The sequence below is a fragment of the Ambystoma mexicanum genome, chromosome 1p, assembly GCF_040938575.1.
Source record: "Ambystoma mexicanum isolate Mex_15411 chromosome 1p, UKY_AmexF1_1, whole genome shotgun sequence".
Classification (NCBI taxonomy): Eukaryota; Metazoa; Chordata; class Amphibia; order Caudata; family Ambystomatidae; genus Ambystoma; species Ambystoma mexicanum.
Genome location: NC_090921.1, coordinates 1240184678 through 1240463890, shown reverse-complemented (window position 1 = coordinate 1240463890; position 279213 = coordinate 1240184678). Strand labels below are relative to the sequence as shown.

The 279213-nt window shown below is 46.7% G+C and overlaps 2 protein-coding genes across 3 annotated transcripts; one reads left to right on the top strand and one right to left on the bottom strand.

The window, feature by feature from the left end:
* Window positions 1-49824: 49824 nt before the first annotated feature.
* On the bottom strand, window positions 49825-203637 carry LOC138452561 (cytochrome c oxidase subunit 6B1-like). Its single transcript, XM_069604998.1, has 4 exons — window positions 203489-203637; window positions 146882-146994; window positions 85951-86051; window positions 49825-50080 (listed from the first exon to the last, which is right to left on the bottom strand). Exons 1-4 carry the CDS (start codon window positions 203620-203622, stop codon window positions 50027-50029), a joined length of 402 nt encoding a protein of 133 aa, XP_069461099.1. The 5' UTR covers window positions 203623-203637; the 3' UTR covers window positions 49825-50026.
* Window positions 203638-205297: 1660 nt separating this feature from the next.
* On the top strand, window positions 205298-278409 carry LOC138452573 (cytochrome c oxidase subunit 6B1-like). Of its 2 annotated transcripts, none has more exons than XM_069605004.1 (4): window positions 205298-205412; window positions 226244-226357; window positions 257922-258022; window positions 278152-278409. In XM_069605004.1, exons 2-4 carry the CDS (start codon window positions 226252-226254, stop codon window positions 278203-278205), a joined length of 261 nt encoding a protein of 86 aa, XP_069461105.1. In that variant the 5' UTR covers window positions 205298-205412; window positions 226244-226251; the 3' UTR covers window positions 278206-278409. The 2 variants fall into 2 exon arrangements, with proteins under 2 accessions (XP_069461105.1, XP_069461107.1); XM_069605006.1 differs by having other exon boundaries at window positions 205404-205590.
* The last annotated feature ends 804 nt before the right edge of the window (window positions 278410-279213 follow it).

The following is a 279213-nucleotide window of genomic DNA, read 5'->3' as shown; positions in this document are numbered from 1 at the left end:
CTGCTGATGAGAGAAGGTGTGGGAGGATCCAGTCAATATGCTGAACTGCAGGCTGTGGCCTCCGTGATTGAACAGGTGAAAGAGACAGAGACTGCATACATATACTCAGACAATTGGGCCACATGTCAGGGCCTGACGCATTGGGCACCAGCATGGAGAAGAGACGGCTGGCAGATCAAGAACCTCCGATCTGGGGAGGGCCGGACATCTGGGAAGAGATGTGGTGCAAAGGTGAGAGGTGCAAAATCTGCATTGGGCATGTCGATGCACACATGCCACCTGACACCTCACTGGCTGCCCTGTTCAACAACGAAGTGGATCAAATGACGAAGATTTGCCCAGTGACAACACCTGAAGAAGCTGAGCATGAATGGCGGACTGGGCACACCAAACCGCAGGGCATCTAGGACAAGCAGGAACCTATGAATGGGCTAAGAGGATACAATTGCCCATTACCATGGATTGCCATGGATCTTGCCAAGCAAGCTGCCTCCCAATGTTCCGTGTGCTGCGAAGTGAAGCACTTCCCGCTGGAGAGGAAGCCTCAAGGCCCTTTGAGAAGAGGTGAAAGAGCTGCTAGCGTATGGCAAGTTAACTACATTGGCCCTTTACCGCCCGAGAATTGAAAGCATTATGTGTTGACCATGGTAGACACATACTCTGGACTGCTGTTAGCCTATCCAGTTGCCCAGGCAGATCAACGGGCTACCTTGCAAGGAATGGAATACCTCATCAGGCATTATGGCATTCCGGATGAAATCCAATCAGATCAAGGCAGCCATTTTGCTGGACACAATGTGCAGAACTGGGCGCTGGAACAAGGCATCAAATGGACACTGCACATCAGTCGATACCCAGAATCCTCTGCTCTGGTGGAGCGCAGCAATGGGCTGCTCAAGCAACAAATAAAGAAATTGACTAAGACTCACACTCTCAAGGGGTGGTCCAAACACCTGGCACAAGCACTGTTTGAACTGAATAATCGTCCGTTGGGAAACCGGCAGACACCCTTTGTGAGACTGACAAGTGAGAAAGTGGAATCCACAGAGACTTATTGTGTTGAAGACAGACAAAGAAGCAAAGCTGCCTGTGCAAGCCATGGCGGGTAGCACTGGACTTGATTTATCTACCTATGAAGATGATTTTATACCAGCGGGGCAAACTAAATCCATATCACTGGGTATTGGCATCAAACTGCCATCTGGCACTTATGGACGCATTGCTGCACGATCCAGCCTGGCGAAAAAAGGCATTGACATTTTGGGAGGTGTGATTGATCCTGATTATAGAGGGACTGTTTCGGTACTTTTACATAATGCTGGTGCATCTGCAGTACCATTAACCAAATATGACCGAATTGCACAATTGATTTGTTTATCGAAGTAGGACACATTTCCCACCCCAGCAATCCATCTCTCGGAGTCGATCTCTGCATGCTACAGATGATACATACTGCTTGTCTCAGTGCAGACCAGGGTGTATAAGGGTTATCTATATTATTATGCCAGATGCAGAAGTGGCTAACCTACACATACTGGCTTAGTGTAGAAAGTGGCTGGTTTACACAGCTAAGCTACATGTTGGATACAGTTAACCTATACTAGTAGGCTAAATGCTGGCAGGTGTATTATATCAGGTATTTAGAGTGGGGGGGCGTTCTGGAGTCTCTTAATGGCTGTACTCCTGGTTTTTCTGGTGGGTTTTTCTTACTGGATTTTGCATGGCTTAGCATGTTGGGGCTTGTTGATGGGTGTAGGTCCCTTAGGTTAGTCTTGGCTCATTTTAAGTGTGTTCGGTTGGTCACTGGTTTTGTGGGGTTCCTTTCCATGTGTTTGCTCATTTTATGGTGCGTCGATGTTGTTCTGGCGTTTTAGAAGTTTTCTGAATTTTAGATGGTCCTCTGTAGATGTTCTTCCGTATATCGATATTATATCCTATTTACTGGGGGTCATCACATTTATATCAAATTTATATAAAATGTATTGGGGTCATCATATTTACTGGAGTTTTTATACAATGTATATTGACTTTATATCCAATGTATTGGTGCTCATCACATTTTTTGGAGTTCTTATCAAATCTTTATCGATTTATGTAAAATGTATTGGTGTCATCAAATTTAATGGGGTTCATATCAAATTTATATTGATTTTATTTAAAATGTATGGGGTCATCACATTTATTGGGGTTCTTATCAAATTCATATAAAATGTATATACATTTTTTTGGGTCATTACATTTATTGGGGTTATTATCAAATTGATATAAAATGTATAGGGGCCATCAAAGTTATTGGATTTCTTTTCAAATGTATATCGATTTGATGTCAAGTTAATTGGGGATCATCACATTTATTAGGGTTCTCATCAAATGTATATATTGATTTCATATAAAATGTATGGGTGTCCTCAAATTTATTGGGGTACTCATCAAATGTATATCGATTTTATATAAAATGTATCAGGGTCATCACATGTATCGGTGTTCTTATCAAATGTATATTGAATGTATATCATATTCATTGGGGGATCAGCAAATGTGTTGGGGTTTATTTTATTTTAATTGTTTTTTTATAATGCACTTAATACCTGAGTTCGGTTTCTAAGTGCAGATCTGGGATTCAAACCTCTGTTGATATGTGTCATCTTGCTTCCAAGATCAGCACATTGGCCCCTGTGCTATCCTCCATTCATGTATTGGGGTTCTTATAAAATCCATATAAAATGTATATAAAAAATATTGGGATCATCACATTTATTGGGGTTCTTATCAAATGTATGTATTGATTTTTATATCAAAAGTATTGGTGGGTCATCAATTTTATTGGGGTTCTTAAATGTATATCAAATTGTGAGCCCATATATGGAAATAAGGCACAATAACCATAGACCCAATGACACGTCAGTCGTGAAGTTTGATTTCCAAACAAGTCTGGTTTTATTCAAAGTATTTCAGTCGGCCGACTGGGTCTCAACGCCTCACGAGGTGTGTTCCCAGACACTGTGAGATTCGAGTGAGCGGGCAGCGCTCAAGCAGTCATATATATACATAATACATCATTATCTGTTCATGCAGTACGTCCTGCCCTTATACATATCATTCAGGCGAGGGTTCAGTAATTCAAAGTTCATGACACGTCTACATTTAGTCTAAACATTAGTTATTCTAGCAAAGGCCGCAGAGACACTTTTCTGTTATGAGGAACATGGAGCGCTGGCAGAGAAAGGATATCTTGTTCTTAGCAGAGAAACATTCCATACAACGTTATCTGTTTGCCACGGCTCATGAGCTAAGGGTCAGACAGTTCTGAGGCAGAAATACCATTCTTCGTGAAGGAGCACCGCTATTTGCATATAATTAATGTTTAACTGCCTTTTACAACAGTGCTTGCAAGACAAACCAGCACCTGGACTACTGATTAGGTGTGGCTTCTGCACAGCTTCAAGGCCTCAGTGAGAGGGAAAACAATGTATTTCTGCATGGCTCTACATTCCTGCCTACGTTAGTATTTCAGAGTTCAAGCTGTGGCCTTGCACCTTGTGTGAGTCTAAAGCATATAATATACTTTGCAAAGCGTTTTACTGAAAAGAAAAACAAAATGGCTGGCATTTACAAAATGGACTCCCTATTGTCCCATTCAGGTTTTTTGGTTTGCGAAGTTTATCACATGATGCGATTCGCTTATGGCCAGCATACTATTCATATCATTCGGGCTATGTGATTACTTTTACGGTATAACAAAATGTATATAAAATGTATTGCGATCGTCACATTTATTATGGTTCCGCTAAAATTATAGGGGTTCAGATAAATCTATATAAGAGTTTTGCATCAAATTCATTGGAATTCCTATCAAATGTATGTAAAATCCATATAAAATGTATATAAAATGTTTGGGGGTCATCACATTTATTGGGGTTCACTTAAATATATAGAAGTTCAGATAAATCTATATAAAAGTTTTATATCAAATGCATTGGAATTCTTATGAAATGTATGTTAAATTCATATAAAATGTAAATTACATTTTTGGGGGTCATCACATTTTTTGGGGTTCAATTAAATATATAGCGGTTCAGTTACATCTATATCAAATGTTATATTCACTACAGCTGTGTTCTTATCGGGTTCATACAACATTTATTTAATATTTTTGGGTCGTCATAGGGAACTTCCTACCCAGTTCCTGCCTGTCTCTGCCCAAAACACCTCCTCATGGGAACTCTTTGAGCTTGCTTTAATCAAGCTTTACCATCAAACTTTACACTAGAAGTGCCTGTCAGTGTTTTTCCAAGTGGTCTTCTGAGCATTAACGACTTAATTGGAGGTGTAAACCCGCTAATGGTGTAATAAAAATGTCTGAACCAAGTCTGCCTTCTACCACTCGATTTATAAGCACTATGTGTGTCCGTCACAGAAGTCTTATTAAAAGCAAGCATTGGCAAAGTCAACAGTTTTGGCGTGTGTATAGCTTTTCGGCATTTGCCAGGCACTGCTATTAGATGCCCAGATAATCGCACCATTTTGCACCTGCTATCATCAATGGCCAGTTAATACCACTATGGCAGTGCCTGGCAAGTGCCTTTCCCATGCCTACACAAAAGCCTGAACTGTTGGCATTGCCAATGATTGTTTATGCTGCATTAAGTCTGGGGTGCTTGATTTGGTAGCAGTGGTGTACTGCCTTGTGGTTCCCGGGGCATTTCCCAGACAAAGAGGCCAGAAACGGTTCTGCGTATTTTCATTGATCACTATTTAAAAGTCTGGGTTATTTACTTGCACTTTTGGTTGTCATGAATTCGACCAGTTCCTCCTCCCAACACCCTCCACCGGGGTGTTCCTACTCCCCAACAACCAAATACACCGATTCATATAATTAGGGGCAACTACTGTTATTAGTAGTATTAGTGGTCAGTCACCCTGGCAGCTAACTCTGTCTGAACACCAGTACAAGCTCACATATGTGTAGTGCCAACGATAAGTAAAAGACTCTAGTTACCTCTGTTGATTGGGCCAAATGTAGCAAGTGAAGTTTCTTAACAAAAGGGCCATGAAGAACCACCAGGGCAGCGATATCCATGAAACCCACAATGACATTCTGAATTTATGGAGGCTGACCCGTCTATGAAAAATATTTCACCTTCAGCTAGTGCGTTTTCACTCACTATCGTTGCTGCCTGTTCCTCTCCTTGATATGTTGCACAGTCATGTGCTTGTAAATCCTCTTAAGTGCATGGTTCTGAAATGAATCTTGTAGGGTTTACTACCTTACACCTTACTACATGTATGTTCGCGCTTGATAGAATTACCTCGTATGCAGTGGCACTCTGTGTGGTCAGTGTGCTTTTCGATCGTTCTAGTATGGCGAACAAGGAATGTTCCACGTATAGCGTCACTGAACATCCCATTACTATGGTGGCGCTTTTCTCAATGGTGAGCGCGGCAGCTGCGAGGGCCTGTTCGCACGTGAAGTGTCCCTGCATTACTGCGTCTAGTGTCCTGCTGTAGTATACCAGATATTTTCCTTCTGCACTTCTTTGAGTGCCTGAAGCAATGGCCGTGTGTATGCAGCATAGTCTAATATCCATGCACGACAGTAGTTGCACATGCCTAGGAATTTTTGCTTATCCTTCACTGTTTTTGGTCTTCCTACAGCTGAAATGGCTGCCACCCGGTCTGGTATTATTTTCTTGCCGTCTTTCGAAATCAGTTGCCTCACCCCCACCAAGCCCAGAGGCACCTTGCATAACGAAATAAGCATGTGTGTAATATATGTCGTGTTGACTAACGTTTGCTGCTATTCTGGAGACGTGTGATTTAAGAGTAATATGTGATCACTCCTGTACATGATGTAACAAAGCGCATTTGTAATGCACAATGATCAGCCGAGGCAGTGGAGCCAGATTGTACTGTGATGTAATATGCAGTGCTCTCTCTTACACACAACCCACCTAATGCTACCTCATGTTCGTATGTCAACTACTGATGTGAAATACTATGTTAAATGGCAAAACCCTCTCCAGCCTGTGTTCCCATATTAATGTAAACATATGTGTATAATACCAGAAGCTCCAAGTGTTGCCACCCACCCTTGCCAAAAGTACGGGGAGGTGCCCTGTGCAGGGAAACAGGCCCAGAGCTGCAAGGTCGTCTCCCCCCTCCTCCCTCCCAGGCCCGCCAGGGATAGCTGGTGTTCGAACAGCACAGCCTCGCCTCCCCTCCCAATCTTGCTGGACCCGCTTCAAGCATCCGCCTTTCCCATGTCAAGAGGCCACCACAGCCTGACTCTATGAATTAAGAGTTACCTGGTCCTAAATCCCACCATCTCCCGGGCACCGGTTACATGCCCCCCATGGCCCATTGGTATCCCCGTTCACCCCAAGTTAATGGCCCACGAAGGAGGGCGCCCACCCTTGTACTAACAGATCGTAATATCGTCCTTCATTATAGCCACCAGGACAGGCCGATCGAATAACCCTCCCCCTCTGTACCCCTGGCCATGCACATGGACTCATAGGACTACAATACTTGAACCCAAATGTCACTACAACAGATGGATAGAGATACCCCCTATCACATATCCATGTCCGTGTCTCCCTATTGGGCTAAGGTCAATGTGTCACAGGATTTACCAGACACCTGACATTATAGAATGTGACGAATGATTGCGAATGTGTGGCCACAAGGGCAAGTGTTAGAGCAGCCTCCAATCATCAATACAAGTTATGTCCGGCCGGCAGCTCCACCCCGAAGAGCCCAGCTGACCCGTCTACCCCACATGGCACCGCACGGACGTCCGCCAATCCTGGAACAGCAACTGTATACAATGTATACCATCTAGCCTTCATCCCCCAATCCCTAAGACTATGTGCCCCCTATAGCTTGTGTCATGCGTGATGTTAGTTCTGCAATAAGTAGGACTGTCTTTGCTATTGTCAGACAGAGCGCTCTCAGAGTTTGCAGAGTCCTTTGCATGCCCTATATTGATTTAGATAAAACCCTTTTTGATCTCACCCGCACTTGGTCCTGGTCTTATTATTCCCCTCCTGGGGTGTGTCCTTTATTGCCTCTCACTAAGGGGGGTGCGTTTTTTGGGACGCTCACATTCAGCTCTCATTATTTGGCCTACATATACTGAATTGCAACATTTTTACGTGAAAGATTTAGATTTGGCACACCAAACACATGTATTTCTGCAAAAAGTGCTGACGCAAAATCCAAATCAAATTTCTCAAGTTTCGTTTAATCGGTGAATATTTTAGCAACCAATAACCCAAATCAAGAGGACAAGGACAGGCAGGGCCTGGGAACACCAAGGAGTAAAGCTCCACACCAGAGGCTGCAAAAAGAGTCTCAAAGAAGCATCAGGGATAGGAAAAGAACTGTTATGGACAAACTCTGTGTTGAGAAACTCCATACTAGGGAAGTGTGTCCAAAATGTCCAACCAAAGTAAAGTAAATGAGCATGAATCAATAGATCCTGTGAGAGGAAGTCCAACAACTCAACAATAGCAGAGAGAGCATGTGCTGCCTGAAGCGCTGTATACTGGGAACCCGAGTCCACAAAGTCCAAGCAAACTGAATGTTGCTTATATCCTGGGAGAGTGAGTCAAGAAATTCCAATGTGAGCGAAAAGCCTGTCCACACTGAACCATGGCATGTTGGGAGAACAAGTTCACTAAAACAAGTAGGTTGCTGGAACCTCTACGTCTGAAGGAAGTGAGCCCACCAGCAACCCAAATTGAGCGGAGCATGTGCGTTTCCTCAATCACTGCACAATACGAAATTGAGTACTCAAAAGCAAAAGGAGAAAAGAGCATGTGTCGCCTGAACCACCACACACTGAGATACACAGTTCAACCATCCAAACCCAAGCACATATAATGCCTTTGACATTAACTACTGAAAGATTGATTTCTAAAGAAATGGTGACGTAATGGGACTGCTACTTTGGGAAGCTGATTCGCTAGGTCTAGGGCAAACTGCTAGAGCATGTGGTACCTTAACCACATCATCGAGAGTGAATCTAATGCCTGAAGTGAGCTGAAAGAAGAAGTTTTACCTAAAAACTTGCATCCTGTGAGAATCCAGACTGAATTGAAAGTTTATTCATTGCTTGAAATATTGCATCTTGAGAGACAAAGGGCCTACCTACGGGTATACTGGTACGTTAAAAAAAAAGTGCCAGTAACAACAGTTACCAGCACCTTTACCGGACCGGCGTACTCGGAGTTGGCAGTGAACAACCGGCAACAGTGCCAGTGCTTCAGTCTTTCCATTCCCATGGAGTACTATGGGACTCCATGGAAATGGAAACGTACTGTTCCGCCGCCGCCTGTAATATCCCGGTACTACCGGGATATTGGGCAGTGGAAACAGTAAGCCAAGGTTGCCAGTAGGCCACCTGTACTACCAGCAACCTACCAGCAAACTCGTAATGACCGGCAAAGTCTTGAAGACCAGCCTGAATAAAGATTGTGTTCCCTATTTAAGCATTACATTCTGGGAAATCATGTCCTAAAGCCCTGCGGGACATGTGAAATCATTCATTAAGTGAGACACAGCCTGTTGTGAGAATCAGTACCTATTCCAAAAGGGTCCACCTCTTTGAACTCTCTAACAAACAAAGGAGTCTCCTCCTGGCTCAAGCACTCTCTTGTGTGCCCCCTTCTGAAAAAGCTCTCCTGCCGTTCTCATTCTACTCGATGTCTCCTCGGCTTTGACATGGTCAACCACTACATCCTCATAAAATGGCTCCACAATACCCTAGGTATCTTGGTGCGGGCACCGGACCTGCTGACCTCCTTCCTCAATGACTGTCCCTCCCAGGTTCTCCTGGACTCTTTCTCCTCTCCCACCTCCATCTTCACCTGTGGTGTCCCCCAGGGCTCCAACCAATCACCCCGACTCTTTAACATCTATCTTGCTCCGCTGGCACACCTAATTTCCACCTACTCCTCTTACTTCCAGTTGTATGCAGATGACACACAACTCTTCTCCAAACTTCCCTCTGATCCTTACTTCCGCCATCATTCCTGAGTGCCTATCTGCCATCACATTATGGTGTGCTTCCAACAGAGGTCGAAGTGGGCGGGAGCGGTCGGGAGCGGTGCTCTTTTACTTTTCATTTTTAAGTTTCACTGTTCCTATACTTTTATTTTAAAAATAAACCGCTCTGAAATGGTTTTGTTTTAAAATAAAAGGCTAGGAAGAAGTTGAGGCTTAAACTTCAGTGCACTGCACCGAACATTCCCTTAAATAGCAGGTGTGTTTGTTTTTGGGTTTGGATTGTGTGTGGGAGGGAGCACAGTGATGGTGTTTGTGGAGAGCGGGCGTAGGCCAGCAGGGAACATAGTTCCACTACTTCTTTTCGTACACGTCGACCACTGGCTTCCAATGATCTCTGCCTCAATGCCAGTAAAACCGAGATTGTTCCCATTGGGACTGCTGCTCCCTTTCTTCTCCTCACGCTGCCACCCTCTATGGGTTCTCCCCCTTCTCCTTCATCTGAAGCCAAAAACCTTGCAGTCATCATCAACTCCTCTCTTTCCTTCCTCCCTCACATGCAGGACCTTGCCAAGAAGTCCCACTTCCAACTTCACCTCCTCAAAGGACTCCTCAATGTCCCAAGAGCTCTGGTACTCTCTAGGCTTGACAACTGCAATAGCTTTTTCCTTAATCAGGGGCGTAATTATAGTAGGGGCGAGGGGTTTTGTACCCCCCAACCTATGTGGCATGCCTTTTTGTCCCCCCATCTTTGGGAGGGAGGGCAGGGGGCTGCAATCATCAATTATGTAATTGGCCAGGGTGAGCCCAGCTGGGGTGCCCAGCAAGGCTTGCGCTGTCTCATTACATAATGCTGAGCTGCCTGGTGGCTGCGCTGCAACATGTTTGGGCCGGGATGCCCTGCATGGCTCACTCCCTCATGCTGGATGGCCTGACTCAAAGGGTGCTGAACTGGGTGGTGCGGGCCCGGTGTCTGTACTGTCACACTAGCAGCAGCACTCCCTTGGGCCACGGCGCAGAGTGTGACTTTACAGCTTTGTGTTCGTGCGAGACATAGACAGGAGCTAGGAAGCTCATTCAGCTTCCTGGTTTCTGTCTGGAGGCGCATGAGTGTGAAGAGTTTAGGTCGGTGTAACTTGAGGCGTGGCCTGGGCTGCATTTGAAAGCAGAGAAGAGATAAGTTTTTTTTAAAAAAGTTTTTGTGTTTGCGTATGTTTGTTGGCTGAGCTGCGGGCTGACCCCTTTTGGGGGCCCGGGTCACATTTGGACAATGTGAGACGAGCTCACAGTACACATTAAGGCCCAGGTATGAAGACACCCTAACAATAACAAATGGTGCATTCTCTGTGGCAAGCCACAGCTATGCAATGCCTCTAAAATGAGTCTTGCCACTTTTCAGGTGCTACTAGAGCACAAGCATCCTAATTTCAAAATTAAGTTGTCGCAAGGTCCGCCCTCCCCAAGTAGAGTGGAAAAGGTCAAGCTGAGAAAACCTGTGACCCAAAACTGTCGTGATCTGCAAATTCTATGAAATGAAGCTGAGTGCTATACACATTTGATACATGGTGAACTTTTGTTAAGCAGTCTTTGCTCTGGGTGCGCAGAAGGAACCATATGGGATTTTGTGTTAAATGCACACTTTTGGGAGACCCATGTAATTTTTCCCACTGCTTCCAAAAATAATCTTCACCAAACTGGCAAAAAGTATTTCGAATTATGCAGACTCTTTTTCAGGGCGGTTTGGTGCAAATTAGTCAATGGGTGTCATGGTTCAGGTTACAGGCCACCAAAAACTGCTATACTTACCAAACTAAGCAGGGGAGTGTCCAGAGTGTAGGATGAGCGACAAAATAATGCAGTGCATGCAATTCCACATGGTATCACTCGTGCTCACCCCCCCCAAAATGCCCACCCCTGCCCCAATCTACTTTTTTGGTAACATTAGTGGCAGATGGCATTTTAACACATAACAAAAAAATAAAACTGCAGGATCATTCCAGATGCAGGAAACTCATCTATTAGAGCACTGTCCAAGCCCCATATGGCAAAATACATGCAAACCTCCCAATTAGCATATGGATTGCACCAACACAAGTGACTTCACAGAAAAGGACATTACAAGGAGCATCATCAGTCTTTGATGCTTGTAGGCACCATGGAAGTGACTTTAGAATAAGTTGCCATAAGTAAGCTCAGTGGCAAATCACGTTGTGGTGCAAAATACATAAATTGCACTATTGTTATGTATGGAGCAACTCTATAGTCATAAGGCTTTTTTATTATAATAGAATGCTATATTAACATAAGCTTTGAAGTGAATCAGAATCAGTTACAGAGCTGCAGATTAGGCACAATGTGATTAAATGATTTGCCCAGGATCACACACTTTTGTTAAATGGTGAAACTGGGATGTGGACATTTTAAGCAACTGCGCACATCTTCCCAGGTTTATTTGATATTTATTATGGTTTTGCTTCACATTTCGTATGTTTAAATAATTATTTATAGCAATGCCTTGGAAGAAGACCACATTACATAATAAACTAGCCTTTCATAGTAAACTAACCACACACTATATACATTGTCATAGAAATCAGCAATGAGAGTATGGCTTTAGTTTTATTTTCCCCATCCTGCATGCAAAGTCACAATAGTATAATGCAGATTAATGTGAGCCTAACAAATCCCTTTGTGTTTTAAAGCCATATTGATTATTTCATAAAGTATGCAGTATTATGCACCCTTCTCACCTCTGATCACTCCCTCTGATTCACATTTCTAAAGGGACAAAAGTCCCTGCCCTCCCTCCCATCAATGCCTAATGGCTCACATTGTAATGCTCTGTTGACACAGAGCAACGTGAGGACCCTCTGCTGCCCAGAGCTCCTTGGGACATTGTTCTGGCAGCGGGACATCAACCATTCGGAATGGGTAAGGTGTCCTACTGCCAGGACAATGAGCGTGCTGAGCAGGAATTGCTCGGCACACATTGTACTACCAGCAGGGACACCTTTCCCGTTGGGCACCCTCTTTGAGGTGCTGAAACGGAGAGGTGTCCCACTGACAAATGTCCCGGTCTGGCTCATAAAAGAGCCATGAGGGGGCAGCTTGACCCCCCTGCCTCTCCCGCTTGGTACTCCACTGCTTGGAGTAATTTGAACACAGGAAAACAAAACTTAATTTTAATCAGTCAGAATCTTGTAGAAAACATCTATCAGCATGTACACATATAAGGTGCTGTGCAGAACCCAGGTTTGGAGATATATGGCATTTAAAAATCTATACCAAGTATATTTGGTCACTCACCGCAGTGCATTAACCAATGGCTTCTGCCTTTGAATGAATGAAAAAATCAAGGGAATTGCCGACATTCTGTTCCTTTCTGCCATGGCTTTACAGTTCAGCTAGGTTAAGTCACGTAGCCCAACATTTTAGTGATCAGGTAGTGATAAAGCCTGGTCTGATCAAAGGGCGTTGTGCCACTGTTTCTTTGTGTTCTTGTGTATGTACACATAAATGTTGTGTGCACACAGTGTATGTCAATGGAGGGGCTGGGTGCATTTGTGTGTGAGTGAGTGAATGTGTGTGCAAGCATATGTGTGTTGACTTTTGTGTCTGAATAAATGATAAATAATGCATTGTTTGTATGTTCTGGTTGGAATGAAGTTTGTGAATGTTATGTTGTGTCACCGGATGAAGATGTGTGGGGCGCCAAATCGAATTTTAAAGGTACGCCACCAGTCTTGTGTATTAGTTTTGTGTTATCCCTCAGGGATTTGGGTTGTTTGACCGAGTTAAAAAGATTTGCGGCGGAATTGACTGTATTAATTTTTGCCAATAATCCGTTATTACCTCGGTACAAAAACCCAAACCCTTGTCCCCCCAAACTACCAGTACACCCACAAACCCACCTACTTACCTTTTCTCTGTCTGCCGCCTCTCCTGTCCTCTGAAGTGTCAGTTCCATCCCACTAATGCGGGTCGAATCTGACTCAGCAGGGTCAGTTTTTCTTCTTTTTTTTTTTGGGGTCCCCTGCCTCCAATGTTCAGGAAGCGAGGGGCACCCCCGCAACTGCCAAAGCAGAAAATACTGAACATGGGGAGCGGGACACACCCACGCAACCCCCGCTCTTCATGTCTGTTATCTTCGGCTTCAAACGAATGGTTGTGACCGATTTCTGTCAAATCTACCATTCATTGACATTTTTATGAACAATTTCTACGGAACGATCCCTCAGAGCCGCATCCGGCCTTCTTCCACCCCACCCCTTTCCTTCAGTTGTCATGTTCCCCACAACATTTTCAGCAAAGTTACTCCACTGTCCTTAATCTATACTCTTCCTCTCTACGTCCCCTGCAGCTAATCCAGAATAGGGCTCTGAGACTTATCCTTGGCCTCAAGCCCAGGGACCGCATCTCTCAAGTCCTACAAATTCTTCACTGGCTCCCGTTTGCTGCAAGGATCAAATTCAAATCCCTCTGCAACATCCATAAGGCTGTCTGGGGCCAGGGACCATGCCATCTACAACTGGCTCTCACTAAATACACCCCATCCAGATCTCTACATTCCTCCCGCACCCAGGGCTGGACTGGGAACTAAAAGAGGCCCTGGAAATAATTACTGGGGACCAAAAGAGGCCCTGGAAATAAAGTTCAAAGTGGCCCTATATGACACATTTTCAGCAAGCCCAATGCTTTTCCTATGAGAACATTTGGAAATACCACAGAAAAGAGGCCCAGGGTGCAGAGGCCCACCGGGAAATCTCCAGAGTTCCCTAAAGGCCAGTCCACCCCTGCCCGCACCACCTCTCTGCGTGTCAAGCGCTTCACTAAAGAGCGAGCTGGTGGCCGATCTCTTTCCTCGGCTTGCTCCCTCCTATGGAATAGCCTCCTCCTCCCTCTTTGTCTTGAGACGGATCTTCTCAAATTCCGGAAGCTCCTCAAGACTTTCCTTTTCACCTCCTCCTTCCCCCCACCCTCCTTTGCTAAAAACCTCACAGTTGCTGAGATTGGTGACCAGGGCCCTTATGTGTCCACCTGTGCCCTGGCCTCCCACCGCCAATCACCTTCAGCCTCTGCCCACTCCCAGCACTTGCCTCGGATCACACTGGCCTGTGATATCACAGGCCTGCACTTTAATTTGGTAGTTGATCACTCTTACCAAGTGATCTCTGCCAGTCACTTAGCAGTTGCTTCCAAATTACTCCCTAGCACTTCCCTCCGTGTTACTACTAGCACTTACCCGCCCTCTCTCACTCTCCACTTGCATGCTCTGAATGCTCACAAGGCCTTGTAGGACCGCCCCTCTCTTTCATTGTCATATTTGCCTCTCACTCCCATGTTCCGTCCCTGTTGCCCTGTGGGTGCTTTGAAACACAAATTCTCCTGAAGACAGAGAAATTAGAAACATTCAAGGAACAGACTAGAGAAGAGAAGACTCAGACAGAATGCAAAGGGTAACCATAGAAAACTTGAATGATTGATCTTCAATCTTTACTTAGGAAGCCAGAGTGTTGTATTGTTGAGTATATCACAAATGTAATTAGCAGTCGGACACCATCAGGATCTGACACAAAGCCCAACCAACGGTGGAAGGAAGATAAATAGGACCACGGTAGTATGACATGTCAGCACTGACAGCTGATGAAGGAGCCAGTTCGCAGCCAGAAAAGAGTCTGTCAGAATAGTTCTCCTTAGCAGTCAGGTGAAGGAGTTTCAAAAACAAAACCTTAACAGTTCATTCCTTTTGCCAAGAATCTTTTTGGTTATCTTAAAAATCTTAATAGTACTAATTTTACATAATTTACAGCATACAGGACAACGATAGATTGAAGCATGCAGAGACTGCAGAGAGCCTTGGTAGTGTAAAATGGAAGGAGTAGATAGTGAATCTCGCCCACAAAGATCCAAGATAAATTGCCCAGAGTAACATGAGGAGAAGAATGACTCGTTAATCAACAGAGAACAGACAGGTTTGAACTTGGCAAATAGAAGAAGCCCAGTGGAAATGGCAGCCACCCCTATGCGAATCTCTGAAACTCAGTGCCCAGCAGGAAAAGAGGGCACAGTGGCAGGCACAACTCGGGAATCCCCTGAAGAAGGAAAATGTAAGCCTTTTCTCACTTAACTTGCTGAATAGCCTGCTTTAATAGTGCATGGATAGGTACAAAGAAGATGAAAAATTAATGTGAGAAGTGCTAGGTGCAGCACCCAATGAAACACATGTTATGGAAACCTTTTAGAAGCAACTTTTGTGATATGCAGGAAACGACTACACTGCCACTGTGTGGCGCACCTGAGTTCTTTCTATAGGTGTGTCTGTCACTTGTGTGACCATGGTTAACATTCAGCAACTAAAGAAAGGCAACTTCCTATACCAATAATAGTTGGAACCCCTCAAAATACTTGATGCCTTATAAACTTACATTTCTTTACCGCCACCTGAAAACTAAAGAAAATTAAACCAAAACCAACAGGAAAGCAGAGAATCTGGTGCGCATAATACTACCAACGCATGTAGATTTGAACAATCCCAAAAAGGGGATCCTTTGTATTTTGCCTATAAACTCACAGTATTAGACCTAATCAGGAACATTTAAAAGCAGAAAAAACACTCTATCTTTATCATAATTAACTTTCCCAAACAACCTCCCATTAATACTGGAATGTGTCTGAAAAGAACTCTATAATGCCTGTATAACATTAAGAGACATTTCTATACAATAAAATAAAACCTAAGGTGAGTATTATCCCACTTGACTTACATTAGCCAACTAACATGATGTAACTGCAGTCTAACTAAAATATAAAACGTTTTGGGGCCCCAATAAGAAAAATATAACTTTTCCTGCTTACTGGTATCCTGGGCATGCATCCCAGTCACTAAATACTTCTTTAGAAGAACACATTATATGAACGCGCTCTGCCGTGGGTGGCCCTGATGAGAGGGCTACTTCACATTCCCTCATGTAGGAGGACAATGAGGCACGCCTACCCGAGTGGGAAATGCCAAACTTATTGAACATTTGTTTTGAATGTCACCTGCTGGGCGTGAGTGGCTTTGTTGCGAGGATTCCTCGCAGGCTTTCAAGGGGTAGGGCGTAAAGGCAGGTTTCCCTGCGGGGAGAGGAAGGAAAAAGAATTGTAAATCTTTTTACTTGGTTGGAATACCTCCTGCAGTGGTCGATGAGCCTCCTGGGATCTCCCTGTGGGGGAGATGAAGAACTCATACTGGGTTGCTTTATTTTGGGAGTAGAAACCATGGGCCACAGATGATTTTGACCTCCAGTTTCTTTTTTCCCACCTTTTTGCTTTCTTGCTTTCTGTGTATGTCTTCATTTAACATATCCCTGCAAACCGTGGGTGGCATTGGGTCTGTCTTGCCATTTCTTTTATATTACATGTACTCTTTCTTTTTCCGTTCTTTCTTTTTCTTCTCGCCGACCCCTCAAGCCGTGGGTGGCATTGGGGTAGACTCACTTTGCGTTCTTCATTTTCTTATGCTGCTTTATTTTTTGTCAAGTGCCCCGCAAGCCAGGGGTGGTATTGAGGTTAATGTGGTTTTCTCCTGGCGGTTCTGTGGCTGTTTCTTCTTTTTTTTTTCTCTCTCACGCCTAGGAGGCACGTTGATTAAGCCCGGGCAGGCTCTACTTCTTCTGTTTAGCTGACGAAACACCTAATGGGCACATAAGAGGTCATAAAAACAAGCAACTGTATTACTTCCCCTCTGCTTTTGCTACTTATTTTTCTTTTCTCTTTCCCTATAATGGCCGGATTAAGGAGCTGTGCAGGCTGATTTCCTTGTTATCTCCTTTCTGTGGAATAGTGTGGACTTTTCACTGGCTTTAGTTCACACTTTTCAACGCACAGATAATTCCCCATAAAGTTCCACCTGGCACAAAGCAGCTGCATAAGTTTGTGCTTAATTCATTTCGTGCATAGAACAAAAAGAAACTGCAGAGGGGCTGGGGTAGCGCCCAGGCATTTCCCTTCTTGCAGTTGATCTATGATGGCCTTCTTTTCTTGCCTGCGCTTTGCTTTGTCCTCAAATGTACCCCTCTATGTTTTGCTTTTCATGCTGACTTCAAACAAACAGGAAGGGTTGGTTACCTTCAGCTTCATGCCAAACTCTGCCAATATATAAGTTAAACGAGACTCAGTGTAAATGGGAGATGAAGGTCCTATTTAGGCCAACTACCATGGGGCACAGTTTAGGTTTACATGTCTTTAAAACAAACCCTATATGTCGACACCATGTGACAACGAATATTATATACCGAAAACATAATTAACGAAATACACCCGATTACATGTAATCAGTTCTTATAACGAAACCTCAACAACTAAAACAACCTATATCGAAAGTGAACGAGGTTCTCAGAGAAAAGGACCTAAATGAGGAATCTATTTGTAAATAGAGCCAACAGTTCAAAAACAGTTAATTGCAAAACAAACACTGAGGTAAACAGAAATAATACAATAATGGGAGAAAAACAAAACATCACATAAACCACCGTTTTAATTACTAGGGTAAGATTTACAATGTGCACATAAACTGAAACATTAATGAAACGTACATATTTATTTAAAAACAACACGTTGAAAACATACTGTGATAATATATTTCGGTTCATAAGAAGTTGTTTTTCAAATTTAGACTTCGACTAAATGATTGAAACACTGCAATATATTGAATTGAAAAAAGGAAAAAAACAATTGATTATGAAAGGATTTATTTTAAACAAGGAAAAAGAAAGAAACCAAAAAATATTTTGGAAATATTCTGATTACTACGTTCACAATTGTCGAGCAAGAGTAGTGACACAGAGAGAAAAGTTACTAAGTGAGGCAACCCACACCCACATGCCAGACAGCACAAAAGTGGGAAGAAAAAAGAAAATATCAGAAATGAAAGCATATATGGATTCAATTGAGAATGAACCTGGTGGATCTATAATCAAAAAGGTAGGCTGGACAAATACAAAATGTAAAATTGCTACAAAGACAGCTATGTAAATGCAGACAAAAAAGGAACATTTTCCACTAACACCCCTAACATTTCAGCATGTATACATTCCTCAGGATTGTTGCTAGCTACAAAAAATGAAAGTTTTTTACTATTTGACAACCAAAAGAGTTTTAATTTTTGGAACCAGTAAAAGCATGGAATACTTAAAATATGCTACCCAATGGCAAGTAGATGCCACTTTTAAAGTGTGTCCTAAACCATTTGCACAATTTTATGCTGTGCAAGGTCTAATAAATGACACTTTGCTTTCATTATTATTCTCATTAATGCCTTTAAAATCACATAAATATTACAAGGAAATATATACATTTCTAAGAGAAAAACTGTCACCTAAACAACCATAAATTATAATTTTGGATTATGAAATTCAACAAATCAAAGCAATCACAGATACATTTCCGGAGACTAAAATACAAGGGTGTTTTTTTCATTTTACACAATTTGGAGAAAATACAAACAAATGGAATGCAAAATCGATACACAGAAGATTCAGAGCTTCAGTTCAACATTAAATTAATGTTTGCTTTAGCATTTGTAACCGAAAATCATGTTGAAGAATATTATGATCTATTAACGCAGACTGGTTTTTTTAAAGCAAATGAAAAATTTTGAACGATTATTAGACTACTTTGATTCCATATGTATAGGATAATTTACAAGAAGTGAAACAAGAAGACCACATTTCAACAAAAAACTATGGAACTGTTACACACCAGCCAAAAATGAAACTGCTAAAACTAACAACACCCTAGAAGGATGGCATAATGGCATCAGACAAACATTCAAAACATGCAATCCATCTTTATGGAGCTTTGTACAACATCCGGAAAAAAAAAATATTTCCAAGAACTACAGATTGCCCAATGTTTGTCAAAGGAAAAAACAGCAGTGCAAAGAAGAAAATATAAAAACAACCAACAACGTCTAAAAGTGTGTATACTTGATTTCGAAAAACAATTGAAAATAGCATATCTACACAGCATTGCGTCCAATAAAACTATTTAAAAAAGTTAAAGGAATTTACCAAACAGCAAGAAAAATAAAAATAAATTCCAATATCCAAAATTCAAGTTATCCAAGATCCAACAGCATCCCAAACCCTAAAAAAACAAACATCAACATTCCAGATCCGAAATAAATCCAATAATCCATAGTGCTGGAACAAAGCACTCCATAAATCCAGAACAAAATGGTGAAAAAATCCCATAAAAACAGCTAATCCACGGTCCAGGAAATCCGTAAAAAGGTAAAAACCATTCAGAAAAAAAATCCAGGTTCCTTGGAATACAAAAATCCACGAAAATCCCAAAAAGAAAAGGAACTTCCAAGACGCACTCCGACCAGTGCAAAACACGAAATCCAAAATGACCTCTGAAGTTCCGGTACACTAAATGTAAAAAAAAGAACTGAAGAGCGACACCTACTGGCAGATTTTATTATAACATGTTACAAATTAGTATTCAAAGTTAAAATTATATATAAGTTAATGAATTTAATTTATTAAACCTATTCTATTTAATATTTAACTGTTCTGAATATAATTGTAATATTTCTTCTACTATTATAAAAATTATCTATTTGTGCATTCTTTATTAAAAAATGTGTTATTTGATTTATTCTTTGTATTTGTATTTCTTTATAAATAATTTGTTGTAACATAATTCAACAAAACATGTGTCATTATAAAGACTGTCTACCACAGTTTAGGAGGTAAATAAGAGTGGACTGAAAGCGTGCAAGCTGTCGTATTTAATGTCAACGTTATCTTTAACATCAACCAGGAAAGCATTTCATATGGCACAATACCATAAACAGGATAGCCTTATGGAAACTGCAGAACACATACGACAGAGGGGGTATCAAATTACCCAACTTTGAGATCTACTACCTGGCTAGCCAATTCCATACGTGGCTAAATGGTTAAACAAGGACCCCACGGCTGAGTCCAAATAGCTTAGGTCCGAATGTGAACCGTTCTTCCTGAAAGAAATGCTATGGGTGCCCAAAATGGTACTGAGAGGGCGAGTGAGGCTGTTGGAACTGGGATGGAGGGAATGGCGTATGGCCTGTCTGACTCCGTGTTTTCCACAGGTGTCCTAGTGGCGCTGGTGGGAGTAGACGAACAACTGCGAAAGACGATTTGAAAGCACTGGGAATCGGTGGGCATCGCAACAGTGGGAGACCTATGGCAGGAGGGGAAGGTTATAGAATTTGATGAGCTGATAGATGGAACCGGATTACACCCCGGCAATACATTACCTACACCAAGGTGGTACGACAGGTGAGAGAATCACTGTTACACCTTTTCAGCGATGGCAATTGAGACGACAATGGTCTTTATGCAGTTCCGCCTTTCGCGGATATTTCAAGATGGCGACGTGCTCCGGACACAAGAGAAGTGACGGTTGAGTCTTTGCACGTCCTCTTGGTACGCGATCAGCGGATCACATGACTGAATTTAAGGACCAAAACTCCTCTCTCTTGTGCGTCGCTTCTGTTTTCCAAGACGCTTCGTAAGTTTGCTACTTCAATCTCTGCCTCAGACTTTGTTCGAATACCTAGAACTCCACTTTAATCCTTCTTGCTGTCTTCCTTCCTACTTAGCAATCCTTCGGAAATTTCCCCTCGAGCAGCGGTTTTTCTACCGGGCTCAGCGGTCTTTAGGTCTCTGCCTTTGCGGTTGCCCCTTCTCTGACCCAAGTCCCTCTTTGAGCCACCCATCCTTTTTGACCGAGTAAGTCCTGTTTCTTGTACCAGTCTTCTCTATTCCTCTTAAGCCTTCTCTCTCTCATCCTTGTGATATCCTTGTACTTATTTAGGAATCTTTCTTGAATCCATTGGGTGAATCCTCCTTGTCGGCTAACAAGACCGGCATTCCCTAAACACAGATTCCCGTAGTGACTAGAAGAATTGTAAGTGTAATTCTTCTTCAACTGAATTCTTTCTCTGAGTCAGTCTATCTCTTCCTTACCTGTCCATTCCTTGTTACATAGGCACCGTGAATCCTGCAACACCAGCCATCCAGAGACGAGCCAATCCTCTAGAAGCATGCTCGAGAACTCCCAGGGTTTTCTTCCCCCCGAGGGTTTCCCTGGGGTTCCTGTCTCTCTCTCTTCGGTTTTTCTACAATCTTCGGATTAGGGGGAGCAGGAGTCTCAGGGAGATCCTTACAGTCGTCCATTTCTGCTCCGGAGGATCGCCATCAATTCAGGTTAGTGACAGAAATTCGAATTTTTCCTCTACCAATCATCAACATTATAATAATCAAGCCTGATTTGGTGCTGGAAGACAAGCCAGATGCAACTGTTGAAACAATATATGATATCTCGGAGGGTGGACATAAGGTCTCCCAGAGCTATGAACTCCTGATGTCCAGGGTGGAGAAGGAGGTGATGCAACTGAGGCGGGATTGGGAGGAAGAAGTAGGGGTACCCATGCATGACGGGCTGTGGGAGAGAGCCCAAAGATACCACAAAAAAGTTTCCAGGAACACCAGGTTGTAGCAAATCCAACTATAGGTAACCCACGGGGCATACATGACCCCTCAGAGGGTCGCTAGATTTAAAAACACAGGAACACAAGTTTGCCCTAAATGTGGAGAGGTGAATGCTCGGATGGTGCACATGTTCTGGGCATGCCCAGAGATCGGGAAATTTTGGGGCAAAATCACACAACGATTAGCCGAGAAAGGAATCCAGCTAGACGTGGAATCAGTGTGGGCATGTATAGTAGGGGGCATCACGAGACCTCGCAACCTGAGGCATGTAAGCAAACTCAAGGACCTAGCCTACATACTGGCCAAGCGTAGAATTGCCATGGGGTGGAAGGCGAGCCACAGACCCAGAATAGAGGTGTGGTGGTGGGACCTCCTGAAATGAGGCTGAGGCGGAAACAGTGGTATAGTATGAGGCGACCAATACGGGGGAGGAGGAAACGGAAACTCTGATGGCTTGGAGACACTTAATAGCTAAACTGTATGGGTCCACCCAGGACTGGCCAGATGAACAGAATTCCTCTAGTGATACAGAGGGGAGTGAACCTCTGGAAGACACCACAGTGGAAGGAGAGGGAGAGTAGGCTCGAGTTGGGGGGTAGGTTAAGGGAGAACAGTGGTTAACTTGCGGTACTGTGTCAAACGCCTGATGAAAATGCCATACACTGCTGGATTGTTTTTGTGTGTTGATAAAACAGGAAAGCATTACTGCGAAAGTAAATCAAGTTCAAAAGCATTGTAAGCTGCTGTCTTGTTATTTGTAGACTGGGCCCAGAGTGGGGTCTTCAGAAAGTCACACCGGAGCACACGAGGCCTTAAAGCAGTTGTGTACAATGTCCCTCTCCTCTGTCTTGCCCAGGGAAATGTTTTCCCTTTCTTTTTTTCAGTTTTTTACACTTGACTCCCATTCACATGATGACAGCACAGGTCCTTTGATGTGTCCCAGACCCGAGCAGTTGGAGCGTCCAGCGTGCCTCCTTCGCTCGACCTCCTAAAAACTCCCAGGGAAGGGGGTGACATACACAAACGAGGGCTATAACTGAGACCTTGGACAGGCCTCTTCAGCCCCTGATGGGACTTCCAGGGGGCAGCAGACCCTGAGGGCGTCAAATCCTCTCAACTCTCTCCCTTTCAGGCTGATTGTTTTTTCCTTCAAATGTAGCGGCCAGTTCCACCTTTCCCTTGATGTCAGTGGGACTGTTCCATTGTACACCATTTTACAGCTACAGGTGAGTGACATGTATCATACAAAATGGAGGATGTTTATTTACATCATATTTGTTCCTCACAGATCATGCTTTACACAAAATAAAACAGATACATGTTAACAGTTAGCGCACTCTGGTAGAGAACACTTTACACTGTAATACATTTCATGCTCTCTTAAATAGACAACGTGAATTACATTTTACATTTCACATATGAATAAAAGGTGTTCCCACAAAACGTGTCTGAGTAGTGTTTATGGATAGAAGCAGACATAAATGAGAAAGTGAGTCGGCATGAGGGTATAGTAACCCAGGCAACAATAGTAATTTAAACCCCGGGTTACACAAAGATGGAAGGGAAACCAATTGAAAGGTTGCAGGCACAAGGAGCAGAGCTCCAGAATATAATGGAGCATACTCAGGGATGCACAGCTACAGGCGACTAGAGTTAAATATAAGACTTATTAGTTCTCTGCAACATAAAAGAAGGAATGGACACAAAGTAAAAGTTAAGTATGTTTTAGTAAAAGATGTGTTTAGGTTTTTTAGTCTTTAGAGTCTTTGCCTTTGGGATCAAAGAAGTCTCTTCGCTTCACCGGTCCCCCAATTCCACAACTAAGCACTTTTCCAGTCACTTGTCCAGTCTCCTCTTCCCCAGGGTCTCAGTTTCCCCATATATTCACTGGTCTGGGACAGGCTTGTATAAAAATATAATGTTTTGATAACCGCGCTCACAAGAGTCTGCTTTGTAATTCCAATTGGGCTTTAGGATGGCATTCACCTTATTGGTATATTTTATATTTCTCTTGCATATTGAACTCATGAAAATACTTGACTTCAGTGTGTCACCATCTTGAACGGTTTCAATGCTTGTTAGCCATAAACATTTGAACACTTCATAGACTTGAATGATTATTCGTCTAGGCAATTGTAAAAAATCATAGTCTTTCAGTTGAGCACACACTCAATAATTCTTTGACTTAGACACCAGTGCACTTCAAGCATTTTAGTTGTAACTCTTGTAATAAGCGTTAAACTTAGCTAACTGCGTATTATAGACACTTCAGTGCTTCTTTGGTTTAGGCAATTGAGCACTTCATAAACGTCCGAATTCATATACTCAATGATTCTTATACACTTCAGTGCTTCATTGGTTTATACAATTCACACTTCGCTGACTTCAAAATTATCTCTCAATGATTCTAAGCCTTAGCTAATAGTGTACTTCATGAGCTTTATATTTGAACATTTGCATAGCTTTCTCTTTTCTTCTTGTTCTCTTGCTTTTCCAGCATTGCAATCTCGCAAGACTCTTTGGGTGGTACCTTCCTTAGTGGTGTATGCCATAGCCTTGGTTTTTCCAGCTTTTCAATCATGCAAATATTTACCTTTCTGTATCCCTCCCACAATGAGTATGTGATGTATCCTAAGCACTCTCACCATTTAAAAAAGATTCAAGTCTCTCTTGGTCAAACCTTGGATTATGGGACCCAAAATGCACCATTTTCTCCTCAAACAATGGCTTACGTCTTGTCCGGGGCTTTCCAAGCTTTTCAGCAATTCAAGTATTTCTCTCTGGCTCTATCATAAAGATTCTGTAACTTGCCCTGAGCTCTCTCAGTAATGAAATCATTAAGGCCACTCTTAACTATAATACAGGTCTGAATATACATCAGGATTTCCCCTCACAAAACAGTATCATACGTCATGATATGAGGCAGGGAAACACTATGAAAACACAAATTACCTTTATCCAGCAGCCCATCTTGATCCTCATTTTCTGACACAAACTCCCACTGGCGAAATACATGTTTCAAATCAATTTCTTGACCAGCAGGCACATTCAGTGACCCTCCAGAATGTGGCTTAAAGGGGACAAACCTTGCAAACTGGGGAAGGTGTTTGCCAATGAGCTATAGAGAGACAGAAGTAGCTGAATAACCTGTATCAAGCCGAGTAATTGGGAAGACCACAGAGAACATGCGAGAAGTGGTGAGGGTCCAGTGTGTGAGCTAGAGAGCGCTCCCCAATAGAAACTCAAATATAGAGGATGAGTATTTAGCCATACCCACAAACCAGAGACTGAGAGAGGTCCTGAAAATGCCAAGGCGCATAGCGCTACATATGAGGCTGGGTTAAGAGGCCCAACGCAACTTGGCAAGGAAAGTAATTTTTCACAGAAGTAACTGCATAGAGAAAAATCATACTGGTAAATTGAGTCCAAAAGTCCCAACATGGCTGAAATGCTGCACACAGGACATTTAAGTCTACCAAGAAAAGGCAACTCGAAACAGCCTGTGTTGCTTGGACCACTGCATCCTGGAAAATCTGTTCAACCGCCTATACCAAAGTGTCTGCAAATGTGTTGCCTGCCACATTAAATATTGTGATGTACATTGCCTTGCATCAAAGAAGTACGCCAAGACCAATTATTGTCATTTACTATTTTATTCTACATCCATGATCAGGTGTGCCAGCTTAAAATGCAAAAACTGGGATATTTCAACCAAATTATAATAATTAGAGTGGTCTTCTACCAAATGTCTCTTTCCCACTGGTTGGAGATAGTTGTACCTTTGGGCCCTGGAGCCAATGTCTTAGTTCATAGCGTTTTTAGGAGGAGGTTGCTTCACCTCCCCTGCTCCTCTGTTGCACCCTTATGGATGACCTAAATCATCATATTCTGCCTAATCCAGGTACAGGATCCCAATGAACATGTACCCAAAGACTGGTTCTATCACAATGGGGGTCATTACACGTTTGCCAGTATCCTGCCAGTAATCCCGTGGGGTCCTGATTTACTTCCAGCTCTTGGCTGGAGGTAAATTGGGTAAACCCTGAGAAACATGATGGTAAATGGAATTACCAGCACATTATTTCCAGACGGCAAAGCTTTAATGACCCTCAGTGTCTTGTAAACAGACGGGTCAATGATCATGGTTGGCAGGAAGAGCAGAGGGGTCATGGGGTCAGGAGTGCATTCTTTTCCCTTTACCTCTGTGGTATGACTGTAAACTCCCAGTCCCTGTTTCATTTCTCCTAGCACAGTCTGGTCCTGTCTAGGGACAACCTTGACTGCCGCAACCTTCCTGCTTGTGCACTGGTCATCCTCACTCTCTACTTTGATCCCTTTCAGTCTTCTCTTTCTCTCCAATGTCTCCATACCACTTTCTCCCTCTGGTGTTAAGTGGCCAGTCTCACACCCATGCCAGGTTATCCACACCTCCTCCTAGCCTCTGTGTTTAACAACCTCCCCCTACTCCTGGTCTTCTACCACCTCCTCCCTATGACTGAGTCCTGACGTTATCACCTGCCCCTCCGGGATCTGTCCTCCTTCAGATGTCATCACTGCTGTCTTACCCTTACCTCTCGCCATCTTCTCTTGCTGTGTCGCCCTCTCAGCTGTTATCACCTTCTCCTTCAGCTTCTTCATTCTCACCGCCTTCTGCAAATTCTTGCTGTCTGGTACTAGATGCTGTTCAATTCACTCTTGCTGCCTGTTGCTGTCACCTCCTTTTTCTATACTCCCGCCACTTCCTTCTGTCTGCTCGTACCTCCTGATGTTACTACCTCCTTCTCCACCTTTTTCCCCTCAGCCTACTTCTCTGTGCACTCCCACTTCGTGATGTTACCACCTCTTTTTTGGTCTTATTTTCTCCCATCATTTCCTTCTGTGCACTCTTTCCTCCTATGTTACAACCTCCTCTCACGTCCTCCTCCAACTCTTCACTAATGTCACCATTCCAGTCTCCTCCTCCTCCTCTCCAGCATCGGCTTCTTCCACCACTCTACAATCTCAAACATTTACCAAACGTGAGCCTCCTGCACCTTTAGACGACACTTAGCAACTGGGACTGGCTGTATTTATATTGTAGACCCCCTTGCCTTGGCTGGGCATTTCACTGAGGGTCTGCAGCTGTGAGTGGTAATTGAGTGAGGACTGGGTTTGGCATTCTGCCCTGAGCTCAATTGAGACTGCTTTCAGGACGGGTACAAGCCTACATCTTGGATCTGAGATTTACTCCACTGACTCCCCCTGCCAAGAATGTCCACACTGAGTTGGGGGTTGTAGTGTTTTCAGTGTGTGAATTATAAACTGGTGCTCCCTGGGGAAGCTTTCTTAATTCATTGAATTCATTAATAACATTGAGCAGGCGGGGAAAATGATACATGGTTTCCTGCATGGGAGATTCACTTGTTGAGGAATAGGGAAATTGTAACATCACTCTCCAACATCACTTCCCTCTGTTCGGAAAGCTGAGGATTTTAAACATTGGCCTCATTACACGGTAGGCGGTAAGGGTTTACCGGTACCGGTAAGGGCACCGGTACTGGTAAACCCTTACCGCCTTACTACAAGGTCCCTTTGCGGGACCCAACCTTAACGGCTGGTGTAGACCAGCCGTTAAAGTTGGGACCCACAAAGGGACCTTGGTGCTAATTACAGTATCGCAATTTGCGGTACCATAATTAGCTCCTTCCCCATTCCCATTGAGCCCTATGGGGCAAAAATGGGAATAGGGAAGGGCCATGGAGAAAGGGGGAATTACCACCCCGCCAACCTTGGAATGGGGTGGTAATTCCCCTTTTCTCTATGGTGGCACCGGTATGGTACCGGCAGCAACCATGGTGCTAATAGCACCATGGTTTACCGCATTACGTGTAAAGAGGCCCATTGTCTTTGTCGAACCACCGTTTTCGACCCAGGTCCCACAAAGATAATTCCTTTGATGTGCTGGTTGAACTTGGAAGAGTAGCATACTACCATCATTGGTTATGCAGAAAGTGGTTCTCTTCGAGGAAAAACCTTCTTTGTTAGAATTGGACATTTGGGTATGGAACGAGCAAGCTTTAGGCACTTCCAATTGGTGAGAGAGGGCCATTCAATTGCCTTGAAGAATATTACAATGTAGATCCGGATTTTTTCCTGTAGGGCTGGTCTGACCTGTTGAGCTGATCTAGTGGATGGGAAGGGGCTGGACCCCTAGGGCTACCATGTGGTGAAGCAATGTCACCATTACTTGCCATGTGCAGGGGACCAAGGCTAGGTGACCATTCCACTATCAGACCCAACATGCACTGTCTAGAGGGGTACCCAGTACCCTGGGTCACTGCTGTGGTGGTTGGTGGAACCAGGTAGGGGACTTTGTCACAATACTCTGAGAAGGAATATAAAAAGTAAAGGTACTAGGGTGAAGCAATGGGACGAACGTTGGCAGAACCTCAGCACTCTGGGAAATTGAGTCCCAGAGTGCCTGCCAACAGATGCCCCATTACATCGTCCTTGCTTTTTTTTTTATCAATCGCAGCACTCTGGTAAGTTTAGTCCCCAAGTCCTGAACTGCTAGAGCATGTGTGGCCTACACAATGTCACGTGGGAAAGTGAGTATATAATACAGCCTGAGGTAAGCTGGAAGGACAAGTGTTGCCAGAAACATTGCATCCGCAAAACTGCACCTTGAATTTCAGATTGGGCTAAGCATTAATTCAGTGTGTCATAAAATGAATCCTGGGAAACTGGGTTTTGGAGACCTGCCTGAGTTAAAGGTTTGTTCCATATTTAAAACATTGCTTCTTGGTAAATTGAGTCTCAAAATCTAGAAGAAATAAGAGCAGTCTTCATTAACTGAGGAGCTGCTTGCTGTTGTGATGAGGGGCACCAATGAAAAGTTCCGAACTTCTATTTACACGACAGGAAAGTTTGCATAATCACAAATAGAAGGAGCCCATGTCCAAAGTTATATCTGCTCCAGAAACGGTGAAATGAGGGTGAAAGACAACGAATGCCTTAATTAAAAGATAGCATCATCTCGCTGCATTGAATGGGCATGCAGGCTATCTAAAAGGCCTTGTGGGCAGAAACGTCAGATTTTGTAATTTTCTTGGCAATATCAGTCCTGAAATCTTAAAAAGCACTATCTACTGTTGAAATGTGGGATGCTTACATGCCAGATACGAAAAGGTGTCTGGAAACAGTTAAAGGCATCCTATTGATAATAGTAAATCACGTGTAACCCTCTCTACATAGTCTCTACAAGTTTCTTAACGTCTCACTGGATTAGTGCCCAGGGGAACCCCTCCAGCTTGCATCTTTCTGGGAGGGCACCAAATCTAATTTTACAACCCACGATTTCCCTTTCTTTACTCACGGCCTCTTCCTTTTATTTCTCTGCCTTCACCTTGATCAGGACCTCAGCTTTCCCGCCTTTACCTTGGTCAGAGATTCAGCTTTTCCTTTCTGATCTGAGCTTTTCTCTCTGTGCCTTTTCCTTGGCAAGAGATTTTGCCTTTTTTCTAACCACTTTCTCTTTGACCAGTGCTTGTAAATGTTCAGCTTGCACTCTCTCTCTTTGAGCTGTATTTTGGTCTTCTCTCTATGCCTTCTCTCTGGACCAAGCACCAAGTTTGAAGAAAATATGCAGTGAGAGTTCAATGAAGTAATGAACCGACCGAAGCACACTGAGCATGCGGAAAAACAGAACTGAGGCAATGGTCACTATGTGAGCTACTTATACCAGCATCTACGTCACACCAAGGACAGGACAGAGGCCATCGAAGGCCACGATTCGACAATGCACAGCGTCCGATACTATGAAAGGTTTTTACGAACATGCAAGCCGATTTACGAGTATATCAAAGATGAGCAATACGTGGGAGGACATAATCCATTCGAAAGAAGTGTTCTTTGCGTTTCCTACTAACATAAAGTTCCCAGTTCCTCTGGTAAGAAAGGATGCCAAAAGTAATGTTACACAAAGTTCCAATCTTCAGAGCCAATTTCCAATATCAGCCCTTTTCCTTTATCGGTTTATAGCTCCTTGTTATATTTCGAGAAGTGCATTGTTTGTGGCTACGTGTAGAGGTAATTTTTTCCCCTATTTTGTTATTACTCTTCCCCGGCGAAGGCTTGGTTTACTCGCCTGCCAAATATGATATGATATGATAGGTTATTTATAACATGCTTAATACCCAGAGATTTCTAAGCGCCAACCCGGGGATCGAACCTGTGGTGCTCTGTGTCATCTTGATTCCAAGGCGAGCACGTTGCCCCTGAGATATCCTCCCGGGATACTCCACTCCATTTCCAGCAACATTCTGCCTTGGAGTCACTTTGACTGTGGTTCCTTGCTGTGGCCTCACTTTGCCTTGACTCAGTTAGTCGCCGGCTGCACCACTGAGTGAAGGCATTTTTGCCTCGGTTTCTCTGTTCCCCGCTTTCCTTCTCTGTCATCTGCAGGAACTTTAGCTCAGCCCGGGGTTTCTCACAACGTGTGCTGTGGTCAGTGATCTTAACTTTCCCACACTACTTCTGCTTTCTCTCCATTCGATCTCTGCCATTTTCTTTCAGCTTCCATCAAAGCATGGGTTCATTATCGTTTTTATTGGATATTGGTTCCTGAACATAATGCTTTGGCTAGAGTGTGTGTTGTGATTCCATGTTCTGTTTCTGTCCTCAGTCTGTGGCCTCCTTGTCTCAGTATTCTGCTCAAAGGAAACTCTTTTCCTTTAACAGAAATATATGGAGTTGTGAGACCGTAACATTAGGGAAGGTTATGGATTCTACTTGGCCGTTTTTTGTCTTGGATCTTTGTGAAGTATTTGTGTTAGTAGGAAAGGGGATGATATCTACAGACTCGTCACATATCTTTTCCCTTATGCAATTGACTTCGCCATTTCCTTCCATTGGAAACGTAGACAGGAAATCCACATTTACTTGTTCCCTGCCTCTACGGTGCTCCACAGAGAAGCAAAAGAGCTTGCGATCTAAGGACCAACGCATAATGCTTGTATTTGTATCCTTTCTTAGACTAAGCCATGTGAGTGGGGATTGGTCAGTATGAATTTCCTGTCAGTCATGCAATATGCAATATATACCACCGCCCACTTAATAAGCAAGACTTCCAATGGTTATATAGTTTTTTTTGGGAAGAGTTTGCGGCTGATGTATAGTACTGGGTGTTCTATTCCATCATATTCCTGTGACAATACAGCACCCACACTTGTTATGGATGCATCAGTCTGAAGGATGAACAACTTATTAAAGATCTGAACCTTAAGCACAGGTTCATTACATAGAATAGATTTTAGGGAATCAAAACGTTCCTGGTCTTCCTTTGTCCACTAAATTTTTGGGGCTCAGAGTTCTTCAGTTTGTCTCTAAGACTCAATGTTATATCTGAATATCGGGGAATGAATCTACAGTACTAACTTGAGCCCGAAAAAGCTCTTAGATCCTATTTAGTTTTTGGGCAGGGTGTTTCTTGTACTGCCTTGACTTGTTCCAACTGGGGTTGAAGTAGGCTATTCACACTTGTGTACGAGCGCGATAGAAATAAAATGTCAAAATATCAATATCAATATTCCCCACAAAGAACCTTATATATTTGACCGCAGGTTGGGTCAAGTGGCATTTCTTTGGATTAGCTGCAAGTCCAGATGACCCCAAGCTTTTAATGATGGTGTAAAAATGAAATAAATGTCCTCCCAGGTTTGACTGTGTATGACCATGTTATCAAGATAAGCTCCACACAAGCTGGAATATGGATGAAGTATGTGATCCATCAGCCGTTGAAAGGTGGCTTGAGCTCCATCGAGCTCAAAACAGAGTACCTTAAACTGGAATTTTCCATACAGGGTAGAGAAGGCAGTTTCGACTCTATCCTCAGGATTTAGGGGAACCTGCCATAGATCTTTGTAAGATTTATTGTGGAGATATAGACAGCCTGTCCCAGTTTGTCAATAAGGTCATCAATCTGAGGCATCGGATAATTGTCAAACTGGGACACAGCATTCAATTTACAAAGATCTATACAAAATCGCCATGATCGATCTGGCTTGGCAACGAAGACTATTGGCGAGCACCAGGGGCTCTGGGGTGGTTCTATCATTTCAGCTGTTATCATTTTCTCCACCTGCTGATGGATTATTTATTTCCTTACCTCAGAAATTCTATAGAGTCGTAAATTAATTACTTTATCCGCAACGGGGGGTATGAATAAAATGTTTGATGTTTTTCACCTGGCCCATGGTTGAATACATCCGTAAAATGATCGATTAAATCTCAGATGTTTTCTGGTTGGTTCTTTGGTAGGTCTGGAGGAATCAGGTTGTCTTCAAACTCACTATCTGCTAATAATGTGACCTACAGGAGGGTAGAAGAACAGGATGTTCTTGCGATTATTTTAACCTATTGACATGATATATTTGCAGTTTAAGACATCTATCGGGCTGTGCTACTCAGTAGTTACATGTTCCTGGTTGTTCTAGGATCTCATAAGGTACATACCAATGAGAGATTAATGTATTTGTGGACATTGTTAACAATACTAAGACCCTCTGTCCTATGAAAAACGATCAGGAGACTATTTTTGCATCATGTTGGGTATTTTACTGTTCCTCTGCCTGTCCTAGATGTTTTTGGACAAGATTTCTAACTATGGTCATATGCTCTTTGAGTCTTTGGGCGGTTTGCGATAGGGGTAGAATTGCCTCTTATCTTTCCTCCCATGTTTCCCTGAGCATATTGACAACATCACAGGGTTCACGTCCATATAGGAATTCATAAGTAGAGAACTCTAGGGACGCTTGAGGGGTTTTTCTAATGGCAAACAATTCCCAAGGGATCCTAATTTCGTCCATCCATATCTACCAACATCTTCAAAACACCGTTCAACGTTTTGTTGAATCATTCTATCAGACCTCCAGTTTCTGGGTGAATGGTCTTAATGTGCAATAACTCTTTTACTTCTCCCATCAACATGGACCTAAAGGTTGTCAATTAACCTTTTAAGATGTATTTTGGAAACCCAACTCATGATACAAATGGGATTAGATGATTTAAAATCTGATGGAAGGTGTTATTCCTTAAACAAAAGGCCTCAGGATAATGGGTGGCATAATCCAGGATAATTAAAATATATTTATTCCTGAGTTTGGAGGGTTCCAATGGTCCTATAATATGCATGCCAATACATGAAAAGGGTACTTCTGTTATCATAAGGGGTTGAAGTGGAGCAGGAGGGGGCAGATGTGTTATTGTCTTTTGGCATAAGGAAGAAGTAGCTACAAGGTTCTTTATTTTCCTCTAAATTTCCAGCAGGTAGAACCTATTAAGTACTTGGACTTGGGTCTTGGACATCCCTAGATGACCTGATATTAAGTGGGCATGGGCAATCTCCAGGACAACCTTCTAATGGCTCTTTGGAACTACTATTTGGGTGTCGGTTACCCAATCTGAGGTAATTTCCTTTCTATATAGCAAACCTTCTTTTACAAAGAAGAATGGTCCAACCTGAGTTCTACCTTCTTCTTCAGGTACTGCTTTCAGGAAGGTCTATGTTAAATTCGGATCAATCCTCTGTACAAATGCCAGATCTGGCATAACCTCCATTTCTTCCTCCACAGTCTCGGGGATGGTCTGGGGTTCCATGCTGATAGGGGTCTCTTCGGCTTCCGCAAAACCTTTATCGCCTCTCACCGTATGGCTTAGTTCAGCCACCTCTACAGGTTTGGGAAAGAGAGCAACCTCTAAAATGCCCTGAGCTATTTCCTCCCCTGCCTTTACATGATACGGTTGTTTCCCAGAATTATGGAGTCTAGTCGTGCCTAGCAACACCTGTGTGCAGGCGCGTTATGGCACGTTATAAATGGCATATCATACCATATCAAATCTTACCATTCCCCCCCTAGAGTCAGGATCTATAACTCCAGCTACTTCATTCAAGCCATGTCTCCATGCTAGACCTGACTTCAATGCCAAGCGAATGTAGTTGCCCTTCGGGGGGATGTAACCCGTCATGTGGAGATTAGCTGTCGATCTACTACCTGAACCTCTACTTCCTTACTGCTTTGTAGTTCGAAGCCTATAGATTCAGGGGTAGCTACTGTGGGAGCATGCTCATCTTTAGTCAGCTTGGTATAGTTCAGGTGTCCCGAATATATATCAATTGAGTCACATCCCACTCCTTACACCATGTGTGAGGGGATGGAAGCAAGACTCAGACACAGTGGTTGCATGTTTTTCTGTTATGTACTTTTTCGTAAATAAAAAGGGTTGGAAAAAAGCCTATCTGTCCCTAGCTCCATGAGGGGGTTCCCTGTCTCAAAGGAATCTAGTGAAACTGTCAGGAAGTCTGAAAGTAAAAAGTCTGTCACTGTTGTGTCACAAAACCTGCTTCTGTCCCTAACACAAATGACCTGTGATAAATGTGTATGGTTTGTCTCTTCATTAAAGAAAGAAGTGTTCTTTGTGTTTCCAACCAACATAAATTTCCCACTTCCTCTGGTAAGAAATGAAGTCAGAAGAAATGTTCCAAAAACAAAGTCTGAATCTTCAGAGCCAATGACCAATATCAGCCCCTTTTCCTTTATCTGTTTAGAACTCCTTGTTATAATTCATTAAGTGTCTTGTCTTTGTCTATGTGCAGAGGTATTTTTCTTCTCTTGTCTTTGTTACTTTTCTTCCTCTGTCGGGGTAGGCTTGGTTTACTCGCCTGCCAAGCACTACCCAGCTACTTCCTCTGAATGAGCAAGCAGAAGGGGGTTGGTTGGGGAAACTCCTCTACTGTAGCTTTATTTCCCCCTTCCTCCAATGTCTGTTACCATCCGCTAAGTATTTGCATAGTCTCAGCCACTCGTTTTACCAAATATCACCTTGTTTCCCACCGCCAGTGTCCCCCATTAAATACCTTTCACAGGATTTTCTTAGATGCAGTTTGGTGTTCTTCAGGCACTTAAGCTCAGCCTGGGGTCTCTCACAACATTCACCTCGGTCAACGATCTTCACTTTCCCACAACTACTTCTGCTCTTAATCTCTGCCATTCTTTGCCGGCTTCCTCCAAAGCCTGGGTCCATTATCCATTTTTATTGGATATTGGTTCCTGACCGTTACGCTTTGGCTAGAGCGTTCGTTGTGGTTCCTTTTACTGCTTCTGTCCTCAGTCTGTGGCCACGCTGTCTCAGTATTGTGTTAAAAGAAAACTGTTTTCCTTTTAATATATGGGGTTGTGAGACAGCTGGGCTGTAACATTAGGGAATGTTATGGATTCTTCTTGGAAGTTTTCCATCTTTGTAGAGTATCTGTGTTAATAGAAAAGGGGATATCTACGGGATGTCACCCTTCCTACACTCATTGGGGTTTCCTTTCTATCATGTTTCCTTTGCCTTCATGGTTCTATCTTTCAATCCACATTACTCCATGCTTTGGATTTTCTCTTTTACTTCACCTTCCTTCACTTATTAGGTCTTCTTATACTCCACCTTCTTCTACTCCTCTTGTTTTCGCTTTCACCCCACCGTCATCCACTCTGTGGGCTTTCTCTTTTTTTCCACCTACCTCCAGGCTCTGGGTTTTTCCTTGCACTCCACTTTTTTACCACTCAAGATTTTCTCTTTTACTCTATCATCCTCCACTGTCTGGGTTTTCTTTCTCTTTCTCCACTTTTCTGATTTTCTCTTTCAATTCCACCTCTATGTAGTCACCCCCGGTTTACTCTTTTGCCCCACTTTCCTCCACACTTCAGGTTTTATATTAATCTCTATCTTCCTCCTTTCTCTGGGTGTTCTCTTAATCTCTACCTTCCTTCTAACCCAGGGTTTCTCTTTTCCTTCACCTTCCTTCACTCGTCCTGCCCTTTCACCTACTAGTCTTGAGTGAGTTTCACTGCTCTGTTAAGTGCTGCTGAAACTTGCAGCGTCTTTCCTTTTCTCTCTCTCTTATTTCCATTTTTCTTTTACTTTCATTTCCCCTTCCATTTTCCTGCCCCTCAATGTGTCCTCTGCCAATCCTCTCCCTCACCACTCCTCCTTGCATTTATTTCGGCCTTGATTGGCCCTGCTTCCTCCCCACGTGACCGGAACAACATGTGAGCTACAGAGACTCTCTCTGTGCTCACTGCCCATCTCGCTCCTTTCACCTGCCAGCCTTGAGCGAGTTGCACTGCTATGGTAAGTGCTGCCCAACCTTGCAACCTCTTTCCTTTTCTATTCTGATGCTGTGTTTATTTTATTTTCATTTCCCCTTCCATTGTCCTGCCACTCGCCATGCCCTCCGATCTCCTCCCGCTCCAATCCCCCTTGACTTCCTTTCAGCTTTGATTGGTCCGACTCCCCATGTGACCGTAGCAACATGTGAACCACGGAGACTCTCTCTGTGCTCACGGACCATCTTGGTCCTTTTGTATGCCAGACTTGAGGGAGTCGCACTGCTTTCGTAAGTGCTGCCCAAACTTGCAGCGTCTTTCCTTTTCTATTTTTCCTCCCTTTTTCTTTTATTTTAATTTCCGCTTCCGTTTTGTTGCCCTTCAACATGTCCTCCGCCAATCCCCTCCCTCTCCACTCCCCCTTGCTTTTCTTTCAGCCTTGATTGGCCCTGCTTTCCAGCCACGTGACCGGAAACACACCTCTTTATTGGTCCTCCAAGGCCAGACTTGCCCGGGCAGCTGGCGAAGAGCCAGAGGCTAAGAGCAGCTCCCTAGGGCAGCTCTCATCCCCGGTTTGCCCTGTTCGCACTGGGCGCCTGAGGGAACAACCTACAGCAACATACAGGTAATGTGGTACAGGCGGGGAGCAAAGACATCACTGTGCTCCGTAAAACACTACCACTCCTACTCTACTACCACCTGCTCTTAACATTGCGTTCAGTTACACTGTGCTCTCAGCTTGCCCTTGCATTGCATTTAGAAACACTGCGAAGGATAGTGTCATAATCTGTGCTGGGTTGGATTATGCCCATTGTGTGTTATGATGATGTGGTGATGTCAATGACATTCCATGTGGAGTGTTGGTGAGGTGATGTCAGAGACATCCTTGTGGAGTGTTGGTGATTGTTTGGAGTGCTGGGTTCCACTGGTGGCAGTTGGAATTAATGTGCTGGCCTGGATGGATGTCCCAGTGTTTTCTCTACTTGCTATCTAGGAGAATAAACCTACATGTAAATTACTTACCTTCTGGTCTTGGTCTTATGAAGAAGGAGACATAGTTTATATCACTGGCGACGAGGATGGGATCTGTGCTGCTGGGAAGGGGCAGCAGGTGAGAAGCGCTGCCTTCCTGAGAGACGTCCATCTGGCAGGGTCAAGCTACATGTTGGGTCGTGTGGTCCAGGTCGGGGACCTAAAAGGTCCATAGTACAGAAGGTGCCGGGGCTGAGGTGGCCCAGTGCCTGGAAGGTCCAGAATCCAGGCGGCGCCGGGGCTGAGGTGGCCCAGTGCTTGGAAGGTCCAGAATCCAGGCGGCGCCTTGATTGAGGAGGCCCAGTGCCTGGAAGGTCTAGAATCCAGGCGGCGCCTTGGCTGAGGAGGCCCAGTGCCGGGAAGGTCCGGAATCCAGGCGGCGCCGGGGCTGAGGAGGCCCAGTGCTTGGAAGGTCCAGAATCCAGGCGGCGCCGGGGCTGAGGAGGCCCAGTGCCTGGAAGGTCCAGAATCCAGGCGGCGCCGCGGCTGAGGAGGCCCAGTGCCTGGAAAGTCCGGAATCCAGGCGGCGCCAGGCTGTGCTGGCCCAGTGCCTGGAAGGTCCAGAATCCAGGCGGCGCCGGAGTTGAGGTGGCCAGTGCCGGGAAGGTCCGGAATCCAGGCGGCGCCGGGGCTGAGGTGGCCCAGTGCCTGGAAAGTGCGGAATCCAGGCGGCGCCGGGGCTGAGGTGGCCCAGTGCCTGGAAAGGTCCAGAATCCAGGCGGCGCCGGGGCTGAGGAGGCCCAGTGCCGGGAAGGTCCGGAATCCAGGCGGCGCCGGGCTATGATGGCCCAGTGCCTGGAAGGTCCAGAATCCAGGCGGCGCCGGGGTTGAGGTGGCCAGTGCCTGGAAAGTGCGGAATCCAGGTGGCACCGGGCTGTGGTGGCTCTGTCGAGGGCGGTCCAGAGTATGACGGAGGTTCCTGAGGGGGCTACGGTGACGCCTGGACAGTCTGAGGTACGGCTGTTATTGCCGCGTGTTTGGGACTGCAGCGGCATGCGTGTGCGCCTCATAAACAGTGCCTTGAGGTGTGTGGGGGACAGTTCCGGGACGGAGTTAGCCTGCTTTCTGATGTACATTTGCAGGCTGGGGGGCTTTCCGTGCAGGTCGGAAGGGCCGAGGAAGATGCAGCTGTGCGCTGCGCGGCTGCAGGGGGACAGCATCGGGGAGTGCATGGTGGAGTATGTTGGAGATCTTTCCCCCAGGATACTAGATGATGTTATGGTGATGTCGGCAGGGGGTGGGCCGGCATCAGTGGGCGGAGGACTGGCGTTCCAGCGGGCCCATCTGGAACGCAAAGTCTTATTGGAACGCAAACTTGAAAGCTTTTCTGACGTTCATATGGAACGCAACGTTTATATGGAACGCAACGTTTTGCAAGAGTGTCAGGCGGACGCCGGTGTCGGGTGCTGCGCTACAACGGGAAGATCCAGGACTGAACGTGGCAGTCATGGAGAAGTCTACTGGTCGGCACAGAGGGAGAGCGAAGAGGATTTTTGGCGTTATCCAGGTGGCTGGAGAACATTAGTTGCAAGTTTTCCAGGAGTGTGCGTCAATTTGAACAAGATGTTTTCTGGTTCTGAGGAAAAGCATGCGGACGCGGTATGGGTGGAGGACATTAGTTGCAATTTCTCCAGGAGAGTGTCCCGGCGTCGAAGTGGTGGTGAAAGGTGCGGTGGTCCTGCAGGATTGTTGTGGGAGCTCGATCCTGACTTGTGGGATCTTTCAAAGTGGACGGTGTTGGAGGTTTAATGTGAGGTAGGTGTTGGGGGAGGCCGGTGTTGTTATAATGCTGTTGTGTATATGTTGTGGCCTCGGGGTTAGTAAATGCATGGGTTGGTCATGGGTAAATGTTAGTGGTGTAAGGCCGGTTTATGTATGGTTGTTGTGTTTATGTGGTGGCCTAATGTTCAGGACATTCCCCTGGGTTGCAGAACGGAGTCTGGGTGGGGTCCGTGGGCAGTTATAATGTTGGGAATGATGCTCCACTAGCAGGATGGGTCTAAGCGGACGTGTGGTCGTGGGGATGGCGCAGGGATTTCAGCGTTATGCTATTTTATGTGCTTGCTTTTCAGGGACATGTGGGTGCGGGGTCGGCGCAAGGGACTTTTGTGCCACGTCATGTGGGTTTTGTATTGTGGTGCTTTGCGTTTCATGGTCATTTTGGGGTTGGCGCTTGGGGTCGGAGCTGGAGACTTTAGCGCCACTCCACAGGGGTTGTGCATTTTTGGGTTTTGTATTTCATGGACATGTTGGGGTTGGCGCAGGGACTTTGGCGCCGTTGATTGGTTATTGTAGGATTTTATGGGTTGTCAGGTGATGTTATATGTGTGTCTGTAGGGGCATGTCCCCTGGTCATAATTTTTTGGGTGCTGTCTAGGTTTTTGGTTAAAGGGCAGCGAGGTGCTGTCCAATGTTCAAGGGGCAGTGAGGTGTTACCATGAAGGGGCAGTGGGGTAGGTGCTGCCTGGGAATTAAAAAGGGTGGTGAGATGCTGCCTGGGGTTTTAGAGGTTTAGTGAGGTGCCGATGTTTTGGTTGTTTTAGGATGGCTGGAGTTGCATATATTCATTTTAGGGAGTGCTTTTGGGGTGGCGTAGTGAGGTTACTGTCTGTTCTTCAGGTGTAAGAGGCAGTTAGGGGCTATCTAGTTATTTTAGGGGTAGTGAGATGCTGTCTGGTTATTTTATGGGGCAGTGAGGTGCTACTTTCATGTTGTGGCTTAGGGTGCTGTCTGGTGGTTTCAAGGGGCAGCAAGGTGTTGTTTATTTAGGGCAGTGAGGTGCTGTCCAAGGGGTAGTGAGAGGTTGTCTGGTCATTTTAAAGGGTAGTTAGGTGCAGTCTGGTGGTTTCTAGTTTAGTGCTGCTCATGTTTTGAGTTAAGGGCAGTGAGGTGTGCCTTGGATCTGGTTGAGGGGTAGATAGTGCTGTCTATATGCTGTGGGGCATAGCGGTGCTGTTGTTGTTTCAGGAGGTGTGGTGTGGTGAGGCAGTGGTAGGGGCAGTAAGGTGCTGTTGGTTGTTAGGTGGTGTAGCGAGGTGCTGTTGGTTGTTAGGTGGTGTAGCGAGGTGCTGTTGTTGATGTTAGGGCAGTGAGGTGCTGTCTAGGGTCTGGTTAGGGCTAGTTAGTGCTGCCCCCATGCTGTACTTAAGGGGTATTGAGGTGCTTTTATGTGTTGGTTAAGGGCCAGTTAGGTGCTGTCGGGTCGTTTCAAGGGGTGGTTAGGTGCTGTCTTGTGGCTTCAAGGGGCAATGAGGAGCTGGTTGATCAGTTTAAGGGGCAGTGTGGTGCTGTCTATGTTTTGGGTTAAAGGGCAGTTAGGTGCTGTCAGGTCATAGGTAAGATTTTTGGGGTATAGGTAAGACCTTTGGGGCAGTTAGGTGTTGTCCATGTCAGGATTAAAGGGCAGTGAGGTGCTGTCTAAGTAAGTTGGGGGATAGTGCTGTTCAGGTATTCAGTTAAGGGCAAGGTGCTGTCTGTTGGTTTCAATGGGGCAGTGAGGTACTGTTTATTTATTTAAGGGGCATTGTGGTGCTGTTTGTGTTTTAGTTAAAGGGCAGTTTGCCGCTGTCTGGTTATAGGTATTTTATGGGGATGGTGTGGCTTTAAGGCCGGCTGATAGGAACACAGTTCTTCCTATGTTCTTGAGCGGGCTGGTGATAGGATCAGAGTTTCGTCAATGTTCTGGGGCGGTCTGTGGTAGGGGCAGTGTCTGCTAATGTTCTGTGAGGTATGGTCATAGGATCAGAGTCCTGTCAGTGTTCTTGAGCAGTCTGGGGTAGGATCAGAGTTATGCTCATGTTCTGTAAGGGTTGGTGATAGGATCAGTGTCTGCCAATGTTCTTGAGTGGGACATAGTTATGGTGTCTCCGCGGGTTGATAGCTGAGCGGGTGTTTCGGCCTTGGGAAGGGCCTGTATTGTGGGTTTTGGTTTGGTGCTTCCAATTTAGATTTGGACTAGTTAGGGGAAGTTGTACATGGGATCAGTTGGGAGTGGTTTCTGAGTTGGCTTTAGCTTGTACATGGGCTCAGTTGGGAGTGGTTTCTGAGTTGGCTTTAGCTTTTTAGTTCTGCGTGATGATTTAGGTGTTTATACATTTTGGGGTTAGTGGTGTTGTGGTGTGTTAGTGTAAGGGAAGGAGATATGTCATAATCTGTGCTGGGTTGGATTATGCCCATTGTGTGTTATGATGATGTGGTGATGTCAATGACATTCCATGTGGAGTGTTGGTGAGGTGATGTCAGAGACATCCTTGTGGAGTGTTGGTGATTGTTTGGAGTGCTGGGTTCCACTGGTGGCAGTTGGAATTAATGTGCTGGCCTGGATGGATGTCCCAGTGTTTTCTCTACTTGCTATCTAGGAGAATAAACCTACATGTAAATTACTTACCTTCTGGTCTTGGTCTTATGAAGAAGGAGACATAGTTTATATCAGATAGCCAATATTTCAAACTTCGTAGAATTGTGTAGGTTAGGCCATGTATTGCATTTAGAAGAATTGTGTAGGTAAGGCCATACACCACGCTTAGAAATAATTGGAAGATTATCCAATTTATTGCGCTTAGAATAATTGCGAAGATTAGGCCATATTTTGTCTTGTTACTCAGAGGACAAATTATAGATAAAGAGGTGACCAATGTTTTTCAGTGGGTGGACCCCGATTAAGGAACAGCCTTCTGTTGAGCCTGAGACAGGCAACCTCCCTGCTGAAATTTAGAGCAGGCCTAAAGACTTACTTATTTAAGTAAGTCTGATGACTAGCTAGTGGTGTTCCAATTTTTGTGTCCTCTGCTCTCAGTACGATTATGCTTCTTTACTATGAAATATTACCATCTGCGCCAGGATACGATTAAGTTTGTTGTGTGCGCGCTATAAATACTTCAAAATTCAAAAGTTTTGAAGGATTGTATAGGTTAGCCCATGCGTTGCTCGTAGAAGAATTGTGTAGGATAGACACGCATAGTTCCACTAGATAGCTATGACCTGTGCACTCCTTAACTCCCACTACATAACGAATGAATCATTTTCATGTCCAATGACAGCCATGGCAGTATTTTCAGGATTTAGTGTCCAAACAAAACAGCCACCATGTGTTTTGATATAAAAAAGGTCTTTGTCAGGGCTGATAGATAATATAATGTATCACAGTTGTGTTATATTTTACCATAATGTTTAGCAGCAAATTAACACATCATGTATGTTACACATACACATTCCAAATGTAAGATCACTGTATATATAATGGAAACAAGGTATAGATGCATATAACAGTGTGCCAAATCATGAATCCCCAACAGGTCAAAGATAAAATCCAATTGGCCACACCAATTCCAATTGGACGACCAATTCCACCATTGGGTATATTAAAAACTGTTGGTCACATATGTTCAAATAAAGTGTATTCAACGTATAACAGTAATAAATATAAAAATGTCAACCAAACATTATTTGATAGCACAAGAGAAAAGAAGGGGGAGAAAACAGGGAAGGTGGTAGAGAGGGGACAAGAGCACCGACGTTGAAAACAGTATTAAGTCCATCATATTTGAGATCAATGAGCACTCACAGGACTTGGTTAAATGAAGACCTAGCATTGTGAATAAAACAATCATTATCAAAGTTGAGAAACCATGTAATATAAAGGACTTCATCAACTGTAGATCAAAATACATAGTATGTGGACTGATTTGTATATGTGGGCGCATAGACTTCGCAGGCACCATTCGGGAGATCAATGTACGCATTAGAGAGCATGTAATCACTTTGGGCCAGGATGGCACAAGATTACCATTCTCAACACATTGGCAGAACAATCACCAGGTGGGGATAAGAATGACAAACAATTTGTGGGATTGAAACATCTACGAAGTGAAGCCAAAGGAGGCGACACAGAAGATTGTACTGACTGGTAAGGCTTGAGGGAGAATTGGTCATTGCACAAATTATGCAACATTGATCAACTTTCTATTACAATTGTAGTTATGGATGAGTGTCAGTTCCACACTGTTCTGAGTCGGAAACGGGAACATAGCTCTGCAGTAAATAGCAAATGTGAGGAGGGGATCAGTATGGAGAGGTCCTATAAGAGAGGAAGGACACTACGAGGGAGTTGGCAAATATATCCAAAATGATGGAGTCTACGTCAGCATAGATATTAGTGTACCTCACTTAGAACATGAGCTACCTAAAGCTCCAGATTGAGTTAGTTTGTATACCCAGGAGAGAGTAGGGTAACTTCCTTCAGGTGACTATATTAATGAGTAAGGCAAAGGAGGCATGAAGGCTTCATTATTTCCGTGGGCAATATATCTCTCCATTGACCATGATAGGGTTATATGGAGGTGAATTATTGCTCCTGGATTGGATTAACCTTAAAATCTAATATGAAAAGTTGAATAATAAGTAAGTGTGAGTAATCGGATGGTTAAAAAATAAGGGTTTTAGAATGTCTGATTGTCACATTTGCACACATAGGAGGAGGAGCTTAGAGCCCGAATTTTGGCAAGCTGAATTGACATAACTTGATTGGGATTCACATAATGCAATGCCAGAGTATGACCAGAACGTTGTTTTGATATTATAAAAAGTCTTGATGTCACAGGTGCATCGTCACGCACCTATTAATGGCATTTTTCCAAAATTGCGGCTTTTACAAACACACTGCAGTAATTTACCACCTTTCCAACGGGCTGTGTGTATTCACAGATACACAGTTTATGTATGTGAGTATACACATTGGAGAAATCCTATTAACTTATATTATGTAAATATGGGTTGAAAGTCACTAATGGGGCTTCTTTCAGCAGATATGGAACAATAATTGAAAAGGAAGATTTCGAGGAAACACTGCACTCGAATCAGGTTTCACATAAGGTTCTGACACAAGGATATTTGGACATTAGAAGGTATGCTAGATGAGTGATGAGTGTTACGTGTTTAAGATGCTCTCTCAATTGACAATGTTCAGGGTTAAGTTGCAAGTTACCTTTGGGACTTTCTTCAGCAGATATGGGACATTAATTGGAAAGGAAGATTTAGAAGAAAAATGTCAGTCAATTCTAGATACACAAGGACCTAATATAAGGGTGACTAGCAGGTGCACCCGTGCTTTGCACAGTAATTCCTACTTCAGTCCTAGTTTGAAGTTTATTTGATGAACTAAACTAATGCTTCTTTGTAGACAATATTGCTAGTCTTTCCTCTAGGAGCTAGTGTGAACAAAGTGCCTTTGTTTCAAACTCTGGAGCATGTCACATAAAGCTGACCATGAGAAAATCATGACTCCCTTAAATCGGTTCCAGCTACTTTGAGTTGGAGCATCGAGATTGCGCACCAACATTATTGGTGTCCCGATCTACAGCCGAGGCAGCAGTGACCTCAACATAAGTGCTGTACGTGTACGGCTGAAGTGTGTAAGCTTGAAGTGCTGTACCCGTATGTGTACAGCTGAAGTATGTAAACGTTGTACTGTTGAGATGGCATACATTCAGAAACTTCTGTGGGAAATTATGTTTCTGTTTTTATCATGAGAGAATTGCCACGGTATGACAGACCATGGCATTCCGAAACATTATTGAAGAGACATGCACCATTTCCTGTCACCCGCATGACTTCAAAAGTGAGTGCCACTAAAGTCAGCTAGACTGTTGATAGTGTAGAAAGTTTAGGAACAATGACCTGCTGAAGTTTTCATGAACTGCTTAACTTTAGGATCAATGAACGTAGAACTACGGCAGAACTATGGCGCGATGAGCCATATGGCAGGGGTAAGCATTGCAGACCGCTTACAAAATAAATACATCCAAAAAAATGTATTTTATATGTGTTACATTCTCTACACCCTGGAACCTACCCACCTGCCAAATTTCAGGCTTTTAGCATGTTGGGAAGTATGCTGAACATTTAATTAACAAATAAGACACACACACATATCCAAGCATTGCAGACAGCAACAATTTGAAAAATGTATATTTAATACTTTTTAAATTGTCTACACTATGGAACATACTCACATGCTGCGCATTTCGAACAGACATACACACACATATCCAAGCATTGCAGACCACCTTTCAAAAACTCTTTCAAAAAGAAATTTGAAAATGTATATTTTATACTTTTTACATTGTCTACACCATGGAACTGACACACGTGCCAAATTCCAAGTTTGTAGCATGTTGGGAAGCATGCTGAACATTTCAAACACACACACATCCACATATGTCTCTTTTATATATAGAGAGATTTGACATTGGCAGTTATGTTAGGTTTATTATTATTATTTTTGTTGTTGATTTTTCTGTTTTGTGATAATTAATGCACAACACAGCTTTTTTGTTACTGTCCTTGGTAATAGACAATTTAGTCTGTTTAAGACTATTACAGGCAAAGCAGGATCAGAAACTTTGAAGGAAGTCTTTGGTAGCTGAAAGATCTTAGACCACGAGTCTAACAATCTGGTGAATATGAGGTTGAATTATATGATGGTGACCACTTTTTGGTGTCACATTGGGTCGGGTTCACACGTATTGGCTAGCTGGAACACTTGGATCATGATCCGTGTGTGAGTTGTATGACAGTGAGATGCTTTAAGACTTATAATTAAGGATGGGATATAAGGTACTTCTAGGGGACACGCAATTTTAGAGCGAGTGTCGAGAGCTAATGACTCACTGCAAGGTGAGGTTTGATAATAACCAGAAAGGTGTTGGACTGGAGTGGCATAATTGTATCAGTAATAAATGGGCTTATGAGGAATATGTGATCATACATGTGAACTTTCTCTGATTGAGTAATAGGTTTGTTCCTTTTTTCCTTGTCCCCTCTCAACCCCTTTCCCTATTTTCTCTCCCTTCTTTTGTCTTGTGCTGTCAAATAATGGTCCGCTGAAATGTATATATTGAGATTGCTGTTATAAATTGAATACACTTTATTTGAACATACATGACCAACAATTTTCAACATACCCAATGGTCCAATTTGAATTGGTGTAGCCAATTGGATTTTCTCTTTGACCTGTTGGGGATTCATGATTTGGCACACTGTTATATGCATTTTTACCTTGCTTCCATTGTCTATACAGTGATCTTACTTTTGGAATTTGTCTGTGTAATATACGTGATGTGTTAATTTGCTGCTAAACATTATAGTGAAATATAACAAAAATGTGATACATGATATTATCTGTCCTGGCGAAGACCTTGTTTAGGTCGAAACACGTGTCGGCTGTTTTGTGTGGGCAATAAAGCATGAAAATACTTTCATGGCTGTCATTAGACAACAATTCATGAAAATTATTAATTAAATATGCAGAAGGAGTTAAGAAGCGCAGGGGTCATAGCTATCTAGTGGAACTTTGCATATATGAGATTGTGCATCCTCGAAGGTTAACAATAGACTATTGAGAGAAATCCTGAATCCATTCCAAAACAGTTAGTTAGCTCAAGTAGATAGTAGCCGCCCAAACATATATAGCCCATGTATTGCATTTAGAAGAATATGAAGGTTAGCCCCTATATTCACTTAGAGGAATGTTGATGGTTAGGCCATGTATTGCATATACACAAATTGTCTAGGTTAGGCCATACCCTGCACTTAGAAATAATTGTAAAGGTTAGCCAATATATTGTGCTTAGAATAACTGCAAAGGTTAGGCCGTGTTTTTGCAATCAGAAGAATTATGTAGGATAGTCCATGTATTACATATAGAAGATTTGTGACGGTTAGTCCACGTACTGCATTTAGCAGAACTGTGAAGGTTATCCCATGCATTGCTCTAAGAAGAATTGTTTAGCACTTAGCCAGTGCATTGAATCTAGGTGATTGGAGTATGTAGTCGTTGCATTGACTCCAGGTGAATGCAGAATGTAGCCAATGTATTGAATCTAAGTGAATGTAGCCAATACATTGAATTTAGAGGAATATAAAATGTAGCCAGTGCATTGAATCTAAGTGAACACAGAATGTAGCCAATGTATTAAACCTAAGTGAATGTGGCCAATGTATTGAATCTAGGTGAATGCAGAAGGTTAGCCTATAGATTGGATCTAGGTGAACCATACTACAGCTGGTAGCATGCAGAAGGTAGCCTTAGATGATTGAGATTATGTCAATTGTTCAGAAATGAGGCATTTGTTGGAGTGTAGCCAATGTATTTAAACCTATCACACTCCCTGCTTATGGAACATTGACCACAGGCACGGCCACCCTACCGCACGTATTCACCTCTGTACACCGCAGACTTAAACACAAAGCACATCTCTGCCATTAGAATACAGCTACGATCTACAACAAAAATGTTGATCTAGCTGGGCACATAACGAGTCTCTCACACTCGCAGACTCTCTTGACAACCACTCAGCACGCATCCACATGCCTGACCATCATGGGTAGCTTACTGGAGCTAGGCAAGCCCACGCAATTCCCTATCTTGGCCAAATGCGTGCACACATACTGTATTTTCTGTGACAATGTTCCAATACCTTGGACTTCAGTCCGCTAAGGGCATTCCCATAACAAGCATGTTGAGGCCAGATTAATGGGATAAAGGCACTATATAAATGACAAACTATCACTACTTCTTCGGGTTTTTATTTTCACTTCAAATTTCCCCATTCTCTGGGGGCTCTCTTTCATTCCACCTTCCTCATGGTCTTCATCTTTCTGTTTCTCTCCACCTTCTTTCACACTCCAGATTTTCTCTTTCTCACCACCTTTCTCCAAACTCTAGGCTTTCCAATCTGCTTCCTTCTCACTGCACTCATGATCACCTTCTCCACTCCAGAGTCCTTGCTTCCGCAACCAAACGCTCTCCAGCTCTCTAGTTTTACAACTCGCCAACTGTGCACTCCAAAACGTCTATTCACTGTGGGAGCTGACCTTAATATAGGCCTTGGGTTGTGTGGCTTCTACCTGAGTAGTTGGAAGGTTAGGTGGTGTGTCTCTGCATGTGCTGTAGTCGTGAGTCTGAGACAGGTGTCTTTAAGTAGGTCAATTACCCTTCTGGATTTCTTTTCTGTGTGGACCTGTGATGGTGCTGCTGTCTTGACCCTCCCCCTTCTGGCTGCTGGACTTCCCCCTACTTGGAGCCCAGAGTGGCCCTCCTCTGTCTCTGGAAGATAACGTTGTGTGCTATAAGGTTCATTAATGGCACTTGGAGTTTGAAAAAAAACGTTATCCTGTAAACTGTCTCGTGGGTGTTTCTTTGATTGATTTCAACAGGGAATTTGTCCGCAGGAAACTCTCTTTGTACCATGATTGCAACTGTAGGGAAAACCTTAGTTTCCCTTTCCTCAAAACTTTTTGTAGTCGTGTGGAGAAGAAATGGAGTCTGCTCTATTCATGGCTCGTTGCTACACAGGGTAGAGTTGTGCTTACCTCTGTCACTCTCGGTGTTAATGGGAGAGAGTATGAATCTCCCATAACTGTCGCAAAGGGCTTCTTTAGGGTAATTATAGTTCCCTCGAGGCTTCCTTGCCGTCAACCTGTAGCTGAATTTAGATGGTGGAATTCTGGAAGATGTAGTCCTTATTTGTGTGGACCTTCCAAATGGCCAGGGAAACTTGATCTTGGGGTATGTCCTTAAGAGACCTTCCTGGCTTCGAGAATCTGGTGATATCACTCCAAGGTCCTTGTGACAAGGACCGAGAGGCACATTGTCCAAGGGCCCTGGAAGTTCTCACATGGATTTAATGGTGAATTTGACACAGGCTACAAAACTCTGGTCACGGTTAACTGTCCCTGAACTGCAGAACAGCATGACTCAATGAATGAATGTCGTGGTAATGCTAGCTATGAAGTCATCTTGCGTATCATTGGTGGAGGAGAATGGTCCAGTTGATGAGTAGTAATGCTGTTTGGAGCTCTCATGGATTTCTTTGGCATCGCCGGTGCAGGTAAACTCGGGGCAAACCCTGGTAGCAGGCAGAGCCTATCCCTTGAGGTGTGGACTGAGCTAAATTCAGTTGGTTATGGGCTCAGCTACTTGTAAATATATTAGATTTCACATTGGCTTCCTGCCACTAGATGCAGTAATGAGGAGTTGGAGAGACTTAGAGCCATCACAAAGTCTCTGATTGTGGTAGTGCTATTGAGATCACTGCACATGTCTCGTGACTTGCACCTTATATAATGCACTTCGGACTAGTTGGTTAAAGTTGCTGCCTAGGAAGGCTCACATTAGGCATCTGCTCGAAGCCGTGGCCTGCGAAATACAGCAGTGGTATTTGCAGTGGTCCAGTATTATTGGCAAAGGAGATGTAGGTCAGGGGTAGTGACTGACTTAGATTTTAATTGTAAAGCTTGTTTAAAATATCTTATCTTTTTCCATATTTGTAATTAATTTGTTCTTGTCTTTTATTGTAATTACATATTTGTTGATTAATAAGGCATATGCCAGTTGGGCAATCGATTTTGCTCTCTATTCCTTCAGTGCTGCCTCGCTTAGGGATACATTAAAGCATCAAAGTGTAATATTGCCTCACTGGACTCGAGAGTTATCTGATGCTTATCAAAATGCTTTGTCCATTCCCCTAACTTGTAATTGTCTTTTTTAGGACTGTCTGGTCTCGTTCCACCTGTTCGAGGTGAGCTTGAAAGTTATACATAATCTGCTTGGAAGTTCAGTACTTCCATAATTTAAGAAGAGTTCTTACATATGGAGGTTCTGTTTTAATAGCTCCACAAGGTCAAGTCTACCCAGTCACTCCCCATGAACACTGGAACCAGTCTGTTCATCTATCTTGAATAATATATTATATGAAAACAGTATCCTTTGCAACAATCCGGGATCAGTAGATCCATTATAACAAATGAGCGGTAAACTGTTTTCAAAGGAGGGACATCAGAAGATAACTTTCAAAGGTGAGAAAATTCTGTAAAGCAAGACACTCCAAATACAACAACATCCAAAAGTGCATTCTAAAGAAACATGAAAAAAGAACAGGAGGCTTTCTCATTTACAAATAGAATCAGTCACATATTGATGAGCTGGAGTCACGTGCTCAGGTGCAACATCCACAGCAATTCCTCTGTCACACTTTCAAAAGATCCCTTTGACTTACCACGTGTTCCAGTTTGCCAAGTCCTAGTCGAGCTAGCAGGTGCTAGGAAAAACACACACGAAATTAATAAGAACAAAAGGAAACTTTTTGCCCCAGAGTGTTTATTGAGGTAGACAGAAGGGCCAGCAAGCCCCAGCACTACTGTACATTTTCACAAACTCAACTGTCTGAATAGACTCCGGGAGTGACAACAATAAAACATCACATATAACGGACTGTGAATCCCATCTCATAGCCACAGCGTTGGCCACAGATTTATTTGCAGGGAATGAGCAGCGTCCATTCAAATCTTTCCAGCAAAGATTCCTGCTTCGCGTTCTTCATCCCACTTGTTCACCTATAAAAGTGAACAGAATGCTTATTGTTCAGAAGGAAAAACATTATTGTAGGACACTTACTTGAAAAGCGATCAGATCAACAGTTTCGATAAGTGCCCTTAAGTCAGAAAGAGTGCACAATAAAGACAACAGTCTCTAAACAAAACTAAACAACTATACTGAAAGAGCATAGAAAACATTCACTACGATGAATTCGGAATGGCGCAGTTAGCATAACCACATATTAACAAAACAGAACAAAACACAGATTGCACAGTTACTGTACAAAATGACGTAAAAGTCCTAAACTAAAGTCACTACTGTTCTGTCCCTTGTGGACCGCTTCACGTTCCGGACCGCAACTGCTCTTCACACCATACAAGAAGAGGCAGACAAGGGAGCTGGGGTGCAACACAACTTTATTCACGCACAACTGCATGGGAACTGACGTTTCTCTTACCCTGCTTGCTCCTCCCCTTCCCGCTGCCCCGGAGCCCTCCCCACGTGACATGATGGCAGTGACGACACCACACCCCCCCGTTACTAAACATGAAGTCCTGTCTTCAATTAATTTCCCCGATGAGCCGGTGTGGTTTCTTCCTGACTCTCTGAGGCCATAGGTCCATCCTTTCTGGTTGATTGGGAGGCATCCAGAGTGGCATCTCATTTTCGGAATCTTCTCTGTCCCCTTCATAAGATGTGTCCCAGATGTGGCTGGCATCAGGTGAAAGGGTCTCTGCTACAGGTATGATTCCTGGCATCCGCCTGAAATGGGATGAGTTCCTTGTTGTAGATTTTTGTTCACCTTCCGCAGTGATGAGTAACCCTTTTGTCTTAGCAACTGTGAGGGGTTCCTCATTGAACGCGGCCATGCTCTTGCGACCTTGAGGTTGACTGACTATGACGATGTCCCCTGGTGCTAGATCACTTTTCTTGGCCCGTCGTCTGGTGTCAGTGGCCCTTTTCATGTCTTCTTTCATGAGAGCATCTTTTCTTCGCATTTCTGGGTCACCTTCGTATTGTTCTTCCTCTGCTTTGATGTGTGGCAGTCTTGTTCTGATTGTGTTTTTCTGGTGGTGCTGTGTGGGGTATTTCTATAGTCTCGCATTAACTGGCACAGCAGTTTTTCTACGGGTTCCCCTGTGAGTCGCGCTATTTGAGTGGTGCGCTTGATGTTGCTCATGAATCTCTCTAACGTGCCATTTGCTTGTGGCCACAAAGGTGTTATTTTGCGACGTCGAAATCCCATGTATTCTGCAAAGGTTTTAAAGTCCTGCCCTGTGAAAGGGGGCCCATTATCGGTCTTCACGATTTTGGGATCACCATACGTGGCCAACATCCTGTTGAGCGCGGGAATGGCATGGTGTGCTGGCGTGGACGGTATTGTTTGCAGGTCCAGGTATCGCGAGAACTGGCCAACTGCCACTAATATGTGCTCTCCCCCTTCCAGTGGTCCAAAGTAGTCTACCGCTATTTCTTCCCATGTCCCTTCAGGAAGTGCAATCATGCACAGTGGCTCAGGTGCGGTATGGGGTTTTATGACTGCACAGGTAGGGCAGTTCTTGAGCAGTTCCTCTACTAGCGAATTGAAGTGAGGAAACCACAGTTTTTGTCGCAACATTCTTTTTGTGGACACTATACCCCTGTGTCCTTCGTGTGCTAGCTCGAGGACCTTTTGTCGAGGTTGAGTGGTATCACGAGTTTGGTGCCTTTCAATAGCAGACCCTCGTCTGACTTTGCAAGTTCCACCTTGATGGCTAGGAAACACGTGATGTCATTTCTTATTTCTTCACCTATGGTTTCTTTAAGTTGTTTTGCCTGTTTCCAGCTACCCGTCTCCAGGCATCTTAGTATGATTTGCAAACCTTGGTCAGCGTTAGATTCACAAATTATTTGGTCCATGTCACAGCCCTGGGGTATGTTGCTCTGGATGAAGTATTGGATGTATTGATCTGCTATGGACAACTCAGGCTTGCATCCATCATGTGATTGACGTGAGAGAAAGTCAGCGGGGTTTTGCTCTTTTCCTGGTCTGTGCGTTATGGTGAACTGGTAGTCCTGGAGGCAGAGTGCCCACCTCGCCATTCTCGGTGGAATCTTGGCTTGTGGGTTGCCATAGTTGAAGATCAGTGCCTGGTGGTCCGTGACCACGGTGAATGGCTTTCGGTAAAAAAATAGATGAAAGTGTTTGCAGGCACAAACGACTGCTAGGCCTTCCTTCTCGGCTTAAGAGTATTCCTGCTCAATCTTAGATAGGCTTCGGCTGGCATACGACACTATGTGTTTGTCATGTCCTTCCTTTTCATCAAGTTGAGTAAGTATGGCCCCAAGGCCTACTGGACTTGCATCTACGATGAGTTCTGTGGTCTTTCTGGGATCGAAATAGGCCATGTTTTTGGCGTCTGCGATGCAGAGTTGAAACGCTTCCTGGCACCTGGTTGACCAAATGAATTCAGTGTTGAGTTTGGTGAGTGCCCAGAGGGGCTCACGTATGGATGCAAAATCTCTGATATAACGCGTGCAATAGCTTGCTAGTCCCAGGAAGGACCTGAGGTCGGAGGTGGAGTTAGGTGGATTAGCGCCCTGACCTTCTCCAGGTTGGTTGTCATACCCTTCTCCGAAAGGATGTGGCCAAAGAAGCGGAGTGTTCTCTTCCGAAATTCACTTTTCTCTTTGTTTAGGGTGATTTGAGCCTCCTCTAAGGCCATGCATACCCGCATGAGTGTGTCGTCGTGCTGTTCTTGTGTTTGGCCAAATACCAGGATGTCATCGCTGTAATTCAGGCAATTTGGCACATGCTTCATTACGTGGTGTATTTCTGCCTGAAATTTCTGCCGCTGACGATACGCCGAAACTCAGTAGTTTGTATTTATATAGCCCAATGTGCGTGACGAAGGTTGTTATGTATCTGGACCTCTTGCTGAGTTCTAGTTGGTGATAGCCTTTGTTAAGGTCTAGTTTTGAGAAGAAGGTGGCTCCATTTAGGAGATGCACCATGTCAGTGATGCAGGGGGCATGGTGGCATTCCCTCAGGATGGCTTAATTTGGTCTTCTCATGTCCACGCATATGCTGATATCGGATGAATCTCTCTTGGGCACGGGCACTATGGGGGAAACCCACGGTGTGGGACCTTCTGCTGGCTCGATGATGTCTGCCTCCAGTAATTTTGTTAGTTCGTTTTCCACTTGCTTCTGGATATTGATGGTGATTCCCCTGTAATGTTGAGCCACTGGTGGGATGCTGGTGTCGATGTGTAATTCAAGTTGTCGGTCCTTCAATTTTCCTAAACCTTTGAACAGTGCGGGGAAGATCTGCTCAATGCTCGTGGTAGGTTCCAGGTATTTGTGCACCATGAGTCGATATAATATGTGGACTACTCCCATTTCGATGGCCGCTTGGTAGCTAAGGATGCACCCACTGTCGGTGGCGGCTTTTAGGACGTGCATGGGACTGTCTTTCGCATTATCTTTGTAGCGGCATGATGCCATGAAAAATCCTTTGCAAACTAACTGTGTTTTGGAGCCATAAGCGAATATGAGTGTTCGGGCTGGTTGTAGGCGAGGGGCATGGGGTATGCATTTGTATACTTCCTCGCTGTTTATATTTACTGTTGCCCCATGTGTCTATTAGGATTTCGGCTGATGTCTGGTTGACCTGGATCATGAGTATTGGGCTGTGCTCTTTTGCCGTGTTATTTCCTAATGCATATAGATAACCCTTTTTCTGTGGTTCCTCCTTGTGCCTATCATTTCTTCGGGCGTTGTCCTCCGAGGATGCACTTGATGCACTGTCGGACAGTGAATGTTCTACGAGGTACCTGACGTACCGCTGTGGTCTCCTTCTTTGTCTGGATGCTGGGGTCTTTTTATCTCTCCATTCGCTTCTGTCTTGCCTTCTGTCTGGCTGCTCATCGCGGTGTCGGTGACGGGCCGAGTCATGGGGTTGATGTGTTGCTCAGAATGGGGTCGGCTGACCTTGCGCATGTTCTGGTGTGGACTTTCCGTTCCTCCCTGCTCCCCGCATTTTGCTACGAAAAATCAGGCAGACGGCTTTGTAGTGATTCTCCCCTCCGCAGGCAGAGCATGTTTGGCCCATGGCAGGGCATTGCCCCTCATGTGGGTATTCGTGCCCGCACCTGTAGCAAAATGGGTTGTCGTTGTTTCTTGCGGCCCCTTCTAGCTTGTTAATGTTCTCATGCTTCCCATGTGTGATCCTTATGTCATTGAGGCCTTCCACCTGTGCCGCCAGTGCAGAGTCCGAGCGGGCCAGGCGTAGTATTTTTTCCAGGTTGCGTGGCTTTTGTAGCAGTCGCTTCCTGAAGTCTGCGCTTTCATACGTGCTATGATCTGTGACCGAAGGGTTTCTTCATTTGAATATTTGTTGAAGTCACAGTGTTTCATTCTTAGTCTTAGCCTCATTACAAAAGTGTCCATGGTCTCACCTTTGTATTGTTTCATGGTGTGGAAAATATGCCTTTCATAGTCCATGTTCATGGGGGGCGTAAAGTAGGCAGTGATGGTTGTTTTTAGGTTGGTGTAGGTGTTTATGTCGCACTCTGGTATTTCGTCCAGGATGTCTCGAACGTTTGAGCCCACTGCGTGGTTGAGCAGACTGTGCTTCTGTTCATCTTCAATGGGCCGGACAGCTTTCAGGAACACCTCGAAGTCCCTCAGCCACCTTTTCCACCGTGGTCCTAGTGTACTGGTGTCTGTCAGGTCAAAGTTCGAAGGTAGTTGGGACAATATGCTGTCTGACATTTTCTGGAGCAGTGTTCTTGCAAGCGTCACTGGAACAGTCAGTGACTCCTCTTCTGACATGCTCTCTTGGAAGAGCTGAGTGGGTGTGACTTCCAGGCGGTGATCTGCCTTCTGGGCCTTGGGGTGGCCTGTTATTGCCATGGTTCAGTCTTGATACTCTTTTTTGTTGTGGCCCTTGCACTATTGTTCTTTACTCACTGTGCAGGAAGAGGGTTTTGTTGCTTGGCGCGCGGGCCTCTGGCAGCCTTCTTGGCCTTCTTTGGGCAAGAGGATCTTGTCCTCAGACCGCTACCGGAGGAAGCGAGAATGCGAACGGGGAGCGTGCTACGCTCCACTACCCGCTTTGTAGCTTGAGTGGGAGGACCGCCTCCACCGCTCATCTGCAACTCCTTCAGTCATTGCTGTCGGCGGGAGACCTGTGTCTCGACCGCCCAGAATGTAGCTAGCGGGGAGCCACGGCTCCACCCGCAGATGTTCTCTGATGCCGTCGGTAGGGGTTCAGCCCCACCCGGAAGATTGTAGAGGTGGTCAGCTGGCGGGGAGCCGTTGCGCTTCTTCCTGCCTTCCTTTTCACTGCCTCGTCGCCAAAAGAGTGCCGGCGGATCCGCGTCTCGAGTGGCACCACGCTGGATGTGCCACGAGCAGTGAGCTTGAAAAGTAGCTGGCGTAGTGGGGCTTATGAGCCGCCTCATCGCCAATGTTTTATCCCTTGTGGACCGCCTCATGTTCACATTTTAGGGATCAGCATGTGTCTCTGGAAAACTACCAATGCTCCATTAAACATGATGGATTGTGCCTTAAGAATGCACAACGCAGTCCATCTGACATTGGTGCCATTAGCTGCTTGGGCCTAGGTCAAACCCCACCATGAGTGACCAAAAGTATATCTGGTCTGGGAAAAGAACACGTTATGCAGAGATAACATAGCAGTTGTATTTGCAGAGCTCATGTTCAAGCCCAGAGGGGTATGTTGCTGCTATCGTCAGTTAACAGATATTTATTTATTTTTATCCAATTTAATGGCGCTCATTTTATCGACCTCGGAAGAATAAAGGGCTGAGTGGAACTCCCAGGATCCGAAACTGTAACAATGAAGTCACAGGGCCCCGTTGTGGATGCATTAGTGCAGTGAGCCACACACCGGCCTTCTGGCTTCATCCTAATTGTTGCTGGGGAATGAGGAGGGATGGGCTGAAACACAGCAAAATAAATCTAGTCTAAATGAGAGGCTTTTGGAGATGGGGACGAACTGTCAGAAGAGCCATCTTGTCAGCATGAAAACAGTGTAAGGTTCTTTACTGGGAAGAACTGCAACACTCGTCCCCGCTTGGCAGAGATGACCACGACTAGCAACAAAGACATCCAGGAGAGGAGGTCAGCGTCAGAGGAAGCCATAGGGTCAAACGGTTTTTCATTAGTGAATCCAGAACCAAGTTCAAGTTCCACTGAGGTGAAATGCTGCCAACAGTGAGTGAAGGGAAACGAGGTAGTCAAAGTGACATAGAATAGCCTCAATCTACAGTGAAAATAGATTCTCTACCTGTTCAAATAGGCTGCAGGAGTAAAAAAGATAATGTTTTAAAGTTTATATTTTAATGCCAGAACATGCATGTTTTTGTATTGTTTCCGTTTTAACCTATTTGTGGCCATACACACATCTCCAAAACGTTGGGCTGAGAAATCCCCTATGACCATAAACTAGCTCCTCAGGGAGCAGGCTCCGAAGACGGACAATGGTACGAAGGGGTGGAGGATCAACACCATCACCTCGGAAAGAAGGTCCTTCCACAGAGAGAACTCAAGAAGACCCTGTCCGGTAGGACATGGCCAGCTGAGGGTGATCAGACTGAGATGACTTTGACACTACCTGAACTTCTGGGAAAAGGATGGGGATCAACAGCTACGGGGGAAAGGTGCAGAGGAACTTACCTAGTAATTTAAACAGAAATGCATCCCCTTAGGAATTCCCAATTCAAGATGCGCAGGTATGACACTTCTTGGTGTGTCTTGCAGTAAAAAAGGCTATTGCAGGACTAACTCTTGGTCATGTTTCCAAATTGTGAGAAGAAAAATTAAAATGACTGTGCCCGTCAGCCTCCAAGTTGATGACATCCTGAACATGATCAGCCACTGGAAGAATGTTGCTGGCTTCAGTCCAGAGCCAAAGCTGGACTGCCACCATGTACAGGGGGTGAGAGTGGGTGACCCCTGCTTACTCACATGAAACATAGCAGTGGTGTTGCCAGTGTGAATTTAAACACATTTCCCCGATCAAATGGGAAGGAATGCTTTCATGGTCAGTAGAATGACCCTTAGTTCCATCACATTTACGTGCAGACTAAAGGTTGTGCACCTACAGAGAGTTGCAGTGCACCCCACAACTAAGCTATGACGCTTTGGGTGTCAAAGGAATCTGAGAGGGTGGACTCCAAAGCGGAGCCCAATGGTATCCTTGTGAGTCCACCAAAAAAGAGCAGCCTGCAGTAGCTGTAGCAGCATGTGCTGAGAATCCCAACGCATGTAGCTGTCCACTGACGGACAGATCAAACTAAACCTCTCATATCCTTAGCCAGGTGAGGGGCACTATGTGAATACCAGAAAACGTAAGGGTCAGGATTCTCTCAGAGCCGATCGCCTGAATCAAGGTTCTTAACTGAAAAATATTTATGGTCTCCTTGAAGGTAAGAATTCTCTCCAGGGGAGGACATAAAAGAAATGTGAAGAATTGTCCAGAGGAACTGAATCATCTGCACCAGAGAGAGAAGAAAACCTTTCTGATTTACTGAAAAACCAAGCCTGAACAGAGAGTATTGCACACCTCCTGACCATGCCCAGGCTGCAATGTGAAGCAGGATGAATTGGGCTCCCTGTTTCTTGTCCTGATGAAGGTTGCGTGAACGTAAAGGACACGACCAACAAAGTCCTACTTTTGACAACCGAAACATGTGTTGACCAAAAATGGAAAGGAATACTGTGGCAAATAATAACTATGGATAGTGACTAAAGTTAGACTGTCATTTGTGTATGAGTGTAAGATATATACCGTAGAAGGGAAATGAGAGTGAAAGGAATGTGAGCAGAAAAAAATGTATTTTGTGAAAAAGCTTTTGTGGATTTCATTGTGAATTCATCTGTTTTAAGATTAAACATTTATATATGACAAAACAAAATTAAATAAAAATTGGTTTGTAAGAAAGAAATTGGTGCATGAGAAACAATAAGTAAATGCTATTTTGACATCCTCCATCCACTGGTCCGTACTTTTTCTTCTTCAGAGAATACACATCTGGCAGTGGGAAGTCATGCCTGGCACAATTTAAGTCCTGCTCTCTCTTGGGACGACTCAAGTGCTTGTCAGAAGCTTCAGCAGTAGAGGAAGAAGTCGTAGACTGTGGTACCCAAGGGATCTTGTATGCCGCCAGAGCCTCCAGCATAGAGGGGCCAGGTTTAAGGACAGAGAGCAGCTCGACCTTCAAAGGAACTACTGGAGGTATTTCAGCAGCAGATTCGGGTTACTCAGACAAAGCTTAATAACATCAGGGTAGGCTAGACCTGTGTAGAGTGGATAAATGATCTTGGCGTCTTTGAGAAAATCTTTGTGAATCACATTTCCACATAATAATCTAAAAAACGCCCCAGGCAGCTCCAATTCTGTTCCTGTTTTAGGCTGTATGAATAATGAATAAGGTAGCGGAAGCAAAAAGGAGGTGCTATGGGCATCTTCAGATTTACTGCAGTGCAAATCTGTGTGACTCAAGCCCATAGTGCCCAAGATGACTCCTATGTATTGTATTCTTTTTTATGGCAGTAGAAGACAATTGTGTTTGACTGAAGTCTTCCTTTGTGTAGACCTGGCACGCAGTTTTAACGTTTTTTTCAGTGCATTCTGGAATGAGTGTGCTTTGATCAACCAGTTATATCAATATGGATTTAGGTAGACTTTCTTGAGGTGAGTTCCTAACACTTGTAGGCAGATGGAAAAGATGAACGTAGCTAAGTTGAGACCTGCAGAAAGCACCGTTTTGGAAGTCTGTGTTCTTTTCTTATGAATTTCAGGAACGTTCAATATTTTGGTGCTATTGGCATAGAAAAGTATATGTCATGAAGATTTAGGGTGCAGATGCAATCCTCTAGATGTGGAAATATTTAATAGAGGTTAGCTTTCTGAACTTTTGTTTCTTTAGCCACTTCCAGATCTAAAATTGGTCTAAAATGATCATGACATTCTTCTGTAATAAAAAAAAAACTGAGTGTGATCATTTTTCCTACTTGTGATGGTGGCACTTCCTTCATTGCATTTTTGTAGTAAAAACTACAAACCACCTTACTAATCGTTGTATAGGAATGGGATATTGTGCTTTTTAGAATGTAACTTAGATGGAGTGCTGATTTGTAATTATCCTTAACAATCAATTTTTCTTGAGTGATATTTGTCCAGAAGGCAAGATGGCCAGATATACTTCCAACCACCTGTTCAGAAGTGAAGAAGCAAGAGAAAGAATGTCTGAGCTCGCTAGGATTGCTGATGGTCAATTTCCTCCCCTTCCTCTCTGATATTTGCCTCCGCCCCCCCCCCCCGAGTGGCATGGTGATTTTGGTGAAATCTATGAAAGATACCAATGCTGGAGATATACAGTTACAGGTAAGTAACAAAGACTTGTCCAGCATTGAATCTTTCATAGATTCACATGCCTGAATAGAATACCAAGCAGTCAAAAGACCATGAACGTGTCTGGGAGCAAAATATCTCTCTATATATAAAAACATATATATATATATATATCAATCAATAATACACATATATTGACTAAGAGCAACGCTACCTGAATACATAATTAAATTCCCAAGCAAGTACCATTGGGACCAATTACTGCGAATAAGGTTAAACGCCTACCCAATTAACGAATATCGGCAGACAAAAGGGAAAAGAGGTATAAACAACAGGATACGTAGATGCTGTAATAGGCATAGATGCCTGGAGACAGTCAAGCACCTATTCATTGAATGTCCAGAATTAAACGAAGGACGTAAGCAGCTGATGTGCACATTTCTAAAAGACTTTACGACGAAGACCGAAGATGACTGGTTGTGTGAATTCCAACAAGGAACGAACCTCCGCTTGGTATTTGCAGGAGTTCCCTTTCTGGACTAATGGCAGACCTCGATGCCCAAAGAGACACCATTAATTAAAAAAAGAAAGTCTGGGGAAACTATAAATATCAAGTGAAATGATGACTATATGGACTGACCTACCAAGGTTCTAGGCTGTAACATACATTTGAATGTGTCCATAAGCTTTGGAAACAACAGAAAGACATCTGGTGGATAATAAGACAATGGGGGTCATTACAAGTATGGAGGTAGCCATGGTGCTATTAGCGCAATGCCTACCCCCATACCGCATACCGGGTCCGGGTTCCTTGAATGAGGAATTACCGGGCCATTCCAACCTTGGAGGACCTGGTAATTCCTCATTCAAAATACCCATCCCCATTCAAGCCCCCCTGGGCCCATTAATAACAGGCCGTTGTTAGCTCCCTGGTCCTTTAGCGGCTCCCACTAAGGGCGCCTGGTAAAATCAGCCGCTCTTAGCGGGACCCGCTAAAGGACCTTGTAATGCAGCGGTAAGGGGTTAACGGCACCGGCACCCTTACCGGCGCCGTTAACCCCTCACCGCCAACCTCGGAATGAGGCCCAATGTGTAAAAAGTGTTTTTGTTTGTAAAAACTAACTCACAATAAAGTGCAGTGCACAGAAAACGTAAGTAGAGACAAAAGAGTATCGGGAAGGAGGGATACAGATAAATATTATAAGCATACTTAGGTTGCACCTACCTTAAGTGATTAGGTGTGGAAGCACTGCCTGTCTTACTGCTGTTTCCCTTCTGATGTCCTCCTCCAGGCAGAAATGCTGGGCGTACGTGTGGAGCGTGCTCCATGTGGCCATACCACATATATCTCTTAAAGACACTCCCGCTTGGAATGCTGCCGAAGCCGCTCTTGCCCTGGTGGAGTGTGCTGTCGGCAGAGACTTTAGTGGATTGCCTCTCATCTGGTGGCAGTGGGTGATACAGCTCGAGACCCAGCGAGCCAGTCCCTGTTTGGAGATACATCGTCCATTGCTGCCCCCTGCAAATGATATGAGGATTGGAGGGTCTGAAGTCCTTTGTCCTTTGTATGTAGAATTTGAGTGTTCTTGAACCGTCCAGTGAATGCAGTGTCTGCTCAGATGCAGTTGTATGATTGCCAAAGAAGGTAGGTAATACGATCTGCTCAGACAATGTAGACTCTAATAACCTTAGGGATGAACCTTGGGTGAGGTCGAAGAATTACTTTATCCTTCTGAAAGATGGTAAATGGTGGTTCAATGGAAAGTGCTTGTAGTTCCCCAACGCGTCTGGCTGACGTGATGGCCACCAAAAAGGCTATATTCTAAGACAGAAATTTTAGGTCACACCTATGAATAGGCTTGCAGGGCGCTCTCATCAGTGCTGCCAGAACAGTGTTAAGACTCCAGGAAGAGATGTGTTTCCGTTCCCTGGGAAAGGTGCACATCAAACCCTTCAGGAAGGCTGGAGTTGCTGGGTCAGAGACCAAAGATTCCAGGTGAGGCTTTGTGGTGCAAGCAGAAATGGCTGAAAGGTGTACCTTAATGGATGAAAGCGCTAATCCACTCTTTACCAATTGAAGGAGATAGGGTAAGATCTGCTCAAGAGATGCAGAAAATTGATCTGTGTTCGATCCTGCCCAACACACTTTGAAGCGTTTCCACTTCTTGGCGTACGTCCGTCGCATGGATGGAGCTCTGGCAACTCTGAGTATGTGCCAGCACTCTGAGTCTAGTGCGAGGTTGTGGAATCTTCACTGCTGAGGAACCAGCCGGAGAGATAGTCTGGCAAGGTCATGGTGAAGCAACTTGCCCTTTTGCTGCAACAGCAGATGCAGATGTGGTTGCAGACGGATGGAGGTCTCCTGTGGCAGTTGTATAAGTGCAGTGTACCATACTTGACATGCCCATGCCAGGGCCTATCATGATCATTGTGCATGGTTGTTCCTTGATTTTGCGGAGCACACATGGTATTAACGGTGTTGGAGTGAAGCTGTAGAGGAACTTCCCCCAACAATCCACTGAGAAGGTGTCTCCCAGGGAGTGTTTCTCTGGGTACCTGGAAGCAAACTGACTGCACTTTCTGTTTTTGAATGTGGCAAACAGGTCTATCTTTGGTCTCCCCCACTTGTTGAACAGATTGTTCAGTTCCTGATGGCTCAGTTCCCATGTGTGCGATTATAAGAAGTGCCTGCTAAGTTTGTCTGCCAGTAAGTTGTCCTTCCCGGGAAGGTGTTCTGCCCTCATGTGGACCTTGTGTTTCAGCACCCATTTCCACAGTCTGTGCGCTTCTAGTGACAAGATGTTGGAATTCGGGCCCCCCTGTTTGTTTGTATAGTGCATTGACGTTGTGTTGTCCATTTGAATCGTCGCCACTCGACCAATGAGAACTAGAAGAAAAGATCTCAGGGCCCATTGGATGGCCCTGAGTTCTAGCACATTCATGTGCAGGCAGGATTCTTCTTCCGACCACCCCCCGCTGGCCTGTAGGTTTCCAAGTGGGCGCCCAACCCTGATAACGAGGCATCCATCCTTAGAAGTAGAGTGGATGTGGGTGTTTGAAACAGCATGCCCTACAGTAGATTGGTGTCCTTGGCCCACCATCGCAAAGCCCTGTGGAATGTCCGTGTGAGGTGCACAATGGCCTCCCATGATCCGCTGTACTGGGCCCATTGCTTGTCCAGGTCCTCTTGAAGCGGTCTCATCTTCAGTCTGCAATTGGGAAAAAGGAATCTACAAGAGGACATCATGCCCAGGAGGGACTTGTGTTGTTGTACAGTGGAGTTTGTTTTCTTCTGAAACCATGTGACAACGCCTCATATCTTTGCCACTGTGAAAATGGACATACCCTTTGGATTTGAGTATTCAGATCCGCCCCCAGGAAGACTGATGTTTGCATTGGTACAGGAGAGGACTTGCCCTTGTTGATAGAAAATCCGTTCTGCTTCAAGAACTGGGTTGTCTTTTCCACCGCCTCTGACACTGCTCTCAGGGACACCTCCTTTATGAGCAAGTCATCCGGGTATGACAAACTTCTGCTCCCAACCATCTGAGATAGGCGGCTACTGTTGCCAGACATTTTGCGAAGACTGTCAGTGCTGACTTGAGCCCGAAGGGGAGCACCTTGAACTGGAAATGGTTTTTGCCTACAGAGAACTAAAGGAACCGCTTGTGAGAGTGGATAGGGATATGAAAGTAGAGTCTTCTAGGTATAGGGTGGCCAGAAAGTTGCCCTTGTTGAGTCATGGGAGGACCATCTGTAGATATGTCATTTTGAAATTGTTGGGGCCCACAAATTTGTTGAGGTTCCTTAAATCCAGTATTGGGTGCCACTTCCCATTATTTTTCTTTATTGGGAAGAAGTGCAAATAAACCCCCTTTCCTTCTTGTTGGAGCAGGACCCATTCTTTTGCAGCCTCTAGCATTAATTTGTCAACCTCTGCCCACAGCTGTTCCAATGGGTGTGTGGTCATTGATCGAGGAGGTCGCGACAGAGGTCGCTGCATGAAGTCCATGATGTGGCCCCCTTGTACCACCTGTAATAACCACCTGTCTGAAGTGATAGGACCCCAGTCGTAGGTGTTGGGTTATGTGTCCTCCCACGGGGTGCGATGCGAGAGGCGTAGCATCCTGGTGGCAGATTTTCTTGGCCTGGGCTCTGCACTGGCTGGATCCACTTTTTCCTCTTTGGGTTTGTATCTCATGGAGCTCTGATGGTACCTGCCCGCTGTTTGATAGGAGCCTGACGATGACGTCTGTCCTCGAAAAGACCTGCCGTATGCTCTGTATCTAGAACTGGAGCCTTGAAAAGAGCGAAAAGGACAGAATTGCATATCTTTGTCTGTGAGGGAGTTGATTGCCCTTGCAGTATTAGTGTCTGACTAGATGGCTTTTAGGTGGTCGTCAATCATCTTCCAAAAGAGTTCCTGGCCATCAAAAGGCATGTCTAAAATGTGTGCCTGTACCTCTGGTCTAAAGCTAGTGGCCTTCTTTCAGGACTGACGTCGCAAGACTGTGCCATGTGCCATTTGCCTAAACCCACAATGGGTGACATCCATTGAGGTATCTATAAAATGGTCTGAGGCACTCTCACCATCCGTGACTATAGATTTAGCCTCCTCCTGAAACTTGGCTGGTATGTGTTTAACCAGTCATGACATTCAGAGCCATAGCTCCCTATCTAACCTGGCCATCATAGCCATTGCGTTACCGGCCCTTGCAGTCAATGAGGCAGCTGCTGAAACTTTTTGACCCATTGCCTCCAGTATGCATCCCTCCTTGTCAGGTAGGGCTCAGAGTGGGTAGGCTGGATTCTGCAGTCTCTTTCTCGCTGCAACCATCACCACAGAGTCAGGCCTTGGGTCACCGTTTAGGCACAAAGGAACCGAGTCGGGGGCTTGGTATTTTTGCTCTTATCTTGCCAGTGTGGAAAGTGGGGTGGCCAGAATCTTCTCCCCTGCTTCCCAAAGTGGATCCAGGATCAGGTTTGTGTTTACTGTCCAGCGTCTTTCGTCCCCATGTTCATAGGACTGATGTCTTCTCTTCAGATGGCACTTGAATTTTGAAAATCCCTGCAGATTTGGCAATAGTGGAGTGAAACGAGACTATATCATCCAGAGGGGATGCTCCTCCTGGAGAGTGATGCTCTTCTGGTTTTCAATGGCAACGATGTCCAGTTCTGTGTCGGGCGTATTGCGTGGCAACTCACCCTCCTCCAGCTCGTCCCCATGTGTGTCAGTATCAGAAAATTACCTGAAGGGGTCATCTGGTTCCATCGGATCATCCATGATATCTTCATGCCATTCAGAGACACTGATGATAGATGGTACTCTGGGATCTCGGGTCCTTTGTGGTGAGGAGGGAGAATGCCTCCGTCTTTGAGGCCTGCATGACACACTATAATGCGATCGCTGCCTCTGGTGACTGCTGACAGATGGTGAAGAGTGTCAAGTGCGGGCAAGAGGGACCTGCTTCGTGTTCGGGTCACAGGGGACCTGTTTGGTGATGGTCTACCTTCTCCTTGACTTGGCAGAGCAGTAAATAGCCTAGCTCTTTCTCTCCTCTGAAATTCCTCCATTATTCTATGCATGGATTTCATTAGGGACGGGTTGAAGGGATCTGCTGTGGCTTCCATAACTGGTTGCCAGTGTGGGCTACTTTCTTTAGACTGTGCTGGTTGTAGCTCCTCCCTCTCTGAATACTCCTCCTGCAGAATGAGGTCTGGCAATTCTGCCATAGGAGGCTCGTCGACGATGTCTGCTGCCATGGACGTCGGAATGCCAGTCGACTGGGCCTTTTTCTGCTGTTTGGCATTGTCGGTCGATGGAGTCTCTGTCAATGACAATGACCTCTTCAACGAGTGTTGTTTTGTGGACGAATGCTTCATGGGTGAATGTTTAGTGGACAAATGCTTCGTCAGCAACACTTTCAACGATGAGATGATGTTTTGGTTTTCTTGGTCGACAATGATTTGTCTGTCAACGGGTCAGGCGTCTTGGACGGAGCGAGGCTGCTCGTGGGTGGCAGTGAAAGTTTTGACGTGGACGGCATGCCTGTGGATGATCGTTCTGCTAATGAAGAGGAAGATATGAATTCTTTAACTGTCTTGTGGTGTTTCCCCCCCCCTTATGCGGGCCTTTCTCTGACCCCAGGGTGGTTTTCTCACTTTTTCTTCGCTTTGGGAGGTGCAGTTTCCGTCCTGTCCACTGATGAAGCTCTCCTCTTCGGAGCTTGCTTCTCAGCCTGCCTGGTTGATGTGGAAGGAGCAGTTTTTGAAGATTCCTCATGAAAAGAAATGTGCCTGTTTCCAAATGTAGCAGAAGTCTTCTATGCCTGCCCTCCAGAGTCTTTTTTGAGAAGGTCTGGCAAATTTTGCATGACTGTATCTCATGAGGATATAGGCAATAAATATAATATTTATGAAGGTCTCTAATAAAAATCACCCTCTTTCCACATTTGATGCAGTCCCTGAAGAGGGAGGTTTTCTCCTTGGCAGCAGGCTCTGCCATGACAACGATTCTATGTGATTTTACCCCAAAATATTACAAAGAGGTATTTTTCAGAGAAATATTTACATCAAGAAAATACTGAGTTTTTATTTTGTTTTTAATTTGGGGGGCTACCACAAAGCCCCTTGTTTCCCTATGCTTATAACTCCACCCATTTTAACCCCTTACCAGATGCTCATATATATCTTTTTTTAAATGTGTTATTTTTTCAATGTAATTTTTTCTCTGAAAAATACCTCATTGTATCGTATTGTATTGTTTGTTCATATAGCGCCAATACACATGACAGTGTTTCAAAGCGCTCAAGGGGGAAAAACAACAGTCGCGCAGATCCCATGAAATTCTGAGACGATAATAGTCTGCAAGGTAGAGTAAGTGCATAAAATACATTTACGGTTGAGACACAGCAAATAGGCCTGACAGTGATTCTGCAGTAGTACAAGTGCAATTAAGGGGAGAAGACAGGCAATCTTCAGGCATGTGCATTCGGATCGTGCAATTGCATAGAGGGTAACAGGGAGGGGGAGGTCCAAGTGCACCCAGTCGGTGTAAAGAGAGCAATTATCTCGGGTTATTACAAAGTGCCTTAAAGGTGGGTGCGTGTAGGGCCCTGAGGCAAGTGCGAGAGAGGACTGGCAGGGTGCCTGGGACCTGTGAGACTCTGAGGTACACCAGGCGGCCAGTTAGCAAGCTGGAAGGAAGAAGATGGAGAGAGCAGAGAGCTAGGGTTTCGCAGGGTAGAGGGAAAGCGAAGAAAGAGATGAATAGGAAGGTCTTGAGGAGTTTCCAGAACTTAAGAAGGTTAGGCTCAAGACAGCGGGTGGCAGGGAGGCTATTCCAAAGGGAGGCACATGCTGAGGATAAGGATCTCCCACCAAATCTCTGCTTGGAGATCCGGCTCACTCGCAGAAGGTTGGCGGTAGATGAGCGGAGGGCTCGCGAGAGACAGTATTAGGAAGGCAGTATTGCAAGTAAGTAGGTCCCAGGCCCCAGAAAGCCTTTGAACAATGCAGAGGGTCTTGAACGTGATCCTTGCAGCCACGGGGATCCAATGAAGGGATTTAAGTGCCAGAGAGATACAGTCCCTGGGCTTGAGGCCAAGGATAGGTCTCACAGTTCTGTTCTGGATGAGTTGCAGGGGTGCAGGGACAAAGAAGGGAGGTTGAGGAAGAGGTTGTTGCAGTAGTCCAGCCTAAAGAGTACCAGGGCTTTAGAGACAGTGAGCCACTGGGGGTAAGTGAGGAAAGGTAGAGTACCTCTAAGGAAGTATAGGTGATAGTTATATTTTTTTGAGATGTCAGAGATGTGAGAAGAGAAGGAGAGAGTGGAGTCGAAGTTGACCCCAAGCTTTTTTTCTTTGCAGGTAGGTGCTGGCACAGGGCCAAGGGAGGCTGGAGTGAAAGTGGAAATGCAAACAATCTCAGTCTTACTGGCATTTAGGCAGAGGTTGTTAGCAGGACACCATGACTGAATGGCGGACAGACAGTTGGCTATGAGCGAGAAGGAGGAGGCGGCTGAGGGTAGCCTGAACGATAGTTGCGTGTCATCTGCGTAGTAATGGAAGTTAGAGGTGAAAGTGGAAATCACACATGCCAAGGCAGCCATATAGACATTGAAGAACAAGGGGGAGAGATTAGATCCCTGGGGGACGCCACAGGTTGAGATAGCAATAGTCGAGAGAAAGGCTCTGAGTTCCACCTGCGATGGGCGTGTTACGCTCACCTGGTATCCATGGGGACGCCACCCAGCAAGTTGGTCGTTGGAGCCCTTCCCAATGATTCCCTGGTGTGGTCTCGGTGACGATGTGATTCCGCCTGGTTGTCGGAATCGGTGGGATCTCCGTCCTGCTCTCCGGGCAGGGGCGCGTTGTCGCGCGGGCGGTCCAGTTACTTCACTGACTGCTGCCCTTGTAGTGTCTTTCAGGTAGGTCTTGCTGCGATTGATGGCGTCGTTATTCTTGCATGCCTTTTCTCTGTTCTAAATGTCTCTTTTTTTATCTCCCTAGGAGCACGGAGTGTCCGCTTGGAGAACTGGATATGCTAGTTCTCACCGGGAGATGATGGCACGCTATAGTGCTATGATGCGGTAAGGAGGCGCTTTGCGTAGCGCAGCAATGCCTTGTCCTCACTGACCTGTACTTTTCTCTTTTCGTAGGTCGCGGTGAGTTCCCAGCGCAGATGGAGTTCCAGAGCTATGCCGGCCGAAAAGCAACCAACCAGGTAAGTCTTTAAGCGCTTTGTGGTTGTAATGTCTCCACTAACTCCTTTAATGATGTCTTCCTCCTTTTCTCAGGTCCTTCGATCCGGGCGGTGAACTCCACCAACAGAGCTGCTCAGGAGCTGCGAGCAGTGAAGGATGATGAATGCAGGTAAGATTCTGCTGCTAACGATGTTCTTGGTTTTTCTGCAGGTCCGGAATTCACCAGGCTCGTGAGAAAGCTGGACACAGTGAGCATCACGTTGCTAGAAGCAAAGTAACGCGAAGTGTGTTGTCTTGTTCGGGTGTGGTTCAAATAGCCACTGTAAAGTAGTCCAGGTAAAGTAGTCCATAGGCCACCACACCCAAAACACTAGACCGGATAGCTTGGTTCTAGGAATCAAGCTATGTGGATGCCTCCATGTTGACTGAAAGCCTAAATAAAGTAGTTCCTCAAGCAGATGTCTTTCCTTACTGATGAGCCTGGCGCCAAAGGCACCAGGACTGGCCCCAAGAGGGCCTGAGAAGTGGATGCCAGGCCTTATTAATGATCCGAGTCCTGATTCCACCTGGCCAATGGGCTTGCCAGTTGGGGTCAGGGCTGAGGGTCATGACAGGGCGGTCTGAGAGAAAGGAGATTAGCCATGGCAGAGCCTGACCAGTGATTTCCAGGGAGTCCCGGAGATGTGAGATCAGGATGCTGTGATTAACCTTGTCAAAGGCAGAGGTAAGGTCACAGGTGTTCAGAAGAGCAGTTCCCGTGGCTCTGGATGCTATAAAGCCAAACTGATGGTCATGGAAGCAACCAATAGATTGAGTGTGGGGGGTCAGCTGCGTGACAGACAACTTCTCCAGGAGTTTGCCCAAGAATGGAGTGATGGAGATAGGGCAGTAGTTTGCCAGAATGGAAGGGTCGGCAGAGGGTTTCCTGAGGAGAGGGTGCAAAAGGGAGTGTTTAAGGGCAGTTGGGAAAGCTCCAGTGGATTAGGAGATTGCCGAGATCAGCCAAGGCTGGGGCGAGGGAGTCAATATTGTCCTTGATGGTTTTTGAGGGGCAGAGGTCCACCTGTTTGGATGAGGCCTTAAGAGACCAGGCTTGTCTAGTGACCTCATCAGGTATGATAGGAGAGAGAGAGAGAGAGAGAGAGAGAGAGAGAGAGGAGAGGGTAAGAGGAGAGGGGGCCAAGGGAAGCTCTGGTGTTGGAGTATGCTGTGGAGTGGAGGAGAGGGAGGAAAGGATGTCTTGGGTTTTTGTGATGAAGAGTGTGGCCAGGGGCGAGCAAAGGTCCTCGGTTGGTGTGACAGAAGAAGAGGCTGTTGCAGGATTGGCCAGTTCCTTGCAGACTTTGAAAAGTTTGGCCGTGTTGTTTGATACCGCGGAGATACAGGCTTGTATAAAGACTCTTTTCTTGGAGTGGATGCAGAGTCTATATTGCCTTTGAAGGAGGCTGCAGGCCAGTTTGTCAGATGGTCCGCCTGATGAGTACCACCCGATGAGTTCCATTTCCGCTCAGCTGCCCTACATTTGCCAGCTCGGAGTCATACCAAGAGTTGCACTTTTTGGAAGGCTTCACTCAGACTCTCATGGTAGGGGCAAGAGTGTCAAGAGTGTTGGAGATAGAAAGGTTGAGGTTGGCGAGGGCTGTGTCAGGGTGGGAGTCAGCCAGCGGAATGGGAGGAGGAAAGTAGGTGGAGCCAAAGGCAGCCACATTCACTTTTTTCATGGGTCTGGTGACTTTGAAGCAGAGTGGCAGAGCCGGATGTGTTGCTGCAAGAGGAGAGGAGAGCATCAGGTGTGTTGAGAGAAGAGAGTGGACGCTCCAGGAGAGAGAGGTAGTGAGAGGGATAGAGAAGGGGATGTCAGTAGAGATGAGAACATCCAAGGTGTGGCCAGCGGTGTGCGTGGAGCCAGAAGGTACGATAGATAGGGAGAGAGAATCGCATAGGTTGCGGAAAGGTCCTGAGAAGTCAGGGGAGTCCAGATGGATGTTGAGATCACCCAGCAGGAGGAGTTGAGACGAAGAGGCGAGTAGAGAGGAGGCCAGGTCAGCCCATTCCGAGAGGAAGAGCGTGGACTGTCCTGGTGGCCGATAGCATGTGGCCATAATGAGAGAAGATTTAGGTGAGAGTGAGAGTCTGCATATTAGGCACTCGAAGGAGGAGTAGATCCAGGTAGGGATGATGGATACAGGTATCCATTCTGGAAAAATAAGTGCTACTCCCACACCTTTCTTCTTAGGCCTAGGCACACACAGGATTTTGTAGCCTTCAGGGAGGAGTGTGTCAAAGCTTGTGACAGAGCTCCCCTTGAACCAAGTCTCAGTGATGGGGAGCACATCAAGATTCATGAGCTCGAGGAGGTTGCAGATGTCAGAGGAGTGTTTGATAGCAGAGCGAGTGTTGAGAGTGGCAATGTGGAGTAGCTTGCCATCTTTGAGGTTCTTTCTCAGGGGGGTACAGGGGACAGTGGTCCCACCTGAGGGTGGCAAGAGGGCCAGAGGGAAAATAAAAAAAAGATGGCAAAGGAGCCAAGGCCGACAAGGGGGTTGGGACAGTACGGCAGGGCAAGGGAGGCTGGCCGGAGGAGGAGGAAGGCACAGTGGGCAAGGGGGCTTGTTCAGAGAAGGAGGAAGGCACAAAGGGCAAGGGAGCCTGGCCAGTGGGAGAGGTGTGGTTAGAGAGGCGAGGGAGAAGCCTGTCAAAGAGAAGAAGGTTTGAGGTTGGGTTGAGGACCCTGAAGCTCAAGATGATTCCCCTGTTCAGTTAGTCCACGGTGTAAAATCTGAAGATGGCTCCCCGGGTTGTTGTTTAAGCCCTGCCACATCATTGGTTTGGGTCTAAAAGCACCAAAGGAGGTAGAGGGGCTGCACAAGTGAAGGGCTACACAGGCCCTATGGGGCTTGCTCTGTAGCATTTTACTATAGGGAAAAGTTTAATTAAGTATAACATTATTTAAATTACTGAGGATTCCCAGTCTGACAATGAGGAATATACACATCCTGGCATCGATCAGGAGCTTTTAACCTAAACCCTTTTCACTGGTTTTTCAAAATAGGGAGCTTTCCTTGCGGGGGTATATGGCTGTGAAACTTGTCTCCTTTATTGATTAAGCCTTTGTTTCTAAAAGTACTGGGGCCTATTTTGTTGTGGGTGCGATTTATTGATCTGAACTCTCTGATGTTGCAAACATCTAACCTGGTTTCCACTGCCAGAGAGCTTGTGGAACTTTGCTTCCAGGCCTCTTTATTATAATGTGTCTGCCACAGTCTTCATTTGTTTAACCTAATAATCGGCTATATATCTAAAAGGCGTGGGGCCTTGTTGAATCCTTTTCCTTGTGCTGAAGATAGATCCCATTGCTGTTGGAGTATATCACCAAGCCAAGGCTGATCAAATGTGCCAGAGATCTCAGGCATATTTTCAACACCAGTGAGAAGAGAACCGAGACGTGTGGAACTCAGCATTTCCATAAAAGGGCAATGCACAAGAAGCCTGCTGCACTTACGTTTTTATAGGAGAGGAAAACGTCTCCTAGGATGGAGTCCCTGTTACTCCCTACTGTATACCATTAGTTAAGGAAGACTTTGTGGTCAACTGTGTTTCTCACTGCTGACAGGACTACAAGGATCAAGGTTATTATCCCTTATGTGTCCTAAATTCTCAGTAGGTTATCTCAAACAAATATCAGAGTTGTTTCAAATATCTTAAGAGTAGAGCTTACATTTGTAGTGGTCCAAACAGTCATTGGCCTCAAGATGTAATCTTAAAGAGTCCTACTCCTGCTTCCACCTCAGAGTTCTGTGCAGGATCCTGGAAGTTACTAGCCAGTGATGGAGTAGTCTATTGAAAAGCTGGGTTTAAGCTCAGTCAGGAGATGTATTTTTCTCTCAAGATTAGGGGAGCAGTAATGAACAAGAATGTTCTCCCGAACTTCAAACAAAACAGGCTGATGTTCTATTTTCCTTGTGCAGACAAAATAATATAGCAAGCTGCTCCTTTTTCTGACCAGGCAAAGGTGCCAACATCATTACAATTATTGCTATTGAACTATCATATCAACTCAGTTGGTTGTGAAATATTTTACAGGTGGAAGCCTATTCTGTGAAAATAAACATAGCTTGTGTAGAGTTTTGCTAAATAACTAGGCAAAGTTCCCCATGCATGTCACAGAGAAGGAGTATGCCAGCGGTTTTGAGGGCACAATACTGCTGCCCTTCTTTCTAAATGTTAGGTCAATCAAGAGCAAAAGATCTTTCGCATCTTCTCTGTCTACTAGTTGGCACACTGGAATTTAGCAAACTTGTCATCCATAGCATCTGGTTGGGCAGCACACAATCCATGCAATTCCCTGTTGTTATTATTTGCTGTCTTTTTAAGCAGTCTACTCGACACTGATCTTACAAATGGGACAGCAAATCAAAACAAAAAAGTTACAAACTGATAAAGTAACTGTGGTACTGATCCCTAACTCAGCAGTAAAGCAAGAATATTTTGAAGATCTTGTTAATGAATGACAAATGATGCATCAGTGATTTCCTATGGTGAGAGAGAAAAAGAAATATCAAAGGATGGTATCAAAGCCAAAAGGATTCCTAAGATGTATACCATCACACGCATGCAGAGCACATTCCCACATTCGAATGCACCATGATGTGGAAAATGCAAAGTCCATTGAGATGTTGAGAGCAGTATGAAAGCCAACTGGTGGGTCACTATGTTCACACTTATCAATAAAGTAATAAAATAACTAACCTCCTGAGTCCTGCATACCTTACTTCAGTGGTGAAGAGTGGGTACACTGGACCAGGTCCTGCCAGCCATCAACAGAAGTGGAAAGGATCCAGTGCAGCCATGGCCAACTGCCACATCCAAAAAACACCTAGTTGCCACCTGCACAATAATGGTAAGAGTGGGCTGAGAAGGCCTGGTGCCTCCCTCGCTGCCTCAAATGAGTGTGCTGCATTGCAAGCTTCTTGGGATCCGAACTTGGATGCCTCTGTAATGATCCAGGTAAAGGGCTCTACTATGACATCCTACAGACATGTAGCCACAAGCAACAGGCAGCCTGGAGAGGAAAGGAAACATATGCTCCTTGGATATGGTCATGTGTTGCCAAGGACACCCAACGCTGCTAAAACCTAGCTTTCTCGTGTCAGCATTTCGCTGGTTGTCAATGCAGGAGCTGCACTGCACCACCAGCCCCCTACTACTCTGGATCCGGAAACCTCAGGTAATGGGTTCCTAGTACTGAGTACCTGGAGAAAGGGGAAACAAACAAAATAATAAACAGAGACAAGTCTTCTCTCTTCTTCTCCTGACCAAGACTGGTCTCTATTTATTTCGTCAGTTGTATCGCACAGATTAGGCCCGTAGGCATAGGTGAAGACGAGACAAACAAAACCGACAAATGCAACAATAAGGCAGTTCACAAGGCTTGAGAAGGACCGTTATGCAAATAAATATGTCTTCAGTCTTTTTTTAAAAGGTATCTAACGCAGTAATCCTTCTCATATCAGGGGGCAGAGAATTCCACAGCAAGGGAGCTGCCGCAAAAAGGCCGCTTTGCAGACCAGGGACAGTTTTACTCGAGGAACAACCGAAACAGGGGAGTCGTTTGACCTCAAGGTCCTTTAAATACAGTGGCCCTCATTACGACCCTGGCGGAAAGCAACTGACCTGACCGCCATAGCGTAAATAGCGTTTCCGCCACTGCACGACAGAGTAAAGTGCGGCTAATTCGGACCCATCGGGCACGAGCACTACGCCTTGGCGGAAGTGCAAAGTCCGCGATGGCGGAAATGTCCCCAAAACGCCCCTCACCGCCGTCGTACGGCGACCTAGGTGCAATTCCGCCACCGGACATAGCGGTCACCGTAATGAGCGGCAATCGGAAAATACGGTGACCGTAAATATACGGAAACGGAAGCAAAAACATGGTCCCGGAACGGGAAACAGCACGCCGTACACCTATAAAATCAGAATATTCACACAACCATTAAAAATACTACCCTGAGAGACATCCCAACCCGTCATCCACCCTAGTGAAACCAAAACAATGGGAAAAGTAGCGAAAAAAGCGTGCGACCGCAAGCGGCAGGTCCACTTCTCACGTGAGGAACTCACGGTGCTCACAGAGACCCTCCAGGAGAATGCTGGCGTCGTCTTCTCGACGCAAATGACCAGGACGGCACTTGCGAACAAGAAGGCCATATGGGCCCTGGTGGCACAGCGGGTAAGTGCGGTGGGGACCGCACCCCGCAACCCACAGCAATGCAGAAAGCGATGGGACGACTTGCGGATACGGGTACGGAGCATACTGTCCGCCAACCGTAACATTGCCACAGCTACCGGGGGAGGATCGGAATCACCCATCAAGTTGACCCCCTGGGAAGAAATCTGTGCCTCCACCATTGGAATGGAGACCATAGAGGGAGTCGGAGGGATGGAGAAAGGAGTGCAGACATCCGAAGAATCAGGTAGGCGGGCCAAATAAAACTATGCTAAAACCACAATGTCCAATCATGTGAAGTACCATGTGTCCACATAGTGCAACAGAAACACATGTCCAGGAGAACGTCCACTTACATTGGCCTGATAGCGGACATTAAAAGTCAAATTAAATAAATAAATAATTAAAATTCCTAAAAACACCCTCTACACGTGCAGCAGGCACCCCCTAACTGCAGGCTGCAAAACAACTGCACCCTCAATCCACACAAAAATGAAACCTCCTCCAAGGCCCTGACCCAAATCACCCTCAGGTACCACCCCAATGCATGTGATACATTGCCATTCCAATTTCCACAGATCCATTAATAACGCTCGCCCTCCTTTACTCCACCACAGGGTCCGATTCAAACGACGAGCTCCAGGACACCCCTACCAGCACACCTGCAAAGAGGGCCAAGACCAACGGCCAAAGACCCTCCACCTCAGCTGCACATATCAAGACACGGCAGCAGCACAAATCAAGTGGCAGCACACAGGAGGGGACTTCAACAGGCACCCCAGCAGCCAGCATGGCCACAACACCACCACCACCACAGGCCCCCCCAATGGATGCCACAGAAGGCACTGCTTCTGGTGGCAGCAGCACCATAGGTGACACTGCATTAATGGCAGCATGCTCCGACACAGAAAACGGTGATGTCGATGTACGATCCATCCATGACCTGTCTCAATCCCCCTGTTTGTTTCATCCCGTACACCATGAGGATACCACGCAGGGGCACTCACAAGACGACGACTGGCCATCCCCCACAAGCCCTGTGTCAAGGCAACATGAGGTGATCAGCCCCTCTGTGACACCACCGCAAATGGCCATGGCCCAGCAGAGGCAACAGTCCCTCGACCAGGTGATCGTGCAACAGCAGCAACTGGCCACGCTCCTCAAGGACCATGCTGATGAATGTGGGGGTACCAAGGCAGCCATAGAAACATGTACAGAGACACTAAGGGCAGAAATGGAGAGAAGCACCGAGAGCCTGAGAGTACAAATGGAGAGAAGCACCGAGAGCCTGAGAGTACAAATGGAGAGAAGCACCGAGAGCCTGAGGGGGGAACTGCATGCGACGTCCAAAGACGTATGTGCTGAACTTGCCGCTGTGCGCCGTGTGCTCACTGAGCTCTCACAAACCCTTAGGGACATGCATGGACGTGAGCAGGCAGAGACATCATCCGTTGCAAGTTCCGTCCAGGGCAGCCCCCAACGTAGATCTGGGAGGAACCTGCGCTCCACAGGCAGGGGTGCCCCTGATACCCGGAGAGGGGGCTTGCAATAGCGTCTGCCCACTGACAATGAGCATCCTTGGACACTGGTGTTCGGGGGGGAGGTAGGAGGGTGGAGGGGGTGGGTTGGGCTTACTTGGGTGGCGGGTCGATGGGGTGTGTAACACAATTTCACATATGCTATAAACATTTCACAATCATCCAATGAGATGTGTGGACATTGATCTTTGTGTACGAGGCCATCATAGGCGTACAGTCCTTATTGTGCATGTTCCAGACACACACAGTGCCACAAGTCCCGTGTCCATGTATCAGCCACCAGGTGTGAGTGCTAGAAGCATGAATCTATGATAATCTGACGAATTTCACGGCCCTCCTGTGCCTCGCGGACTCCTTGAGGTTCTGCCACATCCCCACCCACATCATGACCATATTCAGGTGCTTGCAGTTCTGCGTCAAGGGGCATGGGCACATTTCTACGTATGCACATGTTGTGTAGCATGACACATGCCATGACCATCTTTGCAACCTTCTCATGGCGGTACAGGAGTGCCCCTCCAGACCTGCTGAGGCAGCGGAAACGACCCTTCAGTAGGCCGAATGCCTGTTCTATGACTACACGGGTACGTGAGTGGGCATGGTTGTAGTCCTCCTCATGCTGGTTCTGTGGGTTCCGGAGTGGTGTAAGGAGCCATCTCTTCAGTGGATACCCGGCATCACCTGTATGTGGACAATAAAGGATGTTTGAGGAATGACATTGCTACGTAAGCACCCCCCCCTTCCTGCCAGGTCATTGCCGCATCACATACCCCACATTATCATGCATGAAATGAGATTCACCGAGTAGCCAGGATCTGTTCCCTGCATGTCGCTCCATGTAGCGTGGTATTGTAGAGTTCCGTAAGACCATGGAATCATGGGTTGATCCAGGAAATCGGGCACAACAATGTGTAATGATCCTGTTTGAGTCACACACCATTTGTACATTAAGAGAATGATATTGTTTTCGGTTGCGGTACTGGGCCTCCATGGCATGTGGGACAACCAATTCCACATGGGTGCAGTCGATGGCACCAATGCAACCCGGTATGCCGGCAAGTGCATGGAATCCCACTTTTGTGTTCGTAATTTCCAGCTCCGAGCGTGGTAGAGAGATGTAGTCGTCTGCGTGCTTCAGGAGGGCATCAAGCACTTGCAATAGTGTCCGTGACAACAGTGGCTGTGAAATGCCATGCAACTGTCCGACTGTGTGCAGGTAGGTGCCTGTGGCCAGGAAGTGGAGTACAGACACCACCTTCAGTAGGGGTGGTATGGCGGTTGGGCTATCTATCATGCTGACAAGGTCAGGGTGTGTCATGTCCACAATGGCGGTTATGGTGTCCCGGTCCAAACGGTAGAGGGTGTGGATCTGCTCATCAGTGAGGTTGAACGGATGTGCTCGGAGGCGTGGGATTGCGGGCTGCCTGCGTGGTGGTAGTGGCTGTGCTGGTGGGCCTTGCTGGCCCTGCCTTGCCCTCCTCCTCCTCCTGCGTCTCCTCTGTGCGGCCGGTTGTTGTAGTAGTTGGTGTTCGTCTTCTTCTTGAAGTTGGAGTACTTGCAGTGCTATCAGGTCCCCCAGGGCCAACATCGCTAGTCCTGCCGGTAGCATTTTGGAGTGGGTGTGGTTGTGGGAGGGGGTTGGGTGTGCAATTTATGTGTTTTCAAGCTGTATAGCCTCCACCTGTGGTGATTCATTCCACCTGTGCAAGCTGCAATCCCCTTTGGGCGAGCACGTCCCGCACACAACGCTGCACATCGACGCATGGCATCTTGCTATTACAATCATGTATTTCATCCCGATGGCAGTGAGATATTGCTTCATATGTTAATTCTGCTATGGTCCCATTGTTTCACATACTATCTTCGCAGTCGGGAACAAACTTGTGAAGGGTCAGTGGAATGTAGTACTCGATTAACGGTGGACCCTCATGCAGCGCTGTACCGCGGTTCACCGACGGGCGGGGCGTCCCATTTGTGAGTGAAGCCAGTTGCCATTTTCACACACTGCCGCACTAAATGGATGGATTTGTGATTTCAAGCGGTCACAGATGCCTTTTCGACGTGATGTTGCAAATGAGGAATTCGAAGGACAGCGCTTTCGGTTTCCAGCTAGCGGCGAGGAGACGCCCACAGGTCTGACTGCAGATAGAAAGTTCTATTGTTTAATGTCCTTGGGACAGGGGCCATGCCGAGAATGCAATGATTGATATGAATAGTATGGGATGCGCAATAGCGTAGTGGAGGATAAGGCAGGACGTTCCCAAATACATGTTACTTCACAACACTAGAATTCCGGCCTGGAGCACAGTGGATTTTGCAGACTGCATTAAGCACAGATTCAATGGAAATTTCAAATGTTATGTGAGTAAATAATCAGGCGTTTTTATACCGGGATGAGGGAATGATGTATGGATGCATGGACAGATGATTTAATAGAGAGTCTGCCATGTACATGGCTTTTTGGAATCTATCAACTTCCTCTGCGCCATGTGATGCAGGGCTGCCATAGTGGGACCATCGTCTATCTGCCCTTGTTGAACCCTCCCTGTCTCGACGCGCCTTCAAACACTTGTGTCTATGCACGTTACTAATCCCATCTAATGGATTCTGTTTTAACAGACGCATGCACACAAACACTCGTTTGTAATAGTGTTTTCACCTCGATTTATATAGTTATGAGTCGCAAGTGATTTTTGGGTGCGAATAATCCTTTTGAGTGGACTAGCATGCATATGGCTGTGGATTTAGTGTGATCTTTGAAGTGAGTAATTCAAATGGAGTTCAGATGCCCATACTATTCTTTTTCGTTTCATTTGGGTGACAGGTATCTCCTCCCCTTTTGCCGCTGCCATCTGTATGCCACTCCTGCAGATGGCTTTTACTCCCGACACCTGCTGCTTCGTGTTAATCAGTGGAGCACCATTACGATCTTATGGGACGATCGCCAATGGCCCACATGCTCTTACGCAGTACTAGTGGCTAGGAGCAACATTTCGAGCTTTCAGCTGGACTAGTGCCTACCTAATGGGACGGCCCTGCGGTTCTAGGCGCTTCCATGTTGCCTTTTTGAACGTGAATGTAGCCCCTGTGTACCATGGAGGAACAGGGCGTCACACAAGAAGAAGCTGGTCATTTATTGCGGATGCAGCCCACAATTATGACATATGATTTGGAGTTCATGGCCTAATAGCTGTATGGCCCGGGTGATTTTGTTGTGCATTAAATTTTGATTATGATATTGACCGTGTAGCGTTATTCTTTGCAAGTAATGTAGCATATTCCTATTTGTGGAGCGATGTATTGTGAGGAGATCTGCTTTGGGTTCGGCCTTCTGAGTATAGTTGTGTGGTACTGTACTGGGCGCGTTTGCCTACGAAGGCCAGTAAGGTCAGGGATTGGGGATGCAATTATGTCTGTTTTGATGATGTCATGCTCATGGGAGGGGGATTAGCTTTTGTGTAACAGATGCCGGTCAGCCAGGTGGATTGGTGGAATGATGTGATTTTCAGAATATGGCTGGTCACAGGTGCCTGTGTTTGCGTGTGTTTCTTGGAGGGAGACTGAGGTCATGTCCATTGGCATAGCTTATGTATTCGTGCCATCTGTGCCCTGCTGCTCCCATTGGCCCCTCTTGAGATGTGCCTGGCTGCTCAGTCACTCTGCCAACTTGTGTGGTACATGCTTATGCTGATGGTTGGTTTGTTTACTGGCAGGAGTACAGGGCTGGTGCAGTCTCACTCAGGATACTGCTTTGTATGTTGCCTTACACTGGTGTCAAGCGATGGGGGGCCTGTTTTTGTTTGTCAGTTTTCAGTTCATGTTGCTGTACTTGAAGCTTCACATGCCTGTGCTGCATCAGTACGGCAATGGTGCCATGGCTAATATGGATGGCCACTCACAAGGCACTTGGAGCCCCTACATTCATTTGTTCGTTGGCATGCATGGGTGACTTGTACATTTCACTGGTTGCATTGTGTGACTTCATTGCACCTACGAGGAATTGTGCAATGTGGCCAGGGAGTGGTGTACAGGCACTCAGTAGGGCCTTTTACGGTTGGTTTGCGATGCCGTACTTCTCACCATGGCGGAATGGTACTTTCCGCCATGCTTGATGGCGTTAGGTACATGTCCGCTAGGGTCAGAATTCCCGTACCGTTGCGCCATGGTGGTAATTACGGTTTCGCAGTGCGCGCGTGCGCGTACTTGGTGCAGTTAGCGTTGGCGTTCACTACGGTGTCGCTAATGGCATCGTACTTTACGGTGACAGGTCATAATCGCACCGAGCGGTATTCGATGGCGGTATTGCATTTCCGCCATTGTTTTTCGATTCCCGCCAGGGTCGTAATGAGGGCCAGTGCCTTGAAATGATTTTAGTCAGATATTCAGGCCTACAGCCGAACAGACTGATAAATATGTGACCAATTCATGCCTCGATCGGCAGCCAATTGAGGTTTTTCCTGGCTAGGGAGACATGATCCATCTTCTTAAATCCCTCAACTGCATGAACAGCTGTGTTCTAAATGACCTGTAATCTTGACCAGTGTCTTTTGCTGATACCTTGAAGCAGGTTACTGCAGTAATCCAGCTTTGTACTGATGATTGCCCTTGCATCTGTAACACAATTAGTCTTAGATAAAAACGGCTGAATATATGCAAACAATCTAATGTAATACGCAGAAGATGAGACCAAGCAGCTGGCCTAAGCACTCACATTAAAATACTGCTAATGTCTTGACTTTGGGATGAATGGCCAATTTACAATCTGCGATTACAAAATGTTGATACTCGGGAGACATTTTTGCAAACTATGAGCAGTACCTGCAATCAACAGCTCTGTTGTATCATTATTCAGTGCCAGGCCATTCCTTACCATCCATACTTGGGTGATAGAATAGATTCTATTGATCTCTTCAGAATCCTTTTCATAAGCTCCAACAGTTGGAAAAGCAGAAGAGTGAAGATATTAAAAAGAGAGGGAGAAAGACAGGACCCTTGCGACACTCCATACTCAATCTGCACTGGATCTGCTGCTGCCACACCACTACATACTCTCGCTGTCCAATTCTGAAGAAAAGAAAGGACCCATCATACAGCTGAGATATAAAAACCAGCAACATGCCACAGCTCATCAGCCAGACGGGCATGGTCAACAAGATCAAAGGCTGTTGACAGGTCAAGCAGCATTAGTAGCGCTGCCTGACCTTTATCAATGAATTGTAAAATATTAGACTTTAGATCTAGTAACACAGTTTCTGTTCCATGAGCTGTTCAAAGGCCAGATTGCCTCTTTTTCAAGATACTCCGATTGGACAAATAGTCCATGACCTGCAAATAGGCCACTCGATCTAAAATCTTGAGCAAGAACGGCACATTAGTAATGGGCCAATAATTGGACAGGGTAAGGTGTTCCAGTCCTGGTTTCTTCAACAAAGAATACAACCATGCATTCTTTTTGCTGTCTGGAACGTTTCCCTCAGTAAAAGACAAATTCACAAATGTAGTTTTCAATAAGACCAAAGCTGGGGCACATGCTTTCAGTGTTGAGGCCGGGCAAATGTCTCCCTTACAAATTGTCAGCTTTACTGGGCAATGAGTTTGGTCCTTTGAGCCTCAGATACAGATTTTAAATCAAACTCTGAGGGGTGTCTCCAGGAGTAGCATTCAGTGGGGTAAGCAGTGCATCCGCAATGAGGGCTGTACTGTTCAAGTTCAATGGGTCTAATTTGATCTTGGTGTTTACTTTAATCTTGCTAAATTTATTCAACATGGCATCTTGAATAATGGTGCACCACGCACTATCCTTCACAATATTGCCCTCTCTATTGGGGCATGGATTTTCCAACTCTTTCAATATTTTGAAGAGTTCTCTATTGCCAGATTTAGCATCCATGATTCTCGTGTTATAAGTAGTCTCTTTAGCATTAATAATTGCAGTTTTGTATTCTCTGGCTGCTTCCTCATAGACCTCCCTGTCTGCAGCCATACCCGTCGTTACCCATGTTTATGCGTCCTTCGCTGATTCAAAACCGACATGAACCAGGAGTTTGGGCCTCATTACACGGAAGGCGGCAAGGGTTAACGGTCACTGGTAATGCTACCGGTGACCGTTAACCCTTACCGCCTTATTACGAGGTCCCTTTGCGGGTTGGTACTTTAACGCCTGTTTTTAGCAGGCGTTAAAAAACGAACCCGCAAAGGGACCTTGGTGCTAATTACGGTACCGCGATTTGCGGTACCGTAATTAGCGCCTTCCCCATTCCCGTTATGCCCTATGGGGGCAAATATGGGAATGGGGAAGGACCTTGGTGAATGGGGAATTGCCGCCCCCGCTCACCTTGGAGTAGGGCGGTAATTCCGCCATCCACCAAGGCGGACACTTTAAAATACTGGCGGCAACCATGGCACTAACACGCCATGGTTACCTTACCGCCTACCGTGTAATGAGGCCCTTTGTCTTTTTGCAAGGGACAGAACAAATTCTAAATGGAGCAATCTGATTGACTGCTTTTCAGAGGACCTCATCATAGATCAGGGCAATCTCATCGGCCGACCCCACATTAGCTGTCCTTTCTGCTAAATGACAGAGCCAGTTCTCGATTGCTTCTGGCATGCGCTTACAAATATTCCACGACGTGATCATGGTTGTAATTGCTGCAACTCTGCCAACTCTACATGGAAGAATTATGTCAAACGCAGTGATTTTATGGTCAGACCACGGGCATGGTGCTACTGTGGTCTTGTTTATTTGGATATTGACTGAAGTCAACCAATCCAGTATATTCCCTTTGCTGTTTTTATCTGTATGGCAGACTCTTCTAAGTGATATCCGACCACAAGCCATTCATCCCCATCTTCAAAGGGTTCTCCTTTCGCCCTATCCTATGCATCGAAAAGAAAATGGACACTTCTACTGCAAGATTTTGACTTCGTACTTGAATACTGCTCCATCACATGAAACCCAGTGGACTTCCTCTCACAATACCCAGGTAAGGCGACTACAAAGGGAACAAGGAACTAAACCCATCCAGAGAGCCATTTGAACATGATAGCAGAGAGCAACATTACCCTAGAGGTATCGCTAGGCGTAATCAAGGTGGAAACTGAACAAGACAAATGCATAAGCGCAATCAAAGAAGCACCAAATGCAATGGTTTCCTAAAGACACAGCAGCACCACATGGCGTCCGCCCAAAGGCAACTCAAGGACCTCTTCTGGAGAAGGGATTAACAGTCAGTCTCTAAAGAAGGCCTGCTATTACAAGTCTTGGGAATCATAATCCCATCATTCCTAACTAACAGGGTAGTCCACCTTGCACATGCTGAACACCAATGAGTGCGCAAAACCAAGGCATGCCTATAAGAAAAGGTTTGGTTCCCAGGACTGGAGCCAGCTGTCGAAGCACTCATATCGAGGTGAACACCTTGCCAGATAACTGGTTCTGCTTCTCTAAAAGACCTTTTCTGGTCCATGCCCAGACGAGAGAGACCCTGGGAAAACGTTGGCACAGACTTCGACTTCTTAATAGACGGAAGAGACATGCTCATGATGATGGACACATTTTCTGAGGTAGAGATTATCGCCTCCACAGGAGCAAGTGAAACTAGAAAGGATTTTTGCCACACACAATCTGGTCATTTCCTGAAGTCCGACAACGAGCCTCTGTATAAATGGAAAGAAATCAAGACATTCCTGAGTGACCTGAGCATCCAACATCGTGGAGACACACCTAACTAAAGAACTCTGTATGGCACTGGAGAATCAATAAGAATAAGAGAGCAATATTTTAATTTCTGCGGGCATACCGAACGGTGCCCCATAAAGCCACAGGAGTAGCGCCAGCAAGCCTATTGCTTTAGAGATCACTGAGGCAAACCATTCGGATGACCTCGAGGTCGAGAACCCGCCACTCCAGATGCACAGAGGTTTGCAGCAATGAGAGTTAAATACTATGTCGATGACAGCGCATACCGGAGAGCCACGGAGCCCGAATTGGTATGGGAGACAATGTCCTCATGAAAAACTCACACCTGCCAAACAAGTTCGACCTACCATTTGACCCCCAACCATTCACAGTGACTGCAAAGGAGGGAAGCAAGATGACTACCTTCTGTGGGCAGTTGTCCATCAAAAGGGACTCTTTGCACTTCAAGCAACTGGTAAAAGGAGGCAACAGCGGAAACATCACAACAACACGGCACAAACGAGCAATAACCAATGACCGATTGACGGAGGAAAGGGGAGAACTAGCAGTAGAAGAAATGCTGGAGAGTGAACGAATGGCTGACTCGGGGACCGGAACAGTGAACAACACCACTACAATTGACCACGAGGAGCAGTGCAAGAGCATATACCCTGAAAGGTGAAACGCAAGAATAGCAGGCAAGTTCAAGGACTTCATAATGGGGTGAGCCCAGTGACCAACGGACAATGGAACCTTTTATTGATGGTGGTGAGGGATGTTCTGACGAAAAATGCAGCTGCACGGAAGGAGTGCTGCGTGCCCACCCGCACGTCAACCCACACACATGCACGTCTTCACGCTGTGACGCAAGGTAGCATCACTGCGGCTAATAAAAAGCATGGCCTGCTCGCACGGGCACAGAGTTTGCAACACATCATGAAATGTCACCTCATTATTGTTGTCTCACCTGGCCCGTGCTGGGCCCTAATTTGCTGTGCTCCACTGCTTCCATAGGTCCTATAGACCAGTCACCAGCCCAGACCAGTCTTGCAGAGTGAAAGGAGGATAGCTGCCATCATCCTCGGGAGGAAAGTTCAGGAGTAGCGTGCTCGCCTTGGAAGCAAGACGACACAGAGCAACACAGGTTCAATCCCCGGGTCCGCGCTTGGAAACCTCTGGGTATTAAGCGCGTTATAAATAACCTATCATATCATATCATATCAGCTCACAGACCCTACTTCCAGCACCTCATATAGGACACAACACTTGACATGGTCATGGCACATAGATTCTCACCCATTCTACAACTGGGGTGTCCCTGTTTGAAATGCTGAGAAGGCAAAAATCCAACACCTGCCTATGCTCCTATGGTTTAACAAAGCTCGAGTGCACCATGATGCAGAGAATGCAAAGTCCACTGAGACAGAGCGAGCACTGTGCCCCCCTCCCAGGATCAATAAAAGAAAATCTCATTTCCTGAGACCTTCATACCTCGCATTAAGATTCTAGCAATATCATCAGGATCAAAATACAGACACACACATTACCTATATCTACTGGATGGATTACAGTTTTTCCAAAGACTATTTAAGATCCCACTAAAAGATGACCAAAGAATGCAAAATATGTGAAACTGTGAGATGTCTACCTGACAAAAAGCACTATATTAATTACTGTCCAACTTTTTTTGCAAGATAAACTTGGAGAGAACCATCAGACTGCCCATCACAGTTACCTCTAAGCTCAGATCTGTTTTGAAGAAAAGCAAGGTAAAAAAGGAAAATCTCTGAGTGCCCACTCATCTTAATCACGACCATACACACGCCTTTAGAGTTTTAGAGCACTGATTGAGGACCCTTTTCACTATTTATTTGCACTTTAGTCTCTGAACTTCAGCTCCACAGACAAAAGTCTTAGGGAAGTAGTCAACTATTCATCCTTCAGAGGCAGATGAAAGACATACTAATAACATGCTTGTAAACTCACACACTTTTAACATGGTCAATGAATGAATCTTTCTGTTAACATAAATGCACAAACGCTTATATCCTTAGTGCATGTAACTTTGCCTCAGTCCTATTGTTCATATTGTACATACCCTGTAGTCATGCAAAACTATTCATCTTGTGATATGTAAATTCTGTAACCTATGTATACGTAACTATGTAAGCCTTCCATCTCCTTGTCGTTGCGCCCTTTTACTTACGAGTCTGGTGCGCTTAATAAATGAACAAACAAACAAACAAACAAACAAGCTGGTAGGCAGCAGAAATAAAGACCTTCAATTTGCATATCACATGTAATATAATTCAAAATATATAATGAGATAAACATCAACAGATCATAGCTGCAATGTTCTTACACGTATACTTACCCAGGAAATGGGGCAGAGGGTTCTGTACACACGACGGTACCATTGGCAAGGGTAGATGTCAACACCCTTCTCTTTCAGGGAACGCTCGCAGCGATGAAAATCTGAAAGAGGTAAGCAAGTCCTCAGCAAAGACGGGTGAAAAAAGTTCAACAGAACACACACACACACACATTATTAAAAAAGGAAGGATCTTCACAAGACTTTCTTACACAATGACATCACAGGAAGTGACATTACAAGCGATATAAAATCATGGCCAACACTTTATTGCATAGGGCCTCTCTCAGCTCAGAACCTTTTACATTGTTTACATTCCCAATGACCATATTTTTTTTATCTGCAACCAACCCTTTTAGGTATGGATCAGCAATCTCAGGCATAGAAGCCTTTCTCAAACAAATGTCTTTACTTAGGACATCTAGGTACTGATGGCTGTGAGCAATTAGTCTTCACCTTACAGGACGAGGGAAAAAAACAGATGAAGTGTTCGTACTGTCATCCACGCCATGTGAGATAGTCTAACTTGCGGTGGATTCGACAGTCACAGATAGAGTTAATAGATGGTTCCCGCTGAGTTTGGGAGCTTACTTCCGGTTTGTTGACATTCATTGGGGCAATCAAAAGATCTTTTTGGCACGCTTCAACCCAGGCTTGGAAGTCCATAGCTGTCTCACACTTGTCAAGGTTTTTAATATTCCTCTATTTAAGAGACTGCCAACTAGTGGCCAAGTTCCATCCCTTCTTATCCTGATCCATATTAGAGAGGGCATCAGAGATAACAGTGTCCATACTATTAAAGGGGCATTCCATGGATTTACTCACTGCTAGATTTAGACTATCCATTTTACCTTTTTGCACTTCAATGGTGGCGACCTCCTGTTGAATCTGATCAACTTGTAGAGGGGCTTAGGGGTAACTCAGGATTCAAGACTATATTCTCGCCTTGCAATTCATCTATAACAGGAGCCCAATCTATGATATCATTGTCTTGCAATGCATCTATGGTACGCATTTCAAGACCCACCCCTGTCAGAGGAACATTTATTAAGACCTGATCAATGGCAGAAGAATTTAACAGATGGCACACTTTATGATTCCTCGTTTCACTTTTTTCTTTTTGCAGACGCTGTGTGTACTGAGTACTTCTAGGCAAAAGGTCCAAGAGACGGCGATCACCTGTGGTCAGGAGGTCGCCCGGTCGCCCATGTGAGGACTGAGGAGATTACAATGCAGCCTTAAGTGCCTGTGCTTGAGTGCCAGGCATTATACAAACTATAAACCAGACGAAAATGTGTATGCATCTCTGCTATTGTGCGTATTCAATCTATTCTAGCCAGCGTTTCCTTTACACCCAAAGGATTCCTTAATAGAGCTTCTTCAGAACGGTCACTCTCCAACAGAATTTTAATCACATAATTTTTCAACCATACCAGAACTGAATAAGTCGCATTTTTTAGCTGGAAACCAATATCCTCATACAAGGAATTCTTTTGAGGAACTAATATCAATCTATATAATGAAATAACCTTCCAGTCAAGGTAAGCCTGCATAGATTGTAGGCCCAACTCGTACCGTAAACTGTCCATAGGAAGGCTCTGAGGTAAACTCAGGACCTTCCTCCATAATTTCACTTCTATTCTCTTGCAATTAATTACACGTGCTAAAGGTTTTATATCCATTCTATATGTAAGTGTTGGTCTAACCTTACCTTTATAAAACCTTACTAAAGGAACAATTGAAAATGTACTATAGGTATGAAGGAGCTTCTTCATTTGACAAGCAAGTTGATCAAATTTGTCTTCTACTTCCAACTCTACTAATGCGATCAAAGGATTAGACCTCAATCTGAACCCCAAATACAAAACTTCCTTTACTACGGGGACCTCTCGGTCTATCAGTGTCCACTTGAAATAAGGAACACACATTAGAGCTTTCTTAAAGCTCAAAATATTCGACTTTGCTGGATTGATTTGTAAGTAGTTTAATGTTGCATATTCCCCCAGAGCTCCCAAAAGACATTGGAGGCCTATCAGAGTATAGTAACTGGACTATATCACCTGCATAAGCGATAAATGGATGGTTTGGGAACCAATCTTGGGGCTGCCCAAGGCATAACAATCTAATTCTGTCACGGATGGCACTCTGTTAAGAGTGGCACAGGGCACGCAGGTAGGGTTTGGGTGGTTGTGCTGAAGTAAGGTGGACAGATAAGTACACACACAGCAGAAAGTAAAAGAGAACAAAGAGTAGGCAAGTGTAGCAGGGGAATAAAGGTACAAACAAACTGGATTCCCTCTTGGCGGTGTATGCAGAAATGGGAAAAGAGTGTTCCACAGACCTTAGGAAAAACTCCAGCCTTCTGCACAGTTTGCTATAACAGAGGCCCACGCTGTTTGCTCATGGCTGGGAACAACAGCTGTGGGTGTCTGTAACATAGAAACGAGACAAGGGAAGGGGCAGAGGTTGCCTGCCGGAAACCAACAGACAAGCTCTGTACAAAGGGGTCTACAAACGATACAAGAGAAGACAATAACAGACAAATCCAGGAAAAGGGAGTCGATGAGCAAACTAGCAGAAGGAAATGAAGGGAAAGCAGTATGACTGAATTGGACAGGGATAAAGAACAGAGGGTTGAAGAAAGCAAGGGAGCAGCAGTCAGAAAACAGGGGGACTGCAATAACTGAAAGTAATAAATGCAGGTAAACTGTTGTGGATTGCAGAGGACTGGAGGGTACAAGGTAGAGAGCTCAGAGGAGCAGGACAGCAAAGAGCAAGCCCAAAGGAGCAGGGCTGTAAGGAAGGGAGCCGAGAGGGAAAGGGCTTAGGGCAGCAGAGTGAAGCAGGCTGCATGGCAAGGAGCCCAGAAGGGCCGGGCAGCAAGGAGTGAGCCCAGAGGAGCAGGGCCGCTGACTGTAGAAGGCTGCAATGGACTGTAGTGGGCTGCTAGGCTGGAAGCCCAGTGGACAAAGGCTGTAGGTAGAAAGCAGCGGAGCGTGATCTGCTGCAAGGCAGGAAGCCCCGAGGACAAGGGCTGTTGACAGCGGAGTGAAGCTAGCTGCGCGGCAAGGAGCCAGAAGGGCCGGGCAGCAAGGAGTGAGCCCAGAGGAGCAGGGCCGATGACTGTAGAAGGCTGCAGAGGACTCAAGTAGGCTGGAAGCCCAGCGGACGAAGGTAGAAGGCAGCGGAGCGTGATCGGCTGCAAGGCAGGAGCCCGGAAGACAAGGGCGGACTGTGGAAGGCTGCAGAGGACTGAAGTAGGTTGCAAGACTGGAAGCCCAGCGTACAAAGGCTGTAGGTGGAAGGCAGCGGATCGTGATCGGCTGCAAGGCAGGAGCCCGGAAGGGCAAGGGCGGAAGGTAGAAGGCAGCGGATCGTGATCGGCTGCAAGGCAGGAGCCCGGAAGGGCAAGGGCGGAAGGTAGAAGGCACCAGAGCGTGATCGGCTGCAATGCAGAAAGCCCGGCAGGGCACTGGATCAAAAGCAGGAGTAAGCAGGAACAGCATACAAAAATTCATAGCTCGAAACAAAAAGGTGCTGGAAGGACTCTTAATGCAAGAGACTGAGCCCCTGCAGGCAGCCGCTTTTATACCGCCCTGCCCAGCACAGAGGCAGGCTAATTGGCCGCTCCTGGATCAGCACACCTGACTACAATCTGCCTCCTCCCTCTCTGTTCCTGAGTTGGTGGAAGCAGCGCTGATCCCTAGGGCTTCTGGGGATTGTAGTTCCGATGATGACAAATTGAAATGGCCAGAAATAGATAGTTATAGCAAGGTGCATTATGGTAAGTGTAGTTAGTTGGGTCAAATAAAAAAGCACCAAAGTCTCGCAAATGGGAATTAAGGTCCAAAAAGTGAATATGGGTTGTTCCAAGAGTTGTCTGTAGATAAATGAATAGCAATTAGTCCATAATGGTCGCCAATGTGTGCGCCCATGGCGCAGTCATGATAAATACTTCTGCCAAGTCAGACAGATACACGTTAAAGAAGCAGGGGGCAAGTATGCATCCCTGCCTCACACCTCTCTTTGTATAAACAGAGGAGGATAGATGACCCTGAGCTTCTATCCTTACTTGTAGTCATGAATTTCATGTAGATTCACTATAATTGCTAGAAGAGTCATAGGCAAGCCCCAGTGCTTCAACTTTGCCCACAAGCATTTCCTACTAATTCTGTTGAATGCCTTTGAAAGGTCAATCCATGCACTACACAATACAGGACCACCCTTTGACAAGGACTTTCCACAAATAATACTCATTATTAATCATTTTAATGATGTTGAAAGGCCCTTTCTAAAGTTTATATGATGTTTAGACAGTATGCCTTTACTTTCAAACCATGATTCAAGTTCTCTCAACACTGCCCCATGATAATTTTACTATCCGCATCCGGAAGGGCGATTGAGCGATAAATTCACTGGATCCGCCCGATCGACCTTCTCATAGATGGGGATCACAATGAATGGCAGATTTCCATGAATCGGGCAGACACCTATTCTTCAACACTTCATTGAATAAAACCAACAAAGTTCTAGACCATAATTTAATGTCCGACTTAAATATTGGATTATTGCGGCCGTTCGGACCCGCCGCCTTTGAGGATGACGATCCAACAATTAACTCTGTTATACTTTCTCGAGTCAAATGCAGTCTCCAGGCAATTTACCTCAAATTGCAATGAAGAAGGTTTCCTATCAAAATTCCTAAAATTATTACGCAGGTACTCTCATCCAAAACATTGCTTTGGAGGTGACTTTGAGAGTCATGTGGACTATTAATAAGAGACCAGAGGTTTCAGGAGTTATTATTTCCTAATGTTCCCAACATCAATTCCCCATCCTTCTGATGCTGTAAGTACCTAGAAGAACGAGACCAGCTTTTATACTCATGCAATCTCTTAAGCTCATAATGATAAACTAACTTTGAGTCCGTTTTATATTTGAGAGCCCAGATAGATTTCCTCAATTCTCTTTTTCGAAGCCATGTTACCTCATCAAAAGAATGTTTATGTGCTAACCCCGAATTACTCCATGAATTCCAGGTGTATCCAAATCCCATAAAAATGTCCAGGAAATTTGACGGATCACATGAAGTTCTTAATTCTGCTTCAGTTAGGCTATTCAGGGAGTTATCTAATTTATTATTTAAGGTAGCCCCTCCTTTCTAAATTTCACAATTCTATTCCTTCCATTATTTACTCTCAGATCGCTGAAATGACCTTTTTCCCTAACTGAAATTCACAGCGAGAAACCCACAGTGAGCATATTATGATCGCTGTTTCCTAAATCCTATACCCGAAAACGTTCACACCTAGCACACATGTCCTCTGAGAGAAATAGGTAATCAATGGTTAAACCCGAAGAACCCCTCTTCCAAGTTATAGCTAGGGGCACATCCCCCTCAATATTACCATTTACCATGGCCAAATTCTATTCTGAAAAGAAGGTGCGCCATTTCTTGCCATTTTGAGAAAGCTCTATATTTTGTACCCCTATCTCAGACATAGTAATTCATTGAGAACAGGGTTCGAAATTGAGTGTAGCTGGGAGCTATTTAGCTCCTACGTTTAGTAGCATATTAGAGCCTGGTTAGCTTGAAACCAACAGCTACCAGGAGCTACTTTTGGCTCCTAAGGCCAACTGGTTCCTGCCAAATATGGAAATGTGACATTAAGTTTGTGTATTTTAGAATGTTAATAAAGAAGAAATATAACACTTCTAATACACATTTAAACCCAATGGTTCATACGAAATGGACAAAAAGTTAAAGAAGCATCTCTGGTAGCTCCTGGTTCCCCTGCGGTCGCTCCTGCCTACAGGGTAATGCCCGACACCCAGGAACTGGATTTAGCTCCTGCTCATTGAATCTCAATTTCGAACCCTGGAGAATGTAAGTCCCCTGCCAACACTATGCCCACTGGCCATGTATGGACATTACTTCTAACAACAATACGGATAAGAATTGCATAAACAGTGATGAGTTTGAACACGTGGGATTCCTATAAATATTGAACACGACCATCGTCGTGCTAGGCATACTTCCCCCAAGAGCTATTTTGCCCGCATCCATTGCAATAGGTTCAAGTTCTGCAATAATAGAATTCCAAGTCGCTAGCAGAAGGACACCAGAAGGGCGCCCTTCCTTATTGTGGGTGGCCAATTGCTCCTGTATAGAAAAACCATCCACCTTAAAGGGACTCGTCAGCCAAGTCTCTTGAAACAAAATTAAATCATGCCTACCAAATATTGCCTATCTCACAACTCTATTCTTGAAAGAACTGGATCCCCACGTGTTCCAATTGATCAATCTAAACTCCTTTTTCACTAGTGAGTAACCTCAGTAACCCCCAACTTCTGGAAAATGTGCGAGAGGATGCCTGGTAATAGCGACCATACCTTTGTCTTGGTCTCAATCAGAGAAATGCAATCCCCAGAACTCAAAATATCCATTTTACTATTAGGCAATCTCATTGCATTACCCTCCTCCCCATGACTTGAAGAGCTGGCATCATCACCCTCATCTTCCATCCAATTATCATTGTGAACATTGTTATTAAGAATCTCGGTGGGCACCTGATAAACCGGTTTTTTGAGCACTGTGTTTGCGGCCAACACTGCATTAGCACCCAACCAGGTTTTTAAACACATTTCTACTATATTTGTACACTTATCATGAGAGAAAAGATAAGTCTGGGATTTTCTTTAAGATTGACAAAATGGCACTTTATGTCCCTTTCCTTTTTTTAATTGTCTCAACCAAACTATCGGGATAGCAAACGGTTGACTAACTGTGGCCTCTAAATTTACACCTGCCCGGGGCTTTACTGTGCCTTCTTGATTCTTCCTCAAGTCCACCAGTACCCTTGGGGGCTGCGACTTTTGTTACGTTACTTCTTCCATCACCTCTTTTACTGACAAAGTTCCCTTGTGCTGACCATTCAAGCTTAAGTCTCTCTCTAGTCTGTGATTCTTTGACAAGTTCGCAGTAATAAGGAAGCCGGAGGCACCTTTTACCCCTGATAAAATATTGGCTCCCACTTAGTTGGGGCCTGTAAATTTTCAGTTTGCACTCCCACGCTCAATTTTACTACTGATGGGATCTTGACTTGCGCAGTGAATTTAGTTCTTACAGATTGAATATAATGAGCTGTATGCGGCTCACTTAACAAGGACTGCTCCACGCTAATAATAGTTTGGTGCCTGGTGTCGTTTAGAATTATTTTGGTCTGTTGAGCCTCTCTGCAACCCTCTTTACAGAGTATATTGAGTGCAGGGAAGAAATCCTGTTTTTACTGCTATGTTTATTATTATTCGCTTTTTGGTTGTTCGATTTTGGTTCGGCTTGCTGTAATTGAGTTGCGTGTCCTCCAGCATTTCCCTGATTTTTCTTTTTTTTCTTTTTCTTCCCATTATTTTTACTCTGTTTTGGGGCTTGCATTTCACAATCCATTATCTGAGAGGTCTGAATGAATTCCACATTACTGTCACCATTAGGTCCTGCGTCATTCAAAATCTGCTTCAGTCTTATAAAGTCCTCCAAAAAAGATTCTAAAAGAGGAGTGTCATCCAGTCCCTGGAGGACTTCCTCTTCCACGACTGGGAACACACTTACATCCCCTTTCTTGTAATTATGCTGTACTTTATCGCTCAAAATTAATAAATTTCCATTTAGGATATCAATCTGTTGGTTAATACCTAAAAGTTGTCCGTATAAATCACTGATCCCAGTCGCCTGCTTTCCTACTTCAATTTTGTATTCCTTTAAGGTATCGGTCACTATAGAATTCAACACTGTATTAAGAGCTACTTAAGAGGAGTCACATCCACCAACTTCTTTTGTTAATTCCAACAAAATTCCAGATGTGTCTGGACTTCACCTTTTAACAGTTCAAACACGTTTACAAATGAGTTTAACACGAAATTCAATGCTGAAAGTGTTGAACCAGTCGTGTCTTTTAAACCCTCACTTGCAACTTTTTATGAACTTGTGACCTGGTTGTATGGCATTTTCTGTAATAAACACTTGTTTGTCTGTGATTGTACAACTTGAGCAAAAATAGGGCTCATTACGAAAGATTGTCCAAAGGGACTTATTGGAGGAACTTGTGAACTAACACCCAATATTTCATTATTGGGAGAAGCTGACAAACGTTGATGACCGAACACGGTTGCACTTAGTGGATCTGCTCCTTCATTTGAATCGTGGCAGTCCCCATTGCCAAAACTGCGACATCTTCGTTTTGTGAAAAAATCTGTTATTTTACTTTTTATTGATGTTGCTGTCAGTTGTGTATTCCAAACCATTATCAAAAACTGTTCTCGAGTCCTGACCCGCTTTGGGGGAGCTAACAACCGCGCTCAAGCTTTCATTCAATGTTGTTCCTGGCACTCCTTGATTTCCACTACTTATTTGTGCCTGTTCACTGAGTGCTTGAGCCTGGGTCTCTGTCTGCATCCTTATATGATGATTTTCTGACCTCCCAGGCAGAACCGGATCTTCATATTCTGGAGCTTTTAAATCGTCCCATAGGGGTCCACCTCTCCGATTATAAATATTAGTCATCTTTCTAATAGGACTTGATCCAATTTTGCAAAGGACCAATTAAAATGTTTCCAAAAGGCTTCTAATTGGAAGTTACTTTTAAGTGGAGTCACGCCTTAAAGACCTAATGTTCTACAACTCTGCAGCGTCTCATTAGTCTCAATTAGAACAAGCATACAAATAAAAATAGACACAACTTAATGACTCCCTGAGTCAATTTGTGTTTATAACGGAGGTGAATAAATGCGGCTTTTACTCACATGGACCTGATCCTGCTCCCTGCGGTTCCACTGCAGACAATTGTTGACCACATTCTTCACCACACTCGCCACTGTGCTCCGTGCGAGGAGAGTGATTTTACTGCAGGACACTGAAGGCTCCTGCCCAGGAAAAAACAGCACTGAGGAAATACGGACAGGGAAATAATGAGCGTTCTCTTGTCCACTGCTGACCACACTCTTCGCCACACTCCACACTGTGCGGGGAGAGTGGTTTTACTGCAGGACACTGAAGGCTCCTCCCCAGGAAAAATAGCCACTGAGGAAATACTGCCAGGGAAATCACGAGCGTTCTCTTGTCCACTGCTCCACTACTGACCACACTCTTCACCACACCCTGCCACAAAATGTGGAAATACAGTACTTTGTTTTAGAAAAATAACTTTTCTTTGTGTAGGTAACAACTCAACAGGTGTCTACTAAGCTATGTTGGGACAGTACATCTGTGGGATGTGATCAAGGTGTATGCAAAGATGTCACTTTATTTTAGGGAGTTTCTTTTCCTTGGTTTCCCTTCTACCACTCTGCTTTCAGGAATCCCTTTCCTCCTGGCCAGTAGTTTCCTTCAGTCCAGGTTACCGGCTAATTCTGGAAAAAAGCCTAAGGGCCTCATTCCGAGTATGGCGGTAAGGGATAGCGGCCACCGCTAACGAGAGCGGTGGCGGTAATCCCTTACCGCCATACTCCGAGTTCCCTTAGCGCCATGGTGCTTTTAACACCTGCTTTTAGCAGGCGTTAAATACCATGGCGCTAAGGGACCTTGATGTTAATTACGCCACCGTAATTTACGGTGGCGTAATTGACGCCTTCCCCACTCCCATTATGCCCTATGGGGCAAGAATGGGAATGGGGAAGGGTAAATGGGGATTGGGGAATTACCGCCCCGCCAACCTTGGAATGGGGCGGTAATTCCGCCAACCACCAAGGCGCTGCCGGTCCGGGTACGGCGTCAACCAAGGCGTTAATAGCGCCATTGGTTAGCGCCGTACTCGGAATGAGGCCCTAAAGGTTTTAAGGCACAATTTTGGGGCTCATTATAAGTTTGCCGGTATCCTGGCGATAAATCCCTCAGGATACAGGCAAACTGTATTTCCGCTACCGGCACTCAGATTACGAATGCCGAGTGACAGTGTACCTCTCCATTCCATGGAGTCCCATGACTCCATGAGGGAGTTTGCTGGTATTACTGGCACCAGTATTGGCGACACTGGTATTACTGGCACCTGTAATACTGACTATTTTTGCCAGTAAGGTGGCGGAATGACCTCCAGTGTTTAGCTGGAGGTCATCCCGCCACCGAACTGGCAAACTCGTACTTGGCCTGTGCAGTAACGCGCCGGTATATGTTAATGCCGGCCTGTTAAATCCGCACCGGCCAACATAAAATGAGCCCCATTATACCAAATAAAATACAATGAGGGAAAGTATTGAAAGAACAAATAACTTACTTTGAGTAATGTTCTTTCTTATGGCTAGAATGATTCCTCCAATAGATGCCTCATCTTATGAAATGAGCCTCAGACGTATTCTGCTCCAGAAAGTATTTTCAGTCACTGAGTGGCACTATGCACCTTTGTAGTCTACTTCTTCACCACTTTTCAGTACGAACCACACCAGAAGTGACGTCATCTTCATATATCTACACTTTGGTCTCTGGCAACATTTCCCTTCAGTTCTTCAGTTATTACCTCAGGCGTCCGAGATGAACGTCAGAACTGCTATTATGTATAACCATCTTTCATAACGGCCTACTAAAAAAGTGGAATTGCCATCCAATATCTTAGATTGAAGTTTAACATAAGTGTGGCTTTGATGACACAAGGTGCCCAACTAGGTATAGCATGCTGTAATCGTAAATGTAGGCTGTGTGGAACAAACGAAATAGAGACCACCTATTAATATTGTGTGAAAGTTTAATTGGTTTGTGTACTAGCATCTTGAAATCGTACAATAATAATGTTAACATGGACAAACTAACAACTATCTGGGATAGGTTCCTAAATGGTTGTGATGGCAATTTGATATTTTATATTGTGCTAGTTTATTGGAAACTGGTGGAAATTATTAAAATGTTAGCCTGATATAAGGCTTCTTATGTATAAATGTACATATAAATGTATTATGTTAGAGATTTTCATCTTTTTGTCTTCACATATGAAATGTAGTTTCCTGTGTTAGCCATTGTAATTATTTTATATAAAAACCAGCTGAGTGCAATAGATTGGAATTTGTACCAATATTAGGTGTTGTGTTTTGTATTGTTGTATTATATGTTTGTATATACAAAGCCATGTGGCTATTGGTATATTAAATTCATAAATATTATTAAAACATTTTTTAAGGTTATTGCAAAATTCTAATCAGGGAATTAATTTAGTGTGATTAAAGGGTGAGTGATGAGGAATCTGTGGGAGGAATCCTTGTGTTCATCAGAAAAAAATGACTGGAGGTAACTAATTTGTTCTTCTCGTGGATACATTCCTTCCACAGATTCCTCATCTTAAGGAAGATTACCCAACTTATGCAACAAACAGACCAAAGGAGGGGATCTGCCTGATAAAGGAATTACATCAAGAAATGTTGAAGCTTTGACCTACCCACCTTGGCCTCCTCTCCAGCCATGAAGTCTAAGTGCTGAAGGTCAGCAGAGAAGCCAGCTGGCTGCTTGAAAAATGGCCCAAAATGGATTACCTCTCTGCAAGGCAGAAGTTACTGTCTGTCCATTTGTTGGGTGGGCCAGAAATCCCTCTAGTTATATGTGGGCCAATTCGTAACATCAAAGGATAATCAATCTGGATATCATCTACTTGGCAATCTACTTGGTGATCACCTTACCCTTTTTGGGTACAAGCAAACCCCACAAAAAGTTGATTGTCCAATCTATACTCGTCAAAACTGAAAAGTTAAAAATGAAGAGTCATTTTGGATACGGTCAGGGAATAATATAGGCAAATGAATATGTTGCTGCAAATGAAATTACAAATCCCCCTCAGGAAAAGAAACGGTTTAACTCTCAAAGGGACCTTCTCTAAGGTAAATTGTAAGGAGAGTTGAGAAAAAGAGAGCCTGCAATTCTGACATCCTGCATGCAGACTGGAGAAAAAGCTAGCAAGGCCACTTTAAAAGAAAGGAGCCACAGTGGAACGTTGTGCATCAGCTCAAAATGAACTGTAATACATAGGAACCAAATTCAAATTCAAATTAGGAAACAGAAATTGTTTTGGGGAAAATAAAGGTTACCCCTAGTCCAGAGTCCCTGTCCTCCATACTTTTGGGATATTCCGTCCATCGGGATGGGACTGGAACACTATTTTGCAGCACCAAAAAAACGCCCTTTTCTATTTTTTCATGCATGGGCCAGCAAGAGAAATCATACATTGTGTGTGTTATAGGGAACAAAGAACAAAGGTTGAGAGATACACAAAATGTGGAAATGCAGTACTGTGTTTTATTTCTGTAAAACAACTTTTCTTTGTGCAGCACCAAAATATGTTGTCCTTTTTCAATCTTTACGGGTGGGTCAGCACGAGACAAGCTTTAGCCTTATTTTCCTGAGCCCCGCCACAAGCATCGCCCTTCAGTCCTCTTCGATCGCCAGGGTCAGTAGACGGAGAGCGGGCATATGGAGAAAAGGGAACTCTGGACTAGGAGTACATTAGTCACTAATGTGAGTAACTTTTATTTACTCCTATCTCCCATTCCTCCATACTTATGTGAGATTTCCAAGCACTGGAGACAGATATTAGATGGATGGAAAATAATCTCCCCAATTAAAGAGGTTTGTAATGACCGCTTGCCCAAAATGAGCATCCGCTCTTGAGCTTAAATCAAGGCAATACAAAAAGTGGATGGGGAGGCCCACATGGCCGCCCTAGCTTTGGTCTCCCAGGCAAGGTTTTTATGAAAAGCCACAGAGGCTGCCTTTACTCGCACCAGACATCCATGGAGACCTTTGGGTGTGGCAAGAACATAAACTAAGTGAGCTTCCAAATGCAGGAAACAATCCGGCGTGAAATTATGGCCTTAGATGCTTGGGCCCCTTTGTTGGAGTTCTGAATGTAATAAACAGGTTGGAGGACGTCCTAATGTCCTTTGTCCTGTCCAGCTAAAACATAAGGGCCCTTCTCACATCTAAGCTGTGTAAAGCTTCTTCTGCTTCAGACGAGGACTTCGGAAAAAACACGGGTCAGACGATCGATTGGTTGATATAAAACTCTGATATGATCTTGGGGACGAAAGAGTTAAGTGCGAAGAACTACCATATCCCTGTGAAAGGACTGAAAAGCTTCCTCAATGCAAAGTGCTTGTATTTTGCCAATTCTCCTGGCCGAAGTGATGCAGATCAGGAAGGCCACTTTACAGGACTGGAACTTAAGATTGATGGTGGACATGTGCTCAAAAGGCTTATGACAGAGTGCATTGAGAACCACTTTAAGGCCCTAGTCGACCTGGGGGGGTTTATCGGGTGGGCAGAGATGAAGCAACCCATCAAAAATATGCTATACCACTGGATTTGACAGGGTGAAGGTGCAAAAGTCCAAATTAAAATAGGCTCCAATGGCTGACAAGTAGGTTCTACAGGATTATAATTGAATACCTGAGGATGCCAGCTCTGATATGAAAAACAGAATATTATCAATTGTAGACACACCAATTGCAAAAACAGCCATATTCTCCTAGAGTGTGAAAGAGTAGATGGTTTACATGCTGCTTGTATAATAAGCAGATTATTTTCAGAAAGGTCCATGTGTGCTAGCGACCTGATCTCAGGAACCAGGCTGCTAAATTCAACAGAAAGAATTGAAAGTGTGTCGGAAGTGGCCACAGCAGCCTCATTGCTCGCAATCCGTGGTGCAGCTTAATGCGTGTATCCGACGTTTGCCCGACACCGTAGGATTCTTTCCTTTGGTCTATCAGCATTCAGGTGCAGGTCGTAGCTGTAGGACCCGGGAGCCAGGATCCAGCTTGGTGGAGGTCTCTGCGCACAGACAATAGCATTGGCAGCTTTGTAAATGGTACGGAACAGTGCTGAGGAGAGTTAGAGCAGCGCGGCCGTGGCCACTAAGAGGCATGCCAGCAAGGGCAGAGGTAATGGCTATTGAGTAGCGTGAGTGGTAGTTGGTGTGCATCATTGTGTGGGTTTTTAAGAGTACCATACCGTTGCACATACCCTTGCTCATCTGCCCCGTGCCTTATCTTAGCACCATTACATTACTATTACTAGTATCACCACTGTCTACATATTGCACTGTGCTCTGCCACACTGCTGTATCTCCTGTACTGCTCTGTTCCCTAGTTCCTGAATTAAGATCAGCTGAATCATAGTGCTGGAGAGACCACACTTTGTATCTTTGTATCATTAACATCCAGTTGACACAGACTAATGCTTGTTTGCTTTGAAATGTGCTTATTACTCAAATCAGTGGACACCCGTGACCTAGTGACTTTGTTCTCATTAAATTAAAATGGGAGCTCAGACTAGGGTAACGTTTTCAGGTGCGAAGAAGGGCAAAGGTGTGAGACAGAATGCCTCATTGCGCGCAGCACACCCAAGGCATTTATCTAAGGTGGCCCCAAGGTGTACTCAATCAACCATGAAATGGCTGCAGAGATGGCGCCGTAAAACCTACTGAGGGACCTAGTGTCTTGGTCGAGAGAGCAGTCAAGAAGGAGGGTGTAGGGGAGGGGGTGACCCCTGCGGTACACTCAGTCCTCCTACAACCCCAAGAACCTGCAAATTATCAAACCGGCTCAACTTTTCCACCGCAAAAAATGCAGACAGTTCCATACCATCTAATTGAGATACTCAAAACAGCTGATACCTGTGAGGAGAATTAATTCTTAGAGGCCAAAGAGAGGGGTAGTGAGCAATGGTGTGCACCCCGAAGTTCATCAAGAGGTCCGTTTTAAAGTCGATCTCCGACTCTTGGAGGTCATTCGTCCATTATCCCTCATGCCGATCAGGCGAGCCATATGGGGCCACGATCTGAAGACCTCTGGCCTTCTGATAAATCTTTTTGGAGGAGCTGGAGAGGTCACTTGACAGATATTATGCAGATGTCTGCAAGAATTCCATGACATCTGCACCACATAATGGGGAGCCTACGGCAAGGACTATGGAAAGCTTTGCAGCTGCTCGACAATCTACTTGAGTTACTCATATGGAGATTTCATGCAATGCAGATCCAAGAGTTTGACCCCACCCCTTGTGACAAGCCCGAATCAGTAAATAACACGTCTGCAGTTCCACTGTTTAATGACGTAATTGTTAACCTAATGGGGCCAACATGAATACCAATGCGGACTAGAGAGGAGATAGCAAAACAACACATGCCCCAATAATAACTGTTGGAATTTCAGCAGCGGTTGATCTGTTGGATGTATCCAATGGTTTGGGTGCTATATAGAGCATTGGTACTCACTCACAACAATTGCAACCAAACCAAATGGAGAGAGAGTTGAAGAACAGGCAGGAGAGGAAAGTGTCATCGAAGTTCGGCATCCCTCAACTGAAAATAGAGGAATATTGGATTTATGGTTGAATAACATCAGTTCATCCATAGATGATATGAAGGACAAAATTCGGGGAATTCATGACACACTCGAATTGCAAGTATTGCGAGGCAGAGGTGATCAGCGCTTGGACAAATGCCTGGAGATCATTTTGAAGCTGCTTGGGGTGGCAAATTTGCAGCGCCTTCAGGTCTAAAATTCGCATCGGCTAATGCAGGTACTCAAACCAACTATACTTATGTTCGATCGCAGAACGAAAGGCTCCTCATTGAGGGTAACTGCCATTGTGTTGAGGACAGTTCTCTCACCCCGGCACCGACTTCACCTGTAATTCCAATAAAGGTTACTCCCCGAATATCCGAGATACCTAAACATCAAAGGCCCCAGGCTGGGGAAATAATAACAAAAGAGAACAAGGGAGTGAGTTGTTCCCTTTTATTCGATCCAACACATTTTATTAGGAGCAAAGAGAACACCTTAGACAATGTGGAGCCACTGGATGTTCCATGCGAGGGTGACCAGTTAGTGCAGCCTCGCTTAATATGCTCAAAGGCGTCGCTGACCATCGGCAAGGAACACCAGAGTTAATAATTGTCAATGGAAACGTTGGCAGGCTGGAGGGAAAGTAATATCATTTGCTGCTTTAAGGGTTTAACCCTGGAAATTAGGATTCATATAGAAGGTCACCGATTAAGGCAATGGTAGAAGTACTGGAGATTTCAGAATTATCTTTTAAAATATTTTCAGCTACGAGAATCCTCTCAGACTGTATGTACTGCAGTGGCTGTAATGTGAGGTTTGGATTGGTAAACTAGTACCTGCGAGCAGCCATTTTGAATTGCGCAGATGCATTGGCGTTCAAAGGCATAGAAGTGTATCACGACATGCAATATTCTGTATGCTATTTACATGATACCAGGAATGGCGGAAACGTCTACACAGGGTTTTGCAGAACGAGGGACTGCTAATGTTAATAGCCCGCGGATTCCAACAACCATAATGGACCAGAATCAAGCAGCTCTAGAAGACGTACTGGCTATATCTTCTTTACCTATGTTAACAAGCAGAGCAAAAGAGACTGTTTATGGATGTGTTACTCATGTACCTCCATCTAAATCCTAATGGAACTCTAACCATTCCGTGACTATTGGTTCATGGAACATTGCAGGACAGGGGAATAGACTAAAAGACCCCGATTGTGTGGTGTTTTTGAAGCAAGTGGACATTGTATTACTACAGGAAACATGGGCTTTGGATAAGGTTGACATAGATAATTTTGAAGCCTTGTTTTCTAGGGGCATCACCAGTTATAAGGGGCAGAAGTTGTTGCGGCCTGACAATATATGTCTCAAGGTTCCTGAAGACAGAGAAGATTTGATTGTTTTTTAGCTCACTGACACTGTTGATTATATATGTAGAATTGGTTAATGGTACTCTGTGGCGTACTGCAAACTTCAATAATGCACCTTCTACCCCAGACAGTGACGGCCCTTTGTTAGAACTGGTGTAACTGATATATCCTGTAAGGGATTGTGCACATGTGTTGACGGATGTGAGGTTTTCAACAGGTGGTGATTTTCACCTAAAAATGGGAACATATGCGGGTGGAGGAGATGGTATCACCGAAGAGGACATAGCTTTTGGTGTCGACCCACCAGTTTTGATGGAATCTTCGACTGATAAGAAGGGCAGGAAATTTGTGGAAATCCTTATCAGTTGGGATTTAGAGCTGTAAATGGGAGATTTCCTTCTGACACACCAGGTAGATGCACTTTCGAAAATGCCAGGTAATGCTCAATGATTGATTATTTTATACTACCTATAGAAACTTGGCTTTGGGTCAAGGATTTTGAAGTGGTACCCAGGGTTGAAAGTGATCATAATCCCCTCTTATTGAAAGTGGGGGTAGGTGAGGAAATCCTCTAGACGGTGGAAAAGGGGGCCGACCAGGGCGAATACAAAATGTTATGCTGGAAGAGTACAGATCCCAATCAATTCACAGACAAGGTCATGCATGAGATCATACATGACATAGAGATACGTCTATGCGAATCAGCCAAGCTTTTAGGAGAAAGTCTTCTAGAGGGAAAAGCACAATAGGGAGGTCAATGTGGTTTGATGCAAAATGTAAGCTTGCTAAACAACTGCTTCTTTCTGTGCTGAGAGCTCAAAATCGAGGTCACAAGGATATACCAAAAGCCAGGGAATCCTATAAGAAGATTTTAAAAACTAGGAATCTGGAGTTAGTGAAGCAAGTATGGTGGGATTTAGAGAGGTCAGCAATCCAAGGTGATTTAAAAACCTACTAGGGATTGATCGTTGCCGGATTAAGTGATAATGATAAACCTTCGAGTAAGCACAAAGATAAGGTGGGTGAAGCCAAGTGGACTCAGCACTTCTCATCACTATACAACAAAGCTAACAGTGAGGTGCAGATAAGCAGTCTAGATTATAATCAGTGCATGTACAGTGAATCCAGTTTGTTGATTTTGTGAAATGAAGTAACCAAAGCTCTTGTGAGGATGGCCAATGGCAAATCTGCAGGACCAGACTCTATCCCAATCAAGTGTTTAAGCATTAAATGACAGTGTGGGTGCCAGTAGCTACTCTAAAATTTAATAACATACTACATCAGAGGACTCTACTTGTCCCAGTTTTTAAGAAGGGTGATAAATAGGACCCTGCATCTTATCGGCCAATCTCCCTAATTGACATCTCAGCAAAATGGTTTGGCCAGGTCTTATACGGTAAGATCATGGAGTTGGTAACAGTGAATCAAATACTCTCAGAATACCAGTATGGCTTCTGGGAGGGTATAGGCACAGCAGACCAAATATTAGACCAGAGCCTAGTTATAGACAAGTACGTACAGCGTTACAAGAGTGCTATGTACCTGGGGTTCATGGATCTCTCGACAACATTCGATTGCGTCAATCATGGAAAGTTATGGGAAGTTTTGCCCAAATTAGGCATGCCATAGTATATTTTACATGTTTTTGTTAGTATGTTTGTATTAAAAACAATCTGTAATGCTACCATCTTTTTCAAATATGTATATACGTATAACCAGGTTACTCACCGTAGTGACCACCTTACTCCTAGTCCATAGTCCCCTTTCATCAATACTTATGGGGACATTCCTCCGTCCTGTGGGACGGGACTGGAGCGCTTTGTAAAAGCATCAAAAATGTTGCACAAATGTTAGTCCTTCGTCTCTTTCTACGCTGGGCACGGCACACGGCCGTAGCCCCGCCCATTTCGGCTCCGCCCCGCGCATCGCCCATCATTTATTTTCTATCACCAGGTCAGAGACCTATAAGCAATAACAGAGGAACCTTATTAGAGGGGATGGAGGGCAGGCGTATGGAGGAAAGGGGACTATGGACTAGGAGTAAGGTGGTCACTACGGATCAGTAACCTGGTTATACTCCTACGTCCCATCCCCTTTCCTCCATACTTATGGGAGATTTCCAAGCACTCCTTATAGGAAAAACAGGTGGATGCAAAATCCTTTACTGAAAAAGGTTCTTCAGCACATCCTGACCAAACTGAGCATCAGACCTGGAGCTCAGGTCTAGACAATAATGTTTACAAAAAGACGATGGGGAGGCCCAAGTAGCCGCCTTTGCGATGGTCTCCCAGGGGACATATTTCTGAAAGGCAACTGCGGCTGCCTTGCCCCACACCAGGTGTGCATGAATACCTTTAGGAGGCTGCAGTCCTTGGACAGTGTAAGACTCCGTAATACAGGCACCGATCCATCTGGAGATGTTCGCCTTAGAGGCCTGCTTACCTTGTGGATTACCAAAGGTCACCAACAGTTGAGAAGAGCTCCTAAATTTGGAAGTTCTGTCCAGATAGAACTTAAGAGCCCTTCTAAATTCCAAGCAGTGCAGAACCCTTTCCGCTTCTGAAGCAGGGTTCGGGAAAAAGACTGGCAGGGAGATTGATTGATTTAGATGGAAATCAGAGACCACCTTCGGCAGGAAAGAAGGGTTTGTCCGTAGGTCCACCTTATCCTTGTGAAAAACCAAGAAGGGATGCTCGGACGCCAAAGCCTGCAGAGGTAATGGCCACCAAAAAGGACTCCTTCCACGACAGGTGCTTGAGGTCCACCGTAGCCATTGGTTCAAAAGGGTTTATGGCACAATGCCGTGAGGACCACATTTAGATCCCGCGACGGGTGCGGACTACGAATTGGGGGATAAAGGCCCATCAAGCCTGCGAAATGTCTCTTAACCACTGGATTAGACAGAGTAAGAGCATTGGTCGTAGACAGATAGGCAGCTACCGCCGAAAGATAAGTTCTGCATGACAGAACTTGAATTTCCGACTCTGCTAGGTGGGATAGAAAAGACAGTACTGTGTCAATCGTAGCCGCCCTTGGGTCCAGTTGTTTGTGTAGACACCAATGACAGAACCTGGTCCATTTGCTTCTGTACTGGGACCTAGTCGAGGGTTTCCTGGCTGCCTGAATAATACGCATGTTATCCGCAGACAGGTTAAGATGTTCTAAAGACCTGAACTCAGGCACCATGCCGCCAAGCTGAGCGATTGTGGGGATGGGTGCCACAGCTGTTGATCCCCCTGGTGAAGAAGATCGGAGCTCACCGGTAACCTGATCGGTGGATACACCGACAGGTGTTGAAGTTCTGAGAACCAAAACCTGGCCGACCACCATGGGGCTATGAGTAGAAAGGAACAGTTCACTGTGTTCTTCAGCTTGCAAATCGTCCGATGAACCAGAGACAGAGGCAGGAAAGCATAAGCCCTCATGTTGTGCCATGGAATCTCGAGAGCATCCCCTAGAGAGGAGGCTCCCAGCACTTTTCTGGAGGCATACAGAGGAAGTTTCTTGTTTGCCGCTGTCGCGAAGAGGTCCACTTCCGGAGTGCCCCAACGCAGGAAAATCCATGAGAGAATCTCCGCCTTCAATTTCCACTCGTGGCTGACCATCGTCCACCGACTGAGGCCATCTGCTGTGACATTCAGCTGGCCCGGAATGTGTACTGCAACTAGCCAGACACCATGACGAACCGCCCACTCCCAAATCTGGATGGACAGGTCCACGAGAGGGGGAGACTTGGTGCCCCCTTGTTTGTTGATGTAATACATTGACACCACATTGTCCGTGCGGATACGGACCACTTTGTTGGCAACGATCGGTCTGAACGTCTTGAGCGCTAGGAAGATCACCAGAAGCTCCAGATGATTTATGTGGAGGAGCTTGTCCTGAGGCGACCAAAGATCCGAAACCTGAAGAAGGCCCAACGTCGCACCCCACCCTAGAAAGGAGGAGTCCGTTGTGACCGCCACCATAGGGATTGGGTCCTGAAAACCCACCCCCACTGACAGGTTGCTGAGAGACGACCACCACTCCAGGTCCCCTCTCATGGAAGACGGAATCATTATCAACTTGGAGTCCGGATCCACAGCCTGACACCAAGAACTCCGAAGAGCCATCCGAGTCCGCCTCATCTTGAGACCAGCAAGAGGAAGAGCCAATACGCACGAGGCCATGAGGCCCAGAAGCCTCTGGAACCACCCGGCCGACATGCTCTCCGACTGCGCAAACATATGACACGTGGCCAACAGATCCTACATTCTGTCCCCGGTCAGGTACACTCTGCAGTTGATCGTGTTACAGCGAAAACCCAGGAAAATCAAGTCCTGAGAGACCGTCATGGAAGATTTCCGCCAGTTCACCGACAGCCCGAGGTGGAACAGGAGCTGGAGGAGAGACTGAAGATTGCAGGCGGCTTCAACGGGCAAGGGCTGCGTAAGAGCCAGTCGTCCAAATACCGATACACATGGATACCCTGCAGACGAAGATAGGCCGCGATCACCGACATCATCCTTGTGAAGACATGCAGCGCCGAGCTGAGGCCAAAAGGAAGCACTCGAAACTGGAAGTGTTCCTCTCCCACAGAGAAACGGAGATATCTCCTTTGTGGATTCCAGATCAGAATATGCATGTACGCATCCTGAAGATCCACCACGCTGAGCCAATCGCCCATCTGCAAGGAGGACCGTATCTGGCCGGGCGTGATCATTTTGAATTTCTCTTGGGGTAGGAAAAGATTGAACTGGGAAAGATCTAGGATGGTGCGCAGGCCAGCCTGGTTGGGTTTGGGCACCGTAAACAAGGGGAACGGGTTCCACAGCTCCAAGGTCCAGCAGTTTCTTAACCACGGCTTTTAGGGAGAACGACCCCGACTGCTAGAAAGGAGGGTTGAAGGGTGTGGTAGGGGGTAAGGCTATGTCGGAAGCCCGCCCGAGCGACTGACAAGACCCACCTGTCCTCGGTGATGGTCTGCCACACCTCCCAACGAGTCGCAATGCGTCCTCCCATGTGGGTCTCGTGCGAGCGCGGAGAACCCTCATCTGGCAGGCTTTTCAGTGGTGTTACCACCTGAACCTGAGGAGGAGGCTGAGGAGCGGGAGAAAAACCGAGTCTGTGGCTGCCTCCGGCGGGAACTACCCAAAGGGGTATCCACTCTGCGGGATTTCCAGTCTAGAAAACCCCTGAAACCAGAGGAAGGCCGGCTTTGCCACACCGGTCTTTGGGTTCTAAAAGGAGTTTTAACCAGGACGGACAAGGACTTAGCTGTCTGGGTGCTGTCCTTCGTTTTGGTCAGCTCCACATCCACTGTGGAATGGAAAAGATCCTTACCATCAAACGGCAGGTCCAACACCTTGTCCTGCTCCTCCTTTGAGAACTTGGTGGCATGCAACCACGCCTGTCGAGAGGTATCAACTCCCAGCATAAGGCCCCGAGCCGAAGTGTCGACGTGATGAGCCGCGGCCTCCAGCAGACCCTGGGCCAAGAAGCTGGCATCAGACAATCCCGCCTTAAAGTCTTCCAGCTTCTTGACTGGAATTAACTCCTCGAACTCCGACAGACCTTTCCACATCTTCATTTTCGCCCCCGCTAACACCAGTTCTGCATTGTCCTGCCGGAGCTGCAAGGTCGAGTTAGCGAAAATCTTCCTCCCAACGGAGTCGAGGAGCTTTTCCTCTTTTCCCAGGACCTTAGTAGCCGCCGTAGAAGAGGATGCTGCAGGCCTGGACTGTAATGTGGCTGCAGCCACCACCAAGTAGGAGGGGGGCGGAAAGATGATAGGGCCACCTATTCTGAAGAATGCAGCCTGTATCGTGCGTCAATTTTCTTATTGACGAAAAGTCCAAAGTGTGGCTTTTCCCGGACCCTACGGACCTTGGCCAAGACGTCCTTCTGCAAGAACAGGCCTGTACGCTCCGAAGGAGACAGGGTGAACGCCCCCGAAAGCACACCCTCCTGCAGAGCGGGTTTCCTTCGGGCACTGGAACATCCAATAGGCACATCATCTCCAGTACCCGGTTGTGAAAAGCTCTGATATAGCGGGGCTTGTCTTCGCTGTCCTGATCGCCCTGCGCATCATCCGACAGGTCAGGATCCTGCTGAACCGTGTCAGGCACCGCCTTGTCCACGGGGGACAATGGAGGCAAGGGCGGAAGGGTTGGGGGAGGCACCATAGGCAAGGGCGGCACCGGCGGAACCACCGGAGGAGCTGGTGGAACCGGAGGCACAGGCAGGCATATATCCCTAAAAAGACCCTTGAAATACTCTCTCATGGGGTCGGTACGCATGAGCATCTGATATTTGCCGAAAAAAAGGCATCCTCTGGAGACGGTTTTGGAGCTGCCGGATGAGGCCTCTCATGAGGAGGATAATTCCAGTGATGCAGAGGGGAGGGTTGCCAAACAGGCCCATCCCGAGAAGTGTCCACAAAAATCAAGGGTGCCGAACCCACAGGCAACGAGATATTGTGCGGAAGGGGCATCCGAGCATTCTAGTCGAAAACTGGACGAAACGGATGCGCACAAGGAATCTTATGTTCACCCACAGAACAAACTCCTACACCTGAGGCTGATGGCATAGTTGTAGGGGAAGCGTCCAAAATGGCTGCCGTGGACGTGGCGGGATCAGCCGCCATTTTGCTGTCACCTGAGGGGAACTGCGGCACGTGTGTAAGTGAGGCAGGGGTCCCCGTCGGTGGATCAGGGGTCTTCATTTTAGCCTTTACACAAGGAACCTCGGCCAAGCCCTTACTATGTGGCCTGGAATGTTTCTGCGACATACCAATAGCCAAACTAGCCTTCACAGGAAGGACCTCAGCACTGCCGGTAAAGGAGGAACTTCCACTCCTTGCCCCCTCAACAGTTCTGGCGTCGCCACAAGAGCGGGAACGGTGAGAAACAGCTTTCACTGATAAGGCCTTGTCAGGCCTCTCAGAAATGTTGGTTTCCTTAGCCTCTGTACGAGGGACCTCGGACCCAAGTCCGGTCACAGCCTTACTAGCGCGGGCCTCGAACATCCGTTCGGTAACACCAAGCCCAACCAAGGCCTCTGGGCGTACCCCGTTACTTTTGAGGGAAGAGGACAAAGAGGCTTCAGAGCGAGCTCCGGTACCCTACGACTCAGTAGAACTAGGTCTACAAACAGCCCCCACAGGAGGGGCCTCGGAGCGTACTCCAGTATCCACAGGCCCCTTACGGAGACCTTCGGAGAAAACTCTCGTACAATTATTAGGCCCAGAAGGCACCTCGGGGCAAGCCCCGGTGACAGAGTGGTCTACGCTCCTACCAGCTCGAGAAGAACCCGGAAAGGTGAAAAGTAAAGAACTTACCGGGCGTTTCTTCTTTTAGTAGATAAAAGATTGAAAATGCGAAGGAGGAGTACGTCGAAAAACCTCCTCCCACCGCTCCAATCGACGTTGAAGTTCCCGGACCGAAAGGGAATCGCAATAAAAACAGGAGTCCCAACGGTGATCCGGTCCCAAACACTCGAAAGAGGATGGGGATCCACCCTCATGAAGCATCGATGACACTATGAACAATCTGGGAAGTCTAGTTTGAACGACATAGACAGACTAGTACACGATCCCCAGCGAGAGCCAGAGAGGAGGGAAAAAAGGAAGAAAATCTTCAGCGGATGCAAGTGTGTCCAGTCCCGAACGAACGATGAAAAGGACTGATGGGCGATGCGCAGGGGCGGAGCCGAGATGGGCGGGGCTACGGCCGCGTACAAAATTTTTGATGCTTTTACAAAGTGCTCCGGTCCCGTCCCACAGGACGGAGGAATGTCCCCATAAGTATCGAGGAAAGGGGACGGGACGTAGGAGTATATATATATATACTTATATATATATATATATATATGTATCTACGCATAGGACACATATACACTCTGTACAAATATTAGACTCATCATTAACACAAGACAAATATATCATAACATCAACCACTGTCGCGTTAGAACAGTGCACTTCACAAACAGAATGGTCTGCCACATGTGGGAACAAACACCACCAACGTTAGTCAAGTAAAAATGTTGACGCAGTGTGTTTCGTCCACGCTAGAGGAGATTCATAAAAGTCTCTCTACTATGGACAGCCTTCATCAGGGTGGACAAATTCAAGCAATCCAGTAAAGGGGCACACCCATGTGGTCAATTCAACTTCTGTGCTCCAATGCAGTCAATTTTCATGCCGATCTAAAACTTGGTCAACATCTTTTTTTCTCCTCAGAAAGAGTGTATGGCTTTCATCCCGGGAAAATACTCAGCTAATAAAACCTTTTTTCTATGATCCCCACTATGCGATTTATTGAAAAGGTGCCTGCCATCATGATGTGGCAGCGTGCCAGTGTTATTTCAATATCTTTATTGTTGATCACCCAGTTAATGTGTCACAGATCCAAAATATCGTCGTTTTGCACAATTAAATATATGCCAAGAGATTCCCATTTGTGGAAATTTGGGAAAGAACATTGTTGTTCAGCCCCCATTTGTAGTTTGCTGTTGCCAAGCGGCTGAGAGAGTCTGCCGCTGAGTTCTCCTAGCCCGGGATGTGTTTATCATGAAGACGCATATCCCCTTCTGAATGGCTCATTCCACAAACTGGAGGGATAGTAGGATCAGGGGTGGTGGAATTGTATTCCCCTTTGCTTGTTCACATAGAACATTGAGACAGAAAAGTGGCTGACAATCCCAGGTAGTTTATGTTCTGTAACCTCTCCAGAGGTGACCAAAGGTCAAAAACCTCAAGGTTACCCAGAGTTGCCCCCCAGCCTGGCAGGGAGAGATCCCTTAAAGTCATCTGCATGCTCATCGTCTTGAGCCTTGCTAGTGGAACTGCAATAACACACAACGTCATAAGACCCAGGAGTCTCTGAAACCACCACGCAGTCATATGGGTGGACTTTAGAAAGAGGGCACCGATCAGAAGAAGGTCTCTGCTCTGCTTTTCCATTACCTACACTCTGGCTGTGAGTGTGTACCAACAAAAGCCAATAAAAATTAGGTCATGACAGACCATCAAAGAAGAGTTTCTTCAGTTCACTGATTAAACCGAGAAGTAATAGAAGGTGAAGTAAAGTGTGCAGCTTGGAAGTCACCCTCTGCGGACAATGGGATTTGTGGAGCCAAACATCCAGGTATGCGTAAACGTGGACTCCCGTAGTCTTAGAAAGGCCGCTATGAATGCCTTCATCTTTGGATAGACTCTCGGGCTGAGCTCAGACCAAAAGGTGGGACTCAGTCAGAGGCGGATTTAAAAGTGGGACAGGGGATAAATGCCCATGGGGCCCCCCTACTCTGTCTCTCTCACCTCAAAGATAGACAGCCAGGACTTCACACTCCTTTCAGTGAGGTTGTATCTTTTGAACACGTCTCAGCAGCAGACCGTTTAACAACAGCGAATGATTATTGATGGAACAAGTAACTAGCAGTGACTATTGCTGTGGCACTTGATTCTTAGAAAAAGCGATTCAAGTGTGATTGTTGGGTGATTATAAATGATGGTGGCAGAAAACAAGCTGTGTGATAGAATTACTTTCTCAAACATTTTACCTCCCTTTCGGGGTCATTATATGTTTCCTGGTGCAGGATAAATGTTGGTAAATTGTGGTAATACTGCCTCTGGCACTTTTCCCGCCCCTTGAAACTACAATTTTTCCCGGTGGCAGTGACTGATTTGCCTCCAGCCAAGAGCTGGAGGTAAATTAGGCCCCCATCGGGAAATTTATTCCGGTACTATGGGTGCCATTAATTATGACAATCCCCTCCACGGAGTCCTAAGGCACTCCAAGGAATGGGGAATTACTTACCTTACTGGCACTCAGAATCTGACTGTAATTCTGGCAGACCGAGTGCCGATAATGGTAAGTCTGTTACCGCCAGTATACCACCAAACTTGTAATGACCCCTTTTATGTTTTGAAGATACTCATTCATTTACATTCTGGAATTTGTAGTCTTCATTTGCGATGGGGTAAATATAGCTACAATAACGGGGTAATTTTCCAAGTTCTGAAGAGTGAAAAAGGTGGTGGTAAAAGCGTTTACAGTCACCTTTTTACACCCTGAAGGATTAGGTACAGCACACGTAACACGTTTGCTTCCAGGACTGCCTGCCAAGTCTTTGGTTTTCCTCCACCATGTATTTTTTTGCTGGTGATAAAAACAATAGATTCATATGGAATCTGGCTGGCTTGCATCTAGTAAAATCAGCGACATTTCAAAGGAATCCATAGAGCATAATTCACACAATGGTTCATTGTGGGAGGGATTTACAGTTTGAAATAGGTCGTGGAAAAGTGAAGAATTTGCCTGTGTTGTATTATTTACTTTTCCACAATCCACAAATTACACAGAGGGCCCTTTTGCCTCAAAATTGCGCAGAGGAACCCTTTTGCTCAAAATATGCACAGATGGCACTTTTGCTCAAAATTGCAAATAGTGGTGTAAACTGTATGCAATATAGGATTGAAAACAACATGTCCCCATACTTTTTTTGATAACCATGCTTCTACAATCATTGTCAGGTTCGTTTATCATGTGACTTGTGCACATTTTAAATCTTCTATATAAAATGGAGTATTATTTTAGGTTTTCAAACCCAAAAATGAACACATATTTGTAACAACTTGAACTGAGAAGATACGATGGGCCTCATTACAAATTTGGAGGTAGCCATGCCGTCATTACCGATATGGCCACCTCCAAACTCGTGTCTGGATCTGGGTCCCGAAAAAAGGGAATTACTGGGCCATTCTGACTTTTGTGTGCTCGGTAATTCCCATTTTTGGGGCCCGGACCCGGTACGTTCCCATTCCCATTTGAACCCCTGTAGGGCTCAATGGGAATGGGGAGGATGCTAACAACGGACCCGTTACGGTCCGTTCGGGTCCGTTGTTAGCATCCTGGGGCCAGATTACAGAAACCTTGCGCCAATGCAAGAGCAAAGTTGCACCCTATTAGCACTAGGGCAAAGTTTTCCCTATTTTTAAATACACTGGGACACATTAGGAAACTATTGCACCATGACAAGTGCAGTTAGACATATTAAAAGCACCAGTGCAAAAATTGCCCTAGTGCAAAAAAAGATGCATTTCTACTGCATTTTTGCACCAGGGCAAAGTTTGCCCTAGTGCTAATACAAAATGGTATTAGCACTAGGGCAAACTTTGCCCTGATGCAAAAATGCATTAAAAAATGTATTTTTTTTGCACTAGGGCAATTTTTGCACCTGTGCTTTTAATATGTCTAACTGCACTTGTCATGGTTCAATAGTTTTCTAATGTGTCCCAGTGTATTTAAAAATAGGGCAAACTTCGCCCTAGTGCTAATACCGTGCAACTTTGCACTTGCACCGGTGCAAAGTTTCTGTAATCTGGCCCCTGGTCTGCTCGCGGATGCCGGTATGTCTGGCCAGATCAGACGTGCATACCGCCACCTGCGAGCAAACTCGTAATGTGGAGGCCCGGTATGAACGGTGCTGGTACCTTACCAGCACCATTCCTACCGCGCCGCCAGGGTCGTAATGAGGCCCATTGTCAAGTACCTACATTTCAGACTAGGCTCACTTTCCGGCTTCACCACTTAACCAAGGTGTGTCAATCTTGGCAAATCATGTAATCTCACTGTGCCTTACCTATCAAAATTAGGTGCCTCTAGAAGTGATTCAGTTAACAGTGTGCACTATTCAAAAAAAGTCTCATTCGTGGTGTAATAGAATGGTTTTGATCCATATATAATAATAATGAACTTAAAAAATTCACCATACAAAGTAGCAGATTTTTCAAAATGTGTATGTCACCCTGAGGGTTTTGGTTACATATCCAAATGCTGTTGCACCCTGGCATGCTAGCACTCCACACCCTCAACGCAATTAAACATGTGCTGCAAAAATGCCACACAAATATAATTGAGTGCTTCAAAATGTCAGTGTTTAAGCCACAAAATATCCCATTCTATGCTGGAGTATTCTGGATCTAGACCAAAAATCCAACTTTTGCAGATAAGAGGACTTCAAGGTAGGGGGTTTTGTAAGGACATAGAGCGATTTCGCTGTTGAAGTGCTCGCTTTTGTTTTGGTCCATTTGTCATCGGTGGAACTGTGAAACAGTTCTTTGCCCTCAAAAGGAAGATCCAGGACCTTCTCCTAGACTTCCTTGGCAAACTTGGTTGCACAAAGCCAAGCCTGGCGACAAGCATCTACGCCATTCATGAGACCTCTCGTAAACGTGTCAATAGGATGGGTTACTGATTCCAACAAGTCTTGGGCCAGAACTCTGGCGTCCAACAAACCTGTTTTGAAATGGTCCAGCTTATCAAGTAGAACGTACTGTTTGAATTCAGAAAGTTCTTTCCACAGTTTTAAATTGGCGGCAACTAGAACAACCTCTGTGTTGGTCTGTCTAAGCTCCAAATTCTTATCATCCTTTGACAGGAGCAGAGAAGCTGTAGAGGTGGATGATGATTTAGAATACAGAGTAGCTGCGACCATGAGTGTAGAAGAAGGGTGAGGACACGTGGTCAATGGAATTTCTGCCGAAAATAGAAGCTCCTAACAGGCATCTATCTTTCTGTTCACATGCGGACCTAAATGAGATTTTTCCAACACTGTCCGAAACTCTGCTAATATGTCCTTCTGCAGTAGAAGGCCAGAGGGATCAGGGGCTATCAATGACAAAGTAGATACTGGTGGTTCCTCAGAGGTTACCCTTCTTTGGGGTAAAGGTACCAGTGATGACCCAGAGGTTCCCCGTAAGGGGGCTACGTCTTCTACCCGCAAGGCGAGTATCCCCTTCCAGGGGTTAAATAATCAGAGTTACATCTGAGGTTCCCCTGAAAGGGGCTAAACAAAGTGCTAGTCACACCAATGGTCTAAAACAGTCAGAGGTCCGCCAAAGTCTGTTAATACCATTGTAGATGAGGATCCCTCAAAAAGGGTTAAGGAACCATCAAACACTCCTAAAATAACGGAAAACTTTCGATGGCCTCAGACAAGCCTGTAACGCACATCACCAGAGATGCCCTCAAAATGGTGGCTCCTCCTGCAGTGAAGATGTCTGTCATTTTGTCCACCCACACAGCCACTACGTCAATTGACAATAGGCCCAGGTCAGTGCTTTCTGCGGCATTGGGAAGAGATTCCTTCAGCCCGACAGTGGATTGGGCTCCTCATATGAGAATGCCCTTGCCACCAACAATCTCTCTTCACCCCACCTTGTCTTTGTTACCTTACATTGATCTATGGTTGGGGGGTCCATCCTGGCAGACGGTATCTTCCGAGTCTTGGAGGCAGTATCCGTTTACCGGACCTATTACAACTCCACAGCTGAGGCATTCTGTGAGAAACCTAAGGGTATTCTCCCAATTAGACCCGACAATCCCTTATTCCAGTGGCCAGGGAAGGCCTGGCGCTCTCAGGGAGGATCACATGGGTAGGGGAGCCCGGGGTTATGCCCGGGGTTATGCTCGGGGGAATGCCCCTGATGAGATGCAGTATTACACCATGGTAGAGGAGGGCAAAGTCCCTGAGGCTTTTATAGACTTTTTCAAATCAACCTCCCTTCCACCCAATGAACCTCCCTTACCAGAATCCAATAAGCCCTCCGCATCTGGTAAACCTATTAGGAACCCAAACCCCATTGCAGTGGGAAACTACATCTCTCAGGATCCCTATTTTCTTGTTGCCTACCCAAGAACTCCCAGTCATTCTTCTCTCCGTACCTCTGATTATTATTTCCTGAACTCCCAGTCTGCTTTGACAAAACACTACAGTTCCCACAATCCCCCCTATTCATTTCTCAACAATAATCCTGGTCATTTTCTCGACAGACTTCCAAACTATTCTTTTACAGATTGTTCCCATTCAATTCACAAACCCTACCATTCTCACCCTTCCGAGTTTAGCAACGCCCCAAGGCCGAGGGTTGATGAACTAGAAGGTAGAACGAATCCCCATGGGAATACGATGGCTATAATTCCCTATGAAAGCCCCCCAGGTAGTCCCAGTTTTGAGGCCAGTCAATGTCACACAATTTCCGCTAACTACACACACCTGACTGCCCTTTCACTTCCCCAAAGGGATAAAAGGTAGAGCACAAGAGCACACAGGGAGCAAAGGCAAATGCATGGGGACGGCAGTTCAAGCGGAGGCGAAAGGCATTGATACCAGAAAGGATGCCTCAGAGACCCACAGAGCCTCGGAGAAGGGAAAACGTAAGACTGGGAATTGCAGCTGGTGAATGGTGTGAAAGATGTCAGCTGTACATGGGATCCACCCACACTGATAGCCGGGTTGCGGAGAAACGGATGCCATCGTGGTACCGTCCTTCATGAAGAGAGAGTGATTGAAAGGCAAATGTGAACCCGGCTGAGGGATGCCTGCGAATTAGGGTGAAGAGTAATACACCCGTGGACATTGTGACAACAAACGTGAACCCGACTGAGGGATGTCCATAGTGAGTTGTTGGTCAGAGCCTGACTGAGGGAGGCTAACGTTGATAGAAGGATCGGAGCCTGCTGAGGGGGATCCAAGGGTGAAGAGTAATCGCCTGATGTGAAGATTAGTAGAAGGAACTTTTGTTTTGTTGTTTATGGCATATCAGGCCCTCTAGAGCAAGAGACTTTGCATGAAAGAGACTTGGACACAGAAGGTCCTGATATAGAGAAAAGGAAATGTAACCTCGTTCTGAAAAAGCCCAGGAGTGTGCTGTGCTCAAGAGTCCCGCCTTGTCCCGTGCTAGAAACGTGGGGAAGGGAGACCCCGGCCATAACATCCTGACTTATCATTTTGTGAACACTTCTTTCTTTTCTTGTGAACACTATCCCACACTATTTTGTAGCATAGTGGTAAGGATTGACAATAGATTTTCTTAGTATATGCCCTTTATATTTGACTTGTCTCCACGTTATTCTTAATATTTGATGGTTGTAGCTTGCTCACATCTTAGATTTAGGTTTAGATTAGGTGTTTATCTCACACATGTTTACAGTTTAATAAAGACACTTGAACTGTGATCACTTGTGTTGTCTTACTTTGATACCATGCCTTCCTTACAATTCCTTGGAGTATGCTTTCTTTTGCAGGTTTCAGAACCTCATGCATTCGGACCCCATGAGGACATTCTTCAACTACCTCTTCAAGGAAGTTTTTCCTCAGCCTTAGAAAGCTCAAAAGTCGCTTGAAAGTACATCCTCCCCCTCTACCGCCTACTCTACATGCTATGGGGGAACGGGCTCCAGAACTGAAGGACCCTGAGCTGCCTATATAAGCCCAGCAGACCCAGTACAAACTCCTGCTGATAAGGCTACCTTGGACGCACAGGAGGAGGAGCCATGGTGCTCAATTAGGGCGTCTTATGACAAGAGTCATTGTTTTAATGTCCTACCTGGACAACCAACTCTGGAGCCTTGACCTTCTCAGACAGGAGTGTCCTTACAAAAGGGGAAAGACCATAGGCAAATCGGGGCGAAACATGTCTGGGGATGCTTGTGATCTTGTGCAGAAGGAATGTGGCCAAGCAGTTTGGGCTGGACTGCCCTTTTGGGGTGGGTCCAAGGCTGATTTGCATATGGTCTTTCACCTTTTGTAATGGCTTTGCAGGTGAAGAAAAGAACGGTGGTCTGCAGGGTTGCCCAGAGCAATGCCAGAGGTGAAGATGAATTCTAAATCTTACAGCCATCACCCCTTTTGTTCTGCTTAGTCACCCCAAGTGGGACGGTAAGGCCCAGACATGTGTCCCTTGCTTGCTGGGTCTAGAGGCCCAAGCTACTACTCACTGATGAGGCCCAAACGAGGCTGACACATGTCTGGGGATGCTTGTGGTCTTGTGCAGAAGGGATGTGACCAAGCAGTTAGGGCTGGACTGCCCCTCTTCGGGTGGGACCAAGCCTGATTTGCATATGGTCTTTCCCCTTTTGTAATGGCTTTGCAGGAGACGAACAATGGTATGGAGGATTGCCCAGAGCAATGCCAGAGGTTAAGATTAATTCTAAACCTTCCAGCCATCACCCCTTTTGTTTTGCAGAGAGGTCCTGGGGCTGTAGCTGCTGCTGATGGCATGTTGTTGCCTGAGCAGTTTTTCCTCCACGACCTCTAGGGGCACATCTGATCCTTTTTTGCCCTTTCTTCTGACTTGTCTGACCTCTTCTCCACTGACTGAAGGAGGAGTAATAACAAAAGGACCACCCAGCTCTGTGAGGGTGTGTGTTGTTACGGGTGGTGGATGGCTGCCCCCAAAAGATTTGGCGCCAGCCTTTGAAGCCTGTAGTTTCTCTAGGTTGTCTTCTGCCGTCCGGCCAAATAAGGTGGACTAATCAAAGGGCATATCTAGAAGCCTTGATTGGACATCAGGGGTGAAGCCAGATTTACAGAGCCATGCAAACCGCCTCATTACTGTATTAGTCTCCATGCATCTGCCGATGCAATCTGATGCGTCTAGTCCCGACTAAAGTGATTGACAAGAAGCCTCCTTTCTGTCATTAATCAAGTTATTAAAAACTTCTTGCAACTCCCATTCAGGAATGTTTTCCGCAGCTTGTGCAATCACATTCCATAATATGTAGGTATATTTTGCCAGTGCACAAGATGTGTTTATGGTTTTTAATGCCATGCTTCCTGCTGAAAAGACCCTTTTGCAAGGATGTCATAGCTCTTATCGTCTCTATCTGGAGAGATGGTTGGATAAACTGCAGCATTTGAAGTTGAAGTTGCCACCTGTACAAATAAGCTCTCTGGTGTTGGATGCTTAGTGAGGAAATCAGGGTCCACAGAAGAAGACTTGTACTTTTTCACCAACTCCTTATTTACAGCCGTATTGGTGCCTGTTTTATTTTTTTTTATTTCCATAATTGGGTTATTTAGTGCTGTGTGGAAGGGCAGCACAGGTTCCTTAGAAGGGCCTTTCTCTAAGATGTCTATTAGATCATCTTGGGTAATGTCCTTTGCAGAGAACCCCATCCCAAATATTATATCACCTTGTTTATGACAGTCCTATAGGCTACATTTGGGCGAGAGTGCACATTTGGTGTGTCAAAATCAACCTCACAGGTGGTATCCAAACCACTGGCATCTTTCAAGCATGAAGCCAGGTCTTCTAATCGAGATTTATCTGAAATCAATTCTTCTGGAACATCTCGTGTTCCAAAAAAGTTAATTCCCAAAGGGGATGGTGTCATCTTCCTCCTCAAAAATGTATCTGAAGGATTTAAATAAATCTGTTTTAGATTGGGAATTGAATTTTGAAGTAGACTCTGAGGTTGACGTCGATGTCGAAGGCCCCTTTGACTTCGACTCCTTCAAGTAGGGTGTCACTAAAGCCTTTTGCTTCAATGCTAACTCAGTAATCAACGCTGTCGATGCTACTCAGGTAGATATCTTGGAGGCCTTTTCGACTCTGGCTTTTGGGTGTGCAGGTCAAAGCCTTACTTGATTCCCTGCTGGTCTTGGAGGACGTGGTGGGATCAACAGCCTTTTTTAGCTCGTTTGAAGGATTAGGAGGGGCTGCCTTCAAAAACACCTCTAACATTTCCTCACGGAAACGTTCCCATTCGACTGCTGTGGCAGTCTTTTGGGAAAAATGTGCCTGACATCTGTCAGGAGAGGAAACTGAAGACGGCGAACAATGTTGTATCTTATTCTTCTTCTGTGAAGATGAAGAAAAGGAGTGACGGGAATCACAACTGGATCTCCATCGCTTTCAATGCTTGGAGCGGTTTTTGGCCCATTCCGGAGACTTGTATCTGGTTGAACTCCTACCTTAGGAGGATTTTCTTTTTGAAGGTGGGGAAGGTGGTGATTTTAAAACCGATCCACCTAGGACAAGTTTCGACTTTCTCTCCTTCAATACCTTACTGGTCATCGATTGGCAGGAGCAGCATTCAATGAATTTGTGATTTTCGCCGAGGCACCAGAGGCAAATCCTGTGCGGATCAGTGATCGAATATCTTTGAATCACAGTCTGCACATCTCTTGAAGCCTGTTTTCGGCATAGACATTGTGATCAAATCATTAAAAGATTAAAAAATCATGATGTTCAATGAAGAAATTGGCTAAGACAAGGCAAACCGTTCCGAGAGCGGGCTGTGCATGTGGAAAAACAGAACTGAGGCAACGGGTGCAGAATGGTTATCGTTGAGGGAAATCAACGATGATGCCGCACAGAACCCCCAGCTGTCGAACATTTTTCTGATACTACAAAGCAGGATACACATATATCTGAGACTGCAAAACAGGATACAAATATATCTAAGATGAGGCATCCATGGGAGGACACAATCTATTAGAAGCATAGCCCTATTGGTTCAGTATCCTGATCTGCAGCATCTACTCTTCAGTGGCAAAGAGCAGGTTCAGGGGTCACAGATGCCCTCTTGACAGCTGCAGTGACAGCCAAGTCTTAACCACTCAGCAGCAGGACTTAAGATATGCATCTCTGTTCCAAAAACTACATAGCTATGAGAATGCTACATAAGCCATACCTGAGTTTAAGGTATGGTGGCTAGCATCTCTAATAATTATCCAAGCCATATCAATTTGATATCACACCTGTGTCTGCCCTGTGAGTCTGGCTCAGCTGTGTAAGGGTAGCTAGGTTGTCTCTGCTGCTCCCAGCAAGGCTCTAGACCTGGGGCTTGCCCCTCTTTGATCCTTTGCACGGGCAGGAAACATGCTCTCCAGTGAAAGAGCCACTCCACAAGAAGCTACCCTCAGAAAAGGAATGAAAGGGTGCACCCTTCACAAAAGAACTACCCTCACACCAGGGTACTGCATACCAAAAGGTCCATTGATGCTATTGACATGGGAATAGGCTGGGGTTAGTGCATGTAGAGAGAGCTCAGACCAGCTGGTGGAAGGTTTCACCATCTTGTTCTCTCTATTTACCCTCTCTCCCTTCCTGCCCTTCCACTTCCTTTAACACAAAGCACTTGGGTGTGATGTCAGAAGGCAAAGTCCAATTGTTTCAAGAACAGGGGTTGGATCCTTAAAACAGGCTTGCTTATGTCCAATCACCTGTAGAGGTCTGCCTTTAAAAGAAGGGGTCTCCCTCTCCTTCTTTGAATCATCTCAACCCTTGAAGATGATTTCATTGGAACCTGTTGGGAGAGCAGTCCTTTCCAAAGTCTTCCAGGTGTGAAGTGATGACAGGGAGTCCATGGCAGACACAATCTCTGTCCCCTAACCATCTTCTGGGCACATTGATGCTGGAGAAAGACATGCATCTCAGACACACTGATACACAGGACCTCGCTGTGATGAAGGACTTCTGCAGATGTGTACCAGCCTCTCCCGTGTATGGGAGCCTGGGAAAGGTGCTACTCTTACCCTGGAGACCCTGGAGTAGGAATCACAGTTCCTATGAGCCAAGACAGTCGGGATTCCTTTACTTACCCTCTCAAACCACTGTGAGCTATGATTCAAGTGCATTCGACACTGTTCAAACCAACAGGAACGTCTGCAGCTGCCTTTAGCACTCACTGATCTTCGCACCACAGTTCTGCCGGTTCGAACAAGTTCACTCTCAGACTGCGCCATCTGAAGCTTGTTGTTGCCTCGGCCTGAACAAAAAAGCATTGCTTGAACCGCTGTTCAACCCAACAGCTGCTTCATCGCCAATCCAGTCCACGATCAACGGGGTGTTCTACCTGAACTGCATCTTTCGAGCCCTGCATCAAATGGACTTGCAAGTGCATCCCGTCATCAGACGGTTCGACAGTGAACTTAAACCGTTGAACCAAGCACGGTGAAATTCTTTATCGGCTTCACATGAGCATCACTTCGCACTGCAGCCTTCTTCATTTCAACCCCACCCGACATCTGCTTGCCCCTGGATTACTATAAATGCTGCATTTCAAACCAAATCCAACACGTCATTGTTATCCATTTAGGCCTTGGAATGGGTAGCAATTGTGTCTCTGGAATAGGAATGGGTTAAGTAGGAATGTGCACATCCTGCTCTGATAATCTGATAATTGATAGAGTTCCTTCAGCAATTACTTTGCAATAATAGTTTTTGTAGAGATAGGTAATCTGCTGGTTTATCTAATGCTTCTCAAGCATTTCAGGATCAGGTTATCGGCTGCCAGAAGTTTTCCAGGGTTGTGAGAGTGCATTAGTGAGAGATCAACACACAGGTGGCATAATTGCTACAGACTTTTATTCAAATGAAAAGTGGGGTTGGGGAAAAGCCTCACTAGCCCTACGGCTAAGAGGGGTTTCCCTACCTCAATATGAATCTTACATGGGTCTGTCAGGATGCCAAAATAAGAATAAGTCCACCGTTGTGTCAAAAACCCTAACTCTAGCCCTCACACTAACAACTCAATATGAAGTGCAAATGGGTTGCCTTCTCAGCAGCTTCTTTTCAAAGTTCCAAACGGTGTAAAAGCACAACAGTCAATAGTATGCCTCTCTTCTCTTGAATACTCACAGTGATTACAAGTTCCAGGGGGAATTACTTATTTCCCTTGCTTCTTTTTACACTTCCTTGAAGAGCTAAGAGACTGCCCCCCTCCTCTTAGCTTTGCCACAATGTTCACAATCCCAGGGGTTGTCTCCCTTCCCCAGGTTTCTCTTCCTTTACACAGCCAAACAGATTCACTTTTCTCCCAGGTACTGTGATTAAGAAGAGGAATAATAACTGTCCTTTTATGTGGGTTCTAGTCCCAGACTCGCCTGGTTTCAACAGTTCTCCTTCAAGGTAGACTTGGTGTACTCTCCTAGCAAGTACTGCCTATTGCACAGCCAACCTGGTTCACATTCCTCCCAGGTACTGTGACTATGAAGATGAGCAACTGATGTATTTCTCTCTTATGGATGCGAGTCCGAGACGGACCTGTTTTCAGCACTTTTCTTTATTGGTAGACTTGGCGGTTTACTCTCTTGCCAAGCACTAGGATGTATGACCATAGATGTAAAAGTTACTTCAATTTTACTTTCAGGGTCCCAGACCCTCAGCTCTGGGTATTTTCCTCCCTTCTCCGCTTGCCGCTACCTCTTCTTATTTTCATGGTCCAAGGCCCTAGGTTTGGGGTATTTCTCTCCCTTTTCTACTTGTCACGACTTCCTCAGCTTGTCAGTGACCCAGACCCTAGGTTCAGGGTATCTCTCGCCGTTTTCTACTTTCTATGGCTTTCTTTACTTGTCAGGCTCCCAGACACTAGGTTCAGGCTATCACTTCCCCTTTTCCACTTGCTCTGACTTTTTTAGCTTGTGCCTTTCCTTGTAGGTCCTCCAGGGAGGCATGCTCAGAGTCAGAAGTCCTTCTTTCCTTTTCTATTCTATAGCCGGGTTTGGTTAGATTGAATAGGCTGGTCTGCTCACTGTGGTTTCCACAGGGTGCTCTTCCGCACCCCGCGCATCTTCGTCGTCTCAGTATATTCTTCTACGATGTCATGGCAGTTCTTTTTCATCTCAGTATTGTGGATGGGAGGACAAATTAATGTTCTGCTTGCATACATAGAAGTATGGAGAATTTAGGACTCTGGATAGGGTAAGTGGTTGAGGGAGCTGGGACAGTGATAGAAATAAACTGTGTCTCTCCTAGAGTGTCATCCCTCCTCCCATGAGGATAATTTTCCCTCCTCCTGTGATCCTCCTGCAGTACACCACCCCCCAGGAGGATCATTGGACTGTGTCTGCACCGCCCTGGCCACAGGAGAAAGGTCTTCCCCCATGCAAGAAGGGACGACATAAAAGGATTTGTCACATGGTCAGGGGTTGATTCTGTTGAACCCTTTACAAGGTTCATGGCACTCTTTCCAGCAGTTTATCGATTGGAAGGACCATGGTGTGAGAGGACCATGGTGAGAGAGGACGCCTCAACTCTCCATATATCCAAGAGTCCTGTACCAACATATGATACACCTTTCTGGGCCAAGATGCAATTATCCAAGATGATGTTGAACACACATTTGCTTGCCCTGATGAGACGTAGCCCGGTTATCTATGAATAACTTTGACTCATTATTTGAGACCAGTGACTAAGATTGAACTTATCGACAGCACCAGCCTCAATAAGTTGAAACATGTGTTGGCAACTCAAGACCTTCTCTGTTTAGACATTTTGCTTGCTTTGTTTCACCATTTTACGGATAATTTTCGTTTTTTTTTAAAGATCAGAGTTGATGCCCACACTTTTCTTATGAAGATTAGTAATGAAAGAATGTACGTATGAGTGAATGGCAGGGTAGGTATTCACCATGTGCATCTATTCTATATGTAATTACTTTTGCTTTCTGTAATCAAAAATGTTGCTATAAATATATGACTCACATAAAAATGAAGTGTGTAGTACTTGAGTCAAGGCTCTGGGCATTATTGATCACTAACACCCATCTACTAGCTTTAAACATCCATCAAGCCCTCTTCAGAAAAGTGTTGAAATGCTTGTCTCGGTTGGTCACTACATTTAGCTTTTGGTGCTACTCTTTCCAGCTTCAACTTTATCTAAACAATCACCTAAAGAAACATTCAAATAAGTATCTTTTTGATACTTTAAAATCTCTTTAGACAAAATTGGATAATCTATAGTAGGAGAAAATGGCTTCACGGTGTGGACAAAGGGATTGGTTTGCTGGGTGGAACTAACTCCAATGGTCAAGCGCATTCTTTTCCAATGTATTCCTCATGAACAATGCTTCTTTCAACAACATTCTCGTTGACAAGACCATCAACGGTGGAGTCTGTGACAAAAATGGTCTTGCTGATGAGGCAGTCATGTGTGAGGCTCCTATCAATGAGTTCATCATTGACTTGGTAATTGAAAGAAGAGCAAGTGAGGAGTCTGACTTCATGGATGAAGTGGCTACAGACAAAGCTCCCCATTGATGATGTTCTCTGTGGCGGGATGTTTTTGATGAGACTGTTTTTTTTTTCTTTTTTAATGAAGCTCCCATCAAAGTTATTGTTAACAAGGCTGGCATCATGATGAAGTGGTCAGTGGCACCCTGCCTGAAATAGTTACAAACGCCATAGAGGTGCTTATCTTACTCATCAACAAGTTTGTTACCATTGCAGGGCCCCCCGTGGATGACTGTTGTCAACAGAACTCTTCTTTTTTTAAACAATTTTATTTAAACTTGGTCAGTACATATAAACATCAGTTGCATGTAATAATCATACACATATTGTATGACAGTACTCAAGACACATCTCTTGTGATACAATGTTGGAGGAAAAAGAAAAAAAAGGAAAAAAACATAGAAGGCAGTAAACAAGGCACACTATAGCCCAACAGGTCCCATCCATGGAATTAAATAATAGTGTTGGTACGTGAGAGAGGAACCCACGGAATTCACACCATATATCCCTGGGCCTGGATGTTGCCGGCTGTAATGAAATGAATCCTTCACACTCATTGGACCATGTTAATTCCCTCAACCAATCTTTCTCAAGTGGGGGACGGTGGTCTCTCCATTTTTAAGGATGCATCTTTTGGCTAGTATACAGCACATATTCAGGAATGAGCTTTTACGTCTGTCTATGACCGACTCTCAAATACCAAAAAGGGCAATAATGGGAGATCACTCTAATTGCATTCCCAGCATATCAGACATTGTGGTGTAAACATGACACCAGAATTTCAACAGCGCGAGCCAATCCTACATCATGTGTAAGTATCCTGTGTCTTGCATATTACAGCAGGAACAGCGGTTACTATCATGGTCAGGGTACATTTTCCCAAGTGTAGAGTAGCATATGGAAGATTTTAAACTGGATTAATTGAAATCATGAATTCAGCTAAACCTGTTTGGTAAGGGTACACATCTTATACCACATAGTAGGCAGGATTTCCGTGTCCAGATTCCTTGCCCATGTTGCAGTTGATTCAGACTCTGAATCAGGGGCTTTATCTATAATTTTGTCATATAGGGTGGCAAGTATCCTCCGGCACCCAAAAGATTTGGAAATAGAGGCTACAAGTTCATTTCTGGGAGGTTTAAATGGACAGCACTCCCACCGTTCAGCCACTGCAGTTTCTAATCTATAGAATTGTAATGTTTCTATGGCAGAGCCTCTATCTTTCTCCCTCCAGGTCTGCAATGACAGTGATCAGCCCTCTGAGAATAAGTCCCTCAAAGCTCTGTAGCTTAGTTTCTCCCAGTGCATAGTGAGTGTTGTATCTCAGGTAGGCTGCAGGCCCGGAAACCTCCACAGTGGAAGCAATCTGTAGTATGGCCGATTCACGTCAGATCTTTGAAATATAGAGCACCATGCAAGCAAGGTAGTCTGTACTGGGTCGTATGGGCAGTCATCTACGTACGTTGATTGCAGTATGAGGGTCCTCATGTCAGCCATGTCAGCAGCTGCACATTCAAACTTGACATGAGGCGGGGCATCCACCTGTCCATACCAGTAAATTGTGAACTGCCCCCGGCCTGCCACCCAATATACTTCAAAGTTTGGACAAGAGAATCCCCCTTTGCTAGGCAGAAGCCCTATGTCATCCCATTTCTTCCTAACTGCACCTGCATGCCACAGAAATTGGGACAGTGCTTTATGAAGGTTATTTAAAAATGTTTACCTGGCCAGATAGGGACATTCATGAACATGTATAACATCTTGGGGAGCAGTATCAATTTGACCAGAACTAGTCTTCCCGTTAGAGACAATGGGATCTTGGACCATCTATTTAGTCTAGATTTCACGTTCATTTCTCCTGTGTATAAAAGTTATTAATTAGTAAAGACTTCTTCTCCCTAGAAACCATTACTGCCAAGTACTTGAATCCCCTACGGGACATTTTAAGCGGATGACTAATGGGTGGCCTGGAAGTGTTTGCTTTTAAGGGTAATATTTTGGACTTGGTATAGTTTACAGTGAACCCCGAATATTTTAAAAAATGTGTAGTATCCTCCATAATGGGGTCTAGGTTTAAACTGGGCTCCCTGACGTACAGTAGAACATCATCCACATATAGCAAGAGGATTTTTTCTGGGAGGCCCGCTATATGAGCACCTCATCCCTTATGTCTTGCTCTGACATAGGTTAAATGGCAAGTGCAAAAAGTATAGGTGACAGGGGGCAACCCTGACGCATACCCCTATTGAATACAAACGAGTCTGAGGTTACTGAATTCACCTGGATCCTGGCGGTCGGGTCAGTGTACAGGAGCTATATATATTTAATCATCTGTTCTCCCAGCCTGCATTTCTCCAAAACCACAAACAGATACTCTCAGGACATCATATCAAAGGCTTTCAATGCATCAAGCGCCAGAGTTACTGCTGTTGCCTCTGGAGATATCTGCGCCATTACATTGAACAGCGTGCAAATTTGCTGTATATCTACTGGGAATGAATCCCACCTGAGCACGGTGTATCAGATGGGGCATTATGGGAAGTAGATGGTTAGCAATGATTTTAGCATATATTTTCATGTCGATGTTCATTAACGATATCGGGCGGTATGACCTGCATTCATTGTCAGGTTTCCCTGGCTTAAGTAATACAATGATCATCACCTCTCGTAGCAACTCCAGGAGTGTTCCCTTTTCCAGAAACTCCATCGAGACCTTCAATAAAGAAGGGGCTAACAGTGCACCAAACTCCACATAGAATGCTGTTGTGAGCTCGTTGGGCCCTGGGGCTTTATTTCTCGGGTGTTCTTTAATACATACACATTATTTCGTCACTTGTGAGAGGGGTGTTAATTTGTGCCATGGCGTTCTTTGATAATCTAAACAGTGGGACCCCCTCCAGCAATGCATGGACATTTGCTGCATCACGTACTGCCCCTACTCCATACAGGGCAGATAAAAAAAATTGGAACACCTGGTTGATATCTTGATAAGCATACTTTACCGTCACTTGAGCATCCACTATGGAGGTCTCCTGCAATGGGCCCTTCGCTGTCCTAATCAACCTAGTAAGTGTCCTACCTGGGTGCTCGCCCTTCCCATACCTCATAGTCGCCACTGGTTTAGTAAAGTATTGCACCTCCCTATCAGCATGCTCTTTAAATGTATCCAGAGCAGTCTTTATTTCCACTAGTGCGGCTCTACTCTGGTCATCTGCATATTTACTCTCAAGGTCCTGTAAAGTATGTTCGCTCTGCTGCAGATCTCACCTAATGACATTAAGTATGCCAAATTCCCAGGATATGGACATCTCTCTGATATAAACATTAAATGTTTGCCAGTGTATACTCTGGGAGACCATATTGTTGTTGTTAGTAGCGAAGAACGTGTGAATATCATCCTCTATGTCTGTCCTGAATACCAGGTCTTCCAGCACCTCTGATTTAAAGTGCCATGTAGTTCAGTTCCGCCCCTTTCCCCCATTGTAATTGCAGGACTATGGGCGAATGGTCAGAGTATGTGCGTGGTAGTGTATCAGTACTAGTCACTTTCCCAATCAGGCATAGTGAAACCAGAAACAAATCAATTCTAGATGACATTATGTACACTGTAGAGTACTAGGTGTACGTTCACATGCGGGGGTACAAATGGCTCCCAGCATCACACATTTCCAACCTAATCATTTGTCGTATAATACTACGGGATTTCTTAGAGAGTGGTCTGGGTGCTGTCCCCATTCGCTCAAGATGTTGGTTGAGTATTGTATTCATGTCGCCCCGTCCAAATAACGTAGTCAATGTATATAGTTCCAATAAGTCTCCTACGGCTTCATGGAACAGAGGGTCATCTAGGTTAGGTTTGTATGTGTTTACAAGATTTACTTCAACATTGGCTAGATAACAGTGTATTATCACATAGTGGCCTTCTGGGTCTATATGGGAATGCAATAGTTAAAATGTGATGGTCATATGTGTTATGATGAGTACTCCCCTGGACTCAGTGGAATAGTTGGTGTAGCACCTGTTTCTGCCCCACACCTTAGCAAAACTGAGACCCACGGCATGTGTCTCCTATAGAAAAAGGGCAGTGGTTGAGTGTCTGCGAATGTAGAGCGCCACTTTCCTGGATTTTGAATAACTGCCTAAACCCCACACGTGCCAGCTCAACAATGTAACAGTTGACATTTGCTTGGTTCGTGGATATCATGACAAGAGTATATGCTGTTCTTCTTATAGCCATAACAGTACTGTAGATCACGTAATCTAATGTTGTGCCATTACCCAGGTATTTTCCCTTTTTCATAAAACAATCGTCCCAAAAAGTCCCTCCATCTCTCCCCACCATCCACCTCTCAATCAGAGGGGCGTGTGGCCTCTCCAACCCCCCCACCCAATCCTGTAACCCAAACATAACATACAACCCAACCATGAATAGGCAACCTTGCATAGAAGGCCGCTGCCTTACACCTTGCCCGCCTCTGTCACCAGCTCAGACACCTCAGTGAAGGATCAATATCAATGACTATAAGCAGACATTGCTGCTGCATTACTACTTCAAGTATCCCCTCCAGCACACAGACAGTTTGCCACATATCTGCCCATAGCACCCCGTGGGCACAGTTAGCGGGCACTCGGAAATGCTAGAGTCACTGTTTTACATCATACAACAAATATTGTCTCAGGGTGTTTGAGTGGTGCTCGGAGAGACAGTATCTGCTTCTTAGCGAGGCAAGATGTGTGCCTCGATCAATGCTATTGCCTCCTATGGAATCATGAAGAAATAGGCCTTGCCACTGTGCTGTATTCTCAGTCACGCTGGGAACAACATTGCATAGTGTATGGATCTCTCCATCAGCAATTTTTTAACTCCCATGAAGCATCTCCTTTCCAGTTGCACCGCCGTGGAAAAATCGGGAAAGATGTTTATCGTGGTAGATTCAAAATGTAGGGCCCCTTCTCCCTAGCCAGTCGCAAGATGGCTTCACAATCCCTATAGTTCAGGAGCCTGAAGATGACCCATTTTGGGGTGCCATGGCTTAGATGTAGGTGACTTATGTGCCCGCTCCACCCCAAAAGCAGGAGACAGCGACAGGTTACATAGCAAGTCTTTGATCAAGGATTCCACTGCGATTTCCATGAGGTCAATACCAAGGTTTTCTGGAAGTTCAACTATACAGATATTATTACGCCTGCAGCGGAATTCCAGATCATTGATCTTCAGCAAGACCCGTTGCAGATCCTTGGACATGGTGGACCATTGGGTCTTAAGTGTCTGAATATCATCCTCAGCATTACCAATGCGAGTTTTTGCCTCTGTTACCCTCATATTCACATGTTCCATCTTAGCATTCAGGATAGTAATATTAGAGGTTATAGCATTCAGTTTATTGTTTACCGCCGCAAAACCCGTTTTCATGCTTTCCATGATCTGCCATGTTTGGCCCTTTGCTTTTCCCAGTCCCAACTGTCTGCACACAATGGGACTCATTACGAGTAGCCTTGTAAAAACAGGTCCATTACCGGCATGCCGGTAAGAGCGGGGCCATGCTCGTATGAACCCGCCAATAGCGGGTGATTACGAGTGCGCGAGCACGCGCGAACCCCCATGCCGGTAATGGAAATACCGGCATGCCGCTAAAGGCCCTCCAACCACCGATAGCGGCATCACGGGACCCGCCGATAACGGCACTGCCTAGGAGCAACCCCTAAATACCGGCCTGGTAATACCACCATGCTAATACTGGTTTCGCAAAACCAGACCCGGAAATAACGTCATCGCGCAGGAACGGGAAATGGGCCGGCGGCCATCGTTAAAAACACAATCCATTTCAATCCTCCCAAACCACCAGTCAATACTTGGAGAGCACAGTGGAAATCTATAGAGAATGTCAAAGGCTACCAGGAAGACCACCCCCTCCCCCCCGGCTGCGGAAACAGCGTTACTCAGACGCAGAGCTGACCATGTTAGCGGACACTCTAGCTGCACATGCTGTTACGACTGGCCTCTGGCGCAGTTAGTTATGGCGCCGTTGGCGGCTTCAGCCGAGGATAAAACTCTGTGCTTCCAACCTGGCGTCTGTGATCGGAAGGAACGGTCTAGTTCTTAGGACAAGAGACGGAAGAGAAGCTCTGCCTCTCCTCCCGGAAACAGTACAAGGTTCCTGGACACCCGAACAACAATGCGTTGCTACTGTTTTCAGAGGCTTTGCTCCGTGAGTTGCCGTCGGTAGCACTACGTTGCTTTTGTTGACTTACTTTCCAAATACTCACCCTTATTTCCTTTGTTTACATACTCGTGCAGGGAAGCTCCACCTCTCCTACCATCTACACTCGCGTTGCCGAATTCCTTCGGCCATCGAACGTGGAATTTCTTCTTGTCTACTCTCGTAAGCTACTTTTTTCATATTGGGTCACAAGTTTTTTAGGTCGGACCCTTCCTCTACTGTAGTTGATCTCCTCTCCTTGTCTATCCTTAGAATACCATCTTTTCCGGTTACGATCCTGCTTAATTTCTGAATCCCAACACAAACCTCCACCGGAACCCCTCTCCGAGGCTCACACGCATACAAACATCGGTAGGAATACTCTCCACATACCTCCTCCTTCCGCCCTTATTCATTCTATCTCTCAATAATAAGCACCTTTTCTGTCTATTTCCTAAAGATTGGGAACCCTCTACCACCACCCAGTTCCATCCAATAGCCCCACCGTGGCTTCCAATCAGGTACTACCACCCCCATCCGAAACTCATAGGAAAGCCACTATAATACCTCAGTTAACCTTTTATTTTTTGTTCTCAGTTCATCCCAAGACCGTTACCTCTCAAGAACCCACTTACCTGCCTACAAGAAGCGTCATCACGCAAGACCAGGGAGAGACTGATCCAGTTCCTCTTTCAGCGCTCCCTACCTGCTACCGGGTTTTCTTCCCCATGAGGGTTTCCCGGGAGCTTCCTTTCGGCGCCTGAGTTTGAAGGTGTCGGAAGATTGTTTCAGGTGGACTTCTCTATTCTTCGTTTCATACCAAGACAAGGTAAGCATTGTTTCCTTGTTTGTGTCGGCGGGTTTGCTTGTGGGGTCTCTCCAGAAAAGGAAACCATTTATAAATAACACATGCAGACATAATCCAATCCCACGACAAGAAGCGGGAGGTGCAGCAACAAAAGAGGCAAATCTGGCAGGAGGTAGCCCCCAGGCACTGATGAGGAAGATGCAAGCCAGGAGACCACTGCAAGGGCATCCACCTCACACCCTAAGAAGAGGGCTACCACCACCACCTCCGCTGGAGGTAAGCAGGCCACAGCCACTGCCAGTGTGCCTGTGCGAGCTGGGACACAGCCAGCAACATCTGCTGCCAGTGTGCCTGACACACTACAGACCCAGCAGGCCACACCCACACCTGTCGAAGGGGAGTCCCTGGAAAGCACCCGCCTCCACTGTGGATGAACTGGATGCCAATGTGGAGCCGGTGGGAGTCAACGGGGTGACATGTCCACCCAACCCGAGCCCCGTGCCCACCCCCTCGCCCCAAAACATGCACTCACCCACCTGCAGCGAACCTGATCCCTGCCTCTGTGACTGTGACCTACCCACCTCAGTACAGTCCCGAAAATGCTGTCCCGTGACTGCACAACCCACCACTCCAGCTCCCTCCAACACCCTGGAGACACGACTGGCGACGGTGGAGGCCCGACAGCAGGCCATGTTAGATCTACTCTGCCAGTACATAGCAGACGGGGAGGAAACCAGGCGGGGTATTGCCACAGCAATTGCAGGGACCACAGCGGCCATCGCCGCCAACACAGCCGCATTTAAAGCATCGGCTGTGCTCATGAGGGACTGCCTGGGGGCGGTGACACAGGTGCTGACTTCCATGCTGCTCCATATGCAGCGGCCACGTCTTGCAGGAGGTGTGGAACCTGCCACCGACTCACCTTCAACTTCCACACCAGCTTCATCTGTCCCCATCATCCCAGTGCGCCGGACACGTAGGAGTGCAAGGCACACTGAAATGCCGCCTCCCGACAGGAAGAAGTCCCGGAAGTAGTGTGGGCGGACAATGGGAGTGGGACACATGGTTGAGGGTGAAGGGGTGCATCTTGTGGAGTCTACTGGGGGTATCAGTGTTGGTTGGGGGTTTGGGAGTTTGTTGGGGGGTCTGGGAGTTTGTTGCGGGGGTTAGGGTGGGGGAGTGGACACATTGTTGCTGTTGTAAATAATACACAATTTGTGATAAGAATAATCCATGGCTGGACATTGTTATTTTCGTGTGCATCCATTTAATGTGTCACAGCGTTCAGTGCCCAACTCCCAACATTCCCTGTGTGCATGTCCACATTGGCCCAGTGTCTGACTGACACATGTCTTTCATAGTCCCTGTGGGTCGGGACTAGAATTTGTGGACCTGTGCTTGGTGTACTGCATGGCCATCCCATGCATCATGTATTGGCAGGGTGGCTACTTCACCTCCGTCTACATCCTCATCATCCTCACCCAGTGCATGCATGTAAATGTCAGGGTGCACATGTCGTGCAGAATGACACAGGCCATGGTGTTCTTTGCCGCCTACTCAGGCCCATAGGGGAGTGCCCCACAAGACCTGAATAGGCAGCGGAAACGCACATTCAACAGGCCAAAGGTCTGCTCAATCACAACATGCGTACGGTATGTTCACTGATGTACTCCTCTTCATGGCTGGTCTGCGGGTTCCGCACAGGGGTAGGTAGCCACGGCGTCAAGGGAGGTCCTCCATCACCTGCAGGTGGATACGAATGGGGGTGTGTCACTCAGAGCTGCCAGGAAGCACAGTGATGGCCGCATCTATATGGTGTGGACATGCACATGTCCCTGTACATATGCAAGGATGTTACCACAATGCATACTATACTGCTATGAGGTGTGGTAGTCTGGATGGCGCTCAATAGATGATGCAGGGTGTAATCATGCATGCTTAGGCGGATGTACTGTGGTAGTACGACAATGTTTAGCCTCCCATTCAAGCAGTTAATTATACACTATGCATGGTCACACTAGTCACATTGGCACAGTTGCCTTCCTGTACAGTCATGCATTGCTTTCCATCACCATGGTGGCCTGGTTGTGCCTCTTACTTGTTGTCATCGATATGCATTATTTGTTTAATTTGTGCCGGTGATGTGTCATGTTCCGTTTGGGAGGTTCAGGTCTGGAGTGTTTAGCTCTGCATGCATTCTCCAATCACAGACAATTGCCACCCAGGTGGCATATGCTCCCCCCCCACCTTTCCCAACCAGGTGGAGTATGCATCCCTACACATCAGTACCCCAAAGCACTGCCATTGCCCAGTTGTGCAACTCACCAAACAGCCAGGCACGTGGTCCAGCATGTCGCTCCATGTGACAGGGTAAGGTGGAGTTGTGCAGTACCATGGCATTATGTGTTGATCTGGGATATCGGGCGCAGCAATGTGTGATGATCTTGCTGGAGTCACATACCATCTGCACATTGATGGAGTGGTATTGCTTGCGATTGCGGTACACTGCCTCTTTGCCATGGGGGACTACCAATAGAACATGGGTGCAGTCCAGGGTACCAACACAATTGGGCATGCCTGCCAGTGCATGGAAGCCTACTTTGGTGTCGGCTATCTCCTGGGCAGTCCGTGTTAGGGATATGTGGGTGCTTGCGTGCTTCAGGAGGGCATCCAGCACTTGGTTCAACATATGTGAAAAAAAGGGATTGTGAAATGCCATGCAGCTGCCCCACTGTGTTGATAGGTGCCTTTAGTAGCGGGGGGATGGCAGTGCGTATTTCTATGAGGCTGCCTATGTCGTTGTGTATCATGTCCAGTATGGTGGTGATGGTGTCCCGGTCCAACCGGTACAGGGTGTGGATCTGCTCAGGGGTTAGGTTAAATGGGCTGGGTCTGGTGCGAGGGATTGGTGGCTGCCTACGAGGCACTGCTGGCTGGGCTGGTGGGAATTGCTGGGCATGTCTCACCCTCCTTCTCCTCCTGCGTCTCCTCTGTGCTGCCTGTTGTTGCTGCTGTAGTTGTTGTTGTGGTTGGTGTTGTTGCTGTAGTTGTAGCAGTATTGGCATGTCCTCCAGCGCCATGATTGCAACAGCTAGTGGTAGCATTTTGGTGTTGGAAGGGGTGTGGTGTGTGGGTGTGCTCATTTTGTACAGGCCCAGCCTTCATTGACTCCACCTGTGGGGATTGTGTGCACCTGTGGCAGTTGGCTTGTTTCCTGATAGCTGTTTGCAGGTGGTCCGCGATGCCTGTATGGCCGGCATCGTGCAGCCCGTGATTACCAGCTTTGCGATGCCGGTATTTGCATGTCCGTGTGGGTTGGGATGTCCTCCTATTACCGGCATGCCGGTATTTGCTCCCCGAAGTGGGTGTGCTCATTTTGTACAAGCCCAGCCTTCATTGACTCCACCTGTGGGGATTGTGTGCACCTGTGGCAGTTGGCTTGTTTCCTGATAGCTGTTTGCGGGTGGTCCGCGATGCCTGTATGGCCGGCATCGTGCAGCCCGTGATTACCGGCTTCGCGATGCCGGTATTTGCATGTTCACGTGGGTTGGGATGTCCTCCTATTACCGGCATGCCGGTATTTGCTCCCCGAAGGGGCGCGTGTACGCGCCCATGCCGCTATTAGCGGCACCGCTATTTAGGGTGCCGCTAATACCGGGTTGGCTGGTCAGAATACACCGTAGCGGTAAGCAATGCTGGTAATCCATTACCGGCATCGTTTTTCGCTTACCGGCAACCTCGTAATGAGGCCCAATATCTCTCCCAGCTTCTTCACTCCTTTGGGGACCTTCTTCTTTGCAAGCAATCTTGTTCAGCTCTTTCCTTGTTCCCCTCTTTCATCACCTCTCTGGGCAGCACCCATCTTCTCAATACCCCTCTACAACTCAGAATTGTCTTTCTTGTATCCCCATAATCACTCTCCTCATTAGTCCTCTCCTGCTCACACCTGTCCATCACACCTTCACATATTTATTGTACCTTCCCCCCTACCGACTCTGGGCACCACCACTCACCTCAATGATCTTCCCTGCCCTTTTGGTGCCACTGCTCTCCTCAATAACCTTCTCCAACACACAACTATTTCAACCTTCTTTACTCCTCTAAGCAACTCCACTCTTCTCAACGATCCTCTCCAACCCACAACTATCTTTTGCCCTTTCATCACCCCTCTGTGCAGTACGCTTCCTCAGGGCACCAATACTATGGTTGGCCACCACTCTGTTGGTCCTTACCAGCAGCCTCATTGCTCTTGGATCCTTAGTTTGGTATCTTGAGTTTCTACATTAGTTCCCACGCTCAAAGGTGGTCCATCCTTCTGAACCCTCTACCTGACTCATGGGCTCTGCTTACCCCCCAGCCCCCCTTTCCTCATACCCTTTGACCAATCGTTTGCTAATTGGGGACGCATTCGGCCCCCATTGTCATCCCACTGCAGGTCCTCAATTCGAAGCAAGAGACTTTGTCAAAGCACCTGTAGAGAGATATAATAGCTAATGCCATAGGATCAGCCAATATACACTCCACGAGAAGCATGGGCAGCTCCTTATATCACAAGACACTGAAATGAGTTTGTGAGGGTTAAACTTGGGCCCACAAATGGTAATTCTACTGGATTGTAACAGGTTTGGAGCAGCGCACATACGTCTGAACTTGCAGCAGAACACACAGAAGAATTAGCGGTTGCCTGCGATGTACAGATTCACATGCAGTTTGTGGCATGTCTGTGGTGCTGCAGTAACACGGCACAAGGGCACCATTCTCCCAGTATAAATCAAACAACAGGTCTATGTAAAAAATGTAAAAAAGGCTTTCTTGTATGAAAAGTCAAATGTAAAACTAGGCTGATAAAAGTGGCAAATATATTTAGGCAGACATCAGGAAAATGATACAAGTACCAAACTGAATATTTTGAAAGTCTTTTGGGTTATAATTACAAACAATTGTTAATATTCATGAGAAAATGGCAGGAAGCCACCACTGAAAAAACAATTCTATTACAAGACCGGAGGCGAGCATTATGCTTTTCTTCTTTTATTACTGCTCAACAGCAATTTAAAACTTTACTATTCAAACTGTTTTTTTTTTAAGAACGTAAGCCCAATCGGCTTAAAAAACAAACATAAAACAAACTTGAAACTTAAACCATCTAGCCCAAGATTCATAGAGGCTCTGCAGTCCTAGCCTCCTTTCTGTCCACCAATGGCAACCCCTTGCCTAGTATAAATCCCCATGTCTCTAGGTCCTTTCCTCTTCTTTTTTGCTGGGCTCGACAGTTATGTGATCCTTTATTAGCGTTTACAGATAGTTGTCAGCGCGGTATCAACACGTTATAATTATTTCAGGCAGGGACTGGTAGGGGCAGTTAAAGCTATTTGCTAGGCGCGTGGATGTGCATATTTTCACGCGAGCGCAGCGTTTAGACTGAGGAGGTCGGGTCGCGTGGCCATGCAGTGCATGCATCGGAGCCGCGGATCGTGGTGACAGGGCGCGTTCAAGGAAAGAAGCATCCCGCGAGTGATCTTGCTCACGTTTGGGAGCGCGTTTCCCTCAACAGGGTGTAGGCGCGAAGGCGCGTAAGACGTGTAGGAAGGGAGCCGGGCAGGCTCATTGTAGATAACGGCACATGCGCAGTAGGAATCTTGGGAATAAGTAACGTTCTTTACTCGAACGTTACAGAATACAGTGTTCAGAGAGCAGTTAACCGCTCAAACACAACGGATCCTGCGGAGCAAGTGTTTTCAGGAGGCTTGTAAAAAAAAAAAGAATATATCTCATCTAGAATCTACACGCTCGTAAACTGCAGCTTGGCATAAGCAGTCTGCTCCATATTTTAGCAGCTTATAACAACATCTCCAGGCTGAGGGATGGCCTGGGACAGAGATGATGAGTGCTGGGAGGAGTACTCTGACCAAGATCAAGAATTTCAGGAGGAGGAATTCGACCTCTCCCAAAGTTTTAAGAACGTTCTGGGGGATTCCCTAGTTAGAGCTGTGGCTCAAGGAGTCCAGCCCATCCAGGACAGGCTTCAAGCCCTTGAAAATATATTGGGCACGAAAGCTGGCAGAGATGAGGACCCAGGCGAGGGGACCTCCACCACCAAGCCTCCACAGAAGGAGCAGAGGGGGTGTAAAGCAGCCCGGAAGAGAGAGAACTCTTCTACCCCCCGGGTTTACAGACGGGGAAGAGAAAGAAGTCCCTAGAGGCAGCTGACGCCTTTGACAGGCTCAAGGATGCATTCCTTTCCAAGTCAGCAGTGCCCAGCCTCGTACCCCCAATCCCAGGGGCGGAAAACATAGGAGTTACGCATCTTCCTCCGATGAATACGACGAACAAGAGGAAGAGGCGAGGAGTCTGTCAGGGAGCATAGTAGAGAATGAAAGACAGACAATGAAAGATGCCAGCTGGTGGAGGGTGCCCCGGAGGACATGTCCGATATGTTTGATCCTGAAGCCATCAGGCTTCGTGATCCACGGAATGGACGCCATCCCCGAAGGTGGCACTATACATGTCCCAGAGGTTAAGGAAACCTCTGGAGAAAGAGATCAGGTTCAGGTTACGTTCAGAGTGTCCCAGGCCAGAGCTCTCGGGGAAGGTGTCGGAAACCCCAGAGCTTGACCCCAGAATGTTGACCTTCATTGCAAAGGCTGGTAAGGACACGCGTAGAGGGATGGACCGCGCATGACGGTCCTGTCAGGATAAGATTTTGGATCTGACAGGCCCGATAGCAAAAATCATGGACCTCGCAGAGCGGGCTAAAGACACGGGGGAGTCGGTGGACCTGTACATTCTTGCCGGATGGGCTCAGAGGGCGGTATGCCTCTTAGGAAATGCAAATACCGCAATTTCAGCAGAGAGGGGTAGGTCGGCGCTATTGAAGATTGACAACAAATTGGGCGACTTAGCCTCCTATGAGGCAGGAGAAGGAGCGCAGGGCCTGCTGTTTGGTGATACGTTAGTCAAAAAAATGAACAGATTCGTAGGGACATTTACCGCTCTCGAGAAAGCTCAGGCTTCAATCAGGAAGGTATTTCCTACCCGTGTTTTTGCAGGGGCCGGCCGCAACAGAGGTTGCTTGTCCGGCCGCCTCAATTACAACAGAAGACCTAAGGGACCCAAGGCGCAATACTGGGAGTCACATCAGCAAGATGCGTTCTTCCCAAGCAGAGGAAGAGGTTTCCGAGGGTGCCGTGGAAGAGGCTATTTCAGGCACCAGAATAGCCCCACGGGTGAGGAAAAGCGCTGCGCGTTATCCCCCAGTGGGAGGGAGAACGTTGCGTTTCATAGACAACTGGCGCGCATTATCAGCAGACGCTTGGGTGATTCAGACGGCACGGGGGTTTCAGCTAGATTTCGTAGAGGAGCCAAGGCAGCTCCAACCCCCTCAGCGCATGCATTCGTCGATAGAGGAAATAGCTCTCTTAGATGCAGAATTAGAGGCGTTAGCGCAAAAGCAGGCAATAGAGAGGACGCAGTCTCAGGCGCAGGGTTTTCTGAGCAACATGTTCTTGGTACACCGCAAAGGGAAAGTGAGGCCAGTTATCAATTTGAAGGAACTGAACGGGTGGCTGGTTTACAGACACTTCAAGATGGAGGGGATGCACCTATTGGCAGACCTCCTAAGGAAAGACGATTGGCTGGCCCAATTAGATTTGAAGGACGCATACCTGACGATCCCGGTAGACCTGAGGTTCCAGCGCTTTCTGTGCTTCAGGTGGAAGGAGGAGATATGGCAGTTCAAGACATTGCCGTTCGGGCTAGCGTCGGCTCCTTGGGCCTTCACGAAGCTGATGAGGCCTATAGCCGCAGCAATGCGAGAGCAAGGCATAAGGATGATTATTTATTTGGAAGACATTCTTCTTATGGCAGAGAGAAGGGAAAGATTGCAGAGGCAGGTACAGTGGTCGGCTGCCTTTATCTCCAGTCTAGGCTTCGTGATCAAGGAGGAGAAGTCTGTGCTCGTCCCAAGCAGGTGCCTAGAGTTTCTAGGGTTTGCCATAGATACAAGAAAGGCCACTCTAGCCCTCCCGCCATCCAAGATAAGGGCCATCAAGAAGGACTTGAGATCAGCTCTAGGGAGACAGATTATTTAGCTTCGGAATCTAGCCAGGATAGTGGTTCTTCTGGCAGCCTCAATTCAGGCCATCTTCCCCAGGCCTCTACATTATCGAGCTCTTCAGAGGCTCAAGATCAAATACCTGCAGAAGGGATGGAGATACCATCATCAGGTCCCCTTGGACGAGTACAGCAGGTCAGAACTTCGTTGGTAGCTGAGCAACATGGAGGCGTGGAACGGCAGAGCCATCTTTGGAGACAGGCCAGAACTCATAATAAAATCAGACGCCAGCAGGTCAAGCTGGGGTGCCAGGTGCGGAGGCACAGAAACAGGCAGGAAGTGGTCTCCAGAAGAGCTGGAGCTGCATATCAACTGCTTGGAGTTACTGGCGGGGTCTTTCGCAGTGAAAGCGTTCTCCAGAGACAGGGCGCAGTGCTGCATTCTACTGCGTATGGACAATATCTCAGCAGTGATATATATCAACAAGCTAGGGGGAACAAAGTCCAAGATGCTAGTGGAGTTGGCCAAGGACTTCTGGCATTTCTGCCTGAGCAAGAACATAGCAGTCAAAGCAGAATATCTTCCGGGAGCGGAGAACACGGTAGCCGATTGGAATTCACGCTATCTAGTAGACTCCAGCGACTGGAGACTACACAAATCAGTGTTCGACAGGCTGCAGCACCGATGGGGGCTGCTACATACGGATCTCTTTGCTTACAGACTAAGCGCACAACTGCAGAATTACTTCAGCTGGAGGCTGGACCTCGAGGCCTCGGGGACGGACACATTCCTTCAGAGTTGGGGACAGAGCACCCATTACGCATTTCCCCCCTTCGCGATGATAGCCAGATCACTAGCGAAGGTGCGCAGGGAAAAGGCCGAGTTAGTGATAGTAACTCCGGAATGGAGTTCTCAGGCCTGGTTTCCGATTCTGATGGAACTTTCCACGGATTTCCCTCAAGAGGATCTTACACCGAGAGGATCTCCTAATGGATCCAGCAGGAGCGCCTCACCCGTTGATCAGGGATCAAACTGTAACACTGTTGGTCTGCAGAATTTCAGGAGAAGGTGGAGCTTGCCGGGCCTTTCAGAGGAGGCTACGGAGCTCATCAGAGTATCATGGGCTCCCTCGACAGCCAGGAGCTATAATTCCGCTTGGCAAGCCTGGGAATTTCGGTGCAGGGAGAGAAGTTTTTCTCCCATTTCAGCACCTATAGCTCAAGTCGTAAACTTTCTGGCAGTTCTGAGCTCACAGGGGAAAGCATTCAGAACGATTAGGGTGTATAGGTCAGCCATTTCGGCGGGGCACGATCTGGTGGAAGGAGTGCCCGTGGGGGAGCATCCGGCAGTGATAAGACTCCTCAAGAGCATTAAGCTAAGTAAGCCTCCGCTGCCTAGATATTCAGTTATGTGGGACGTAACGAAAGTGTTACGCATGCTGGAGCAATGGCCAACAAATGAGCTCCTGACAGAGAAGCAATTGTCCGGGAAGCTAGCTATGTTATGTTTGGTTTTGTGTAAGCGTATTTCAGATGTTAAAGCTCTGGAGATAGACCGGAACATTTTCTATCCGGAGGGTGTTGCTTTCAACATAGCGCAGCGTACCAAAACTAATTCCAGGATAATTACGTACCCGTATTTTCCTGGTAATAGTAAGCTCTGTGTAGCGCAGTGCGTGAAGAAGTATGAGACTGTTACAGCGGTGGTGAGACCCGCAGGAGTGACTCAGCTGCTTATAGCGCATAGAAAGCCATTTAGAGCTGTAGCTGTAGCAACTATAGCGAGATGGGTGAAGGAGGTTGTGCAGTTGGCTGGAATAGACATATATAGATTTGGGGCTCATTCAGCTAGGGGAGCCATGGCTTCAGGAGCTTTTGCAGCCGGAGTTCCGCTGCAGGAGATCATGAAAGCCGCAGACTGGGCTAGCGACTCTGTTTTCAGAACCTTTTACTTTAAGCCAGTTACTAATATTACAGCGGCTGTGATACCGAGCTTTGAACAAGCATAATGCTCGCCTCCGGTCTTGTAATAGAATACAGATTGCCCATGCGACAAGCGCAGGAAGTCTTGATTCTATTAAAGACACGGAGGCGAGCATTATCCCACACTCAGAAGTTGATTGTGTTTTACTACATTGTTGTTATTTACGCAGAAAGATTTCCCGACCCTAATGATGATGACCTTCTCTGTGTTCTAGGAGAAGAGCAAAAAAACAGTGATTGAAGGAAGGAAAGAAGTATACACCTCGAGGCGTAGCAGAGGGATTCGAGTTATCCAAAGTTGGATTTGTTTATTGGTTGGAAAGTTGGTTAGCAATGGAGGAAGAAAAAAAAAAGAGGAAAGAACCTAGAGACATGGGGATTTATACTAGGCAAGGGGTTGCCATTGGTGGACAGAAAGGACGCTAGGACTGCAGAGCCTCTATGAATCTTGGGATAGATGGTTTAAATTTCAAGTTTGTTTTATGTTTGTTTTTTAAGCCGATTGGGCATACGTTCTTAAAAAATAAAATTCAAAAACAGTTTGAATAGTAAAGTTTTAAATTGCTGTTGAGCAGTAATAAAAGAAGAAAAGCATAATTCTTGCCTCCGTGTCTTTAATAGAATCAAGTCTTCCTGCGCTTGTCGCATGGGCAATCTGTATTATTCTCTGTTTTGCCTGACCTCTGAAAGTATGATGTGATGGTGTGTGGGGTTGAAATACAAAACAGAGAAGCACACAAAGGCCTAATTTTAAGTTGGCCTGTGCAGTAATAGCGTGCCAGTAATAACGTTTACCGGCACGTTACCGTTATTACGTTACCGCACTAGCCAACTACAAGTTGCCAGTGGGGCACCTGATTTACCTCTAGCTAGAGCTGGAGAGAAGTCGTGTGCCTTACGAGCAAAAACCACTGGCATTACGGGTGCCGGTAATACCAGCTAATCCCCCCCTGGAGTCCAACGGGACTCCATGGAATGGGGATTTACAACCATTGCTGACACCCTTAATCTGGCGGTAATACCGCTGGACCAAGTGCTGATAATGGTAATAGAGTGTGCCAGTATCCTGGCAGATTTACCACCAGGATACCAGCAAACTTGTAATGAGGCCCAAAATGACAATTGTATAACTAATAATTTACAGCTGATGATACGCTGAGGGTGTTTTTTTACATTTGCCCATTGGAAAGAAAGGTTGGTATATGCTTGCATGAATGAGAGCTGAGGATAGCTATGATATGAGACGGCATTTGTAACGCGCCTATACACAAGTGTTTCAAGGCGTGATGAGGCAAGGAAAGGGGAACAGAGGGAGGACAGAGACAACGATCTTACTAGGCCAAGTGACATTGGGCCTCATTACAAGAGTTGCCATAAGGCAACAACGGCGGCGGTAGTGCTACCGGCGCCGTTGTTACCTCGCTGCAACATTATGAGTTTGCTCAGACCAGACGTCCAGAGCGGCACCCGCCATCAGACAAGGATGGTGGCAGCGGTACTGTTATTAACGGTACCACTGCTACCATACTCCCCATTCCCATTGACCCCTATGGGGGCTCAAATGGAAATGGGGAAGTACCGGGTCTGGGTCCAACGAATAGGAATTACTGGGCCGGCAAAGGTCGGAATGGCCCGGTAATTCACAATTTTTGGGACCCGAGTTTGGGGGTAGCCATGCCAGTAAAAACAGCATGGCTACCTCCAAACTCATAATGAGGCCCATTGAGATTGCGCAAGTGAAGGGGAGGTAAGAGGGAAGGGGAAAAGTGTCAGGGGAAAGGGGAGGGGGCAGTGCTGTACATGGGATCAAAACAATAACAAGAAGTGCGGCCAGCAAGTGGCAGGTGCAAGGGTAAGTGCAGACAGCAGGTGTCCAAAAGTGCAGGTAGGGGGACTGTAGGGTTACAGATAGAAACCCAAGTGCAAGGGTTGCCAGGAGACAGTGCCATTGTGCAACTGGGCGGGTAGAGACCTGGGTCCGGAATCGGAGGGTAGCCAGGTGACCAGTGCAGTATCAGACAGGAAATCAGCAGGGGAGAGGAAGAGAGAAGACAGAAGCAAAGAGGAAGGTCTTGAGGTGCTTCTGGAACTGGAGATGGTTCTCCTCGAGTTTCAGAGAGGCAGGGAGGCTGTTCATGAGGGAGGCCCCAGCTGAAGAAAGAGATCTACCACCGACTCATTGCTTGGAGAAGCGACTGACCCTGAGGGAGTTGGAGGTGGAGGAACGAAGAGCTCGAGTAGGAAGGTATTTATGATGAGAGAGTTGGAGGTATTGAGGAACCAGGCCCCAGAAGGCCCTGTGGACAATGCAGCGGGTATTGAAGTTAATCCTTGCAGCCTCTGGGCGCCAATATAGAGATTTCCACAACAGGGCAAACAAATGGCACCTGAGTGCACTATAAAAGACTGGCAACAAGCCTAACACAGTAGCTACTTGTTTTCATGACTGGTGTTGGGATTCGAGTACTAAAACTGTGTTTTGTTCTTTCTGGCATACAATAGGGGAATGGGCCTGTCTCAGCTATATTGTTCAATATTCTATGGGAGCAGACCACGAAAGATTGTCACAAAGCTCCTTGTTTCTAAAGGCTTGAGATGCCTAGGCAGAGCTCATCCTTTTTGCTTAATGATCGGGAGACTACATGAAGAGTGTATCAACCAATTACACAGCTTAATCTAGAGAGAGTGCTTTCCATACAGGGCAAGTAGTCTTTAAAAGATTCCTGACTTCGACGGAAAATCGTTGAAGCAATATTAGGATAGGCGGTATATGATGAACAATAACATTTTATTTACTCATTTATTTCGAATTTTATATAATCCACATCTCTCAAATAGGCGGCACGCTATCATTACCTAAACCACAGTTATTTAATGTGGGGACTAACTCGTCCGAAAGGCATGGGATAACAAGAGCAAGATCCAACTGTCTGCCACTGATGTTGGTTTACGGCGTTGTGGAAACATTCTTGAGAAGCACTGCCCTTTATGTTCAGCAGCAGAAGAGAATCTGCTTCATTGTAGGTTTTTTGCACGACATTCAATGACATACTTGCAAAGATCCTGAAGATCCTTCTCAGAGAGCTTTGTTTCATCCAGTGACGCCCAGCAGCGTTCTTTCTGCTTCCTGCAGAGTCGCCGGGATGGATTGCAATATGGGAGGCGGGCACTGTATAGAAGAGACCGTACACTAAAATGCATAACCCTTGCAGGAATTTGGGGTAATTATTGTCTTTGCATCACGTGCCGACTAGGTCTATTATGAAACATTGAGCATGGCAGGTGTTCATTTCTATGCTGTATGTTGTTGCCATAGCAATGACTAGGTTGATGAAGGAAGGACGGAAGCAGGGAAGCTAGAGGTTTCCTATGAAAAGCTTACATCCATGTGTATTGCGCACAAGGTGAAGACGAATGTGACTTTTTATTGATTTTTCATTAAAATTGTTATCATTTTACCAGTTGCTGATATTGTGATTAATGTATTTATAGATGTCTTAATTTATTAATTGTAGCTTTTATGGCATAACACCAAATAAAGTTCATATTGATTGATAATGCCCATGCAAACAAGGTGATTCAGACTGCCTTGGTAAAAAGGAATGAGGGATAATATAGATGCTGGGGGAGAAGGGAGGACAGTGATTAGAGATCAGATGCATTAAAAACACAGTCATTGATGGTGCATTCCAACTTCTGGGCAACCACTATCCATTCTGATAACAGAGTCGTTGTTTTAAGGATTTAGCTCATTTAGGAGTCTGATTAAAGCCATGGGGAAAGCCATCCAAAAGAGGAGAGCGTTTAGGGCTTTCCTAAACCTCAGGTTTGTTCAAGTCTTCCTTCCCGGGGACGAGTGTGTCAAAGTTCAGGGCCTTTGGTGGCCAGTGTTTTCCTTCCTAACTCTATCAGGTGGAAGGTTGGTTGTTTTTTGTTGTTGAATATTTCTAGAAGCGATTGCAGTTACCACTTGAGGTCAGATTCCATACAGCTTTCCTGGCGATACATGGAATCTTCAATTAAATATGTTATTGGATGGGCAACTAGTGGAGATCCAGAAGAGCTCTGGAAATAAGGGTCTGATTCTTTAAGATGGCTTGAATTTGGTAATCTCTTTTTTGTTGAGGGTTTGACATACATGTTATGCAGTGATCTAGTTTTGATATCATTAGCACTGGGATTTGTGACATTTTTGCTACATGTCACAGGCTGGCAGAATACTTCCCAGTACGTGCATTTGGGAGTGGCAGCTACTAGAGAGTGCTACTGTTTTGGGGATGATGGAGAGATGTTGGTCACGGATGATAGCCAGATTCCAGGCTTTATTGACAAGAAGGGGCAACGGGCAGTAGAGCCTAGCACTCTCCGATTCACTGGCATTGATAGTACATATAAGGGAACTTTCGTTGATTATATTTCCTGACTTACCTAGGTAGTTCTGATAGCAATTTCTGGTCTGGCTCACACTAGGAAATCGTGCATCAAAGGGGGCTGTTTTGTAATTCTCCAGCTTCTTCCGGATTTCTTCTGCCATTTCTTTCCTGCAATACATAATTATATATCTTTCATTAAGAGTAATAAAACACGTAAACAAAAACAAAAAACAAAAGAAAAAGATTGTAGTGCCAAAGCAAGAACTGACATTAGAAATACACTCAGAAAGGCATATGTAAGATTCTATTGAAATTGTTTGAAGGCAAATCAGCATGTGGCATAGGTATTTATATAGGGCACATTGCTTCAACGTGCTGAGAGATGATCGAGAGAAGACTGGCAGGTACAACAAAAAGAGGGTGGCAGAAGGCCGCAGAGAATCTAGCTAGGAGTTGAAAATGTTCTGAACATTGTATTGGAATATTAAATGGGTCTGCAGCCCTTGGCTCTCCAGATGCTTTGCAATGTGAATCCCATCAACCTTGGTCAGCATAATGAATGGTTGTGGGAGCTGTAGTCCAAAATGTATAGGGAGCCACAGATGGCAGACTCATGGTATATTGCCTTTCATAAAGCATGGGAAACCCTCCTTGTGGTGTCTGGTTTCTCGTGAATTGTTTAAGTAAAGGTTCAGTTTTAGTTGGCAATGAATAACATCCAGGAATACCAAAATCCTACTCATGCTTTATATCACTTTTGAGTGTGTATGTATCTATTACAGCTCATTCATTTCATTTTAGAAGTTACTTCAAAATCCATATTCTACAGTCTCCAGAAGGTAGAAATGCAAAATGTTGAAAAGTACTTATCACTTATCAGTAATATTAATTACTCCTAGCCCTACTATTCCCATATCACAATACTTAACTATGAGGCACAGGCGTCCATGACAGGACCCATTTCCAAATGTATTTAGTCTGCCCCTTTTCCCCAAGGAGGTATATGACCCCCAGTAAACCATAATCCCAAGTCGTATTCCCTAGTAGGATCAAGGCCCCTTCTACATACCGTGAGGACGAGGCAGGTTATCAGCACTGCGGCGAGAAAGAGTGCAACTCGGAGTAATGAAGATTGGCAGTAAGTAATCCACTCATTAACTCCACGTGTCTCTTCCCTTCCCAGTACTTACCTATGAGATATACCCACTCTAAAATGATGGAAGAGGTCCATGACAAATCACAATGACCAAGATGTATGCTGCAACAACCACACCACCAGTTTATTGACACCAATGTTCTAGTAGTTCTGACTCAATGAAATCTAGACCGCAAAACCAATGCTCCCACTGAACCTACAGCCTAACTGTCCACATTCAGTCTTTCGTGTTTGATGAAGGTGCTGGGATCTGCCCCTGTTGCAGCCCTACGTGCATCCTGCAGGGAGACAATCTGAGCATTTGCATACGAGTCTGACATGCCTCTGGTAGACCTCCCCTGGATCTATTCTGGTAGCAGATATCCTTCCACTGCATATACCGTTGCAATGACTGTTTTAATCCAATGGTTAATTCATACCACAGTTGCCTTCCTGCCCACTCCCAAAGACACAAATGTAAACAACAAACTTTTATTCTGGAACCTTACATTCTGCAGTTACACCAGTGCCATCCTCTTGACATCCAGGTATTGCCAAGCCTCCTACACAGGAGAAGGAATTCGGGGCTCCTGTAATGACCTAAGTAGCTGAGGAAGATCCCATGCCAGGGTATGGGGTAAAGGTTTTGTCAGAGAAAAGTTTCTTAAAGGCCTTTTCACCAATTTGTCTTCCTCATCTTCCTTCCAATGTGCCCTAAAAGCCCTGACTGTTGCCCATTGGGCCCAAAATAATGATACAGCCAGACCCTTCTGAAAGCCTTTCTGGGGAAACTGGAGAACAGAGGATTTAGCACTGTAAGACTGGTATATTATTTATACTAGACCATCTTACAAAGATAGCCTGATGACTTTCCAACGCATTGAGATCTGAACTAGAGAAGCCAGAGATTGTGCTAAACTCGAATGTGCCGCCTTATGCCATGCTGAAAATGTGGGGAAGGTAAGCCAACGGCTTGAATATCCTGACATATTATTTCTTGAACACATTTCTTTACTTAACATTGTTTCCCACACTATTTGTAATTAGATGTAAGGATTGGCAATAGGTGTATTAGTTTAGGCCCTTTTATTTTGACAGACTTGACTAGGACAGCATTATTATTATTTGATGGTCGTAGCTTGCTCCCATCTTTAGATTTAGGATTAGATAGGCATTTTCGATTGAAGTTCAATAAACACCCTTGAACTGTGGTCACTCTTACTGTTTGATACCATGCCTTCATTACAGAACTCTACTACTCTATCACACGAGCTTCTGGTTCCTATTCCTCCCTGAGGGTCTTTAAACTGGGGGCTGGGGGGTGGAACAGGTGGTTTGTTGATGTTGGACAATTGTTGATAGCAGCAATGGGGACTGTGTGGAGAAAATACAGGATAGTGTGAATACTAGTGCTATAGATCAAGACAATGCACCCTGCCACACCAGATATGATTACCTGGAAATGGGAAAGCGGATTCCTTGAGAAGGACTCTTTTTAGGCACCAGAGAACTCAGCCATTCCAACTAAACAGGTAGGTTGTGAAAACCTGTGAGGCACTGCAGTCCCCAAAATAATGAACAAAATAACAAAGTGTCTAATTAGACTGTTTCTTATTTTTACAAAGGATTACAAACCTTCTGTTTTGTTAGGTAATTACATAACAAAACAGAAGGTTTGTAATCCTGGAGAACACGTCCATAAATTAGCTTCTCGAGCTCCACGGTCCTTGACATCCAATGTTTGCAAGACGCCAAGTCTTGGGATTAATTTACTTATATTGGCGGAGAGACGTGATGTCGTAGGTCGTCCTGGAGACGTGCCATTATGCTTGTGGTGGCCATCTTGGAGCGGAGTGTCCGCCATGGAGGAAATTGTATTAGTATGATGCCGAGTCATCTGGATGCGGGGAACAGAACGCTGCACCTCAGCAAGGCCCCGCTGTGTCCAGCAGGGTTGCCACAATGCTCCATGAAGAGGCGATTTAAGCTACCCCAACCCGGTAAGCATTCCCTGACACCTTGCTAATTTTCTTTCCTCCAACAGACTATGGTCTCAATGCCCATGACCGGGGCACAGTATGCCACTCCACGGGCAAACCAATGCACTCTGAAACTACTATGGGGTTGACTTGGCACAGCATAAAAGTGTATCTTCACATAATATAATAACACAGAGGCCTTCATTTTCCCTGACTTCAGCTCTGATTTAGAGTAGGCAAGAAAGTCCTCCCTGGTTGTAAATAAAATTCTAAGAGAGAAGAGAAAGATAAAAATGTTATCTCCATTCATGCTAAAGGAGTTGTATACCCTTGTTCACCAAATCGGAGAAGGCAATGAACTTTGTCACAACGAATAGTGAACAGCCCAGAACCTCCCTGCGGCGTTCTGCTTCTGTCTGTTGACCTTTGTATCATGGTTGTGCTGATTGCTTATTCTAGATCTTATTGCTGCTGTTTAGGATGACGGCTACGTTGTAAATGTGGCAACTATGTTTACTTTTTTGTATGCCCGTTGGCAGGTGTGTAAAGGAGCTTAGCAGATGGTGGTTAACTCTACTCCATCAGAGTGAATCACACACTCATTTCGTAATGTGGTTGGGGTACTGATTATTTAATGTATCATTGCTATTATTTGCAATGTTTTGCATTCGATAAGTTGTATATTGCTCTGATGGTAGACAATGTTATGAGGGAAGGATTTTGCCACTAGCAATCGTGGGTGGTCAGTGTGGATATAGGATGGTTGGGAGGCAGTGGGTACAAGTCACCGGCGATACACATGATGCCTTTGAAACTTAACACCTTGTCTATGAATGACTTCAGATGATACTTTTGTAAAACACTTTCACACTTGTTGACTGATGGGTCATTAGAAACTACTAATGGAAGCTTTTATGTGTGCCACCTGGAATGCTAGCAGCGTGGATAATTGAGTACAAATCAAAAGGGGATTAGCCTACATGTGTAGATAGGAGGTCAATATTGCGTTTCTACAAGAGACGCATTAATTATATAAACAAGAGCGTTACTGATTTTCATCCTTTTCCCATCACCCCAAAGAAGTGGCTATTCTATTTCACAGAGCAGTTACTTTTCAGGGGATCCATGCCTTGCTGAGATGATAGGAGATATGTAACAGTCCATGGCATTTTGACACATAATTTACATTGAACTATGATGCTTCTGAATTCTTTAATACTGCGATTGACAAATGCAGCAAATCTGGATTCTAATAAACTCATAGGTGGGGAGTTCAACAATGTTTTGAATAACGGAGCTTGAAAGAGCAGCCGCGCCCAGCAACGGACTGTGCTTGGCTACTAAAGCAATGCAATACGAAACTCCATCAATGAATGTGCCACATGTCACTGCAGTTCTACATAGGAATCATAGGAAGAATACATATAATTTCTCTGTGCATGACAAGAGCACGAGACTCTATTATTGGCTTGATAGCCCGAACATTTGCCAGGCCCAAAAGATTTTCACATGCCACTAGCCAGTGAGGAGTGATAATTGACTCCCAGCCAGAAAAAAACATGGGGTGCTGTGTGCGTTTGGGGAATTGAGGAGGCAGGTGACTTTTTTTGACTGGCTATTGTCTTGCAACTTGAAATGTGAGCCGCTGTTCTATAGTGGATGTGGAGTTCTGAGTTTCTCTGAACGCTTTCCAGTGGCACTTACTTTCATGGGCCCTGGGATAGGTTAAATAGACCTGGTTGTAGATTTAACTCTGAAACACTAACTGATCTGGCCTGTGACACAGCATTCCAGGAAAACAGTTGACATATTCTTCCCAGTTAGTGAAGATTCTGTGGTTAGCCCATTAATGTATTGGGTGTCTTCCAAGATCGATGTACAAGACATATGTAGAGAAAAGGAGCTAGGAGTCCAGAAGTCAACCAATCAGCCAAGAGATGGGAACTTCAGAACGAAAGTTGAAAACGCAATTTAAAAGAGTAGCGAAAGAGTCCTACTTGCCGAAAATCAGGGACAAAATAGCATGGTACAGTGGCCTGGAGCCATGAGAGATCAAATAGGTCTCTAGGGAGGTAATGACACAAAGATATGGGAAATCGGAGAGGCCAGGAAGAGCATAAGCATGGTTGTTACGCAAGGAGGCTGACAGGGTACCCACTTTTGGGATGAGAGAAAGCAAACATTGCTGTTTTGTGGACAGGGACTTAATGAATGTTTTACTTTCAATAACTTCCTATTATCAAAATATACCCACCTCTAATGGTTGAAAATCATATATGAGATTATCTGGACAGATAGAGGATGGCCTCAGGGAATTGGCAGATCTCTCACTGTGGAGGATATCAAAGATGCCATACAGGATCTAACGCTGGGTAAGGCACTCTCGCCAGCTGGCCTGACACCAGAATTTTATAAACGGTTTGCCTCGATCCTGGCACTTGCATTTTTGCAGGTCTTTCAGGCTTAAAGAGCAGAGTTGATGTTCCCACAGTGCACTAGAGAGGCACATGTCTGTCACCTGTTTCATGAATATTGACAAGTCATACTGTTTCTACTTTAGACAACTCTCACTTCTCAACTTAGATATTAAGGTTCTAGCTAAAGTGCACAACCTCTTTTGGTGGATGTTTCCATCACAGACCAATCAGGCTTTGTCCCAGATTGATTCATACAATTTAATGTATTAATCCTGACCTTCCCACAGCCACTGTACTTTCAGATGCAGAAAAAGCATTTGACTTTCTAGAGGGGCCGTAGTTATTCTCATTGCTGTGTAAATTGGACTTGTGAGAGTGGCTCTTATAAATGTACAGCTATTGTATGCTGCTCTCTTCTCTATATTATGTACGAACACCATGCTTTCGCTTTGCCCAACAGTACACGCCATGTGTGCCACTGTCACCTGGCGGATGAACACCTGACATGTATATGCTGCAGGAGGCACACAGAGACAGAGGGTTATGAATTTAATATCTCAAAGTCTTTACCTCGCTTTATGCAGAAAACTTGTTAGTGAATATTTGGGCTGCGTTATCATCTCTATCTGGATAATAAATCAACCATAGGAAATCGGAGAGTTTCCCGTTTAGCAACTCCACAGCCTGGATTGAGTGATCCACTGATCTCAGGTGGTGTCTAGATTCCGTCAGATACCTAGGTGTCCAAAGCTGTCACAGATTGGCTGGGCTTCAGAAAGTAAACTATATGAAAGTTCTATCATATCTGGAGGAATTCGTAGGTAGGATGCTAGCTCTGCAATGTCCATGCTTGGTAGGATCTCAATGGAAAGCATGGCGGTGCTCCCTAAACTATTATTTTTATTTGTTAGCATCTTGTTAGACTAACCCAATAATTTGTATCACACTTCAATCCATCACCTGTGGGTTGGTATAAGGCCACAAATGTCCAAGCATTAACTGGGAAAGGTTTATTACTAGACTACTTTTTACTGCTCATTTGGGGATGCCGCACCATCTCCTGATAGCAAGATACTCCAATGCAGTCTTAATTCAGCTAGTTGTGCTAGGCTGCTCCCTGCTCTTCATAAACTGGCACTCGCATTTAAACGCACAGGCACGTCAAAGAGACACTGCTCAGATGGGGACTTAGAATAAACCTTTACTGAGAATCAGTGGCTTGTGGTAATGCTGTGAGTTGTGTGCAGATTTCTTCACATGGATTCAATTGCACATCATCCACTAAGAAAATACCTCCTGGCTTCATTTGCACACGTTTCCCCTTTCTTGCCTTTGTCGTATTGCACATTGGTGAGCCCTAAGCCAATAAAAACCCAGGAATCCCTCTCTCCCCTGCTCCATCCGCCCTAATCACGGAGTCCACCCTGTCTTGGCGAACCACATTCTCTAGCCCTCGCCTTGTTCCAGACTTGAATTGACTGTGTCCCTCCCACAACCCTAGTCTCCTTCTCATCCTCTTCCTCAACCCACATTGTGCATGCTCTAGCCCTGATACAGGGTAGACTTTGCTTCTGCCCCTCAACAACCTCACCGTCCTCCTTCCTTCCCCCCAATGGCACACTCACCCTCTGTCCAGAAAACACAAGCCCTGAAACTCACCACTTTTCTAGAATGGGCAGGGATGCTCACCATGCATTTTGCTGCTCCCTCCAACCAGGTATGCGTTTTCCTTACCCACCATTTTGTCTTTTTCTGGCAAAATTGCCTTGTTCGAGCCACAGTTGATCCGCCTGCACTGCTGGTCTTTGTGCAATGCTTTCATAGTTCATTGGACTGATTTGTATTTTCCTCAAGATTTTTGCAATGATTACTGGAGGCAGTGGGAACTTCCCACATCAAAAAGGTCTAACCCTCATAAGGAATACGGAAATCTTGTGAAAATCCATCAAATAATGTATGCGCTACCTATTTGTCATGGTACATGTCCAGTAGAGATATCATTGCCCACTCCTCAATGGAGTATAGTGGTAATTTTAACTGTGGACAAGCGGTCTCAGGGTTGCTTAGAGGTGTCACCTCCTTGTGAGCCTGCCGCCTGGGTTTTTGGTCACATTTGCTGGATGCGTGTTTCCCCCCATATATGGGGCAGGGGTCCTTAAATGTACCGCTCCCACCAAATGTGCAGATACCCTGGTTGAATTTCCAACAGTTTGCCTGATAAATTGACCTCACCTGGGGCTTGGCACCTCACTCTAAGCGCCAGGTTTTCCATACTAACGTTCAGGAAAGTCATGATTCTATTAAAGACACAGAGGCAAAGTATTATGCTTTCTCTTCTTTACTGAAAACTTGAGCAGCCATTTTTTTACAAGAAAAAATGACCATGCTGGGTGACAATGTAGTTTTTGAACTTAGAACTCCACTACTCCCAGGTAGTATCACGGGTGTCAGTCCACCAATCACGGCATTACTGTGCCACCACCTCACAAAGCATCCTCACAACTTCCTCTTTCTTTCGCGGTCTCGCTGCAGCATGTTGATAGGTAACTCTGTCCCGAATCTGTATAACAAAAACTGCAAACGTGTAACTAAGTACTGCCTCCGGAGCCCTAAACTGTGTGTCTTCATCCCTGATGGCTCTCAGGAACCCGCTTGTTTAGGCTCCATATCTGTCTGGGCAGATCTAAAAGAATCATAACAAAGTTCAGGTTAACTGTGGGTTGGAAATCACCACTACCGCTGTGTCGCACTGCTGTATCTTGTCATGCGCCCGCGTCATTGGTGCTTGTGGCAGCGTTGGTGATTACCCCGCCATTGATTGTTCCTCCACGCTTCCATCACGTCCGAACGTATCGCTCTAGTCTTTTTCATCATGGCCGCCGCTGGGAGGCACTTAGTCTTGGTACTCCCAGCAGATGGCGCGTTGCAACCGTGAGGCTAATTTCCCGTTACAGTCTACACGCTCTCCAGTTTTCCTCTCTATGTTCCACACCGGAGTGTTTCTTTTCTCGCAGTAAGCTGTCGTCTTTGGCCGTATCTCCTTGTATTTTGCGGCCTTTGCCCCGCCCTCTCCTGTCTCCCTACTTCCTGGTTTGCGTCTCTTGCACACCAGGTTGTATCACTTTCCTTTTTTTCTATATTTACCTTTCTTTGGCTCGCTACTCCGGTTGGCTTTCTACTTCCTTCATCTATCCGGCGCTCAGCCTTCTGACATTTTTCTTCGGTCCTCTGCCTTACGTACGTGTCCCAGCAATTCCATTCATGATCCAGCACCATGCATTGCTACTCTCCGTCACCTTTTCACCTTCCGCTGCCACGGTTACATGGAACCTTGGAAACGTATCCTATTCAAGATTCTGAAGCTAAGCTGAACTGTCTATCTTTCATCGGAAGCACACATCACTTCATTCAGCCCTTACCTACAAGATACAGGTTTTTTTAGCCTTCCAGGCTTTCCCCGCCTTTTCCCAGGATAGGAGTCAAAAGGGCTGCAGCCTACACGCGGACACTGTGGCTTCTACTTGAGGCAGGCATATTCCTTGAAAGAAAGAAAAGGATTACCTCTCTCGAAGACACCTGCTACAGGACAGGCTCGGAATCAAGCACCTCAGGTGGTGAGGAGGGAGTTTAAGGTAGAGGTCGGGGGAGGAACAACTGAAATTGGAAATATCTTGCCTCCCTGCGCCCTCTCTGTATAGGTCTGAGAAACTGAACGGGTGGGATAATACTTCACTCTGTGACTTTAATGGAATCATGATTTTCATGAACGTTAGTATGAAAATAGGGATTCTATGTCAAGACCTGAAGCTCATATTATGCTTGTTTAGAGCTTACTTACCACCAACGAGGCAACTTGATCTACAGGCTTAAAATTAAAGGTTTTAAATGTAGACTCACTTGACCTGTCTGCTGCCTTGAGGATGTCTTGTAACTTAGCTCTGCTGGCAAAGCTTTGAAAGTCATGGCCCCTCTTGCAGAATGTGCTCCAAAGCAAGAACTGTCTATGCCTGCCTCCTGCATTGCTCATTTTACACACCTGGCTAGGGTGGTATTGGATACTGTCTTGAAAGGCTTACGGAGTGCGAAGAACAACAGACTCTCCCCGTGGGTCTGAGATGCGCAGTCTTCTTCTCATACACTTTGAGACCCTCGACTGGACATAGCTTTGACTGTTCTGGAAAAGCGGGAAAGGTGGCCATTCTAATGGAGGTTTTTGTCCTCCTTTTTGCATGGAAAGTAACCTCTTCTGGTGAAAACGACTTGCTGTCTATCTCCAGCACTCCCATGTCCAAAACTCTTGTGCAGGCTACTAAGCGCAACAGCATCGCTAGCTTAACTGAAAGAGCTTTCCTAGTCAAGTCATCGTTGACTGGCCAGCCCAGGAAAAGCAAGAGCACGTCATCCGTGTCCCTGAGGCGTGAATATTTCAGGGTCAGTGGCCGGATAGCTCTCACTTCCTTGAGCAGCCTGTCTACTAGGGCGTGCTTGCCGATGGGGGCTCTGTCAACTTGTTTGTGGCCCATGTTCACCGTTCGATAGGACTTGCCTTGTGTGGCTTGACTCACTAGGAGGTTTACCACGTGGATCACATCCAATGTGGTGGGATGCATTTCCCTAGCTAAAAACAAGTCGCACCATCTATTCCAAGCCGCCCTGTAAGTAGGATTTGACAATCTTGGGAGCCCAGGACTCAGCTTTTCCTGATAGTTCCGGCTTTCGCCAGTGTAAGGAACTCATGGTGGCAACAGTAAAGACAGACACAAGTGATCACAGCTCAAGGGTGTTTATTAAACTGTATGCCGGTTGGAAAAACGCCTAATCTAAACCTAAATCTTAGATAGGAGCAAGCTTCGACCATCAAATCAAAATAAGGCCGCCCTTGTGGCTTCTTGTCAAAATAAAAGGCCTATACTAAAAAATAATTATTGCCAAATCCTTACAACTAAATATAGAAAGAGTGTGGGATAGGGTTTTCAAAAGAAAGAAATGTTGACAAATAATAGGTCAGGATGTGATTGCCAGGGGTCTCCCCCACGTTTTAAGCACATATTAGGTGGGTCTCCTGAGCGCAGCACACACTCGAGCCTTCCCAGCATGAGGCAACAGTTCCGTTTCAGCTATTAGGTTCTCAACGGTCAAGTCTCTTTATTCTCAAAAGTCTCTTGCCTTCGAACGCCTGATGTCTCAGTAATAACAAATAAATGTTTGCTTCCTTTTGGTACTTGGGGGGTAGATTTATCACAGTTTGGTCCCCCTCTTCCGGGCGGAGACCCCTCTTGAATCTCAGCCTCCCTCTGCCGGGTTCACTATGGCTTTCCTCTCCTTCGCAAATCTTAACGTCTTTTTCAACAGTTCCCGTGGACATCCCTCTGCCCGGTTGACCTTTGTCAACACACTGGGCCTCATTACGAGGTGGCCAGAATGGGTTTAACGGCGCCGGTAATGGTGCCGGTGCCGGTCAACCCATTCCGCCCTATTACGAGGTTCCCTTGCGGGACCCGCTCAGAACATCTGGTCAGACCAGACGTCCTTTGCAGGTCCCGCAAGGGGACCAGGGAGCTAATAACGGGCCTGTTATTAGCTCCCTCCCCATTTCCATTGAGCTCTATGGGGGCTCAAATGTGAATGGGGATGGGTTTTTTGAATGAGGAATTACCGGGTCCTCCATGGTTGGAATGACCCGGTAATTCCTTATTCAAGGAACCCAGACCGGGACCCGAGTTTGGAGGCAGCCATGGGGCTAATAGCACCATGGCTGCCTCCAAACTCGTAATGAGACCCACTGTTTCTTGAGACTTTAGACTTTGCCCCTCTTTATCGGCACCCCTCCTTCAGGTTCACTCTTGATAACGCTCACCTGGTATCCACGGGGACGTCACTCAGCTTGTTCTGACCTCTTACAACCTCAAACCCTTCCCTGGAGGCTATTCAACTGGAGACTGGGCCTGAAACACAGGATAGGTAGAGTTTAACTCCCTATTATCTCTGTGTGCTTGAACCCCTTCTTAACCGGGGTCCAACCCTTCCCTTTGATCCACAGCTCACCTTGTTTTCTTGGATAGTGTTCTCTCCGTCCTGCTTTCAGCGCAGGGGCACGTTGATTGATGCAGGCTCGTTGCTGCCTAGTTACTTCACTGGCAAGAGTCCGACAGGTAAGTATAATGAGTCTTTTGAACAGTTCTCTACCTTCGTTCCTTTCCTTTCTTAGATGATGGCTGGCATCGGGGGATGGCGGCGTGCTGCTGAGATGAGTAGCGCTGAAGTTGAGTGAGAGTGCGATGCGCGATGCACCCCTTTCGTATTTGCATTGAACTGAGTTATTTTTCTGTGTCTTTTAGGTGCCGCGGGTTTTCAGCGTGGATGCCGGTTATGAAGAACAAATGCGGTGGGTAAGCACGGTATGCAGCGCCTCTAGATGTTTCCATGCTAACCTGGAGTGTCTTTTCCCTCTTGCAGATGGATGAGAAGTTCAGGAGACAGAGTTCCCCCAGAGCGGCTGGGATTCAGGTAAGCAATTGAAGCTCGTACAGTATTTAAAAATAAGCGAAGATTTGCAGAATGCTTACTAATGCCTTTTTTCTGTTCTTTTCCCTTTTCCTTAGGAAGCGGCGTGCCGGGATGGGAATTACACCGCCGAAGATGCCTGCAGAACAGAAGGAGCGATGAATGATGGGCAGAAGCGCCGCAAGGTAAGGCTGTTCCTAACAGTGTTCTTGTTCTTGCAGGAGCTGAGCGCAGAAGAAAGATGCAGGCCTACTGAAGAGCGATCCGAACACGGTGAGTGTCACGCTGCAGGTGCAGAAAACGCAAAGCATGTTTCTAAGCCTGGGTGTGGCTTAAATAGTCTCTGGGTATCCCAGGTGTCTCTGGGCTGAACCACACCCAAAAGACTAGACCGCACATGCAGTTCTGGGAACCGAAATATGTGGAAGCATCCATCTTGTCCCCATCAATGCACTACAAGTCCAATCCCCAATGTTATCCTATAGGAGTGAGCGAGTCTGGTGCCACAAGCGCCAAGTCTGACTCCAAGTGGGTCTTTGGAGGGATGGAGAGGCCCTTGAGGGCCATGTAGGTGATCGTGGCCTGGCTCCAGCCTGACATCTTGGAGGGCTGGGGACATGAGGGGCAGGAATCATGACAGCACTTCCCCCCAAGGCCCCTCTCAAGGTGGCTCTTCTGTCTGGTCCTGGTTTGGTTGGATGGTTTTGATGAAATAATCTAAGCAAGCGAGGTGCATATATGTACTCACAAGGCTCCCATGTCCTGTCTTGTGGACCATACCCCTTCCAGTCTACTAAGTAGTATACTACTGGCTGTGGTGGCATTGCTACCCGGGTCCCAGGTTGAACAGGTTTAAGGAGAGACACATGGAACACAGGATGAATCTGCATGTTTGACGGCAGAGCTAGTCTGACCGCCACAGGATTTATCACAGAGGTGACAGTGAATGGGCCCAGGTATCGTGGATGGAAAGTTCGGCCTCCTTTAATGGACACGTGTTTAGACGCCAGCCAGACTTTGTCTCCCACTTGGTAGTTGGGGGCCTTTGCTCGGTGTTGAACAGCAAACTTCTTTTGGCGGTTCTTAGCTTGAAGTAGGTGTTCAGCTGCCCTTTTAAAGGTTTGAGAAATGGTCCTGTTCAAGGTTTTGACTGCTGGCATTTCCAGGGTTGTAGGAACGTCCAACTCAGAAGTACGTGGGTGCCTGCCATACATGGTATAAAAGGGTGTCTGCCCAGTGCTGATGTGTAGGGAATTATTAAAAGCATATCAAGCTATCCATAATAGGTCGAACCAGCTTCCTTCAGCTTGGTGTAACATGCAACGCAGATGCTGCTTGAGCGTTTGATTTGTCCTCTCAGTTTGACCATCTGTTTGGGGATGGTGACTGGTGGATAGCCAGATGTCGATCTGGGCCATAGAGCAGCATTTTCTCCAGAAGTTAGATACGAATTGAGTACCTCGGTCTGAGACCAAAACTTAAGGAAACCCATGGAGCCGTACGATGCCTTCAAGAAATACCTTTGCCAGAGTGGAAGCATTTGGGAGCCCCTTAAGAGGAATGAAATGTGCCATTTTTGAAAATAGGTCCACGACCACATGAATAGTGTTAAACCCTTGACTGGGTTTTAAGTCAGTAATAAAATCGAGGGACAACGTGTGCCAGGGTGCTGGTGGTATTTCCAATGGTTGTAATAGCCCAGCCGGTTTCTGCTTAGATTACTTGTTTTGAGCACACACTCCACAAGATAGGATGAATTGGATAATGTCTTTACGCCACGTGGGCCACCAATAATTTCGTTTTACCTTGGCCAAGGTTTTAGCGATTCTGGGGTGGCCCTCGATCAAGGTATCATGATAACCGGAAATGACTTGTTCTCGTTCTTGGTTTGGTAAGAATAAACAATTCCTGAAGTAGGGCAACTGATCTTTTATCATGTAATGTTCTCCTGGTGCACTCCACGCTTGTAATTGCTCCGGACTCATCAGGTTTTGGATTTCTTCATGTAATTCTTTCTGAGTTATGGTTGCTGTGATTCCTAGGAGCTTGTCACCCGGGATGCTTGCTATTGGGTCAGGGGTCTGATACCCTTGCTCTTCCACCCCCATACGGGAAAGGGCATCGGCCTTCCCGTTTTTCACCCCTGGTCGAAATGTAATCATGTATCCATATTCAGCAAAAAAAAAGAGCCCAACGTAGTTGTCGTGAGGATTGGGCCTTTGCCGTTTTTAGGTACTGGAGGTTCCGGTGGTCAGTTATTACTGTGATTGTGTGTCTGGCGCCCAAGAGGTAGTGCCACCATGCCTTAAAGGCTGACTTAATGGCCAGGAGTTCTTTGTCTGTGATAGCGTAATTGAGTTCAGGGGGTGTGAATTTACGTGACCAGAAGGCAACAGGGTGTAACTGGCCCGTTTCGGGGTCCTTTTGTGAGAGGACGGCTCCCATAGCCATGCTTGAGGCGTCCGTTTCCACCAGGTATGGGAAATCAGGGCGAGGGTGGCGTGAGATTGGGGCAGATGTGAATCTTGCTTTGAGTTCCTGGAAAGCCTCCTCAGCTTCTGTTGTCCACTGGAACTTTTTGTTGCTTTTCCTTAGTAAGGACGTGATGGGATGCACGATTTGCGAAAATCCTGGGATGAACCGGCGGTAGAAGTTTGCAAAACCCAGCATATTTTGAACCCCCTTGAATGAATTTGGGGATGGCCAGTTCAGGATAGCATCTACCTTGTGTACATCCATCCGGATTCCATTCGGGCTGTGAATAAAGCCCAGGAATTCCACCTCAGAGACGTGGAATGAGCACTTTTCGAGCTTGGCATAGAGCTGGTGTTGACTGAGTTTCTCCAATATGGATCGGACCTGTTTAACGTGGTCCTGCTTTGATGCGGAATATACTAGGATATCGTCGATGTACACTAGAGCACAGACATCAATCAATTCCGTAGGACATCGTTCATGAAGTATTGAAATGCAGCAGGCGCGTTGCAAAGGCCAAAGGGCATTACTTGATATTCGTACAAGCCGTATTTAGTGCGAAAAGCGGTTTTCCATTCGTCCCCGTTTTACGCGAACAAGGTGATATGCCCCCCTCAGGTCTAGTTTTGTGTAGATTTGGGCATCTTTGACTTGATCAAGCAATTCAGGGATCAGTGGCAGGGGGTAGCGATTTTTTACGATAATCTGGTTCAGTGCGCGATAGTCGATGCACGTTCTCAAGTCCCCCTCCTTTTTTGGTACGAAGAATAGAGCACTGGCTGCTGGAGACTTCGAGGGAAAGATGAACCCGTTGGCCAGGTATTGGTCAAGATAGGCCTTCAGGTGCTGGTTTTCTGGTTCCGTGAGTGCGTAAATTCGCCCACAAGGGATTTGTGCACTGGGTATCAGGTCAATTTGGCAATCGTATGGTCTATGCGGTGGCAGGGTATTAGCCTGTTCTTTCTGAAAGACATCTTGAAAGTCCTGGTATTCACTTGGTAGGGTGCCGATTGCCACAGTCGCAAGCGTGGAGGTTCTGGTGTCTATTGGTTGTTTATCTTGGCGATAACTTGTGTGGTCGCAAGTCTCGGGAAAGGCCAATTCTTTTGCTCGCCCATCGATTCGAGGATTGTGAGCTACCAACCATGGCATTCCCAAAATCAACCGGAACTGTGGTGCCTTAATGAAGTCGAAACGATAGATTCTTGGTGTCCATCCTGGCACAAAGCTGGGTTAAAGCTGCAGTGCATTGGGATACTGGACCAGAAGCTATTTCCGTGCCATCGACAGTGGTAACAGTGTCGGTGGTTGATTTAGGGCGTAACGGAAGCTCCATCTTTGCCGCAAGATCCTGTTCGAAGTAATTCCCAACGGCTCCACTGTTTATGTACGCTCTTACTGCGTGCATCCGAGATGGTTGTTGGTGATTGATCAAGACCACAGAGTGCAAAATGGGAGGTCTGTAGTTCACTTTATTCGCTCGACAAGTGGACCCCTACACTTTCCGGGCTGGGGAGTTTTCCGATTCCTTGATGGTATCTTCCTTGTCCGTGGCCCCTACCGTCCTCCTCGGTGGCTTCACAGGGCACTCTTTAAGGAAATGACCTGACCTTCCACAGTACAGACATAACTGCTGCTGTCTCATTTTATCCCTTTCCGCTTTAGTCAATGGGGATCTGACCCCCCGATTTGCATTGGTTCTCCTGAACCTTCCGTTGTTCAGGCAGTATTGTCCTTTGAACACACATACATAGGGCGAGGGTCCGGTCTGGTTCGATCTGCTTTTCGGTCCTGCAACCTATGATCCAATTGAACAACAAGGTCAATGAATTCTGAGCAGTCTTTTGGGGGGTTCACTACTTGTGCGAGAACATCCTTGAGCTCCCCCCGCAACCCCTGATGAAATAACGTGGTTCTCTTCTCCACTGGCCATTCTGTTTCAACTACGAGTCTATTGAACGTGGCTATGTATGTTAATAGGTCTTGATTCCCTTGGCGTAGGAACAGAAGTTTGTTGTCTAATGCCTGCCCATGAATACGACGGGCGAACAGCTTTTCCATCTCCTGCTGAAAGCCCCTGAAGTCATGCAGCAAAGGATCGTCTTGGGCCACAAAGAGTACAGGCCAGTCCGCGGCGCTACCACTTAGATAGGATAGCACAAAAGCGACCCGTGATTGGTCATTCGGAAAGGCCCCTTGCCTACAAAGGAAGTGCAGGCGGCACTGGTTCTTGAACATGCAAACCTCTTGGGATCCCCCGTAAATCGTTCGGGCAGGGCCAAGGGAACAGCCCCAGGAAGGGTTATCTGAACGGGATTGGCTGATGGCACTGGCATCGAGGGCACGCTTCCTGGCAATGGCGCATGCCCTGCTTGTGACTGGAGAAGTTGCCGGCTTAAATCATCAGTGCGTTCTTTGGCTATCAGCTCTCTCCTCAGGGCTCAGGGTGTTGGTCTCCTGCCTGGCTGCATGTACTTCGGAACGTAGCTGCCCCAACATGTGGGCTAACTGGTCGGTTTCTGACGTTTCCATGACGCCCAGGTGGATTTTGAAGTGAGGCTTTGCGTTCTGTAATGCTCACCTGGTATCCACAGGGACGTCACTCAGCCTGTTCTGACTTCTTATGACCTTGAACCCTTCCCTGGAGGCTATTCGACTGGAGACTGTGCCTGAAACAAGGGATTGGTAGAGTTTAACTCCCTATTGTCTCTGTGTGCTTGAACCCCTTCCTCCCATGAGTCCAACCCTTTCCTTTAATCTACAGCTCACCTTGTTTTCTTGGATAGTGTGCTCTTCATCCTGCTTTCAGCGCAGGGGCACGTTAATTGATGTAGTCTTGTTGCTGCCTAGTTACTTCACTGGCAAGAGTCCGACAGGTAAGTATAATGAGTCTTTTGAACAGTTCTCTAACTTCGTTCCTTTCCTTCCTTAGATGATGGCCGGCGTCTGGGGATGCCGGCGTGCTGCTGAGATGAGTAGCGCTGAAGGTGAGTGAGAGCGCGATGCGCGATGCACCTCTTTCGTATTTGCATTGAACTGAGTTATTTTCCTGTGTCTTTTAGGTGCGGCGACATTTTCAGCGTGGATGCCGGTTATGAAGAACAAATGCGGTGGGTAAGCGTGGTATGCAGCACCTCTAGATGTTTCCACGCTAACCCAGAGTGTCTTTTCCCTCTTGCAGATGGATGAGAAGTTCCGGAGACAGAGTTCCCCCAGATCGGCTGGGACTCAGGTAAGCGTTTGAAGCTTGTACAGTATTTAAAAATAAGCGAAGATTTACAGAATGCTTACTAATGCCTTTTTTCTGTTCTTTTCCCTTTTCCTTAGGAAGCGGCATGCCGGGATGGGAATGACACTGCCGAAGATGCCCGCAGAACAGAAGGAGCGATGAATGATGGGCAGAAGCGCCGCAAGGTAAGGCTGTTCCTAACGGTGTTCTTGTTCTTGCAGGAGCTGAGTGCAGGAGAAAGATGCAGGCCTACTGAAGAGCGACCCGAACACGGTGAGTGTCACGCTGCAGGTGCAGAAAATGCAAAGCATGTTTCTCAGCCTGGGTGTGGCTTAAATAGTCTCTGGGTATCCCAGGTGTTTCTGGGCTGAACCACACCCAAAAGACTAGACCGCACATTCAGTTCTGGGAACCGAAATATGTGGGGGCATCCATCTTGTCCCCATCAATGCACTACACGTCCAATCCCCAATGTTATCCTATGGGAGTGAGTGAGTCTGGTGCCACAAGCGCCAAGTCTGACTCCAAGTGGGTCTTTGGAGGGATGGAGAGGCCCTTGAGGGCCATGTAGGTGATCGTGGCCTGGCTCCAGCCTGACATCTTGGAGGGCTGGGGACATGAGGGGCAGGAATCATGACACTCTTGCCACTTCTCATTTAATTTTAGCAGGATTCACTCCCCTTTACTTCAAAGGTTTTCTCTTCTTGATGCAGGATTCACTTCCCTTGTTCTCTTAACAGTTTGTCGGTCAAAGACATTCGACTGTACAGGGATTTTGCTAGACCTCCTTTATGACCACTTTGACCTGTCTTGGAGGCTCTCCTATGGCCTTCTGGTATCAGAAGTTTCAGTCAACACGGGATCAACCAGGGTTTATCAAGTCTGCACCCACTTGGTGTCGGTCCCCTCTGCAGCTGGTCTTCCCTTAACAATTTTACAGTTCTTTGAACTTTTCTTCAATATGCCACTTGGCAACTTTCATTCAACACAATTCGGCTTATCGTTTCACTCCTTGACTCACCGGCTGTGATGAACCGCTTTGGCTTTCTTTGTATCTGGAGTCAAGGCCAGTACCAGGAGTTGCCCTCGCTCCGGCTTATCAGTGTAGGCACGCTCCCTGTACCATTGAGATCTACTGTAACACACTTGGACTATTGTTCACAGTCTTACGTTTCCTCCTACGAAGGCTTTGTGGGTCTAGGACAGAAAGGGCAAGGTCGCTTCACTCCTTGTCACCCTCTCGGTTCCGCCACATTTGTCCATCTCTTAAACTGCCGGGTCTGGATAGTTGTCTCATCAGGCTATCTGCCTTGCTTGTATTTTGATCTTGTGCTACACCTTTTATCCCTGTGGGGAAAGGAAAGGGCCGTCAGATTTGTGTGAGACTCTGGTTAATTGCTTGACACTGCCTGACCCTTGTGTTGGGACATGTCAGGTAAACGGGTTGGTGGCTAGTCTGTTGTCTTTTACAGTGTAGGGAAGTATTTGTGTCGGAAAAGAGGGGGTGAAAGTATCAGGGTAGGATGGGGAAGAGGTGTTATAGGGAATTATAACCCTCGTACCTGGATGGTTGGTAAACTTAGAAGAACGAGATGGGTAGTGCTTATGAAACAGACGGGAGTGACCAGGATTATTATCGTAAAACGGACAGTTGAGTTTGTGGTAATGGTAGTGTCTTGTCAAAGTAGATTGGGTGTTTGGGAAAGAATAATCAGAGGGACATCGAGAAGAATGATTGTGAGTATTTGGGTAGAGGACAGGAAAACAAGGATTCTGGGAGTTTTGGTTTTGAAGTGCAACAGGTTTGGGCTCATAGGGTATTTACCAGATATGGAGGGGTCGTTGGATTTGGATAAGAGATACTTAATGGGAGGAAGAGAGGTAGAAGTGGTAAGGCCACAAAGGTCTCAGGGATCTCGCCCTCCTCTCCTTGTTCCCCGGTATAATACAGCGCCTTACCTGGTGTATTCCTCCGAGCACAACCCTGGGTTCCCCTACCGAGGAGATCCTCCCTTGTTCGTGTACCCGTCAGGTTGGAATCTGAGAGGGGTAGTTCTTCTCTGGCCACCTGAATAAGGGATTCCTGTTGTCTATGTGGGAGAATACCCTCAGGTTTCTCACACCAGGCACCCCTGAAATCACGCAAGCTGTCAGTTGCAAGGTTCCTTGCGTGACCAGAGGATGATGGAGAGCTGCCGCATCCAACAGGATGTCCGGAATGTCCGGCAGGAGAATCAAGGTATCGCAGACGAGTTCCAACTGGTCTGGGAACCAAGCCTGGCTCTTCCAGGCTGGAGTCAGTCACCAGAACTAATCTTGCATATGCCAGTGTGCTCCCAATCATCACGATGGGGGAAAGCGTAATTCCTGTGCGAACCCCACTGTTACAGAAAGGTGTTCATGGCTGCCGCCACTGGGTCCAGCCTCCAGGTGGTGATTCAATCTGTACGCAAACTGGTCAATCTCGCAAGGACCTGTCCTGTGCATGAGCTCTTGGAAAAATCGAGCTGTTCAACATCCAGTCGCTGGAATCCTTGAGGTGTCCGGAGTTCCAATCCACTACCTGGTTGGAAACTCCTGGCATTTACTTCGCTGTGCCACTCAGGCCCCTCTCCAGGCAGAAATACCAAGAACCCCTAGCTAGTTCTGCCAACCACCTGGACTTCATCCCCCCTAGGAGGTTGATGTACTGCACCGCTGAAAGGTTGTCAATTTTCAGCAGTATGCAACATTGGATCATGTCGCGTGTCAGACACCTGATAGCAAAGGAGCCTGCTAGAAGTTCCAGGCAATTGATGTAAAGCCTGGATCTCTCCAAGGGCCATCGACCTCCGATCACCAGCTCTGCATAGTGGGCTCCCCAGCCCCTGTGGCTCGCATCCAGTTCTATTGCTAGGTCTGCCACGAAACCAAAGATGGCTCTTCCGTTCCATGCTTCCATGTGTCGGACGGAGTCACCAGGTCGGTTCTGTTCTCACCTCTTGCAACATCGACACTGTGTGCTCGTAAGACACCCCCAGTCTGAGGTACTGGATCTTGAGGCATTGGAGGGCACAATAGTGCAGGGGCCAGGGAAAGAGGACTTGGATATAAGAGGCCAACCGCCCCACTATCCTTGCCAATTCCCTCAGGGAAATGTGATCCCTTGTCAAGACTGATCTGATCTCTTTCTTTATGTTGTTTACCTTCTTCAGGGGCAGGCTCAACCTCCTGAGCACTGAGTCTATGATAAACCCTGGGAACTCCATTCTCTGCTACAGGTTGGTCTCGGACTTCTCCCAATTGACGAGGAACCTCAGACTCTCCAGGAGAGCCTTCATCAATGGCCACCAACTCTCAGATCCTGTGCCATGAGACACAGGTTGTCGAGGTATATGATCAGTCAACGCCTTGTTCGCATAGCTTCGCTACTATCAGTCTGAGTAACTTCATAAAACACCAAGGTGCCAAAGCATAGCCAAAAGGAAGGCACGTAAACTCCCACTTCTGGCCTTGCCAGAGGAATTGTAAGAATTGCTGGTGTGTCTTGTGAATGGGTACCGCTAGGTAGGCGTCTCTCAAATCTATGCGGGCTAGCCAATTCCCTTTCTGCAGAATGTCCCTCCATCTTCAAGTGCTGATATTCGAGAAAGGCATTCAACTGCCTGAGATTGATCACCCGCCTGACCCTCTGCTTTCGTTTCACCAAAAAGACATTGCTTAGGAAGCCCTGGGCCCCCTGCTCTGCTGGCCTTATTGCCCCTTTCTTTAGAAGCTCTCCTATTTCCTTGTCCATGAGGCCCTGGTCTTCCTTTGACATTTTGCACGGTTGAGGTGGCCTCGATTGTATGGGGTCTTCAAAGAAGTCCAGACGAAACCCTTGCACCGTCTCTAATACCCACGAATCTGCAGTAAGCTCTTGCCAATCATCTAAGTACGCTGCTAGCCTGCCACCAATCGCTGGTCCTGCGCCGCTTGCTGTTGCGCTCAGAGAATGCGACTGTGCTCTCACTTGTATTTGTGGCTTCCGTCCAGTTGCTGCCATGCCAGCCTTGGCCTCTGCCCCTTCTGCGGGAGGGGAAGAAAGGATTCAACCTTCTCTCTTCCTGCTGCTGCCAGTTGTTTCCTGTGTAGGGCCTCTGGCCTCCTGCACGGCTGGCTGAGTGGCCCCTGCCTCTGCCAGACATGGCGAAAACCAAGGGTGCGAAGACTCTCTGCAATGAAGTCTGGGCCTTGTCCAGAGATGCGAAGGTGCTAACAGACCTGGACATGTCTTTAACGAAGGCCTCAGCAAACAAGAGTCCCTTTGCTGCTGTTTCAGAGGACGCCAACTCGCTACGTTTCCCGTCGATCTTTACCGATATTGACCGCGTGCATTCAGCAGCAATCACACAGTTGGCGTTGCCTGAAAGGCAGACCACCTTTTTTGCCCATCCACCTAAGACACATGGATCAATGGGCATGCCCTCTTTGGCATCTTCCACCAGCTGGAGGATTTGTATTTTTTTTATAGTAGAGCGCCAAACCCTCAGGCATCAGGGCGCTGCTTACAGTACGTGCAAGGTAAAAAGTACAAGTTCATGATCAAACATATGGTTACAAACAAGGTGGATCTTAAACGAGAAAACTGGCAGAGCCACGCCTCATGGTATGGGGTGCAACTGCCAGTAGAACAAATGCAGAACAGACAATATTAGGGTTGGTGCACGGGCTGGGAGAATCAAGCCCATGGTGAAGGGGGAAGCTACATCAGCTGTGCGGATACAGGTAGGTAAAGAGCGTCATTTTTTAAAAATGGTATTAGGGTTATGCAACAACCTTTGACATTGATAAGGATGCACAAATTGGAAAGCCTCACCACATGGTGCAGGGGCTACATCAAGTATGCAAGTTACAGGTAGGCTAAGAACGATATTGATAAGGGTGCACAAGTTGGAAAGCCTCAGATCATGGTGCAGGGAGATACATCAAGTATGCAGTTGCACGTAGGTAAGACTGAAATTGATACGGGTGCACAAATCGGAAAGATTCACCACATGGTGCAGGGGGCTACATCAAGTATGCAGTTCCAGAAGGTGAAGGGCGAGATTGGTAAGGGTGCACAAATTGGAAAGCCTCACCTCATGGTTGGTTGTGGGGGGCTACAATCAAATATGCAGTTACAAGTAGGTGAAGAGCGACACTGATAGGTGCATAGTTTGGACAGCCTCACCAGTTAGTGTGGGAGGCTGCATCAAGTATACAGTTACAGGTAGGTTAAAACAACATTGTAGAATGTGCACAAATATTTGACAGTCCGATCTCATAATACACAAGTAAAGACTGGTTGCTCTCAGCTGTGATTATAGTAGTGTGGATTAACAGAGTGAGAACTTGCAAGTTTATGGGTGGTGAGCGTAGAAGGGTTGGAAGAGCAGGTGGCAGACCATGCTACAACAGCAGTCTGCATGGTGAGTGAGCAATCCTGATCATTAAGGGCCCTAGAGTACAGCCAAAAGGACTAGTGTGGTCCGGCAGTATTTCCGACACAGTAAAGAGGCTTAATAGCAAAGTCACGGCAGGTTAGTGCAGCAGCGATTACCCACAAAGATGGTCCTGGGCCATGACGCGATGCTCCTCCACTGGGGCACTAAATTTAGGACGTTTCCTCATTAAGTGAAGAATAAGTCTTGCATAGGGAAAAGGGGGGAGGAGGGTCCTCCGGCAAGTCAGCCACGGCCAGACAGGCCTGACAAGCAGAAGGTCATAAGAGTGGGCCTTAGGATGGGGGCCGGCTTTGCCTGCCGGCTCACCTTATAGAGCTTTAGTAAGAAGGTGCGTTCAATTGGAGGACAGTGGGGCTGGCTACGTCTGCGCTTCCCGGATGCCGGAGAGTGCTGTGAATGGCGGCAGGCATTTTTACATGGTGGAAGGCATCAGGTAAAAAAACCTGTAGTCCTGCTGGGCTTACCTCGCTGCGGTCGTCTTTCCAGGCGAGAAGTTGAGCCGTGGCAGGCAGTGGAGTGTAACGGTGCTGCCACAGCTCCTAGGACCTGCTGATGCTGATGTCATTTTGCCAATGGACCCACAGCATCCAGTAGCTTGTCTGGACAAGCGCTCCAAGATCGATCAATGCCCTTCTTCAAATCTTTGGTGTACTTTGCCACAAATGTTAACATGCGGGGGTCCACTTCTGGGGTTTCCACCACTCTATCCGGTAAAGAAGGTCTGGGGGACTCTGCCCTCAATTTGCTCCTGGCCTCCTTATTTAAAGGAGTGTGCAGGTGCTTGCATAAGTAACTTGCAACCTTTGCCACAGTTCTCACTCCGTGGATCTCGAGTGAAGCAGTAACCTGGATCGAAGGTGTCACTGCCTCTTGCGGGACCTGAGCCTGACTGCTCTGGAACCCTGAGTGAAGGCAACCGAGTCCTGCAGAAACGAACACGCCGACCACAGAGGCAAATGGCGGGTGGCGCCCCTTATTGGGGGCTCCCACCCAGCCAAGCGCCAAAGAAACAATAAGGGCCATCTTGGGCCCAGGTTTGGTGGGGTTAGCACGTCACAAGGCGGCGACAAAGGTGGGACGGGGTGCAGGACCAAGGACAAAGGGGGCAGGGGTGCAGGACCAAGAGAGAGGCGGGCTATATAAAGCCTGGTCAATCGAGGTTCACTCTCTCGATCCCTGCCCCCTCCTCACTAGAGTGGAAATCCAACCCACCCTCCCATTCCATAAAAGGTATTACTGTCTAAATAATTTGTCTGTTTTCTTTTTCAGGTGGCCCAGCGGAGTTACATTGTGATCCCCTAGAAAAGCACTGACAGATCTCGAGGGGACTGCGCAGCCAATAGCTTAGAATTAATGGCGCCCAGGAGTACTAGACTCAGGGGAGGGCTCTGATAAAAGGGGGGGAGTGAGAGGGCTTGGAAGTAATTCTAACCCCAAAAGCCCGACTGTGTTTCTGAATTCAACATATCAAATAATTCCCCTGAAAAACCGTCTTCTCTGCTACCCAAACATTGTATATTTTTCAACATTCTAAACATGCATGCTCAGCTTACTGTTAAGACTGTGGGACCCCTTGCGCAGTTCTCTGGCCCGCTGATCATTAATAGTACTTGCCTTCTTTGTCTTGCACTGTTCTTAGCCCTTGAAATGTGTTCGCCTTATTCGCAGAGCCAGCCCGTCTCTGGAACTGTCTGCATTGACACCAATCCCCCTGATAACCCAACGTGATTGAAAGCGCAACCTTCCCGGATTGCTCTACAAGTACCCTCAGCTGGGAATGACAGCCGTGGGACAGCCTGCAGTGATTTTGTTCGCACTTTGGAGCTCCAGACAGCTTCCTAATCCCAAGAGTCGGGTGCCCTGGCAGGCCAGACCCTGTGGCAGTGAGAGACGATGGCGTTTTCCAATTCCTACTCTGCCAAAACCTCACTGAAGGTTGTGTTGGCCTTGTTGAACATGTCTTGCCCAGCGCAGCTCAGTCCCCCAGACCCAGTGTCCAGCCCACGCCTCTCATATCACAGATTTGTTAACACTGTACTGCACGAGTAACCTGGTTTTCAAAGAGTTCCCAGACTACTCAGCCAAGCAGGCAGAAACTGCCAAAGCCTCAAATGAGGGACTCAGAACTGCGACCTGCAGATCACCATAGGTTGCCACGAACGCTCAACCTGCTCAGCTATCTCATCCTCTGTGTTGTAGCGCTGAAATGAAGTGCCGTCCAGAAAGTAGATCACCTGCCGGGGTGGCTTCTGGTCATTATTCAGGCCGCTTAGACCATCTGCTCTGCACCCCCTCTATAGCCAGACAGCTCCAAGCTCTGAGAGCTTGCAGGCCGGTTCTCCAGCACTGCCGCACCAGCTCCCTCAAAAATGCAGGTCCTAGGGTGCACCGTTGGCTCCAATGAGCACCTGGGGCTTCAATTGTAGAATAACTGTGTGGCAGAGGCCCTGTGTTATGCAGGGACCTCTCTATAATGCTCAGCTGGGTGATGTGCTGTTCCCTTGCCATGACAGCACGCTCCGCTTCCACGCCAAAACAGAAGCCACGCATTACCTCTCCGTGCTGAAGGGTAGAAGAAATATGCTGGGGCTGCATCTTGCCCTCCATTCTTTGTTAGGCCCCTCTCGGTCCCAATACAAATAACACAGGAGCCGGTGAGATTACGTCTTGGTTCTTTATTCTCTGTTACAAATCTGTCTTCCCCTTTCTCAGCTTCCTCCCTCCTCCCGACTTTCTCCCCTGGCTCGTAGTCCGTCCCTCTTAAAGGGCTCTTGCTTAATTCTCCACTACATCACATCCTCCTTGCTTTTTAGGGGTGTTCACAGTCTACATTTGTTCAATGAGGCGTGAGGGTTTCCGTGTGATCTGCTGTGGGCAGCTTGGTGATTCACGGGTTTCCCCTGACTCTTCTGTGTCCGGTGGGCCCCTGGTTTCTTCTGCTCTCGGTTCTTCTTCTGTCGCTGTTTGCTCTGTCAATTCGGGCTCTTGCATGTATAATTTGCGGAAGAAAGAGGCTTTTCGGGGGGTTATTTCTCCTCCGTCCACTGACGCGGTGACCATCGGTCCTTTACTTCGGTAACCAGGCGTGGTTCTGGGCTGTATCTTGGGTTGGTTTTATTCTGCTGTCTTTGTCTTACCAGCACGACTTAGCCTACCGGTATGTGATGTTCCTTCGCTCTCCTCTTTCAGGCTGCCCACTCCTTTGCCTTCCTTTTCTTTTCTGCATCTCTTTGCCTAATTTCTGAGTCATGTTCTGGCATGTAGTCTTCTACCTGTGGAAAGCAAGTATTTTATCATTAGCTCCAGGGGTGTCCATCCTTTTGTCATGTGTTGTGTTTCTGTCGCTTCTGAGCATTTGGCAGATCGCTTGGGGTAGCAAGGTTTGATCGGCATGTCGCCTTCTGCCGTGTTTGCTTGATGGTGGCCATAAATCATTCCACTATTCCATTGGCTTGTGGGCATAGTGGTGTGGTTTTCTGTTGGTGGAAGCCTATTGCTTGGCAAACCTATGGAAGTCTTGTCCTTGGAACGGTGGACAGTTGTCGGTCTTTACTGTGTTGGGAATCCCCCACTCACTAAACAGCTCATCGATCACTCTCACAACGTGGTGAAATGCTGTAGGCTGTATATGTTTTATGAGTGGGAAACGTGAGTACTTGTCGATAGTCACCAGGAGGAGGTGTCCTCCTTCTTCCAGTGGGCCATAAAAATCCATGGCTACTCTTTGCCATGGTCCTAAGGGTACCATATGGAGTGGGCACGGGGGCTGTCCACCGCTGTCTTTTGGCAAGGTATGCAATGCATCAAGATGTCTTCCAAAATGGTATCCATGTATGGGAACCATACTTGATTTCTCAGTATCTTTTTTGTGTTTGTGACCCCCGCAGTGACCTTCATGGGCTATGATCACTAGTGTTTTCCTCTGGCTTTTAAGGGCTACTAGGCAGTTACCTCGTAGCAGTGTCCCTTGGTCGGTTGTGGCAAGTTCCCTCTGTATCCTCGCCAACCTGTACAGATCCCTTTTGTCCACCTCCACATTCACAAACTGTTCCATGTCGAGGTGTTTCCACTTGTTGGCGTTGGTGAGGCGTATCGCCGCTAGGATTGTGGGTCGGCCATGCTTTTGTCAGCAAATGTCTCCGACGTGATGGCGGGCGTTCAGTGATAGACTTCTGCCTCTTTCCTCATTTCATCTATCTTGCCTTGTGGGTGCCTGGATAGGTAGTCCGCTGGGTTGGTGTCACCTCCTGGTTTGTAGACAAACTAATAAGCATATTCTCGGAGTCTGATGCCCCATCTTTCAATGCGTCGGGGCATTTTGGTTTCGTGGTTCCCAAACAAGGAGAGTAGCGCCTGGTGGTCAGTGATGAGGGTAAGGTTTCTGCCAATGATGAAATGATGGAACTTTTTGCATACCCATACTGCTGCTAAACTCTTCCTTTCTGCTTGGGAGTATGCCTGTTCAATGGGTGACAACGTTCTACTGGCATAAACCACTATTTCTCTCTTGCTGGGTTAGTTCGGGTGCATCTGGGCGAGTATGGCCCCTAGGCCGACGGGGCTGGCATCGTGAGTTCTGTGTCCCATTTCGGGTTGAAGTAGGCAAGTTGGCTGTTGTTGGCAAGTTCCTCTTTGATGGTGCCGAATGCTTCTTGGCAATGCATGTCCCCTTCGAATGGGGAGTCTTTCTTGAGGAGTCTCCAGAGGAGGTCTGTAAGTGTGGCATAGTTTGGTAGGTAGCTGGCACAGTACCCCCATCCCTAATAAGGATCGTAGTTCGGCAACTCCGGTGGGAGCGTCGAGGTTGACGATGGCACTGATCTTGTCGGGGTCAGCCATGATGCCCTGATCCGAAAAGATGTGCCCGAAGAAGCGTAGGCTTCGTTTGTCGATGGCGCATTTGGGCCCATTGAGTGTGAGTCCTGCTTTGGAGAGAAGGTCGCACACAGGTTTCAGAGCTGTGTCGTATTGTTCTTGGGTGATTCCGAAGACCAGGATGTTGTCGCTGTAGTTAAGGGCATTAAGCACTGGGGTTATCAGTCTGCAAATAGTCTCTTGAAATATTTCCAGGGCGGAAGATATCCGAAGTTGAGCAGCTTGTAGCGGAACAGTCGGTTGTGTGTTGCAAATGTGGTGATTGGTCTGGAGGCAGGGTCAATTACTAGCTGGTGGTACCCTTGGTTTCTAGTTTGGAGTAACAGGTGGCCTGGTTGAGCCTCACCAGCATGTCCTCAATGTTGGGTCCTGGGTAACTCTCTCTCTCTCTCTCTCTCTCTCTCTCTCTCTCTCTCTCTCTCTCTCTCACTCTTTCTCTGGATAGCAGTGTTTGGTATTAGCATGTCCATGTATAGGCGCAGACGGATACCCATGGTGTGGGGCCAGCCACTCGATGATATCTTTGTCGAGGAGGAGTTGCAGTTCATGTGTGCCTTGGGCCTGTAGATGGAAAAACCTATTCTACAGGGGTGGTGAGGCACCGGGCGAACTGTCGGGTCAATGTGGAGGTTTATGAAGGTGTCTTTTAGCATTCCCACTCCTTCGAACAGTTTTGGAAAGGTGGATTTGAGTTCCTCCATGTCGAGTTCTCGATGCAAAATGGCTCTCAGGATCTGAGCCCCTGTGGGTAGGCCTTGCACGATTTTAGATGGGTTGTGATGGATGTCAATTAGGGGAGGGCTTCTGGGGGTTTGGTAGCTGAGGAGGCATCTCCCGGTTGTTGGACTGTGGATGACATGAAAGGTGGTGGCCACTCTTTGTCCCCTGTGGAGTAGTTCACAGCTGAATTGACCTTTAGATTGGAGCGGGTGGGCTGCTCCCCACTAGAATATCCGTGCCTGAGATGGGCATAATGGGTAGGCACTCGCTATGGCGCAATAAGTGCCCTCATTCATGACGTTGACTGTCACCCCAGTGCCTACAATGAACTGGTTGTTTAGCCATTCTATCTGAACAGCGACTTTTGGCGCTGTGCTGTCATCCGAGGTGTCGCTGATGAGTCTCACGTATTCCTTCCTGTATCTGTCATGAGTGTAGTATTGTTTATCCGCCTGGTGTACTTCTTCGTTGCGTTCTCATAGGGATCACAGACGTCTTATGGCATCGAATATGTCCCAGCGTCATATTCCTGCATGGGTCCTTGTTCCAGAGAATAGTTTGTGTGCAGGTTGGGTGCATAGTCATATGCATCGGAGTATCGCATTGGTTGATCTATGTTGAGGTTCTCAACCGCCCTTATGAATCCTTGGTGAGCGGGGTAAACTGGTACGTTCCTACTTTGGAATATTCTCACAATGCCCCTGTCCTGGTACGATTGAGGGGTGAGCCCTCTCGGTTGGTTGTGTCTCCTGGTTGGGCCAGACGATGGAGTTGGTCTGTATGCAGCTAGCATTGGGGCCTTTTCCTTGCACATTGCTTGAAAGTGGTTTTCTTGTGCACACCTCATACATGGCTGGGCATTGGCCCCCGTGGGGAAATTCAAATCCACACCTGTAGCATTGCCTCTCTCCCGGTGCTCGTCTGTTCAGGCTTCGATTTTCCTGTCAGTCCAGGGTAGCGGGCATATCCTTGAGGTCTGGCGACCAGGGCTGCAATGGTGTCACTTTTCTTTGGGTCCTCCATGGCCACCACTTGTATGTCTACTCTTTCATATATTCTTGCTAGATCCACTATTTCTTCCAGTGGAAGGGGTTTCTTCAGCAAGTGTTTCCTGAACTGTGAGGATGTGCATCCTTCTATTATTCTGAGCCTGATGGCCTCATTGTCATTTAAATTGTCAAAATCACAGTGTGTAATCTTTTTCTGACGTCGGAGGATGAATTCTCCCATTGTCTCGTGTGGCAACTGTGTGCACTGGTTAAATGTGTACCTCTCATAATCTCTGTTGGGGAGTATTATTAGTTTCCTGTTGACGGCAGCAATGAGTTGTTGGTATGTGGCTTTCTCTTGCATTGGGATGGTCTTTAGGATCCCTTTGATCTCTTTTCCAGCTAGGTTAGCAAAGATGTCCGTTTTTTGTGGTGAATCCTGGTCACCTATGGCCCTCATGAAATCCTCGAACTCCTCCATCCACTCTTCCCATCGCCGACCCTGATCATAATGTGGCTTTAGAGTGATTGGTTGGGGCGCCGTAGGAACGTTGCTCTCGATGCTAGGCTTGCCCCCATAGCGGCCTGGGTTTCTACTCCCGCGCCTGCTGCTGCTTGTGCTCCTTCTGACATGTTTGCAGGTCGGTCGTGTGTAAGGTGTTCTTGTTGTGCGGATGACTGTTCTTTGGTATGCTTGCACTATGATGATCTGTGGTGTTCCTGGATCGGTATTCCCCGTCGCAGCAGAGTTGTGGATGTGCACTCTGGTGTCCTCCACCTCGTTCGCGTATTGGCATATCACTTGTTACCCTTGCCTGGGTAGGTATGGTGCAGGGCTTCATTACTGTTCTTTCCATAGGTAGGTGGCTCTTTCGCCTCTTGTGGTGGACGTTTTCTGTTTGTTACCTCGTTTCCCCTCTTATTGTGTATGTCCCTTGTTATAGTGTTGTATCTTTTATTTGATGAAGAAAAACAATTTTTTTTTTCTTCCGGTGCAAGGCCACATGTTTTTCACGGCCTCGACTGCTGTGCTTGCCACGTGGTGGGCGGCTTTGTTTCTCTCTCCTCGTGGCTCCCTGGGGCGGGTCTCCTTACCACTGTATTTTTTGCATGCCCCACTTGTCCGCCTGGGCCAGTTAGTGGCCTCTCCTGTGGCATGGTGGTTGGCCGCACGCATGTGCGTAGGACTGCTTTCCTCCTCCCGCTCACATCGGTTGGCGGCGTGTCCCCCCTTGCACGGCGGTTGGATATGTGTGCCCTCTGCCGCAGCTTCCTTTGTTGTCCAGTTCCCTCTGCCGGTGTCCACAGCCTTCCTCCGCTGGCTCACCGCAGTCAGCGACGTGTCCCTCCTTGCACACTGGACGGCTCCACGGGCTCTCTTGCCATGGCTTCCTCTCTGGTCCCGTTTCTTAAACCTTCCCGCTGTCGGGCGACCGTCTCCCTTCTAGTCCCCACTGTACTCGTGCTCTGATGTTCTCAGAGGTCTTGCTGTGCCACGCAGTGCAGCGTGGGTCGTGGCACCTCGTCGCCAGTTGTCAGGCCCCTCTCGGTCCCAATACAAATAACACAGGAGCCAGTGAGATAACATCTTGGTTCTTTATTCTCTGTTACAAATCTGTCTTCAACTTTCCCAGCCCCAGCCCCCTCTCCTTCCTCCCTCCTCACGCCTTTCTCCCCTGGCTTGTGGTCTGTCCCTCTTAAAGGACTCTTGCTTAATTCTCCACTACAACATTCTTATAGGCAAAATGTTGCCTGAGGGCAGGAAGACACCTCATGTGTTCTTTTTATGACTGGAGGCCCCGCCCTATCCAGTTGATGGCTGTTCTTTGGTCTCGTTTGTTCCTATGTACTTGTTACTACCTGACAGGTCCCTGCTAACCTGACCAGCCCTTCCCATCAGCCCCCACTCCCTGGTCTAAGAACTCTGACGTCTGCTGCCTCCTTTGTTCCACCCCAGCCACCTCCCTGCATGCGTTGGTCTCAGGAAAATGGGGGTATCATTTAGCCCCCTTTCCTTTGTTGTGGGAGGTGGGTTTCCTCCCTGCATGGCCACATCCATGCTCATCGCCCTGTGACCACTACCTTCGGGGCTTTGCCCTTGCAGGTCCCATTTAATATGTGGCAATCTTTTCTGCCATACCTCCTCCACTGAGTGTGTGATCCCAATAGTCCATGCCTTTGCCTTCTTTCAGTCTTATCGCGACTCTGTGACGACGGTGCTTGTGCATGCAGAGGCTTCTCAGCCACTCCCCCCACTGCTCACTGCGCACTTGTTTGTGACCCGCGCCGTTGCCTGGTGTTATCAGGTAGCCGTAGACACCACGAATCACAGCTGCTCCTCTGTGGCTTTCGGCAGGCCTCCGAGCACTGGCACTCTCCAGGCACAGTGGCCTCACTGTCGCCTGCCCCACTGCGTATTGCTGTGGGCCACAAACGCAGCCGCACTTCAGGTGCCCTGCTCTCGCCACCACTTGCTTTGCTGCACCTTTCTTCAGGCACCAGAGGCTAGCCATGCTCCTCTGCAAAGCAGTTTCCTAGCACCAAGAACCTTCCGCCACACACCTGCTTTCAAGTCAAATGCAAGCTGTGATCTTCTGTGAAACTATTGCGGTCGGCGGTGCTTCCTGGGCTCTGCGGTCTCTCCCGCTCTAAGCCGCTTCATGGTGCTCTAACTGCATCCACTGGTTCTGCTCACATGCTGACATGCTATTTGAGCAGGCACTCGCGCTTCTCTCCCACCAAGGTTTATCAGCTGGCCGAGCTCTGTTCCAATGCCTGGAACTTGCGTTGCCTCGAAGTAGCATATGTTTATGGTAATCAATGGCTAACGTACTGTGGCAGGAAAATAATAACAGTCTTGCCGCATTTTATGCCCCTGTTGCCCCTGTTGCTCGCCCATTGGTCGGTTTCTCTTTTTTTTTTTTAAATGCTGCCTAATCCTCTGATCTTATCCTGGACACTGCCATATTGTCAGCTGTACATTTCACAGTCTTCACCTGGACGTCTTCTCTTTCCCAGTACCATCATGGACCCCCCTGCTGCCACCGGACATGTAGTGGGGCCATCATGTCCACTCAGGATCTCAGCGCAGTTACCCTTGTGGCCAAATTAGGGGGATGACTGCTTCAGCCCCACGGCCATCACCAGTCTCAGAGTTGCTTGTAACACCAGGTGAAGAAACAGGGCTTTTATAGTTGTATGTATGTGTTTTTGTGTTTTCTATAAATACTACGAAGGGTATCAGAGTGCTCTACAGAAAGCTGTGAGATAAGAAAGATCTGCACGCTTACAAAACATGATTTTGAAGACTGAAGCGCAGAAAATGTCCATCCTACTGGGCCGTGGTTCTCTTTTCTCTTGAAATCTGTACGGATTCCTGCTGAAGAAGTGAACGCCATTGGCTCAAAAACAAATCCCCTGCTAACTATCTCTTATTCTCTGCTGCCCTTACTTCCTACACCTCTAGTTCCAAACAAACTACTTTGAATCCCTTCTTTCTTCTCATTCTAATTTTCCTAAACTACTTTTTCACAATCGGAATAGGCCTTTGGCCCCCCTTTGGTTGATCCATCCATCTCTTACAATATTGTCCTACAGGCCATACTGATTTTTTCCTTGCTCCCCATATGCCCCTGCCCTTGTCTTCTTTATCTTTCTCTTCTCTCTCATCACACCTATCTTCAAAGGTAAGGCCTTATCTATGATCCTTTGACTCACGCTATGGCTGTTAACTCAGACCCTGTTTCTCTGGTTAAATGTGTCTATCCTGCTCTGGCTTCTTTCCTTCCTACTTCATTCAACCTCTTGTTGGTCTCAGGTTCCTTTCCTTTAGTCTTTAAACATGCCACTGTTCCATCACTCATGAAAAAACCTTCTCTCGATTTGTCAGATCTCTCCAACCTTTGCTCTATTTTGCTCTTTCTGTACTTATTTAAACTTTTCGAATGTTTAGTCTACTCTCAGCTTAAATAACTGACTGTAAGAACCACCCACGCAAAACTTGGTAATACCAGGATTCAGTTGAGCGCGTAGTGTAGCCGTAGAAACCTTCCAGACAATGCAACTCCCAATAGTACAAAGGGACTATATTGGAAGGGGAATTGCCCAGAAGATTATATGATTCGGAACACAGCTACCTAGACAAAGAACACAATGTCAGGAGTGGGGTTCATGAAATAAGACATAAACAAGGCAAATGAGTGTAGATCAAACAACGTACTCACGTAGGGAACACCTCTGGGCAAGGATAGTAACTCAGGCAGGACAGAGGGCCAGGATAACCAGGATATCAGATTTGGTGCTTGACAGTGTAATATTCTTTGTCGTGGAAAGGAAGTTCATCCGATGATACCAGCTCCGGAAACAGGGACAATCCAACCTATACCTACACCCGCCGGCACGCGGACGCCTAATGAAAAAATGTCCGTGAAATATCCGAGTTTCTTGTGATAAGTTCCAAAAGAAAAATGGAAGGTCCAAAGAACAATGTTCCAAGTGACAGTATTTCCTAAGTAAGAGAGTTCCGTGATAAGTGCAAGAAAAGGTCCGAGACGCCAAATACAGAAAATGCCAGGCAAAAGAATGGTCGTTCGTTCCGAGGTCGAGTAAACAGGTAGAATCCAATACAAGGTTTAAGGGTAGTTCAAGATCAATCCGTGAGACAAAAAACAGGGTCCAAGAATAACAGGTCAGACAAGAACACAATAGGGAGCTCCAAAAATCGAAAATTCAGAAGCAGCGTTCCGAATGCCGGGCGGAGATTTAAACTAATCACGTGACCCTGCGGGGAACGTTGCCATGACGTACTCGTGCACGAACGTGCTCAGGCAACCAACGTTTCCACGGCAACCCCCAGCGTTGTCTGATACTCTGGAAACGCTTCGGCTCTGTGTGTTTTGGAATTGTGGAACGTGTAGTTTTGAGAGAACGCTGGATGGAGCGGGGAGCAGACGCTGATTTCTTGACAGTATCCTCCCCCAAAGATGCCCTCACCCCCCGAGAGGCCAAGAATCGAGCCAAGAGAACCGGAGCATGTACATTGGATTCAGGCTCCCAAGTACGATCCTCAGGACCAAACCCTTCCAGTCAATAAGGAAATACCAAACACCTCGGGAAACCTTAGTAGCTAGAATAGCCTTCACCTCATACTCCTCCTCCCCCTGTACTTTGACCGGAGGCGGACGAACGGGGAGCCTGGTCCCCTCCGAACAGGGCTTCAAAAGAGAAACATGAAAAACCGGATGGATCTTCCAAGTATTCGGTAGTTCAAGTCTCACTGCAGACTGATTAATTACATCCTTTACAGGATAAGGACCAACATATTTGGGTTTCAAACAACTCCTCATAGGAATACGGAGATGTTTGGTGGAGAGCCAGACCAACATACCCGTGTGGTAATCAGGCGCAGGAGACCTATGCCGGTCGGCGTACTCCTTAGAACGATCCTGAGCTTCCTTCAAACGGGAATGCACCTGTTGATGTAGAGAAGTAATATCCCTAAGACTGTCTTGGACCGCAGGATTGTCTGACAAGACTGGAAGATCCAATGGCAAAGAACGGGGATGACAACCATACAAGGCAAAGAAAGGAGAAGTACCTGTGGAAGTATGAACTGAATTGTTGTACGCAAATTCGGCAGTCGCTAATGCCGACAACCAGGATTCCTGATGCTGCATAGTTAGACACCGTAAATACTGCTCAAGTGTGGCATTCAAACGTTCCGTCTGACCGTCCGTTTCCGGATGATAAGCAGTGGAATACCTCGCATCAACACCCAGGGACATAGTAAGATGCTTCCAGAAACGCGAGGTGAACTGCGAGCCTCTATCGGATATTATGACATCAGGAAGGCCGAAACGGCGGAAAACATGGCGAAGAAACAGATCCGCCAGAACTGGCGCCTTAGGCAAACCTTGACAAGGAACAAACACGGCCAGTTTGGAAAAATAATCGATTAACACCCATATGGTGTCAAAACCCTGAATGGGAGGGAGTTCAGTGATGAAATCCATAGATATCATGGTCCATGGTTTGCTAGGAACCGGAAGGGGACACAATAAACCCACGGGTTTCGTGGTTGAGGACTTACACTGGGCACAAATGGCGCAGGTAGAGATGTAATCCGAGACATCTTTCTGCATTGAAGGCCACCAACACCATCTCTTGAGCCATTCCAGAGTCTTGCGCACCCCAGAATGGGCTGAAACCAAAGAATCATGACCCCACCTTAAAGCTGTTTGTCTGGAGTCGACATCTGGAAGATACAGACGACCTTTAACATAAGGCATGGAGTTAATTATGGTTATATTCAAATTCTCAATCTCCGGAGGATTCCCCGAAACCCATTCTCTAATGGATTCCTTTAATGAAGGCTTCAAGGTACAGGAGCATATTACCTGATTTGGTAGCAACATTCCACCAAATTCCTTGGGAGAGGAGTCATCCCCATACCTCCTTGAAAGTGCGACTGCCTTGGAATGTAGAGCCCCAGGACGATACGTGATCTGGAAATTGAATTGTGAAAAGAATTCGTGCCACCTGGCATGCCTGGCTGTGGTGCATTTCACTGACTGCATGGCAAGAAGATTGCGATGATCAGTGTAAACTTGTACTGGAACAGCAGTACCCAGAAGATGATGTCGCCACACCTTGAATGCATCACGTACAGACAATAATTCTCGCTCAGTGACAGTGTATCTTGTTTCATATTTGGTAAGCTTCCTGGAATGAAACGCCACAGGATGAAGGAAACCTGTGTCTTTGCAATACTGAGACAACACCGCCCCAACCGCTTGATCCGAAGCATCGGCCTCCACATAGAATGGTTGCATAGACTTGGGATGCTGGAGGACTGGCGCGGAGGTGAACGCTATCTTGAGATTGTCAAAAGCTTTTTGTGCTTCCGCCGTCCACTTGAACCCATTCTTAGGACTGGTAAGGGCAGTCAAAGGGGCAACAATAGCAGAGAATGAGCGAATGAAACGTCTATAAAAGTTCGCAAACCCTAAGAAAGATTGCAAGGATTTGATAGACGTAGAAGCAGGCCAGTCCAATACCGCCCTTACTTTGGAATCGCTCATACCAACTCCCTGGTTTGTGATATCGTATCCCAGAAATTCCACATGCTGGACATGGAAGATGCACTTCTCTAGCTTAGCATAGAGATGATTGTCTCGGAGCCTTTGTAGTACCGTGGAAACGTGTTGAACATGGGTATCATAGTCCGGTGAGTAGATCAGGATATCATCAAGATATACAATGACATAGTGGTCGAGTAAATCACTGAAAACATCATTAATAAAATACTGAAACATAGCCGGGGCATTGCTCAAACCAAAAGGCATGACCAAATACTCATACAGGCCGTACTTGGTTTTAAACGCCGTCTTCCACTCGTCCCCCTTCCGTATTCTGACCAAATTATAAGCACCACGCAAATCCAACTTGGTGAAGATGGTAGAAGAACCCAATTGGTCTAGAAGAACCGAGATGAGCGGAATGGGGTATTGAATACGGATGGTGACAGCGTTCAATGCACGGTAGTCGATGCAAGGGCGCAAATCGCCTTCTTTCTTTGGAACAAAAAAAAGAGGTGATGCCGCCGGAGAACGTGATGGCCTGATGAAGCCAGAAGCCAAAGACTTGTCCAGATACTCCTTGAGCACTAAGTCCTCTTTGTGGGTTAAGGAATAGACACGACCAGATGGTATAACAGCATTAGGAACCAAATCAATAGGACAGTCATACTGTCGATGTGGTGGTGGAATCTCAGCACCTCTCTTGTCAAATACGTCCTTAAAGTCTCGGTACTCCCCAGGTAATACCGAGTTCATGACTGCTCCAATGACCAGAGCGGAATACAAGAGATGAGTACTGGGTCCCACAGATGAGGATCCTGATGTCCCACAAGACGTAGCACAGTATTCAGAATGAAAATAAACCGTCCCTTTAGCCCAATCCACTAACGGATTGTGTTTCCTTAGCCAGGGCAACCCAAGGATTAACTTGAACTGGGGTGCTGTAATGACGTCAAAGGCTATGGTCTCGGTATGCCCAGAGGACGTAGTCATGAAAAGATCTACCGTTTGTTCAGTAACCAGACCAGATAACAAGGTCGTGCCGTCAACGGCGTTGACCAGTTCAGGAGAAGGCTTGGGAATCAGAGGAATACCATGATTCTTAACAAACTGGCTGTCGGCATAATTCCCAGTGGCCCCTGAATCCAATATAGCGTCCGCTGTACAAGAAACAATGGAAGGAGCGCCGACATCAACCGTTATGGGAAACAAAACCATGGTATCAGAGCCCGTATTCAAGGGACTCAACAAAGGGGCTCTCTCTATTGCCGAGCTTTGGAGTTTCCCTGTTTTCGTGGTTTTTTGGGGCACTGTCTCAGGAAATGTTCTGAGGAGCCACAGTAATAACATAAGTTATTCTTCCTACGATTCTCTCTTTCTTCAGACGAGAGCGGAGCCCTGAGGGTACCTATCTGCATAGGTTCAGGCGTAGCATGGCTCTGATCAGCAGCTACTGGCGTAGGATAGGGAACCAGACTCCTTTCCCCTTTGCGTTCTGCCCTCCGTGCATCGATTTGAAGTACTAGATCAACCAACTCCGAAAAACCAGTAGGAATCACTGGGACAGTGGACAAAACATCCTTGAGAGAGTCCGAAAGCCCTTTGTAAAATAGAGCCCCTTTCTTTGCCTCAGGCCAATCCGTCTCCGCCACCAGTTGGTTAAACTTGGCTAGGTAGGACAACAAAGACGAATCCTTCTGTTGTAATTCCAAATCCGAGGCTTGGGATTTATACCGTGTGTCAAAGACACGGGACATAGCAGAGATGAGAGCATCACAGTCGTACAAAAGATGGCTCCCTTGTTCCAGTAATGGGTTTGCCCAGACCGCTGCCGTGCCCCCAAGGTAGGATAACACAAAAGCCGCCTTGGTAGTGGCATCAGGGAAAGACGTAGGACGGCACAAAAAATGCAGCCTACATTGGTTGATGAAAGTGCGGAACGTCTTAGGATCCCCCATGAAACGTTCCGGAGGGGCCAAGGGAAACTGGGCCGTCATGTACACAGGTGCATTCTCTTGTCGAGGAACGCCAGCTCCAAGGGTAGAACCAGAAGGAGAGACGCTAACGCCGCCACCCGCCTGCAAACCGGCCTGAAGGGCGTCGATCCGACGCTGGGTGGCATCATGAGCCGCAGTCATATCTGCGCGTAAACCAGCAACCAACTGAACCAAAGCTGCCAACGGATCATCGGCAGTGTCCATTATAATGGATACACGGCTTCTGAATATGTAAGAACCACCCACGCAAAACTTGGTAATACCAGGATTCAGTTGAGCGCGTAGTGTAGCCGTAGAAACGTTCCAGACAATGCAACTCCCAATAGTACAAAGGGACTATATTGGAAGGGGAATTGCCCAGAAGATTATATGATTCGGAACACAGCTACCTAGACAAAGAACACAATGTCAGGAGTGGGGTTCATGAAATAAGACATAAACAAGGCAAATGAGTGCAGATCAAACAACGTACTCATGTAGGGAACACCTCTGGGCAAGGATAGTAACTCAGGCAGGACAGAGGGCCAGGATAACCAGGATATCAGATTTGGTGCTTGACAGTGTAATATTCTTTGTCGTGGAAAGGAAGTTCATCCGATGATACCAGCTCCGGAAACAGGGACAATCCAACCTATACCTACACCCGCCGGCACGCGGACGCCTAATGAAAAAATGTCAGTGAAATATCCGAGTTTCTTGTGATAAGTTCCAAAAGAAATGTGGAAGGTCCAAAGAACAATGTTCCAAGTGACAGTATTTCCTAAGTAAGAGTGTTCCGTGATAAGTGCAAGAAAAGGTCCGAGACGCCAAATACAGAAAATGCCAGGCAAAAGAATGGTCGTTCGTTCCGAGGTCGAGTAAACAGGTAGAATCCAATACAAGGTTTAAGGGTAGTTCAAGATCAATCCGTGAGACAAAAAACAGGGTCCAAGAATAACAGGTCAGACAAGAACACAATAGGGAGCTCCAAAAATCGAAAATTCAGAAGCAGCGTTCCGAATGCCGGGCGGAGATTTAAACTAATCACGTGACCCTGCGGGGAACGTTGCCATGGCGTACTCGTGCACGAACGTGCTCAGGCAACCAACGTTTCCACGGCAACCCCCAGCGTTGTCTGATACTCTGGAAACGCTTCGGCTCTGTGTGTTTTGGAATTGTGGAACGTGTAGTTTTGAGAGAACGCTGGATGGAGCGGGGAGCAGACGCTGATTTCTTGACACTTACTTCCCTCTCAAAAATCTGGCTTTATATCTGGCTTTTCTATGGAAATGATCTAATTCTATTTGTCACGCGCGTCATCTCAAACTTTCCTCTCTGCTGATTCTTCTTGATCTCAGTGCAGCATTTGACATTGTTTATTCACCCAACTCTGCTTTCTACTCTCCCCACTCTTGGTCTCTCTGGCACGGTGTTCAACTGGCTCACTTCTTACCTCTCTAGCCACTCCTTTTCTGTCTCTTGGAAAGGTTCTTCTTGTTCCTTCCCTCTCTCTCATGGTGTCCCACAAGGGTCTCTCCTCAGTCCTGTTCTATTCTTCCTTTACGCTTCGTGTCTACAGCTTTGATTAGGAGCTTTGCGTTACAGGCACACCTTCATAATGGCGATACCCAGATTTGTCTTTGATTTCCCATCCCTGTCCGACTCTATTCATCGTTGTCTATCCTCTTGTCTTTCTGCAATTTCTGCCTGGATGTCTTCCTGTTTTCTGGGCCTCCACTCGAAGAAATCTGAAATCTTGCTTTTCCCCCTCTTCCTCCAATATTCTCCATGCTCCTTCCATCTACTTTCCTCCACTGCAACTCTCTTTGTCCTCTGAAGCACAGAACCGGTGAGTCATCTTTGACCCCTCTTTTTCCTTTCACACATCTCGTCTGTATCTCGCTCCTGCCAACATCAGAAAAATTCACCATCTGCACACCTTCAACCAAAATTTTGCTGCAGTCTCTGGTTCTCTCTCGTCCTGTTAGCCTATTATGTCTTTTTCCCCTCCGCTCTATCCTTCACTCTGCGGTTAGGACTGTTTGGTCTTCATACCTCTGTTCAGATTTCATCTTAACTTGCCCGCCTTAAATGGCTTCAGGTCCACTGTCTTTGCAAATGTAATTGTCTTTGTATTGTCTTCAAATCTATCCATGCTACTGCCCCATCTTGCCTTGTTCCTTAATTTCCCTTTATCAACCCACTCGGAATCTCTGGTCTTCTCAATTTCTTCTTTCTGTTCCCCGCCCGCCTTGAGCCGCCTCTCGCTTTCGCTCATTGCAGCTTCTTGCCCCTTTGAAATTCGCTCTTGCTCCTCTCACTCCCTCTTTAAAAAACAGCTCAAGTCTCATCTACTCCATCTTTCCTTCTCTTGAATTGATATATGTCGTTTATAACGCGCCTGAACAGAAGTGTTTCTTGCTGCGACAAGACAAGGAAGAGGAAGACAAAGGGGAGCAAAATAAACAATCTTACTAGGCCTTGTGTCATTCAGATCGTGTAAGTGCAAAGGAGAGGAGATGTGCCAGGGGGAGGGAAAGAGAGAGTGCAATAAGCAAAGCTCAACTAAGTGCTGCTGCCGTGGCTGGTTCTAAGTAAGTGCAAGGAGGCATGGGACTGTAGGGTTGCAGATACAGTCCCTAGTGCGCAGTAAGCCGGAGTCAGTGCATGGGGCTCCTGGTCATAAAGGAGCCTGGTCCCCATAAGGTTCAGAGGGAGGCAGGGAACCAGTGTAGCAGACAGGAACATCAGCAGGGGAGCGAGAGGAACATCAGCAGGGGAGAGGGAGAGTAAGCAGAAGCAAAAAGAAAGGTCTTCAGTTGCTTCCAGAACCTGAGGGGGTCCTGCTCAAGTTTGTGAGAGGCATGGAGGCTGTTCCAGAGGGAGGCACCAGCCAAGGAGAGAGATTTACCACCACTCTCTGGCTAGAGAAGCGCCTGACCCTCAGAGTTGGAGGTGGATGAGCGGAGGGCTTGAGAAGGAAAATGCTTAGGAAGAGATAGTTGGATGTAGTGTGGTCCCTGGCCTCAGAAAGCCTTGTGGACAATACAGAAGGTCTTGAACTTGATACTTGCAGTCGCCGGGAGCTAATGGAGAGATTTCAGGGCTGGAGAGATACGATCCCTGGGCTTGAGGCCAAGGACAAGTCTTGCAGTCCTGTTCTGGATTAGTTGCAGAGGGTGAAGAGTAGAGGCAGGAACATTTGGAAAGTGGCTGTTGCAGTAGTCCACCTTAGAGAGAACCAGGGTACTGGAGACAGTGAGCTTCTGACTGAAAGTGAGAAAAGGAAGAATACCTCTGAGGAGGTGCAGCTGGTAGTGGGACTTCTTAGAAATGTCCGTGATGTGAGCAGAGAAGGAGAGGGTGGAGTCGGAGATGCCACCTTGGTTTTTTGCCTCGCAGGAAGGCGCAGGTAGAGGGCCCAAGAAGGGTGGCCACAGTGAAAGAGGGAAAGCGAGAGCAGGGGTCCCAATGAGAAGGATCTCAGTCTTACTGGCATTCAGGCAGAGATCATTAGAGGCACACCATTCCTGAATCACAGATAGACAATCAGGAATGAGCGAGAGAGGAGAGGAGGCTGAGGGAAGCCTGAAGGAGAGCTGAGTGTCATCCGCATAACACTAAAGGTTAAGAGGGAAGGTAGAGATGCGATGGGCCAGAGGTGCCAAGTAATGGTTGAAGAGCCAAGGTGAGAGGTTGGCGCCTTGGGGAACACCACATGTGGAGAGAAGTGGTGGAGAGAAAGGACGCCAGTTGGACCTGGGAGGGTCGATCAGAGAGTAAGGAGGTCAACCAGGCTAGGGGGTCTGGCCTGCGATGCCCAGGTTGTCATGGATATGGTTAATCAGGGTGGCATGGTTGACCGTGTCGAAAGCAGAGGAAAGATCGAGGAGGATTAGGACTGAAGGAAGGCTAGAGTCAAGATTTGAGAGCAGGTCTTCACGGGTGTTCAGGGGAGCAGTTTCTGTGCTTCTGGCTGCTCTAAATTCTGTTTATTATTCTTGGTCTTTGATCCTCACCCCCTATCGAGAATGATTTTGATTATTTATAACACGCTCAGAACTGACTTAACTGTTTAAAGGCACAGTTGGACCAAAACACTTATAGCACCGAAGTAGAGGGGGATGAATAAGCCACCACGTAAGTTGCCCTGTTACTATTTAAGTTAAGCAGGAAGGTTTTAAGGGCCTTCTGAAAATGAGGGAGTGTCTGACAACCCCAATCTCCAGAGGTATGCTATTCGAGAATCTGGGACCGAAGACAGCACATTTTCTGTCATCTCTGGAAACACATACCGAGCGGGGAATACTTAGGAGCAGCTGACACCTTGACCGGAGCATCCTAATGGGATTGTGACGGCAGATTTGAGTGCTTAGGTACTCTGGAGCTAATCCAGTTACACACTTAAAAATCAAGCATGCCACCTTGAATTTAATGCGGTCCTCCACTGCCAGCCAGTGCAGTGTTATACGAAGAGGGGAAGCATGAGCCGATCTACCAAGCCTGCCAACCAGTCTGACTGCTGCATTTTGGGCCTTCTGGAGCCTATACAGTTGTTTAGCTGGGATTCCCATCAGAAAACTATTACAGTAGTCCAAGTGGGTATTTGTCATGGCCCCCGCCACTGCTGCATGATCCTCCTCTGGAATGAATGGTACAACATGACGGAGCATCCACAAAGTATAATAGACTGCTTCAACCTTCGCCCCAACCTGTGGTTCGTTGCCCAGGTTCTCCGGCCACAGGCAGCCTTAATTCTTAATTTTAGTGGCAAATTGAAGCTCCTCATCGAGGATACATGGGGCAAAAGATTCCCTTGCATCTAGAACCAGCGGCCTAGGCCTGAACAGGATAAGCTCAGTTTTGGCTGCATTCAGCTAAAGCTGATTTTTTGCCATCCACTTGTTTATGTCTTCCAGACAATGATTACAAAAACCAAAGGGTAGGGAAGCCCCTAATACCTCATTCAAAAGGACTGGTAGAACTCAATATTATACAAAATCAGAATGAGGATGTCATGTAAATACAAAGAAATTATTTATTCAAACATTATTTTGCTTTTTAAGGAGCTGCAATAGCTGATTTGTATTTGTATTGACAACACATTATTCACTTACTAAAAACATTTTTGGAAAACATCACAGTATACATACATACAAAAAACGTCCCAAAGTACAAAGTGCAATTGATTGCTAATATCCACCACAATCTCCTCAGTGGGAGAATATTTGGAGAGAAAGGGGAAATGGGGGAAAGCACGCCTCCACCACACGAGGCGTGGATCAACAATACAGTGTCACCTACAATCAAAATACCTATACATAAGTGTTACACAGAAAACAACATAAAGGTCTACTAGGTGAGACAGCTGGGGGACCCCACTGTCTTCCAGATTCTGATGGAGCTATCCAAACGTTGTAACTAAATTCCCCGTCCTCCTAGTTTCAACACCTCTCCTGTTTAGGAAATGTTTTCTTTAGGGCTAGTTGTTCTTATTGGTCATGGCTCATCGAGCATGGGAGTGGTTAAATCCAGGAAAGTCACTCAACTGCTCCGGTATCTCCAAAACATTGTTGATGCGTGCTCATTGTTTCAAACGTATTCCAAATGCATGCAGTGGCAACTGGCTCTTTAATGCAGCATGCAAGCCATCCGAAAATGTGCCGTCTCTTAAGGGTGAATGGATTCCTAATGCCATTTGTGAAGGAGAATACACTTCCAGTCATTTAAGACGCGTCGGAATGGAAATCTGTTTTGTACCACAAAATGCCTAAAAATCACCAATGCTGTGGGGAGTTTGTAACAATGAGTACGCATCCACAATGTTTTGGAGATACCGGAGCAGTTGAGTGACTTCCCTGGATTTAATCACTCCCATGCATGATGGGCCATAAGTACCAATAAGGACAACCAGTCCTGAAGAAAACATTTCCTAAACAGGAGAGGTGTTGAAACTAGGAGGAAGGGGAATTTAGTTACACCCTTCAGATAGCTCCCATTAGAATCTGGAAGACAGTGGGGTACCCCAGCTGTCTCACTTAGTAGACTTTTAGGTTGTTTTATGTGTAACACTTATATATAGATATTTTGATTGTAGGTGACACTGTATTGTTGATCCACGCCTCGGGTGGTGGAGGCGTTCTTTCCCCCATTTCCCTTTTCTCTCCACATATTCTCCCCCTAAGGAGATTGTGGTGGATACCAGCAATCAATTGCACTTTGCACTTTAAGAGGTTTTTTGTATGTATGTATACTGTGATGTTTTCTAAAAATGTTTTTAGAAAGTGAATAACGTGTTGTCAATACAAATACAAGCCAGCTATTGCGGCTCCTTAAAAAGCAAAATAATTTTTGAATAAATAATTTCTTTGTATTCAAATGACATCCTCATTCTGATTTTGGATAATATTCCAGACATTGATTAACCTTAATGAAGGCTTCCTCGATGTTATTAATTTTAATGTACATTTGTGTGTTGTCGGTATACGAGTGGTAACTCAGACCATGACTTTTCACAATATTCAGCATGGGTCGCATAAACAAATTAAACAGCAGGGGAGATAACGAAGATCCTTGCAGAACTCCACAACTAATTACAATAGGGTCTAAGGTATTGTTAGGAAAGATTTCATAATTGTAGGGAATTTTCCTTCCATGTGGCAACCCCTAAACTTTTTGCTGTTGTTTTACACCTTGTTCTTGACTTTGCCAGAGAAGTGCAGCCTTCTGCCGCACTCCTCTGGGCTTTCGCTCCTTTCTTACGGGGAAACTGACATGCCCTTGAGACAGTCAGTACCGGGGAACGCTGTTTCCCGTAGTTTCTTCTATCGTGTTGCGGCTTTAGTGCAACATGACACAAGAGGGCACTGTAAGCTAAGTTACAGCTCTCTTGGGTCTCTAGCCTTCTACAGACCCTAGATACTCTTTTAGGATGGTATTTGATCGGTGCAAGTCATTCAGGGACTCGAATGGTGGCAGCGATCGTTTTGTTTATTTTGAGCTCCTTTTGGCGTTCTGAGCACGTTTTTCGCACTGAACCCAAAATGGTGGCCTGGCTCCCAAAATGGCCAGACCACGAGGCTCCTTTGTCTTGTCCACTGACCGTCTTGCTCCCTTCACCTTCCCCAGGTCGGGCGACCCGGGGCCTTCCTTATTTGGGCATGTACTTTCCCGCGAAACGTGGTTGCTTTCGCGGGCTTCTACATGTCGTTTGTGTGCCTCCAGGGTGTGGGCTGGGATGTCTGGTCCCAATACACATCCTGGGTGCCAGAGAGTCTGGGGTGGTGTGAATGCCTGGGACCACCGTGGTCCGTGATTGGTCCACGTATGGTATGTGTGTTGATGAGCGGATCTCCCATTGGCTCCCCTCCGTTTTGGCGCGAAGGGAACCGTGGATAAGAGGGAGCTGGAAACACCACTACCATGTCGATCTCCTGAGTTCTCACGAACGAAGGAATACAGGAGCCAAGTATCCTGCAACCAAGAGGCTGGACCGAGGAATCGCTGGTGACCCGCTGAAGGAATCCTCCTTTGCACTGCTGTCGTCCTGTGAAACCCTTTCCTCCTTGGATCGAACCAGAAGGCCTGTACTGGTGCTTCGACCTTTGGAATAGCAGGAACAGCTATTCCCGGCGACTTCATCATCTCCTGCCAAGTAAGCCTTCGGAAGTGTCTCTGGGCCATCCAGTTGACTGACCAGCTTACAAGGGAGTCCTGCTCTGTAACTGCCGCCAGGTTGTGTTGTATTTCGAGTCCTTGTCACTCTCCCACGCTTCGTACACTTGGCGTTCCCAAGTCTGAAGGGAGGAGTGTACATTTGGCTTGAATACACACGGCCGCTCCGTTGTCCTGCTGCGGCAACAAAACTGTGCTGGTTTCGTCGATTGGGACGTCTTTTTGCTCTACACGACTACGAGGCGTTCCCTGCTCTTCTGAACCTGCCAGCTGCTGAAACTAACGTGGAGAAGCCTGGGTCTGCTTGCTTCGGGGACCGGTGAGTAGTTTAGCTAGGATCTGGTCGCCTTCCTGCAGTATCCCATTGCTTTTCCCTGCTGTGTAAAAACAGCACCCTTTTGGCCGTACTCGCGCTCTGCTTCGGCCCGCTGTGGAGGCTGCGCTTGAGTTGCGGAACCTGTTCTCCTTCTGCTGTGCACTAACCCGAACTGCCTGACTTCCTCCGAAGAGCTTCCCCTTTTGCCCGTTGGCACCGGCGTGGCAGGTACTTTGAGCACAAGGCTCCACTCTTCGCAGGGCTCGGACTTCCATCTAGTTAGGTGCCTCTGAAGGCGAACTGAGTCTAAAGCGTTATCGCACTGCCTGTTTTCCTTTCCTTTCAGGTGGACTACATATTTCGTGCTTTAAACGCTTGCGACTGTGTATTTGTATATATATTGTGTTGCTATGGTATGTGTTGGTTTAATATTGTGATATTGTGATTTTCTCGCTACGGTCATTAATTTTAAAGGCCTTAAAATAAATGTGTATCTATTTTTGATATAACAACTGTTTGGAGTAGTTTGTAAGCGCTCTTGCTTTGTGTGCTCATTGCGGGCTTTCAGTCACCCTCACCCCTCTTGAGACCTAGTCTTGACCGCCGCGATCGCTACCTTGATTGGTCTGGCTTGTCCAGAGGTTACCCTGTTCCAAGTAATTAGGTTGGCCTTCTGAACTTCTGCGCCGCCAGGACAGAGTTCAGAAATCCGTCTTAACAAATTGGTGTACAGCGGTGGGATACGACTGAAGGTATCCAGTGTTGCGCTCGAACTAAGGCATTTCAGGTTATTCCAAACAGTACACGTAGTGAATTGTTGTAATATAACTTTAAAAAGGCCATAGTCCTATCAAACAGTATGGAAGCAAATACCTTGTTAACTTTAAATGCTTCCAAATCAGAAACGCTGAAAAAGATGTGTGCGGAGAGAGGTGTTTCCTCTCAAGGCACAAAATTGGAAATGATCCAGAGAATCGTGGCGTGGCAAGAAGCGCAGCTTGACGCTATAACTTCTGAGGACAGTGCAGAAGGTGGTGGGGCTGCTCTTACTGGTAGAACCGACGGTTCTGCCGCTGCACTGATCCATCGCGACCACAAGGACAGGGAGGATGTGATGTCTAATGTTTCCTCTGCCAGTGTTGATGGGGAGGCTATGCTTGAATTCAAGAAGCAAGAGCTGCGGTTTAGGCAGCAGGAGCTTCAATTCAGCATCGCCAAACTAAAAATCGAACAGGCAGAAAAACAGAAAGACAGGGATCACCAGTTGGAACTGGCCAAGCTTCAGGTTGCAAATGGATCCAAGGGTCCTAGACATGGGTCTGGGGCTTCCTCTCATCCACGGTTTCCGAAAGATCTGCTCAGTGTGTATGAAGAAAGGAATGACATTATGGACTGGCTGAATGCGTTTGAGTATGCATGCGAGGTTCAAGAAGTTGACAATGCTGATAAGATTGCGTGGTTGCTCAGTAGACTGCCCCATTCTGGCTGCAGTGCCATTATGGAAATGTCGAAGGCTGAGCGGGCTGATTTTGCAATGTTAAAGCAAACTCTCATTTTAAAGTTTGGGAAGACTCCGGCCCAATATTTAAAGCGTTTTCGAGAGTATAAGAAAAAGGAAGGTGGTACTTGGGTATCTTATGTCGCTGAATCTTTGAAAAACTTAACTGGCTGGGTCGAAGGTTATAAGGTTTCTACCTTCGAAGGCATGATAAATCTTGTCATGCTGGAACATATTTTTGCTTCTTCTTCCCCGGAGCTTAAGCAGCATTTGGCCGATTCGAAGGAGATAGATCCTAAGAAGCTGGCCATTGCAGCAGACTTATGGGTGTCACATCGAGTGTCCCATAAGGACAAAACTCATCCTGGTAAGCAGGAGGAAGGGAAAAAGTCCAAAGATATGGAGGGTGGGGAATCTGCTAAATCTTCTTCCCATAAGGGCCACAAAAAGAAAAACAAGGGTAAGACACAAGAGAACTCACAGGGTAGTGGAGGTTCGCCTCCGAAACAGAACTCTGGTTACAATAAGCCTCCCGACGTAAACAGACCCACTGGGGCTTGTTTTTCTTGTGGAGCAACTGACCATGTGAAGGGGGATCCCCGTTGTAAGGTTAGACCTTTGGGGGTCCACTCCGCTAATCTGGCCTTCTCCTCCTACGAGGAAGAAGAGATTACAGGAGCATCCTTCTCCTCAGACTCATTTCCCAGCGGAATAGAGGCTGAGGTAGTTTTAGTGTTCCTGGGTTCCTGGGAGCCTAAAGTCGCAGAGGCTTATGCTAGGATTCCGGATAATACCAAGCACTACTTTAAAGACAGTGGGCCTCATTACGACCCAGGCGGTAAGTTACCGCCTGGGCCGTGACTTTACCACCATGGCGTAAACTATGTTTACGCCATGGTGGTTGGCGGACTTACCGCCCCATTCCGAGGTCGGCGGGGCGGTAAGTCCCCAATCCCCATTTACCCTTCCCCATTCCCATTTTTGCCCCATAGGGCATAATGGGAGTGGGGAAGGCGTTAATTACGCCACCGTAAATTACGGTGGCGTAATTAACTCCATGGTACCTTAGCGCCATGGATTTTAACACCTGCTAAAAGCAGGTGTTAAAAGCGCCATGGCGCTAAGGGACCTCGTAGTTGGCGGTAAGGGGTCGGCGCAGCTAACGCTGGCGTTAACCCCTTACCGCCAGGGTCGTAATGAGGCCCAGTGTGCTGATCAATGGAGTGGATACTCCAGCTCTTAGGGATAGTGGGTGCAGTCGAACTGTAGTGGATTCTACCTTGGTAGACTCAGAGGAAGTTGCCAGAGCTACTCTGATGCCCACTAAATTGGCTGACGGCCCCCTCCGTATGTTTCCAGTAATACCTGTAGATCTTACTTTAAATGGTACAGCAGTCAGGATTCCAGTGAGCATTCAGAGAAACGTCCCGGGAAAGGTCTTGTTGGGCAATGATCTCAGAGCTTTAGGGCTCGTAGGAGACACTGCCGAAAGACCCTACACACGGTCTCAAGCACGGGCAGCCTTGGCCAAGTCCAATACGCCGCCCCAGCCGAAGGGGAAACCCAAGGCGAAAGGAGTCTACAAGTCAAAACGAGGGAAAGAGAATATTCCCCCGAGCTCGCCTACCACTGCGGTGGAGGAAGTTGGTCAATCGCCCCGACCCTGACGAGGAGGTGGCGATGCCTGAAGTATTCGACCCCAACGATCATCCTGAACTAAAAGACTTGTTAGTTGAAGGAGGTCCTGATAGGGACGAATTCAGTAAAGGCCAACGTGAGTGCCCATCTCTGGAAGGCCTAAGGAGACAGGCCTGCTCCCAGCTTGAGGGTGAACCTCCTGGGATGCATAGGATTTACCAGGAAGGTGGACTCCTGTATAGTGAGCCCACAGAGTCTACAGAAGGAGACAATAGGAGGTTGGTGGTTCCCCTTGCTGTTAGGCCCTTCCTCCTGCAGTTGGCGCATGAAGTTCCCCTTGCTGGTCACCTCGGTATGAGGAAGACCAAGCAAAGGTTATCCATGCACTTCTACTGGCCCAAGATGGGGGAGCAAGTAGAAAGTCACTGCAGGGGTTGTGCCGCCTGCCAGTTGTCTGGTAAGGTTGGCGCGACAATCCAAGCTCCGTTGGTACCGCTCCCAGTTGTGGGGGTACCATTTGAAAGGGTAGGGATTGACATGGTTGGTCCCCTTGACCCGCAAACATCCTCAGGCAATAGGTTTATCCTGGTGCTGGTCGACCATGCAACCAGGTATCCTGAGGCCGTCCCATTTACAACTGTAACTGCCAAGCCAGTTGCAGAAGCTTTACTCGGCAGGTTTACTAGGGTTGGCTCCCCTAAAGAAGTTGTGTCGGCTCATGGCAGCAACGTTATGTCGAAGTATAGGCAGGCTATGTGGAAAGAATGTGGGGTCACCTACAGGTTCTCTTCTGCATACCACCCCCAGACCGATGGTCTGGGGGGGCGTTTCAACAGGACGTTAACGAGCATGATTGGGGCTCTGGAGGAGCCCCAGAGAAGAAAATGGGATCTTCTTGTTTCATGCTTACTGTTTGCCTACCGAGAGGTACCACAGGAGGGTGTTGGCTTCAGCCCCTTTGAACTTCTGTTCGGTCATCCCGTACGGGGACCCTTAGCCATCGTCAAAGAGGGATGGGAGATGCCCACTCCCCCTGTTACTACCAATGTAGTTGATTATGTGCTAGGGCTCAGAAAATGGATGGTACTTCTGATGGGCTTGGCTAGTGATAAATTGAAGGCAGGACAAGCGCTGGTGAAACATTGGTACGACCAGAAAGCTTCCCTCATCAACTTTACACTTGGTCAGCAAGTCCTGATCATGAATCCCATAAGGCCTCGAGCTTTACAGGACAAATGGTCAGGCCCTTACCCAGTGGTGGAGCCCCTGGGTGAGGTTAACTATTCAGTGGACCTTGGAAGGCCTGGACAGGCTCCAAAAGTGCTTCCCGTGAATAGGCTGAAGGCTTTCGGCCCAAGCGTCGAAATCGCAGCACTGCTACTGGCTTCAGATGTTGAGGAAGAGGAGTCTGAACCTCTCCCCGACCTGTTCCCAAGCAGTCCTTCAGTTAGCTCTTTTGAGGGTGTCCGAGTGGCCCCTCACCAATATGGACAAGGCTCAGTGGTTTACCTTGGACATGAAGTAGGTGGAGGGAGGAGACAGCCTCTACCCAGTAAGGTACAAGCAGTACAAGACTGGCCTACCCCCACTACGCAAACCCAAGTGAGAGCCTTCTTAGGACTCACAGGGTATTACCGCAATTTTGTGGCAGACTATGGCACCATAGCTGCTCCTCTGACTGCCCTCACAACTCCGAAGAAACCCAAGAAGGTAACTTGGACCGACGAGTGTGAGAAGGCCTTCAATGGCTTAAAAGACTCCTTGTGCCAGGCCCCTGTGCTCAGGGCCCCTGATTATCAAAGACCTTTTATCGTGCAGACGGATGCCTCTGACACTGGGATAGGAGCTGTACTATCACAAGTAGATGAGAAGGGTAAGGAACACATCGGTTTTATTAGTCGCCAGCTTAAGGACAGAGAGCTCAGATGGTCCACGGTAGAGAAAGAATGTTTCTCTGTTGTGTGGGCCCTAAGGAAGCTGAGGCCCTACCTCTATGGGACCCACTTCACTGTGCAGACTGACCATAAGCCGTTAAAGTGGCTAATGAACATGAAGGGGGAGAATCCAAAGTTGCTTAGGTGGTCCATAAGTCTACAAGGCTTCGACTTCACTATTGAGCATAGGCCAGGTGTCCAACATAGCAATGCTGATGGGTTGTCCAAAATGTTTAACCGACCTGAACAAGAGACTCATCCAGGGGTGGATTAGTTCCCCCTGTCCATAGTCTGGGAGGGGCGAGTGTTAGGAAAGATTTCATAATTGTAGGGAATTTTCCTTCCATGTGGCAACCCCTAAACTTTTTTCTGTTGTTTTACACCTTGTTCTTGACTTTGCCAGAGAAGTGCAGCCTTCTGCCGCACTCCTCTGGGCTTTCGCTCCTTTCTTACGGGGAAACTGACATGCCCTTAAGACAGTCAGTACCGGGGAACGCTGTTTCCCGTAGTTTCTTCTATCGTGTTGCGGCTTTAGTGCAACATGACACAAGAGGGCACTGTAAGCTAAGTTACAGCTCTCTTGGGTCTCTAGCCTTCTACAGACCCTAGATACTCTTTTAGGATGGTATTTGATCGGTGCAAGTCATTCAGGGACTCGAATGGTGGCAGCGATCGTTTTGTTTATTTTGAGCTCCTTTTGGCGTTCTGAGCACGTTTTTCGCACTGAACCCAAAATGGTGGCCTGGCTCCCAAAATGGCCAGACCACGAGGCTCCTTTGTCTTGTCCACTGACCGTCTTGCTCCCTTCACCTTCCCCAGGTCGGGCGACCCGGGGCCTTCCTTATTTGGGCATGTACTTTCCCGCGAAACGTGGTTGCTTTCGCGGGCTTCTACATGTCGTTTGTGTGCCTCCAGGGTGTGGGCTGGGATGTCTGGTCCCAATACACATCCTGGGTGCCAGAGAGTCTGGGGTGGTGTGAATGCCTGGGACCACCGTGGTCCGTGATTGGTCCACGTATGGTATGTGTGTTGATGAGCGGATCTCCCATTGGCTCCCCTCCGTTTTGGCGCGAAGGGAACCGTGGATAAGAGGGAGCTGGAAACACCACTACCATGTCGATCTCCTGAGTTCTCACGAACGAAGGAATACAGGAGCCAAGTATCCTGCAACCAAGAGGCTGGACCGAGGAATCGCTGGTGACCCGCTGAAGGAATCCTCCTTTGCACTGCTGTCGTCCTGTGAAACCCTTTCCTCCTTGGATCGAACCAGAAGGCCTGTACTGGTGCTTCGACCTTTGGAATAGCAGGAACAGCTATTCCCGGCGACTTCATCATCTCCTGCCAAGTAAGCCTTCGGAAGTGTCTCTGGGCCATCCAGTTGACTGACTAGCTTACAAGGGAGTCCTGCTCTGTAACTGCCGCCAGGTTGTGTTGTATTTCGAGTCCTTGTCACTCTCCCACGCTTCGTACACTTGGCGTTCCCAAGTCTGAAGGGAGGAGTGTACATTTGGCTTGAATACGCACGGCCGCTCCGTTGTCCTGCTGCGGCAACAAAACTGTGCTGGTTTCGTCGATTGGGACGTCTTTTTGCTCTACACGACTACGAGGCGTTCCCTGCTCTTCTGAACCTGCCAGCTGCTGAAACTAACGTGGAGAAGCCTGGGTCTGCTTGCTTCGGGGACCGGTGAGTAGTTTAGCTAGGATCTGGTCGCCCTCCTGCAGTATCCCATTGCTTTTCCCTGCTGTGTAAAAACAGCACCCTTTTGGCCGTACTCGCGCTCTGCTTCGGCCCGCTGTGGAGGCTGCGCTTGAGTTGCGGAACCTGTTCGCCTTCTGCTGTGCACTAACCCGAACTGCCTGACTTCCTCCGAAGAGCTTCCCCTTTTGCCCGTTGGCACCGGCGTGGCAGGTACTTTGAGCACAAGGCTCCACTCTTCACAGGGCTCGGACTTCCATCTAGTTAGGTGCCTCTGAAGGCGAACTGAGTCTAAAGCGTTATCGCACTGCCTGTTTTCCTTTCCTTTCAGGTGGACTACATATTTCGTGCTTTAAACGCTTGCGACTGTGTATTTGTATATATAATGTGTTGATATGGTATGTGTTGGTTTAATATTGTGATATTGTGATTTTCTCGCTACGGTCATTAATTTTAAAGGCCTTAAAATAAATGTGTATCTATTTTTGATATAACAACTGTTTGGAGTAGTTTGTAGGCGCTCTTGCTTTGTGTGCTCATTGCGGGCTTTCAGTCACCCTCACCCCTCTTGAGACCTAGTCTTGACCGCCGCGATCGCTACCTTGATTGGTCTGGCTTGTCCAGAGGTTACCCTGTTCCAAGTAATTAGGTTGGCCTTCTGAACTTCTGCGCCGCCAGGACAGAGTTCAGAAATCCGTCTTAACAGGTATTTCCCACAAATTTCACCCGCTGACATCTGTTTACCAGAAATGATCCAAACCATTTCATGGCCTGTTCAGAAACGGTCCCAGGCATTCAAGTATGATATTGTGATTGACTGTATCGAAGGCCGCAGACAGGTCCAGCATCACAAAAAGTGCAAGCCCCCGTTTGTCTGCGACCTTCAACAACTCGTACCCCGATAGCAAAGCCGTCTCCGTTCCATGCTTAGGCCAAACTCCTGAGTGGAACCTATACAGCAACGTCTCATTCTCAACAAATATTTGAAGTTGAGAGGTAACGACTTTCTCCAATATTTTTCCAGGCCACGATAGGCCTGCGACCGGCCGATAGTTCTTCAGACAGGCCGGATCCAAGTTCGATTTCTTTAATAATGGTGTGATGATGGCATTTTTTAGCTCACTAGGAACCGTGCCCTGGGCCAAGGATTTGTTGACAAAGGTGGTCATAAAAGGAGTGATGTTCTGGACTAAGCGGTAGTGTAAACAAAGAGTCATTTGTGGGCTTGAGATTCAAAATGAGTGATTGTATCAAATCCTTTGTAACTGGTTGAAAATCAAACCTCACAAAGTGTTCATCTTATTCTACTGTATTCTTTTTGTTAAAGTGCTTTGGGTAAAAGCGCTATTTAAGCACCGCAAATAAATAATTAAACAAGTGGAAATGATTATAAGCACAGCCACAGGTTACTTCCAAAATACATGCGCCAATACAGCAGCAAAGCTCACTTGCCTCATCCCTACCTCCCCTCTAATCTAACTCACACCCCTCTTTATGATCCACCAAAGCGACTGAAGACCATGCTTATGGCAGCGGTGTGCAGTATAAATCATAATAACGTAACATAACATCTAGTCAATAGAGAAGAGGCAATTAGATACAGCAGGCACTGTTGGATTCATGGTCTACCAGTCTTTCAGGAAGCTACAGAAAAGGAAATTAGTCCAATTTTTTGGAAAGCATTTTAGAGGACTGACTTTGCACCTGGCTGTTTCAGAGCCCATTTCGTTCTAAATTTCTGAGATGTCTTTAACTGAGTGAGGCTACTTCTGAAACCTCGTCCACTGAAAGGAGTTGTACCTGTGTTGCGCTGATTATAATACCTCTGCTAGACAAGTAGGTGCTTAATATGTGTATGTCCCCTGCCAACCGCTACTGAAGAGCATGTTCATGCTACTTCAAATTCGTTTCCCCTTTATACACAAAGGCAGAGGTATTGGCGTTTGGAATGTTTTTTTTTTTTAAAGACAATAAAAACAAAGTTACCGACTTAATCTCCATATGAAATGCTGTAGTGTCTAATTTTAACAAACATGCATAATGCATGACAAAACGTGTCAAAATGATAGTGCAATCTCCTGAGGACTAGTAGCATACAGTTTATAAGGAAGTGGACAATCTAAAAACACCACCGATGTCTAATTCGTTCTTCTAAAATTCGATGTGCATGTTCTCCACAGCCCCTCAATTAAAAAAAATGTCAAGAGTTTTTATTCTTAAAATGTATGTCCTCCACATTCAAATGGGCAGTGAAACGTCTACTTCGATTTAATTTACTTACGTTGGGTTTTGTATTTTTGTAAAATGGTGCCCAACTGCTCACATTACGGCAAAGCATCAACTAAGACGGCACAGCGAGTTAAGCGCTCGCCCCCGTGGTCAACTTCCAGCCGCAGGTTTGAATCTGGTTCGACAAAACGAGTACCATTTAAATAAAACGTAGTTTTACAGTGAGATTGAGCCGGTGGAATCCATCAATAAAGTACAATATATACAAGGGACTTTTTTTTCTTACTAAACCCATTTGAAAAGACGTTAGGGCAAAATCTCCCTAGCAGACATCTCGTCTCACACACCTGGGAGAAGCCTCAATTTTACACATCATGTGTAACACCTAGGGGGCAGATTTTCAAGCCTAGCTGAATGGGCGCGGATCTCCCCCAGACAAGGCTTCCTGGCGTCTCATGTATTGGGGCATAGATTCACTCTTGGACAGCTCACGTTTCACACCTCATACCATGGCACTCGGATTCCTGAAGTCTCACTTAATGTGCGCGAGTCTCACACCATGGAACAAAGTCTCACTCTCAGACTCTCACTGATGAGGATGTTCACACATGAAAGCACGACCTCTTTCAAGCCACCTCGAATCTCACTCATTGTTTCAATATGAGTATCATAGGAAGCAGGCTCATTCTTGGTCACCAGTTCAAATGAGCCTCACAACACAGATTTGTCGTGTGTCTGTAAAAATGTTAAATATTGGTAACAAAAAACGTTCACATCTAGTTCCAGAGATATTTTGTACCTAGAGATCTGACTATACCCATGTGTTCTTGTACTCACCAAATTTCTGCCTCAAACTCTGTCCGTTTCTGGTCAATGGGATAAGTGCTCAGGTGCGGCTCCGACAGAAGTCTGCCTCTGACAGGTCTGTCACCAGAATACACAGCCCGGGTCGGCGTCAGAAGCTGGCTCATTGTTTGGTGCGTCTATAACCACTCCCATTGCAGTCCCCGGGAGGGGCATTCACCGATGCACATAGTATATGTAAAGCATACGTGTTACCCAACCGCGCACAGGTCTCTCAGGTTCAAGGGATGGTTCATTCTTTCTAGCAATCACCCTTACATTACATTTTTTTTAAAAAAAACTTTACATAGAAACTATCTACAAGACAGCAGTTTTGTGTACATTCTGAGGTGAGGGAAAGGACAGAATCCTCGCTAATCAACACCGTTAGATTACATTGCAAACAATTTGTTTATTTATTTAGATGTGTAACGCGCACGAACAGCCCAACGACATCGAGGCGCTGATATTAAAAACATAGGTGCAATTTAAAAAGTATAAATGAAAGTATGTCGGGAGGAGAAAAGTGACAAAACAATGTAACTACACAAAACGTTAAGACATAAACATCGGGGAACAGTCCGCCAACTATTAACCCCAAATGCAGGTACACGTTCACAATGATAGATGCTGCTACTTGCACACAGGTGTCACACACGTGCGAAAAATTATGTGATTGTAACACGGTATCTATCCTCTGGCAGTGGCACGATATCTATCGGAGACTGAGAGTATGACTGGTGTCTTAACCCTCTTTTATTTATTGGTGGAAGAGGGGTATTTCCATCAATTCTCATGTGACACCAGTTTGATGCCTTATGTGCAAGGAGACTACGATGCAGGCATGTTCACATCCAGAACACTTTAATAAATACACACACGCTGAGAATACACAGTCCGGCGTCTGAACAACGCAACCCAAGTGACCGCTTGTCTGCGTGTTCTGGGAAAAATAGGACATATCGGACTATGCCTTTTCAAGGCGTCTTGTGCAGCACGTGCGGCATCGGCTGGGAAATTGGCAGGGCTGTTTCTTATGTACTTACCCAAAACCCAAAAATATTGTCAAGTTTTCAAAAACTGCGCAACACAGTACATATATTCACTGTAATACACACCTGTTAATAAAAAACAGATAGTGTGGCACATATAATGTAAATATTTGTTTAATAATGCATACGTCATCATCTACCTAATTATTTATTGTGTGGACGAAAGATATTTCTTGCACTTCAGGCGGCATTTCCATTGAATATCGTACATATTTTGATGTTTTCAACGCCCAACGACATTCTGTGAAATAACGGTTAATCTCAATGACAAATGTCCCTTCTTTGTTTCAACTAGCCTGCTCCAGTTATTCTGGTGACGAGCTTTACACCGGTCTCTCAAGTTTCAAGAGATGAACTTAAAAAAGACAGACCGTAATAGCATATTTATCTACGAATGCTAGTTGAAAAATCTCATGAAGGGTTAGAATGGCAACTACTCTCGATTGCTGCTCTAAGCACAAATCGTCCGTTACTCTGACACCAGTAACCGTCGCGGTAAAAAAAAAAAGACTGTATTTTTCAAACAATATGCTTACGCATCTTTTGAGCTGTTTATTTTAGGAGTCTTTAAGGAATGTATTGTTATTTTTGTCAAATGTATTGATGGAATCCGGTGATAACGGCTTTCAAGGGCCGTACCCAGTCGTGGCCGCCAGATGCCTTTCACTCCGACATGGCCGACTTTCTTTTCACACTGCTATTGACAACGCGCACTATGCTACCTCACCTCTGAGGGAGGCGGTGTCCTCATCCTTTTACACGCCCAGTTTGCGGTATCCGCTGATGCGCTTCCGTTTCCTTAAAGTGACTTTGAGGGAGAAAGGATCGGACTGTGACCTGGGCGTAGCAGGAAGACGATAACTGCGGTAAGTGCTGCCTGCGAGCACCTCGCGCCGTGTCTGGCTGCACGTACGCATGGCTCGAGGGAGAGGCCAGGGTGCGGTGCGCGTGACAGGAGTAGGCGTCGTAATGTTTTATACCACTTCCCCCTCGAAAGAATGCCCGTAAATGTGCATATGGTGTTTTCCCGGACGGGAATTGAAAGTACGTCTGACCTTCAGCCCTGATCAAGCTTTTAGGAGAGCGTCCTCCTAAAGTAGTGTAACTCATGTTTGAAGCAGAAGGAATTGTATTTGTCGTTCGTTGTGTGGGGATGGATACAAATAGAAAGCAGTAACCCCTTGCAAACAGATGGTGTTCGCTCCTAAATGGGGAGTGTTCGTTTGCATGCTGCGTTTTTAAACGCGCGCACCCAAGCCAAATGTGACTGTGATTGGATGCTGCACCATGGCAGGAAAGGCAAAACTCTACGCCAATGTAGAATTCAGGGCTGGAAAGGCAAACGTCCATGCCAACCGTTTCCCCAGTTGGGGAAGAGAATTGCCATTCCGCTATAATGTGCTCGCAACCGCTATTTCCCAAGCTCAAAGAGAACCGAGGGGGCAACTGAATGGGATTTTCAACCTATACCTCTTTCCAAGCTGCCCCATGTCGAATTTCTTGTCTACCTGCACCCAGCCGAACCAGCTCAAACTAGGCCTCGGTCCTGTCTTGAGTACCAGTTCATTCACCCTGGCTGGTCTCTTCATCGCTTTAGCCCCACATGTCACCCAGACTCATTGTGGGTGGGAAAGGCCGTAGCTGCTTGATCTGCTTTTGGCAGAACAGAATCAGGTTTCTGCTCTGAGCTGGCACCCTTACACATTTCAACCTTTCTCTCGACCTTCGGCAATTCCCTATTGCCCAGGTGCCCTGCACTCTTATCCATTTAACTCCTATCCCTGGTGCCTTACATCTATCCCCTGTTGCCTTGCCCTCTTCTGCATCTCCCAGGTCTCCTGACCTCCTCCTTGATTCCGTGTTGCCCAGGAGTCTTGAACTCTGCCACCTCCTACCCCACCCCCGTTGCCATGACCGTGATCTCTTGACCCCCCCCCATTCTCCGTTACCTAGGTGTCTTGACCTTTTACAGTGTCCAATTTCTCAGGTTTCCTGGTCCCTTACCCAGTTGCTCCTTCCCTTGGGTTCCCCATTTGTCCAGCACTTGCTCACTTCCCGTTTCCCCTGGTGACTTGTCCTCTTCCTTGCCCCCCCTGTGGTGGTTCCTTCCTCCCATTGTTTGTGGGGCCATTGTCCTCTTCTATACCCTGCTTGCGTCTCTGCACCTCACCTCCCCCTGATCCTTGGGTTACTTTGTTTGTTGCCTTTTTTCCTGCCTCTCTTGGTTTCCCCTACTCTTCCTCTTTTACCTTTTTTCCTTTCTGCCTCTCTTGGTTTCCCCTACTCTTCCTCTTTTACCTTTTTTCCTTTGTTTCAGATATCAATGTCCTCTACTACTCCCCCCTCCCCAACTGAGGTGCCCTTTTGCAGTGCCTTCGGACACCTTTCCCCAACTAACCTATTTCCTTGCACACTTGTACCTGCTACCCCCTCCTGCCCCTTTACTTTACATTTCACTTGACTTTTTTTAACCCTTTCAAACCTCCACCACTTGTCCTGTGGCTTTTCGGAGGTTATGCCCCCGCCGCTATTACTTCAGTGACTGCACAGTCCCTTGTGGTTTCTGACAGCCCTTCGAGCCTGGATGCACCATGTACCTCAACTGCGACAGTTCTGCTGTAAAATGAAACAGATCGTTGAAACAATGATCATGCATAACATTCTCCACAGCGTGGGCGGGCATCCTCCACTGAATGTCCTCAAAGTGTCTGCCTGGGTGTGCTGCGTTTGTAAACCCCTTTTGTGGGTTTTGCAAGCCTTCCCTGGCTACCCGTTTCCTGTCCTTTTCTCACCTTGTGTCCCCTCTCTCCTCACCTTTCCTGTTACCTGGCACCCCCCTGTCTGCCTTCGGATGTCCCTAACTGTTTGGGGTCAGTGTCCTCCCGTGAACTGTTGTGCACCACGGCTAAGGTGCCGACCACCCAGGCCTCATGTTGCTCGGCACGTTCCTGGCAATAGCTGAAGAATATTCTTAACATAACCTTTTTGTACTTATTTTGAAATATAGGGATTTCGATCAGAAATGACATGCAATAACGCACTTACCAGATGGAGGAACGCATTCCCCCCAGAGTGCCTGTGCAATTGCATAAAAGACGTTTGCTCCTCCTTGTTTGTTTGCTCCTCTTCTGCCTACCTACTTTAATCTTTCAGATGCCTTGGTGGTATATTCTTCTGCCCTGTTCTGCACATGCCCTATGTCTCTTCCACCCCCCTCTCTTGCCAACTTTGTTCTTTCGTGGTATCCTCTATGGTTCAGTTTTTTCCATCTCTTCTTTCACCACCATTCTTCTTGCACACTATCACTCTGGATTCCACACAACCATCTTCTGTTCATACTGCATTATGGTATTTTTCCATCACTTGTGGGGGTTCTACCACCGGCATGTATCGCGTGATTCAGTAATTTTATTCCCCCCCCCATGAACCAACTGACACCATTGTAACTACAAACTCCTATTGTTATCCCTTGTGAGTGATCATCTTTTGATGAGAATAGCACTTTTTTTAACCATGCTGCCATTCACTTGAATTTAGCAGGGGGACACAACCACAACTCCAAACTGATGAGGGTTGTGGTTAGAGGTGTAACTCTGTATGCCACCATTTGCATTACTTCACTTCTCCAATCCTTGTTCTCTATTGGTCACCTGTGCATCCTTCACAACACGATTAAATATTTCTACTACTGCATTTGTTTGAATTTGATATAGTGCACTGGTCCAATGTTGTACTGGCCTACCCTCTAAATACAGTTCCATCTCTTGTTCTTTATCTGTTAATGGCACCCTAGGGTAGCCTTTCCTCTGAAATACCATGACCAGAAAAACAATTACCCTTTTAGTGATAATAGGTGGGGGAAGGTGCCCTTCCTTCCGAAATTTCAACACTACACTCTTTGAAGTGGACTTGGGTCTAGCAATGCTGTTAGTCCTTAACTTCAACAAGAAATGGCAAGGTGGATACTCCTTGTTCAGTTCTATGGCACTCTACCTAAACCTCACCACCTAGAAGTAAACCACCTGACTTTCTGGAAACTGAAGAATTGGCTTTTCAACCAACCACTTTGAAAGTAATAAAAATTTGCAGACAGCTAAACTTTGGCTAATTTGCAAAGAGCAACTTTCAAAACTCTTTACTGTGTGTGGGGAAACTGATTTCATTCATGTAACCTTTGTTGCAGGGCACTGTTTGTGCCTTAATCTCGGTGAAATCTACAACCAAGAGCGAGGAACCAACAGCACCCTCAACCCCCACCCCTCTTCTTCCCCCTCAATTAACAACTCACAACTAAAATCTTACATCCTATTCCCCCCCACACTGATTCAGACCACCTGCTCTAGTGTACTTAACAGATTCTTCAGACCCTATGCTTCCTCCATCAAAAACCATGTCGCACTCCACAGTCCGGGTGCTGCCCTATGGCTAACCTGCACAGTCGGTACAAACAATGTATAGATTTTCATATCGGCACGCTTCTGACCTGCATCCATCAACACCAAAGGTTTCTGCTATTGGAGTAAAATACCCCGCCATGCTTTCTTACAGACCAAGCGCAGCAAGGCCAACATTTTTGGTTGAAGGGCGCTATATAAGACAACTTTACATTACGTTGTACTTGTTGTTGAGATTGATTGAACACTCTTAATCGCTTCTTTCACACAACAGTCGCGCACCACCCTTTCTACTTGACATCACAACCGGTTCGCCAGTAATGGTTTTGATCTCGTTTAGTTAATTCTGCCAAGATTGCTATTAGGTTATGGATCTATGATGTGTTCACTGATATCGCGGTGAAATTAGCCTGTTTCCTCTTTGCATATGTCTTTTACACAAAGTTCATCTTTTATCTGCCGTAGTTCTCCCCCATCCCTATATATTTTTTTGTTTTACTTGAATGGAAACACTTTCTTTAACGCAGCGTCTTCCATTGCTTCAACCCATTCGTCTTGTGGAGTATTGCTCTTAATGCCTGACTTGTTCCTCCTTGTTTGTCAACCTTGATAAGCAGTCTACGTTATAGTTTCATAAACTGGGAATGTATTGTTTCAAAGACGTTCATGTAATGCTTTAACCAACCTGATTTTCTTCTCCACAAGCAAATGCAGCTTCATATGCATTGGAATCCAACTTTACTTCAAGTTTCTTTTGATGTGACCAGCTTAAAAGTGGAGTTGCTCCTCCCATTTTGACACATTTATTTTCCCTTTTTTTATTTCTTTAAACTGTAGATGCTGGCATTAAGTGGGCAATAGGAACATTTACATTTTTGAATGGGGGCACAAAGTCTGAAGTCTAGAGGTATCACAAACCTCTAAAGAGATCATGTTAAAAGGTCTGACAGTGTCTGGAAGAATCGTAAGGTGGGTGGCAGCATTAGACCTACTATACTATCAGAAAAAATACCTGCATAAGAATCAGGTGACTTACAGTAACATTAACCAGAGGGGAAATGCGTCAAACTGAAGACTGTATAAATCTACAAAATTACATTAAGCATTACTGGAGAGCAGAGGATGGGGCGGGGTGTGGGGGGAGCTCCCTGCTTAACAAGTGAAGTTTAAATTGAGCTTTGAAGAGACCCACAGATAGGGCTGGCTTTGTGATGGGAAGCGGGTGGAGTATGGAGAAAGAGCAGAAGTGAGAGGAGGCAGGGGACAGTTTACCCTACCCAGCCCACTTTCCCTTTGAGAACCATGAGAGCATCTGGAAACAGTAAAAATGGCATACCCATGTGGTATAACATAACTGTGTTTGAGGGAGCGAGATGGGGAGTAGACGCGGGGGGGATACAATAAGACGGGTACTGAGGAGCAAGAGCATTGATAGGAGAAACAATGTGAAAACGGAGCAGTTTGCAGGGACAGTAGATTTGGGGGTGTTTGGGTAGTTTGTGGAGTGGGGACAGCAAAGTTAATGATTTTAGCTAGAGGAAAGAGGCTAAGAAGACTGAAGCAGTGTCAAATTTGCTCAGCATGAGCACATTTAGTTTTTGTAGTGGCTTTTTGAAGCTTGGTGAGGTTAATACGAGCAGCAGACGCAGTGGTAGTAATGACTTGTTGCAGAACGCAGATTGAGATTTTTTATTGGGGGGCCTCAAAGGTTGCGCGTCTTGGGCAGGGAGGAGATGGGAGAGTAGGGATGCCATGGAGGGCAGGAGAAAGAGGGCTCATGTTTTTGAAGAGTTCTGCATGAGGCAGTGGAGAACCTTGCAGTTGGTCTGTTTGGAGATGGTTGGGCTGAAGGGTGTAAAGGAGAAAGATTGTTGTACGCAAAGAGGTGACCAAAGGAAGAACTTCTTCCTGGGGCAGAGGTACAGAAGGGCAAGAGCAATGGTCTATGGGCTGATCATTTGCGGGGCAGTGGAGATTTGGAACAAAAGGGGCTGTTTGCGAGTTCAAGGACATTTTAATGGATTCTGTCTAGGTAGGAGTGAGATTATTGGTGGCTGAGTGAATGTGAAGTATGATTGGAGGAGAGAGGGGGCCAATGGTCTAGTGGGAGCGGTAGCTTGTATCAGAAGACCTGGTATTCAAGATCATGGCGCACACTATCCAAGCGTCTGGAGCCAGAGGACTACTGCTGCTACCAACATTGGCCAAGCCAGCCACTGGGTTTCAAACCTCTGCGTCCAAATTGACTGGGGCACCCTAAACGGGTGCCTTCCCCTTACTTGATTGGTGGAACCAACCAGTCTGAAGCCCTGCTTTGCATCCATCACTTTTCCAATGACTGAGGTGTCTCATCTTCTGGAACGTGCCCCTTCCTGCAATGGCCTGCAACATTTCCTGCTTGGTCGATGGAAACATTTCTGCCATTCTCAGAGCTGGGCTGGGACCTCGCCAATTTGCTGCTGTAGTATCGCCATGAGGACCCAACCTGCTGCAATCTTTCCACAAGGAAGTTCCTACTGGAACCTGCAGTCTGGGTGTGCTGCTCCCATCCATGCACTCTGCTGTTGAGGTGCCCACCCATAAACTGGGACCAAACTGAAGCAGTCTAACCATGTCCTGTGCCAGACCCAACTGTTGCTTGAAGCTAAGAACCTTCTGTCCACTTCCTTCTCCACACCCCCATTCAATTAGCTCTATGGTGTGCCTCAGTGACCCCACTCTCTCCCTGTCATGTTGCAAGTAGTGGTGTCACTTTTTTTTTTTGACTGTATGAAAAAAGGGGCTATACCGAGGTTATAGCACACAAACCCACTGATGGTACCCTATCCATCACTGTTAACACTACACGCGCTGTGATTTGCCACTCCCCTATTCAATAATTTGTTTCATCACTTCTTTTGCTGTGGTGTGCGTCCAACAAAGGTTTGTGAAATTAATCTTTTCTCAAAATACTTTCAGCACTGTTGTGTTCATTGCCCTCAATGGGTTTGTCAAAACCTGTCTTGTCCAGTCATTTCTAAGGAGATGACAGCAACGCCTCCTTTTTCTTTAAATGTTTTTGAGAGCCATTATTTTTACTAGCAGCTGACCGGCTCCCTGTTTGAGTCCACCCCAAGCGCTTTGTAAAGATCTCTCGAAAATCTTTTGCAAATGCTGCTGAACCTAAGAAGCTTAATTTGATTATGCAAGTACGAAAATCAAATGGTTAAAGACTGGATCTATGTGTCATTAATGAAAAATATTTTTGGAGGATATATATATAATTTGTTAAAAACGTTATTCGTTAACATATGTTCGTTATTATTGGATACCAGAAGACCAACACAATAAACCGGTCTTTCCCAGCCTGCACCCCTGGTGCAATAAAATGTAAGCACTGAGAGCTTAAGTGTTGGCTTCAACAGCAATTGTAGGCTACAACCGTAGACCCTTCAAAGACGCAAAACCTCGAGAGGCCTAGCCTTCATCCTGGGATCACTTCGACAAGTCTCGGGTACTTCGGCATTTAAGACATCAATGTATTGCTCAACGGTTTACAAACCTGACTCTCTTCAATGTCCTCAATACTTCGGAAGACTGGGTGTCCGGGACAAGCCTCCGTTTGGCTCGGGATTTGGGACACCTAATGTTCTTTATTTCAGAATGGTCAAAGATGCAACATCTGGTAGACTCATTGAAGGATGAAGTGGCATTGACACCTCTCCTAGTTTGCTAGTCCAGAGCACTCTGCTCATGCAGATGCCTCTTACAGGGCGCTTATGGGCAGGGTAACAAAATATCTTGGTTGGGGAAGGCCTGCTCCATTTTATTTTGAGCCGGATTACCTAACTGATATTTTGGATAAGGGTCCTCCGAAAGATCCCTTTATTTTTTTGTATTTTTTTTTTTTTTTTTTTTGGCCAAGCCCCAAAGACTAACCCTGCGGTTAGTAACGATCTTACGGGGGAAGTATAAGCCGCCTTGTGTGGATCCGGACTTAAACATTGGTAGTCCAGACTGCTGCGTATCCAACTATACCATTCAACCGATGACAAATGATTTCACCCCTTGGCCAAGGGTTTTTCCCTCCAGTAGTATGGCTTTAAAAATGCAACTTGTGATCTGGCCACGTTTTCCTTCAGCTGTGGCTGCACAGCCCATCCCAGAAGGGTGAAGAAAGAGGTGTTTTATGAACATCATTAAAGATGGGAAGGCTGGCATTTGTGAGTCGCTTCAAAATGGGCGCGATTCTGCTGATGGTGTTAGCAGAGCGATGGCAGCCAGCATTGTTTCACGCAGGTTCGCTTGGCTGCATAAGTCTGGATTTACGCCTGATGTTCAGGTGAGATTTTAAACATGTCCTTCTGGTAGCAAAGCTGAGGAGTGATTAGAAAAACTCCAATGAAAGGTGGCTTGTGTGGCAATTCACCAGCCGCAGTAGTCCCACTCGGCCCCTCAATCCTGGAGAGGTCGGTCCTTTTGATATTACTCATGGTTTATAGTCATAATGTCGACAACAAAAATGTCGACAGTCAAAATTTCGGGAAAAAAAATGTCGGGAAAAAAATGACTTTTTTTCAATGCATTTTTTTTTTTTAAATGGGGGGGTTCCCCCCAACCCCCCTTTTTTTAATTTTTTTTAAAATTTTTCCCTTTTTTTTAACTCCCGAACCCCTAAAATAAATATATAATTAAGAAAAACGAAAGTCAACTTTTTTTTTTTCGAAATTATGACTGCCCACCATTACTCATCATTTGGAAGGACGGGGGACCAGGCCACTCTGAGGCCAGCGACTATTTCCTCAAGGGGAACAACCACTCAAAACGACTACAGCCTCCTTACCATCAGCTGTCGCCACAACAACTCCAAAACCTCAGGCCTTGGTCCACAGGACTGTAGTGGGAGGCAGGCGAGTCGGCATTGTGAAGAATGGCGGGGCATTACTTCCGATGTGTTGGCTTTGGGAACTGTAGCCCAGGTTTACTGCCTCCCTTTCTTGAGAAGGCCTACTGATTGCCCACCAGGGAGCCACTCCCTCAAGCAGGAGATTGCCATCCTGCTGGAGAAAGGGGCCATACAGCTGATGCCTGTGGCAGAGAAGAACCAGGGGTGGTACTCCCCTTATTTTTGATCCTCGAAGGATGGAGGATTGAGACCCATGTTCGACTTAAGATGATTGAATGAGTTCCTCAGGAAGGACAAGTTCAAGATGGTCACTCTCTCAAATCCTCCAGGCACTCTAGCTCCAGGATTGGCTGGTATCCTTGGACCTTCACAATGCTTACTTTCATGTGCTTATCCATCACAAGCCCAGGAAGTACAGTTCTCGTTTTCAGTTTAGAGTTCTGACTTTCGGGCTCAGCTCTACCCCAAGGGATTTCACCAAGTTCATGGCGGTAGTGGCATCAAGTCTAGGGGGGGATTTGCATCTACCCCTACCTGAATAATTGGCTGATCCGGGACTGTTTTCCTGAGCAGGTCCTGGAACATCTCAGCATCATGGTGCCTTCCTGCTTGCTGCTCTTTTTCACCACTTGGCAAGCCCCGCCCACCTGGTCCCTTCCTGCTTGCCGCTCTTTCCCTATTTAAGAAGCCCTCCAGCCTCTTTTCCTCTGCAGATGGGGAGCAGGTGCAAGTGGATCTAGATCACCTGGTCTAATCCCCACCCACTTTCTTAGCCCTGCCTCTTCCTTCCTGCTCCAACTATTAGATCAAGGGCATCTCTCGCCCGGGCATATAAAGTGAAGGGCAGATGAAGAAAAGGGCAATTCCTGTTTGGACCAGGAGGACCCAGGGCCCGAACCCCTGCCCAGACAGCAGGTAAGCATGCACCAACATGTTAGCCCCGTCCCCACAGGCCATCCCTACCCCCTCTAGTCCCCCTGTGATGTGGCCCCCCCTTCTAACACACGGGTGTTGCCTGTTATGCTTGATTCTTCTTCCCTGCTCCCCTCAACCTCCTCCAGCCTACTTCTGCAGGAGTCTGTCCTGATGCATTTTGGTTTCATCATCACCGTCTTGTGGCCAATGCTGGATTTGACTCTTATGGACTTAATTCATTCACAGTGCATCACTTTCTCAACTCTCATGCTGGACTTCCTTTGCATCTTGTACTCGTGGTGGCCCTGAATCATGCTGTTCCCATCTTCATCTTGTATCCTGGCTTGCAACATTATGTGTTACTACTGACTTCTGCATTTGTATTCGCTCTCCACTCTTGCTTCTCCACTCTTTGACTGCTTACTCTGTTCTCTCCTCCTTTCCCTTGTCCCTTTTTCTATCTCCTCCCCTTACTTCCTTCTATGCACTTACTCTATCAGAATTGTCCCTGGACCTAATATGATAGCAACTTTGTTTGTTTCGTCCACCCTCCCATTACTGTTTTTTCCTCCCTACCAGCACTATTTGAAATGTCATCAGGCCTAGTATGATAGTCGCTTGTTTTGTTCCTCCCCTCCCTTTCTGCACACCTCTTCCCTCACCTTTTTGTTTTTCTCCGGATCTACCAGAAATGTTGTCAGGCCTAGTTTCCATTTCCTTCCCACTTTCCCCCCCACCTCCCTCCCTTCCTTACCTATCTGAAATGTCGTCAGGGCGAGCAAAATGGTTAATTTCACATCCTTGCTGTTCATGGCCTGTAAGAATGTTATTGTATTCTCCCTTGTTCCCTCCCTTGCCTTGAAGCGCTTTTATCATATCATCATCACTTGCCACTCTCTCCACAGACTTTGCTTCTGCCTGTTTTAAGTACCACCACATGAGACCTTCTTGGAAGCTTCAATTCATTGGAGCAGTCCTGAATGCCTCCTTGGGCGGGGCTGGAGGTGATCTTATCACCTGAGTTGCACATATTCAGCAGATGGTTGTAACGTTTCAAAGTGTCCAACATCTACTGGTCTTGCATTTCGGCCTCCTGGCATTTTTCTGGTGCGAAGATCCGAATGAAAATGGGGTCTCCTCAGTGGGCCCTCAGATCTCGATGGTTGCAATTCTCTGGCAAAATGATGCATCTACTGCATGTCCTGATAAAGGTCTCGCAGGATCTCCTGTGGTGGGCCTGTGAGGAGAATGTGTTGGGGGAGGGAGGTGACGTTTGGCAGCTGTGACCAGAGATTTACAATAGTGGGGGGGGGGGAGATGCTCCCCTCACAGGTTGGGGAGCCCACACCAACAATTTGACTATCGGGTATTTGTAACTATCGGGGTGCAACCTATACATCAACCTTTTAAGGCAATCGGACAAGCGCTGATGTCCTTTCTGCCTTCTATATGGGTGAAGAATGTCCTGATAGTGACACACGGTGACCATACATTACCTCTACAAGAGAGGTGGTGTAGGGTCACTATCACTGTGCAGAGAGGCAGTGCAGTTTTGGTTTTGGGCACAAGTCTCCCTGCAGCTCACATAGCCGAAGAGAACACAGCAGCGGATGCTCTGAGAAGGCAGAGCACTCTCACGATTGGGAGTTCTCTTTGGGGAAACACTTAAGTTGCATATTTTACTACATATACAGGCTTCAAATACTACACTAAATCAGGTATGGACATTCCTCTCCCATTTCCCTAATGCTCTTGCATGCCATGCACACTTAACCACCAGTTTCCGACTACTACACAATGGACAATTGCCACCCAGCGTGCCCCAACATGGCAATGCATCATGTAACCTATGGTCGCACCCACCTAATTGCATGGGAAGCACCCCGCCTCAGATTCTTATAATTGGAGACTTTCAACAGTTGCCATGTAGCATGGACTAGTCGAGTGTACAACATAAGATACTAGGATATCATTAGATCATTCGATCCCCTGTTTTCATGTAGCAATGTTTTAACCTGCATTATTAACCTTGCACTAATTGCAGAATGTGTTTCCTCGTGCTTTTTGCTTTGATATATTGCTTTGATTACACATGTTGAGCACAGCCCAAAGAAGATAGTTTGCTCGACGTGTTGGCTGGGCAAAGAAAGTATCTAATCAGGCTAAATACATGCCTTTTTCATGTTACTATGCTTTGGATGCATCCGATGTTTATTTGTTTTTCAATGCACATACAAACATCAATTCTTTGCATTCCATTGGCTTAATTGGTCATTTGAGTGTTCGCACAAACATTCTACTCACAGGTGTGCCAGGGAGACGCACCTGCTCTTACTGCCCCAGAGCGACTTGCCACATTACTTCCCCACTTGCAGCACTGTGACCTCCCTTACCCTGATAATCGACTATGGGAATAGTGCCTGAAGACCCCCTGGTTCTCAGTTTTCCTCCTTCACCCCCCGCCCTCCTCACACACATTTTGGGCTGCTTGCCTCTTCTATTCCTGGTCAGGTGCCATCAGCAGTTATTAGACCCATGCTCTTCGTCACAATGCTAAGCTACATATGTGCCCCTTATTCTTCAACTGAAAAGCTTGAGTTGATATCCAGGAACTATTTGGTCTGGCAAACTAGGTAGGGAATTCTACATATGCATGCAGTACAAAATGTCTTACTTGCCAAGAATATGATTTAGCCAATGGCTAGTGGTGAGTACACATTGAGACCTATCCTTATTTTTTAGCTCAAGATTGCTGGAGGTTTGTATTATGCCTTCTTTTCTTTATTTTCTGGAGCAGCCAATAACAAATGCTTACTAACGATAAAAACATAGAACTACAATTCCCTGTCTCTTTTGAAGTTTAAACTTGTCCCATCTCTGAAGCCTCGCGTGACTCTCCTTATCAATCCTACGGACTGGAGCCCCATAATCTGCCTTGTACGCTCCTACACTTCCTCTTTTCTGATCAAGCAAAAGACGAGGGTTTTCACCTAGAAGGGCCCATTCAGGAACACATTTGGAAGCCCTGGAACAGGAAAGCAATCTTTCAGGTCTCTGCCTGCTGCAGACCGCTCGACCATGGGAAGATGGTTGCTGCACAAAAAAGGCTCCATCAATTGCTTGGAGCTGATAGTTCAGTGTTTGCTCTGGGGCACATATTCGAGGATGCTAGCTAGACTAGCCAAACATTCCTGTTACCTGTGACTGGAGGGGGATCTGGGTCTGACCACAGCATCTTCAGGCCCGGCTACAGTGGCGGATCGGACGCCAGGTACCTCAGCGACTGGTAGTTACACAGGGCAGTTTTCCAGATTGAATCAATTAATGTGACCATGCAGGACGGATCTCTTTGCATCCAGATTGATCTACCATATTTCCACAATTTGTGTACTGGTCGGAGCTCGTTCCTGGAAGCCTGTGTTTTACGGACATCCTACACCTTCAACCCCCTCTCTAAGATTGCAAGGGCACTGACACAAGAGCCATAGAAACGTGCTTGTGATGGTTACAACAGCCTGGAGAAGGGCAGGCGTGGTTCCTGGTCTTCCCGAAAGATCGGCCAATGCCCTGCTAGTCCTTCTGCACTGACAGGACATCTTAACGGATCGGTTGGTTTCCCACATCCGCTTGTCCTTCATGGAGCGCTGAGCTTGGGTTGTTTTCAGGGCTACCTGACAAAAGCCAGGTTTATCAGGGGACTCTGTTGATTAGTCCTGGGCCCCCAAAATGGCAGTCATACAGAGCCGCTTAGGCCAAATGGGGTAGCTTGTGTTTGGCATGGTATGTGCGTCCCTCTAGTGACTCTGTAATTCACGTAGTCAATTGTCTGGCTTCCTTGGCAGTGCAAGGCATATTCAGGTTAGCAATTGTAGCTAGCCATGAATCCTGTAGTGGAGCACTTTGTATTCAGCCTTCTCAAAGAGGTGAAATACCTTGACTCCAAAGTGTACACTATTGTGGTACATAAATGTCATCCTTCATGCTTGCCAGATAAAGCCGAACTGTCCAGGAAGGCTCTGGCAGCTAAAGTGGTGATCCTCTTATGTTGTCTTACAAGCATGTGTCTTATATCGGTGCACTAGAGATGATGGCAGGAGTTGCTGCCCTGAAGGTGTGTGCCATCCTAAGGAGGGCCAAGACTGCAGTAAAGACGGTGACCTATCCAGCGCAGCCTACACTTTGTCCGGTCAGGAGCTGCAAAGACTGACAATCTCGGACAACCTGGAGAGAGTTGGTTTTTCATTGCACTAAATGAGCCTTTCTAGGCAGCGAGACCCTAGCCGGATGGGTAAGATGATTCATGCAACAAGTGGTAATGTTGTGCACACTTGGCTCAAGGGGTAATAGCTCGTAGGCCTTCCGCTAGGAGCTTCTTTGTAGGACATTCACCCTCTCTGCAGCTCTCAGCTGCTTGCAGATGCTGCCGGATGCCGTCACCCTGTTGGATCACTCTGAGGTGTTCAGAGGTAAGAAGCCCCACTGCCCAACGGCCTTCTATGCCTTGTACCACACCCCAGGAGCCCACACGGCATCCCAAACTTCCAGCCAGAGAAACTCTGAAACCCCCACAATTCCCTTTTAGAAACTAAGCACCATGAACACTCCCTGCAGCGTGTGATGGCCTGTAACGTCACCGCACAAGAGTCCCTCTACCAGGTGCCATTGACCCCTGACAAATTCTAGTAACACAGAGAACACTGCTGCCCGAGTCTTTACCACTCACAGCAATATATATCCAAATTTACTCCTGCTCAGCCTGTTCTGCCTATTGTACCTGACATGCCCAAATGTATTCCTGCACAGCCTGCTCTGCCTATTGTACATGATCAGCCCAAATGTACTCCTGATATGCCCAAATGTACTCCTGCACAGCCTGTAGTGCCCACAGCACCCAAAAGGAGTAGCCCTAGGCCTAGCCCCTCTCTAAAAGCCACACCATCTACTCCCCTCAGATGTGCACTAATCAATGCACGTTCCCTCCCGGCACATGCACTTGATCATGATCTTCACCTCAGTGATGACATTGACCTTTTTAATTACTGAAACGTGGCTCTGACTCATCTGGTCCAGCCCTCAGCCTGGCCTTCCCAGCAGGCTACAATATCTTTATACAGGACCGCCTACTCCATAAAGGGGAGGCGTAGCTTTGATTGCTAAAAATCATATTGCCATTACAGATGGAAGGGGTTCTTGGCCCCACCTGTGACTACCTCCCCCTCAAAGTTGGGGTCTCGCCAACTGTACCCTTGAGCGCCATATCATCTACAGACCGCTAGGCCTAGTATTAGACTTTAAAGGGACATTAATAAATGCCCTCTCAGACAATCTGAAGAAAACCTCCCAATCCATTCTCCTAGGAGACCTGAATCTGGGCTTCAACAACCCATATACCCAGGCAGCCTCCCTCAGCAAAGCACTATCCACACTAGGCTTCCCTCAGGCCATCGAAGTAACCACCCAGAGCAAAGGTTCCACCCTAGACTGGGTTGCCCACCATGGCTGCTCAATCAGTATCGCTGATGTCTCTCCCATCCCCTGGTCCGACCACTCCGTTTTGTTTGAAATCAAGGTCTCTAGGGACCAACTGAAACAAGCCCCCTCCCCCCCCCCCACTGCCTGCCGCTGGGGCCAGAAGTAACCGGCAACAGGCTCACGCCTTACCTATTGGTAGCGCCTCCAGGCCCCCAGCACTAATGACCCAGAAATTCTTGCTGTAGCATTTACCACAATCTCTCAGGCAGTGGAAGCTATTGCACCTCTCGCCCTGAAAAAGGCCAAACGAGCTAAGTACTCTACTGCCTGGTTTTCCAACCTTAGAGCAAAGAAAAGGGCAGCACTTTCCCACTGGAAAGCAGCCCCCAATGTCACAAAGTCTACCCTCAAAACCATATCTAAAGAATACAAAACGGCAACCATTACAGCAAAAGCCTCTTCCTTCAATTCAAGAATTGCAAATGCTAAATGATACGAAGAAAATTTTTGCCATCTTAGGGAATTGGAAACGCCCACTAACGCTCCACAAGGATGAAAAGTGGTGCAACCAAATCCAAACAGCCATGCTGGACTAATTTACCTTGCTCCAGAACAAAATTCTAGCCCATCAACAAGCCCTTAGTAACCAGATAACCTTGGCACAGACTATGACCAGCAATAACGCCCCATCCTTTGAGTTTAATGCTATGAGCGAACAAGAGGTTATTGCTCTCCTGAATTCAACCAAACCATCCGCCTGCAAGGGGGATGCCCGACCAGCTCAACTTATTAAATCTTGTGCTTGCCCCCTTTCTCACTACATTCATCAATGCATCCTTCCAAACAGGCTGCGTCCCCACCAGTCTCAAGGAAGCATGGGTACGCCCTCATAAAAAAAACTACCTTGGACCCAACTGCCCCAGGGAATTATAGACCTATCACGACAGTCCCTTTTCTCCTAAAAATTCTGGACAAAACAGCATACTTGCAAATCCAGAAGTTTTTGGAAACCAACAAGGTGCTTGGTCTCAGGCAGTCAGGATTCCGCCCGGGGCAGAGCACAAACTGCTCTCGTAGACTCTCGAATGGACGACTTGAGAGATGCGGGCAAACCCGCGCTCCTTCTGCTCCCGGATTTATCCGCAGCTTTCGACCTGGTGGATCACAATACTCTTGTCACCACCTCTCCACTGCCGCTAACTTCTCCCCTACAGCCATAGCTTGGATCACCTAGTTTCCTCAGGAAAGGGTCATGAAAGTCTTTTCCGACTCAGCCTGTGCACACCCAAACCTCATCAAATGTGGAGTCCCTCAGGGTTCCTGCATTTCCCCCACTCTCTATAAACTGTTCACCAGGACACTGTTCAGATCCTGGACATCATATATACCAACTATGCTGATGACACACGGGTCCTCATTTCCCCTTACAGGTGACTACGAAGCTGATAAGGCTACCCTTGAGTCAATCTACTCCACAATTCAAACGTGGATGGCAGAAAACAGGTTATGCCTCAATGAGGATAAAACCGAGCGTCTGATAATTGGTTCACCAGCCACACTTAAGAAGCTGGATAAACAATACAGCTCCTTTACTATTGACCACTCGTCAATCCCAGTACTGCAGACTGTAAAAACCCTGGGAGTCTACCTAGACTCGGACCTCTCAATGAACAGGCAGGTCAATGCCATTGCCTCGACCTCTGCATATCATTCCAAACTCATTAATGCTGTAAGAGCATATCGAAGCCTAACTGTCTTAGCATTGCAAGAGCAATAACTGGATCAAGATTAGACTATTGTAATGCCCTTTTCCTAGGGACTTCCAATAAAAACCTCAACTACATCGAGAATAACGCCCTTTGGGCAGCCACTGGCATCTCCAAAAGGGAACACATCTCTGACACAAAGTCCATTGGCTCTCCTTCATGGAGAGGATAGCTTTTAAAGCCCTGGCCATAACTCTCAAATGCTTCCACAAACAGACACCCCAATACCTGGTGGAAAGGGTTGTTAAGCAAGAACCTAAGAGACCCATTTGAACAGCCTATTCTAACAGGATATACGTTCCTAAAACAAGAGCGTGAGCATGAGGATCTAGCTTTCCAGTTCTGGCAGCAGCACACTGGAATGCCCTCCCTCCACATGCTAGGAACACTATCTCACCTGGCATTCAGGAAACTAATCAAAACCCTGCGGTTCACCTGAGCCCTCCTTCAGCTCGCCTGACTGATGCACTCTATAACCACAAGCTAGTGCGTTCTCCTGTACCAATTTCTCCACTTGTAACTAATGCAACACCGTTTTGTAAGCTCAATGTAACCAAGAGCTAATTATTTCTGCGTAACTAAGATAAATATGTGCATATAAGACAATCTTTGCAACTGTGCCTTGATGCCTGCGGGCTGCTTGTGCGCTTTACAAATATAAATAAATTGTTAAACCTGCTGGCTGGTCGAATGATTCAGTATTTTAAACTGATCGACCTGGCAGCCTCATTTCGCAGTAAGCTTTAAACAAGCATAATGCATTCCTCCGTCTTGACATAGAATACCAATTTTCCATACTAATGTACAGGAAAGCCATGAATCTATTAAAGACACAAAGGCAGTATTATCCCACCTGCACATCGCTCAGTGTGAAAGCAGGCGCAATAGGTGAGGTATACCGGCGAAACCATAAGCTGCATTGCTAGGTTAGCAATAGGGTAGGGTGCAGCTAACTTGCAATTGCCTGCCCAGTATTACTGAGAATACGGTCTGTCTGCCCTTGCAGGTTCGGAGCAAAGCCAGCAGCATCGAAAGAGGTTGGGGAAGAAATCTACCACTACAGAGTTGAACAATCGTGGTTCAGTTGGCAGTTTAGACTAGCTTTACGATGTTATGCTGAGCATTGAAGCAATGCTCAGCATAAGTACAAGGTGGATTATTGGGTTAGCAGTCCATCATGCATTTAAATTTAAACTATATAGAGTTTTTAATTTTTTGTTTGAAAGCATTTTTGTTTGCTACTCGGAGATATAAAGCGATGAGCAGAATACTTCTGCGTCTTCATTTGAATCATGACTTTACTGTACTTATCTGTTTTTCATTTTAAATGCATGTACCTTCTTGTAGTCCAATTGGGATTCAACTCTTCGTTCGTATCGGGGTCCAAACTTCTAATATAGGCCTGTACTACCCAGGGTTGGTAGAGTGCCAGAGCAGCCAGGCTCATTTTAGGAGGAGGCAGTAATGAGCTGTAAATCAATACACAGAAACATAACGGATCCAAAGAAACATGCACACGCTTAGTTCTATTTTATTCTATATATTTACACATATAAGGTAATTGGAAACTAAAGGAATACACTAACATCAAACGGTCACCGGGATAATAAGGAGAAATGAAGCTGGTGAGTAAATGCACTTTTCCTTTCCACACACGAAGTGACATCTGTCAGGTAAGTAAAAGCACTTAATTAACCCTGTTAAGTACATTCAAGAATGTAAAGGGCATTATTAAACAAGAAAGCAACAGTAGCTATTATAATTTCAGGTAGCCTTTTCCTTACTAGAAGAGAGTTCTTCAGTTGGGTTTTGGAGGGAAACAAAGCCAAAAGGATTGGAAGATTTAATGTAGGGGTGCTACTTGCTGTTACTTGCAGGACAGCCAGCTGCCCAGTTCAAATTGGTTCCAGCCAGGCATACCCTCGAAGGCCTGAAGTTTCAGGCTCCTCCCTCAATTCCTGACTCAGCAGACACACTGGAGTTTTGGTAGGCTTCACAAAGGGATTCTGCCAAAGGCAAAACTCAAGGGACCCACCTTTTTGGGACCTAGTGGGTTGCTCCAGCCCCTGATTTCAGTTATCACCCCATCAGTTATCAATTTGCCCAGGGTCAAAGATCACTACTCAATGGCTTGTCACCAGTGCCACATTTGAGGCTTGTGTTAAATGGTCTTCTGGGAGCACACCAGTGAACCTCAATTTGGGGGGCAACTGATTTATTTCAAAGGGTATTTTGGAGCTAGAGGGTATACCTGGCCTGTGACCGTGTTGGATGCTAATCTCTTGGGTGTAGAGCATCACGATGAAGAGTTGGGTGGAGAGGTTAAATGTAAGCTGACCTCTCATTGAGCTGGGACCTTGAATTTTGGGGGGGGGGCGCTGAGCAAAGTTTACCAGTATTTCTGCCCCCCCTTCGATATACCCACTGAACACCCTTCACAAATCAGAAAAATGACTAATTTATGGCCTTGCGTGTGTGAGAGAGGGGCTGTATTGGGAATTGCCTCAACCCCTCTCACCCAGGCAAGGCAGAAGTAATTATACTTTTTCTCTCACCCAGGCAAGGCAGAAGTAATTATACTTTTTCTAACAGCCATTATTACAGTTCAAAATTGGAACAATAAAAACGGCCATGCCACTTCTATTGGTGGGGAAACTGGCTGTGGTGTGCTAGTCATGGAAGGCTTTTCTCCTGGCTGTTCAACTGTGGAAAAGCCCTCTAAAGTTCGGACACACAGTGATTACTCTATTCTTGCTAGTGCCCCAGGGAGACTTTGTACCCCAGAGGCATATTACGGGCAAACTTGTACAATGTTTTTTCTTGCATAAGTAAGAAGATTAACCCCCAAATGCTTGAGATTTCACCTCTTTTCCCTAATATATTCCAGGAAGCTATTCTTCTAATCGCATATTTGGGGGACGTTTGGGTTTTGGAACTCTGTAGGTGGAGCTACATGACTTTACCCTGAGGGGGACTTGGAGAATACCAGCTTCAACTAGGGTTAAAGACCATTGCCCTGGGGTGAGGATTACCGCTCCCGAGGAGTCTTTAAGAAAGATGGGCCTGCTGACTACTTTTGTGCTGTTTGGGTTAACTGCTTTTTTGTTTAAGGACACCAAACTGTTCTGTGGGCCCAAAATTCTGAAACCGGTTGTTGACTGACATGTTTAACGTTTGAATTATGCCGAGGCCATCTAGAAAAGCTGTGTGTGTATATATGTATATATCAAACCCATTTGAGTACCATGCTGTATGGAGGCAGTGAGTGGAAGGAAGGGCTTTGAATGCTACATGATGCTTTGGAGGGGCGGGGGTGGGGGGGTTGTATGATTGTTTTTCTTGGAAGCCTATATGTGGTATCGAAATGCCATATGGTCTTTGCCGCCTGGAATGATTAAGACTACTAATTACAACCTGCATTTAGAGAAGCTTACCATGCAAGAACACTACATGTTAAAATGGGCATTGAAGCAAAATGGACTAAGGGAGCCACCGCAGACCTTCATCCTGGTAACCCTTGGCCTGCTGCTTTGAATCCTGAGGGGCTTTTTTTCAGTCTCTTGTCCTTCCCAAGTGAAATACAGTACCAATTTCCTGAGCAATAATGTTATTACAGAGCTTTCAGACTGTTTTGCACAATCCTTAGCCGATTGTATTTCTTTATTTTATTTATTCGAATAGATCGATTTGCAATGTGTAGAGCAGACGGTAACTGCTGCTAGCACTTCACAAACAATTAATAGCACGGATCACCTCGATAGTATCAGCCTTTCATTCCTGTGTAGGGGTGCAGAGCAAGAGAAGCATATATTTCTCCGCTACATCAAGAAGTTGCCACAGCACTGATCTTAATTTACGAACGCACAGTATATTGTGCTGCCACGCATGGTCTCTTGACAAGTGACGCACACATTTACAAGCAACCCATTGCAATAGATTTGATCCGCATAACAAATGCAGCAGTGTCACTGCTTTCAACTCTTATACTCAATTGTGTGCAAATTCACACCAGGCAAGGCTATTGGTTGCCGTGCAAGTCTACAATGATCCGTTTTCAAGGGTCTGTCCACATAAAATAAAAATGGCATTGCGTCTCGGTACAAAAGACTTAAAAAAAAAAAAGAGTAATGCCTTCTTGCCATGGCTCTAATTATTTTGATGTGCAATAATGTGACTGTAAATGCACAACACTACCCTGTTTCCAATTGATTTCTATCATGCAGCTGTTCTAATTCTAAAGTAATATTCTGCAATTGTCGTTTTAGGTTAAAAAATGGCAGACGAAATGCGCAACAAGATTGACAACTTCAGAACTGCACCCTTCGATGCCCGCTTCCCAAACATTAACCAGTCCAGGAACTGCTACCAGAATTACCGTGGTAAGGCAGCATGGAGTGACAGATTTTAGTCGCCCTTGGATTTGCACAATATTGTGCGCTGGACCCCTACATGTCAACTTGCAGGTTTAAAACTGTGTACGCCATTGCGGGAGGTTACAGGGCTGTTCTAGGAAACTCAACCGTTTGCTATTTAAATATTTTAAAAGGTTCTGTTAAGAATACGGTCTTGCATAAGAACCTTTTTGTGTGAACTGGTGATAGGATTGCCAGTTGACCTCAATATTGAGCTCGTCTCTTAATGTTTATGCTGGTTGTTTCACGCTTAAAAAAAAAAATCCCATCTTTGTTGCCAAATGTGCTTGCTCCAACTGGATTGTATTTTCTCCCACTTTCACCCACAACCCCTCCAGTTTCTAGAATGGTTCATACTTGCTTTTGCAGCGTTACTCGAGTGAACGAAAAGACCCTCCTTCCAGGCAGCTGGTAAGGCCTGTGACTGCTGTGGCTCACAGTACCTTGCTAACTTTTCAGCACGCTGCCTGTGCTCATTGTTGGGCATCCGTGCCCCCAAGCCCCCCCTCCCCCCTCCCGAATTGGATGTATTGTATGGGGATTTATAAAGTGCAACAAAGACCTGATGGCACCAAGGCGCTGTAGCTTCCAGGACACTCTGCTTTTAGCGAGAGCCCCATGGCAGCCTTGCCCAAGCAGCTGGGTAAGGGCCGAGACAAAGGGCACCTGCACCTACATCTGTTTGCCTGGATGCCTTGAAAAGCAGCCTACAGCAACCTTCAGGTAAGGTGGTAAGAACGTTAGTGCACAGCCAGTGTTGTGCTCACCAGATCCTACCACTACTTGCCCTTTGCATTCTGCCACTGAGTATTGTGCTCTGAAGCTTGCCACTGTTTATATTCCTTCTGTGCTCTGAAGTATGCCTGTTGCTGCCCTTTAACGTTTTTGCCAATGTATTGAGTCTTGTTGCGCTCTGAAATTGTGCTGAGGCCTGCTGCCCTTTGAATCTTGCCCCTATGCAGAGTCCTGCCGACCTTTGAACAACTACACCACAAACGTACCAAATTAGGCAACAATGCTTTTGAACTTTGCCACTCTACAACTGGGCTAGATAATGAAGTTGGCCACACTAATACCGACGAGGTAACATTGCTGCTTAGTTTAGCCACACTTGAATTTGTACTGCATTCAGCCAGACTCTAACTGTAATAATCAAGATAACTTTGCTTTGTATTTAGCCTTGAGCGTAGACAAACTTGAATTTGACTCTCTACCAACGTGGTTGATGTCACTGTTTTGCAATACAACAACTTAACCCAACACCAGGAGGGCACCAGTCTCTACCAACACCAGGAGGGCACCAGTCTCTACAACACCAAATGGCACCACACCACAGCAGATGCCATGTGGATCGGAGCGCCTAACCTGAGAAAGTAACCAACACAAAATCTGCCTTTGGAACATATCCTAAACCCAAAACTGAGAGGCACAACAACAGACACTTCTGTGGGTCTGAGCATAACGACTTAAGCCGAGACAAGGAAAGAAACCAACCTTGGAGGGCCCCGCCCCTGGCATATACTGCAATCCAAGGCTTCAACCACAGCAAGGCAGACCCCACTTTGCAGCACACTGCCCTACCACTGATCAAAGGAAATAAAGCCACCCCGGAGGTCAACCGCCCCTGGAACTTATCAAAAATCCAAAATGGAGGCATAGCACAACCATAGCAAGGCAGATGCCACTGTTGGAAGATTTGACCAGGGACGTAAACAACCAAGGAGGGAACCTGCCCTTGGAATATAATTGCGCCTCAATGCCCTCGGGCTATAGCATGCTTTACCAAAATTCTAACTGCATTGAAGCACAAGCCACGGAGTGTCGGAGGACATTGGTTTTAACCCAATACCAGAAAACTAACCAACCCTGGAGACCACACGCCCCAGATAAGTAGGTGGTGCTGAAAACGCTACCTATAAAGCTGACTATTGTCATTAAAATAAGACTTTGAGAGTTTGAAATGGAGGCTTTTAATGTAGGTTTGTAATGCTTTTCATTGCAGGTTGACATGAGGGCGGATTTATGGAGTGTGGCTTATGGATCTCTCACCCATCGCTAAGTGAATTCCCACCCAAAACACATCTTTTTGGACTCTTGGGCTGAATTTCTACTATGTAGTGAATGTGTCAAACCTTTTTACTTCCAAAATGGCAGCTGCCATATCTTCAAAAGACAGTTTTGAATGTTTGGTTAACGCCCTTTTTGATCATAGGTTGGCAGCCAGTTTTCCAGGGGCTCTTCCTATGACACTGCAACTTGTAATTGCAAACATTTTAAAAATAAAGCAATGGGACTAGGTGGACAATTACATGTGGAGAACCCGAGTAGCCATATCTCTATGGAGGGGGTATCTCATAGTTATCTTAAACTGCAATTGTATATCAGACCATGCCCATGTTTGAAGGTCTGTGCCTTTAGGTTGAGGCTGCGGACAAATCAGCTCCAAGTACTGGCTTTAGTGGGTCTAGAATTGGGCATTCACCTAAGTGAAATATATTGCTGTCTCTGTAAAATACCTGAATATATTGAGACACCAAGGCATATCTTGACTGAATGTGTGACCACGGGCAATACTTGTCTGACTCAATTATGATCCTTTGTGTCTACGACTACTCAAGAGTAATTCTATTTTTGGGTATATTGTCTGAATACAGACAACCAAAAGGTTACCAGTTGTGGGAAATTGCCAAAAAGAGACTGTTACCAGATGCAACGTTGCATGCATCTCAACCCAGTAGAATTAAACTGAAGTTGGAACTACACTAGTTTATTGTTTTTAGTTGTGTCTCAGATTTTAATAGTATAGATTATATTCTATATTATGAGTTTTGCAGTGTTTTTAAGAATGTTAGATCAGATGTACTGGTATATGGTACAGTTACCATTCAAGATGGAAATCATTCTGTGGAAATTGTACACTTAGTAAAATAGTAGTAAAAGAATGTTTTATATATTGCGTTATGTATCATGATAGTAGATGTTTTAGATTTGGTGTTTAAAATGTAATGTGATTTTATGAATATTTTTTTAGTTTCTTACGAAACTAAAAAATAAAAACATAGTAAATTGTGTTTTAGAATGAGAAGTATGTTCTAGTGCTTTGAAGTTATATACTAGATGTGCATTTCATTTAGATTTGTTTTTACAAAATGTCTGCACTTGTGGGTCTAGTTTGTCTGTAAGCAGTACTTGTGATGTCAGTAGGTTGTGGTGGGTGTGTGATTGGCTGTACTGTACGTTTGCAATATATAGGGGTTTTCTTTTTTTGATGAAGGGGGGGCCTATGTCCTGAGGGAATATAACAATTTTAGGAAAACGGGGACATACCTATTTGACACTTGCCGGGAATGGACCAGCACACGTTTAACAAATCGCATGTGGTCTGTACGAGAGCACCCAATATGCATGTAACACATTGACAATTTAAATTTTTCCTGTGATTTAAAAATAGCATAACAGGGCTATTATCAAAACCTTTTTCCCGCCCGTAGTTGCCGGGGATATACACTGTAAGGCATCTAAAAAACCTCATACATTGACTCTTTGCTTTCAGTTTTTTGCACAGTGTGGGTTAGTACGAAAAGTGACTTAAAATGTGGTCGTCATGACCTAACATCCGTCTACTGGACACTAAATGTGTTTCTGGCACATAGTGGGTGGCTGGTATCCTAGTGCCCTCTTCAGGACTGTTGAAGTGGACTGAGTAGTGTCACTGATGTATCCCAAAGTTGGAACATCTAAAGGTAAGAAGGTTAAAATTAGAACGTGGGTGTATCTCTACAGGGACAGTGGTGCCTGAGCAGTTTGCTGTACATGATCCTACCTGAGCCATTGCTTTCCAGTGTCACAGGTGTGGAGAAGAATTATCGAGTTCTTCACTTAAGGCGCCTTCTGTGCGCTTTCTATTACTGGATCCTGTATGACTAGTGTCTGGTCTTCTTCTAGGTAGCAGTAGAAGATAATTATCTGGCTGTATTGTCAAAAACCTCTATTTTATGTGCATAGAAAGCCATTTATGGCGGTGGTGGAAAACTACTTGTGCCCGTAACGTGAGTCTCTCGAATGAGCTATAGGCAGTCCATTTCGTGAGAAAAACCATATTGGCAGTGGTAGTTACATTTACATTAGATCCGTTACTCTGATCTGCCCAGAGCTGTGTACGTGCTTGGTAGCTACGTGACAAAAATGGTGTGTGAGGCTCAACACCATGAGTTGCTAAACCTGGTATATAGAGTGCTCCCTCTTGTGCCTGCTTAGCGTCTCTACCGTGTAGACTGGAGACTGCTCTGATGCGGCGCTTTGGGCTGCAGCTCGCTGTGTCAATGACTGTGCTCATGCGTGTTCTTGTATGCACTTCGGTCGTATCTACGCAACCGTGAATCATGCGCGCGATTAGTGCCGTCTCATGGGATTAAAGGGAGTAGTGTCTACTGCTGCACCCGCCCAATGTATTGAGGGTGCGTGACATGTCTCTCCTCTTCTCATAGTGTGGGGATTCGTTACTGAATGCAGTACTACAATTGTGTTGGGCCCCAGCCTGTGTTTTGTAAGGTGCGACAGTTGGTCATTAAATTCAGTTTTTTGCAAACGCTGCCACTGATTAAAGCATAACTGGCAGTTAACATTCCATGAACCATTGTGTGCTTTGTTACGTAGTAGGTCAAAGGACACATCTTAGTTTGATCTTTCACATTTACCACTTAAAGTGCTTCTAGCAGTGCTTCTAGCATAACCAAGTTGAACAACAAAATTGCAAAACAAAACACAGGTCACTCTCCTTTGGAGGTTAGTTTCGCATTAGGGTCTACTTTCAGAAAAACAAATTCCACTCTATGGACACATTCAAACCGAGGTGTATCAATTTTTGCTTTACTTTTCTCAGTTCTAAATCTCCCCCCCCTCCTCCCCTCTGGCTTTGGCATCACTGGTTTGGATAACGCACCATCTCAGTTCTGTGTGTTTGTGTTGCTTTTGAACGAAGTGGGCCACTATTGGTTTGTCCTCCATTGTGTTTTTGAGGCAGGACCTGTGCTCGCAAATCCTTTACCTGACCTCGCGTTTGCTTTTACACACACACACATATATATATATATATATATATATATATATATATATATATATATATATATATATATATATATATATATATATATATATATATATTTCTGAGGCTTGTGGAATCTGCTTAGATCACATGCTGTGCATAGGCCGACATCTAGTGGAAGCTGCAGAGTATTACAGTTTGTTTTTCGAAACTCGAAAATGGGCGTCGACACAGGCGTGCCAGTAATACTATCCCTAGTGTGACGTCCACTGTACCCAAGATCCCTCACGCGTCTGGGATCCTCAGATTGTTTTTTTCCGCCATACTGGTCGGAAGCATCTTGCGGAGTCCCCTGGCCTTAGCCATACTTTTGCTATTATATTGCAATTTAAAATTATTTATTGACATCCTTCCCCACCCCAACGTCGACCATCGATCTCGACGACGGCTGGAGAAGACATCGACCGTCGGCTGCTGCACGACGGATCTGGGCCTAGTAGGCCGCTGGCCTCGGCCCTGCAAGTAGGGAGAGTGGGGGGTGGTACATACTCTTCACTCTTGGTATATAGGTACACCTTATATATTTCCTACACTTATCAGCCCGCTGCCTCAAGGTGCGTATGGAGGGTACCCCTTTCCAATTCTGCCCCAAGTGCAATCGCAAATACCCTTGGGTCGACGGGCACGCCACGTGCAATCTCTGCTTGCCGAGGGACCACCCCGAAGCGAACTGCAGAGCGTGTAGTAGGTTTAAACCTAAGACACTTAAGGACCGTTCGACAAAGCGTTGGGCCCACCACGCCAGGCAGGCAGCCATGGCAGCGGAGGGCGCCTTCAGCGACGCAGTACTTTCGGACGGCGAGGGCATTACGTCGTCGAAAGACTGCCGAGCGCAGGTCCCCGACCTCGGAAGGTTGCCCGGCAGGGTGGCTATGGGGAAGACCCCCGGCGACGCAAGCGCTACACCTACACACACTAAGCACACTAAGTCCAACCGAACCTCGACGACGTCGACTTCTCGGAAAGAGGCACGGATAGAACGGTCCGACTCGGTGTCCTCTGGGCGCTCTCGATCGAGATCGCCTCATGACGCAAGGCAATCATCCACTCTTGCCAAGAGTGCCTCGCTCCCTAGATTAACGGAAGTTCCATCGTCAGAAGACGAAGACGACTTCCACCCCCAGGCCGCGCTCCAAGAGACCGAGAGCGCAGTTAACACCAGCGAGGCCCCACGCTCGAAACAAAATACCTCTCCAGACCCTCGGCGCCAGGCGTCGAAGGTCTCTGGGGCCTCTAAGGGGCAGGGAAAACATTTTTCCACGCACGGGGAGGGAGGGAAACAGCGGAAAGCTCAGCCTTCCACTCCTGTAAGACCATCCTTCCACCCCAAGCAGACAGATAAACATAAATCTACTGGGACAGCAACATCCAGCAAGGGTACCCTTGATAAATCCTCTAAGTTGCCTACTAAACTCATACCCTGTTCCAAAGAATGGTCCAGTGAGGACATAGACAGGGTCATGTCAAGAATGTCTTCCTTAGCGGATTTTTATGACAAAAACCCAGAGCATTTCCTTTCGTATGACCCTCAAGGGGCCACACCCTCAGGCTCCTCTGATCCTATCCCCCTAAGTAAAAAGGCCCGGGTCGAAAGACCTGACCCCTTCGAGGTGCAGCCTTACTCTACTCCATACTCTACTTCTCACCCCAGATACCAAGGACAACCTTTCCCTGAAGGGGACCAGGAGTTTTCAATTATGGAGGAACGAACCGGGTCTGAATACTATGCGGAGGATGAGGACCTGGAGGAGGTAGAAGATGAGGAAATTTACAGAGTAGATTCCCCGGTAGAGAGCGAAGCCCCAGTTACCGACTCGCCAGTTGATAACCAACCCCTCCTTAATGAAGTTCTCGCTCGCGCAGCAGAACATTTTCACATCGACACCCACGGTGTACAGGAGGAAAGGGACTTCGCAGAAGAGTTGGTGGGAGAGAGGAGGCCGGTCGCTCAGACCATCCCTATCCTTAAATCCATCCAACGTAGAATAGATCCATCCCTGGTGAATCCTAACCTCACCAGAGCCGTCAACCCCAGAGTCGAAAAACTTTTTCGGGCAGCCCAGTCTGACCCTCTTTATATAAGCGGTCATCTTAAACCAGACTCCCTAGTGGTCACCAACACTCGGAAGAGGGCTGGGACACCCTTATCGTCGTCAGAAGCTCCTCCCGACAAGGAGAGCAAAAGACTATACGGGTTTGGCAGGAAGGTAGCCTCAACGTCCGCCTACCAAGCAAGGATTGCTAACTCCACCACCCTGTTGGCAAGTTACAACTGCCATCAATGGGAAGAGGTCGCGGCGCTCATAGCCTCTCCTCCTGAACCATTAAAGGGCCAGTTGGCTCGGATCTCGGCAGAAGGGAGAGCCGTGTCTGGTTGCATTTTAAAAGCAACTTTCGACGCTGCAGACAACGCAGGAAGATTGATAGCAGAAGGTACTGTTATCAAGAGACATGCGTGGTTGCGGCAGTCGGGGTTCAAGACAGAAACACAGGCGTCATTAATAGACAAGCCGGTGGAACCCGATCTATTGTTTGGGAAAGCGGTCGAAGACGCACTTAAAAATGCCAAGGACGAGTACGAGACTCTCAAATCCCTTGGCCAGCTTACCAACAAACCCCCGAACCAGAGGGGGAACAGTAATTTTCGTCGCCCACGCGGCCAAAATTCACAAAGAGGCAACTATGCCCAAGGACAGGGTACACAATGGAATAATAACCAGCAGTCTACCCAAAGTTACAGTAAAGGTAACAAGAGAGGTCGTGGAAGAGGCAGAGGCAGCCCCAACAAGGGAGGTGGCACGCCTCCGCCAAAGCAGTGACGCTCAGTTCAGGGTCCCTTCTCACGCAACCCCAGTAGGGGGACGCATTTCCAACTTCACCCAGGCTTGGGAAGGGATCACCTCAGACAGATGGGTGCTGTCAACAGTGTCCGCAGGATATTGTATAGAATTACTGCAGCGTCCCCGGAACCACCCTCCACGACAAAGAATACACTCCTTAGAACATCAGAAGATCCTTCTCGAGGAGATCGCCATTCTGCTAGAAAAGGACGCGATAGAACTCGTCTCGGGACACCAGGTAAACAAGGGTATCTATTCAACTTACTTCCTTGTGCCAAAGAAAGATTTGACAATGCGCCCAGTATTGGACTTAAGGCCTGCCAACAAGTATGTCAAGCCCCAAAAATTCCGTATGACCACGCTACAAGAGGTAATCCCCCTCCTAAAAAAGGGGGATTACATGGCAACCTTGGATATGAAAGATGCTTATTTTCATATTTCCATGCTCCCAGCGCACAGAAAGTACTTGCGCTTCAAGGTGGACAGTCGCCACTACCAATTCAAGGTACTGCCCTTCGGGATAGCTTCAGCACCAAGGGTATTCACCAAGGTACTGGCGGTGGCAGCTGCACACCTACGCAGGGAGGCAATCCCAGTGTACCCTTATCTGGACGACTGGCTCATAACGGGGGAGACCCCAGGAATTTGCAGGTCAAACATTCAGAGGACTATCGACCTCCTCCACGAATTAGGCTTCTCTATCAACGAGAAGAAGTCAAGTCTGGTGCCAAGCACCTCAAAACAGTTCCTAGGAGCAATCCTAGATACTCAGAAAGGGTTGACCTTCCCTTCGGAAGAGAGAATTCGGAATATACTACTGCAAATTCCACATTATCAGTCAGGTCAACAAATAACGGTACGCAAAGCAATGCGGTTACTGGGCATGATGGCGTCATGCATTTACCTGGTCCCCCACGCGCGTCTGCGCATGCGTCCCATGCAGGAATGGTTGGCGAAACAGTGGTCTCAGGCAAGTGGTCAGTGGGACGATCTAGTGGTCGTTTCGCCAACACTCGTACAGAGCTTACACTGGTGGACAAGAGAGAATCTCGCACGGGGAAAACCCTTTTACGATCCCGAAGTACAAGCAGTGGTGACTACAGATGCATGCCTGACAGGGTGGGGAGCTCACCATCTCCACCACACAGCTCAGGGTCTCTGGTCTCACTCAGTAGCCAAGAACCACATCAACCTGCTAGAGCTTCTGGCAGTATTCCGAGCGCTTCGGGCGTTCGAGCCCCATCTGCTAAACTTGTCGGTGCAGATCCAGACGGACAGCACGATAGCCATGTTCTATCTGAACAAACAAGGAGGGACTCGTTCGCCAAATCTGTCCAAGCTTGCCCAGAAAATCTGGATATGGGCACTCAGACGGAACATCTTCCTGTCATCACAACATGTTCCAGGGGAGCTCAATTCCCTAGCAGATGCCCTAAGCAGAGACTCCCTCCCAAAAGAACACGAATGGGTCCTTCACAGAGATATCGTAGAAGATCTCTTCTCTGTGGGGTTTCCCCACTATAGACCTATTCGCCACAAGCGAAAACAAACAATGCCCAGGATTTGCATCCAGGTTCCCCCAGCCAGACTCCCAGGGGAACGCCCTGTGGATGAACTGGTCAGGGATGTTTGCATACGCTTTTCCACCAACCCCTCCCCAGAAAGGTGGTGTACAAGATGAACAAGGAATCGATAACGCTCATCCTAGTTGCTCCCATGTGGGCGAGACAACCATGGTTTCCACACCTACGCAGGATGGCGCTGTGCGAGCCCATCAAACTCCCAGCCTGGTACAACCTACTGTCCCAGCAACAAGGTCTAACAGTGCACCAGGAACCCAACTCAATGAACCTAGCAGCATGGTTCCTGAGGTCATAGAGTTTGGCCATCTCAATTTACCACAAAGGTGTATGGACATCCTAAAAGAATCCAGGAAACCAAACACAAGGCACTGTTACTTTGACAAGTGGAAAAGATTCGTTATTTGGTGCCAGAATAAACAAATCAACCCTGTTGGCACTCCTTCCAACGTGGTAACATACATGCTCCACCTGCTGGATGCAGGGTTGGTTTTTAACTCTCTGAAAGTACACCTGGCAGCCCTCTCGGCTTACACCACATCCCATAACAAGGTATCGTGGTGGAGAGTACCAGTAGTTAAAGCCTTTATGGAAGGAGTAAAGAGACTTCACCCTCCTATTTCGAACCCACCGCCAGGATGGGACCTCAATGTGGTGCTAGCTAAGCTCATGGGGGCCCCCTTTCGAACCCATGCATAAAAGTAGTCTCAAACACCTGACTTATAAAACGGCCTTCTTAGTAGCCATTACCTCCATAAGAAGGGTCAGTGAAATTCAGGCTCTGTCAGTGCAAGATCCTTTCTTTATTATCCACAAAGACAAACTGGTTTTACGCGCACACCCTAGGTTCTCACCTAAAGTTATATCTAAATTCCATGTAAACCAGTCCATCGAGCTTCCGGCTTTCTTCCAGAACCCGCAAAGTTCGGCTGAGGTGAAACTACACACCCTTGATGTGCGTAGGGCGGTCCTCTACTATGTAAATAAGACCAGACCGCTAAGAAAAACAGATCAACTGTTTGTCTCCGTAGCTACAGGCAGAGAGGGGGATCGCGTCTCTAAAGGCGCGATCTCGAAGTGGATTATCAACTGTATACAGCTGTTACTCTTTCCTTTCTGAAATAACTCTGCCTTTTACGCCAGGGGCCCATTCTACTAGAGGCATTGGTGCCACTCTGGCTTTCATTGCAAATGTTCCCCTCGACACCATTTGCAAAGCAGCTACTTGGAGCTCCATTCACACTTTTACTCAGCATTACTGCATTGACACTCATTCCAAGACAGATACACAAGTGGGACAAGCGGTTCTAAGACACCTGTTTGCTCATGACCCTTCTCACATCCCACCTCCTTCTTCGGGTACTGCTCGCTAATCTATGCACAGCATGTGATCTAAGCAGATTCCACAAGCCTCAGAAGGGATACATTACTCACCGTAATCGTATTTCTGATGCTTGTATCTGCTTAGATTCACATGCGACCCACCCTTCCTCCCCTCCGAGAGAAGGCGCATGATTGCTTGTAGTCTTACCTTTCTGTCTATCTGCTTGGATTATCTGTACTCACGCTACTCCTCATGCTTCCTCATGTCAGAAAAAATACAATCTGAAGATCCCAGACGCGTGAGGGATCTTGGGTACAGTGGACGTCACACTAGGGATAGTATTACTGGCACGCCTGTGTCGACGCCCATTTTCGAGTTTCGAAAAACAAACTGTAATACTCCGCAGCTTCCACTAGATGTCGGCCTATGCACAGCATGTGAATCTAAGCAGATACAAGCATTTGGTCAAACAATTTGAGAAAGTTCTGTATTTTCAAATGGTGCTGTTGAGGGATACTTCTTTCTGATTTTGTGTAAGGTGGCATACTGAACACTTTCACACAGCAGTAGTTTCAGACTAAGGGTGGGAGAAGCCAGAGTGTGGATTGGAATGTGTTGGGTTTCTCTGTTGGGTATGTATGTGCCAAATGGTCTTTAGATTTCTGCTACTTTTAAACGCGAACCATTGCTTCCACCGCTGACTACTGCAGACACATCTTTGGGCTGTCCTTTCTCATGGGTGCTTCACTGCAGGGGGCTGCCCTCGGTGAATGTCTTGGTTTCCTTCCACCAATCAGAAGACTAGGAGAGGCTGCAGTGTCAGCCATCAGGAGAGGTGGGAGGCATGATGAGCTATGTGAGGTAGGGAAGAGGGACCAGGGCCGTGGATGGCGCTTGGGGGCACCAAGTTACTTGGTCACCAACAATGTTCTGGAGGGGTCGGGGGCCTGCTGCCACACTCCTGCAGTCGCCAGATAAAGTGGCGGCGAGGCAAGGTCTCTGCTGTGGATGTTTGCACAGTCAATCAGGGGAGGTGGGAGGAATGGAAGGCTGTGAGGTAGGGAATGGGGACAGGGACGCACAGAGCGTGGATGGTGCTTGGGAGGGTGGGGGGAACCAAATTACTACTTTGGCCCAAAAATGGTCACCAACAATGTTCTGGAGGGGTCCGCGGCCTGCTGCCACTCACCTGTTGTCGCCAGATAGTCATGCTCTACTTACTAGACTCTGGCCTATTATTTAACTCTAAGGTTCAGGCTGTGTCCGCGTACACCACTTCACAAAACCAGATGTCCTGGTGGAAAGTAAGGCTTTCATGAAATGAGTAGAGACTTTACCCCCTCCCCTCAGCCCCCCATTGCCAAACCTCCTCCAGGTTGGTATCTTAATGTTGTATTTGCAAAGCTCATGGGTGCACCCTATGCCCAAATGAAATTGGGTATTTCAGTGTGAACCTTAGTGTCTTTTCAGGTTTGTTCCAAGTTGCCCCAAAAAAAGGCAAAGATATTGGGGATCCATTTAAGAGTCTAGTATATTGTGATTTACACCCTTTGAAATTGATAGCTTGGAAAAATAAAACTGTAAAGAAAAAAAGCCGAGCAATCCCAGAATCTGGTGCTTCCTCTTTCTCCAAACTTGACTGTTCGCATGTGTTCTGCAAAACGTGTAAGACTTAGAGAGAATTCGCTTCTTTCATCCAGAAGATTATGCAGGGTTTCCGAAAAATGGGTGCCACAGCCTTAACTATATTTTGATTTTTAACAATCCAACGTTTTTTAGCAACCCTTTTATTTATTTTTTTAAATGTGTTTATTTTGGTGATACACTGGAGAACGTACATTATAACAAACAATACATAGCTGTTTATCAAGCACTTGGGTCACTATTCCCTCGGTCTCGACCCATCTCCCGCTCCTCGTCTCTTTGCGCCAGGGCTAGGTGCTCGGCCGCTAGGGAGTTTTCTATCGCCCGCGGCTTGTATGTTAGAGCTGGGTACCTCTCGTCGTAGTCCACCAGTGGTGACCAAATGTTCATGAAGCGGTGAAGCAAGCCCCTACTCGCTGCTGTGATTTTCTCTGCAATAAAAATGTTCCAGAGTTTTAGCCACCACAGGATCATCAATGGACCCCCCGGAGATTTCCATGTTCGAGCCACCGTTATCTTGGCAGCCAACAGCAGCTGAGTCAATAGGGTTGCCGTCCTGCCCGATCTTGGGTATAAGCCTGGGATCGGGGCTTCCAGTAAGATTGATTCCGGTTCCTGGGGCAGTGTGATCCCTGTTATATTTGAGATTTCCAGGATGCATTGGGACCAGAATTCCATCACCACTGGGCACGACCACCACATATGCATAAACGAACCCAGGGAGCCACATTGACGCCAGCAATGGGGGGGTCTAAGGATTGATTGATGCGATGCAATTGGAGTGGTGGATAGTACCATCTCAGTAGCAGTTTGTGGGCGCACTCTCGATTGGTGATGCAGAGCGAGGTAGATCGGGTGCGAGACCAAATGTCACTGCATGTGTGATCCTCGATCGGGTGGTTTAGGTCCGCTTCCCATTGTGTCATGTAGGTCGGTCTGGTGATGAGCGAGTTAGGCTGCAACAATTTGTAAATCGTCGATTTGTCCTCGATCTGGGGGGGGGGGGGTCTGCGAGTGTCGGCTCCATGGGGTCCAACTCTCGGGCAGCTGACAGGCGGATTTGTGGATGGGAACACCAGTGTCGCAGCTGAACGTATGAGAATCTGTATTTCCTGTAAACTGAAAGCGCTTTTGCATTGTTCGAAATGAGGGGGTCGATTCCCTTCAAAGAGCTGACCTAGGGAGCTAAGGAGCAACCTTCTTTTATTTATTGGTTTGGAAGAAAGGTTTCAAGTCGTTTCTAAAGCAGCATACTATGTGATAATATAATGAAATATTATGTGCCATGGACAGTTCTATACGCCTCCTTTTGACCTCTGCCCTTTTCTACTGGTGTGCTCTCTCCTTCTCACCAACCAGGACATCAGGTTTTTCAAATGATTAGCTGTAGCTTGCCCCCCCCCCCTTCTTCCCCCTCCTACCTGGTTGTTGCTCCTTAACATCCCCTGTAACTCACAATCCTGACACCCCCACACTGGATTAGGAACTATCAGCCTTCTCACCTTGTTACCTCCTTTCCTCTGCTTACCCTCCCTCTCCCATGCACCTCCTGTGCCACCTCTTGCCTCAACATTCTCCTTAATCACACATCTTCATTTGTATTAGCTGCCCATCACAATCAAAGGCAGCCAGACTGTAAATCTCTTTTCCCCATACCCAATCCTATCACCACTCCATCCACAGAATGTGATTTTTGTATATTTGTACAGTACTGTTTAGTTTGAAGCCACTGCCACACCTGCCCTTGTAAATGTTAACTTTGTAAGTCAACTTGTGTATATTTTTGTCCTGGGTCTATGGCTCACTTCAGTCGCGCCCTCAAATTTGCTCACCACTTATTCTCATCCATTATTGGGCAGGCACCCTTCTGGGAGTGTGCTAATTTCTGATCGAAATTAACATCCATTTGCTTCAATGCAAATCTAACTTAACTTGCATTTTACAGCAATTATGATGGTTTTCATCAGAATTTTGCCTTAGGAAAAAATTGATTTCAAATCCCTGAATATTTTAAAAGCTAAGATATAAAAATGCACTTAAATTGCAAAATGCAAACATAGTACTTCAACTTGCATCCTAACATTAGCAAGCACATAACATGTATTATCAAATGTGCGATGCATTACAATCCAGGAATGTCTGGGCTAGCATGTGAATTTGTGTTGCTGGGAACTTGTAAAGAAGGCCTCAAAATGTGCACGCTCGACTAACCATTGGCTAGTGATTTGATTAGTAAAGTGTGCATGTGGAGTTTGAGAGGGTGAGTGACTTTTCTGACTGGTTAGTTTTTATGGTATTTGTATAGAGCCTTAGTCCAACGCACTGCACAAAATAGTACAGCAATATGTGTTTTTGTGAATAAAAACATTTTTAGATACAAAATTAAGAACTATATCCTAACAAATCAAGACACAATATTAATATAAAAAGAGTGCAATATATGAAAATGCTTATAGGGGAGAAAACTGACTGCCAGGAAAGGCAGAATGCACAAGATCTAGTTTAAGGCTTCTTTGAAAAGATCAAGATTATAACCCTATCAAATGTTGGGGGCAGGTCCTCACAGAAGCAGGAAGAGGTCCCAGGAGAGCGAGGAACCAAGAGCAATTGAGAGGGAAGAACGCTGGGGGAAGGGGTGGAGGGAAATATCAGGGGCCGGGGCATGAACACATTCAAGACCAGAGAAAATTAAATTTCAGATCTAATATGAGCCATCCAAGCTATATTTGAAAGGATCTAGAAGAATAATGCAGTTCAAGAGTAACAGCTGAATAAGGAATAGAACGGAAGTGGGTAAGGAGCATATGCTGGTAAACCGACATAAGGAACCGCAGTAATTAAGACGAGAAGGAACACGTTAGTCTAGTAAAAATGTTAAAGATTACATTTTCCTAATATGAAGAGTTTCATAAATAGTAGACATTTGGTTCCGAAGGGAGAACTAGAATCAAAATTATGGGCATGAAAAGCGGAAAATAAATGGGTGAAATAACAGAAGTGGAAAAGAAAATGTCTGGCTTTTTATTTTTGGCACAGATCAAGACTTAAAGAGGCCATCCAGTTTTTGTGGATTGTTCCTCCAAAGAAAGATTTGGGTTTTGTCTGCAAACTTGAAACCCATGGAAAGAAATCCCTTCAGCCAAAGGGGACCCAAGAACAGACCCTTGTGGAACACCAAAAGAAAAGGTAATATTGAGAAGAATCTTTCCAGGACACACTGAAAGAGTGACTGGAAAGAGGAGGAGAGGATATGGCCACAAATACCCCAGAGAAGACAAAGTAGAGTGCAATGGTCTGCGGTATCAAATGCGGCACTAAGGTCTAATAAAACCCGATTTGAAGAAAGCTTAAGTTGTCATGCATGAATAATGGAATTGGAAACTGACTATAGGGAAGCTTAGTAGCTTGCAACTCTTACCCTGCATCAAATTACGTTCCTTTCTGAGATGAGCCACTTGGTGGGGTAAACATTTCAAGTTACAAGCTACTAACCAGGTATAGCCACTCGTCAAATCAGTTCTCCACATGCACGCAATTTCTTATTTGCCAAGAGTCCATTCTCCCTCTTGCTGGTGGCGAATGAACATTTTGTGGATGGATTTTTTTGCCTCTTCCATTACAGATGTTATGTTACTTTGCATTTATATAGCGCCTTATGTACCATTGTTATAGTCGGAAGGCGCTGGTAGGTTGAATGACCTCCAGTCGGTAGAGAGAATAGTCAAAGATGCGTGTGAGCACCGGATATGTGTGCATCTGGTCTGGCATTTGAGTGATAGCTGCTTAGCGGTAGGTGTGGTGGTTGAGAGATCAGGAGTATGTGTTCGTTCTGGCAGGTTTTATCCAGACTGATTATGGCTGGTTAGGCCTGAGAACGCCTAGGCTGGAGGGTATGTAGCCAGTGTTGTTTAGTTAGAGTGATGGGAAGTATGCGGTAGATGATGGTATGAGAACAGCTATACTGAATGGTGTCATATTATCGCTGTTTTCTAGTTGAGTGGTGGTGTAGGGAAGAGTAAGCGTGGAGTTGTGAATAGTGGTTTACATTGGGTGTTTGAGAACGGGCCCACTCCAATAGTTCGATACTCATTCCGCGCTCTACACCTGATCCGCACTCCGCATCCAATTTTTGATCTGCATTCTACACGCGCTCCGCACGTGCACCGCAATCAGCATCCACTCCTTGCTCTGTGCTCGTCAATTCCACGCACTCACCCACTCTACGCGCTTCGAGTCTACAGAGTTTATTCTCTGCACTCGCTTCGTTAATTTATCATGTTTTATCGATTCAGCCTGCGTCATTTGTCTTGCGCACTCCATCCGTTCCGTGCTCCATCTGTCTCTCGCTCTACACCCGTTGCATGTACTCAAATTGTCTATTTTGTACTTTCTATTTAAGCCATGTACTCATTCATGCCATCTGTCTGTGTACTAATCGGTCTCCTGTATTCATCTTTCTCTTCTCTTTATTCATTGAGACCCTTTTGTCCATTGCAATCATTACATCTATTTCATTAGTTCCAACCGCATTACTGTTTTAGTACGATTTATTCTTTTTATCGACTTCCCTACTTGTTCATTCTGTTTGTCCTTTTAGTTTACCTTAGCGTTATTATGTCAATTTCTTGTTGGGTCTTGATGTTGTATTTGTCTTATTGTTAAGATCTAGCAGTTTGAGATGCTTTCATTGAGATGCTGTTATTCAGATTGCGTTGGTTTGAGCAAGGGGTTGGTTTTAGGGGAAGAGCCAAGTTTTCAGTGATTTGTGGAAAGACATAGGTCTTCGGTGAGGCGGATGTGGGGTGGTAGTGCGTTTAAGTGCGTTTAGTGGGGGCACAAGGCTGAGAATGATCCAACTAATCTGACTGAGTTTGTTTTAGGTATGATTTTGGAGGCTGGCTGAGCTTGATCTTGTACATGGAGGGTGATAGGGTTTTAGTTTGTCTTGAATATATTGAGGTCCAGTTTTATCCAGTGCTCGGTGAGGAAATGCAGAAGGTTTTGAAAGTCACCCTTCGGGCAACTGGAAGCCAGTGCAGGGTTTTGAGGGCTGGGGAGATGTGGTCTCTCGGGCCGAGCGCTAGTAGCAATTGGCTGCAGCGTTTTGTGCTTTGTAGTTTGTTCAGTTGGTATGCGTGGACTCTGAGGTAGAGGGGGTTGGCGCAGTCCAGTCTTGATATAACAAATGATTGGACCGCAGAGTCTGTTGGGGAAATGAGAGGTATGGAAAGATGCGCCTAAGTTTTAAGGTGGTAGTGGCAGGACTTTGTGACGTTGTTGACTTGGCGCGAGAGTGTTGGGTCAGAGTCTAGGGTGCATCCAAGGTTTATACTTGGAGGGAGTCCGTGAGTTGCCCATGGCAGATGGCCAGTGTAGTGGGTGTGGAAGAAGTTCGGAGTTGGCACATACCATGTTTCGGTTTTGGAGGGGTTTAGCAAGAGGTGGTTTGTCATCCAGAGCTCTATATCGAGGCAGGCAGCGAGGTCAGGTCGGCAGTTGGGTTTTGAGTTCAGGAGTTTTAGAATTAGTTGTCATCAGCGTAGTTGTAACACAGGATGTTGTGTGAACAAATTTGTGGAAGGGTGGCCATGTAGAGATTGAACGGGAGGGCTGATAGGCATGCTCCGTGGGACTCCCGTGTCAACTGGTTGGGCTTGGGAGGAATAGGTGGAGAGTATCGTTATTTGGTACCTATTTTTGAGGAATGAAGCTATCCATTTGAGAGCGGTTCCACAAATTCCTTGGGAGTGGAGGCGGTCAAGGAGGATTGAGTGATTGTGTCGAAGGGGGTGGATAGGTCAAGGAGGATTAACGTGGCGCATCCCGCGGAGTCTGCTGTGTTTTTAAGGTCATCCCAGATTGAGCTTAGGGTGGTTTCAGTTCCGTGTCGGGCTCTGAAACCTGATTGAGCGGGGTCTAGATTGTTGGCTTCAACAAAAGCATTTAGTCAGGAGTAGGCAGTTCGGTTGAGTTTGGCAAGGAACCTTGTGTTTGAGATGGGGCGGTAGTTTTTGCGCTTGAGGGTCGAGAGGTTTTTATTAGAGGTTTGACGTGAACCGTTTTGAATGCATCGGGGTAAAAATTCCTGAGGAAAGGGAGTCATATATGATCTTGCGTGTTCGCCTGCACAGGTAGAGAATTTCTTTGAGGGTTGTAGCCGGGCAGTGGTCTCGTGGAGAGCCGGATGGTTTGTGGGCAGAGAAGTTTGAGAAATTGGGTGGGTGATATTGGGCTAAAGGAGTCGAATGTTGGTTGGATAGTGGTCAGGGGCACTGTTTGCTGGTATGGTGGGTGGATTGCTTGGTGGGTGTAGGAGAGCTAGTTTGTATAGTGTTTGTTCTTTCGAGAGGTGCGATTTAAAAGTGGAGAGAGTGAGTTGCACAGTGATTGAGGGGATCGAGATGGTGGTAGTGCATGATGGTTTGGTGAATTCGGTGATTATTTTGTGGAGTTCTTTGCTGGGGTTTTTACAGTTTAGGATTTGGGAGTTGTAAATGGGCTTTTTTTGCTTTCTGGATTTCGGCCTTGTACTGATGAAGGTGCCGGGGCCAAGGTGGATCTGCTCAGAGGGGTTTTCTTTCTGCCCTTTGCGTTCTAGGTATTTATACAGTTGTTTAGTGGCCTTCAGTTTAGGTGTGAACCATCTAGGCAATAGGCCACGGCGGGTGGATGGTTTGCACAAGGGTGTGGGACGCATAAGTGGGGTGTTGAGGCATGAGTCAAAGGCATCAGGGTTAGTTGATTATTGGGTTGGCAGGCAGGCGGCGGGGACTGGTGGAGCGCGTCTGCTAGGTCAGGAAGGATTATTAGTTTTTTCCAGCATTTGCGTAGATTCAGAGGTTCGGGTACAGGAATTGGGTCGGGTGAGTGAATGGCGAACAAAACAATGAAGTGATCGGACGATATTTGGGGGGGGGGGGGGGTTAGATGTATCAGGTTGTGGGAGCTGAAGATGGCATCAAAAGTGTCCTTAATGGTGAGTCGGGCCGTTTATGTGGTGGTTGGATGTTAATCTAGGCCATCAACCAGAGTGTCATAGGGTTGGTGGGGATGTCGAGCCATATGTTGATCTCCTAGAAGGGTGAGGTTAGGATGGTTTAGTTGAAGGGTGGCAATAGTCGCAGAGGTTGTTTGAGAATTGTATATCGTAGCCAGGGGGTCCACGTAGTAGTTTAGGAAGGTATGTGAGAATGAAGGCGAAAGGGATAGTTTAACGAGGAGTGATTCGCAGGAAGCAATGGAAGGTTGGTTGTCGATGATTAAGGCGTGGAAGTGGGATTTGAAGACTAATGCTATTCCTCCTCTAGAGGGACGGTTCAGTGGGAAGAGGGAGTAGTCGGGGGGGGGGGGGGGGGAGGCTTCATTGGCGATGGCGGCAAAGTCGTCAGAGAACCAGGTTTCAGTGAAAAGACCAGGTCAGGTTTGTCAGAGGTGAGGAGGTCAAAGATGCTGTCTTTTTTTGCTAAGGAACGGACATGAAATAGGATGCATGCAATTTACTTCGGTGGGTGAGGTTAGCGATGGGGGTGGAAGGGGAGAGGGTGTCAACTGGAGAGCAAGAGGGGAGGGTTGGTTGCCAATCGATGGAAATAGTGGGCGAGCAGAAAAGTTGGTGGTTTTGGGTGGGATGGACACGTGTGTTAGGTGATTGGGTTTGGCAGGTTAGGGGTTTCAGGTGCGGTTGGTGAGAAAGAGCGGGGTTTCAGGCAGGGTGAGGCGTGGGGGTAGGGAGGTGAGGTGATGCTAAGAGACAGGGGAGGCGATGAGTGCTGACAGATTGGGACCAGGAACGTTTCCTCTTTAGTGTCTTTGTTGCAATTGGTGTGTGTGAGAGGGTTGGGGGGGGGTAGTCGGGGGGAGAGATGAGGCTTCTGTTCTTGGTAGGTGTGCAGTTTTTAGGGAGGGGAAGGGGTGTGGACGGTGGGGGATGATGGTGGGGGTTCATGGGAAAGGCGGGGGTGCATCTGGGCAGGGTGTGCCCGGTATGCTAGTGAGGGGAGCAAGTATGATTGGGCTGATCTGTGGGGGGGGGGGTTCGGAGGAGCAAGGGACTTGGGGTGGATGGCTCGCCATCGTGCCCCTCTGGCTTGGTGTTTGGAAAGGGAATGTGGTGGAGGGTGAGGTGATTGGAGAGGAGGGGACAGGTGGCCAGAGGGCAGAGGCGGTGCACGGGTGGCGTTTCTGGCAGCCCTTGGTGGATTGGGTGCACTCATGGTTAGTAACTGGTTACATTCTGTGGCACAGATGGTTTGGATATGGATAGGCACACTTCTAAATGCAGGCAAGTTTGATCTTGTATTAAACTGAAGTTTTACAATTAAAAAAAAAAATGCAGGCAAGGTGCACGATTTGGCAAGTTTTGTACAGAGGTTATTTGGGACGCTTCTAAAGTCAACTAATAACTCAACGCTAATGGGCACACTTTTTGCACAGGGAGGGATAATAGGCACACAAATGATATTAAGCACACTTCTAGTTCAACTTTGCACAGAGGGAGAGGTGGCGCTGTGGAGCAGCCCAAGATGGCTGCCTAGCTCTTGAGCTCTGTGTGGCTCCTGTAAGAGGATTCAATTCAACACTACAGCTAAGTCAATGCCTAGTCTGGGATACTGAATGGAAACCCTTATTGATATATCTTTGTCCAGTTCATGAGTTCTGGATGACTACCCCTATATAACACCCCTCTCTTAGAATTCCCCCTGACCCCACTGAGCCAAGAAGTAGTTCTGTTTTGCAAGTTTAAAAGGTTTATTTGAGAATGTAAACAATATATATCACACTTTATAATGAATTAATAATTGAATATCACACTTAATCTGAGCAGTAATCAATAATGGATAGTCTGGCACTAGCACACTTCTTTATAATCAATGATGAGTGGGTATAGGGTGGATAAGATAGCAACAATACTTTTATGGTTTCAAATAGATGCAATGTGGAATGAAAATGCAGTACAGAAAATAACTTGATAGGATTTCAGCAAAAGACAATGTAATCAATTCCTTGGACAATTCACCCCCCCCCCTTATGCAATGTAAGGAGATGAAGCTGAGAGCACACTTCTTAGGAATGCAATCAAATAGAATTCAGTTCAATTCTTCCCCCCCCCCAGCAGCTTATACAACAGATGGGAGTTTTGAAACACAGGCAAAATGCTTTGAATATGGTGACAATGCAGTGAGACATATGCTGAAAATGCTTTTAATTCCCTTTAGGAGGTTCAGGGTGAGTGAGAGATACTAGGGATGAGTTCAGGCTCACTTTAGCAATGATTCAGAGATGGTGATTAAGAGGCAAACGAATTTATAGCAAGGAAAGAAATGACTGCTGATGGTTACACGTGGCTGGATTTTTAACCAAATCGCGGCAAAATTCGCGAATGCGTGAATCACGATTACGGCAAAAGTATGAGGAGCAAATCGTTTCTAAGCTTTTTGAAAAGCTGAGATTCTAAGCTTTCAGAGGAAAGTTAAATCAAGTGCCTAGCACAATCGGTTACGGAGTTATGAACGATTTTGTGAAGGTTGTTTTTCGGATATGAAATTTTAAAAGTTCAAAGCGACAGGTTACAGCTTTGCAGTTGCAGAATTGAGTGGTGCAGCTTTATAAATGACAGGTGACAGTTAGGAGGCAGTTCTGGTTAGATTAAAATAGTTTGGATTACATTATTTTAACTAAGATTGGTTCTGCTAGGTACTCACAATATATTTTTGAAATAGGCCTCGCCACGGATCTGGTCAGGTTTTGGACTGGACTCCGGTTCTGGTCTCGGCACTTCAGTGGTCTGGGTCAGCTCTCTGGTTCTGCTAACAGCGGTCTGGGTCACTCTGGATCTCTGGCCTCTGGTTCTGGATACTGCTCTGCTTTCTCTGGGTACAGCACTGCTTCTGGATCTTTCTGGCACAGGGTTTCAGGCCAGAATCAACAGCTGGGTCCGGCTGTGAATAGTCTGCAAATGATTGGGCCTGCTTACAAATACTTTTGCTTGCAGTGGGCCGCCTTGGTTCAAAGTTCTGTAGTCTCTGTTTAGCTTGGAAGTCTAAGTGTAGGATCTCTGGATGTGAAGTCGTCGGTCAGCATGCTCCGCAGCAAATGGAATTGAATGTCTCTACCTGTCCCAGCAGTCTCTTTTTATGTGTTTTGAAAGTGGGTGGAGAGGCTAGCTTTCTAGGCCCAACCCCTTCAGAGTTCTGATAGGTTGGAGAATTCTTTGTGTTCTCACTGGAGAGCAGGATTGTCTGTCAGAATGATGTCATTTAATGGCTTGCAGAAAGGACACTCCCCTGTCAAATTACACACATCTATATTTGACCTAAAGAAATATTTCATAGATACAGTGGTTTGAAATTACATGCACCCATCACATGAGGTATACTCTGTTCAAACTCTGTTTCTAAGAGCTCGCATTCAGAAATGGCAACATTTTGCGTTTTTTAACTGGTTTTGCAATATTGTTTTTTCATTAAAAATCATACACATATACAGGAATCATACACATATACACGGCCTGTCCATACATACTCCAGTAAATTCCCATGTCTCTAGCTTAAACAGAGTCTGTAGTATCAATAAATGGCGGGGTTTTGCCCCAGAGCATCACACAAATTGGAGTTTGGGCTTGAATTGTAGGCAAAGTTTCCATTTTAAGGAACTCGAAGTTGTGCATTCCTGTCATTTAGTCCCAATAAGTTATCAGCGTTTCTGTAAAATATATATTTTGCTTTCAGTTCTCAGTGTGGAGTCCGCCTCCAAGACTTGGGTGGGTCATTGATCACATGTGTCTTCTGCTGGGAGCTCTTTGTGTACAGTCAACATCAGCATATTCTATTCAAGTGCAAGAGCCTATTGTGTGGTCACCAGGAGGCTGCCAGCCAGTCTGCCTTCTATCAATCAAGAGGTCATGTGAGATTCTGACTCCTGGTGTGAATCTCTGGAGGTGAGAGGTTTCCCAGCCTTTGGCCTGTTAATTAAATCAGATTGTCTTCTGGGAACAGCATGTGGTTAGATTGTCTTCTGGGAACAGCATGTGGTTAAGATTTTAATTAACACCCAGCCTTTGATGTAAAGGCCTCTCCTGCAACTCCTGACATGCAGTTTCCCTGTCAGAGTTTAGACCGCTAGCGCCGCCCTCAGTCAAAAGCGGGTACTGCATGCATTTTTTTTTTGGATCAGTCTTGAATTCAAGCATTTCAAACAAGAGATATTACATGGAAGTATATTGTCCAGGTTCAACAAATGGCATTGGTGTAGTTCTGCAGTAAAATAATTTTGTGCCTATAAATTAGCTATGTTTGACCTGAAGAAAACGAATTCCCAACAGTTATGGGTTGCTTTTGGCAATCAGCATTGCCCCTTTTACAATGGTTTTAGGCTCTGTGCCCTTCTGTGCTCACAACATAGGCAAAAATGGGTGGCACCTTGGGTGACCATCTTGGTGTGCGCAACTGTGCGGTTCTCCTAGATCCTGGCATGGATGTGGGCAGCGACAGCTCAACCCCACATCTACCCTGTCTATTGATTTATTTTTATTCCGGGATAGGATAATGGGCAGCAACGGCTTAATCCCAATGTCTATCCAGTCTATTGATTCAGCATGGGTCAAAACCCTGCGCACTCCGGCTGAAATCCGTCATCAACTGCGGTTCCTTTTGCCTGCACAGCCTTATCTTTGGTGGAGCTGCTGCCCCTTCTCTTCTGGCAATCTTGCTGCAATCCTGACCCGAATCGGCCCTGGGAAGCCTGCGAACGGGACTTCTGGGCCTGCTGGCGGTTGGCGCGCCGGGCCTTGGCGGGCGCCTGGCTCCCGCTCCCTGCCCTCCATCAGCCGCGGGCGCGGCGGCCCCCCTAAGGACACCATCGAGCGGAGGTCTGCTGCCGGGACCCGCTTGCACTCGCCTCCTCCACAGTCGGCGCCAGCGTGGCGATCGGACTGGGACCCCGCCTGCCTCTTCTCCCCTTGCATACAGCGCCGGAGCGCTCATCCGCCAGCCGCCTAGTTACCCTGAGCTTGTGAGGCTCACGTTACTGGACTAAGGAGGTGAGGAGCGGGGGGGGGTGCACCGGGCGGACCCCATCTACTTGCCTGCTCCTGTGAATCCTGGCCCTCTCACTCTGCCCTGCGTGTCGTCTGTGCGGCCTGCATTCTCGGAGGGGCCCGGACTGCGCCTTACGCAAGCTACTGGTGGCCGCTGTGTCTCGGGCCCGAGCCTACACATTCCCACTCCACAGGGGCCACCTGGCCATCGGCATCTACTCAGTATTCTCTGACACGATTGGAGGGGGACCGCTATGAAACAACTGCCCGGCTTCATTATCAGGGAGCCGCTCGCTGTCGACTCCTACACGGCCTTGGCTTCCTACACTCCTGCAGCTTTCCGCTGTTTGGATCCCACGACTGGTTCCACCACTCTGTCGTCTGCCCCAGCGGCCATCTGTGTCTCTATCTACAATGCCTAATAAAACCAAGGGGGTCTCTAGGAGAGGAACCATGGACAAATTTGCCAAATCCGTCCCGAGGGAGGAGATGGGACACGCATCGTCCTTGCAGGAGGACCCGGAAAGTGACACCCCCCTCTGGGGCGAGAACCCCCGATCTGACCACACGTATGGAATCCATGGCCAAGAACTTCGCCTCGTTCCATGAAAAATTGGACGACATTCATGCCAATGTTGCCTCTCTTAAAACCCGAGTGGACCAGGCGGGCACCAGAATCACAGAGGCCGAAAGTAGGATATCCACGAACGAGGACGAGATTCATGTGCTGCAGAACACCGTCGCCTCCCTGTCGCGCGATATGAAGAGCGTGAGAGCCAAATGTGACGACCTAGAATCGCGCTCCCCTAGGAACAACCTGCGTATAATCGGGGTCCCTGAGAACGCACTTAAGGGCCGCATGGAGGACGCCGTCGAAGCTCTACTCAAGGATCTGCTGGGCAACCCGAGTCTCTCACCGTACTTTACTGTCGAGCGTGCGCACAGGGCCCTGTCTCCGCGGCCCAAGCCGGGGGATATCCCGAGGCCCATCATTGCCAGGATTCTCAACTATCGGGATAGAGATCTTATCCTCCGGCTGGCCCGTGAGAGGGGAGACTTGTGCCATGAGTCCCACACCATCAGGATCTTCCCGGACTTTTCAGTTGCGGTGCAGCAGGAGCGGCGCCAATTCCTTGGGGTTAAACTGCTTAGGACGCAATGTCCCGTATGCCATTTTGTTCCCGGCACGCCTCAAAATTACTCACAATAATAAACTATACTTTTTCACTGTCCCGGATGAAGCAACAAAATTCATCGAGGCTCACATACCACTCCACAGTCCGGCGCCTGATCATGCCGGCGCTGACTGACCAGATGTAGCTTAGTCTGTCACTGCTTCACCTGACTGGTAATCCGTCAATGTGCATGGGTCAATGGCAATTTTCTATCATCAACCATGCGGTCTGGGTACCCTCAATATACTTACGGGCCGTGGCCCGGCTTGGGTGTTGGAGACTAGCGTTGGGACCCTACAAAAACGCTGTATTCCGCAGGAACCTGGTATTTGACAGCTTATGCTGTCTTACGCAATGTCTAAATGGCCGTCCACACGGCAACAGCGCACCTCACTGCAATTGTAATGTTTATGTTTTATTGGATGCTACTGCTAGTTGGGCCCTGGAAAGGGCATATCCCTGTTGGATTTCGCCCACCGACCCTTACTTCCTGGTGATGGTCGGGTTAGTTGTTGGCGCGTGCATCCGGGGCGGGGGGGGGGGGTGATTTCCACTGCAAGTTGTGGGTGGGCAGTGAGGGAGGGGGGTGGTATGGTTGGGGTTTGGGGTAACAATATGGTAAATGACAGGGGCGGGTTGGCAAAGTGCACATCAGGGCGCCCTCGTGGGAGCTCTCCTCATTCACTGTGTAAGTTTCTCCGGCAGTTGTGGGATGTACCTTAGTCTCCCGTAATGTCCACAACAGTGATGTCCTGGAATGTCCGGGGCTTAAGTAACTTCACCAAGGCGCGCAAAATTATAGCCCATGTCAACAGACATGGTTGCAAGATTATCATTATTGCAAGAAACACACTGTGGGGGCTCGCTAGATAGGTGCATCGCGCCTGCATGGGGTCCACACAGGTACTTCACGGCTTATTCAACCCGCGCCAGAGGGGTATTGACAATGATCCACAGGTCACTTAAATTTGTACTCCACAAGAGCTACATCCTTCCAGAGGGAAGGTACATTATTCTACACTACGCAATAGCGAACAGGGACTATTTACTGGTTAATACGTATGGCCCCAACGTGGACTCTCCTGATCTTATTGACCGGATTGCTTCCATATTGTTGGGATATGTAGGGGTGCAGATCATTTGGGGGGGAAGGGAGGCATGAACTTTATCTTAGATACCACACTTAACAGAACTGGCTCGGCCCCCAGACTCCTTTCCAATGCGGCGCGTAAGCTCCTTGCAAACACCTTTGCTCTTGACATTCGTGACCCCTGGCGGGTAATGCACCCGCAGTCGCGGGAATATACTCATTATGCCTCGGTGCATGACAGCTCCTCCAGAATTTATGTTCTTCCTGTCCAGTTCCTTGCTAGGGACGGTGTTGGAAACTCAAATATTGGCGCGCACCCTGTCGGACCACTCACTGATCCGGCTCTCTATGGATTTGGGCGTGCCCGCCCCTACAACTCTTGGCATTTTCAAGTCTTTGGCCTTACAGGACATAGTATTTAAGGCTGATATATTGTCCGACATCCAGTCCTACTTCGAACTTAATACACCTCAATCTACCTCTACAGGGGTCCGGTGGGAAGCTTTCAAAGTCTTCATCAGGGGAATGTCCATATCTAGGGAGGCGGGAACCTTCAAGGCCATTAGGGCCGCCCTCGCCCGCTCTGAAGCCAAATGACGCGAACTTGAGCGCTCATCCTACGTCTCATCGCCCCCCACCCCCCAATCGACCCCCTCGACTCTATCCCAGATCAGCAAGGAACTCCAATTTTTCAATGAACAAGCCACCAGGGAAGTCCAATATTTCAGTCGCCCACGGGCGGCTCGTAGATATGGAGAGGGGGACAGACCTGGCAGGACACTGGCTACGTTGGCCAGGGGTGAGTGGGGCCAGACCCAGATAACTCCTGGGGTCGAAACGGTGGTCTGACCAACATAGTCTGGAGGCCTTCACGGACTTCTACTCAGAGCTGTACACACACCCTCCCGAGCACAGTGGGTCCCAAATGCGCGACCGCCTTGAGCAGATCCCCATGACTCTCGTCTCCCCCGCTACCAGGGACCGATTGGATTCCCCCCATCCTGCTGGATGAAATAGTTGAGGCTATATCTAAATTCCCTAAAGGAAAAGCACCTGGTCCTGACGGGCTGACAGCTGAGTTTTACCAGGAGCATGTGGCCATCTTGGCTCCCAGGCTGCTTGAGGTTTGGAACGAGTCACTTCGGGCGGGCACTCCCCCCCCCCCCCCCCCCCCGTTGCTGTGCGAGGCCACCATCACGGTCCTGCTCAAACCCGAGAAACCCACTAACGAATGTGGATCATATAGGCCCCCCACATTGATGAATTTGGACACCAAAATCTTCGCCAAAGTGATTGCCAACCGCTTCCTCCCGGTCATCTCGTACATGGTCCACGAGGATCAATCGGGCTTTGTACCCGAAAGATCAACATCCCACAACATTAGGAGGCTGCTTAACAACATGGCACGTATTGACCAAGGGGCGAGTGCGGTCACACTGGATGCCCAGAAGGCATTTGACATGGTGTCTTGGAAATACATCTGGTTGGTCTTGGAAAATATGGGGGTAGGGCACAATATGATAGCATACATTAGGTTACTGTACACTTCCCCGGTGGCCAGGGTGCGAGTTAACTCTCAGACGTCCGGTCTGTTACCTCTCTTCAGAGGTACCCGACAAGGCTGCCCGTTTTCCCCGATCCTCTTCGCCTTGGCAATCGAGCCGATAGCCGACTACGTCAGGGAGCGGCATATGCGGAGGGGGGTGCGGTTGAAGGACTCCCCTGAGATCATCTTGCTGTATGTGGACGATGTGCTAAAGAGACCCAGCTGTTCATCTGGACCCGATCCTACGTGACGTCACCCGCATAGGCACATACTCGGGGTTCACAAATCATACGAAATCTGAGATCCTCCCCCTCACTAGCTCCACGATGCAGCCCACCACCGAGTACCCGCTCCGTTTGTGCCCAAATGCGATTAAGTACTTGGGAGTTCAGGTGTCCCTCACCAGAGAATCGCTGCTAGCAGACAACTACCAGGCAGTAGCCGAGCAAGCCGGGGCCAAAGTCATACGCTGGCGTACCCTTCCACTATCACTAGCCGGCAGACTCTCGCTGGTAAAAATGATCCTCCTACCCAAGTTGTTGTACATATTTGGTAATGTTCCTGTCTGGCCGGGTAGGAAATATTTTACGAATCTGCATAAATTGTTTGCCCAATTCCTATGGCACTCTGGCGCGGTGCGTAAAAAGTGGTCGGATATGTCACTACCCTACGACGGGGGGGGGGTTTCACAGCCCCAGACTTGCTGCGATATTGGACTGCTTCACAGGCGCAGTTCGCATCTTACTGGTACCCTGGGCCCCCACCTCGTCCCCACGTCAAACTTGAGGTTCTGGCAGCGGCAGGCACTGATGTCATGTCCTTGATTCTCAACCGGCAGTATGTGCCGGACTCTCCCATTGGTCCGGACCACGGTTCAGGCTTGGGGCCAGATATTCAAAACCTGCGATGAGGAATGTCCGTACTACAAATGGCTCCCCGCCTGGAGGTTTCCCGGGCTGGAACCCACGCATGACACCGCCCTGGCGCGCCATTGGGAGGCCCTGGGATACCGCGCCCTCACCGATTTTTATCCAGAGGGACAGTTTATAACAACGCAGGCGTGGAGGCTGGGGAACTCGGGTTCTGTTCTGGAGCTCCTGCAGTTCTACAGACTCCGCGCTGCCTTCCGAAATCTATGGCCTATCTTCCCCATCGAACCTCTGGACTCTCCTGCGATTGCTAACATCGCCAACTCGGCTGGCGCCCGCGGGGTGGTCTCCTCATTATATAAGCTCCTCTTGTCCTCGCCCTCTCCATTCCCTTCCAGGGCCCGTGATGACTGGGCCTCCGAGTTGGAACTGGCACTTACTGACCAACAGTAGGAGAAGATGTGTTCCCATACTAGCAAAGTGTCACTAAACTTCCGCTACCGCACCATACAATATAAACTGCTTAATAGGCTGTATTACACTCCAGGTAGAGTGTCTAGGTTTGCTGGCTCCGATCCTCGGCTGTGCCCTCGCTGCGGCGCGGAGGGCGCTGACCACTTGCATATGTTTTGGAGCTGCCCGGAGCTGGCCACATTCTGGAGTAAAGTCATGGAGACACTGTCTGAGATCACTGAGGTAGACCCTGACCCATTGGGGGTTTTGTTTGGAGTGTGGCAGGCTGGGGGAGCGGGAGACATTATTAAATTCTTAAATGTGAGCTGAACGTGTGTCCTACTAAGCTGGAAGAGCCCCAGCCCCCCTGTATTCCAGAAATGGTTAAATTTACTCACCTGGTCCCGAAACTGCGAGGAGTTTCTGGGTATGCTCCCAGTACGCTCTCGTCCTCGCAAAACATATGGACTGCATTCAACAGCTACTTCATTAGCTTAAATGACACTTCCTCTGTGGATGAATCCCCCTGACGTCCCTATTGCTGTTCGGCTTCTTGGGGCCCTGTGATATGTCAGTATTCTACCACTGTTACCATAATTTTGCCTATATGCTCCGTATTCACCTGTATATGCAACGAATTTGTGGTTATTGCTCGGATGTGTGTATGCCAGTTGCCTCTGTCAACAAAAGTTAAAAAAAAAAATCTTTGCACAGAGGGGATATTCAGCGCACTTCTGAATTCAACCAGGGCATGTTATTGGGCTTCTAAATTCGAGGAAGGCACATTTCTAAGGTCAAGTTTGCACAGACACGATATTAGGCACACTTCTGAGTTCAACCCGGGCATGCTGTTAGACACTTCAACATTTCTAAATGCAATTTTGACATGGTTATGCTATAGGATAGGATAGAATCTCTAAATGCAATTCTACCACAGATATGCTACAGGGAACGCTTTCTAAGTACATGCCACAGATATGCTATAGGATGGAATCAATCTCTAAATGCACTTATACCACCAATATGCCACCGGGAACACTTTCTAAATGCAATTATGCCGCAGATATGCTATAGGACAGAGTTTCTAAATGTAATGATACCACTGATCTGCTACCGGGAACACTTTCTAAATGCAAGTGCGCCACAGATATAACGAGTTTACAATAGTCAAGTTTCCATGGTAGAGTAGTATAAGTAATTGCTTCTGGCCCTGCCCTTTCTACACTTATTGTTGGCTTCTTGCTTCTCCTGCGGATACCTGCAGATACAACCTGGAGCCATCCTTAGCCACAGGGGCTGCACATACAGAGGGCTGCCCTGGGAGGACTAGCAATGAAAGGTGGACCCTCCTGTCGGGATCAATCATGGGCGGGCAGAGGGGAGGGCTGAAGGGGAATCGGGAAGTAAGGAAACTGGCGAAGGGATGCGGGCTAAGTGGGCACAGGGCAGATTCTACACAATTCTGGGCCAAATGATAAACTATGGAGCAGCTCAGAGGCACTCACCTGCGCATTCACGAGTGGAAAGGCCTCCGCACAAGCGCACCTCTAGGATTACATAACTCTGCGTAGTAACTGCAGTACCACCCGGGTCTCATGGCCTTGTTACCCTTGGCAGGGACTTGCTTGGCTGCTATTTCAACAAGGCTTTGCAGCATAGTAAACCTACAGTGGTGGATGATGCCCTACCAAAAAAGCATAAGATATTTCTAATATATCCTTAACAGACTATCTAAATCCTTGAATCCAAGATCTTAACATTCTTCACTGTACTTGGGCTCTAGTTTAACACATTGGATTTATGCTTGCTTAGGTTGACCTATTACTGTCCAATTTGATTCCCCTCTTTCACCATGAATTTCATTGCTTTCAGATTATCACCGATGCCTTACTGCTATGAATGGTAAAGGAGCAGACCCCTACCCTTGCGAATGGTACCACAAGGTGTACAAATGTTTGTGTCCAGTCTCGTGGGTAAGTAACGCACAAGGAAAAATGTAGCTTACTCTAGTTGGCATGGAATATTTAACTTAATAGCCAACTCCTTTTTATATTGTATCTGCACCACAACCATAATCTTGTTGACGCTCAGTAATATGCCTGTTACCATTTCCCGTTTCTTGTTTACTCTTGTCACCAGAGATTTTCTTAAACTGCAGACTTCATTGGAGCATGCTGTCGTGCCTCCAGATGGGAGTGGAGTGCGTTTACTAGACCATTTTCATTCTTGGAGGAGGGGTGAATCTTTGTTGCTAAACCTTCTACTGTTACTGTGCTAGGGAACCATACATTAGCTATGTGGGGGCTTTTCTGTTCCAGGTTGATTTTTTTCTTCGTTCACTCAGCTATTTATACCAGCATGCGTAAAGTAGCTCTTTGCTGCTCAGGTCTTGTGGTAAATTAAAGGGTTCAAACTCTGCAGCACTGTGCAGAACACCCTGATATGCGCTTCATAGTTTCAGGTGAAGTTGATATACAGCGAGTAGGACCACCATATGCAATTTTGGACTACAGGTGTAAGCAAAACCAGCCTTTGGTATAAGTCTGTACTATAGTTTTTGGTAGCGAGCAGCCAGGCTTATTTCAAGAGGGAATGTGAGCAGTAAAAGATGTTATACAGAGGTCTTACAATCACAGTGGTTCAAGTAGACACTTCCACTGAAGGTTTCTTGGTAAACACATTTTAATGTATTAGTCATTTAGAAAACATTCACTAGAAGGAGGCAACGTAATATCATACACATACACACTTCAGTACCAAACCAATACGTTTCTGAGTAAATTAGGCTCCCCTGAAATAAGAGCAAAATGGCATTTCAGTCACTTTAATAGGAGTACAAAGGCACAAGTTAATAAAATAGATCACATAATTTCTTGGGCAGTGCAAATGGCTTTAGTTCACTAGAGGGCTCAATTCAGTTGAATAGGTCTAGGACATCAATGGGCTAGTGTTTTGGATAGGAAAGAGCAGTTCTTGTAATAAACGGTAAAGTCTTTGCCAAAGTACTCAGTAGTTTGTACGAAAAAGAATCATATGTTGGGTCACAAGCTGATAAGGCCTGCAACTTGGGTAAGTTCTCATCGGCTTGGCACAGTACCTTTTTAATATGAAGCTGAAGACGTTGGTTCCTGAAGATCTCACTGTTCCTGAGCCTGTCGTGGGGACAAGAGGGAGGACATCGGGGGACTCCTGAACTGCACAGGGACTGGTGAAACAAGCTGGTAAATGGAAGGTCTTCGGTTCGAGTAGCTGTAGTCAAGCACACAAGCTGCTGTCCTCCCCCCCCCCCCCCCCCCCCCCTCATCCCCCAACCCGGTTTAAACCTAACCAGTAGAGAATGGTATCCAAGTGGATTACGAGTTAATTGGTCCCACCAACTCAAAGGGAGAAGTCATCCTTGAAGGGGCTCTTCGGACCTGCAGCAGGGCTTCACTGGGCAAACAAACGGTCCAGGAGTTGCAGCAGCTGTCCTCTTCCACCTCGTCTTCGGTTCTTTCGTTCCAATGATCGACTCTGCCTTCCAAGCCATGCTCTTTTTAAACTGTTTTATCCCTTTCATTCCAGCCTAGCTGTCACTCACCCAGCCGGGTTGCTGTTCTTGCCGGACAGCCAGCCAATCGCACCAGATTGCATTTGAGTCTCGTAGGAGACTAAGCACAGGGAGTTTCGGGCACCTCCCTCACTTCCTGCCCACCCCAGACACTCGGGCGCAAGAGGCAGTCTTGTCCTGAAGCCCGCAAAAGCCGTAGGACAAAGGTCCCAAACCTGGGTTGGCTCGCAGACAACTCTAGAAGGACCTTTTCCAAAAAAAAAAAAACGGCAAAAGAAGGCTGATCTGTAAGGGGTGCTTAAGGTGCCATCTATGGCTCCCTTGATTTTTTTTTTAGCTCCGGTGTTCGTGGTCGGGGGAAAAATCATGGTAGTGCATTGTAAAACCACTGCCACCAGCCAGAAAGGGTAGCACTTGACTGCTACATTGGGTTTCTTTACACAGGGGATACATAACCCCTCCAGGACTCTATAGGAAGATGGTGTGTGCTGGGTCTAGAAATTTTGAAGACATTTAACCTTACATTCTCTGGGAAACTAAGGTATTAAACCTTTTGGAAGTCTAAAAAGACATCCCTCTGTCACTGCACTGAGGGTGCTGTGTAACACACGAAAAGATGCCTATGGAGTTATATGAAACTCCATAATCAAAGAACACAAAAGTAAAACGCACCTCAAAATATATGAAAGAGTGATGGGAGGGGGGAGAGGGCTCCCTCTTTCCAGGTAAAAAAAAGTCCTCTAAATCCAGCAGTTGCTGGGGGTCTCTAGGCAATTAGCACATTTATTTCCATTTGTATAGCGCACTTGCAGCCCAGAGGCATCGGGGCGCTGTTAGAAGAGACGAATAAGTGGTGACTTGTGACACAGTGGTCTCTTGGGTACAGATACATTGTTAGTGGGTGACGTCATATGCTGATACAAGGGTTACATACATCAATAGAGTTTACATAGCATACTTGGTTTTAAATTATGCATCACAGTCCTTATTACACAAAATGGCGGACTCATACAATTTAAACAAAGCTTGGTTTTGATTCCTTTGCAGAAAACTTGGTGGGACTCTATTTTAGGTGTGTGGGAAGGGCATTCCAGTGGTAGGCGGCCATCGTGGGAAAGCTAGTGCCACCGGTGCGGTCTTTCCTTGTCTTGGGAGTGCCAATCATGTTCGAGTAACCTTGTTTCAAAGGTCGGGTGGAAGTATATCTGGAGATTCTTTGAGCTAGGTAGGGGGGGTGCAAGATCATGAGGCATTCATGCGTGAGGGCGAGTTTTGAAGACCAGTCTTTCTTTGAGAGGCAGCCAATGTGGTGGCTTTTTTTTCTTCTCCTAGAAGTTCCAGTGATGCCATAAGGGTGTTTTGGAGCTTAGCCAGGTTTTTACACGAAGTCCCCACGAGGAGGGCATTGCAATAGTCCAGCCTGGATCCAGTTATTGCCCTGGCAATGGTCAGGCAGTTCTGTCGATAAAGGTCATGCAGCGTTAAGAAATTGTAGTATGCGGATGAGGAAGCAATGGCGTTGACCTGCCTGTCCATGGTCAGATCAGAGTCTAGGTAAACTCGGTGTCTTAACATTGTATGAAACCTTGATGGGAATGTTGTCCATGGTGAGGTACTGCTGGTCAAGATTACCTTGGGTGGAGGGTGAGACGATTAAGTTCAGTTTTCTCACTATTAAGGCACAGCCAATTATCTGCCATCTAGGACTGAATAGTAGAACATATGTTGGTGAGGGTAGTCATCTTCCTGGTAGTTGCCAGTGAGTGGGATCAGCACCTGTCATCCTCATAGTTGATATACGAGATGCCCAGGGAGTCGAGGATGCTGAACAGAGGCCTAGTGAAGAGGTTATAGAGAGTGGGCGCAATGCAGGAGCCTTCTGGGACTCTGCATTTAATGTGGCTGAGGGTGGCACAGGTTGTCTCTGAAAAGACTTTCATGGCCCTTTCTTGAAGGAAGTGATCCAGGCGCATGCTTTGGGGGAGAAGTTGGCCGCTGCAGAGTGCCGTGGTCAACCAGGTCGAAGGCCGCAGATGGAGCAGGAGGAGCGCAGGTTTGCCTGATTCTGAGATCGTCCATTTGGATTTTTTTAGGTCTAAGAGGCCAGTTTCAGGCCGAGGAGACGGTTATCTTCCAGGAATATCTGTACTTGCAGGTAGGCTGCTTTGTCTAGAATGTTTAGTAGGAAGGACGGTGGTGATGGGCCTGTAGTTGCCTGGAATTGTTGGGTCAAGGGATGGTTTTTAAGTAGCAGGCTTACCCAGGCTTCCTTAAGTCCAGCAGGGACGTGGCCAGGTTGGAAGAATGAGCTAATGAAGGCAGTTATGAACGGGGCGAGGATAGTGGCTGAGTCTTTGATCCGTTGGGACGGGCAGGCATCGCCTTGCAGTTGGAGGGTTTGATGGATTTGAGCAGTGCTATTCTGTCTTGGTCACGTCTTTAAAGTGAAAAGGTGTCGGGGTTCGAAGTGGTTTCGGGAGGCCCAGTACAGTGTAGGTTGGTTATGAGGTGGTTGAGGGCTTTTTGATGTCCCCGGATTTTAGCTTGAAGGGTATTCAAGTCTAGCATAGCAGACTGAATGCTATTACACCAGCGCTCATCCGTGAGTAGCAACGGGGGTGGGGCGGATGACTTTTTTTCCAGCTCTCCGAAAATGGTGAATATTGCTCTAGATCCTGATTTGGCATCATTGATCCTTGCGTTGAATGATGAGGGTTTGGCTTGAATTATGTTAGCTTTATACGTTTTGGAGATGGCGTTGAAGGCATTCCTAGTGGCTTCTGAAGGGCTAGCTTTCCAGGCGGAGAGTGGCAGACTTTATTTTTTTAACGTAGGACCATGCGTTGGAATGTTGACTTTTTCCCTTAAGAGAAACTGGTGCAATGGCGCCCACAGCCTGGCTAACAATGTGTTTGACTAGCCAGGATTTCGGGGTTGTTGGAGAAAGGAGCCTGCAAGGCAGGCACTGTTAGGAAGGGTGCAATATTCTCTGCTGTCAAGCATTCTCCTTAACAAAGCCAACATCTCCTAATGGTTTTGCGTCTAATAAGCAGAATACACAAATGCTCCTCCTGAAGGTTCATGTGGTGAATGGAGAATTAACTGGAGGAACATACATGTTTCCTCCTGAATGACCGAATACAAGGAGCCCAAACCAGACGGTGAAGAAAATGTCAAATTAGTTGAATTGGTGATTTGACATTCAATCTAAAATTCCAGGCATGCATTCAAATTGACACGTGTGAAGGTATTGCTGCATTTACTGTTATGCCTCTGTGGTTCTAGAAGTTGAGTCAAAATTCAACCTCCGGTCTGGTATGGTTAATCCATGACATTGATTGTTCGTGCAGCCTTTTCTGGCCCACCAAACGTCACCCCAAACCCCACCCTCTCAATTGGTATCCTATGCTTCGGAAAAGAATGGAAAATGAAATCTAACCTACAATTGACAACCACCTTTTGATCTTGGCAATTGATGGGGAATTATGTAAATATAATTTCCCAAATGTATGCTAATTCTCTATATTGCTGATTGGAAAAGTGGTCTTTTGGAGTATTGAGAGTAGCCACATCGTGTCTGCTAAATTCTTGAGCATTCTTGTACATGGTGATGTCTGGATTCAATGTGATGAATTTCGTTTTTCAGCCTTTAACTATATCCATGGAATTTTTATTGGAGCATATCAGTGAATTAATGTTCTGTCGATAACAAATACGAAAGTTGACTTTGTGCATGACGCTCACCAAAAATTCCCATCTCGGGCACTTTCCTCTGGCTAGCAACAGGTAACTGAGCCAGCTAAGCCATAGCAAGCCAGCTCAGCAATATTAAGGAAAGCAGTGAGGGTATTTATAATGGGGGGGGGGGGGGGGGGCGAAGAGACGCAGGAATGGTTTTGGACAATAATTGCCCAGGTGGGCCACTGCACTTTTTCTGTGCAGAAAGTTTACTGCTGTTACATGTGGCTCAGTAGAAAACAAATTGTAACCATTTAAGTCACCCCTTTGTATTTCTCACACCCTGCCCCCCCTCCCCCCCCCCAGTCCCCACATGAGGCCTGCCTATGGCAAAGGAACCAAGCAGGTTAGGTCTGTACCGCCTTGTTGAATGTAGGGCAACAGTGGCTCGGGTACTTTTCACAACCTCACCAAGTTGCAGTGTCCTGCCAGTCCAGCTTGCAAGCCGAAGGCAGCTGCTTCTCCAGCATGGGGTCTGGCATGGATTCACATGCTCATGAATATTCCCCGTCAGGCTGGGAATCCTCGGTAAAGAAAAAATCAGTTTCGTTTCTGATCTCTTTCGTAGTAGTAACCAATCACTGATCTCTGCGTCATACTGACCACAGCCAATGACTGCCCTCTACCTAAGCCCTGCCTCTGGCAGCCATCTTCAGATTTTTACCGCACGTTCAAGTGTTGGGATCCTCGTGCTATTGCTCTCGAGCGTTAGTGCTATTTACGTTTTTCTCAAATAATTTCTCTTTTCGGTCAAAAGAGCCTCAAGCTCCACCGTTTCTTCATCCGATCAACGGGGACCCGTGTCGGATTCCTCTATGCCCCTCAAGATTGAAGATATCGTCGAGCCACGCTTTTGGAGGACTCCAGACGTTTCTCAGGCCCATCTCGGACATGGCCCAGGAGAAGGGAAGCTCGATGCCCGGAAAACTCTTCAGGGTCTGCCCTGGATGCCAGCTTCAGAATGTCTTTAAGGAGGACAAACACTCCCTTTGTCTTTACTGCCTACATGAGGACAAGACGCACGTGGAGAAGGACTGTGCGTTTTGTGGCAATATGTCGGAGCGGACCATGAAGGACCGCCATCAACGTCTCGCCAACTGGCTTGAAGGGAAGAGCCCGTCAGGCGAGAAGAAGTCCGAGCGGTCTTCTAAGACCTTTGAGGGCGCCCCGGCGACGGGGGTCCAACAGAAGGCCAAGCACCGCGAGTCCGGTGGCACCGGGAGCGCCGAACGGTCGGGCTCTACGGGTGCCAGGCAGGGCACATCCTCCCCGGCACCATCAACCACGAGCCAACGCTCTGGCTCGGGTAAGAGGAAGGCCGAGCACCCGGCGAAGCTCCTGGAGAGACCCCGGTCGAACTCGAAGGCCCCATCGGAGGGGGAGCGAGGCGGTGACCCTCCCCCCAAGGAGAAGGCGGTGAGTGCACCTAAGGTGCTGAAAGCCTTAATCCATCCGGCCAAGGCCTCTATCGAGACAGTCGCGGCGGCCCTGGCTCAGCCTGTGGAGGCTACACCAGTGGTGGCGACCTCGGGGCTCAGTCTCCCTGCCACCGCGGAGGGTGTCCTTTCAAGCCCATCGACAGGACCCCCGTGAAATCTCCGACTGAGAAGAAAAAGGGGGGACAGGAGGTCGTCGTGGATTCGGCTTCAACCTCTGAGGAAGAGCTGATTGAAGTTTTAAGCCACGGCGTTGGCGTGGAGGAAGACCAGCCCGTCGGGAGGGACCCCGACGTAGGAGACGACGAGAACGTCGAGGGTGCCGACGAGGCTCCTGACCGCCCGTCGGACTCCCCTCAACCAGTGCCGCTAGACAACTCTGTGGCCATTTTGTTGGCTATACAGTCCTTATGCTCGGAGATAAGGACGAGACTGCCGTTACCACCAACGGAGGAACCGCTCCCGATGGGGGAGCCAGGCCCTTCTGGGAGCCCTCCCCCTAAGAGAAGGATTCATCCTCCACCTCCTTTTCAGCCATCGCGCCCTGTTCAGCCCTCCTCCCGTCCACGACACGTGGGGATGATACGGTGACTGACACGGCCGCGACGGGTACAGACGACGAGGTTTACGACGAGGATCTCCCATCGCCACCACCTACCCGGGCTTCCCCGCCCGACGAGATTGGATCGTTTCACTCCATGATCACCAGGGCATCCGAGCTTTTCCAGCTCTGCCTGGAAGAGAAGAAGAAAGGTTTCCTTGATCAACGGCGCGAGGCCAAGAGGAAGACTGTCCTCGCTGTACCTTTACTGGACGATATTTGGGATGAGGGCCTCGCCCTCCTCAAGAACCCATCCACGACGCCGGCTAGAAGGGATCGGTACGAGAAGAAGTACCGGGTCCCGGACGTGGCCCCCTTGTGCCTTCGGGCACAGCCGACCCCGGACTCGGTCGTCTCCGTGGCGGCCAGGAAGAAAGCGGGGGGGGGGGGGGCGGCCTCTACGTCGACATCCCCGCCGGACGGCGAGGGAAAGAAATTAGACACGATGGGACGCAGTCATCTCGTCGGCAGCGACAACGATTAAGGCGGCCAACGCCTTGGCTATCGCAGCCCGCTACGACAGGGAGTTGTGGTACAAACTGGCCCCCCTGCTGGACTTCCTACCTGACGACAAGAGGGCGGAAGCCCTAGAGATGTTGCAGGAAGGAGAGGTGGCCTCGGACCACGCCATTACGATTGCGACGGACATCGCTGACATTGGATTTCGCCAGTTGGGCAACGGCGTGTGCCTTAGGCGGCGTGGATGGCTCAAGGCTACTGACTTCAGTCAGGGCGTTCAGACCAGAGTCTTGGACATGCCATTCGACGGAAACAACCTGTTTGGGAAAACAGTGGACGATTCCCTTCAAGCCATCAAGGCGGACACGGAGACGGCCCGGGCTCTTGGGGTTCTCCAGAAACGGCGGCCGGCCTTTCGGAGCGGCAGAGGCAAACAGGGTGCCACCAAACGTTCCGGCGGTGGATTTTCCACCTACCGTCAAGCGGCCCGTTCGTCGTCACAGGAAGCTTACAGGGGACGAGGCAAGTCAGGCGGACCCCGCCGTCGTCGACAAGGCGTCAAAGCCTCTTCGAAGCAGGACTGAACCGGCCGCAGTGGGAGGCCGGCTGGCGAGCTTCGTCAGCGTGTGGGAGTCCATCTCCGACCGTTGGGTGCTGGACGCCCTAGCTCAGGGTCACGCGCTCGAGTTTCTAAAGAGGTGCCGGCCCCCCCTGTGGCATCACGTCCCTCAACTTCTCTTGGAGGTAAAGGCGATGCTCAAGAAGGGCGCCATCGAGCTCGTCCCAAAGAGGCTTCGGGGCTCCGGAGTTTACTCAATACTTCCTCGTGAAGAAGACGGGAGGATGGCGTCCCATCCTGGACCTACGACGACTGAACAAATTCATCAAGGCACAGAAGTTCCGGATGGTCACCCTCCAACACGTCCTGGGTCAGCTGGAGGAGGGCGATTTCCTATCGTCGTCGGATTTGGAGGATGCCTACTTCCATATTCCCATCCTAAAGGGACACTGAATGTTTCTCAGGTTCGTGGTCCATGGGCGTCACTACCAGTTCAGAGCCCTTCCCTTCGGAATGAGGTCGGCACCCAGGGTGTTTACCAAGTGCCTCGCACCGGTGGCGGCGCAGCTGCGCCGAGAGGGGATCCACGTCTACCCCTACCTGGACGACTGGCTCATCCGAGCAAAGACGAAGGAGCTCGCCGTGGAGCACACGGCAAGGACCGTCCAACTACTCACGGACCTGGGATTCTCCATAAACTACGCCAAGTCCCACCTGGTGCCCGCGCAAGACGCACTGTTTCTGGGGGCGAAGCTCGACAGTGTCGCTGCTGGCCTCTCCGTCGGAGGAAAGGACGAGGGCCATCTTGGGCAAGGTGCAGCGGATGCTGGTTGCGGACGCGGCCAGGGTGAGGTCCATCAAGTTCCTCCTCGGAATGATGTCTTCTTGCATTTATCTCATCCGCCTTTGCAGGCTCCAGATGCGCCCGTTGCAGGAGTTCCTGGACACGCGCTGGATCCAGACGACGGGCAGCTTCGAGGAGAGGATCACACTCGACGAGAGTTTCCGACGATCAATCCAGTGGTGGGGCACCCGCGTGCATCTGACGGCGGGCATGGACTTCCAGACCCCCGGCCACCAGGAGACAGTGACCACGGATGCCTCCCTGGAAGGGTGGGGAGCGCACACCGAAAGTCTGCACGCGAGAGGCCTTTGGCTTCCGAGGGAGAAGTCCCTCCATATCAACGTCTTGGAGCTCCGTGCATTGTTTTGGTCCCTCGGGTCCTTTCTGCCGTCCCTCAAGGGCAAGGTGGTGAGGATCTTCACCGACAACACCACCATGTTCTACATCAGGAAGCAGGGCGGTACCAGGTCCCCAGCCCTGTCCAAGGAGGCGCAGGATCTGTGGCATTGGGCCGTCGCCCAAGGGATGTTTCTGGTGCCGTTTCATCTGGCAGGGATAAACACCATCGCCGACTCGCTCAGCAGAGAGCTGCGCTCGTGCTACGAGTGGGAACTACGACAGGATCTAGTGGACCGCCTCTTCCGACGGTGGGGCACACCCCAGATCGATCTGTTTGCGACGAACTCCAAGTGCCGGAAGTTCGCCAGCAGGTTTCCCCAGCCGAGGAGCATGAGCGATGCTTTCTCGTTCCCCTGGGAGGGCCTGTTTCTATACGCGTTCCCTCCATTGCCATTGCTGATCCGGCTCATCAACCAGCTCAAGAGGTCACGGTGCAGGATGATCCTCGTCGCACCTGCGTGGCCGAGGCAGATAAGGTTCCCGGACCTTCTGGACTTGTCAGCGTCCCCGTCAATCAAGCTGCCAGTGGACGCGGGTCTTCTCTCCAGGGAAAAAGGCGCCATCCTCCCATCACGACCCGAAGTCGCTGAACTTGCAGGCCTGGCTCCTGCAGCGTTAGAGTTTGGAGGATACGACATACCAGCCGACTGCAGAGAGGTTCTTGCAAAGGCCAGGGCGTCCTCAACTCTTAAATGCTATGGACACAAATGGAAGAGGTTCTCTGTCTGGTGCCACGCACAGAAGATTAACCCTCTATGGATTACGGCTCCCCAGGTACTGCCATACCTTCTGACGCTGGCCAAGGCTGGACTGGCGCACGCGTCCATCAAGATTCATCTTGCTGCGATCTCCCGATACACCAGAACCACGGGGCGGACGTCTTTGTGGTCTCATCGTCTGGTGAAAGAATTCATGAAGTGACTGTTCAGATCGTTCCCGCCGGTGAAGGCTCCGGCCCTGGCGTGGGAGCTCAACGTGGTGCTGACCAAGCTCATGGGACCTCCGTTCGAGCCTCTGCACTCGGCTCTGAAGTTCTTGTGGAGAACAGCGTTTCTTGTGGCTATCACCGCCGCACAAAGAGTGGGAGAGATCCAGGCCCTTTCCTGCAAGCCCCCGTACTTGAATTTTCACGACACGAGGGTAGTGCTCAGGACGCACCCCTCCTTCATGCCCAAGGTACCGTCGGACTTCCACCTCAACGAACCCTTGGTGTTGCCTGTTTTCTTCCCGTCGCCGGCCGAAAGGACTTTGCACTTGCTGGATGTAGCTAGAGCGCTGAAGTTTTACGTGGACCGCACGAAGTGTTTTCGGTCACAACTTTTTGTGAACTTTGGACCTGTCAATCAGGGGAAGGCTCTCTCAAAGGCCTCCATTTCCAAATGGCTCTCCGGCTGTATCATGTACTGTCATCGGTTGGCAAACCGACCGCTGCCTGGCCGTCCGAGAGCCCATTCCACCCGAGCGATCGCAGCTACCACGGCGTTCCTATCTGGTGTGCCCTTGCTGGACATCTGCAGGGCTGCTACGTGGAGGTCGACGCACACCTTCACGAAATTCTACTGCGTCGATCGGGATTCCAGGTAGGAGTCCAGGGTCGGCCAAGCAGTGCTGCGCAATCTGTTTGCCTAAGGTGAGCATGGTGAGGAGGTAAGAATTGCTTAATGTTGAGTTTGATGTAATGCTTAATGTTGAGCCTTTGCCACCTCCCGTGGTTGTGCATGTGTGTACTGCTATGTATTCTTTATTCATGAGCATGTGAATCCATGCCAGACCCCATGCTGGAGAAGGAACAAGTTACTTACCTGTAACTGTTGTTCTCCAGCATGGGTCTGGCATGGATTCACATGCGAACCCTCCTGCCTACCCCTCTGCGGCTCTTCACTTGGTCATACTGCCACTTCACGTGCTACCAAATCTGAAGATGGCTGCCAGAGGCGGGGCTTAGGTAGAGGGCAGTCATTGGCTGTGGTCAGTATGACGCAGAGATCAGTGATTGGTTACTACTTCGAAAGACATATCAGAAACGAAACTGATACTGATTTTTCTTTACCGAGGATTCCCAGCCTGACGACGGAATATTCATGAGCATGTGAATCCATGCCAGACCCATGCTGGAGAACAACAGTTACAGGTAAGTAACTTGTTCCTTATGTTGCCCACCAGCTGGCATGTTCTCCTAATGCATACTGTTGAGATGGATTTTCAGATTGATAGGGTATCTAATTCTGAGACTGCATATGAGGAAAAGGCACCACAAATGTGTTCAGGTAAATATTGAGGTTTCTGATGAAACGGGAAGTAAAATGGTTATATGGGTCTGATTTACCGAAGGGCTTAGACACAAAGATACTGAAGGCTCTGCGGAGCATTGGGTTGGCTGCTTTGGGGAAGAGAAATTGTAAGACGTTGGGTGACTTCTCTGTGCGAGGGGAAATGCATTTGACCAATGGAGATAACAAATGGCTTCTCGAGAGGCCCCTTTCTAACATATGCAGAGGTAGTCTTGAGATTATCAGAACTGTGGATTGTATACCAGAAGAACCAGAAACAAGTTACTTAATAGTGGGGGGGGCGGGGCATTTATAGGTTGTATAATGTAAGAAAATACCAGACTGAGTAAGTGGGAAATGGATATGGGCGTCTCGGCGGCGGGGGGGGGGTGTGTCACGGAATGCTAGGTTTCAATTGATTCAGTTACATTATTTGCATAGTTTATAGGACGCCAGCAAAACTGCAGATGATCTTCATTTTCACATGAATGCCCACGTTGTAGAGCGAGTTGCTCCAGGTTTCTGGCATGGTTTGGAAATGCCAATTCTAATTGCATATTGGGAAGGGCTAGTGGAGCGTCTCTGTGCTTTATTGGGTAGCACTGAACACCCAGCGGTCAGGTTATGGGGATTGCGTTCTGGGAAAAAAGATGCAGAACAAGAAGGGCATGATTCATGATGGTTCTGGCCAAACGAAGGGTGGCAATATCTTGGATATGTTCTAATGGGCCCATTGATTAAGACAATGGCTCCCGCATATACACAGATGGGGACTGGCAGAAATGGAATGGTACCCAGAAGAGTAAGGAGGAGTGGTGTTGGATTGGGATCAAATATTGAGGACTCTTCCCATGCTCGGGGATATGGTTGGTCCTTTATAGGCTGGGGTGATGGATAATAATGGGAGGCCAGCATGTGACAGTATTATGGAAACCTCGGAGGGGGAGGTGGGAAGAGTCGGTGGCAATGAGGGAGGGGACTTGGAGAGGGTGTGGGAGTCAACATGTTTGGGTTTTATGCTTGTTGCTTTACTTTTTTCCATTGCCTGTAAGCTTTGGATATGTCACGTTGGAATGAAATGATATATACATGCTTTTTCCGAAACCAGAGGCAACCCTAGTTGAACAGGGTACATCTAGCCAAGTCAACCAAGGTGTGTAGCGTAGCGTAGCAGAGCAGTAAGGCCTAGACCTGCGGATAATGGTGTAGTTCTACAGTTACACATCACCACTTTTTTTTTTTTTTTTTGTTTTTGTTTTATATAGAGCCAGGTTAGCTGTACAGCAGCTACCTGTTGGCTCCCCAAAGCATCTGATGCAACAGAAATGGATCTACGTGATGCTGCGGCTGAAAATGTTTGCATGTGAAATGTACGAACCACAAAAGGTTCTACGTTTTCCCATACAAAAACACGTTCATAACCCCATATAACCACGACACACCCCACTTATCTGTCATTGTATCGTGCTGTGTCCCTGCAGCGCCAGTTCCCTTTCACTTCTGTGATCTGGAACCGGCGGAACCGGCGCCACAGGGTTTTTTTTTGTTTTAACTTTTTACAATGCTACCACCCAAAGGTTCGCACTTTCGGTAACATTTTTCAGTTTTTTTTTTTGGACGGACGGACCTTGTTTTCTGTCAGATCGTACAAATCTACTAGTCTGCCATTAGCTGCATGTCTGGGATTCTGTTTGACATCTAGGAGGCAAATAAAGAATTGATAGTTCAACGTATGATATGGCATTTATAACGCGCCTATACACAAGTGTTTCAAGGCGCGACGAGGCAAGGGGGGGGGATACAAAGGGAGGACAGACAACGATCCTACTAGGCCAAGTGTCATTCAGTTTGCAAGTGCATGGGAAGGGGGGGTGGCGAGGAAAAGTGCCTGGGGGAAGGGAGCGGGAAAAGTGGAATAAATAAGAAAATAAATGGCCAGCTAGTGGCAAGTACAAGGAATTGCAGACAAAGTGCTGGTAGGGGGAACTGTAGGGATACAGAACAGTCCCCAGGTGCAGGGGTTGCCAGGGAGGCAGTGCAAGTGGGAAATTGGCGGGGCCTGGGCCAGAGATCAGAAAGGGTGGCCAGGTAACCCTAGCAGTTTGAGTCAGGAAATGAGCAGAGGAGAGGGGGAGAGAAAGCAGAGGCAACAAGGAAGGTTTTGAGGTGCTTCCGGAACTGGAGATGGTTCTCCTCGAGTTTCAGGGAGGCAGGAAGGCTGTTCCAGAGAGAGGACCCACGTTGGGTAGAGTTATTTCTGCATCTAGTTTTGGAAGTGTTTGTGCCCACCCTGACTTACACGTGTGAAATGAATAAAACAGACACTCCATGGGCAGGGAATAAGGCACAAAAGAGCAGTCTGCGAGAGTTAAAGAAAGTTTATCTAGATCTCTGAGCGCTCTGACCACATCAAGGTTACAACACATTTATATAGTACATCTACATCTTTAACATATGATGCTACGTTGGACCTGGATTGGTCAGCCGTGGTGGTGTCTTGGGTGCGGGCATCATCTCTTCCTCCCGGTTGGTTACTTGGTTGGCGGGAGGATTGACGTCAGACATTTGTGCTCCGGATGGGTGAAGGTCAGGTCGCTGTGAACACGTGGTCACTATCTAAGCTAAGAAAATACATTCGGAGTAATGCATGCACTAAATAAGTTGTTCAAAAGACTCTCTAGTGTATCATTGCCGTTATACAAATCACTCAAGGGTTTATACCATCTACACATTTGGGTTATACAGGTCACAGGTTTAAGGGCCTTGACCACTATAATACTGTCATTGAACTATAGGTTTAGTTTCACAAGAATCGCAGGTATGTGGCACTTGTTAGTGTTAGGCACGATGTACTGCAACAGGGGTCTAATGTTAGTTGGGGGTCTGCTGGGTGGGCTTCATAGCATGGTTGTCAGTCTGGCACATGAAAGGGATGCCTTGCAAGGGCACAGTTAGAATGGCAAGTTTCAACTGGCAAGGATAAGAGGGCAAGGACACTTTTGTGGAGATAAACGAGCTATGTGCTTGGCTCATGTTGGTTCACATGCGGGACAGTGATCTCAGAGGAAAAGGGATGTTACATTTATTATTTGTTGCAAGCAGCTCCGACCTCAGCGTGAGAATGGGGCTGCAGAGTTTTCCAGTTGGAGTGGGGGCCATGTGCTCCGAGCTACAGCGGCGGGCAAAAGGGAGAGATGCTTTTTGTACTATCGCAATGAGGCCTTGTTACCAAGATGGAGTCGGAAGGGGCTACAAAAAATGGATGCCCCGTGTCCTGCTCGGTGGTCCCATCTGTGCAAATCTAACCAAAAGTTAGTATTGCATAAGGGCGGGTGGCATACCCACCACTAGAGGCACTTGGTCCAAGATTTGTACTGAGAGGTAATGGTAGAGGGGCCCATTGGCCCCTCGCTCCCACACAGGCTAGGTTTGTTGCATGCTATGTATTAGCGGCTCAGTCTTCCGCAACCTCAAAGAACAAGAGGTGAGCAAGTTTGCATCCGAGATGGCAGCAGAAAGACAAATGTGGCAGTAAAGAGACTAGCTGAATTATAATGCATTAAAAAAGCTAGGTATTGATGAAAACTGACAGTAAAATAACTAAATAGGATTGGGGAAACCAATTTTAAAGAAGTTTAAAAAAAACTAACGTACAAAAGAGCAATACATGAATAGACAAATGGGTGGAGGGGGGGGAGAAATGTTCAGAGGTTGCTTCAGCTGAAGGAGCAGGGCCCACATATATATTGTTCCCTAATGAAGCGCTGTTTGTTTTTAAAACATTGACCCTGTATATTTTTGCCAACAGATCCTTTACTGGGAGTTTGTACTTACCAATCCATTTTTAATAGTAAAGCTGAGTGGTCACTATCCAACAATAAGTAGTACTTCACATCCCTTATTAATTGCCTGTCTTCAGCTGTAACCAGAGGAAAAAACAATTCTGGAACCAAAGTTGGCCTTGCTGGAATATAATTGTGGAATCGCCAGTTTGTGGTTCTTAAAGATAATTCCAATATTATATAATCCGCTTGAATCCACTATGTCATCAATAACTTGGAAAGATGATATTTTAAGCTATAAGTAACTAAATTACGGTCAAAGAGCCCTTCTGGTGGAGATTTCAGTTTGGAATTAAAATCTCCCCCTATGAAATTCAATATAAATGGTCTATGTAGTTTTTTAAAGGCATTTTTACTTTGGTTTGTGAATTATAACAGTTTATATTTCACTCTTACTTCTGACCACACCATTAATTCAGCAGCTTGATTGCTGGCGCGTTTAAAGGGAGAGCAGATTACTGTTCTAAATGATGGCAAAATGTCTCCCTAATTTTTTTCAAGGCAAAGGCACTTAAAGATATACGATCCTCAAAATGAGGGGCAGTAGCCCAGGTTTCCTGTAACAAAACGCTTTCATATGACCGCTCTAGTGATGCTCCCAATCACTGCTGTGTCCAAGAAGGAAAATGTGTGGCAGAAAGTCCTGAGGCAAAATGTACACTTCGCAAGACCTTAGTAGGAAAATTGTTTCTTAGATTTCTGCACATCAGTCCACCTAATCCACACAATATAATGGGGGGCGGGGGGGGGAAGAATCATTCTTCTAGTGAGTAGTTCCTGGCAGTTACTATATAGTGCAGGCCTATAAAATGCATGGGGGGAGGAGGGGGTTGGGGGTGTGGCGTTGGGGAGACATTCAATTTTTAGGACCTCAGCAAGGTAATGCTATATTTGAATTAAGGAGCTTGGACACAATTGGAGGGTTATTAAATGTTTTAACAGTGCAGTCTTTGATTTTTAAGAGTTCGATCAACCGAGTGAACAAGTCTTGCCAGAAGTAATGATTGTGGGTTGAAACTTTGACCCCTATAATTAGTCAATCCAGTGTATAGTACGATTAATCAATGTGATGTAGACTGAGAATCGTTTTGCAACCTTGGAACTTGTCAAGACTGACTGTCGAATATGCTGCTTTGGACAAAGCTTAAAGTTTCTGCAAAGGCAAGCTGTTGGAGAAGGATGGAACCTAGCTTCAGCCCGGCTCTGTCCACATTTTGTGGTGTTGCTTACAAGAATGGATTGATTACTTTGGGCTAGGGGTGTCACGGTATTCGTTTTATGACGGTACAATAACCTTCTTGCCAAATGACGGTATATCATGGTTATCGCGGTATAGCAGGTGGAGTTAACTGATCTTAACAAACCTTTTCTAAAAGGTCATAAATTGACAGATGTATCATCACAAACAAAACCAGGCACCCAGGGCCAGAATTGGGCTTTTCAACATACTTTCCACTGAAATGCCTTGCTTCACAAACACACGTGTGGAGAGGAGGGGGTGGGGTGGAGGCCTGCTGCAACTGGCAAAGCAAACTGAATAGCTTTTCTTAAGTGGTCATTTAGGCTTTTTGCTTCCCCACTGGCTACTGGTGAAGATGAACATGTTGCCATCTTGATAACCTGCATGCCACAGATCAGTGGAGGCTGATGGTAGTATACGCTTGTGCACATACACACACTTTCTCTTTACGTTACAGCCTTTAGTTTACTTGCGGGCCAAAAGGTGTTCAGTAATCACTGACATGTTACCCTTTGGTATGGCAGCAGGGAATACCCACAGAGATGAGTGAATTTCGCAGTGTGACTTATTATATGTAAATTCAATGATAGAACCAGCGAAATCCCCCATTGCCATATATTTAGAGAATATTATCCATTATAAATATATAAACCCCAAAGTAAACCCTCTTCCTTCTTGCACTGGATCTATTCTTCCTATTGCTAACATATTGATTATGTGTAAGGCACGTGTTATGGAATGGCATTAAAAACTGCGCCAACTGAAACTACTTGGTAGACGGCACATCCAACAGTGCAAAACCAAGACTGCACAGCAATTGCTTACTGCAGCCTTTCCAAATCGGATTGAAAAGCACACTTAACGGTATGAACGGTATAACGGTATAAACAATGTGACGGTTATTATTGTTCAATTAAGTGGTTCACGGTATACCATTATACCGTTACATCCCTACTTTGGGCCACCTTCTGCTTTAATCTTAGTTTGTGCTTTTAGCTTGGAGTTAGGTAACAGTGAGCCGACTGACCTGTGATCTTTGGAAGTTGGAGACCTGGCTCCCTTTTTTTTTTTAAAAAAAAAAAAAAAAACAATTTAGGTACATACTTGTACCCCTCTCTACATGATTTTTGCTAACTGACATCGAAATTACCAGTTCTAAAATTACCATTTCTGATTAACAATGCAGAAGTGAGCTTTTACTGCTTGGTGAACAGAGGAATTCCTTCTACTCATGTACATAAAGTATCATGTAGTATTGATGGACGCCTCTGACGTTCCTAGGGGTAGGTAAATGTACGTTAGAATGGGTTGTTGTTACCCCAGGTTATATTGACGTTTGTAAAGTAGACCTGACAAAAAGCATTGAGAACAGCAGGTAATATGTTGGTGGTAGTAGTACAAATAAGGAAGTTGAACAAATAAGGAATGTCGTTCGTATTTTGAAAAGCCAGGTTTGGATCCGTTTCTTGAATGTAGCATAGGGACACTCTGAGCATAGGGACACTCTGATATTATGGGGTAAAGTGTTCCAAAGAGGGGACAGTGAAACTGACTTACCGCCTCTGGATTTTTAAAAATGTGGTGAGTGATACTGCTAGTTGTGCTTAGATGACGTGAATAGTGTTTCACGGAGATGCTCCTCTTTACCTGAGCAAGAGTAACATTGTAGATGCAGCTGTGTGCCAAGTCGAGGCTTTGATGGGTAGCCAAAGGGCTTCACCTCGGAAGCAGAAATGTGGTCAATCGGCGCAGCCTGGAGGGTTTTATTCTGTAGGAGTTTTGGCTAGCTTGGTTTCTGAAGGGGCCCATGAGAAGCACTTTACAATCAAGTTTGCTGGTGACAGCCAGCGTGAGGCAGTTAGGTGACAGGAATTGTCTGCTCAGGCATTTTGCTGTAGTGTAAACCAAGCCATTATGCTTGGTCATGGTCTGCTATGCATCCAAGTAGAAGGGTCTTGTTTGAGAACTGGGATGACTGTACCATCGATGGAGGAGTAGGTTGCATTGAGATTAAGGCAAAACGAGTATCCCACAATGAATAACTGTTTTATTATTGAAGCAGAGCTTGAGTAGACCTCCAATTGTGGATGGTGCATTAAATCCTGTTATGGTGTCCTCAGTGTGGCAGCCAGTGGGGAGTTGGGAGGGGGGGGGGGGCAGGGGAATTTGTGCCTGCAAAGTTGGTGTATGAGATGTCAAGGATATCAAATGGTGGCTTAGTGTAGGTTTTGTACAGTGTGCTCAATAGACAATATCCTTGTGGGGCGAACGGATGAGATGGATCAGTAGCAGAATTTCCAAGAAGCTTCTATATGCGTTAACAAAGGAAAGAGTAACCCAGGTGATGCCTAGCCTTTGGTTTTCTAGGCCAACTTCAAGCCTCCTCCCCTTTCTGCTGAAGAGCTCTTTGCATGCATGATGTATGCTCTCCAGTCTAATCCTACAGTAGGATTAGACTGGTTGATGGCCAGGCAATGGTTGTCACTGCCTTTTGATCTGCAAGACGCTTTTGCTAAAGCAGGGGTTGTCGGATGACGTTTGTGACGTAGCAAATTGATTTGGATCCTTCAAAATAGCAGTTGGAGGAAATCTGGGCTTCTTTGCTTGATTTGTGGGGCAGTGCCTTTCAAGGTGCTACCGCAGTTTCCCGTAGGCCTTTCCCATAGCTCTCGGAGTGTAACCTTTCTGGATGCTCGTTTTTAGAAATATTTTTAGTCACCTGCTGAGATTCAGTGAGGCCGATGGTTTTCAGTTCGTTTCTGGTGGCAGTGTACAGGGCTAGAGTACAGCAGGGGTGCTAAAAAAAAGTTAATTTCTGCCCTCCTATTCATTGCAATATTACCAGTCTTACGTGGAGCATTTGTGTCTGCACCATATTTCATGACCATAGGTCAACGTGTCTTTTGCTGCTTGCTACAGAGCTAAGCCCGGGCTCCCCTTAGGAATCCTTTTTATGTTGAGGGGTTGTGAAGATTTGTTCTCGCACTAGTCTACAGATGACTAAGGGAGATGCCTTTTTATATGTATATTTACCCCTTATGCCCACAAGATGTCCTACAGTAGTCCACCCTGCCAAATGTTGCCTAACTCTGGACAGTGACTGTTCTAGGTTTACTTACAAAAATATGGTTCTTACCATTTTTTTTTTCTTTCCCCTTCTCCAGGTGGCCAAATGGGATGAAGAGCGAGAATTGGGCACATTTGCAGGGAAGGTTTAAGCAAAGCTTGCTGTACAGGAATGAAACTTCAATTAATGATGTTCGAGTGTGCTAACGACTTTACCTTTGTGCTTTTATTTTGTTGTATTCTATTGGATCAACTATAAACATTTGTAACCTAGGTAAATGTCAATGGGGCAGCCGAGCCAAGATTAACATCGTTTGTGTCCAGTTTAAGAGTAATAAAGATGCTGCTTTTGATCACTTCGGTGTCTCTTTTATAGCTAACATGAGGAGGTCCGTATTAAGGCAGCATACTTTATTCGAAAGTAAAAGGCCTCAAACAAGAATATTTCACTGTGCTAAAAGGTGGTGGTAGCCCAATGTGTAATCCTTCTATGGAATCCGATTTGAAGCTGTCTGTGTCCTGATGGGCAGTTAAAGATGCTGGGCCAAAGGCTGCTCTATAAAACAATTGGTGGCTACCAATTTAGATCAAGTTTCACTGATCCAATAACTTTGAAAACTTCTAAGGTAACTAAACCTCTTCCCATGTTCTTGTGTGCTGTAAACCACAAACTTATATTTTACCAACTTATTTTGCTCGATAAATCCACCTGCAAGACTCAGACATGCAGAAGCGACCATTTCCCTTTATTCTTTAAGACTTATTTTTTTTTTTGCACTTCGTGTTCTCTTCAACCTTATGCATTCGCATCAATGACCTGGTTGTTTAAACAATATTTGGCTGTCGCATAGTGCAGCCCTAAATAGCCAAATGATGCTAATCTTAAATCGATCATGGGAAGATGTACTGTATAATCCAGCTGACATGATATGCCATGTTCTACCGTCACTTCCCAAGTAAGCTATGTAAAACATTAAATCACTGCGCGTGTAGCCATGGAAGCAAGTTGAGGCAACTACTTTCTCAAGACGTCGTGATGGGTGATACGATGTTAGAAACTGTCAAACGACCTGCCAAGTTATTTGAATGTCAAGGTGCTTTGTAGTGGCAGCAGGTTGCAGTGCTACAAAAGGAGTGAGGGGAAAAGAGTGGGCTGCAAC

What these genes read in the sequence shown, in the direction of transcription:
- LOC138452573 (XM_069605004.1), top strand. Translation starts at nt 226,252, where the DNA reads ATGGCAGACGAAATGCGCAACAAGATTGACAACTTCAGAACTGCACCC. An exon ending in CTGCTACCAGAATTACCGTG is followed by an intron (nt 226,358 to 257,921) that starts GTAAGGCAGCAT and finishes CATTGCTTTCAG; the next exon opens with ATTATCACCGATGCCTTACT. An exon ending in GTTTGTGTCCAGTCTCGTGG is followed by an intron (nt 258,023 to 278,151) that starts GTAAGTAACGCA and finishes CCCCTTCTCCAG; the next exon opens with GTGGCCAAATGGGATGAAGA.
- LOC138452561 (XM_069604998.1), bottom strand. Translation starts at nt 203,622, where the DNA reads ATGAGCCAGCTTCTGACGCCGACCCGGGCTGTGTATTCTGGTGACAGA. An exon ending in TTGCTATCAGAACTACCTAG is followed by an intron (nt 86,052 to 146,881) that starts GTAAGTCAGGAA and finishes TACCTCTTTCAG; the next exon opens with ATTTTCATCGCTGCGAGCGT. An exon ending in CCCTCTGCCCCATTTCCTGG is followed by an intron (nt 50,081 to 85,950) that starts GTAAGTATACGT and finishes TCACTTTTATAG; the next exon opens with GTGAACAAGTGGGATGAAGA.